General features: G+C 39.7%; 7 protein-coding genes across 16 annotated transcripts in view; 4 read left to right on the top strand and 3 right to left on the bottom strand.

Moving 5' to 3' along the window:
- Positions 1 to 6,436, bottom strand: part of mettl17 (methyltransferase like 17) — a 17,559-nt gene extending 11,123 nt beyond the window's left edge. Inside the window, exons 1-8 of the mRNA XM_047368158.1 lie at positions 6,247 to 6,436; positions 4,334 to 4,475; positions 4,100 to 4,255; positions 3,587 to 3,674; positions 2,207 to 2,288; positions 2,048 to 2,121; positions 1,878 to 1,972; positions 1,731 to 1,801 (exon numbers count right to left, since the gene is read on the bottom strand). Coding sequence (XP_047224114.1) covers positions 1,731 to 1,801; positions 1,878 to 1,972; positions 2,048 to 2,121; positions 2,207 to 2,288; positions 3,587 to 3,674; positions 4,100 to 4,255; positions 4,334 to 4,475; positions 6,247 to 6,315 — 777 coding nt within the window. The 5' untranslated portion in view covers positions 6,316 to 6,436. The remainder of the gene's footprint in view (positions 1 to 1,730; positions 1,802 to 1,877; positions 1,973 to 2,047; positions 2,122 to 2,206; positions 2,289 to 3,586; positions 3,675 to 4,099; positions 4,256 to 4,333; positions 4,476 to 6,246) is intronic.
- Positions 6,437 to 6,794: 358 nt separating this feature from the next.
- parp2 (poly (ADP-ribose) polymerase 2) lies at positions 6,795 to 26,032 on the top strand. Its single transcript, XM_047368469.1, has 17 exons — positions 6,795 to 6,992; positions 8,264 to 8,473; positions 9,961 to 10,128; positions 10,293 to 10,363; positions 16,390 to 16,440; positions 16,815 to 16,911; positions 17,005 to 17,080; positions 17,155 to 17,257; positions 18,533 to 18,686; positions 18,774 to 18,912; positions 19,051 to 19,114; positions 19,216 to 19,350; positions 21,674 to 21,801; positions 21,919 to 22,018; positions 23,174 to 23,272; positions 23,438 to 23,562; positions 25,214 to 26,032. The coding sequence occupies exons 1-17, from the start codon at positions 6,920 to 6,922 to the stop codon at positions 25,371 to 25,373; spliced, it is 1,953 nt and encodes a 650-aa protein (XP_047224425.1). The 5' UTR covers positions 6,795 to 6,919; the 3' UTR covers positions 25,374 to 26,032.
- A 127-nt stretch (positions 26,033 to 26,159) lies between these two features.
- si:ch211-284o19.8 (protein lifeguard 1) lies at positions 26,160 to 35,228 on the bottom strand. The gene is made up of 6 exons (XM_047368470.1): positions 35,072 to 35,228; positions 34,077 to 34,357; positions 32,994 to 33,194; positions 32,733 to 32,861; positions 29,476 to 29,619; positions 26,160 to 26,435 (listed from the first exon to the last, which is right to left on the bottom strand). The coding sequence occupies exons 2-6, from the start codon at positions 34,350 to 34,352 to the stop codon at positions 26,301 to 26,303; spliced, it is 885 nt and encodes a 294-aa protein (XP_047224426.1). The 5' UTR covers positions 34,353 to 34,357; positions 35,072 to 35,228; the 3' UTR covers positions 26,160 to 26,300.
- A 12,462-nt stretch (positions 35,229 to 47,690) lies between these two features.
- Positions 47,691 to 58,429, bottom strand: zgc:66427 (uncharacterized protein LOC406256 homolog). The gene is made up of 5 exons (XM_047368734.1): positions 57,647 to 58,429; positions 55,667 to 55,762; positions 55,454 to 55,559; positions 52,568 to 52,669; positions 47,691 to 49,936 (listed from the first exon to the last, which is right to left on the bottom strand). Exons 1-4 carry the CDS (start codon positions 58,173 to 58,175, stop codon positions 52,612 to 52,614), a joined length of 789 nt encoding a protein of 262 aa, XP_047224690.1. The 5' UTR covers positions 58,176 to 58,429; the 3' UTR covers positions 47,691 to 49,936; positions 52,568 to 52,611.
- Positions 58,430 to 77,381: 18,952 nt separating this feature from the next.
- On the top strand, positions 77,382 to 132,577 carry tep1 (telomerase-associated protein 1). The gene is made up of 56 exons (XM_047368161.1): positions 77,382 to 77,539; positions 80,198 to 80,673; positions 81,540 to 81,728; positions 81,820 to 81,969; positions 85,215 to 85,379; positions 85,463 to 85,600; positions 85,814 to 85,885; positions 86,105 to 86,229; positions 88,618 to 88,775; positions 88,937 to 89,046; positions 89,155 to 89,233; positions 91,927 to 92,119; positions 92,332 to 92,602; positions 92,701 to 92,853; positions 94,933 to 95,001; positions 95,728 to 95,849; positions 95,957 to 96,031; positions 101,662 to 101,805; positions 101,894 to 102,185; positions 102,310 to 102,431; positions 102,831 to 102,944; positions 103,666 to 103,783; positions 104,003 to 104,191; positions 104,928 to 105,112; positions 105,183 to 105,321; positions 106,739 to 106,918; positions 106,998 to 107,090; positions 107,181 to 107,316; positions 108,371 to 108,530; positions 109,378 to 109,511; positions 109,578 to 109,666; positions 109,828 to 109,942; positions 110,042 to 110,068; positions 110,197 to 110,407; positions 110,563 to 110,683; positions 111,854 to 111,978; positions 112,076 to 112,175; positions 112,434 to 112,589; positions 112,941 to 113,153; positions 113,320 to 113,376; positions 113,609 to 113,744; positions 115,460 to 115,711; positions 116,768 to 116,919; positions 117,060 to 117,167; positions 118,397 to 118,501; positions 119,855 to 119,984; positions 120,081 to 120,166; positions 120,229 to 120,355; positions 123,572 to 123,702; positions 124,085 to 124,209; positions 126,929 to 127,072; positions 127,260 to 127,359; positions 128,713 to 128,833; positions 129,021 to 129,103; positions 131,920 to 132,024; positions 132,131 to 132,577. The coding sequence occupies exons 2-56, from the start codon at positions 80,200 to 80,202 to the stop codon at positions 132,248 to 132,250; spliced, it is 7,788 nt and encodes a 2,595-aa protein (XP_047224117.1). The 5' UTR covers positions 77,382 to 77,539; positions 80,198 to 80,199; the 3' UTR covers positions 132,251 to 132,577.
- Positions 132,578 to 138,176: 5,599 nt separating this feature from the next.
- On the top strand, positions 138,177 to 161,194 carry LOC124870257. Its single transcript, XM_047368835.1, has 26 exons — positions 138,177 to 138,293; positions 139,069 to 139,195; positions 140,031 to 140,102; positions 140,179 to 140,250; positions 141,452 to 141,505; positions 141,588 to 141,647; positions 141,763 to 141,822; positions 141,909 to 141,974; positions 142,073 to 142,129; positions 143,236 to 143,301; positions 143,702 to 143,755; positions 145,594 to 145,659; positions 145,874 to 145,951; positions 146,039 to 146,095; positions 146,190 to 146,261; positions 146,358 to 146,396; positions 147,553 to 147,636; positions 150,620 to 150,709; positions 150,826 to 150,873; positions 151,229 to 151,321; positions 151,423 to 151,473; positions 155,772 to 155,816; positions 156,528 to 156,605; positions 157,514 to 157,553; positions 158,002 to 158,053; positions 159,701 to 161,194. Exons 4-26 carry the CDS (start codon positions 140,191 to 140,193, stop codon positions 160,572 to 160,574), a joined length of 2,244 nt encoding a protein of 747 aa, XP_047224791.1. The 5' UTR covers positions 138,177 to 138,293; positions 139,069 to 139,195; positions 140,031 to 140,102; positions 140,179 to 140,190; the 3' UTR covers positions 160,575 to 161,194.
- A 3,878-nt stretch (positions 161,195 to 165,072) lies between these two features.
- LOC124870470 lies at positions 165,073 to 201,657 on the top strand. 10 transcript variants are annotated; one of them, XM_047369171.1, is made up of 38 exons: positions 165,073 to 165,224; positions 173,527 to 173,579; positions 174,512 to 174,580; positions 177,541 to 177,594; positions 178,882 to 178,962; positions 179,132 to 179,170; positions 179,265 to 179,321; positions 179,418 to 179,483; positions 180,272 to 180,349; positions 181,043 to 181,147; positions 181,390 to 181,464; positions 182,406 to 182,474; positions 183,547 to 183,615; positions 183,900 to 183,962; positions 185,572 to 185,640; positions 186,323 to 186,394; positions 187,865 to 187,933; positions 189,579 to 189,641; positions 189,895 to 189,966; positions 190,178 to 190,237; positions 190,477 to 190,536; positions 190,609 to 190,680; positions 190,761 to 190,826; positions 191,687 to 191,749; positions 191,978 to 192,031; positions 192,118 to 192,186; positions 192,286 to 192,357; positions 192,802 to 192,864; positions 193,210 to 193,260; positions 193,345 to 193,404; positions 195,127 to 195,198; positions 195,364 to 195,411; positions 195,556 to 195,618; positions 196,278 to 196,352; positions 196,437 to 196,476; positions 196,575 to 196,626; positions 197,362 to 197,776; positions 199,089 to 201,657. In XM_047369171.1, exons 2-38 carry the CDS (start codon positions 173,532 to 173,534, stop codon positions 199,866 to 199,868), a joined length of 3,453 nt encoding a protein of 1,150 aa, XP_047225127.1. In that variant the 5' UTR covers positions 165,073 to 165,224; positions 173,527 to 173,531; the 3' UTR covers positions 199,869 to 201,657. The 10 variants fall into 10 exon arrangements, with proteins under 10 accessions (XP_047225127.1, XP_047225131.1, XP_047225126.1 ...); XM_047369170.1 differs by having other exon boundaries at positions 165,074 to 165,224; positions 178,885 to 178,962; positions 193,342 to 193,404; XM_047369169.1 differs by having other exon boundaries at positions 165,074 to 165,224; positions 193,342 to 193,404.
- Positions 201,658 to 202,120: the final 463 nt, after the last annotated feature.

Genomic DNA, 202,120 nt, shown 5'->3' with positions numbered 1-202,120 from the left:
GTGTGTATTTTAGGCCTTAATGATGAGCGCATATACATTCTTTGTACAGTTGAAGCAATTTTAGTCACTTTTAATTTAGGGCATGGTTACCAGAAGGCTCTGGTCTTATTGGACAGAGTCAAGAAATTAAACGGCCACGGTCCGTGTCTCAGAACTGAAACAGAGGTGCTTTTTAAACAATAGAAATGTCAAAAAACTACCTTAAATGTATTACCCTGAAACACTTTTTCCTATATGCTGTCATGAAATGTAAAAAATTAACAAGAAAACTCGGACTGGTTAATTCAAAGTAATGAAGCCTGTCAATCTTAAGGTTAAACAAGGGGTTTAACAGAATTTAACATGAACTAGCAGCTGCTAGCATAATTTATCTGAAATAAAGTGGACCTACTGGATTCAATTACAGGGGTTGGACAATGAAACTGAAACACCTGTCATTTTATTGTGGGAGGTTTCATGGCTAAATTGGACCAGCCTGGTAGCCAGTCTTCATTGATTGCACATTGCACCAGTAAGAGCAAAGTGTGAAGGTTCAATTAGCAGGGTAAGAGCACAGTTTTGCTCAAAATATTGAAATGCACACAACATTATGGGTGACATACCAGAGTTCAAAAGAGGACAAATTGTTGGTGCACGTCTTGCTGGCGCATCTGTGACCAAGACAGCAAGTCTTTATGATGTATCAAGACCCACGGTATCCAGGGTAATGTCAGCATACCACCAAGAAGGACGAACCACATCCAACAGGATTAACTGTGGACGCAAGAGGAAGCTGTCTGAAAGGGATGTTCAGGTGCTAACCCGGATTGTATCCAAAAAACATAAAACCACGGCTGCCCAAATCACGGCAGAATTAAATGTGCACCTCAACTCTCCTGTTTCCACCAGAACTGTCCGTCGGGAGCTCCACAGGGTCAATATACACGGCCGGGCTGCTATAGCCAAACCTTTGGTCACTCATGCCAATGCCAAACGTCGGTTTCAATGGTGCAAGGAGCGCAAATCTTGGGCTGTGGACAATGTGAAACATGTATTGTTCTCTAATGAGTCCACCTTTACTGTTTTCCCCACATCCAGGAGAGTTACGGTGTGGAGAAGCCCCAAAGAAGCGTACCACCCAGACTGTTGCATGCCCAGAGTGAAGCATGGGGGTGGATCAGTGATGGTTTGGGCTGCCATATCATATCATTCCCTTGGCCCAATACTTGTGCTAGATGGGCGCGTCACTGCCAAGGACTACCGAACCATTCTTGAGGACCATGTGCATCCAATGGTTCAAACATTGTATCCTGAAGGCGGTGCCGTGTATCAGGATGACAATGTACCAATACACACAGCAAGACTGGTGAAAGATTGGTTTGATGAACATGAAAGTGAAGTTGAACATCTCCCATGGCCTGCACAGTCACCAGATCTAAATATTATTGAGCCACTTTGGGGTGTTTTGGAGGAGCGAGTCAGGAAACGTTTTCCTCCACCAGTATCACATAGTGACCTGGCCACTATCCTGCAAGAAGAATGGCTTAAAATCCCTCTGACCACTGTGCAGGACTTGTATATGTCATTCCCAAGACGAATTGACGCTGTATTGGCCGCAAAAGGAGGCCCTACACCATACTAATACATTATTGTGGTCTAAAACCAGGTGTTTCAGTTTCATTGTCCAACCCCTATATATTTAATTTTCAGGAACTGTTGATTGTGATATTATGCTATTGCAATAAATGTACCTTAGGAGAGACGGGAAGAAACTGTCTGAAATAGACTTGTTTGAAGTGAGGTTCAGCTCTTTCATCATTCCCTGCACAAAACAAAGCACACTTATGCATAGTTCTTGCTTAAAAGGAGACAGTTTGTATTAAAATCCATCTGTGTACCTTTGAGAAGTCGTTCTGCCAAAATGTTCATTGGCGCAGAGCTGTCCACACACACCATCTCCTTCAAAGAGTCGCCCCAACACGAGTGTGACGCCCTGAGGAACGGACAGAGACTCATCACACTGTTTACATTTAATGCAAACGGACAAAGTCTGAATCTGACCACCAACCAGGCCACGGTTCCTAAGCCAGAACCAAAATCCAGGAGGGACTGAGGGGCAAATGAAGGATCTCGCTTCTTTATCTAAATAAAATCAACAAAAAAAGTAAAATATCAATTCAGGATTGATAGAAACAGCTACAGAAGGTGTGATCATCTCCACATCTACCTCATTAAGAGCTCTCCTGACTGCAGCATAGCCTCCAGCCAGCCGAGCCGCCATGTACACCACGCCCAGCTCTTCATCGTACCTGGAACGCAAGGTGGTCAGATATACCGTATTTTCTGCACTATAAGGCGCACTTAAAAACCTTTAATTTTTTCAAAAAATGACAGTGCGCCTTGTAATCCGGAGCGCCTTATATATGGATCAATTGGTTAATTGGTTGATCCATACTGGTTGTACACGGCGCTCTGTCAAAATGTTTCAGTACGACTGGTAAACTACAAAGCCGCACCGCTTGCAGCATTACGGCTACCGTAGTCAGGGGCGTCGCCGAAGTAATAGCGGTAAACACCTGTACTGTGCTTACTCCTAGTCCAACACCACTTGTGTGTGTATAACGTTTGAATGTACTGTTGCAGGAATTGCCTGAACTATATGTGATTAGAAGCTCAGTGTGTGGGGTGTATGTTTCGTGTGTGTGTATGGAAGATGTTGACATTACTCCTCCGGACAGAGGTGGCGCTGTGTGCTGCCGTAGCTGAGAATCAAGAGTGAAGGAGTGACGTCGGTATTATTGTGTGTGTGGGGTGGGTAGAGACGGCGACCGGAGCAGCAGTGTATGAGTCTGTAAGCCCTGTGTTTTTACGTGCTGCAAAGTCATTAAAAAGAACCCCGAATCTCGTCAACAACTCAGTGTTTTGATGCTGTTTCTTCATGCTCAACTCAGCAACGTATGAGTGAGGGAGTTAACCCCGAGGAAACTAGTAACTTCTGCCCTGGAGAAAGCGTCCCCCCTGTGTCATCAGACTACGGTCAGGGGACAGAAACAGGAAAGGTTAACAGTACTAACGTTTGATTTAGTGCATCAAACTGTTTCTTTTACGTGTTTACTGAATCAGGGAAAAGTTCCCTTTCACGTTTTAACTAACGTTTGATTTCAACTTCAACTTCATAGACTCCAATGCATTCCTAACGTGCGGTTGGCTCTATTCAATAGATTTCTATGTAGAGGAGACCTTACCATGAGAGTGAATGGAGTTATCAGAACGCTGGTTTGTAGTGTATTAATAAAGTTTGACTGACTGACTTATCTGACATTCTCTTTAGCACAGCTCCATCTAGTGGATGCATAACGCAACCCCAGTCAAACGTTTGACTGCAGTAGCTTCTATTCTATGCGCCTTATAATCCGGTGCGCCCTATATATGAAAACAGTTCTAAAATAGGCCATTCATTGAAGGTGCGCCTTATAATCCGGTGCGCCTTATAGTGCGGAAAATACGGTACTTATCCATTTAAGCAATGACATGTGGCTGCACTCCAACACATAACAAATCTACGCTTAAACCAAGCAGCATGCACAGTGAACCCATGTTGCGTTACTTTAGGGGAGTCCAGCGATATGTTGTTCTTCTGAGGTCCGACAAAACTTTCTTCCTGATGCGATCCTCCAGCACCTGCTCGTCAAAATCTGCAACATGATCACAGTTAATGTCTCCTCATCTCACACTTCTCAGACACAGTATTCCTACCCCTCAAACGTTTTGACACTATGTCATGGTAAAACCACAAATCTAAATGTTTATTTTTGGTATTTTATGTAAGTTTAAATGATTGTTTTCAACATTTTATAAAATAGAAATCCAAAACTTGTGCTGTGCATTTGTATTAAGCCCCTCTCAACTCCTGATAACTCAATTTTTTATTTATAAACATGTATTATTTTCTTTGACTTTATAATTTGCTCTTGTGAGCCAACCTATACTTTGTGTTGGTATAGCACCTAAAATACATTTGTGGAAGGAATGTCACAAAATATGGTAAAGTTCAAGGGGTATGATTATTTTTTTAAGGAACTGTGAGAGTTATCATCAAGAGATGCCCTAAATCTATCACCTCCAGTCTTCTGCATGGCTTTCTCCCAGAGTTCCTTCTCCATGCTCACAGCTTTCTGCCTCAGCGTCAAATCCTCGACCGCTCGCTTCCGGCTCCAAAGGATGTTTGTGAGCTTGTGAGTGCGCACTGCAAGTTGAGGCACCTGAGCTCCTATAGCTGGAGAGATGAGACTGATGTATTAGAAAGCAGTCCATCTATTTTCTGGATAAACAAGGCTGCAGCTGGTGAACTTACTGTGAATAATGGACTGTGCAGCCAACTGGAGCTCCTCGGGTAGTCGCACAGTCTTCAGATTGGTCACACCTGGGTGCTTCCTGTGAGGTTCGCCTTTCAGGAAATCCGACCCGGGCTGCGGTTGAGCTGCTGCACTCACACACTGAAGAGGGAAATTTTAAATTGATCTATTAAACACTTTAAAACTCTTAAAATTAACTCCATTAAATCCATACAATAGAGCTGCAATAGATTCATGTTGAGCTATTTATTTCATCGAGAAAATAAAGAAACATTTAGTTATCATAACTGCAGTTACAGATTTGTGGATATCTTTTGTCACCAAGGCTGCTTTGGGACTTTCTGACCACTCTCTGGTCCACCTCATCCCAACCTACAGGAAGAAATTAAAAGCTTCCAAACCTGTGGTTCGGACTGTTAAGAATTGGACTGATGAGTCAAAGCAGATGTTACAGGCCTGCTTTGACTGCACAGATTGGACTGTTTTTAAAACTTCAGGCACTGATTTAAACCAACTTATTGAGGTGGTGACATCATACATCAGTTTCTGTGAGGACATGTGTGTGCAGACCAAGACCTTCTGCACACACAACAACAATAAACCTTGGTTCACTTCTCATCTGAGGCAGCTGCATAGGGATAAGGAAGAGGCTCACAGAAGAAGAAACCCACCATCACAGGAGTAAATGACTACATGTCTGTCGCCCTGACGTCTGTGGTCATGAAATTCTTTGAGTGAGTGGTGTTGAAGCACCTGAAGGACATCACAGACCCCCTGCTGGACCACCTGCAGTTTGCCTACCAGGCAAATAGTTCAGCAGATGATGCGGTCAACTTGGGCCTCCACTTCATCCTGCAACACCTCGACCACCTAGGGATGTACGCCAGGATCCTGTTTGTGGACTTCAGCTCGGCCAATACTATCAACCCAGACATCCTCCACAAGAAGCTCACCCAGCACAAAGTCCCGGCCTCCACCTGTCAGTGAATCACCAGCTTCCTGAAGGACTGGCAGCAGCAGGTGAGGCTGGGGAGCATCTTCTCGCACAGAAACCATCAACACTGGGGTGTGTTCTCTCCCTACATCTCTTCTCCTTCAATACAAATGACTGCACCTCAGCGGGCCTGTCTGTGAAACTACTGAAGTTTGCAGATGAGACCACTGCTATTGGACTGATCCAAGACAGTGATGAGTCTGCATACAGTATCTGCTGGTACACTGGTGTACCAGCAGATACACCTGGAACTTAACCCACTCACGACTGTCGAGATGATGGTGGACTTTCGGAGACCACCACCCTGAACACCACTGTCTGCTGTGGACCACTTCCAGTTCCTAAGGACCACCATTTCTCGAAACCTGAGATTGTTCTCACACATAGACACTGTTTGAAAGAAGGCCCAGCAGAAACTGTACTTCCTGAGGCAACTCAAGAAGTTCAACCTTCCACAGGAGCTGCTGGTCATCTTCTACACTGCCATCATTCAGTCTGTCCTGTCTTCATCCATCTCTGTGGTTTGGCTCATCCACAAAACAGGACAGGTCCAGACTGCAACGAACAATCAGGGCTGCAGAGAGAATAATCAGGGCTGTCCTGGACAGAGATAAGCTCTGTATATATGTACATTTTAAAAAGACATTCTTTATTATTGAAAGCAAAGTGTGCCGGAGTCAAATTCCTTGTTTGTCTGTACAAACTTGGCAATAAAGCTATTATGATTCCGATCTACATTTAGCATTATATATTGTATAAACTGTTTCCATATAATGACTAGTGAGAACGAAGAGTAAATTCAACTAAATAAGATAAATGTCGCATTTAGTGTTAAAGGGGCAAATGTTTAAGTAATCCTTTCATCTGACCTCCACTGTAAAGAAGTTGCGTTCAATGACAGCCACTAACTGCACCCACCCTGAACATTATTTTAACCGCCGCCGCCCGCTGACAGAGAAAACAGGCTCCGTAGCTCCGTGCTGCCATGTCCTCGGTGTCACAAAGAAACTTCAACGCCGTAAAAAAAAAAAAACTTTAATCAACGCTTTTGTAAAGCACGCCGTGCAATAGCTGAGTCTCAACAAAACAAGTCCGATCAACCGCTAAAGAGGAACCCTTTAGCCAGAATATTTTGTTCCTACTCTAAAACAAATTTGAGGAGGGCTCACTCTTCTCTATATTTTTGAATAGGAGGCCTTTCGGTCCTCGACGCGGGCTGTCGCAGGTTCGAGTCCCGGCCGGTTGACGTTTAGTGAATGTCCCCCTCTCTCCACCCTTTGTTCTGTAAACTCATTTTCAGAAAATATGAGAAAAATAAAGGCTACGAGTGCCTGAAAAAGAAAAAAGTTGTTGGTTACGACATTTCTAGATCTAATTTCATACTTTTGAAGAAAAAAAAAAAAGATGCGGCGTTATTGTCATGGTAACTGTCTTGACAGTCGTGCCTATCTGCGGGGTGAGCCATCTTTGTCCTAAACAATCTTCTCTAGGATCACCAGGAAACAGCAGCAGGAAATAAAGTTGCCCGCTCTGCTTTATTGCTATCCTGTTTTTAATGCTTTAAAGCTAAAATATAAGACCAGGGAACACCATGAGGAGAACCAGAAGTTCAAGAAATAAGACTCAGAGCGCTGTAGGAAACGAGGAAGTGCAGACAAAGACAGGTTGGTATTAGTTTTTAGCTCCTATCCTAAGGAAGTCAACTGTTAGTTGGTGTTTAGCCCGTCAGACTGTCCAAACAACTCTAGACAGAGAACAGCCTAAGACACAGTATTTATTTAGACAACTGTCTTCACTGTGTGGATTCAGACAGAAATCAAACTACTTTATCCCTAAGGTTTTAATCATAACCGCTGCTGTCCCAATCACTGCACCACAAACCTAATATTGTTTTAGACAGAACAGGTAGAGTCGGTAAAATAGACTCGCTCATCCTTATTTTATCTATTAATACATTGCGACTTCGGATGTCATTGGGGAAATATGGCTGAAATTGGTAAATCTAATGATTTAAAAAAATATTAACCCTATAATAATGATATAATTTTTTTTCTTATTGACACGGCTGCTATGCAGTTTAGAAAAGCCTGAGTGTAATATTTAATTAAACGTTCACCAGAGCTGGATGAATATGTGGAAATAAATGCACATTAAGCCTTTATTCCCTACCTGGTTGCCTGATTGTTGAATCCATTTATAAAATCCTTCCATCCATCCCTTACCTCTCCCTATTCCTCTGTCCCTATATCTGCTAGTCCTTATGTCTCTCAGGGTTTCTACCCAGGCTGGAAAAGTATCTGTTTTGATTGAAATTGATTTATGAATTTTCCAGGTCTCAAAACGTATGAGTAAGTACTGAAAAATGTTTGTATTTAAAAGAGTTAATTCCTTATTCCAGTGTCTAAAGGTTGTACCTATCCATATTCTTATCGGTTCATTCAACAAATCATCCATCTTTCTACACACCCATTCATCTTCCTTGCAGTCTGTAGTTTTTTCAGGATCATTTTTTGAAAAGCCTTAGCATTGTAAAGAAGATCTACCATAAATTCATAATGATGTTTTATATTTAGACTTTCAAAGCGGGCTAAGAGGAGCGAGACCTGTGTAAGTTATAGTCTGGAAATGGATTTTGAGATTAAAATGTGTGGAATATTCTGGTCTAACTATTAGAATAAATGCCACAAACTCATTGTAAACTTGTGTTTATACAAAATTCCAAAAAGTTTTGAATTTTGTCAGTATTGAAATAAAGAAAATGAAACGACCTATTTAGTCAGATGTACCTTAAATGGACACCGCTAACATGTAGAAATAATCTTCAGAAGACTATGTTGTGCAATATTTTTTGTGTTTGGATTTTAGCAGAAAGCCTTAATTATAAATTAGTAAAATAAAGTGAGATGAACTCCAACCAGCTCTTGTTTGTGCTCAGTGTGGCAGTGGAAAGGAGATGACGGGCAGTGGGAACCGTACCCAGATGAAGCCTGCTCCGCGCTGGATGCTGCCACCTCATCGGGGAAGACGTCGGTCACTCTGACCCTTGGCGAAGGAAGGGACTATGACGTTGATCTGAAGAAAATGGTCCAGATTAATCCTGTGACAAAGTACAAGAGAAAGATTCGCTCTCAGAAAGCAGAACCAGGTGCAAAACCTTTTTTTTCCCCCAACAGGGAATCAGTTTAAGTTGTAGTTATGCTTAGTTGTGGGGTTCAAAATCTGAAGCCAAATTAGCAACACGTAAAGGTTAGAACAGTTATAATAATAATAACTAGAAGTTAATAGAAACTCTGACCAGTAATCAATGACTGAGATGTTTCTACAGACAGTGGTAGGGATTCATCCTGTAACCGATGGGTTGCCGGTTTGAAGCCTCGCTCTGTCCGTCTCAGTTGTTGTGCAAGACATTTCCTGCTGATGATGGTCAGAGGGCCTGGTGGCACCGATTGTATGGCAGCCTCACTTCTGTGAGTCTGCCTCAGGGCAGCTGTGGCTACAATGTAGCTCACCGCTGTCTGTGTGTGAATGCGTGAATGACTGATTGTAGTGTGAATCGCTTTGGGGTCTCAGGGGACTTGAGCAAGTGGAGGCCATTTCCCATTAACGATTCCCTGCTGTTTACAAAGAGGTTTATTTCTCTCGTCCTCTCTTCAAGATTGGAGAGGCAGGAATACGTGTCAGGTTAGTAATTTAAGCATGAGACAATGACTGAATATGGAAAAGCACCCCTACCCCTATTGTTTCTCTTCCAAATCTAGTGGGGTCTACTAGTAGACTAAAAGCGAAGCATAATGTTCTAAAATGTGATGGAATCAACACAATCAACACCAGTCCCCAGTACAAGAGGAACCGCTATATTACCATCATAAGTTTAGGTTGGTAATTAATAAAATGAAAGCAACCTTGTGCTGATGGCTGCTGGGGTCCAAAGGCCGAAGTTGGTACTGAAAGTGGTACTGTAGGTCCATAGGATGCTCTGGGCCATTTTCATTGCAAGATATGAGACACATAAGCTATGGTGCAAGACTTTAAACTTCCACAGCGTAGTGTTTGTTCAGTAAGGGGCAGATAATTTGATATATTTTCTCCACTCCATTTCAGTGGTCCAATAGAGAACCAAAGAGAGCAGAAGAGAGTAAATGAGACTCTGCAAGATTTAGAGCAATTGTCCAGATATCCCTCTCTTTGTTTGCTCCAAACTTGTGAAATATTATTGGAGAAGAGAAACTGTCCTGTTGGCAAAAGTGTGGGTCTGCACAGTGTCAGTAACTGGGAGGGAGACTGTACATACACTAGCCTTGATGCTCTGTTAGTTTTTTGTGTTTAAATGTTTGGATCATAGCAGCAAATTAGTTTTGCTTGAAATGTTCGAACACACACAGAGCATGAAAATATTAGGATGTCAGTTAGCTGATTTACCCAAAAAATAGATTTCATCCTCAACTGAACATCCAGAAAGAGCAGGATTTAGCTACCTAATGACAATCCTACCTTGTGTTTAAAGAAAGACTGAAAGTATTTCTTTTTTAATTTATCTTCCATTTAAATTACATAGAGTCTACATAGAGCATGTATTCTTGCAGCCAGTGGTGTGTTGAATTTAAGTCTGCTTTGTTCTGTTCTTGAATTAAGACATTTTTAATGAGGCCAGTGACAAGGTGGCAAAAAATGGAGATCCAGTTCAAGTTAAAGAGGAAGAGGAGGAGACAGTGGAGCAGCCGACAGCTAAGAGGAGAAGAGGACAAAGCAAGGCTGCAAGCAAAACCAAAGAAATGGCTAAAGAGGAAATAAAAACTGAGGGTAAGATGATTATATTTAATGTGTAACATATTACAAATGGGATATTTAACTGGAACTAATGCTGAAAAGATTATAAACTATTTTTAAACTTATGATTATTGGTTCTGTATTAAAATGCAGCCTCAGTTTGTCACACTGAATGTCTCTGTATGTTTGCTGACCAGAGGTGGTGAGGACAGTGGTGATGAAGGGCAGAGCTCCAGTGGACCCTGAGTGCAAAGCTAAATTTGGAAAGGTGCGTCTCCTGTTTCCACGCAAGATGTGAAGCTCCTGACTGTGGTCTGATACCTGTAGGGAACACGTCCGAAGCTTTAGTTTCCCTAGAGAGCAAAACAGTGTGGTGCGGATTCTCCTGAAGTCTGAGAAACATCCCACAAAAAATATTTAAAATGGTTGCTTTTTTTCAAATGGTTTGTTTGACCGTTTTCTGCATTTCTGTGCAGAAGTAAGAAACTATGTGTCTGTCGTGCACAAAAGTAAGTTTCTATCATCTAAAAATTTCATTGATATGTTTCAGGTAGCAACCACAGGAGGGCCATGTAAGAGAACATATATAAATTGCAAATGAAAGCTAGTGTTTGTCTAGAAAGCAACATCTACAAACGCCTTCCTCTGATTGTAGCAATATATTTACAGTGCCTTCCTCAAATATTGGCACCTCTGTTAGCAATGTGTAAGAATCCTTGATATAAGTAGTTGCTGGGGAGACTTTATGATTTGGTTCTACAGGATGGTTTGGATCCCATGATGAATCCTTTCAATTGTTCAGTCAGCTAGATTTTTGTTTAAGATTTCCTGGTATTTCAAAAACTTCACGATCCCATGTATTATAACATGGCTGCCAAGTATTTGGAACAGAGGCGTGCCCTCGGCACAACAGATCCTCCACCACACTGAAGGTCACACATGGTTTTTATGTTTGGCTCTCCCTGCAAGGGATGTACACTCCCTCAGTGTTTATGAGTAGACTATGTGTCACCATTCTGGTGTCTATCTGATAGTGTGTGTAATAGCAGGTGTCCAGCCCTGAATCTAAGTGTGGCCGCTGCAATCTAATCCCTCCTATTACAGTATGTACCACAATCAACCCAATGCACTAAACATCATGTCAAACTGTAGGCCACTGAAGATTATTATCCTATTCTAAGAAAAGTGAAAACATTAGCATTCATACTTTACCATTCTGGTGTGTGTGTGTGTGTGTGTGTGTGTGTGCGTGTGTGTGTGAAAGCTCATCTTTACGTAATAGTAAGTAAGTTTATTGCTAACAGTCCCCCTGATGAGGTGTCATTTAAAGGCACCTCACCATTTAAAACCAGTTAGCCCCAAAGCATTCAAAGTTAGAAGAAAAACACATTCCTGCCAGCCCTACTGGGCTTAATAAACTGCATATTGGACTTGCAACAACCACAAACCTTCCTGTAAATTATGATTTAAAACATTAACCCCATTTATCCAAAATAAATGTGTGAACATCTTTAAAACAGCATCCATTTATCCTTTGATGGTACTGAAAACTACCTTCTGTCACATTGGTTCCTGTTGAAGGAGGTTAACATAGAAATAATGAGGGGTCCCAGGTAAAGGCCCCGTTCATAAATCCACCCCGATATCATACGTAATTCACCTTCACGAACGAAAATCTTAATTTCCAGTTTTATTTTTCTCCTTTTCTTTTATTTTTTTGTTCCTCATCCCGTCTACCCTTATACACAGAAAACCGACACACAAACTTATGTTATAACACATATTACTCATGACATTACACATTCCATTCATTTCGACTCCGAATTTTATAGGTCCAATAGGCTCAACTTCTAAACATGAAAAACCCCTTTTGAACTGCTACTCATAAGCACTATTAAAAAAACATTCCTATGCCCAGAAGGAGTCATTTTGTCCTGACCATAAACAAATCTAGTTTGAAGTTAACTGGTGATAGTTAATACGCCCATTAGTTTAATCATATGTCCTACTTCTTTCCTCTTTGATTTTTGTACCACCAGGTTCCAAAGCAGAGACCTTCTTTCAGATTTACTGGCACACGCTCCTTTAAACTCAATTAAAGTTTTTATTATTTACTCCTTTATCACGTTTGAAGTAACCAAGCCCCTTAGTCCAAAGATATCCAACTGAACCTATTTGCATGTACTTCCTCAGGTGCTTTCTGATTTCTCCGAGGTTTCTTTTAGAGGAAGGCTCTCCCTTAGTTTGTTTCTCATCCAACCAAACCTTCACACTGTATGTGGTGGAGCTTTCCACTTTTCCAATCCACCTGGAGTCCTTCCAAGATCTGTGGAACACCTTTCTGTATATCCACTCTCCAGGGGCAATCTGTTCCAGAGTCTCTCCCTTTTTTGCTCTTTGTTTGGTGCCTCTTGTGTGTTATGAGACAAAAACTTCACAGCAGATTACAATTGTTGAACGTAACATATTAATTCCTCCCTCTGTGAATCCAGCTTGGGTGCACAGTTCTTCCTGTCAGTAGCTCATGTGGTGCTAAACCCATGCGTTCAGTGGGTGATGATCTCATAGAAAACAACACCAAGGCAGCACATCTAGCCATGTCATGTTGGTATCAGCACAAACTTTAGCCAATTGTTCTTTGTGCGTTCAGCTTTCTGAACCTACCTGGTGAAAGTGTCAACTGTTATAAAAAAGATAATCTATTAGATTCATCCTCTCACCTTTAACCAGAATCATACTTATTTTCGACCAAATCAATTGATAATTTATTGTTATTAAATCCCTAGTCAGTGCTAGAAATGTCCAAACCGTTAATTTCCATAATAATTTTTGAAATCATCCCCAGCACAAAATAATCTCATCATTTTCCATGAAGTTGTCTAGTTTTTTTCTTTTTTGGACAAACAACTTTTCAAGCCTGTTAGTAATGTGATTACATCCTAAATTAATTCATATTTAAGCCTGCCACAATTAACCTATTTATACATAAATAGTCTGTGCAATTGTTTTTCATGTCATCGATTAAATCAAATGTATCATTTACTGCACCTACTACTTTCAGTGAAAAGCCAAGTCTTAAATATAGGGCATTATTTTTAATCAGGTCAGAAGGCAATGGTTTGTGAATTCTTCTTGAAATTATAGAGAGGTAACAGCATTTGTCCTCCTATCTGTATGCCTTTAAGGGGTAACAGTTTAGCCAAGTTTAATCACATATTATTTGTTGTGAGGTTTTTGAAAATCTCAACTATTGGATTCGGACAAAGCTAAAGGTTAGCTGGTTGTGCTGGAAGCCTAAATCTTAATATCATCTGTAAGCTTGTTGCCTTAAAATTGTCACATTATCGTTCTGTAGAATGTTTTTCCCTTCCGGTTCATAAAGGACTTTTTACACGACGGATGCTGCAAATTCCATAACACACAGAAGTTGTTTTATGTCAGCACTAAACTTCATCGTCTCAATGCTGTATATAATGGTCTCTGTAGATTCATTTTTTGCTGTGTCTAATTAAGACTCAACACTGCCTCATGCATGATTCCTTGAACTGGTTAGCTCTCTAGGTCAGAAGAAAACTTCAGTGGTTATGTACTTGTACATGTATCTGTTTCCTAATTATTTTTCCATTAAAAACAATATTTTAATCCCATTTTGTTCCGAATATTGCTCGAGAAATACTGATTAGTTGTCTTTTTGCTTCCTGCAACAATAATTTAAGGAAATAAATTTTGCTTTGTGCATTTCAGTTTAGTTCTATCAGCTTGGAATAATTTACCTCCCTCTTTCATGAACCCCTGTTCATAATTCGAAGTTGTCTTTAGTTGCTTCTTGTAAAACATTCTGCTCTTGCCTTCAATAAGAACAAAGATTAATTTATTCTGGACTGAATCCTAACAGGAATGTGCATAGTTCTCTGTATCAGTATGTGTTGCCTTATTTTGTGTGTTAAAGTACCATGCCGTGTATTGTGAGTGGTTGTGAGTATGTGTGTGTTAAAATGCATGATTTGTATTACTGTTGTGTAGTTCAAGGGGTTGCCCTTGAAGTTTGCTTCCTACAAACATTTTCGTCTGGCCGTGATAAAACTGTTCTCTGTTAATCATCTGGTTTCATAACAGTTCGAGTTTTATCCATCTGCAAAATTGTAATGACTCTGGATGTTTTTATTCAATTTTAGCCTTATTTAGTTGTATCTGCGTTTTCCCAGTGCAGTTAGTCCTTAATTTTTTAAGAGTGGCGTAGCTAGGCTTTATTAGTTGCTATTATTTTATCGTCTTTCATATCTCAATTAGTCTGGTTTTAGGTGCAGGATTCAAAAAGGGTCAGAGTATGGTATTTATTAAATTGTGAATATAAGTGTTAAATCTCAAACCTTAGATACCATTTTCAAAATCTGGTTCCCCTTTCCACATCAGTTTACAAGGCTGAATAAAATTGATAAACGCTAAAATGAAGGGCATATATCTTATAAACTTAGTTTATCTTCGTCAGTTTTATAAACACCATATAATTTTAAATATAATACGCCTGTCCAGTAATTCTGTTAAAGCGTGCATTTCATTTTGTGTTGAATTTGAATCTAATTTGATCATTCTGAACCTGACTGGAAAAAGTTTAAATCTTTGTTAATCAAAATCATTTTTTGAGGGGTCAAATTGTCCCTGTCTGGACTTTTGTTTTACCATAAAGAATATTATAATGATACTGTTGAGGATCAGACCTGCTTTTGTTGTCTCTAATTGTTATTGTGACAACCCTGAGTTGGCATAAAGACAAGTCCTCATTTAATAATGAATGCTGGGCATCAGACAGTTTAAAATGTTTTTACCCTTTAAGCAGGCGGTCCATGGGCCAGGATCTTGTTAATCTCTTTGCAACTGCTCCCCAGATCTGAAAAACTCAAAACCCCAATTAGTCTTAGATCAGGAAACATTGTAAATTCAATTTATCATGCCACATATACCCTAAGTTTTAATTAGCATGAAACAGTCATTCATTCCACATAAATGTACAGATGAAATGGAAAGACATTGGCCACATAAAAGTTCAGTTAAGCTGTAAATACCAAATTCGAATAAAAATCTCTGCTACACCATGTATTGTGTCAGCAATGCTGTATTCAATCTTATCTTGTTTCAACTTAGGATCCTGTTTAAAAATAAGTGTGCACAACTTTTTAAGGCATCTTTGTGGGTAATGCTCGCTAATATACTTTTTCTCCCTGTTTCCCATGCTTGCTAAGCAGGGAACTCATTTACTGGTGATATCTAGTCATTCTTCCGCTTCTTCCTGGTCCAAATGAGAGCTTAGTTCTTTGTCTCTCAGACACCAAACTTATTCACAGAGTTTATTCAGTGAGCTAGCGTCTGTTAGCTTAGCATCAAGCAGTTCCCCCCCATGCTACTTCTGCTAGCTCACTGTTATCGACTCAAACACATTCACACTGGCCAGTTGATGTTACACTTTTATATTTACACAGCTGTTGACTCAGAAAAGGGAGCCAGCAGCTTTTCGACTTTTTGTGAAAAATCATGAGAGCCATTGAAACTCAAGACTCCCCTCGGCGGTGCTTTCGAACTCTTTAAGGGGGCCCAGGACCCTTTTAAACCTTAGCCAAGGATGCGCATCTTACCCTGCGTGTTTACTTACAAGGAAGCAAGCGGCTTTTAGGACTTTTAAGAAGCCCATGGAGCCACTGAAACCTAATATTTCCCCTCGGCGGTGCTTTCGAGCTCTTTAAGAAAGCACAGGGCCCGTTTAAACTGTAGCCGAGTATTCATGCCTCACTCAGGGAGGTAGCTTTTATATTGCGTGCAAGGGAAAGTTGTCTTGCCTTGCCTTGCATGCAATTAAGGAGCTTCAAACCTTCTCCCTTAGACTATAATATTGTCAGATGGCCGGACCTCTCCTTCCCAAATTCGCACCGCTATAGTCGGACAACTTTCCCACACGTCTTATGTTCTTCTTTTGTTTTCTCAAAATCTCACTACAAACGTTTCTGAACCATTTCTTTGCCTACAAAAATCCAGCTCACTCAGAATCAACAGGAAAAAAGCTCCTTGTAACAAACTCAAGGTAACTGACAAGTTATAAAAAAGAAATAAAATGTATCAGGAAACTGACGGTTGTATGATTTAGAATAAAAACAGATTTCAGCCTGGGAATTAATAAATATACCTACACATATATTCATAGCAAAATATGTTACACAAAACAAAACATTTTAAAACAAATTTTTGCCAATCAGTTTATAAACATTCAGTCTTCTTAAAAATGTCTTTGGATCTTTCTTTCAGGCTCATGTTTATAGTGAAGGAAGTGATGTGTACGACGTGATGCTGAATCAGGTACAACAAACCTTATTAACTTTTGTTATGTGTTTTAACCCGAATCGGTTGAAATCTGAGTTGGCCAATCGGACCTCAGCTGAAAACCATAAATCAGCCAATTAGACCCTGATTGGTAGATTTGTACTTTTTAACAAATTAAAGGCTAAACTTCACACATACCTGACAAAAGGTTACTAATGATTTGAAGCAGTAATTTAGACAATTTCTACCATGTGTTCTTGGTGTTATACCAAGTTTTGAAAGAAAGAAAGAAACCCAGCTTTGGCACTGTTTCTTTTTTTTATTTGAATAACTGAAACCCTTTGATTTTTATTTTATTATTATTTTATTTGCTAGTTTTACTCGCTGTTGTTTTCCGTGTTACTCTGCAGACCAACCTTCAGTTCAACAACAACAAATACTACCTGATCCAGCTGCTGGAGGACGACGGCTTCAAGGTTTACAGTGTCTGGATGAGATGGGGCAGAGGTGAGTTCGTCGTCGACCCGACGGTCCGGTGTCATTAAGGAAAACAGATGAAACTCATTGATGTCACCGCTTTCATTTCTGGTGTTTCCACAGTGGGTAAAGTGGGTCAAAACAGCCTCGTATGCTACGGAGGAGATCTTCCTAAGGCCAAAAACATGTTCAAGAAAAAGTGAGATTATCTGAGTGACAAAAGGTTTTCCAGAAGCTTTGGAGAATACTGTTTCGAGTGAATCTTTGCTGCAGGTTCTTGGACAAGACAAACAACGAGTGGGATCGCAGGGAGAGTTTTGAAAAAGAAGATGGAAAATATGACATGGTGTTCATGGACTACAGTGCTAATGAAAAGGTACGTTTGGAGAAGATGTTGGGCTCAGATTTTGTGTCTCTCTAGGGTTTTTATGCAGCCTAAGCTTGTGAGTCTGAATATTTGAGTTAAGTAGCTACATGCCCATTTCTACAACTTCACAGAGTTTTACTGATAAAGTTCACAAACTCAGGGTTCTTATCCAGTCTGGAAAAGCATCTGATTTGATCTTTTTTTTCCCCAGATCTAGATAAGAATTGAAAAACTAAATAACAATATTTGAAAGTATTTTTTTTCTAGACTTTATCCCTTATCCTATTAGATGTTTTGTCTTTCCCTAGCTCCTTCCTTCTTTGTGCATTTTCTGTCCTTGTGTCTTTTCTTCCTCTCATTCTTTCTTTCCTTCTCCATCGTCGTTTTTTTCTTTCCTTCCTTTCTTCCTTGTGACATGACTTCTTTTATTGTCTTTTCTTCCTTCCTTCTTTCTTTGTATCCTTGTGTACCAAAGTCCTTCCCTATGTCCAGTGTCCATTCTTCCTTGTATCCTTCCTTTGTTTGTTCCTTATTTTCTTGTCTTCTTCCTCCATTTCTCCCTCCTGTTTTTCCTTTATTCAGTCCTTCCTCTACTCTTATGTCCTTCCTTCCTTGCATCCTACCTCCCTTCCTTCTTCCCTTCCTTGCATCCTACCTCCATTCCTTCTTCTCTTCCTTGCATCCTACCTCCATTCCTTCTTTCCTTCCTTCCTTCCTTCCTTGCATCCTACCTCCATTCCTTTCTTCCTTGCGTCTTACCTCTCTTCCATGCATCTTACCCTTCTCCCTTCCTTCCTTCCTTCTTTCCTTCCTCCCTTCCTTCCTCTTTCCTTCCTTCCTTGCTTCCTTGCATCCTACCTCCATTCCTTCCTCCCTTCCTTTTCTCCTCCCTTCCTCGCATCCTACCCTCCATTCTTTCCTTCCTTGTGTCCTAAATTCCTACCTTCCTTCCTTCTTTCTTTGTGTCCTACCTCCCTTCCTTGCGACCTACCTCCATTTTTCCTTCCTGACCTCTTCCATATTTTAAACCTGCCCACTCTGGGAATATCTGCCATAAACTCACTATAAACTTCAGAAATTCATATTTTAAAATGAACGTATGGGACTAAGAGCAAATCCGAGTCAGAAAAAGAACATTTTAAATAGAAAAGCTGTAGGAACCCTGTGAATTAAAATCAAATTTGATGATGCAACAGAACCATGTGCACATTAATAGTGTGCACAGGTTCAGAAACCAAATAGTCAGTCTAAACTATATAAAACAAACCTCTTTGTTCCTTCCAGGAGGAGAACACAACCACTGTCGACACTGCCCCCAAAAAGCAGCTCTCCAAGCTGGATGCAAAAGTTCAGTCTCTCCTCGAACTTATCTGTGACCTGAAAGCCATGGAGGAGTGTGTGCTGGAGATGAAGTTTGACACCAAAAAAGCTCCTCTTGGTTAGTCAGGGTTGAAAAAAATAACTAAATCAAAGTTAAAACGCCCTAGAATGGGTTATTAAACACTCTTAATCTTCCTGCCTGCAGGAAAGCTGACCTCAGAGCAGATCCGTGCAGGATATGCAGCACTGAAGAGAATTGAGTCATGCTTGAAGAAAAAGGGAAGCCGTCGGGATCTGCTGGAAGCCTGTAACCAGTTTTACACCCGAATCCCGCATGACTTTGGGTAAGAAGTATGAAATAATAGACATTTTGTCTATCTTTTTTTTATTTTTATTGTAACTCTTGCCACGTGCCTCTTGGAGAGAGTGAGGCTTTACCAGGTTAAATACTTGTTGTTTAACAGAAGAAAATAACTTTCCAGGTTGAAAACTCCCCCATTGATTCAAACAGAAGATGAGCTGAAGGAAAAAATTGCTCTGCTGGAGGTAAAATATTCCAGTTTTGTCATTGATTTTTCAGCCTATTCTGCCTCACCATACCAACTATATACATGATTGTGTCTAATGTTCGCTGTTTTGCTTTTAAGGCACTGTGTGAGATCCAGATTGCTGTGAAAATGGCCCAGTCAAATGCAGACAGTGACGAGCATCCTTTGGACCGACAGTACCACTCCCTGCAGTGCCAACTGCAGCCTTTGGACTCCAGCTGCCATGAGTTTAAGGTGGGTTTAATTTGAGGAAACACCCTAAACTTATCAAGGTCCATGAGTGCCACAGTCCAGAAAATGAATAAATTGTTCATTTGTTTCACAATATAAGTATAATTTGATTTTAATATATTAAATACATTTTCCTCTAATTCTCTGAATGTGGCATTTATCAATAAAATACTGATCCATCTTAGTCAGCAGGGGGCGTTATCGCTGCTATAGGAAAAGGTGATTGCTGCCCAGATTCAGCGTTCAGTTATGTCTATATGTTAATTTAATACTTTATAAATTTCCACATTCAATTGTTTGATTATGTTTTTATGAATTACGCATTTAAGTAATGTCTTAAAATACATTTTTAATTTAATGTATTTATGACTAATGTTCAGTAGATATTTGCATAGATCCCATTCTACATCGAGCATAAATAGCAGTTTTAGTACAGAGTGCCACAGTCTGCTCCCACCATATGTGCAGACTTTTATGTTTTAAGTCATGTTTTGCAGGGGACTTTAACATTTATTTCATTCAATAACATGAAAATCATCATCGTTCTGGTTACTAGTGCAGTCATGATCAAAGATTGTTTGTTTTTTTTCTGCCTTTTTCTGCATTTGTTCAACCAGAATAATCCAACTTCATCCCCTTGTCTTGTAAAATATTAACAGATATTGAAAAGGTAAACTGTCCAGCGATGAGGTGGTAATCTATTTTAATTGTTCTGTGCACTTTTACTGACTAAAGAGACTCAAACTGAAGTCTTTAAACATTCTGAAGCAAAGCAAAAAAAAAATTATAATTTAATTACTTGACTGTAAACAATACAACCATGGGCTTTGTGTTGTTTGAGAGGCAGAAATGTGCTTGATTTACCTCTAAACATTGATAAAAAGGAATAAAAGATGTTATGACTATGAATCTGAAAATATTATTTGATATTTAATATTAATAATTTAATATTTTATCAAATAATATTTGGGTCTGTTAAGGGTTGTCCTGTGAATACCAGCCCAATAAGGCGATGGTATTAGGACAAAATAGAAAGGTGTGAGACGAGCTCTGACATTATTGAACAGCATAAACTCTGCACATATATGGAATGAATTCACAATTTCTTAAAATACAAGAATTAATTAAGAAAAATAAGTCAACTCAAAGTCAAACATATTTCAATCAACAAACTCTTTACTATGTTAAAACAGTCCAACTAAACTACCAAGCAGAATTAAAGAATAATCAAGACTAATGGGCTATGTACAATATAAGCAAGTTGATTAAAGATGATTGATAATCATGATCAAAATAGTGATGCAACATTACCATGCAATGTTTATGTTTGAAAACCAAGGATTATCTTGAAGAATCTGGAAGTGAAGTTAAGTTAGTCTTGGAACTAACTTAGACAATAATCAGCAAATGTTTAGACAACCATTCACAATGCAAGATCAGATAAAATATTATTTTAATAAAATAATGTTTTAAGAATGATCTGCTGAATAAAACCAACCTTCTGGATGACTAATTCTCAACGGTGTTTAATTAGCTGCCTTTATTTATTGAAATAATATTTAAAGAAATATTATTAAGGGAATATTTTGGGGGCGGCTCGCTGTCGGGCGGACCAAGCTGCACGTTACCATGGTGATGCGGTCCTCCTTCAGATCGGGAAAGTGCTTCACTCGGCTTCGTAGAGACAGCGTCTCTACTGGGGACTTCTCTGGAACACCGTTTGCTTCTGCAGGCCTCAGAGAGAAAGTCAAGCAAAATGCTTATACCTTAATTTCCCCTTTTTATGAATGAATACCGGGTACAGAAACAGTAATTCATCCGTACTTTACTCAGTGCATATGAACGTGTGATCTTATGACACTCTCGGATCCAGTTGAAGAGTTTGTCTGTTTGCCAGCAAAGAGACATTAGCGCGCTGTGCCTCCCCCGTCCCGATGATCACCGGTGTGGAAGAAATCGAACCATTGGAAAGGTGGGGGTTTTATACGGGCAGTGGCATCATGGGAAGTCCGCTGTTCCTGAAAAGTTAGTAAAGTTTGTTGTTTCCATGGCTGTGGGTTCCAACAAAGATGACAAGACGGCTGTTATTTATTGTAGATGAGGAAATGAATATAAGGGATAGGGAAGGATCTTGTTTATTTCAGTTTAGATCTTCTTTAGATATTTTATCCTTTTGGAAAAGATGCTAATTTTAAACATCAGTTACATGTTGTGTCTTCAGTCATCTCAGGGGAGAAGAAACTTGCTGAATTTGGTCAAGGACCATCCAGCGTCCATTAATAGCACCTTATCTCCATTTCATCTGTTTCCTCCTCTCTGTGCAAAGGTGATAGAAAAGTACCTGCAGTCCACTCACGCCCCCACTCACTGTGACTACACAATGAAGGTCCTTGACATCTTCTCAGTGGACAGAGGCGGGGAGAGCAACAACTTCCTCTCACACTTGCATAACAGGTGGGTACAACCAGAACGCTAGTTAGTTCGGGGTTTTTAATTGGATTCATTTATATAAAGAAGATGTCAATGGAGGTAAAGTAGCCCTTTGTTTATGTGGGTTTGTGTTTTTACCAGGACTCTGCTGTGGCACGGCTCCCGTCTGTCTAACTGGGTCGGCATTCTCAGTAGGGGGCTCCGAGTGGCCCCGCCTGAGGCCCCTGTCACTGGTTATATGGTACGAAGGAGTATTTTTAGAAGGTCTTTGGATTTATCTTGTTGTTTTAGGAAAAATGCCTGCTGAATAATTTATGGTATAAAAGATTCAGCCTGAATCATGCAAAACAAAACTCAGATTATTTCTTTAGCACATTAAAACTATTAATGTGAGCAATGAAAAGAGTAAATATACTGTTACAGTAATACATCTCAATAGTAAAAGGAACAAATAATTTGGATTTTTTGTCAGGATTTCTCCATGTTTTCTGAAGTTCATGGTTCTCACTGAGCCTGGAAAAATCTAAACATTTTTATTTTTATTTAATTTTAATTCGGTATTTTCCAGATCTGAATAAGATAATAGAAAAAGAAAACAATAGAATGGAAAAATATTTTTATTTCCAGACTTTATTCTCCATTATATTGTTTAAATCACTTTTTCTTCAATGCTTCCTTCCATGTGTCCTTTCTCCCTCTGTCCAACCATTCCTGCTTTTTTCCTCCCTTGTTTTCTTGCTTTCTTTTCCCTTCATTTCTTTCAATCCTTGTGTCAAACCTCCTTGTCTTCCCATCGTTTCTCCAGTCTTTCCTTCTTTTCTTTCTTCTGTCATTCCTTAAATCCATCCATCCTTCCTTCCTTCCTTTTTGTCCTTCTTTTCTGCCTTGTGTCTTACTCCCTTTCCCCCATCCTTCCTTTCTTTTGTCATTCCTCCTTTCCTTTGTTTCAGTCTTTGTGTCCTCTTTTTTCTTTTTTTTTTCCAGCTTGTGCCAGGTGCTGATGAGCTGGCACAAGCCTTTTTGAAGCCTTTCAACCTTTTTGAAAACCAAACTTAAGCAATATCTTAGTGTTCAAAACAATCAAAGCGCAGAGGTGCTGAAAAATATGAAAAAGGAAAATACATTTTTCTGTGGAGTGGGATGGTGTCCAAGTTAAATATGAGCTAATTCTGAGCAGGCATCAATACGTTCACGAAATAAATATGCATCTGGAAAATATTGCAAATCTAATCAGATTTGTTGCTTTGATTCTAAACAGAACAATGAATTGTTTTAACATCCAAAAGCCAATTTCATTTAAGATGGCACACATGTCCAGAAGAAAAGGACACTTTTCCCTTCTCAAACCTTAAATCTATTGAAAAAATAACACAACGTTCTGCTCCTCCTCTTTTAGTTTGGTAAAGGGATCTACTTTGCAGACATGTCGTCAAAAAGTGCCAACTACTGTTTTGCCAACCTGAGCAACCATGTTGGGCTGCTGCTGCTGAGTGAGGTGAGTAAACGCGTTTACAGAAGGTGAAACATGTCATTCTGGAAGAGGATTGGTTCTCCAGAACTGTATTAATATTAGTCAGTCTTGTCTTTGCATGACATCGCCTGGATGTTTTGCCCACATATTAAACCCAGCAGTCATACGTGTCAACATGTTTGTCTTCAGGTCGCTCTGGGAGACTGCAATGAGCTGCTGGACGCCGACTACGAGGCCCATAAGCTGCCTGCAGGAAAGCACAGCACCAAGGGCCTGGGTCAGACTGGACCCGACCCGAAAAACGCCGTCACCCTGTTAGTCTCTTCACAGCTATACAGTAGACCAATCAAACTTAAATTCTGCCATCATACCAAGAAAATTACACCGTCAGTTTTTCGCTGTCTTTGTGTGTGATTCTGAGTCAAAACACACTCAGCCACTAATGTTCTGACCTCGCTTCACTTTAGATCCCCCCCTCTTGTGCTGCTTTCCTTCTGCAGCGTTCCCAAAATTCATGTCAGCAGGCCTTTCAGAAAGTCGGCCAACATTTGTGAATCTTCATACTGTATGAAGACTCCTCTATGATGTTAAAAATCAGCCAAGGTGTGGACGGTCTGTGCTGTAGGGTCATGTATGATGTGGCTGGGAAGAATCTGAGGAAGTGCTGGTGGAGCCGGCCACGCTGTGACAGCATCGTAATATTAACAGCCTTCTCTATCTTTTCATCACCACAATGTTCCCCATGTTAACAACTTTGATCTCTACTTGTAGAACATATTCAACGCCTTAAATCTTTCAATATATGATGTTGCACAACCTCAGATTCAGTGTATTGTGATGTAATTTTATGGGACGGACCAACATAAAGTAGTGCATAATTGTGAAGTGGAAGAAAAATGAGACCCGGTTACCTCATTGTTTGTAAACAAAACTCTGAAAAGTGTGCTGTGGATCTGTACTTAGCCCAGTGAGTCACTACTTTGTAGAACCACTATTTGCTGCAACTACAACTGAAAGTCTTTCAGGGTCTGTCTCCACCAGCTTAGTACATCTAGAGTCTGAAATGTTCGTACATTTTTCTTTGCCAAGTAAAATGTATGGCTCAACCTGCCAAATTACAGAAAGGCTCAAGGGGTAAGAATAGTATTGTAGGGCACTCCCTCTTCAGTATATCGTGCAGCTCTAATCCCGATTGATTTCTAGAGTCATGCAAGAGCAGGATTTAGTGAATGTATGTAGCTGGATTATTGTGGGAAGCTGCTGCCGACGTATAGAGCATCTTAGGGATGCAGAAAATAGCAGGAAAATAAATTGCCATAAATTATCCTCGTCCTAATAGGTTGTGGGAAGCATTTTGAAAGGTTCTGGTTTAATATTTATATAATTCTGTTTAAAATAGGGTGCGTGCTTTGACTGTGACCTGCAGCTTAACTGACTGTGAAGCAAAACTTTGATTTCCCAGGACTTAGTATTTGCAGCTAATCTGTATAAATACGGAGAAAATCCAACATGAAACGTTTAAGTGATAAATTTTTTTTTTTTTGTTACATTTTAGACAAAATAATTAATCAACAAAGTATTATGACTTAATAAAGGCCGTTTTCCTACCTATTTAAATAAATGCTTTATTACACTGTATTTAGGGTGAAAACGAATTCATCAGTGATATAAGGCAACTTCTGTTTAATGTTGTGTCTTTAATTTGCACGCTGTCTGTTTAGAAAGTTAAGATGATAATTCATTGGTTGTTGCATTAGCACCTTTTTGAAAAAAAATAAAAAATCCAAACTTTACAAATTAGAGGAAATAACGAGAGAATAATTGTGAATTTCTCATCATCAGAGCAGCTTTTCTATGAAAATAAAACAAAATAATTATAATTACAGGAAACTTGTATGTAATGTGTCTAAACCAATAAGCTCTTTTTTCCATCTGACTTCCTGTCGATATTTCTTCCTCCCTCAGGAATGGAGTGACGGTTCCGATGGGTCCTGGTGTTAAAACGGGCGTTTTTAACCCGAACGGTTACAATCTACTCTACAACGAGTACATCGTTTACAACCCAGCTCAGACTCGGATGAGGTACCTGCTGCGGATCCAGTTCAACTACTCCTCACTGTGGTGAGAAACGACCTGAGGAGGTCCAGTCCGGATAAAAAAAGGATTTATCCCAAACTGAACATCTTTCAAGATTAAATTATAATCTTATTGGTTGTACATTTTATTAACAGAATGTTTAGCGGAATAATTTCCTGATTAACTCCTTGGTCAAAGGGTTCCATATTTTAAAAGCAACTCCTTAGTTTTGAAGAAAACAAAACCCTCGCAACAATTAACTAAATATATACCCGATCTTATAGAAAGAACCCCAATCAATTCCTCGTTAAACCATTTAAGGACTTCCTAAATGATTGCAACAGTTGACACAGGAGCCTTTCTACTCTGGAGGTGTCATTGAAATTTCTAAAAAGTCTTGAAAGCCTTAAAGGTCAGGAGCTGACAGATCTGATGGTTAAAACAGCTCAGCTTGGATGTAAAAGGTTAAATTATCCAAGCAGCAAAAACATCCCACCTATAACCTTTTCTGCTGTTAGGTTTCGTTGGTTGTTCCTCTCACATCCCTGTTCTTCTGGAGTCAGACTTACTTCCTGTTAAGTAGAGCCAAACTTCATTTTTTTTTACACGAGATGAAGGCTGTCTGAGATGAAAAAAAACTTTTTTGCACTAGAATTTCATCCAATTTCTTAATTGTCATATTTGTAATAAAAGCAGTTTTTTTTACCATCCTGCTTTGTTTTTTGTGCTCTCTAAAACACAGGTTACCTCTGTGATACACTGGTGGAAATAAGTCATTTATTCATGAACTGCTCTAGACAATATGGATGCAATAAAATGCAGCTTAATGCAAAAATAATCATTTGTTATTTATTTCTTTGTGTAAATATAAAGATTTTGGCTAAACAATTTTATCAGCAACTGAAACCCAGTGCTGTTAAAATTATATATATTATAGAATTTCATAACTTCAGTTTAGATTGTGTTGTACACAGTATCACCTCCTCCCCAGCAGGTAGAGGAAGATGAGAACTATGTCCAGGTAGATCAGGAGAGCAGCGGTGATGTATTCCTCTGGATTCAGCCGGAAGCTCAACATTCCCATCATCAGCTGACAGTGGACCATCAGGAACTGCGGCAGGAAGGGACAGCGTTAGGCAGGGTGAGAAATTAAAGCACTGCAGCTCTTATAAAAGTTTCCCTTAAAAAGCATTCCTAGCGTCACAGGAGCATATTTATAATATTGCATTTTTAGTTAGTTGATGATTCTGTATGAATGTTTTTAAAAACTGACAAACAATAATGAAAGTAACACATTTGGCATTGTGACTCTGTAACAAGTATCATATATTACGCTGCAGTCTTGCAAGTGCATGAGAAATATTTACATACTGCAAAATGACTCTAGTTATTACTCTACAGCCAGCAAACTAATTTACCTGTGAAACAAAAGTAACTTTGTTGTCTCAGTTTTTCCCGTGTTCAAATAAGACTAGACTAATAAGAAAGAGCTATTATTATTTTTTTTAAAGCTGAAAATTGGTTTATTTCAAACTTTGTCTTTACTTAGTTGCAGTACATAATACATTCCATACCTGAAACATACACGTTACTTTTTTAGAAAGTATTCAGTGAGTTCCAGAAGGTACCAGACAATAGCCTGTAAGTTTCAAGAATGTAAGCAGTTGGTTTCTTGTAGCCAGGCGTGTAGTTAGACCTGGATGTTTCCTAAATAGCCCCGGACTTCTTGATAGAAGAAATTTAGAAGTCTTAAAAAGATGCAGCCACAAAATGAACTTCACATTTTTACTTAAAAACAATCAGGTTTTTTCAATTGTGTTCCATATAATCACCTCACGCTCCACCTAACCTGACAATGAGTTAAAAGGAGAAGACAAAAAATAATGATCTGCCCACTTGCAGCACCACGACTGCACAACTACGCGCACAGGTACGAACTCCATTCTGGAGAAGTCCAGAACAGCAGTTTACTCCAGGTCGACCTGCCTCCTTCATTACCTGAAAAGTTAAACTGAGCGTCTCAAACAGGGATCATTTCAGAGCAACCATGGAGCCAACCGGAGAGAAGGAGCCTGGTGGGTTTGTGTTCAGGAACAGGTGGAAGCAGAGCGGTATAACCCAGACGAAGGTAGCGGTAAATCCTGAATGCTGACTCAGAATGGGATGATTGTAAGTTACAGATAATCACTGATTCACCCAGCAAGACATGAGGTGGAGATTCACTCTAATGAGCATCTTCAGGGTAATGATGAGGAACTTTCACCTGAGCTACAGGTGAAGTTAAATGATCTGTGATAGAAAACAGTAGCAACCTTCTCTGTGAGCTTCTAGCTGGATTTGCATCATAATGTGAAAATATCTGGTCCTTTACTTCAGTCAAAATAAAAGCATTTAATCCTAACGTAGCTAAACACAATAAAAGGTCCTTCAGATCAACACATTACATCTCATTGCTGCAGCCAGTCTTATAGTCCAGTTCTACATGTAGACAGAACCAGGTGTTGCTCAATAAACCAGGAAAATATCTCCTGCCAGAAAGACGTAGTAGAAAGAGCAAAAGTAAACCTCCTTCTTCTCTTTCATATCTTCTGTGCTGATTCTAAACATAAAGCTCTGGCTTTAAAGATGCAGAATAATTAAGAAATAAATCATAGCAATTAATCACAGGTGGACCATTGATTAGTTAACTATTTTATTTTTCTAAATTACACATGTAATATTATATAAACTAAACTAATTAAACAATGATACCATATATATACAGTTATTAATAACTGTAATATTAGTACTGATACGGTCCAGGATGAGGCTCTATGCTATATTTTAAACACCACAACTTAACACCTTTCCTCTCAAAGTGATTAATAGTGAGAACTGCACTAATGTCTCACATGTTCAGTGCAGAACAAAAGACTGTGTTGTAAAATGTTTCATTTATTATTTTTGGCAGGCCAGATTTCTTCAGAAGTGGAATGAAGGGCTGAAAAGATGGCGATAAAAGAGAACAGGTTCATAAAAGATGGAACAATTTTAATAAAATGTTTCGAAAGCTCTTGGCATAATAAAATAAATGTGTTTTAGGATTTTACCATTTGACTAAGATTTAGGAAAATCAACCTTATTCCACTTTCCTTTTTTGAAATATAAGAATAAAGACAATGGAGCCTCAGGAGTGGAACAGTTTGATGAGAATGTAACGTTTAAAAAGGTCATTTATGTAGATGACAAAAGAAGCACATTTATCTGGCCCATAGTAAACATCTCTGAGTTTAAGAAAAACTTTTGTCAGCAAAAATTCAGATTAAGTTCTTTTCTAAATACCTCAAAATGTGTCATTATTTGCTTCAGCAAAATGGTTTTTCATCAGGCCTAAACTCTTTTTATTCTTATCCTTCAGCTTCTAACAGAATAAAAAGTAAAATTATTGCAAACCTTTTTTGTTTGATTCACAATAATTTACATTCAGTCTAAAATCAGCCAGATAACTGGTACAATACGTCCTATATTATTTTAATTTTAAATTACTTTTAAATTGTCTTATTGAAATCTAAATATTTTGGATTTGGGCTAAAGCCCCCAATGTTTTGAGACCCTAAAAACGCCCCTGCTTGTAGGTAACCAAAACGTTTTCTAAAAGTCACCTGTAAGATGTGTTTTTGTAACCGCTGAGTTAAGTGACTGCAGACGAGTTGCACTTACATCTGTGGTTGCGAAGGTTTTTGATAAAGTTAAAAAGAACATTGTGGTTACCTGTACAAATGGCAAACTGGACCCCTTTGTTTACCACTCTGATGAAAGTGTTGAAGATGCAAAGCTTTTCATTTCAGATAGATTGTAGAAGCACTCGGAGAAACCATACGTTCTTTTACGAGATTATTATTTATTTACGTCTACTTTTCTTTTGTCATTAATAAATGAGATGGTATTTTTTGTTGTAGCCAATTATGTAACAAAATTTAGTCAACACTAGATTGGCCCGGTTCTATTAGCAACACCTTGGAGTAAAAAATCACACACATTAATGATGTTTACAATCTACAACACTCCTTGACTTAAAGACGATTTTCGATGAGATCTTCTTGACAGAAGAAGTGGAAATCTGTAACCGGTCATCCATACTGATCATCATGTGTGTAAACCTCTGCTCTTACCAGAGAATACAGCAGAGCTCCAAGACATCCATAGGCAATGTTAGCGATGTGGGAGTAGTAGAAGGTGCAGAAGAACCCAAACATGAGAACGTCCACAGCCAGGATCAACAGCACGCCGTAATAAATGGTGAAATCATAACGAGTCTGAACACAGAACAGAAAGACACTCAGAAATCTCCATCATAATCTTACTTCAGTAAAGTTTAGTGCAGCTTTATAATTGAAATAAGGTCATATTCTATTGGCAACCTTGATAAGGAGACACTTGATAGCCTATTGTTAAAAAAGAAGACAAACCGTTTATACAGTGGATGCTTTAACAAATTAACTTGTCAACCTCCAACCTTTCTTGTTTTTACAGCTGCACAATATACCGAAGCTATGGTATTTCAGATGCTGTGCATTAAACTCTGCGTTTCAATACTACACTAGGCCGCTTGGCTGAACTTGCCTGAACAAAGTGGTGGGGACACGGTGGCTTTTCTTTCTGCTCTCGGTGGAGGAGGACGCTTTTTCTCTGTCTCCCGCACCCCTCCCATATCTGCCCTGCTTCAGCTCTGTATCTTATCTTCTTTTTTTGGAGCCTCTTTTTGCATATCTTCCAAATTCTTAGTTATGGATTTGGTCAGCTGGTCTCTCAATGCAACTGATCAAATGTTCTCGACGAGATGACAGGGTGAAGGAGAGCCCAACTTGTCCGGACGGGACATTTTTCTCCGGATACACGATGGACTCCTGGCAGAAGTGGAGGATTGTGTGTTTGTCGATAATGTCAGTCGAGGATGTGGAAGATGTGTATATAATTGGATGTTTGATATCAGGATTTCTGCTTTTTGGAGTCAGCGGTTACCTGGCATATCGAGAAATTCGGAGAATGTCAGCAGCTGTTCTGGCCATTGTAAGGCTGCCTGGCATGTATGATGGGATCTTTAGGGCGATCAACACTCAGACTGAGATGTTACGTGAGCTGAATCGCAGACTGGATGTGATCCTTAGGATCGCAGGCAGGTTGCGGTTCCTGGACTCAGGGGTGAAATGGGATAAATCTTGGAGAAAGTTGTTCGCTCGGATCTGGCGAAAGACCAGGATTTTGGCTGTTTGGATTCGCCTTTGAGAAGCACCAGCGAGACTCTCAAGGCTGACGGAAAATTAAGAGTCAGCCTAACCCAAATAATTATTGTTTTTCTGAATCTGGCTCCCCTGCACGGCCTTGATGGCTGACTATCTTCAACCTCTCGTGGAAGTTATGTAAATATGACGCTCTGCTCCCTCTGCCCCCTCCCTTCCCTGAGGACATCTGTGGACCTGCTCAGAACTTTGTGGCCGGTTGATGTACATTCCAACGAACCATCAAGGACAATGGCCTCTGTGACAGTGCTTCATGGACTCACTTGCACACACTCACTCGCACACACACACATGCTCAAGATAAACATATGCACCCCTCACACCACCTCCATCGTTCCCGGCATGATGTTGTTTTGTAAATTTGTTGCTTCTTTGTGCTGAGGTTTTTTGCAATCTCAATCTGTATCCTGCTAAGGATAAAGTGTGAAATATGATTTTTTTCCTCTACTTACCTAGTGTGGCCTCTTTTCTCATCTAACAAGGGCAGCGCCTGTGAGTGGGCAGCAAAGCCTCGGTGACCCGTTCCCCCCTTGTCTTGTGTCATGATGTATGTTTGGATGGGTTGTACTGGAATTCTAATTTCCCCTCGGGGATCAATAAAGTATAAAGTATCTTTGTAATGGAAAAGAAAAAGCATCTTTGACTGGTTAAAATTGTTCAATAAGAGCAGAAACCTGCTTGTTTGGAGCAGCAGCTTATCTACAACCGAGAGGAATAGGTTTGTTAAGCTTATCAGGAAGGCTAGCTCTGTCCTAGGGTGCCTACCAACCCAGTGCAGGTGGTGGGAGACAGAATGACTCCGGTAAAAATACCATCACCGTTGGACAATGTCTTCCACCTCATGCATGAAGCTGTTACAGAACTGGAGAGCTCTTTCAGTGACAGACTGATGCATCTAAGGTGCACAAAGGAGCCTGATCACAGATCCTTCCTCCCAGCATTAGACTGAACCATCACTGCTCCCAACAAAGTTAAAAGGTTTTTACATCCCTGCTGTTATTTACAATTTTTTCATTTCTTGTAAATAGTTTTAATCTACAGATGTATATGCTTTTTTAAATTACCCCACACATTTCTTTTAATTTTTAATTTAGCTATTTTTAATAAGTGTAAAGTAAATTTGCCCTTACTATACAGTCTCTTATTCTTACTTTTTGTTTTTATTTATATATTTTCCATCTGAATCTTTCTTGCATCCTTTGAAAGTTGCCATCCTTAAATAATTTTACAAGACAAGCTGGGTTTAAAATAAAAAGTCAGATTTTATATGTGCTTTGTTACATCCCAGCCAGCATGTATATGTGGGCCCCACAGTCATTTCAGGGTTCCTACGTGGTCTGATAAAGTATGGGATTTGCTTTTATTGTTTTTCAGATCTGGATAAATATGGGGAAAAAACTGAGTATGGAAAGATGTTGGATTTTCCATACTTTTTTTTCTTCTTACATTTTCTAAAGGCCAAAAATGTATTAATGCACAAAAAAAATGCAGTTTTACATCTTCATGACAAGTTTCTTCTATGATTAGCTTGACTTTTGCATTCTACTCATCAGTATTTTGGTTTTTGACTTTTGTGACTGAAGGACTCGTTCAAAACTAAAAATAGAGCAATGTCACAACTTTTCGGTCTAGTTTAATTGGACCTTATCTAGGTCCGGTTAAAATGCCAAACAAAGCACTAAAATGGCTGTTTTTATTACATTTTTCACAAGCCAAATAAAAGTACCAAATTTCAAAAGCATTTAGCTTAGAATAAGTTGTAATTATGTATTGAAAGGTGTGCAGGAACCCTGTAAATTTGCATAGGCTGGATGGGTGTTGAGTGGACCTCAGCTGTTTCTTGTAGAGGACCCTATATCAGAAAAACTAGTTTAGCAACCTATTTGGTTCTTAGACGGGTCTCAAATGGATATCAGGAAGATCTATTTAAGTTGCATAGAACTTCTAGGTCCCTCAAGGGTCCCACTTGGACCCTTGGTCCTTCTCTTTGCAGTTAACATGGAGCCATTATGTAACCAATTGATACTGCCATCTGGGGCCCATTATTGAGCCAATTTCATACCCATATGGGCCCCATTTGTTAATGTAAGCTGCGATTTAACCAAAGGTGAGTGAAAAGCGCCTCGAACCTGTGCCGAGAAAGCGATGATTGCGACAGAAATGACCAGCGTCACTGCCATGGTGATGACGACAACAGTGGTGTCATGAAAGGAGGCAGCTGTCCCCACCATGTAGGACAGGCTGAGGGTGACGATAACCTGCATACACAAAATAGATTTTATTACACACATTTGGATCATATGAAGCAAACACTTTATGCTCGTTGCCTTTTACACCTTTACTGTTTAACTTATTTTTCTGTAAAAGGCATGTGTTATATTCTGGCCCACCAGCCCCACGATGTTCCAGGGGTGACGCCTTCTGAAGGACTTGCAGAGGCTGAGGGTGATGGCCACCACAGCAAACACGATGAAGGAGCTGAGGTAAGCCCACATGTTGGTCTGCACGGCCTCTTTGACGACGCTGGAGAAGGTAAACACACAGACCACGCTGAAGGTGAACACCAGCTGGAGCGTCAGGATACTGAACACCTGCAAGAGAAAATAAGAGACACAACTATCTCTTCATGAGTTTTTGTTTTAGACTAAAAAAAGAGAACATGATATTTTTTACTCAAACGCAATATTTTATGGAAAGTTAATAAATTCAGTTAAAACAACTGTCTGACATTAAACCAAACTTAACTTCAATATCAGGTCAGTTACGACAAGCAAAATTATTTCTATTTGCTGAATGTAACTCATAAGAGAGAGCTTTTTTTTAAAATTATTTTCTTCAAAATCAGAAGGTCACATATACTAAGAGGACCTTTAAACAGTGCGAGAAGGCCCAGATGATGATGTCATGATAGGCTTTATGTAGGTTACTTCACAACATTTAAGTTAGGCACACCTAAAACACACTGCTTCCATCGGGGGAAGGTATCGAGGAGAGAATTTGGACCTCCACAATTCTGGTTATCATCATAGGAATGTCCAATCATCATCACTGTTCAGGAAGGAGACCGGTTCTGTTTCCCAGAGATGAAATGAGCTGGTTAAAGAAACGAGTACAGTACCAACATGGGCTTAAAAGCCACTCAGAGAGGAAGAAGCCATTAACCCAAAAGTACATAAAAAAGACAGATTACTGTTTGCAAATTGGCCATAATAACCATTGATACATTTGGAGAGAAAGTGGGAAGGCTTGAAAGACTTGAAACGCCATCCTAATTCTGGAGGAGTTCTGCTGCAGGAGAGACTGATGCTCTTCCCTGAATAAATGGCATCATGAGCAACAAACATTTTATGGAAATGTTGAAGCAACATCTCAAGACATCAGCCAGGAAGTTGAAGCTTCTGCGCCAAAGGGTCCTACCAGTCTCAAATGTTTACAGTTTTAATATCTCAAAGCATTCATTATGGTGCACAAACCTTTCTAACAAATGCTCTCCTCACTGTTTCATCCTCAAACGACAATGTGGATATAAGGGACGCTGTGTCTGATGCAGTCTCTGGGTTTATGTCTTGGAAAGACTCATATCGCGTGCCAGCGGCCTCACTTTTATGTAGACTCGACCCGATTGGAGCTGCAGAGTAAGCTGGGGGCTGCTGCTCCTGGTAGGAATATGGTGGAGGCGAGGATGCATCACTGTAACCTCGGTGGTCTGGAGTCTGTTTAAATATGAGGGGCTCTTTTGGATCTGACATTCTGGCTGAAACAGAAGGAAGCACGACACATATAAAGGTTATTGCAAAGGAGAAGCATGCTTACCAGCAGAAGTGGTACTTTTTTTTTTTGCATCATAGTGGTGAAGAAAAAAGGAAGTAAAACTTGAGCTGATTGAGGACCCGTTCAGCTCAGCAAGAATTGTGTTTTTCTGTTCAGTAAATTAACAGTACATCTGAATTCAAACAAAATGTAAACACAATGTTTGGAAAGACACCAGTTACTTTTTCAGCTTTCAGTCAGAAATGACTAGTTTCGGAGGTTTAACTAAAGAAAATTTGGTTTATTTTTAGGGATCCACCACTGAACAAAAGATTAAACTGCTAGCAATCAAAATCCTGACTGGTTATCATCAAATGTAGCCATTCATCAAACTTCAAATTTGGAAAATTCAATTAAAACATTTTCCCAAAGTGACAAATCTCAGCAGAAAAATAACTCCTTATAAAATGAATGAACAAAGCAACTTAGGTCCGTCTTTCATTTAACTTATGTCATTGTCTGGGATCGTAACTACTTTTATTTTTTGCTTTCGTTACTATTAAAGAGATCTCTCAGAGGAATTATTATGCTTTGTGATTTAAGTAACTCTTTAAATGATGGTTATTATTGGCTAAACAGAGATTTCTGTCTCCAAATATGTCCAGTTAACATTTATTCCCGCCTCTGTTATAGAGAATAAGCTGACTGATCCTCTTACCTCTTCGTCTGAGTGAAGCTCCATAGATCACAGCAGTCCAACGGGTCGCAATGCTGCTGTTTGAGGAGAAAATACTGGAACAGGCATTCACTACGTGCTGATTGGCTACTTAGTTCCACTTCCTGTCTCTTCAGTGATGCAAATTATTTGTTTCTCATGACTTGGTCATGTAAACTCCCAACATTGGTTAATAAGAGATCATCACCCATCAAACTGTCTGGAGATTCCAGCTAAGAGTCTTGTCAAAATATAAGTCCTCTGGGTGGTGTACTTCAGGGTTTTTCTGTTTGAGTATTTCTATGTCTGCATAGGTATCTAAAAAGCAAATAGAGAGTGGAAAACGTTTTTTTTTTTTTCCCTATTTAAAGTCTGACCATTGTAGAAAATTGTCCCATTTTTTTATTTAGATTTTAAAAATTTAGCTGAAAAAGATTTAAGACCTCTGGAAATTGTGGGAACCCTATGCATTTGAGTAGTGACACATTTAAAAACAGGCAGGGCACTGAAATAATCTTTTATGGATAAAATATGAATTGGTTATGATTTCAGGTCTGAAACTGTCTGGCAGGGTAATAAGTGTCGTTACAACTCAGATTGTGGGCCTCAGCTCAAACAGAAAGTGAAACAAAATTTGTGATAGATCTACCTGATCATGTGGAAGACAAACTTTTTATGAGGATTTTCTCGATACAAGAAGTTTGTTGAGTTTTTTTATTGTTGATGGTTATCAACTTTTTTAGGTTTTCAGCTTCTTTTCCTTACAGTTGTTCAGACACAAATATCACATTTAAGATCTACCTTCAGAAGTTTGTTTTCCTGTTGCAGAAGCAAACTCTTATTTTTTATTTAACAGCAAAACCTGTGGCTTGCTTATGCAACGAAGCCTAAAACAAATTAGACTAAATCTGGTTTTCATTCAACCAGGTATGTGATTAGAAACCAGACAGGCAGCTCGGTAAAGGCAATTAAACAATGTAAAGGGAGTATTAATAAAAAAAAAAAAAGGATTTACATTTAAGTAATTGCATGTCCAAAGTTATTTATAACCTTGTAAATAATCAGTGGGCTGCACTGTTGCCTTGCAGCAAGAGCATCCCAGGTACTCCAGCTTCCTCCCACAGTCCAAAAACATGACTGTCAGGTTAATTTGTCTCTAATTGTCAACAGGTGTGAGTGTGTGTGCTCACTGGTATAATTACTATTTATCCTTGGTGATGAGCTGCAAGTCTTTGAGGTTGGAAGGCCTCCTTGCCATCACACTAACCTTTTTTTGGGCTGGATCACAAAACATTTTACTTCAATTACCTAAAATTAAAAGATTACTTGAAGCATAAATCTGCCAAATGTATGAATATCTTTGGGCTTAACTGTGTATGAAGTACAGACATGGCCAGTTGTTTATGCAATGACATGAGTGTTGTGTTGGAAAATCTTCAGCTTGTCCTGGACCAGATTATGAGGTAACTATTACAGTATGTGTGTCTGCAGAGAGGACAAACACACCAGACACTGGTTGAGTGTATGCGATGCTCAGGTTTTTCTCATTAAAAATGCATAGCGAGGTTTATATAACAAGACATCTCTCTCCCTCACTTAGAGACGTCTCGAAGATGGGTTTGTAGTCACAAAGCAACAAGCTTATCTGCTCAGCAGAGTCAAAGGCAGTGTGTTGTAAGCTCTAAATTATAATATCAATGCTTGGGGTCACAGGAGGATGGGGGGGGGGGGGGTTAATCTGAGTCATCCTGTAGCAGGAACAGCATGGTGCCTTAAATAGGGTGATACACAGAGAACATCTGCTGTGAAACTCGGCTCCTTCCTCCATGCCCAGCAAGTCCTGGCAACAAACAAAAATACAATAAAACTGAAATAACACATCTTCCAATACTCCGTTTGGTATTATTTGTTACATGGTTGATAATATGCTGAGAAACGAGGGGTTTTATGGGTTTGTAAAGATTTTATACATGAAATGTACACAAAGAGTCAATATTTACAGTGACTCTGACTCATAATTGTCCAAGCTACCGCACCCTGTTGGCGGTCAGATGCCTCGGAGCCCCACCAGTACTTGGACCCAGAAACAGTCACCATTGTGGTGTCTATCTGTTAGATTGTGTAGTAGCAGGTGTCCATCCTTAATCTAAGTGTGCTGTAGCTTTCTAATCAACCCAGTTATACCAGCTGCTCCACTATCAAACCCAGTGCCCCAGCTTCAGGTCATTTATGACAAACCTTGGGCCATTTATCTTTGTACTGTATGTCTATGAGCTTCTTATCCTATTGTAACAAAAGGGAAACATTAGAACTTATATTTATTTCACTATAGTATAAAAGGGAAAACCAGCTATGAGCATATTAATAAAGGTTATTCCTAACAACCCCCCTGATGAGGTGTCATTTAAAGGCACCTCACTAATTTAGATCAGTTAACCCCCTAGGCACTGGGTAGTGGACCACCTGCAACTGGGTACCCACCCCCCGAAACAATCATTCAACCCTGTATGCGTGTGTTAAACCTATATATGACCAGGGAATCTCCTTCCAGCTGTCATGTGGTTCCTCCCCCCCCCACGGAGGAACGCCATCTCTCCAGTAGACCCCTGGTTGTGTCTAAGCAACAGTTCACCTAGTGGAGACAAGTCTAACCCCATCAAACCTGTATGCATATGATTTAGAGAAAAGAGAGAAAGAAAGGACAACAGCCTGAAGCACAGCAGAAAATTCTGTCTAACATCATGTGAATCAGTTAATGTAGACCCTAAGTGTTGATTGTCTTCATCCGTCTTCTCTGCCCTCTGAGCGACATCCATCCCCAAGCGTCTTTTGGCAGGTTCAGCTACCTGAAAAGGTGAGTCTTAAAATGAAATATAAAATCATATGTTCATACCGGGCAGATTATGCCCAATTGTAGGTAATTATCAACTACTACTATTATCATTAAAGCAGGCCACATAGTGGCTTAATCAAATGGATCTTAGTCAAAAATATTTCATCATTATCAAAAACAATGTACCTGTTTAGCACAATTAGAAAACGTTTTACTTTAAAGCAGCTTCCATTTATTACCAAACACACGTCCTAAAAATCAACCTATGGAGGTGAACACATAACTAAAAATAACCTGCGAGTTCCTATTAATACTTTCATTCATGACATGTGCTTAACTAATTTTATTTAATCAATCTGTCATTAACTTATCTGATTATCTGTACAGCATTCATGCCAATAAATCAAATATTCTGATTCCTATAATATCAACATTGTTCATTAAGTTCACTGTAAAGGATATCGGGTCAGATGGTGGCCCCCTTTTCACTTATGGGTTATCCTCTGTCAATCCAGTGAGCCTGATCACGGCCCCCTCTTTCTTACAGCCTTGATTTGAGGGACCCGACCCCTTAACTATTTGCATCTGATAGGCGGTTGTCACTCTCGGACCCCCTGAGTCCATGGTTGTAGTTATTCCCCTAAGGATGAGAGCCTAAAGGGTGTCATCCTCTTATATCAGTTTATCTTTGACTATGTGTTGCATCTTATGTGAAATCAACAGTTATGTTGGGTAAGCTGTAGCAGTGAGCGCTGCGGCAGGTAAGCAACAAGGGCAGATATATTTAATTAAGGCAGCAAAGAGATCATTAAAAAAGGCCACAGAATCATACATCCATAACTACCACTTTTGGTGAAAACCAAGTTTTAATATATGACATTGATTTTAATCTTCTCACAAGGCAATGGTAGATTTATTCTGTTCAAATTATATAAAGTTAACAGCCTTTTTCCTCCTGTTGTAAGTCTTAAATGAGTAAAGGTTTTTCCAAGTTTAATCACTGCAATTAATTGTTGTAAAGTTTTCAACAAATCATCCTTTGGAGTCAGATCAAATCTGAGTCTAACTGGTAGAATTAAAATCCTAAATTTAAAATTGTTTGAAAGCCTGTTGCCTTAAAATTGTCACATTATCGTTCTGAGAATGTTTTTTCCTTCCAGCTCGTAAAAGAGTTTTCACACAACTGGTGCTGCCAATCCTAAAACACGCAGATGTTATTTATGACCATGCCACAGAAACTAATCTTCATCCCCTCAAACTTTGAAATACTGTGTATTTAGAAATACTTAATCCAATTTAACTCACAATATGGCCCGAGAAATACTGATCAGTTATCTTTTTTGTGTTTTATACCAAGAATAAGGAAAATGAGACGTTTTGCATTTCCGTTTAAAGCTTCGTCAGCTTGAATACTTTGCCTCACTTACTTACTGTATCACTGTTATTCATATTTACTTTATTGTAAAACATCTTTTTTTTGCTTTCAGTAAGAATAAAGGTTAATTTATTCTGGACTTAATTCTCACAGAGATGTGCGCATGAACTCTGTCTGTGTATGTTGTCTTATTTTGTGTCTTGTGATGTGTGTCATGCAGTTGCTATGCTGGTGGTTGTGATTTTGGTTGTGTGTGACTATGTGGTTGTGAGAGTGTGTGTTTGTGTGCATGTGTATTCTTGAGAAGGTTGTGGGTATTCCTGTGTGATTTTCTTTCATATTTGTTTGATTCGTTTTACAGAACATCTTCTGTTCTGCAAGGACCCTTTCAAAAATGAGACGGTGCATCTCAAGGGGTTACCCTTGAAATAATCAGGTGTCAGTGCTGCCAATTATACCTTTTATTATATGTGCCAATGATAGGGTTAAATAAAGTCAAAATCAGGTTGAAGGACATTGGATCTTCCCAGCAAATGTTTCTGTTTGGCCCTGATAAAGCTCGTCGTCGTCTTCCGCTTATCCGGGACCGGGTCGCGGGGGCAGCAGACTCAACAGAGACGCCCAGACGTCCCTCTCCCCAGACACCTCCTCCAGTTCCTCCAGGGGGAGCCCAAGGCGTTCCCAGGCCAGCCGAGAGACATAGTCCCTCCAGCGTGTCCTGGGCCTCCTCCCGGTGGGACGTGCCTGGAACACCTCCCAAAGAAGGCGTCCAGGAGGCATCTGGTATAGATGCCCGAGCCACCTCAACTGGCTCCTCTCGATGTGGAGGAGCAGCGGCTCTACTCCGAGCTCCTCCCGGATGGCCGAGCTCCTCACCCTATCTCTAAGGGAGTGCCCGGCCACCCTACGGAGGAAACTCATTTCAGCCGCTTGTATCCGGGATCTTGTTCTTTCGGTCATGACCCAAAGTTCATGGCCATAGGTGAGGGTAGGAACGTAGACTGACCGGTAAATTGAGAGCTTTGCTTTTCGGCTCAGCTCTCTCTTGACCACAACGGACCGGCACAGCGCCCCCATTACTGTGGCAGCTGCACCGATCCGTCTGTCGATCTCCCGCTCCATTCTTCCCTCACTCGTGAACAAGACCCCGAGATACTTAAACTCCTCCACTTGAGGCAGGAACTCCCCTCCAACCTGAAGAGGACAAGCCACCCTTTTCCGGTCGAGTACCATGGCCTCGGACTTGGAGGAGCTGATCCTCATCCCAGCCGCTTCACACTCGGCTGCGAACCGCCACAGCGCATGCTGTAGGTCTTGGCTAGAGGGGGCCAGCAGGACCACGTCATCTGCAAAAAGAAGAGACAAAATCCACTGGTCCCCAAACCCGACCCCCTCCGGCCCTTGGCTGCGTCTAGAAATCCTGTCCATAAAAGTTATGAACAGGACCGACGACAAAGGGCAGCCCTGCCGGAGTCCAACATGCACTGGGAACAGGTCCGACTTAGTGCCGGCAATGCGGACCAAACTCCTGCTCCGCTCGTACAGGGACCGGATGGCCCCTAATAAAGGGCCCCCGATTCCATACTCCTGGAGCACCCCCCACAGGGCATCACGAGGGACACAGTCGAATGCCTTCTCCAGGTCCACAAAACACATGTGAACCGGTTGGGCAAACTCCCATGAACCCTTGAGCACCCTGTAGAGGGTATAGAGCTGGTCCAGTGTTCCACGGCCGGGACAAAAACCACACTGCTCCTCCTGAAGCCGAGGTTTGACTATCGGTCGGACTCTCCTCTCCAATACCCTGGCGTAGGCCTTACCAGGGAGGCTGAGGAGTGTGATCCCCCTGTAGTTGGAACACACCCTCCGGTCCCCCTTCTTATGAAGGGGGACCACCACCCCAGTCTGCCAGTCCAGAGGCACTGTCCCCGACCGCCACGCAATGTTGAAGAGACGTGTCAACCATGACAGCCCTACAACATCCAGAGACTTGATAAAGCTGCTCTCTTGTAATCATCTGGTTCCATAACAATGTTTGTGGTATTCATCAGCAAGATTATAACGGCTCTGAATGTTCTAATCTAGCTTTATTTAGATCTATCTATATTTTCTAATGGAGTAAGTCCTTATTATATTTAAGAGTGGGGTCACTAGTTTTTATTAGTTGCCGTTCTTCTAATTTGTGCTAATTTCATTAGTTCTAGTGCTTATTTTAATCTCTTTCCATACCTCGATTGGTCTCTTTTTATGTGTAGCGTAGGCATCAAAAAGGGTCAGAGTATTGTGTTCATTTAATTGTGAATGTAAGTATTAAATCTGAACCATAGATACCATTTTTTTAAAATCTTGTTCAATTACATTTAACTGTAACTGAATCCTGCGGACAAAACTCACTTCTCATCCGTTTAGAAGGCTTCATGAAATTGATGAACACAGAAATGAAGGGCATGTTACGTCTTATAATCTTAGTTTGTCTTACTCAGGTTTATAAACACACCGTACAGTTTCAGTCAGCTATAAATTACACTTTGTATTTATGTCAAGTAACTAAAGTTTGTTTCAGTTAACTCATGTTTTCTCCATTTCAGTCCAGTCCAGTAATTCTGATAAGGTTCATTTCATCTTGTATAAAATTTGAGTCTAATTTGATCATTCTGAACCTGACTGGAAAAAGTCAAACCATCTGTTAAAATCATGTTTTGAGGGGAGAGATTTCCCTTCCTGGCACTTCCTTTCGTGTTATCATAAAGAACTGACTTAATATTATTATGGTACTGTTGGATCAGACCTGCTCTTGTAGCCTCTAATTATTATTGTGATACCTTATTTAATAAATAACACTGAGCGTCAGACAGTTTAAAATGTTTTTACCTTTCAAGCAGGCGGTCCGTGGCCAGGACTGCTTCTCCAGACCTGAAAACTCAAAATTCCAATTAGTTTCATATCAGAAAACAATGTATTAAATGTATCCTGCTACATACAGGTCCTTCTTAAAATATTAGCATATTGTGATAAAGTTAATTATTTTCCATAATGTCATGATGAAAATTTAACATTCATATATTTTAGATTCATTGCACACTAACTGAAATATTTCATGTCTTTTATTGTCTTAATACGGATGATTTTGGCATAGAGCTCATGAAAACCCAAAATTCCTATCTCACAAAATTAGCATATTTCATCCGACCAATAAAAGAAAAGTGTTTTTAATACAAAAAACGTCAACCTTCAAATAATCATGTACAGTTATGCACTCAATACTTGGTCGGGAATCCTTTGGCAGAAATGACTGCTTCAATGCGGCGTGGCATGGAGGCAATCAGCCTGTGGCACTGCTGAGGTCTTATGGAGGCCCAGGATGCTTCGATAGCGGCCTTTAGCTCATCCAGAGTGTTGGGTCTTGAGTCTCTCAACGTTCTCTTCACAATATCCCACAGATTCTCTATGGGGTTCAGGTCAGGAGAGTTGGCAGGCCAATTGAGCACAGTGATACCATGGTCAGTAAACCATTTACCAGTGACTTTGGCACTGTGAGCAGGTGCCAGGTTGTGCTGAAAAATGAAATCTTCATCTCCATAAAGCTTTTCAGCAGATGGAAGCATGAAGTGCTCCAAAATCTCCTGATAGCTAGCTGCATTGACCCTGCCCTTGATAAAACACAGTGGACCAACACCAGCAGCTGACACGGCACCCCAGACCATCACTGACTGTGGGTACTTGACACTGGACTTCTGGCATTTTGGCATTTCCTTCTCCCCAGTCTTCCTCCAGACTCTGGCACCTTGATTTCCGAATGACATGCAGAATTTGCTTTCATCCGAAAAAATACTTTGGACCACTGAGCAACAGTCCAGTGCTGCTTCTCTGTAGCCCAGGTCAGGCGCTTCTGCCGCTGTTTCTGGTTCAAAAGTGGCTTGACCTGGGGAATGCGGCACCTGTAGCCCATTTCCTGCACACACCTGTGCACGGTGGCTCTGGATGTTTCTACTCCAGACTCAGTCCACTGGTTCCGCAGGTCCCCCAAGGTCTGGAATCGGCCCTTCTCCACAATCTTCCTCAGGGTCCGGTCACCTCTTCTTGTTGTGCAGCGTTTTCTGCCACACTTTTTCCTTCCCACAGACTTCCCACTGAGGTGCCTTGATACAGCACTCTGGGAACAGCCTATTCGTTCAGAAATTTCTTTCTGTGTCTTACCCTCTTGCTTGAGGGTGTCAATAGTGGCCTTCTGGACAGCAGTCAGGTCGGCAGTCTTACCCATGATTGGGGTTTTGAGTGATGAACCAGGCTGGGAGTTTTAAAGGCCTCAGGAATCTTTTGTAGGTGTTTAGAGTTAACTCGTTGATTCAGATGATTAGGTTCATAGCTCGTTTAGAGACCCTTTTAATGATATGCTAATTTTGTGAGATAGGAATTTTGGGTTTTCATGACATAAAGTTTGATTACCCTGTAAATACAGCATTTTAGGGTGGAACCACTTTGTGCCACTTAATGGTTTAAAATTATTTCTTACCCTTTTCTGGTGACTCGACAATTATTTTCGTGTTACTTGTTAAAGCATCTTTGTGGGTGAAACTTGCTCATAAATTTCTCCTCCCTGTCTCCAAGCATTGCTCCTACAGAACAAGCAAGGAGCTCATTTTCTAGTGATGTCTCAATCATTCTCTCACTTCACACACACACGTTCAAACACTCTGGCCAACCAGGCGGTACAGCAACGTTTCCTCTTCCACGTGAGAGCTTATTTCGTCAGACACCAAAGTTTATTCACAGCAGTTTATTCAGTGAGCTAGGGTCTGTTAGCTTAGCATGTACCAGTCAAAATCCATCAGTGTAATGTGTCCCCCATCACTTCAGTCTGCTCACTGTTATTGACTCACACACATCCACACTGGCCAGTTGATGTTACACTTTTATCTTTATACAGCTGTTTACTCAAAATAATAAAAAGGAGCGGGAGGCTTTTAAACCTTTTTCTTTAATAAGGTTAGAGAGGCCTTTTAAACTTGTATCACTCCCCCCAGCAGTATTGTTGACCGTTCTTATGGAACAGTCAGGACCCAACAACCTTACCCGGGTATGCGCATCTATATCCCTGCGTGTTTACTTTTAAAGAAGTGGGCAGCTTTGAGATCTTTTAAGAAGATCAGGGAGGCCTTTTAAACCCGTACACTTCCCCTCGGTAGTATCTTTTGACCCTCCTTATGGGAAATGTCAGGACCCGATAAACCTCTAACCCGAGTATTAGCGTGCTTCATTCAGGGAGGTGGCTTTTATATTGTGTGCGAGGGAAACCGATCTTCCCTTGCATACAATAAAGGAACTCTTAACCTACACCCTTAGATTTTAGCTGTCTTTTAGAAGATTGTACAGTTCTTCCCAGGCTGACACCGTTAAAATCGCACCGCTTATCTACACGCCTTACGGTTCAACGCGTTCACAACAATTATTGTGAACCATTTCTCTGCCTCCAAGAATTACAAAAACAGCTCACTCAGAACTAACAACGCAGCCGAAGGGTTTTTACTGGAAAAACACTGGAGATTTTGAATAGGAATCTCCTTATCTGTTGCGGCCGCTGCTGTGATGTGTTGTCCTTCCGTGGCAACCCTGTCCTATCCAAAAGTGTTGGATAGGATACTCCGTTTGGTATTATTTGTTACATGGTTGATAATATGATGAGAAACGAGGGGTTTTATGGGTTTGTAAAGACTTTATACATGAAATGTACACAAAGAGTCAATATTTACAGTGACTGACTCATAATTGTCCGAGCTACCGCACCCTGTTGGCGGTCAGATGCCTCGGAGCCCCACCAGTACTTGGACCCAGAAACAGTCACCATTGTGGTGTCTGTTAGATTGTGTAGTAGTGGGTGTCCATCCTTAATCTAAGTGTGCTGTAGTTTTCTAATCAACCCAGTTATACCAGCTGCTCCACTATCAAATCCAGTGCCTCAGCTTCAGGTCATTTATGACAAACCTTGGGCCATTTATCTTTGTACTGTATGTCTATGAGCTTCTTATCCTATTGTAACAAAAGGGAAACATTAGAACTTATATTTTATTTCACTATAGTATAAAAGGGAAAAACAGCTATGAGCATATTAAGATTATTCCTAACAACATGTTTGCAGTTTGTTGTAGCGTGCTCAATATTAGCCTCTAGTCTTAATAAAACTTAAACCACTAACATGTACGACATGTTAGTGGTTTAAGTTTTATGGCCTCTGATTATTCAGCTGCTTTTTGAGAATTGGTCACATGTTCTCAGTTGGGTTCAAGATCCTTTGCTGCTTTCCCAACCTCAGTGAAGAATTTTCATGTTATGGTCATCCAGCAAATTTATCACTTTTGCCTTGCAATTCAGCTTAATGGTGGAAATTTCAAAGATCAGCACCAAATATGGCTGAATTGTGGGAATCAGTCAGTCAGTGTTTTTAGGCTGAGGTGGGAGAAGACCCTCTCCCTTGGATGAGAAGTAACCCCCCCACCTGTTGCCAGGACTCTCACCTTTTCTTCTGTGGACAAATCAAGACAATTGAGAGAAACAACTTTCCACCAGTCTTTTGTTGTGCATCCTTGTAATTACTGCCTAATTATCTAGAATGTTTTTTCTTTAAAAACTATGTTGTCCAAAGGCATTTTTCTTTGCCTCACCGCTGCCAGTATAAACTCTGCCCTGGTGGCAACAGCATTATAACACACTGTAGACACTCTCAGACGACCAAAAACTTCTTTATTGTAGTTTAATCTCTCAACCTGAGAACTCTTGTTTTGTTTTTATTAATGCAAAGCAGTGATATTTGGACATTTCTCTTTGAAGAACAAGATTTCAAAGACATAAGACCTTCTTTTACTGCAGCCAGTTTGCTAAATATACTGATACTGGTTTTGGCTGAACTCTCTTGTACTGATAATACTGATTGAGTTAGATGATCATTATAAACCACTGTTAGAAACAGGAATAAATTATTCTGATGCATGATAATCTAAAAACAGAAACCATGTCTGTCCCTGTGTTGTTGTTGTTCCTGCAAAGGAAACGCTAGATTCATGCTCAGCAGTTGTCTTTTTTTGTTTTGTTTTTTTTACTTCTCCTCTCTGCTGGCTTGAAGGTTAAAACTGAAAGTTCAGACTTGACATAAAAACACAAAAGAGGAAATGGCTGAGGGTCATTGTGCGGTTGGGTACACTCAAAACAGCTGCTGCAGAGCAAACCTACAGAGCAGTTTAGCAACAAACACAAAGTGTTTGGCAGATAAACGCAGCTCCGATTTTCCATAACCTGGCCTGTTTGGTAACTTTATCTTCTAGTAGATACGGACACTGTAAAAAAAACTAATGAACAACATGAAAGACACTTCTGCTTCATTTTAACAATGTCCCAACACATCTGATCACATTCACATTCCGTTTATGGTTTGTCAATTTCTCTTATCATGTGAATTTCATCAACAGTTTGAATCCATTAGACCAGAGAAAAGACTTCAATGATGTAAAACAGAAATTCAGAGGCAAATAATATTTTGGCATTTTTTTTCCATCAAATCATCCCTCATGTTGTCCCTAGAAGGCGTCATCCTTGGCCTTCAGTCAACATGGAAGGAGGGCTGGTCAGATGAGACCAAAATTGAACTTGTGTGTGGTTGGAAAGTGACTATATATCACGCTGAACGCACCGACGCCTTAGTGAAACATGGTGATGTCAGTATAATGCTGGGGGATATTCTTTTTTTTCTAGGTAGAGCTGAGGGGAAGATTGTTGAAACTAGGACAATCCTGAAAGAGAACCTGTTAGAAGCTGCAAACGATTTGAGACTGAGGTAGAAGCTCAGTGTCCAGGACAACGATCCTGAATCTGCAGCCAGAGCTACGATGGAATGGTTTAGATGAATCTTGATCCACAGGGGAACAGTTTGAGCCATTTTGCAAACAATGGGGAAAATATTTTAGTCACCTGCAAATCTGGTAGCAGCATAGCCCAAAACACATTCAGCTGTAATTGCACGATGGGTTAGAGTAGCTCTACAAAATAATGACCGAATGCCGAAGTGGTTACCGACAACAATTAGAGAGGTGACTGAAGTGCTTTATTCATAAAATATTTTTATCTGTATTCTGTCTTATAGCCTCAACACATCTAGATGTTCTTGAATATTGGATGATTTTCAAAAGCTCTGTTTTGTTGCCCTCTCTTTTATACATTTCTATGAATTAAAATTTGATTTTCAGATTTATTCCAGTTGATCTTTTAGCACCATGATCTTCTACAGCTCAGTATTGACACAACTTCAGCTGTGTAAAATGGTTTTAGTCATGCAAGATTAAATTCAAAAAATGTTTTAATGTTATAAATCTGAGTCAAGGAGATTTGTATTTAATGGCTGCAAACATGAATACAAAGCAGACAACTTCTCTCACACGTATTTATTGTAAAAAATACATATAAAAACAATTTCTGAGACATACAAAAGATCAGAGTTTAGAAACAGTATAATAGAACAGACAAGGACCGAGCCATTTTCTGGAACTGCATTACATATTTACAAATTAATAATAATAAATAAAGTTCAATTTGCTTTTATACCAGAGTCAAGGCAGATTGTCCATATCCCGAGGATGCAGATACAGCCGTTGTGACCCCTTTTAATTTCTCATCCAATACGTCTGTTTGAAAATCGCGAGGCAGACGCGGAACCCTGTGTTTCAAATCCAAATCTTTGAGGGACGCCTTTAAAATAAAAACAAGAACACCATCCTTGGGTGGAGAACAGCTGGTTTACACACAGAGCGTTTAGCTAGCATTGGTAAAGAAATAAAATAGAAACAACTGAGGTATTGCACCACACAGCCTAGAGGGGGTAACAAAGTAAATGAGTGTAATGTAGGGGGGTTAGGATTGTCCGTCACCTTTGTTGACAACCCAACCTCCATAACCATAAACAAACACCCCCACCCCTCCTAGCCAAAGTATACAACATCATAACTAATCTCTACAATGAATGTAACACCTTACGTCCAATGCACCTGGTCTTATGCATGCGCTCACGCAACACTCCCAATGCACAGACAGACTTTTGGCATCTTTTTTATCTCCAGTATATATATTAATATAAAGAGAAACATGCACAGGGGTGCCCACTATTGGCAGGGCGAGTCATAGCACCTCAGACTGCAGAGAACTGTGGACCAGAAGAGGAAAACAAAAAAAGAGACATCAGAAAGCGTTTCTGGCCTTTTAAACTGATCCATCAGAGTTAAAAACCCATGAAAAGCAATAGAATTTGTTCGTTCCTCTGGCCCATCCGAAGTCTCGCTGTGGGCCTAAATTCAAGACCCCCTTCACCTCAAAAAGGCAAGCAGCACACAGAAAAAGGCAAAGAAAAGCCACTTGACACATTTTGCAGTAATCATGAAAAAGTATGATATCTTAGCTAAAATCCTTAAAATAAAAAAGGCAGGGTGGAAAAGGACAGGGGTGCCTGCTGCGCTTGTAATTATTAACCATCAGCAGTCCGTAGCCTCCAGTGTTGTGAGGAGAGGCAGATGCCACATTGTGTAAACATGCCCCCAAAAATACGTCCCTCAGTCCCTCCGTTGACTTATCCCAGCCCGCTCTGGCACTGGCAAAACGGTCAGTTCGGTCCTGGTCCAAAAAAATATTTAAAAAAACCCCAGACAGCACCCCAGTGACCAAACAAGGGAGGAGGGGGACGAAAACCCAAACCGCATTCAAAACAAGTACCAACGGAAGACTACGCTGACCAACCAGGCAGAGATCTGCACAGTTCACAACAAACACATACACACTTTATTGTATATACAGACAGACATGTTCAGTCCCTGGTCATCATCCTCATCACCTGTGCACACTCAATGTCATCCCAGACCATACGGGCAAAAAAAAAAACAAAAAAACAAAGTGCTCCAGTTGGTGCCAACATGGTGCTACTGTCGCCTTGTGAAACGCCCTCCATCTTCCTGCACATCACCATGAGCACAGCAACAAAGAAACAAACTGGCCAACTTAAAACAAAAGGCCCCAAACCTCCCCTGAAATGTTTAAAAGGTAACAGAAAGGAAGAAAAAGAACCAAATAATACAATAGGAAGAGCAGCAGCCCCCTTTTCACCAAAAACAAGCCCTCAACCCATCTCCTGGCAGAGCATTCATAATGTAACAGCTGAAGATTTGGTTAGTTTTGGGAATAAGCCGAGGAAAAGAAACATTCATCCGATGCTTGAGCTGGAACAACACTTTTTTGTTGTTGTTGCAAAATACTTGATAAAATGAGCCATCCCACTCCGAGGAATACAAAAACACACAGGAGAGGCGTCTGTCATCTAAGCTCCACCGTTCCACTGGTCTTCCGAGGCGATAACGTTTAAACGACCCCAGAGGAGACAGGGAACGTCAGCACTTCCTGTCCAAAACCCCACCCCCCGCAGACATCTGAATTATAAACAGATTAGACCGAGCCGCTGGTTTTAACGTTGGCAGTTGAGTCTAAATGGATCGATCCAGGATGAGCGTGCCGGATCCCGCTAAATGAAGCCGCCTCGAAGGATCGGTAACTTTCACGTCTGAAAAGGAAATATTAATTTTGCGTGTTTGATTCTTGATTTATATTGTTTATTGTTGGGATTTGGTGTGGTCTCCTGTGAAGAGAAGAGAAAAACAAAACAGAAAAATATTTATCTCCAACAATGTCTCACAAATGGTGTTTATAAACAACAAATGTTGGAAATAAACTAAATCTGTCATTTATTACATGATAAACACAAGAACACAGATTGCATCTTGAAATTTCTCATGATCCCCTCAAAAAGGCAGAATAGGATCAAGATTTAAAAAGAAAACGATACAAATGAGGTGAATTTGGCATAACAACGCTCCATAAAAGGACAAAATTATTTGCAAGGAATCATTTTTAGTGCTAAACAAGTTTAGATTTTAGTTTTTTATGGTGGACTTGTGGATTTTCATAGGACTGAAAATACATCTTAAGGCCACATTTTCAACCATTTTTCTCAACATCTTTTAAAGTCCAGACTTTGAGTAGGCCACTACAAAACCTACAAAAACGTTTTGTTTTTTTTACATTATAGTATTTCATTTGGAGCCATTCAGAGTTGGGCTTGCTTGTGAACTTCGGGTCATTCTGCTGAGTAACCCAGACATGACCCTCACACACTGATGGTCAGACTTTGCCCTTCTAGATTTTCGGTTATGGTTCAGAATTCAAGGTACCATCAATTAAGGCAGATCGTCCAGGTCCTGAAGCAACAAAGCAGCCAAAGACCACCAAACCAGGACCACCATGATGTTCTGTCCTGTGTTATGAGATTACATTTTCTACATATTGTCAGGTCGGTTTGAATATCCCCCCCCCCCCTTTAATAAAGAAATCGTCGTTTGAAAACTGCTTTTTTTGTGTTTACTCAGGTTAATTTGGTCTGATTTTAAAAGTTGTTAGATGATCAAGTCCGACCAAAAAGCAAAAACAAGAGAAGGGTGAATACTTTCTGAAGGCGCCATATAAAACAAATGCCCTCCTCAGCAACCTCTGCAGGTTGATCCGGTTAGCAGAAGGACAAACCTGATTCTCCTTGTTTTTCCAAGTTTTCACTCCGTTTTTAACTCCGTCTCTACTACATGCAGCAGGAACAACATATTTACAGATGGGGACTCTAACCGCCCGGCTACGCCTGAGAACACTCTGCTTGTTTTTGCACCAAACGGGTTCCAGCGCTGGACTGGTGCGACTGTTTGCTTGGCACTAGTTCTGCTTCCACTGCAGAAGCTCAGACTCCAGCAACATAACGCTGGTTCTGTCTCAGCACCTGCTCTTAACTGGGCCAAAGTAAAGACTTGGTTTCGTCAGATGCTTGCAGCCTGGTTACAGAAATCAGCAACTAGTTGAAACATTGTGAGAAGTTTGCTAAAGTTAGTTTCCCATTTAATCTGCCCAAAACACCCTTTGTATACCGAGGTAAATACTGTCTGTACTATGATCCTCTATGGAAATTCAAAGGAAAACAGAGGAGGATCAAACATTTAATGGAAGACTTTAGGTGATGGAAAGACATTGCTCTGAGCTGACTGGAAAACCTAACCAGTTCATTGGTGTGTTTCACTGAATTTTTACTTTGGTGGAAAAATCCTTTACTTGACCTTTAATGAGACATAAATCACTTTGCTCCATACAGCAGCCTGCTGACACTGTGTGCCCCATCAGTCTGTAAAGGGAAGGTTGAAGGTCCATGTTTGCTGTTAAGTTCAACAAACTTTACCAACTAAGAAGGACAGCATTCTTTGTAATGAAATAGAGCAGCAGTCTGCTGTAAAACTGCAGAAGGTGTGGGTCGGTTACACGAGAAAGCCCATATTCAGTATCTGCTAAAAGAAGGAATTTGATGCAGGCAAGTTTCCCTTTTTTAAAAATAATTGGCAGGAAAAAAAAGGGGGAAAATCCTCGCTCTTTCTGATCGTGCTATGATTGAAAGACATGAGTTGATGACGAACAACTTGTGAAATGAGAATGAGAGAAAATCCAAATTATTCGTATAATCCATCAATGATGGCAAACCGGTTTTATTTACTGCTCAACTACTGATGCAAACAGGCAGACCAGGCAAAGCTACTCATTGTTTTTAAATTTAACTACTTTAGGTTGAAACAACGCTTTAGATTTAATGACTTTTTTAACCAGATTAAAAACATAGTGCCAGCACTATTAATGTGCCATTTTAAAATCGCTGTGCAACCAGATCATTAAAAAAAAAGATGCTGAGCTTCAGTTTTTGCACCTCAAGCCGCCTTCACACTCGTATGCAGTTCTGGTAAAGATGTGTAAAAAGTGGTCAAATCAATTCAGTAGCAGAAGCATAATCTCACACTGAAAAAATAGGGAAATACAACCTTTAATTTGAGAGCATTTATTCAGATGGGAAAAATGTTTTTAAAAAATGGTAATTATTGCCACCATACTTGTATATTAACATATATACCTTACAATTGTATTTATATAATAAGGTATCCATTTAATATAGGGACCCCCCTCACACACACACATAAATAAATGTGCCTAAGCTAAAGGTTTGACTTATCTTAAAGTTAATTTTTACAGAGTTAAATTATGCTAATGCAATATAGTATTTTTATTTTCAAGGACATTTACCAGAGAAACCAAAAACATGGAGGACAAAGTAACCTGCCAAGTCCACAAAGCGATACTGGGCTTTAGGCTAGGTTGATTGTGCGTTCTGGTTCACCTAATGTTCACATACCTGAGTCGAGCTGGTCGGTGGGCTTAAAACACCTGATCTGTCAGTCAATCAAAGGGGTGTTCGGGGCAGCAGGGCTTCACCTTGGACCAGGAATCGATGCAGCTGCAGGCAGACAGAACAGGTGAGGGTTCAGGGGTTGGGAACGCAAGCACAACACACACCGACTAACTCGTGCAAACTGAGATGTGGCCCAGAAGCATTAATCTACATCCTGAATCTCAGAAAACAGTTCGTGTAATTACTTCAGTTGCCTGTGAAGACTGTAAACAACTCCTCCAATTATAAATCCAGAAGACGATCGCTTATATAAAGCTAAAACCAACGACTTCCTCTGTCGATTAAAGGAAAAAGATAAGAGATATGGTTGCATTTTATAGCACAAATATTTTAGCATTGCAATGTCACAACCATTTTATTCCAAGCTTCACAAATGTAACACGACAGGTCACAGAGAAGCATTATAAGGACAGATGAGTGGGATTTATCACAATATTTAACGACGGCATCACTATTGCATGATTTTCTAACATGTTGCAGCACTAATACGATGCTGTGCCAAACATTTACTAGCTGGAGCTTCAGAATTAAGAACTGAGTGTATTTAAAATTTTGGTTTTCATAGACTTTGCTTTAGATACTTTTCTGATGAAGTTTGGGATTCTTTTCAGATGTTTCACAGTTTTGTCTTTCAGATTTCATTTCCTTTGACGAATCTCAACTGCTCCATTGGGGGAATTGCAGTTCAAGAACCACACCTTCAGAACTGAACGTAAACCCCTCCATGACCAGAACCGAGGTGAAGTCAGTCTGTCTGATCTCGAATGAATTTCCTTGAAAGTAAATCGTAAATTCCAGTCATCTCAGTTTTTTCCATGTGAGGAAATTATGTGGATGTCCGGATAAGTCTGTTCTTGTATCTGCTTGCCTCGAAGACTCTGCTATGAGGCAACGTAGCAGAGCAGACAGAAACTTAGCCACCCCTGCAAAGCTCATACAGCTCTTAAATCTTGAGAAATCTGCCCTGCTTGGAAAACTAGGGGAAGCCCAAGACTGGATCATTAAAAGCATACTTTGAGCTGTAAATATGCTGGAACCTTCCAAACTCAGAGGCTTTTTAAAACTTTATAATAATTTGTATTCCAAGGAACTTATAAAACCTACAAAACTCAAAGATCCAGAAGATCTGTGACTGTGTAGAGACATTTCTGTTCCGATTTAAAATTGTTGGATTCCAGAGAAGCACATTTGATTTTCTAATAATGCAATTATATTTGCTCCTAGACATGGTATCTTTAATGACTCCTGCTGACAGAGCCTCAAGATACCATCAGAACAACTGGTCACAGGAAACAGGTTTGAACTTTTTAAATGTGTGGTGAACTAAACTTCTCCTTCCTTATTTTCTTAAGACTTTCCAAATCTAAAAAAAGAAACACAAATTGATATTTGCCCATATTAATGAAATAACTCATTAATGGCCCACCTTTCACCAACCTGGTACCAATCTGTCGTCATTTTACAAGCACATCGAAATTGGCTGCAATCCCCTTAGGTGCAAAATTAATTAACCACCTCTCTTATTTAAATAGTAAAATTGAAACAAAATGACAAATATTCACAGCGTGTTGCAGCTGTGACACAGCCACTTGGTCTATAGGCAGTCTGGAATTAAAGATGCAGAAATTTCGCTGCTGACTGCAGTCAGATATTTCAAGACTGGGTTAGGGTTAAAAAGACAACTGGAAACAAAACATTGTTGAGAAAACCTGATTCTCAGCCAAGAAACGCTGATCGGTGCAACTTCATATAGGATTTGTTTCAAGTATATTTAAGGTATAGAATATACTGATATATAACAAAAAATGATTTCAATTTTCATTTCAACTTCCTACCCCGCCGTCTAAATGTTGCATCTATCCACTTAAAGTCTGAGGTTTTTGTGGGTTCCTTATTTAGAGCCTGACCACTGCAGACACATCTGACCTAAGTTCAGAGCAGCGTTTTTTGATTTAGTAAAATGACTCAGAAAATACGAACTCTTAAAATCTATTTATCTATCTAAAATGTTTGCACATGTTAAACATGCAGGAACCCTGCGTTTCAGCTGCATCATGCTAATTTAGTTAAATGTAAATAAAGAACTATTTTTTCCCTCAAACTAAATGATACCTTGTCTATTAGAAACAAACTTGTGGTTTTAAATAAATTATCATTTTAAACCCAGATCTGCCAGAGGTATAAGTAATGCTGGAGTTGTTTCCTTTAAAATATTATGCAGGACCACTTTATGTATTTTGAATGGATCTTGTGGAAAAACGGACACATTTTGCTATGATGCACATTGCATCTTCAGGTATGCAAAGAAGCAGCTTTAATATGTCGTAGAAATGAGTAAATGGGGTGGGCTGCCATTCTTTTTTGTTGGGTTTAATAACTCCATCTCAGCCTAAATAGTTTTACTGTATCTGTAGATTTTTACTGATGCAGAAACAGCTCTGTAACCTTGGGTTATGTTTGAAAAAATGTTTTACTTCACTATAATCATCTAAACAGTTAATGTACTTCAGTTTTTAAATTATCCAGAAAGTAGGAAAGTCTTTTGTTGTCTTTTTCCGCTCTTAAAGAGGAATCAGATGTTTACAAAAGCTGGAGATCTGAAATATACCACAAAACCACTGATCGGTGGAGATGTTAGTAACTTTAATGAGAGAAGGGGATTCTGGCTTTTATGCAATAGTTAATAAAATCTGGAAATATTTTTAATCAGTCAAGTCTCCAAATTTATTTTCCTAGATTTGAAAAACAAACTATTTCCACGCCTTTAAAGTTTACACAGCAAGCTTGCACCTGCTTCCTTGGAAACTGCATCTGCTAGACGTCACATACCTTTTGTGGTAGACACATAGGCAAGCCAGCCTAGCAATGGTCTCCCCCTGCACCAGATCCTCCAAACAGATAGAGCACTCGCCGCTGTCTTTGCTGAGCACGTCCGCTGTAAATAAAAAAGGCAAACAGAGCAACGGTGAGCGTCATCAGCATTTATAAAAAGAAACCACGCACATGCACAGCTGTTGGAGCATTATGTTACAAGATGCTTACTGTTGTAAGGTAACGGTGGAGATGTGAGGCAGCTCAACAGATGATCCTCGATCCGACCTCCTGGGAAAGGCTTTGAGCAGAAAGGGCAGCGGATATCTGCAGAGGGCAGAGCTGAGATTAGCACACCTCGTCACTCACAGTGAGGATATAAACGATGCGAGACAGAGCGCATGTGTGTGGTGTTTGGACATGTAGGTTGCACAGAGCTCTAGCTGATGAGGAAATAAAATGGAAAGAGTCAGAATAAACTCAGACAAGAGCAGATGATGTTACCTCGAGCTAAGCTGACCTGAAATGGCATCGTTTGACTGTATGCATCAGTATAAAACAAGTGACTCATGCCCGAGGGATAGCCACAGCTAAACCATTCATGCATGTGACAGTCAGACAGAAACAGTGCCTTTGCTGCCCTACACCCCTCGCCACCTCCCCCATCTATGAGCTGCTGCCAGCAGTGAGCCAGCATGGGAAGTTGTGACCCATTTCCCTACACTTGCTGAAGGGCTGGCCTGGGAAACCCGCCACACTGTAGTGTTGTGGATCAAAATGTCATGGTTTCAGTCACAACACACCACCACCATCTGCCTGTATCAGATTATCCAACGCTGCCCTGAACGTGCATCTTCACCCCTTTTGCAACCACATCTTCCCTTTTTAAAAAGGAGAAACACGCTCGGTTGCTTGATGTTTCCTGCCTTGCACGCTGGAGGATTGGAAAACACCACCGCTGTCATACGGGCTGGGGATGTGAAAGAGCTTGTGTGTCACCACTTACGGTTTTACGCCATTTCTCTGCTTCAGACAATGGGGTCTCTGATGATTTTCATCAGCATGCAAGCACGGGAAAAGAGATTATCTGTCCAGGAATGAAAATTCCTTGAATAATCCATTTTAATTTCAGACCAGGTTGATTCAGCGAGATACTTTAACTGGAATAAATGCTCAGTGTTTTATCAAAACGAAGTGATCTATCTTGGGAAACCAGGATTAAATATTTAGATTGTTTACTATAACATTATACATAGCCTGGTCCCGTCCCCTCTAAATATTTTTAAAACAAAACAGCTTTTTTTGGAATACTGTAATAGAATTACTACATTTTTCAGACTGGTTTCTAAGTCTATAAAATAGTGAATGTGCTATTGGCCATGCATCATTAGAGATGCATCAATCACTGAACCAGTTTCACCTTGGTGCGCTCAGATTGGTGATCGTTAACTGAAATGAGCATAATTTAGAAATTTAATTTACATTTTCTTTAAAAAGGCATCAAAACTAAGAATTCTGACCATTGAGGTCGTTTTATTTATAGAAATGCACTAAATCAGCAAGACAGAGGTTGGTTTGGGCATTTCTCCTTCAACCAGTAGGTCAGATATGGCAAAACGTTTTCTTTTCTGTTCCTGAAATGCATGAAAACTAAGAACCTCCACTATTTTCAGTCAATAATACACTTTGATGGCCCCTTTTACAAAGAGTTGGCTACAAAATGTTGATATTTTTAAATGGACCAAAACTAAGAACTTATACTATTTTTGGTCTATAACTGAAACAACTAACAGTATGTACTTTGATGTACTTTAGTGTTGAGTTGAAAATAAAATTAAACAAACGTTTTGGAATGATGCTTTACTGAATAAATTAGGATATTTGGTTTAATTCCTTCGTTTTCTATTGAATTTTATCAGCTCTTAAAACAATTAAATTGATCATAATCGGTATCTTGGTCCTAAAAGATAACTAGAAATCGGCTCGAGAAAAGTCTGATCGGTGCATCTAAACGACAATATGTTAAATAAAAACAAATGTATTGATTCAGTGAAGCTTCTGTTGAAATTTGTTTCTTTTCAATTGATAAAAACGTAAAACGTGTAATTTGGACAATTTATGTGATTTATGGCCAGGTATATTTTGTAGCAAATATTTTGACAATTATTTCCGTAATTAATGGAGCTGCGGTTTCTAACAATGTCTACTTACTGCCATGTCGGTTGTTAACACGATAAAGGCCGATCCAAGCCTCTGACACCGGCCGCTGGTGTGTGCCGCGGACCCGGGCCGATCTTGCGCCAACGCTGCGGGCGGAAGAATGCCGATTCCCGGGGAGCCGCTCGGAAAAAGTGCGGTGGGGCGTGCGGCCTGTTTCCTCCCCGGCTTGGCGTTCTGCTTCGGCGGAGGCCTCCGGGCTCACGCCGCCGTCCTCCTCGGGTCTCCCCTCGCTGTTGTTGTCGTCACCGGGAGATGCCTGGCTAATGCTGGAGGGTATGCCGCGGTGATCGGCGGGGCTGCCGTCGGCGCTCGCCCCTCCATGCTGCCCCAAGTCAGAGTCACTACCCTCCTCAGATTGGCTTCGGTTGGGCTCCGTTTCCTCGAAGCTAACCGAGAAATCCACGACGAGGCTGGTAGGCCTGGCACACCGGGCACGCCGATAGGAATCCCGCTTTGTGCCGTCTTTCCCGAAAGGAGAGGGAACCGGGTCCTCCTGGAGGCGACTCGCCCTCGTCCCCATCTCTTAGCAGCCGACTGGCTAATCGCTGGGCTAATTCAGCACAAAAAGGGGACGCATTCACCTCAAAACGACCCTTAAAACCCGCTGGACGTTCCGCCGCTAAGTTTAAAGAAAAACAGCCACTTAGCAACGACGCTTTACGAAAAGAGAAAAGCTGGAGGCTCGGCGTTGATATTGTTTCCCCGGCCTCAGTTTGTCCTTTCTGTCCACATTTTCCTTTTATTTTTTGACGTGACCGTTGAAGCTGCTGCAGCGGAAATGAGAGCGTGTCGCTTCCGCTTTAACGCGCGTACACGTTATACAGATGACAGCTAAATTACCTTTTTTTATTTCTTTATTTAACATATATTTATATATTTAAATTAAAAGCTACGAGGAAGTAAAAAGGTTACGGCAATTTTAACATTTAATTTGATGAATTAAAACGGATACCACGCTAGATAAAGAAACAAATAAAATAAATGTGTGTAAAGGAGAAGAACTGAAAATGCAAATAAATAAACAAAACCTGCACACATTTGCTTTTTTTTTTTGTTTTTTTTGTTTTGTTATTGCCGCTTGTTATTTTAAAATAAAACGATTTTAAAAACTAAAGACTTACTGTAATGTCTTAACTGAAAAGTTAAATACATGAAATAAGTAAATGATAAATACAAATAAAGTGCACAAAATGCATGACCAGGTTTATTTTTTGTTGTCATCTTAAATTGCACTTTTATCCTTTTTCATTTTAAATTAGCAGCTCAGAACTTAAACTAGTTTCAGTAATGTGATAACTGTCAGAGTTGACCAATGCCAAACTGTGTAAACACATAACACATTAAATAAAACGGAATAATAAACAGAGCTGGTCAAATAACATTTAATTTGAAATAAAATACAATGTTTTCGAAACATAAAAAAAGCAATGTCATAGCTTAATTTGATGTCAAAACAAAAACCACATTAAATAAGTAGCTAAACGATCCAGGTAAAATAATGTGTTCAGAGCGAACTGTAGTGTTGAGTCCCACCAAACAAAAAGCATTTTGCACGTTAAAAAAAGCACAATTTTAGTTGCCTCTGGTTTACACCTTTTTCCACATATTTGAACTTCACAAAGCGATTTTTATGTCTTTTTTGGTAAACAGTGGATTTCTTCTTGCCACTCTTCCAAAAAGGCTAGTTTTGTGGACTGCACAACTAACACGTGTCCTATTGATAAATCCTCCCTAAGCTATGGATCTCTGCAGCTCCCACAGAGCCATCATGGGCCTCTTATCTGAATAATGCTCCCCTTGCCCACACTATTAGTTTAGGGCCAGTGTCCTGCACCTTTTAGAAGTGTCCCAGGTCCCACACACCTGAATCAAATGAATGATTTACCTTCTCATGCACACAAGTTCTACTGAGTCCTGCTAATTACCTGATTATGTGATTCAGGTGCGTTAGACTTTGCACACATCTAAAAGTTGCAGGACCGTCCCCTTCAAGGACTGGAGTTTGACACCCGTGGTTAATTGCTGATGGTCAGGTCTTGATAGATTTGCAGTTGGGCCACCTTCAGATAATTTATTGAACAGAGCTCTGTGAGAGGTTAAAATCGTGGGATATTATTTTAAATCATAAATCTGTAATAAACCTTTCTGAAACTTTCCCTCTTGTGTTCCTAAATCCTAATGATGCAATTTGTTCACTTTTGGTACCTGTGGCAGTGTGGGCAGGTGCCAGGTCCTGCTGGAAAATGAAATTAACATCTCCTTCTAGCTTGTCAGCAGAAGAAAGCATGAAATGCTCTATAATTTCCTGATAGATGACTGCGTTGAGTGTGGACTTCAGAAAACAAAGTGAACCAATACCAGCAGACGAGATGGTACACCAAACCATCACTGACCGTAAAACCTTTACACTAGATTTCAAGCAACATGGATTCTGTGCCTCTCGACTCTCAGACTCTAGGATCTTGATTTCCAGATTAAATGCAAACTTTCATCTGACATTGCCTCTGGTTCAAGAGTGCTTAGAGAGGAGGAACGCTACACTTGTAGCCCATGTGCTTGACAATCTTCTAAAGGCTGCAGTTATTCCTGCTGCTGGTATACATTTTCCATCCATTGTCTATACCCGCTTGTCCTTGCGAGATCGCAGGAGGGCACTGGGCTGGGACCTAGCTCATGTCTTTGGACTGTCGGAGGAAAACAGAGTACCCAGAGAAAACTAACACATGCAAGGGGAGAACAGGCACCTTTTCCTACTACCACACTTTTTCCTTCCACTCAACATTTTATGAATGAGCTTGGATACAGAACTCTGTACTATCACATTCAAATTTTCTAAGACACAGAATCATTAAAATTACAAAAAATATTTAAAATATTAAACTTTTTGTGTAATGAATGTTTAAATGTTTTAGTGACAAATATTGAGCTTTTTGACAAAATTTAAATTTTTTTGTTGTACCTAATAAGTAGGCTGGTGAGTGTAAGTGTATAGATAGAATTTGGGTATATTTGGATACAGTAAGTAAAATGTTTACACATGCCTTTTTACAAAGTACAGTTTATCATTTTAGTCATAAAATAATGTATACTATTGGAAATTTATTTGACCAACCAACAGAAAGTAGTGCATAGTTGTGACTTGGATGGAAAGTGATACATGATTTTCAAACATTTGTTTATCATTAAAAATCTGAAAGTGTGGCGTACATTTATATTTATCATTTTTATTGTGACACCCTAAAATAAAATCCAGGCCAACCAATTGTCATCAGAAGGCAACTAATGAGTATAGCACAGCATAAATAAAGCTGTTCTCTGAAGGCTGGATTAACATTAATTAACAAAATAAATCTTTAAACCAATGAACACAACATCTGAGCTTTTAACATCTTACAGAGACCAAAACTGAACTTGCAAAATGCAAAGCACTATAGAGGTACATCTCAAACAATTTGAATATTGCGTAAAAGTCCAATATTTTTTGCCAGCCACCTTAGAAAGTGAAACTCATTTTATATAGAATCATTACACATAGAGAAAAATATTACAAGCCTTTGTTTCTTGTAATTTTCATGATTATGGCTTACAGGTAAAGAAAACCCAAAATTTGGTCTCTCAGAAAATTAGAATACTGTAAAAAAGTTCATTATTGGACACTCATGGTGTCATACCCTAATCAGCTAATAACTCAAAACACCTGCAAAAGGTTTCCTGAGCATTTAAACAGTCTCCAACTCTCATCATAGGCTTTTTTTCTTTTTATGATATAAAAAGCAATCCCATCGAACAGAGTTCATGCTACATACTAAAATATAGTAGGTGGTGGTATTCACCGTGAAGTCATGGTTGCAATCTGCTATAAAACTAAAAGAAGAAGATTATAGACTACACAATTATGGAGAAGACTGCTGACTTGACAAATGTCTAGAAGACAGCCATCAACACCTTTCACAAGGAGGGTAAGCCACAAAAGGTCATTGCAGAAGAAGCTGGTTGTTTACAGAGTGCTGTATCCAAGCATATGAAATGGCCCGCACTTGTGTAACGCTTTATCAAGTCCCCAGACACCCCAAAGCGCTTTACGGTACAAGCAGTAGTGTAGGTTCGAATCTGGAACCCACCAGTTACAGGTCACACTCCTACCACCTGTGCCACAGTTGCCCCATATTAATAGCAAATTGAGTGGAAGGAAGAAGTGTGGTAGGAAAAGGTGCATCAATAATGGCGAGAACCACAGCCTTGAGAGAATTGTCTAGCGAAATCCATTCAAGAATTTGGGGGAGCTTCACAAGGAGTGGACTTGAGTCGGTGTGTCAAGAGCCACCACACACAGACAAATACTAGACATGGGCTACAAATGTCACATTCCTTGAGTCAAGCCACTCCTGAACCAGAGAAGCGTCTTACCTGGGCTAAGGAGAAAATGAACTGGGCTGTTGCTCAGTGGTCCAAAGTCCTTTTTTCAGATCACAGTAAGTTCTGCAATTCATTTGGAAATCAAGGTCCCAGAGTCTGGAGGAACTCGTTCCCGTGGAGAAACATAGTGGTGAAACATAGTGGTGGTAGCATCATGGTGTGTGGATGCTTTTTGTCAGCAGAGACAGGGAAGTTTGTCAGAATTGATGGGAAGATGGAGGGACCTAACAACAGGGGGATCCTGAAAGGAAAGCTGTTAGAAACTGAAAAGGACTTGAAACTGGGGTGGCCGTTCACCTTTCAGGAGTACAATGATACCCAGACCTATGGAATGGTTTAGATCACAGTATATTTAAGTGTTACAATGGCCTAGTTAAAGTGTAAATGTACATCTAATTGATATTCTGTGGCATAACTTGAAATGTGATATTTTACAATTAACTGTATCTGTGCAGGATGGTTTCTTGCATTTTGCAGTTGTCATTTGTGTTTGATTAGATTTCTTTAAATCAGTATGCATTAAGTACTTTCCCTATCAGTTGAAACTATTTCTGTTAGGTCATCAGAAACCTCTGACTTTCTCAAGCCAAGATGGAGTAGATTAGTATTATCTGCTGAAATATTCCTTAATTACAACTGTTTACACCCCTTGTAGTTGAAGTGCTTAGGCTTATCTGCCTGTGCTGTTCATTCACAATAACGATTTTTAAAATCATCTGACCTCTTTTGCTTATCAAATTAAGTATTGTAGAAAAACATTTGTAATCTCTTATAGGAGGCTTTTGTAATTGATATAGAGCATGTTACTGTTAAAACAAAGTATGGTTTTCATTATAGGGTTAACGTTTTAATTGCCATTGAACATGGAGTCACAGTGCCACCTGCTGGATTAATGGAGAAATGACACGCCGAGGGGAAGAAAGTGTTTGATTCACGTTTTAAAAACCAACCAGATTGATATTTATACCAAACGTCTTCGATATCCAGGAGGTTAAATGTTTTTTTTTAATGTATTGGTATGTTTTCATCTGTTTTTCTGTTTTATTTATAATTTTACAAGCCCGTTATGATAAAATAAAAATATCCTCTTCTCCCTCAGCATCAGAAATGTGCTGCCTTAGAGGAAGGCTCTCCTGCAGCGGGTGTCTCATTATTCACTCTTGGGGCTACTGACTCTTCCCCACCATCTGCAGCTTGTGTTGACATCTTTTCAGGTGTCTAACTTACGTAGAAACATAAAACACAGGAGACATTTTCTATTGTTGAACTGGTTGGCACACTGCCTGGTCTGGCTCGAACACGCACTGAACGTCGAACGCAGGGATGTATGGGGTTCCATTAGTGCCAAAAATATGTTTTTGTGTTTATGTATGCTGTGTATGTACTGTGCTTATGTATGCTGTATATCTTAGGTGGTTATTTTAAGTGTATATGTTAGATGTACATATTAGGCGCTTATGTTACTCCCAACCCCCCGCCAGGGTGGGGTTGCAAGAAGTACAAATATGGTAGATATGGTGTCATATACTGACTCCCCTCCTCTGTTTTTTTTCTTTTATCTCTTTAGTTTTTTACATATATACTTAACATAAGCGCCTAACGTACAACTAACATAAGCGTCTATATAAGCGATATTCTAACAAATACACTTAACATATACACTTTACATAAATACTTAACACAAGCACCTAACATAGACATGGACATAGACACATTTGGCACTAATGGAACCCCACAGTGAGGCTAAGCCTTTATTACCTTTTATAATAGTGCGTAACCTTCCACTCTACAAAGTACTGCCAACCCAAAAATACAACAGTGGCATACATTATACTCAACACCATCTCTAAGGGAACCACCGTGTGTAAGAGCCGTTGCCCGAAATCAACCTGCCCCCGGCCCAAATAGGAGGGTGAATCACATCAGCTGTTGTCTGGCTGTTATAAAAGACACAACGCAGAGTCAACTACGCTACACAATGGAGCCATATGGACAAGGGGGACAAATGTAAAGATAACTGGAAAGAAAATACAAGCGGCAATAAGAAGGATAGAGGAGTGGGCTTTTCAATGGGAATTCAAGTTCTCAGTTGAGTAAACACAAGTTATGGTATTTACACGAAATAAAATGAGAGGAAATAAAATTTAAATTATATAATCAAGAATTTGAACAAGTTAAATGTATAAAGTTTCTAGGAATATGGTTTGATGAGAAAATCCTATGGATATACATATTCAGAAAATAATAGATAAATGTAAGAAAGTATTAAATATTATGAGATGTTTGTCTGGCAGTGACTGGGGAGCAGACAGGGGAGCTTTAAAACACATTTACACAGGATTGATCAGATCAAATATAGATTATGGAAGTATTATATATGGTTCAGCAGCAAAAACACATCTGGAAAAATGAGATATGATATAACATCAAGCATTAAGACTTTGTACAGGAGCTTTCAAAACAACCCCAACAGCGGCACTTGAAGTAGAAATGGGAGAAATGCCGTTAGATTTGAGGAGAACACAATTAACAATAAATCACTGGATAAATTTACAAGGCAATAACCCGGGTCATCCAACACGAAACATCTTGAAGCCATGCTGGGAAAAAATTAAATAAGACACATGTTTCTGGATGGATCATTAAAAAAATAACAGAAACGTTTCATATACAAAATATAGTAATAAGTCTGATAATGCCACTAGCTGTTGTACCACACTGGATCTTACCAGAAGCACAGGTAGATATGTCTCTAATGGAAAAAAAGAAAAGAACATGTATATTAGAGTTAAATATAGTACAGGAATATGTTAATAATTATTATCAATACCTTCAGATTTATACAGATGCATCGAAAATAAATGACAAAATAGGAATAGCATTCATAGTACCGGAATTTCAATAAAAATAGGAAAACAAATCACAAATGGTTTATCAGTATACACAGGAGAAATATTAGCAATACTTTTAGCAGTACAGTGGGTGGCAGACATAAAGCCTTTAAAAACAATAATTTGTTCAGATTCAAGCTCAGTATTATTGAGTTTAAAATATAACCATTCAGACAGCAGGCCAGACATTCTACTAGAAATACAGCAAACTTTATTCAGACTACAAATGATGGGTTTATCAATAGTATTTTTATGGGTTCCAGCACATATTGGAGTTAAAGGAAATTTAATGGCAGATAAGATGGCTAAGAAGGCAACAAAAATCATATTAATATTACAGTATATTTAAGTAAATCAGAGGCAAAGAGCATCATCAAACAAAAATTAAAGGATGAATGTCAGAAAAGGTGGGATGGAGAAAGAAAAGGAAGATGGTTTTATAGGATCAAAAAGGCAGTCTGTGAAAAAAGAACTGGAAGAAGGAATAGAAAGGAGGAATGGATAATAAGATTAAGATTAGGACATACAGGACTTAATTATACACTTTTTAAAATACATAAACATAATACAGGACAATGTGACCACTGTGGGATGGATGAAACAATTCAACATATTTTTATGGAGTGTCAGAAATATGAGCTGAAAGAAGAAGCATGAAGAGAGAATTTGAAAGGATTAAAGAAAAGTTTAGCTTAATAGATTCGTTACAAAAGAACATAGGGAACAAACATACAAATTATTTTAAGATTCCTAAAAAAAAAGGTGTCTCCAGACTCTGTCACGTATGTCACATGTGCTCAGTGTGAACCTGCTTTCATCTGTGAAGATCACAAGGCACCAGTGGCGAATTTGTCAATCCTGGTGTTCTCTGGCAAATGCCAAGCGTCCTGCACGGTGTTGGGCTGTGAGCACAACCCCCATTTGTGGACGTCGGGCCCTCATACCATCCTCATGGAGTCTGTTTCTAACCGTTTGTGCAGACACATGCACATCTGTGGCCTGCTGGAGGTCATTTTGCAGGGCTCTGGCAGTGCTCCTCCTGTTCCTCCTTACACAAAGATGGAAGTAGCGGTCCTGCTGCTGGGTTGTTGTCCTCCTACGGCCTCCTCCACGTCTCCTGGTGTACTGTCCTGTCTCCTGGTAGCGCCTCCAGGCTCTGGACACTACGCTGACAGACACAGCAAACCTTCTTGCCACACCTCGCATTGATGTGCCATCCTGGATGAGCTGCACTACCTGAGCCACTTGTGTGGGTTGTAGAGTCCGTCTCATGCTACCACGAGTGTGAAAGCACCACCAACATTCAAAAGTGACCAAAACATCAGCCAGAAAGCATCGGTACTGAGAAGTGGTCTGTGGTCCCCACCTGCAGAACCACTCCTTTATTGAGTGTGTCTTGCTAATTGCCAAAGATTTCCCCCTGTTGTCTATTCAATTTGCACAACAACATGTGAAATTGATTGTCAATCAGTGTTGCTTCCTAAGTGGACAGTTTGATTTCACAGAAGTTTGATTTACTTGGAGTTATATTGTGTTGTTTAAGTGTTCCCTTTATTTTTTTTGAGCAGTGTATATATATATATATATATATATATATATATGTATATATATATTGATCATAACTGATCATAACATCTGATTTTGTGCAAAGGATGTAATGTTATGCTCAAATTCTGGCATTTTAAAATAAACAAAACGTGAGCAAAAGTAAATAACATCAATAAAAAATAAATACAGGCAGAAGAAATAAACATTTTCAAATTGCACAACATAAAGCTTTGAAACCAGTACTAACAGTAGGAAAAGTTAGAAAAGTGCAAAGTTCAGTAACAATATATAAACTATACAGTACATTCATATTGCCTCCAAATGGCAATGGTTTGTAACCCTTCCCAGACTGATAGACATTGTTGACTTGATTCCTCATCTGTTCTTCAGCATTTTTAGATCAGGGCATGATGATGATATATTTTTACATTTTTTGGCCTACTTCATGTGGTGATAAAGGTTCTATTAAAGTGATTTCTTGATAGCACAGGTTTAGAAGTAATCAGGTCTGTTTGGCTAGTGAAACTGATATGGGTTAATTACAGTTAATTCAAGATCAATTACATTTTCACATAGGGCCAGGATGGATTGGATAGCTTTTTACCCTTAATAAATGAAATCAGTAATTAAAAACTGCTTTGTGCATTTACTCAGTTTATGTTTGTCTGATATCAAAATGTATCTGATTATCTGAAACATTTCAAAGTGACAAAAAAAGCAAAAATAGAAGAAATCTACAAAAGGGAAAATGCTATGTCACAGTACTGTTTATTCAGATGTTTGTGGGTCTTAAAGTGACAGGTTCCTTTTCCAGCACAACATTTTTCATAAAACAATTCATTGATGTCAGTGGTAGTATTACGAAAACAGTAGCAGATTTGATGAAAATAGAAATTGCTCCAATTCAATTCAGTTTTATTTATATAGCACCAATTCACAACACATGTTGTCTCAAGGCACTTCACAAAAGTCAGGTTCATACATTCCAGTTAATCCTAACCATTGAACAGTGCAGTCAGATTCAGTTATTTATTCAAATTGGATAAAAAGTTTTTCTATCTAAGGAAACCCAGCAGATTGCATCCAGTCAGTGACTTGCAGCATTCACTCCTCCTGGATGAGCATGTAGAGACAGTGGACAGTCACTGGCGTTGACTTTGCAGCAATCCCTCATACTGAGCATGCATGTAGCGACAGTGGAGAGGAAAAACTCCCTTTTAACAGGAAGAAACCTCCAGCAGAACCAGGCTCAGTGTGAGCGGCCATCTGCCACGACTGACTGCTCCAGTAATAAAGTATTTGGCAAACAGGCTCCTCAAGTATTGACAGGTAACTAACTGATCATAACATCTGATTTTGTGCAAAGGATGTAATGTTATGCTCAAATAAACAAAACATGAGCAAAAGTAAATAACATCAATAAAAAATAAATACTGGCAGAAGAAACAAACATTTTGAAATTGCACAACATAGAGCTTTGAAACCAGTACTAACAGTAGGAAAAGTTAGAAAAGTGCAAAGTTCAGTAACAATATATAAACTATACAGTACATTCATATTGCTTCCAAATGGCACAGCAGGCACAGAAGATAGAAAATGACATTATAGCTATAAATCTTGTGCACAAACATATGAATACAAACAGTTTTTCTGTGTCTGCTACATTTTTGGTTAAAACATGTTTGCTCTTAATGCAATGAAGAAACTTGAGGTGAGTAGTAGCCAGAAATTGTGCTGAAGTAAAAGTAGCATTACTACATAACATTACTACATAACATCAAAACAATGTTATTCAAGTACAAGTTCAAAGTACGGTGAACTGAAACTATTCCTAGAATTACCTTTTTTTTTTATTTAGTTCGGCTTATTTATATAGCACCAGTTCATTAATGTCATTTCAAGTCATATCCAGCATAGCTAAATGCATAAAGTTACTGAATTTGTAGCAACAGTTAAGAGAAAAGCTCTTTGGTTTGATCTAATTTTTATACACAAAGATAAACTAAGGAAATACAAACAGTCAGTCATTTTCTACCGCTTATTCCATAGTGGGTCACCAGGGAACTGGTGCCCATCTCCAGTAGTCTATGGGCGAGAGGCAGGGTACACCCTGGACAGGTCGCCAGTCCATCGCAGGGCAACACACAAACAACCATGCACACACTCATTCATACACCTAAGGGCAATTTAGAGAGACCAATTAACCTAACAGGCATGTCTTTGGACTGTGGGAGGAAGCCGGAGTACCCGGTGAGAACCCACGCATGCATGGGGAGAACATGCAAACTCCATGCGGAATTGAACCCAGGACCTTCTTGCTGCAAGGCAACAGTGCTACCAACTGCGCCACCGTGCAGCCCTGAAAATACAAACAGTAGCTTTCAAATCGTGACTTCATTTGTTAATAGAAAAACCAACCTGTCCTTGTGTTAAAAACTACAGGTGTAAAATGTAATTTCCCAAAAGGCATGATTTTTTGATAAATATTAATTATTCGATAATCATAATTCCAACAACAGCAACTGGAAATAAGGTCCTTCATAGTGACTTGAGGTATGTTTGTGTCCTTTTCATTAGTGATGGAGCAACAGACAGACTGACATTTAGAGCTTTTTCTGGAATCATGAGAGCCCAACTTTACCCTGGAGAAAAAAGAGCCCCACCTAAAAGCACAGCTCTTAATTTACTGGTTCATCTTCATTGTCATCCCTTACACATGGTCCCTGATCATAGTAGCAGCTAGAATTACTTTGTTCCATGAGATGACCAAGCTGGTTTTTGGAAATAAAATGAAGACCTCCGTCATCTAGTGGAGGTTGAAGGAGGAGGCTCTGGAGAACAGGTTGAAGAGCTCCTGGAAAATAATACTTTGTTTGGGGCCTTGGACTGAGCTGAAGAGTGCCACTGGGAAAAGGAATGTAGAAGTATATATTAGTACATGTCAATGAGAGCATTGTTAACCAAGTTTTCTAAAGCAGGATTTCTGATACTGAGGGAGAAGCAAAACATTAAAAATCAGTTTAGTTAAACGAGATTATGAAACATAGAAAAACCATTTAATAAGCTTGTGGTTTTTAAAATGTGAATCAAAGACTTATTTTCCCCTCGGTGGAGCTGTTTAATGGCATTATGACTCCATGTTTAACTACTGTTGAAACATAAAAACCCTAAAATAAATGTTATTGTTTTAGGTGTGTAAGTAGTTTTAATCAACAAATATGGAAAGACTGAAAATGCTGATCCAACATGTCTGACTTTTCCTAAACATCTCCTCTGTGATCAGACATGTTTTAAGATGCTGTAAAAAATATTTATCTGTGAACCACAACAGAAAAACCTGAGCATCAAACCTACACAGTTTGTAAGAAGTGAGAATGAGGTAATATTTCATGAAATAATATTTCTCTTCATGATGCTTTAATTACATGGACTTACTTTCTTTAGAAGGATGCATAGTCCAACGACAAGAAACAGAACAAGAACAGGAACAGCAACAGCAACATTTTGGTCTGTGGAACCTGAAAAGATAAAACAATAGAATATAAGAAAATGGATCCAACATGATTTAAAAAAACCTTATGATGGACTGGGGAACTGTCCAGGGTGTACCCCGCCTCTCGCCCAATCACTGCTGGAGTTAAGACACCAGCCCCCTGTGACCCTGGATGGACCGATGGATGGATGGACAACTTAAAAAACATTCTCAAAAGCATTTCAGTTTGACTTATTATGTCTTGGCTGATGTAAACACTAACTTGCTATTTATAAAGTCACATCCTCATGTTAGAAACGTCTCCGTCATAAAGTTTCTCTGAAGAAAAATTTTCTCAATCTAGTCTCAACCTCCAGTCGCCAGGTTCTAAGAAGGGAGAGTGGATGCTGTCAAATACTGATCAGTAAACCTCTGGTGAGAGGACAGGGAGCTGTTTTACTTTCACATATTGCTTAGCAAGTTTTCCAGCTGGTTTAAAACAAGCTGCTCTGTTCTAGTCGGTCTTACCTTCAGGTCTGAAACAGGACTGGACTGTAAGATTCCTTTGGTTCCAGCTGATCCGGTTGCTATGGTTACAGATAATTGATTAATCTGACAGGTAGATGCTAAGTAAAGACCCAGCGTTAGTGACCCCTGTTCTCTCTCCTCCCTCCTGACGGCAGGTTTTGTTGTCATATCTGAAAGTGCTGCTGATGTTGAAGTCCTCTGTGCTGCAGGTCACTGAGCAGTGATTAGCGGAGGAGATGTTGAAGATGGAGACAGTACTGGACACTGGATCTGAGGAGGGAAAGTAGGTGAGACAAGCTGAAAACATTAAAGCAAAGTGAAGTCTAACAGGGCTGTAAATTACAGGGACTTGAGTTTTTATTTCTTTACACATTTCTAAGTACAGGAATGGTTCTTTATAAAGTACACGTCTCAAATATAAAAAAAAAAACCTACCTTGAACTGTAACGTTGTACTTGGTTAATATAGTAGATTTGTCTCCCGTAACCCGTGCAGAATAATTTCCACTGTCTGATTTCTGTACGTTTTGTATTCTCAGTGACATGTTATTAGAAACCATAACTCTGTTATCCTTTATCACTGGTGATTTTGGACTAGAATAATATGTTACTAAGACTTTCCCTGATTTAAAGAGCCATGAAAGCGACTCAAAATTTCTAGGAATATCTTCAGTAACAGAAAGAGATAGATTTCCTCCACATGGCACAAACACTTGGATGATCTTAGCGAAACCTGTTAAACACAACAAATGAATTTTAGGTCAAACTAAAAGCATGATCTTTACAATCAGCAATGAATAAAAACTTAGTTTTTTCTGTTACACTTAAATGTTTCAAATCCTAAAACTCATTTTATTGTCAGACAATGAAGACCTGAGAAAATATATAATAAATGTTTTCAAATAATGTTTTTCTTTATTAACAGAAAAGCTCTCCAAGACAAACTGGCCCAATGTTAAACAGTAATTCCCCCTAAACTTAATAACTAGTTGAGACATCCTTGGTGGCAAGAACTCCCATCAAGCATTTGTGATAACAGGCAATGTCTCTTTTTCATCGCTGTGGACTGATTCTGGCCCACATTTCTTTGCAGAATTGTTTTAATTCAGCCACATTTATATGAATGGCCTGTTTAATGTCATACTGCAGTACCTCAATCAAATTTAAAGACTAAGCCATTCAAACACTCTCATTAGGTCCTTCAGATATGGACTTACTAGTGTGTTTGATCATTTTCTTGCTGCATAACCCAAGTGAGCAGGAAGTCAAACTCATGGCCAGATATTGGAAACCTAGATTGTCTGGTAGAGATCAGTTTGTGCCTCCATCATTTACAGCACATTGTTCGGATCCTGAAGTAGCAAAGCAACCCCAGACCATCACACTACCACCACCGTGTTAAACTCTTGGTCTAATGTTTTTATGACTTGCCAGCCTCTTTCGCAAAACACTTCCATCAAACACGTGCAAAGAGCTCATTCTGGCCATTCCTAAATAACAAGTGAAGATGGATATATATCCTACACAGCTCTGAGCTTTCGGTGAATGTAGGTAGCAGTGTGGGACAACAGGAGATGCGGTGTGGCATTAATGTCAGCATCACTCATAAAATCTGTGTCGGACGTTTCCCTATATCATTCTTTTAAGAATAATAATGGTGGACAAACTTGATGTAGCAATCCTGTTGTTATGCGAGCTAATTTAAATTTTATATTTCACCTTCTTACTTCTTTGTTGGGAATGCTTTCTATGTCTTGTTTACGCTTTTAAATTCTATGGCCGGCTGGTCAGACAAACCATACTACTTCACGTCCTCAATACGTGAAGCCAGCCGACGCTAGTCTGTGACTAACTTGGGGGTAACAGAGGAAAGCTGAGTTCTACAGCCCCTCCACTCCCCTTCGACAGTCCACAAAATATTTTTCCCAGGTTCTTGGGGATCATAAATTAATTTTTAGGGAAATGTGAGAGGGGCCTTTGCATTCTTTTTGGTCAGCAGTGGTTCTGGCCTATTTTTTATTGTTTAATCAGGGAACACTCATCTTAACTGAGGTGAGTAAGGTATGCAGTGCTATCGATGTTGTTCTAGGTTCTTTGTGGACCTCCTGGATTAGTCATCAATGTACTCATTGATGCACTCTTGGAGTAATTGTGGCAGACAGACCACTTCTGGGAAGGTTGACAGCTGTTCCATGTTTCTCTGCTTGTAGATAATGGTTCAGACTGTTCATCACCAGATCCTCAAAGCCATGGCAATGGTTTGTAACCCTTCCCAGACTGATAGACATTGTTGACTTGATTCCTCATCTGTTCTTCAGCATTTTTAGATCAGGGCATGATGATGATATATTTTTACATTTTTTGGCCTACTTCATGTGGTGATAAAGGTTCTATTAAAGTGATTTCTTGATAGCACAGGTTTAGAAGTAATCAGGTCTGTTTGGCTAGTGAAACTGATATGGGTTAATTACAGTTAATTCAAGATCAATTACATTTTCACATAGGGCCAGGATGGATTGGATAGCTTTTTACCCTTAATAAATGAAATCAGTAATTAAAAACTGCTTTGTGCATTTACTCAGTTTATGTTTGTCTGATATCAAAATGTATCTGATTATCTGAAACATTTCAAAGTGACAAAAAAAGCAAAAATAGAAGAAATCTGTAAAAGGGAAAATGCTATGTCACAGTACTGTTTATTCAGATGTTTGTGGGTCTTAAAGTGACAGGTTCCTTTTCCAGTACAACTTATTACATAAAACAAGTCATTGATATCAGTGGTAGTATTATGAAAACAGTAGCAGATTTGATGAAAATAGAAAACAGTTTTATTTCACATACAGTGATATCTTTACATAAATTAAACTACTGAACTGTAAAACTGAAGCCTGTAGATCCAAACAGAAAACTTGTGTAACATTAATTTGGGTCTTTATCAGGAATGAAAGATAAATAAGGATTATGCGAGCCCCTAATACTCTTACTCATCTGGGACAGTGTCTTAAGGTCAATTGGAAAAAAACAAATTGAGGATGAAGTATTTTCTGTGTTGCTTACCAATTTAAAGTTGAAATGATGAGAAAAAAGTTGGATAAGGACAACAACAATAAGGTCGAAATGTTGACATTAAAGTGTGATCAATAAACCAACACTGGTGCAAAGACCTGCGACAGCCATGTCTTGAGCAAGTAACTTTATACTAGGACTGAATAAAGAAATGATTTCTGTTTTAGCATATAAACATCCTGTGGATGTACATGTAGGCTTTCCTGATGCTTACCAGACCTGCTTGGAAAGAAAACAGCAGTTTCAGCATCCCACATTTTCTTTAAAATGTTATTTCCACTTTATTCTCAATATTTTGACTTTATTTCCAACATCAAATTTGAACTTTAATCTTGTTATTTCAACTTTGTAATAACCCTGGAAAAAAAAGAAATCCACTAAAAAAACACCCCCCATTTCTACTTATGTATGTACAGGTCCTTCTCAAAATATTAGCATATTGTGATAAAGTTCATTATTTTCCATAATGTCACGATGAAAATTTAACATTCATATATTTTAGATTCATTGCACACTAACTGAAATATTTCAGGTCTTTTATTGTCTTAATACGGATGATTTTGGCATACAGCTCATGAAAACCCAAAATTCCTATCTCACAAAATTAGCATATCATTAAAAGGGTCTCTAAACGAGCTATGAACCTAATCATCTGAATCAACGAATTAACTCTAAACACCTGCAAAAGATTCCTGAGGCCTTTAAAACTCCCAGCCTGGTTCATCACTCAAAACCCCAATCATGGGTAAGACTGCCGACCTGACTGCTGTCCAGAAGGCCACTATTGACACCCTCAAGCAAGAGGGTAAGACACAGAAAGACATTTCTGAACGAATAGGCTGTTCCCAGAGTGCTGTATCAAGGCACCTCAGTGGGAAGTCTGTGGGAAGGAAAAAGTGTGGCAGAAAACGCTGCACAACGAGAAGAGGTGACCGGACCCTGAGGAAGATTGTGGAGAAGGGCCGATTCCAGACCTTGGGGGACCTGTGGAAGCAGTGGACTGAGTCTGGAGTAGAAACATCCAGAGCCACCGTGCACAGGTGTGTGCAGGAAATGGGCTACAGGTGCCACATTCACCAGGTCAAGCCACTTTTTAACCAGAAACAGCGGCAGAAGCGCCTGACCTGGGCTACAGAGAAGCAGCACTGGACTGTTGCTCAGTGGTCCAAAGTACTTTTTTCGGATGAAAGCAAATTCTGCATGTCATTCGGAAATCAAGGTGCCAGAGTCTGGAGGAAGACTGGGGAGAAGGAAATGCCAAAATGCCAGAAGTCCAGTGTCAAGTACCCACAGTCAGTGATGGTCTGGGGTGCCGTGTCAGCTGCTGGTGTTGGTCCACTGTGTTTTATCAAGGGCAGGGTCAATGCAGCTAGCTATCAGGAGGTTTTGGAGCACTTCATGCTCCAAAATCTGTTGAAAAGCTTTATGGAGATGAAGATTTCATTTTTCAGCACGACCTGGCACCTGCTCACAGTGCCAAAACCACTGGTAAATGGTTTACTGACCATGGTATCACTGTGCTCAATTGGCCTGCCAACTCTCCTGACCTGAACCCCATAGAGAATCTGTGGGATATTGTGAAGAGAACGTTGAGAGACTCAAGACCCAACACTCTGGATGAGCTAAAGGCCGCTATCGAAGCATCCTGGGCCTCCATAAGACCTCAGCAGTGCCACAGGCTGATTGCCTCCATGCCACGCCGCATTGAAGCAGTCATTTCTGCCAAAGGATTCCCGACCAAGTATTGAGTGCATAACTGTACATGATTATTTGAAGGTTGACGTTTTTTGTATTAAAAACACTTTTCTTTTATTGGTCGGATGAAATATGCTAATTTTGTGAGATAGGAATTTTGGGTTTTCATGAGCTGTATGCCAAAATCATCCGTATTAAGACAATAAAAGACCTGAAATATTTCAGTTAGTGTGCAATGAATCTAAAATATATGAATGTTAAATTTTCATCATGACATTATGGAAAATAATGAACTTTATCACAATATGCTAATATTTTGAGAAGGACCTGTATATACATAAGTAGTATTATTTACACAAGAGGTGCACCACATTCGCAGGGCTTCATTTGGTGCAATAATCCCTACTGCCAGTAGATGTCACCCAAGGGAACTGAATGAAGCTTCGGGTTGTGAACCACTTTATGACACAAAATGATTCTATGCTTCAAAAAGCCTCATTTTGACGTCACTAGTATTAACTTAAGTGCAACCGGTCCGCTGACATTTACAATATAAGCAAACAAGAAGTGTAATGTTATTAAACTTACCGGTGTTATAGATTAACTGGTGGCGAGAGTAACCTGTGGTGGCAGCTGGTGTAGCGTAGTTGACTCTGCGTTGAGTCTTTTGGGAATAACAGCCAGACAACAGCTGATGTGAAGACCGCGTTGAAGTTAGTTTGAAGTTGGATATTCAAGCTCTGCTATTTGGGCCGGGGGCAGGTTGATTTCAGGCAACTGCTCTCTGATGTCTCGCTCATCCACGGTTGTTCTAGAGTTGTCAACCGTATTATTAGGTGTCAATGGGATTAATAAATGATGGGGTGCTTTATATTTAACATTACGGTAAATTCATCACCAGCCATACCCTGCTCTGTGACCAGGAATATGACGATACATATTTCGGCTCATCTCATTGGCCAGCAGGTACCGTTGCTTAGGATAGATGCCGTCGATACGCGTTTCCCCATCAGATACGCGTTTCCCCAAGCTGCATTAAACTTTATCAGGCGTGATTTCGCAAGTTGAATACGGTAGCTCAGAAGGGACAAGACAGACATCGAGGAGTGAAATAATTCAGAGTGGACATTGTATTTAATTTGTTTTGCAAAGCACGTCTAACTTTATTTTAACTAGTATTTCATTAGGAAGCTGCATGTATGTTGGTTAGTACCAGATCAGAAAAACAAATATCGCAAGTTTTAAGGTAAAACGTAAATAATGACCAAATACTGTGGGCGCTCCTTAACAGTCAGCCGGGGAAGGACTCGGGAAGCAGAGATGGCGGTGTGGGAGGAGTTTACTCTTTCTATTTTTGTTTGTTTTTGACGGGCCCAGCTACAAAAAGAGAACAGCATGACAGGCCAGTAAATGAGTCAGTCCACGGTTGCAAAGAGACACGGGGGAAAGAAGAAAATGGGTAACTAAGATTAAATGGTGACCATCATGTAGGGTTTATTATATGCAGACCGACAAAACTGTTGGTCATAAAACAACCTGGAATTACTAATTAAGCCTTCTAAACAGACAAAAGTTATAAAGTTACTAAATAGTGCCTGGAAGTTGGCTTTCCTTTACGCATTTTATCAAAATAATCTATTCATTGAAAGAATGCTACATACTTTAAAACAATAAAGCTCTTTTTGCTTTGTAAATGGTTAAAAGATAGATAAATCAACTCTGGTGATTCAGTTAATGTATTCCTATGAAGGTTTTTTTCTGCTCTATTGACTGTATATTGTGTAATATTAATAATATCAATAATAATAATTTCCTCCCTAAAAGATCACCTCCTGGCTAAAATAAAGTCTGTAATTGATCATATTATGCAGATTTACTGACTTTATTAATTATTTAAGACAATATTTTTTATCCTGTCACTGAAGCAACTCTGTTAGGTTTACTTCAGCCACATGATCGAAGCACTAAATCTTAACGGGGATCCCGGGTATGCTCAGACTCGTCCGCCGTTTAACGGTGTACAAACCCTTCCCACCCGTCGCACCGGCTGACAGATGGTGCGTACCCGGTGCTCTGCGACACTGTTTGTGTATAAAACCAGTTCCTGGTCCAGCTGGTGCTGTCTGCCCTAAATAAAGATCAAATTACAGCCAGCAGGGCTGAGCTTAATTCGTGGCAGTGGCAGGTAGCAGGACATGCCGGAAGTGTCACTGCGACTCTAGATTACAGTCGGTTTTCTGCATGTGACGCACAAGTCGTTGGGTTTAAGGTGAGTTTTCAGTCTTTTGGGGGCGGTCATGGTTAACCTCCACGCCTATGGAAACTTAATTCATTACAAATAGCTAGGCTTCCTTGTGTCTCATCTCAAGGTTATTTTCTCTTTCTGGTTTCACATGCAACGTGATTCTGGTGTAATTTATAATAATTCAACGCACTGGACAACTCTAAAACTTAGTTGTATGTTTCAGAGTTTTGTTTGTATTTAATTTTGTTTGCAGAAAGTCAACATTTTAAAATCTTGTTTGTATTGTGTAGCTTCAAATTATAAAGCAAATGTATCAAGTTGAATTGCCACTGTTTGCTGTATTTCATTTACTTTGTGATGTTACTACTCTTTTCTTAAGTTGGTTATTTTTATTACACAACACTCCCTTAACAACAGCAAACTGTTTGCTCAGCAGAAAGAATGCTGCTGAACTGCTCACCTGAATGCAGACTGGGATTATATGATCCATAGACACCCATACGTAGACGCCCTATCGAACCATGTTCAGCATAAATGAAATATCTAAACATAATAATAATAATATATAAAACATAAATAAAATTCTCTTGGCCGGGCCTGATTCTCCGTCGTTGGCCTACTTACGAACATAAGTGTGTGAGTGAATTAATAAGGTGAGGCATTAACGTAAATCTCTGTTAAAATGTGCTTTATGAAATAAAGTCCCTTTATTTGTATTAGTTCACATCGCAGCCTTGCCTGCAGCAATATGGCGGACACACGTCTCAGCAGCAGGCCATCCCAGTCAAAGAGGCGTCTACGTATTGATGTCTGATATGAGGTTTAGAGGAGTGGCTCCAGTTTGTAATGACCTTTGAACCCTTCAAACGCCTTGATATCAAACAGGCTTCTTTACTGTGGAGTTTTAAATATGCTCTGAAAACTCCTCTTTTTTCCGCTTTGGCCTTTGACCCGGCATGATAGAGCTCATTTTATGTGTCATTTATATATAGATATATTTGTGTTTCAATGTTTATATATATCTGTTCAGCATTTTGGTCAGTTGTGATGTTTTTAAAATGCTTATAAATAAAGTTACACTGGTTTGTCACATTATAAGGACAAACTTAATTGTATTTACTGTGATTTTCTGTGATAGACCAACAGATAATAGTGCAAACATGTAAGGTGGAAGGAAAATGATATTGGCTATGTTTAATAACAATAGGGTCGTATTTTGCTATGTTGCCCTTACTGTACAATCGCTTATTCTTATTTTTGTTTCTATATTTTTACTTTTTTTGAGAATCTGCATGTTTCCATTTGCCTTTCACTCTGCTGCAGATACACCTGAATTTCCCCTCTGAGGGACAATGAAAGATACTTTTATGACCTGTATGACCCCCTCTCTTTTCCAATGGTTATAATCAGTCTGACAGAGAGAGGTACCCTCAATCCTTGTGGTTTTTATTATAACAATGGCCACCAGCTGGCTCTAGATGGACAAACCTTATCAATTTATTATTTTACTTAGTACCCCTACACATAGCCCATTCTAAAACTGCCAAACTAACACTCAGTAGTTTAGTCTTACCTCCCCAACAATCCTACACCGTTCCAGACCCTTTGTGAAGTGCCTTGAGACGACATTGGGTGGTGAATTGGCGCTATATAAAGAAAACTGAATTGAAATTGAATTGAATTCTATTCTATTTAATACTTTGTAGGCACACTATTAGCTGGAACTCTTGAGATATGTCTCTAAAAGCTTTGTATATCCTGTGAACAAAGGTTTTGCCCCTCATTCATTGCAACATAACTCAGGCTCAGGCAGATTGGAGATCATCTGTGAAGGCAAGGCACGTTTATTTCTGTAGCAACATTCATACACAGGGTAATTCAACATGCTTTAAAGGAAAAATTAAAGAACAGAGATGACATGCATTCAAAACACAAAATACATCACAAACAAGAAATTAACATAGAACATGGCATATCAAATACAAACCAAGAAATGTAAACATTCAAATTTTAGCAAATAAAAGGTTAAGACATGACAGAAATGAAATGTAGCTATATTTGGCCTTTATGTTGGGTTAAATGTTTTCAGTCCTGATTTAAGGAACCAATCATTTCTGTACATCTCAGGTTTTCATGCAGTTGGTGCCAGAGCTGAGGAGCATAAAACTTTATGTCACCACTCCTTTTTAGTTCTGGTCTTGGGTTGATTTAGCGAAGACTGGTAATGACCTGAGGGGTCTACATAGTTCATACCTGACCAGCAACGCTGATTATGTAATTAGGCCCAGTACCATTCAGTGCTTTACAGATCATCAATGAGATATTAAGTTATGTCCCTGTACCAACAGGGGAGCCACTGCAATGATTTTAGGACAGAGGGATATGTTCCATGTTTCTGTTGGTGGTGGTCAAAACTCTAGCTGAAGCCTTTTTAATGAGCTGCAGCTTTTATTTGGGGCTTTCAGAGTACAGGGTTGAATACAAATGCTTGCCACACTTTTCTGATTTTATTTGAAAAACATTCATTATTTTCCTTCCATTTTACAAATGCCCACTGCTTGGTGTTTTATATGATGTGAAATCCCAATAAAATACAGAGATTTGTGGTATTAAGAAGACAAAGTGTGAAAACTTTACTGGGTTTGAATACTTTTACAAGCCACTGTATGTGTTTCTCTACAGAAATGAGGGCTTTGACTTTGGGACAGCAGCAGCAGCAGCTGGCCACATGTGGGCGAAGTCTCACCTCCAACTATTGTCCTCCAAGTTTGGAGAATAAGATTTTATCCCAGACCTCAACAATGACACCCCAATTTTCCTCGCTCTTTCCAGCACAACCTTCTTCCCTTCCTTCTCTTCAGGCAACCTGCCTGTCCTCCACCTCCTCCTTTCTTCTCTCCACCGATTCAGCCCTCCTCGGCACCCAGAACAAGCTCCTAACAGCCGGTTCTGCGGGTCTTGGTTCTTCCTTGACCTCCACTGTCCCCTCTCACTCATTGGTTCCCTTGTCGCTGGCTGGAGACCCTCTGATCAATCGCTTTGCTGATCCCCCTTCATTCCTGAAGTATGGTCTGAGTGGAGAAAAGAAGAGGGACAAAGGAGAGGAGGATGAGGAAATATCAGAAGAGATGGCATCCTCTTATGAAGAAACGAGCGTGGTACATTTATCTGTATTTCTGGTTTACAGTTGAAGCCAGATGTAATTATTTCTATTTGCTAAATGCCAGAACGATGAATGATAAAAATGTTCAGAGATTTTTTTTTTTTTCAGTTCTTCAACACGTTCCTTAGTATTTGGTAGAACTGCCTTTTCAAACTGTTTGACTTGGGTCAAAGGTTTTGAGTTTCCTTCCAAAAGCATCTCACAATAGGTTTCTTGAATTTTGGCCCATTCCTCCTGACAGAACTACTGTAACTGAGTCAGGTTTGTAGGTCGCCGTATTCTCACACACTTTCTTAGCTCTGACCACAAATGTTCTTTCGGACTGAGATAAGGGTTTTCTGATGGCGCCATATTGACTTTGTTGTCCTTCTGGCACATTGTAACTAATTTGATGGTATGTTGTGGGTCATTATCCATTTGGAATATCCAAATGTGCCCAAGCTCAAACGTCTGGGTCGATGTCTTGAAATGTTGCTTCAATATTACCATAAAGTTCTTTCCTCATGATGCACCAGTCCCTCCTGCATTAAAACACTCAATCACATGATGCTGCCACCTCCGTACTTCAGTTACGATGGTGTTCTCATTGAAAAACATGTCTGTCGTTGTTCTGGCATTTACCAGTTAGAAACTCTTTCAGTAATCCTAACTGACTTTAATACAGGAAAATTTTAGTCTGATTTGTTGTCAGACGTTGAGGCAAAAATGTTTTTTTTTTTAAGTGTATGTAAACATCTAGTTTCAAGCTAATAACATCCTAATCTGAAGGTCATTATAAAAATGGGTACTTGTGCATTTTGACCGTAGCTGCTCTTAATGCATGTATTGTTGTGTATCATGTGACTGTTTGTGCATCAGCAGCAGCCTGATGATGATCACTTGTCTGAAGAGGACATCAACGAAGAGGATGCTGAGACCACCATGGAGTCACCAAACCTTGAAATAGAAAACAACCAAAAACGTGATGACTCCGTGGACATCAGACAGGAAGAATTTGCAGAGCTTGAGAGAGGAACCGAAATTGCTGAAGAAGATATGAAAGATAAAAAGGTTTATTTCTTGATCTCCAGGCTGTGAGAACATAAGTAAAGTTGTCAGCTTTTACTCCTAGAGGCTGATTCCTGTCCTGTCTGTCCTTCAGTACCTCCTGCTGAACGCTGTTTGTTGCTCTCTGGTCAATAAGAGCAAACCTCCAGGCCAGAAGGACTGGAACTCACAGGACAGTGTTTGGACCACCATCACTAAACTGGCCGAGGACATTTCTGATGTTGACCCACAGTTTCTTCTTAAGGTCCGTTTGCATGTTCTGGCCGGTTTGGTCTGTTTACATAGACTCTATGTACCTTTGGTTGAGTTTAGGGCTACAGTTATTGATTATTTTAGCCATCAAGCATTCTATCCATTTATTCTGATGATTGAGTAAATGGATAAAAAATTGGCACATTCTGCAGATGTTTCATTTATCTTTTTCGGCTTATTTTATGAGTTCTAGAAGTACATTAAAGAGAAAATGCAAGTCAGCAAATTGAATTCCATTTTTAAAGACAAAAAACAACATTGTGTTGCCTAAACTGCATTAACACAGCATGCCTTTAGTGCACACTTGAACATTTGTAGCAAAGGATCCATCTGCAGCTAAAATAAAAGTTCAATATCAACATGTCAACAGCTCAGCCCTTTCTGGTGGACCAATACACTGCTAGCTGCCTCTGTAGTGAAAATGGTCACCAACAAAAAAAGTGCACCAAGTGTCACTTGCATATTGCATTCTGAATTTTGAAAGAGACCTTTTTAACATCATAAAACCAAATGTTATCCAGATAAAATAGAACCCTGTAGTGTACTTAAGTGCCAAATTACACTGTTGTTGTTTTTTAGTGCAATAGGAGATTTTTTACATAATTTGGACCAGGTGAGGCTAAAGCTATGCCTCTTGAGTGTCATATTTACAGACAAAGAAGGTTTTTCAACTTAAATGCAAAATCTAAATATTTTTGTACAGTTTTAGCTCTGAGTGGGTTGTTTGTTCAGCAAGCAGGATGTTTTAAAGTATTATATTCCAGTTAATGATTATTTGATTGCTTAATTAGTTAACAATTATTTCAATAATCTATTAATCACGCTTAATCCGATTGTTTCAGCTCTAGTTGAGTTTTGTTCTATCTTGTATAACACAAGTCATTGATGATGCTCTTGTCATGATTAGACATTCATTAAAGTAACTGAAAATGTCTCAGAGGAAAAAAACTAAAGTCAGAAATGGTCTTTGTAGTTCATGTCTGGCTTGTTTTCTCAAATATGTCCCATTACTCATAATGTTTGCTTAATTTGTTACACAAAAAAAAAATAGCCGTGCTCCTGTTTGTTCTGCTTGCCTCTTGAGTAGAAATCGCTGTTCAAACACTGCAAATGTTGACAGGTGAAGTTGGTGTTTAAGCTGCAAAAATTGAACTGAAAAGATTATGTGAGGAAGATTTTCCATTGAAAACAAAATGTCTGGATTATAAATCTGTTGCTTCTTTGATCGCCTGTTTTAAAAAGAAGCTAAAATTACTATTAACAACGCTGGGAAAAAGTGTCTGCTGCTTTACAGATTTGTTTTTGTGTCAAACAACCTTTAATAGTTTCATGCAAATGTAACACAATATTATAAATAATGTTATTAAATGTTGATTTTTATTCAGTAAGGGAGGGGGAGCTATCCAACCAGCCTGACCTTATCAGAAAATGTAACTAGTCCTTAAACCCTAACTGGTTATGCCACCCTCGGTAGCAACAACTGCCATCAAGCATTAGTCATAACAATGAGTCTTTTACACTCAACACTATGTTTAAGGACATGCCAGAGGATCTCAATTCGATTTAAGTCTGGACTTTGACTAGGCCTCTCCAAAAACATCCTTTTATTCAAAGGCACTAGCAGGTGTGCTTTGAATCATTGTCCTGCTACTTAATCCAAGTACCCTTGATGTTAAGGGCACAAATGGATGGCCGGACATTGTCCTTCAGGGTTTTCTGCTAGTGAGCAGAATTCATGGTTCCATCAAATACAGAAACGTCGTCCAGGACCTGAAGCAGTAAACCAGCCCCAGATAATCACATTACCACCAACAAGCTGTACTGTTTTTGATCTTTCTCTGAAATTATGTTAGTTTTACAGATGCAACGGAACACACACCTTCCAGAAACGTCTGCTTATATCTCTTCAGTTCACAGAATATTTCCCCAGAAAGTCTTGTGGTTCAAGATGTTTTCAGGCAAATGTGACATTGTAACGTTCGTTACATGTTATTGTTAACATTATGTTTGATTGTGGACAAAAAAGCCGAAAAACACTGGAATTGGATTAATTCCTGCCGTCATTTGAACCAGCTAGATGTGAGGAACCAGCTAGATGTGAGGACAGGAGGCAAGGGAGGATTTTGCTCTCAAATGCATTGTTAAGATGTAGCAAACTGAAGGGGCTGTCACCTTAAATAAAGGAGGAGCAGTCATAATAGTCAGCAGCATCATACCTGACCCTCCAAACTGGTTGCCTCCATTAGTAAAGACTGGCAAAAAGCCTTAGCTTTTATTTGGCTGAATCAGTTTCCTGCTGAGAGACCCGATGACGACCCATCTTCAGTGAGAGCTCACCGGATTTTTATCAACAATGTCTTACAAATTGGCATTCAAATGTAATGCAATGGTCATTATGGAGGTTTGGTAATCCCAAAGATGCTGCTGTTTGATGTAGTCTTCTAACAACCTGATTTTTGTGTATATTTCTTTTGTTCTTAACCTTCCATACCAGCCTCGTCACGGTTTGTGGTGGCAAAATACAGTGCTGTGACAAAGTATTTCCCCTTAGAGATCTCTTTTATTGTTGCTTTTTTGTCACACTGACATGTTTCAGATCATCAAACTGATTTTAATATCAGATAAACCCTAACAGTCAGAATTTAAAATGATGATTTTCGTTCTCAATCTTTGGGGGAAAAAAACCGAGCTGACCTCATTTTATGTGACCAAGTAATTCTTTAACCAGCCACACCAAGACTGATTTACTGCCAAACCTGAAGAATCAACCAATCCATTAAATAGAATCATTCTGGCAACATGAAGTAGATTAAAACATCTCAAAAAGCAACATAAGAACCTTAAATATAAACCGCAACAACATGTAAAGACAAAGCCTGAAAACATCCTTCTGCAATAGTTGTCTCATATTTGATCTTTTTTAAATCACAAACCAAATCTTTTCACGGCACTACAACAAAAGTTTTTAACTTTCGCAAACTTTTGGAAACTGTATGTAAATCTTTACAAACCTGTACAATCTTCTGGGTTACATATACTTAAGTTGTTTTCTTTTTGTCCGTTAGTTTGCATTAAACTGTGTTCAGTGACATTTTTTATGACTGATTAATTTAGCCTGAACACAGGTAACTGTTACAAAATCAGCAAATTAGATCAACAGCAAAAGTGCAAACATAAGCATTTACAGTTTATTACACATTTCATCATATTAAACTGTTTGCTCTGTTTCCCATCTAGGTTGCAGTTTACACCAGACAAGAATTAAACATCAGGATCACTACAAACTTCTTATTGGCTCTGGCCGCCAGTCTGGCCTCCACAAAGCCTCATATCCGGAGGTATTTCTGCGTTGCCGTGCAGCTTCCCTCCGACTGGCTGGAAATAGTCAGAATCTACACTACAGTAAGTCAGAGTCAGGGTCAACTTCTATGTCCTGTCTACACTTTTTAAACTTTTATCTAAACAAACTGATTATCTTGTTCCAGTGCTTCAACAGCTGTCTGCCGACGTGTCTGAAGAAGGCGATGGTCGACAAGTTCAAGCAGTTCAACGAGTACCAACTGGCCAAATACAACACGCGCAAGCACCGCTGTAAACACAGCCGGAAGATGGCAAAAGGAAAGGTAGAAAAACGGACTTCTGATGAAGAAAAAAGTACCAGCTTTTACTGGGAGAAAACTGTGCCAGTATTATGGTTAATTTAATGTGTGCTGCTAGTTTAAAACCTGATCAAAACTTAATGATTTCTATTCTATACAGTTGTTACTTTGAATCAGTACTGGGCTTTCCTGTGATGGTTCACTGCTCTGTTAACACTGTTATCTGTGATTTTTCAGAAACCAACTGATGCAGAGCTGCAAAAATGGGCCAAATTTCTCAACTCTGAAGCAGGTATTCTGAAGAAAGTGGTAAGTTATTACTTCTATTATAACACTTAATGTTTTCTCTTTGAGCACCAAAGCTTTTAGTATAAAATAATAGCTGCAGGCTTGAATTAGGCTCTCTGGTTTTTCTTGCATGTGTGCATAAAATATCATAAAATCACAGACAGAAAATGAAATCTCTACTGTTTGATTATTAATTGCATTTGTAATTGCAAACTCTAACGGCCGTTTATCTGTGCTCAGTTCCACATTGAGGGCGGCAGAGTGGTCGTGGATAAAAAACAGAGCGAGTTCAGTATGAAGAAGTTGATCAAGAAACTTCACATTAAAGAACCTGCTGAACTTGTTATGGCCATTCTGGGAAGAAAGTAAGACACATTCATCGTGATGGTGGTGGTTTGAGGCTGTTGAGAGTTTCGCATGGCTCAGGTCGTTGAGTTTTGCTGATGTTGATGTTTGAGCTTAAAGTGCCATAACATCCAAGTTGTGTGTTAATATCATGCCAGGGTGGAAAGAGAAGAGAAGGGAAGGGCTTTAAGGTAATTTCCCATCAGTTTAGAGTCTATAATCCAGTAGTGAGAGAGATTATTCTCAAGCGGAAATCATTTGAGGCCGTTTTCACACCTGAGGTGTTTAGTCTGTTTTAAAACTAACTCTTAGGGCGGTTCGTTTGTGTCGATGTGACGACAGCAAACTCTCTAGGGTGCGGACTGTTTGGAGGTGGTGATCTCGGTACTGTTCCAAACCAGGTCTGGAGCGTATGTTTATGGTGTGAATGTGATCTGACCTTGTTCTGACACAACTACCAGTTGTATGTTGCAAGCTTCCCATATGCGATTCATTGTGGATTTGCAACAAACAATGGCGGCTAATCTTTTTTCTAAAGCTTAGAACATCTTCTCAAAATCTATTCAATATACTTCAAATATAATTTTACCTGAAATAGTACCCAGAAACAAACTAATGATATAATAAAATTCTCTGTTTTCTACTAGCAATGAACACAGCATCCGCTTCCTGTTTACATTCAGTTCTCCTGTACAGCACACATCCGACCAATAAACAGACTTGATGTTCTGGTGTAGTTTGTAGTAATCAAACCAGCAGGAAAATTTAGAAGTTTAAAAACTCATCAATTCGGACCAAAGTAAATGAACCCTAGGTTTGAAAACGCCCTGAAACAGCTGCTAGCCTGAATAGGAGTCGATGCATGAGGAAGTTCACTTCAATCGGGTTGTGCAATGGTCAGAAATTGCAAAAACTTTACAGGTCCCCCTTAAACTCTCAGCATGTTTAATGTTATTCTTATTAATGGTACAATTATAAAGGGATTGAACCAGTTTGCCTTGTTTAAAAGAGATGAAGGAGAAACTGCTCTCTAAAAGGTGGTAACATGACTTAGGCAAAGTTGCATCTGACATTTGATCCAAAAAAATCAGTGTGCTGTCATGGCCCAGTCAAAGTCTGAACCTTAATCTGGCTAAAATTTAGAAACACATGTTTATTAATCTCAATAAACAACATTTTTCCGTTCAGGTGGTTTTTGTTTAATAAATAAGAGTGTGGGAACTGTTTTGTGTTTTTGTACTAGATTAAAAGAACCCGGTAAAGACTAGGGTCTCATTTATAAAACATTGTTTATGGCAAAAAGAAAATCACACCAGTAAGCAATTTCCCCTTTATAAATCACTGCTGCACTTCAACGCTTGCATACAAGGTCCTGCCTCATGTTCTGCCCTCTACACACCCACATTCAACCATAAATGGCCAATGCAAAGCATGACTGCGGATATGCATTTAAGTAAGTCAGCTGATCAATGTTACTTCATGGTTAACCATGGCAACCATGGAGAAAAGAGCAAAGAGGTAGAAATCAGTGTGTTGGTGAGTGAATTGCAGAGTCAGATTAAGGTCATGTTTGGTAGCCACAGCAGTGGTTGTCAGTGTCACCACAGTATTTAAATGTTTATAGCACTCAGTGTTAGACACCTGGTCACAATTCCTGTGTTAATCTGTGGTTCACATCACCATGGTGATCATCGGGGAGAGGAATGTGATGGTGAGACAACTTTAGTGAAATGCTTGAGGACTTTGATTTAATTTAAGTTGGCCTATTGGCCTTTTAAAATTATTTGAAAGGTGCTTATGTACAGTTATGGCTCACCAGCGCAAGCATAAATAACACTGTGGTTCTGAATGGTTTTGATGACATCAATCTATGATTAAAGTTTGATATGGAGTGAAATTGAACGTCTGAGAGGAATCATGATGCAGTGTGGCTTCAGTTCCCCTCCTCACCATCTGCGTTGATAGTTTCCCCTGTCTCTAAAATGAGCATACACATGGGTCAGAGTTCACGTGAGGGAACTGCACATTACCCAGCAAGTTTGTTTTTTATGTGTAGAAAGTGATTTTCGCCAGTTTCAAGCCCTGTTCTTTGCGCATGCCATGTTTATAAATAAGACCCCAGATAATTTTCAAGTCCAAATAATTACATCCTAGAACTGAAATGGGGGTGTACTTTGATTGCTCATTATGAATTTATGCTAATGTTAGTTTGTAGTTCCACAACTATAATATCTGGAACAGAGCAGACATGTTTTATCTCTTTATATCTACTTATACTTTTTACTTTGCAGAGGACATTCTCAACCAAAATGCAAAACAGTTATGAGGATTTAATTTTTTTGTCCTTCATTTAAAAGGCCTGTTGTTAAAGTAGTTATTAAACGTAACAGAAAACACTTAAAATGCAGGTATCCCGGTGATGCGAAGGCGTTCACCCACAGTGGAATAAAGGGTGTGTGGGACCCAGACAGAGCCGGGCAGCGGATGAAGCTCAAAGAGCCTCAGACATGGGAGCGGCTGCTCAGTCTGGAAGGCAACAAAGCCGCCACCTGGGAGAAGCTCATAGGTAAGAACTCAAAGATGGGTGTAGCAACATGAACAGACTTGTAGGCCAGAGCTGCAGAAACACTGCATCCCTAGTTCCAACCAGATGATCATGATTGGAGGAAATATTGTGTCACATTTTGTTTTCATGTGTTATAACCAATATTTTTCCATGTGGTTCAGACAGCAGATCTCTTCCATTCATGGCCATGTTGAGGAACCTGAGGAACATGATCACCAAAGGAATCAGCGAAGCTCATCACAAAAAGATCCTTAACAGACTGACCAATCAGGTGCAACACATTCTAATGAATCATAGACTGCTTATGTTTCTCCTGTAAATGAAAAATATGCCAATGTCTCCTGTACATTCTTACATTCTTCTTTTGATGTCCTCACAGAAAGCAGTCATTCAGAGCCGACAGTTTCCTTTCAGATTCCTCGCTGCTTACAAAGTTATCATGGAGCTTCGTGCTGTAGGTAAGAAGCCTCAGAAAGATAAAAGTCTAATGGACTTACTCGTTCTCTTCGTACTCATCGTCTTCCGCTTTATCCGGAACCGGATTGCGGAGGCAGCGGGCTCAGCAGAGACACCCAGACGTCCCTCTCCCCAGACACCTCCTCCAGCTCCTCCGGGTGGAGCCCAAGGCGTTCCCAGGCCAGCGGAGGGTCATAGTTCCTCCAGCGTGTCCTGGGCCTCCCCCCGGTGGGATGTGCCTGGAACACCTCCTGAGGAAGGCGTCCAGGAGGCATCCGGTATAGATGCCCGAGCCACCTCAACTGGCTCCTCTCGATGTGGAGGAGCAGTGGCTCTACTCCGAGCCCCTCCCGAATGGCCGAGCTCCTCACCCTATCTCTAAGGGAGTGCCCGGCCACCCTACGGAAGAAGCTCATTTCAGCCACTTGTACCCGGGATCTCGTTCTTTCGGTCATGACCCAAAGTTCATGGCCGTAGGTGAGGGTAGGAACGTAGACCGACCGGTAAATCGAGAGCTTCGCTTTTCGGCTCAGCTCTCTCTTCACCACAACGGACCGGCACAGCGCCCCCATTACTGCGGCAGTTGCGCCAATCCGTTTGTCGATCTCCCGCTCCATTCTTCCCTCACTCGTGAACAAGATCTCGAGATACTTGTCCATAATGAACACCATGTTCAAACATAAGGGTGTCCATCTGTGCACTTGGCACCAGGACACCCTAGGCAGGAGGTCGATGATCGACTTCGTTGTCGTATCATCAGACCTTTGGCCGCATGTTTTGGACACTCGGGTGAAGAGAGGGGCTGAGCTGTCCACTGATCACCACCTGGTGGTGAGTTGGATCCACTGGAAGAGGAGAAAGCCGGACAGACTTGGCAGGCCCAAGCGCATAGTGAGGGTCTGCTGGGAACATCAACTCCCACCTCCGGGAGAGCTTTGACCAGATTCCGGGGGATGTTGGAGACATAGAGTCCGAGTGGACCATGTTCTCCACATCAATTGTCGATGCTGCTGCCCGTAGCAGCGGCCGTAAGGTCTGCAGTGCCTGACGCGGCGGCAATCCCAGAACCCGGTGGTAGACACCGGCAGTAAGGGACGCTGTCAGGCTGAAGAAAGGTTCCCATTGGCTGTGGTTGGCTTGTGGGACTACTGAGGTGTCTGACAGGTACCGTGAGGCCAAGCGTGCCCCGGCCCGCGCTGTGGCGTAGGCAAAAACCTGGGCCTGGGAGGAGTTTGGTGAGGCCATGGAGAAGGACTACCGGTTGGCTACGAAGCGATTCTGGCAAACCGTCCCACGCCTCAGGAGGGGGAAGCAGTGCTTCGCCAACACTGTTTACAGTGTGGTGGGAGGCTGCTGACCTCGACTGGGGACCTCGTCCCGGCCGTGGAACACTGGACCAGCTCTATACCCTCTACAGGGCACTCGAGGGTTCATGGGAGTTTGCTCAACCAGTCCACATGTGTTTTGTGGACCTGGAGAAGGCATTCGACTGTGTCCCTCGTGATGCCCTGTGGGGGGTGCTCCAGGAGTATGGAATCGGGGGCCCTTTATTAGGAGCCATCCGGTCTCTGTAGATGTGGAGCTGGAGTTTGGTCCACATTGATGGCACTAAGTCGGACTTGTTCCCAGTGCATGTTGGACTCCGGCAGGGCTGCCCTTTGTCACCAGTCCTGTTCATAACTTTTATGGTCAGGATTTCAGAAAATGTCTGAAAAGACAGAAAATGTCTCATTTTATAACTGGATATTTAAACATTACAATCTAGGATTATATCCTCCTGTCTGGTGTTGCTTAGGTGCAGCTCTGACTTTAATCTAATTAAACAACGTTCAGCTGTCTTGATTAGGTTTTTACTGACATTTGCACATTTAATCAGTAGTTCTTAAAGAGGTTTAAAGGATCTAATTGTACAAATTTATCAGTCAGAAGATGGGAAAAGATAGGACATTTCTCAGATATGATTTCTTTATCAGAAAGTCTAATCTATCTAGGCCCGGCTAAAGCCTTCAGAAACCCTTTGGGAGATTCTTTTACTTTCTGAAATCCAAAAGGTATGTTTAGCAGAAAAACAACACTGAGTCCCACCAAAAGATCACCATACGCAATGTAAAGGTAGTGGCAGCATTACGCTCTGTGTTTATTACCACTTCAGATGGATGAAATTATGTACAGTTATTAGATGTTCCTCTGGTTCAATAAACCATAATAAAATGACTGCTTCATTAGCATGGTCTTCTGAGGAGGGGAGTCATTCATTAATTCAGCTATGCTAGAGTCAGGGCACCTTTGAAGCATACGGGCTGGCTGCTGAGAACTATAGGTGGCCAAAACTGGCCTATCCAGAGCCCAGAACTAAGCCTGAGAGAAACTACATGGGGTCACCTGAAAAAAGGACTAAACAAGAGATCTTTGATCAATTTGATTGTTTACAAGGTAGTGTTCAAATAGACTTCTGACAGACTTCTATCAAATAAGACTGAATGTTGAAAATGGATCAAAAGGAGTCTGAACAAAGTATTACACATACACATGCATCAGCATTATTATTGGCCTGTTATGTTATATTTTCCCCCTTTTTTATACATTTGGTTCTTCAGGAGAATTGTACAGAATATAAGCAACATTAAAGGTGGGATTTAGTCTGACTTTCGTTTTGGGCTAGACACAAACTCTTCTTTATCTCTTTCTCCTTTAGTCTCTGCCTCCCAGAAAGCGATCCCATCTGGGAAAGAAATCCTGGTGAGCATCCTGAAGAAGATTCCCAAGGGTAAACGCAGCAGATGTCACGACTGGCAAACGTGTACGAAAAAGAGGATGAAGTTGACGCTTGGAGTGCCGTTTATCTATCGAATGTACAAAAACAACAAAGCCCAACTACTAAAGGCCAGGTAGCATTTTATTATGAGTGCAGTAGTCTGAATTTCACATTTTTGTAAATTTTACATTCGATGAAGTGATGATTTCTGCTCTATTTTGTTTAGAAAATATTACACTTACAAAATACTTAATATTACACTGTCAAAATTGACAAAGAAGGTTATCACTCAGACATTAAAACAGATTTAGTTGAAATCACTGACCTTTTGATCTGTTTTTAAAGTAAGAAGCTTTACACTATTGAGTTGTTGGACCGCTACCGCAAAGCTCTGGAGACGGCCGTTCAGATCTCCAGCTGCCACAACGTGCCCCCACTCCCTGGCAAAACCCTAATCTTCGTCTCCGCTACCATGTGGAACGATGAGTCCTGGAGCAAGAAGCAGGACTTCTGCCTCCCTCAAGACCCGGAGGAGAAAGACGAGGAGGATAAAGAAGAAGAGGGCACCACTAAGTGTAGAAGAACCAAGGACGAGCACGATCCTCTGACTCCAACTGTGAGTGTCTGTTGGTTTGACAGTAACATGAAGGGGATACATGTGGGGGGAAAACCTATCATTAAGGTGGTCCTGTCCATGTTCATGAACAATTGCAGATGATGGAGGTGGCGGCTTTGCTCGCTGTGATGATCAAGAGCAGCTCAGAAGATTGCCGGCTCTGCATGACTCAGTACAACTACTGTAAGGAAGTCGAGCTGAGTTCAGACAACATTTTGGAAAACGTCAAAAGTTTGGTCAAGGAAATTAAGGTCAGGATATTTATTCTTGGTACTTGGTACTTGTATATTGTTAAGTCAGAGGTGTAGCACTAAGAATACTGACGTGGACAGAAGATTCCACTCAGAGAATTGGAGACTGAAGGTCCTGTTCATCCCAACATTTACTAAATCAAACCATTTAGTAACAGATAAACCATTCATTGCACAGTGGAAAAATGTGTTGGAATGAATAAGGAAATGTGTCTGTGTGTTTGTAAATTGCGCAAAATAAAGGCAAAACCTGTAGAATGCTGTAAAAAAACGATTTGCTGACTAGCAGATTTAAGATAATAGAACAAGTTTTCATCTTAGACTAAGAAAAGCAGAGTGAATACAGATTCAAATGCACACTTTGACTAGGCCACTCCCAAATATTTGTTTTCTTTTTTCTTCAGTGGGTTTTGGATCATTGTTCTCCTTTGTAACCCAAGTGTGCCTGAGGTTAGTTCAGGGATGTTGACTCCAGTTTCAGAATCGGACTTTGGTGACACTTAAAGCTGGAGACACACAATGCAACTTTCTTCCCAAACCTACCCCAGATTCCCAGTCTGGGAAAGTCTGCGTCAGTCGTCAGGGCGAGTCAGCACAAAACTCTTAGTGTGAGATGGGACAAAGGGGATGTGAGGGGACCCGACTTCTTCAATCACACTCAGACAAACACATCTGAATGCTTCGTGGCGGATCTGGACGCAGTCGGATAATGTGAACAGATCACAGACCCATTTGCAAACTTGTGTTGCTGACAACCTGTGAAAAAGAGACTGGGACCAAACAGATGCCTCAATTATGAAAATAAATACAAAACAGCACTGGGTGTAATACACACTAATTGCAATGAAATAGTGGTAATGAAAAGCACAAAAAAGAGAAAAAGATACTGGGATATTTAACACTAAATCACTTTAAATAATATGGGACCTAATTAAAATAAACCAAACAATTCACATGTTGAACGAAAAATAATGCCACTTAATTTAACAAATTTACATTTCTGAAGAAATATTTTTTACACAGAATAACTCGATTTCTCATAAATGATTTGTTTATTTTGTTTATTTGAGCTATCCAGCTCGAACATCATGTTGTCTGTTAAGATAAAAATAATATTTTTATTATAGCATAATACAATAATACAGCATATTTTTATATAATTATTAACAACATTTGAAGTCCTTCTAAAACCCACCACCAACCTCACAAACTCAAATAAGCGTTCCAAACTCCCAATATGAGTATTACAAGGAACTATCAGCACACCTTCATTTATATTTGAAAGAAATATAACTCTGAATTCTGAGATTATCTTCTGTTACCGCCACCTACTGGTGAGTTTGCTCTTTCAAACTATTGGCCTCGATGCATTCAGTCGTTTTTTATTAATGATTTGATTAAATTCCATAATCTGTGACCCCTCAGTGGGTCCAGTTAAGTGCGTGATCCTCAGTCTTTCTTAATGCCAATCATTCATTGACCATGGGGATTAACAGGCGTTCACTAAAGTCCAGCCTGCAATGGTTCCAGGAACATTGACCACCTGGTAGATACCAGGTCTGCTCCCCCACGGGGTCTCCAAGGACCACCAACCCCTAAAAGCCTCTTTCTTGAGCTTGATTTTGACTTTCCATCACCAGTAAGCCCCTCAGTTGTCACTGCAGCTCAAGGCCTTTTGCCCATCTCTTCTTCAAGCTGCTCATTTTAGTTTGAATCTTAAATCAATTGTTAACCTGGAATAAATGCAGATATCTCCTGATTTTTCTGTAAATGTGTGATAGATTGCTCCTATCTGCAACAAGTTATCTTTCAACTGATTAATTGTTGGTAGACTCACACTACGTAGGCAAAAAAATCTATTTTTCACAGATTTAAAGTAAGATTAGTTAGAAGATTTCACATTCTTTGGCTTTATTTTCCAAGCTATTTGAGTCATTTGCTTCTGCAATGAAATACTTGTTTCTTGAAATAAATGCCAAGGAACACCAGCATAAATCACTTGAATTTTCCCTCCTCATCACAGACACTTTGGATGCAGTATTAAACCTAAAAATCTTATTTGGACTCTTCTTTTAACAGGAATTGACCAATTATAGTGGAGAACAGGATACCAGACTTTACCACACACTGTTGTCCAAGAAAAGCAAGGTAAGTGCATCCTTCCATGTTGGGCAATGTAAGCTGGAAACTGCAGTAGGGCAGCTGCATGTATCATCATGGCAAGGTAGGTTGATTTATGCAGAACAATTTATGCACAAGGCAATCCAAAGTGCTTTACCGGACAGCAAAGGAAAGACAGAAAGAAAAAGCATAAAAGATGTTTAATGTATCCTTTGACTAACAGGAAGCCAGTGCAGTGATTTAAGAACTGTTGTGTTAGGATCCATTTTCCTGGTGTTGGTCAAGACTTTGGCAGCAGCATTTTGGAGGAGCTGCAGCTGCCTGATTTATTTATTTATCTATCTTTTTTTTTTTTACCAAGATCAGTTAAGACGCCATTGCAGCAATCAAACCCAGATAAAATTAAGGCATGCAGCTCTGGATAAGGATGGAAAAGCAAATAAGTTTGCAAAAAATATATAATGTTTATCATTCCAGTGTTGTCTAAAAGATGTCTCTGTCCATTCTTTATATGTTTTATTGCGTCACTAGAGGCTTTTTATTTTTCAAATCTTTTCAACAGTAAGTTGACAGGAAAGGGGTGGAGAGCGGAGGAAGACATGTAGCGCAGGTTCTTTATTACAACACCCAGTCTGCACCCCCCCTATTTAAAATGGTTGTTAAAAAGATATATATTGCAGTGTTGGCTTTGTCGTTCCTGTTTACTTTTGATGCCGGCACGTCTTGTCAGAACTAAATAGACCTTTTTCTCAGGTGAATAACATCATCACGATCTCACACTCCTGGATGGACAATGACATTGATTGGGCTATCAACAACTACAGAAAGGGAAACAACAAAAAAGCTCTTTGTGTTAACATCTGCTTACTGGACAGGTATTTTCTTCTGATATACCATTCTGCACTGATTTCACACATAGTATCTTTGATGGTAACTATTGTGGCTTTGTGGGTTCTAATTTATTTCGTACTGTTCTGTTTAGCTTGACTGGATACTCTGAGGAAACTCCCGACAGGAATTGTGTGGTGCTGAGAGGCTTCAGCGAGCAAATCCTGAGGTAAAAATGGATAATATCCAAAACCAATTTCAACCAATGACATGTAAAAGTTACACTCATTTCCATTTAACAGTTTTTCATTATTCAAAGCCATTCAAAGAATGTTTTGATCCTAAGAGATGTGAGAAAACTGCTGATTTGACCTTATTTTTGTAACATTATCCTCCTGAAAGACTCAAGGAATCTTTCCAGCTCTCTGAGAGAGGCGTCAGAGTTTGATTCAAAACACTCCAGGGAATTTTCACCATGCACTCTAAGACTGTTTCTAGCCTTACAGACCCTCCACTATACTCAGCAGTTGTCATAACTTGATTTTCCCCTTATTCATTTAGTCCCCACTCTGAATTTTTTGGAAAGAAATACATTTTAGTCCCATTTGATCAAAGCTCACTGTTTCACTCTAAGTTCCAGTCCTGTCTAGGAGCTTTCACATGTTTACTTATGTGATGGAAGGGCAGAAAATGCTTTATTTTTCAAGTAGTGCCAGTTGCATGTAGATATTGTCCCATGGTTGCTATAGACACTTCATAACTTCAAGATGCCACTTTTTCCTGCAGTGAGCTTTGGAGATTTGTTTACTTCCCCTACAACCCTCCTTGTTGCACATCTCTAGGTCCTCTCCAGCACTATCTGTCACCGTCTCAGGTGTTTATCACTGTTTATTATTGTCCTGTCTATAGGTATCAGCGCGTTTTGCCAAGTAGATATTTTCTTGAAGCCATTTACTGACTGAAGATAAATGCATATCTGCCTTGCTTGCATGATATGTTCTCTTGTCCTTCCCATATTCAGTTCAATTCAAATTCAAAAATACTTTATTAATCCCAAAGGGAAATTAAATGTTGTTATAGCTCATATTATGAAGGTTTCCTCAAAGAGTTGTAGATGCTGATGGCTGTGGGCAGGAAGGATCTCCTGTAGCGCTCCGTCTTACAGCAGATCTGAAGAAGCCTCTGACTGAAGACACTCTGTTGTTGTAGGACAGTCTCATGAAGAGGATGCTCAGAGTTCTCCATAATGTTCTTCATTTTATGAAGAATCCGTCTTTCCACAATGATCTCCAGAGGTTCCAGAGGAGTCCCCAAAACAGAGCCAGCCTTTTTTATCAGCTTGTTGAGCTTTTTTAAGTCCCTGGCTCTGATGCTGCTTCCCCAGCAGATGATGGCAGAAGAGATCACACTTTCCACAACAGACTAGAAGATATGCAGCATCTTGCTGCAAACACCAAAGGACCTAAGCTTCCTCAAGAAGTACAGTCTGCTCTGTCCCTTCTTGTAGATGGCTTCACAGTTGCATCTCCACTCTAGTCTGTTGTCCAGATGAACACCGAGGTATTTATACTCCTCCACCACTTCCACTTCTTCTACCATGATAGAAATAGTTTTTGACTTATTCCTCTTTCTCTTAAAATCTACAACCATCTCCTTTGTTTTATTCACGTTCAAGATCAGATGATTGTTTCCACACCATGCCACAAAGTGGTCCACCACCTTCCTGTACTCAGCTTCTTGTCCATCTCTGATCCACCCCTCAACTCCAGAATCATCCGAGTATTTTTGCAGATGACAGGAGTCTGTCTTGTACTGGAAGTCTGAGGTGTACAGAGTGAATAGGAATGGTGAGAGTACAGTCCCCTGTGGTGCTCCTGTGCTGCTGCAGGTAGTGGCCATTCCAACACCTGGATACGTTTATTTGTGAACCATTCCATTGTAGATTTGGCTTTATGTTTTGGATCATTGTCTTGTTGGAAGATAAATCTCCGTCCCAGTCTCAGGTCTCTTGCAGACTCCAACAGGTTTTCTTCCAGAATGGTCCTGTATTTGGCCCCATCCATCTTCCCATCAATTTTGACCATCTTCCCTGTCCCTCCTGATGAATAGCAGGCCCAAACCATGATGCTGCCACCACCATGTTTGACAGTGGGGATGGTGTGTTCAGGGTGATGAGCTCTGTTGCTTTTACGCCAAACATATCGTTTTGGATTGTGGCCAAACAGTTCGATTTTGGTTTCATCTGACCAGAGCACCTTCTTCCACATGTTTGGTGTGTCTCCCAGGTGGCTTGTGGCAAACTTTAAACGAGACTTTTTCTGGATATCTTTGAGAAATGACTTTCTTCTTGCCACTCTTCCATAAAGGCCAGATTTGTGCAGTGTATGACTGATTGTTGTCCTATGGACAGACTCTCCCACCTCAACTGTAGATCTCTGCAGTTCATCCAGAGTGATCATGGGCCTCTTGGCTGCATCTCTGATCAGTCTTCTCCTTGTTTGAGATGAAAGTTTAGAAGGACAGCCGGGTCTTGGTAGATTTGCAGTGGTCTGATACTCCTTCCATTTCAATATGATTGCTTGCACAGTGCTCCTTGGGATGTTTAAAGCTTGGGAAATCTTTTCGTATCCAAATCCGGCTTTTAACCTCTCTACAACAGTATCTCGGACCTGCCTGGTGTGATCCTTGGACTTTATGATGCTCTCTGCGCTTTGAACAGAACCCTGAGACTATCACAGCGCAGGTGCATTTATACGGAGACTTGATTACACACAGGTGGATTCTATTTATCATCATCAGTCATTTGGGACAACATTGGATCATTCAGAGATCCTCACTGAACTTCTGGAGTGAGTTTGCTGCACTGAAAGTAAAGGGGCCAAATAATATTGAATGCCCCACTTTTCAGTTTATTTGTTAAAAAGGTTCGACACATCCAATAAATTTCATTCAACGTCACGATTGTGTCCCACTTGTTGTTGATTCTTCACAAAAAAGTTAAAATTTTATATCTTTATGTTTGAAGCCTGAAATGTGGCAAGAGGTTGAAAAGTTCAAGGGGTCCGAATACCTTCGCAAGGCACTGTACAGTCCCCTGTGGTGCTCCTGTGCTGCTGACTACCTGGTTAGACTCACAACCCTTCAGTCTCACAAACTGTGGTCTGTTTGTCAGGTAGTCTTTGATCCAGGAGATTGTTGAGGCCTCCACCTGAGTCTTCTGGAGTTTCTGACAAAGCAAATCAGGTTGGATTGTATTAAATGCACTGGAGAAATCAAAGAACATGATCCTCACAGTGCTGCTGGCTTTGTCCAGATGACAGTGGGTTTGTTGAAGGAGGTGTATGATGGCATCTTCAACTCCAACTCCACAGCGATAAGCAAACTGAAGGGGGTCCTGATGGTTTACTGTTTGCTTACTCAGGTGGGCCAACAGGAGGCTCTCTAGGACCTTCATGATGTGAGATGTCAGGGCAACAGGTCTATAGTCATTGAGGACTGATGGGTGAGTTTTCTTTGGTACCGGAACAAGACAGGAGGTCTTCCACAACACCGGAACCTTCTTCTGGGCCAGGCTAAGGTTGAAGAGGTGCTGCAGAATCCCACAGAGCTGCTCTGCACAGGCCTTCAGGACTCTAGGGCTGACATGATCTGGACCTGCAGCCTTATTCCGATTCAGTCTCTCCAGTTGCTTCTTCACCTGACTTCTTGAGACACACAGGTGGAAGGGGGAAGCAAAGGAAGCATCAGCATCTTCTGATATGGTTGAAGGCACACATGTAGAAGCAGAAGGGTCTAGGGCTGAGGTGGAAGATAAAAAATGTGAGGTGTTACTGGACAGCTGTGGGTCCTGTGGGTCAAAGGAAGATGGAATGTCTGTTTGGCTGTGAGCAGGAGAGGAGGATGCTGAGCTTGTTTCTAAACTGAACCTATTGAAGAATGTGTTCAATTCATTGGCTCTGTCCAGACCTCCATTGGTCTGATCATCCTTCTGCTTGAAGCCTGTGATCTTCTTCATCCCTGTCCACACATCTCTGATATTGTTTTACTGACGCTTGCTCTCCAGCTTCTTCTTGTACACCTCCTTGCTGTCTCTTATCTTGACTTTAAGTTGCTTCTGTAAACTCCTCAATAATTCTCTGTCTCCCTCTCTGAAGGCTCTTTTTTCCTGTTAAGCAGGTCCTTCAGGTCACTGGTGATCCAAGGTTTGTTATTGGGGAAGCATCTCACGGTTCTGGTGGGGATGATGTTATCCACACAGAAGTTTATATTGTCCGTTACACACTCAATCATGGCATTGATGTCCTCTCCATGTGGCTGGCACAGTGCATCCCAGTCTGTAGCCTCAAAGCAACCTTGCAGGGCTTCTTCAGATTCCTGTGACCATTTTCTCAAAGTCCTCTTTATTACAGGTTGCCTCTGAACAAGGGGCTTATATTTCGAGCAGAAAAAAACAAGATTGTGATCTGATTTGCCTAGAGGAGGTCTTGCTGTAGAGAAATATGAGTCCTTGACATTTGCATAGAACAAATCCAATGTTTTGTTTTCTCTGGTAGAGCAGCTGACAAATTGTTGAAACATTGGAAGTGTAGCAGAGAGTGAAGCATGGTTAAAATCACCAAAAATTGCCACAAAAGCATTGGGGTTTTGTGTCTGTAGCTTAGCAACAACTGAGCTGATGGCATCACATGCAGTGTCGGCAACAGCGGAAGGTGGAACGTAAACTGTTGCCAAAATAACAATGGTGAACTCTCTGGTTAAATGGATGAAAACTTACTGCCAACAGTTCAATATCTGGACTGCAGAGATGACACTTCACAGTAACATGTCCTGGATTACACCATCTGTTGTTCACAAGTACTGCCAGTCCACCTCCTTTACATTTGCCGCTCCTCTTTAAATCTCTGTCTGCTCGTATGGTTAAAAAGTCCGGCAGAGAGACGCTGGAGTCGGGGATATGATCCTGCAGCCATGTCTCCGTAAAACACATAATACTGCATGCCCGGTACTCTGGCTGGGTCCTTTGTAGGGCTTGGAGTTCATCCAACTTGTTTCCCAACGATCTCACATTGCCCATCATAATCGACGGAAGAGATGGTTTGAACTTCCTCCTTCTCTCTCTTCTCTGAGCTCCTGCTCTGCATCCACGGCGTCTCCTTTTCAACTCATCAGGGATTTGGAGTTGTAGTTGAAGTATTATTTGAACTTTTGATTTATTAATCAGCTGCTCCCGGTTGTAAGAAACAACCCCGTTGCCATGGCAAAGCATCATAACAAATGTCCAAAAATAGAAAGTATTAGGAAAAATCCTCCAAGCTGCACAGCATCCGACACTGGAGAGGACAGTTGTCCAAAAAAAAAAAAAAAAAAAAAAAAATCAAATGTGTAGCTCTTTTGTCCTCTTTTGAACTCTGCCAATATGAGCCTTGAGCGGCACATATTGAAGACTAGGTGAGAAAAATTTGCCCCTTTTGCGTTTATTCCTCAGGGAATCAACAAGTCAATGTTCAGCATTATACATCCAGTTTAAAAAGTAAACGATAAATTATAAAATGCTTCACTCATTTAATTCAGTAGGATTTTTTGGGGGGTACCATCTTTTTTTTCTTAAATTTTCAGTGATCTGTTGTGCTACTGCAATAAAAGATGCACTTTGTTACATTTCTACTAACTTTGGACACCTGGATGTTACACAAAACTAAATAATTTTTCGGGCTGTTAAACATCTATTAACTAAGTTAAAGGGACAGGGGGGTATAATTTCTGGATATTATTACTCCACATTAACTTAAAATATTTTTGCTGAGCTAAATCAACCAGCTGGATGTTGTGAACTGATGTAAACTGTCTTTAAATGATCAGATTTGTGGTAGAGCGCGGATCTTCCAGGCTGCTGGACCACGTGGAGCACTTAGACAAATTGTACAACATCCCACCACCAGATGGAGCCAAAGAACCACAGACTTCTAACAAAGTTGTTTCAGTGCCAGCCGCCCCAAAATCGAGGTATGGTATCTTGACTGAAAAGATTTAATGCTGAAAGGTTTAACTTCAAAATGTTCACTAAACATTTAAATGTTCCTGCTGCTCCTAGGTGGAGAGGTGTTCGAGTGTTCATCTCCTCCACCTTCAGAGACATGCACGCCGAAAGAGACGTCTTGGTGCGGAGCGTCTTCCCTGAGCTCCGCCGTCGCGCAGCCGCCCACTGCCTCCACCTGCAGGAGGTGGAGCTTCGCTGGGGCGTGACGGAGGAGGAGTCGGAGCGGGCAGTGGAGCTCTGTCTGTCGGAGGTGTGCCGCAGCCAGCTACTGGTGGGGATCCTGGGGGAGAGGTACGGCCAGGTGCCCCCCAAACCTGTCCTTCCAGACCTGCCGCAGTACAGCTGGGTAAGATTTATGAAATGTGGAGTTAACAGAGAGAGCTTTGTGAGCAGCAACCTGTAACTTCAATGCTTATTATAGTTCAGATTTTCTTCTATAGCAGATAATAAATGATATTGTTAAAATGCAGCTGGCCTCTGCTCCAGCTGGTCTCTCCATCACAGAGATGGAGATCCGTCAGTTCCAGGCTCTTTACCCCGGCACGGCAAATCAGCGAATGTTCTGCTACATCAGAGATCCAAGCGTCATCAAGTAAGCAGAAAACATGAATTGGTTGTAGACCAAATTTACCGGAGGGGGGTGGCAGTGTTTTTTCATGGAGGCACAGAAGAAATGAATGACACCAGAAACAGGGCATTATTCCATTGTTTAATATATTAAGTGAGCCACAGAGTCACTTGTGGCTCTAGAGCTGCAGGCTGCAGATATATCAGATGAAAACTGTGATCCGACCTCAATACAACTGAAGCTAAAAGTGCAACACCTTAATTTTGAATTCATTGTTGATTTAGTCTTATGTCTACAGTACAGGGGCCGGGACCAGTTCTATAGGGGCACCGGCCCCTCTTGGCCCCTATCTAGAACCGCCCATGTCTTTGAGCCAAGTTTGCTTCACTGTTTAACTGCTCTTCCTTTACGTCTTGTGTTCAGATCAGTTCCTGTGGCCTGGAGATCAGATTTTACTGCAGAATCAATGGAGGCTGAGGAGAAACTGACGTCTCTGAAGAGAAGGCTTTTAGATAACGGAGTCAAAGTCACTGAAAAGTAAGTCCTCGCGGACACGGCTTGAAGCGCCTTAAATGTACGGAGACCTTAGTCCTCGACGCTGCAGTGAGTCCTCACATGAATACAGAGCAAAAGTAATTTATAACTGGCTGATCTATAACATATTTTAGCGTAAAACAGCTGTGAAGAACAAGAAATGCATTGTGTGCAACATGATGTGCTATAAGCTGAAATTTTCTGCTGATCTGTTGAATTAGCTGAACTGAAACACTTGTTGAATTAAAGAAAAAACTACAAATATTGCGAGCCAAACTAGTTTTGACATGTCTAAAAGAAAAAATAGAATAAAATAAGATTTTCCGTTTTTTAAATAGCTTTTTACATTTCCGTGCTTCCACAGACTTCCTTTTAAACACCTCAGTGATCCTGAAAACTGCTAAATTGGAGTAATCTTCACTCAGTAAAAGCATCCACAGTGATGAGTGTTCCTGTCAGCAGGACCATGTTAGCTGGTTTATGGTGCCAATCAGGGGTAGAACAAATCTTTAGCTTCCAACCAGCTGAATAACAGTCAGGTCATCTCTACTTATCTCGTGAGTTGCATTAGCTCTGTGGTGTTGGCTCCACAACAGTTTAGGTAACACAGTCATGTGGGTTTTATCATCCATCTCCTTAATGAAAGTTTTTGGGTTAATGGTTAAGGGAGTACAACATTTGCAATCTCATTTAAATGCTTAAACTGTCTCTCTTTCTCTAATAGCTACTCATGTATGTGGGGAGGCGTTGTGGAGGGGAAGCCATACCTGAAAAAACTGGAGGACTTTGGGAAAGCTGTGCTGGAAGACCTTTGGGTAGTTGTTTCAGAGCTGTTCGTGGATGTAAGTAACTGGGGAAAAAATCAAACCACATGGGCCACTGTAAGAGGAAGAGTAGTTGACTTGACAGTTGTGTAAAAATGCATTGAGTAGTCAGTACGACCAGAAAAGCACTTTACAAGTTTGGTCTATTTACTATTTATATATTTTACCACTGATTTTTAATGTAGGTATTTATACATTTTTATGTTTTACTGTTTTTTTTTTTTTTTCATTTTGCAGGAGGATGAGGAGGCAGAGACTGATTTGGAGGTTTCTGAGCAGAAGATTCACCAGGGGGCGCTGCAGAGACAGTTCTTCGGCAGGGGAAAGCTACTGTCGAGTGCTGTGGAGAAGGTGGAGCAGGTCCAAAATAAGGGAGGAATGATGCTGATAGAAGGAGGACCTGGAGAGGGGAAAACCGTCTTCATGGTAAATTTACATTGTCATGTAAACAGGGCCTTACCGGTCTGTGTCTGTTCCAATGAAATTAAATCTTGAACACAAGCGGCTGAAACGAGCTTCCTCTGGGCTCAGCCTAGAGTTGGGACGAGGAGCTCTGCCATTTGGGGAGAGCTTGAGGTAGATCTGCTGCTCCTCTAGTTCAGAATAAGTCAGCTGTGGTGATTTAGGCATCTCATCAGCATTCCTCCTGGATGCTTCTTTGGAGGTTTCCTGGGCTCATCCCACTAGAAGGAGAACTGGAAAGAAATAAATTAATTTGATTGTTTTCTGTGAATGGCTTAGCATCCCCCAGAATGGAGAGTGTTGGTGGAGGCATGGTTTCCCTCCTTTTGATTTAATAAATCACAGTACTCCAGTGGTTTATCCCAGTTATCAATCCACTGTCTATTTATTTTGAGACTGAATCGTGCAGGTAACACATCCTGGAAGAAACCTCAGACATCCATTTCCCAAAAGGCCCTATCCACCTTCTCCTGAAGGAATCTAAAATGTTCCCAGAACCCAGGGTCTTCTGCCACCAGGGATGTTCCTGGGGAAAACCTCCAGAAAATGGGATCCTGATCAGATGCCTGAACAACCTCAACTGACACTTTTCAGTGATGAGATGCAGTGGTTCTACTTCGAGATATCCACGCTGAAATATAACTTAGTTGTTTGTCGTTACTGTTAAATTGAATGTTCCTGCATGTTTTAACTTCCCCAGGCTGCTCTAGCAGAAGCCATCCGAAGTGGACTAAAATCCAAAATAAACCTCCACTGTGACGTCCTCTCGTACTCCACTGCTGCCAGTCAGTCGGCGCGCTCCGTGGAAAATCTCCTTCGATGCCTCGTGCAGTGGCTGAGAAAGAAGCGCACAAAGAAGGAATCACCGCTTCCTCACTTGTATAAGTAAGAGGCTCCTAAAAATAGTCTATGCATCAGGTCCCAGCTGTTTTAACCCTCTTTTTTGTAATATTAGGGACTTGCTATCAGAGTTTCACTCCACCCTGAGTGAAACAAAGAAGATGCCTCTGGTGGTGCTGGTTGATGGAGTGGATCTGGTCCTGGATGGCAAAGGACAGTTTAGCTCTGACTGGATCCCAACGCTGCTTCCAAAAGTTAGTTACAAGAGTATTTAAACTAAGAGAAAAGTGATTTATTTAGACATTTATATATACAGGGGTTGGACAATGAAACTGAAACACCTGGTTTTAGACCACAATAATGTATTAGTATGGTGTAGGGCCTCCTTTTGCGGCCAATACAGCGTCAATTCGTCTTGGGAATGACATATACAAGTCCTGCACAGTGGTCAGAGGGATTTTAAGCCATTCTTCTTGCAGGATAGTGGCCAGGTCACTACGTCATACTGGTGGAGGAAAACGTTTCCTGACTCGCTCCTCCAAAACACCCCAGAGTGGCTCAATAATATTTAGATCTGGTGACTGTGCAGGCCATGGGAGATGTTCAACTTCACTTTCATGTTCATCAAACCAATCTTTCACCAGTCTTGCTGTGTGTATTGGTGCATTGTCATCCTGATACACGGCACCACCTTCAGGATACAATGTTTGAACCATTGGATGCACATGGTCCTCAAGAATGGTCCGGTAGTTCTTGGCAGTGACGCGCCCATTTAGCACAAGTATTGGGCCAAGGGAATGCCATGATATGGCAGCCCAAACCATCACTGATCCACCCCCATGCTTCACTCTGGGCATGCAACAGTCTGGGTGGTACGCTTCTTTGGGGCTTCTCCACACCGTAACTCTCCCAGATGTGGGGAAAACAGTAAAGGTGGACTCACCAGAGAACAATATATGTTTCACATTGTCCACAGCCCAAGATTTGTGCTCCTTGCACCATTGAAACCAACGTTTGGCATTGGCATGAGTGACCAAAGGTTTGGCTATAGCAGCCCGGCCGTGTATATTGACCCTGTGGAGCTCCCGACGGACAGTTCTGGTGGAAACAGGAGAGTTGAGGTGCACATTTAATTCTGCCGTGATTTGGGCAGCCGTGGTTTTATGTTTTTTGGATACAATCCGGGTTAGCACCCAAACATCCCTTTCAGACAGCTTCCTCTTGCGTCCACAGTTAATCCTGTTGGATGTGGTTCGTCCTTCTTGGTGGTATGCTGACATTACCCTGGATACCGTGGCTCTTGATACATCACAAAGACTTGCTATCTTGGTCACAGATGCGCCAGCAAGACGTGCACCAACAATTTGTCCTCTTTTGAACTCTGGTATGTCACCCATAATGTTGTGTGCATTTCAATATTTTGAGCAAAACTGTGCTCTTACCCTGCTAATTGAACCTTCACACTCTGCTCTTACTGGTGCAATGTGCAATCAATGAAGACTGGCTGCCAGGCTGGTCCAATTTAGCCATGAAACCTCCCACACTAAAATGACAGGTGTTTCAGTTTCATTGTCCAACCCCTATATATATATATATATATATATGGGTGTATGGATGTATATGTACTATGTGTATGTATAGATATATAAAATAAACTTTGTTGTTTCTTAGGGTGTGTGTTTAGTTCTGAGCATCACGTCCAAAGCACCACTGCTGCAAACCTTAGCCAAGAAAAGAGGCACGGTCCTGTTTTCCCTGGGGCAGCTCAGCATGCCAGACAAGAAGGAGATCGTTCAGAAGGAGCTGGATGTTTTTGGGAAGAAGCTCAGTGACTCTGCGTTTAACAGCCAGGTTCTGCTTATAGATTCTCTCTCTTTTTCAATAATGTTAGAACTTGTGTTTTTACTGAAATACTGTGCTGTAAATGCAGCTTCAGACTTTAATAACAAAGAAAGGAGCAGTGAGTCCTCTCTATCTGCACCTGGCCTGTGAAGACCTTAGGAATTTTGCCTCCTTTGAAAAGGTACAAACTTGTATGTAGGTTTGTTTGTTTTTTCCTTCACTTGTGCAGTTGATGAAGGAAATGAGAGCATACTGTGTTGTTGTGTTTCAGATGAAGGAAACTCTGCAGGGTTTACCTCAGTCTCTGAGCCTGCTGGTCCAGTACAGCCTGGAGAGACTCTGCATCCAGTACAGAGACATACCAGGACTCCGTCTGACACTTGCAGTCCTCACTGTCAGCAATTCTGGTAAAGTTTTGCAGGAATTTAGCAATTTCTTATGCATTTGCAGTCGTAAGTGTATTGTTGTGGCAGTTGGATATCCCAAGTTCACTTACTTTTGGTTTACTTAAATTTCTATCAATTTATATCATCCGTTGTCTTTTACTTATTGGTCACTGCGATACAGGGGTAACGGGTCCTGGAGAGATACCCAGACATCTCTTTGCCTCTAGCCTTTGGTCTAGGTCCACCAGACTTTAAGGGTGGTCCTAGACTGGAAGTCCAATATATTCCCGGTTATGGTGGTCTCCTGCCAATAGGATATTTCTAGCAAACCTCTGAAGGGTGCTTTATTTACTTTTTTCAATTTGGAGGAGGGCTCTATTTCTCCCTCTAGATCATGTTTCCCCACCTTATCTCTAAGGCTGAGCCCAGCCACCTTATGAAGGAAGTTTATTTCAGCTATTTATACCCAGGATCTTGTTCTTTTCGGTCCATATCTCATGACCATATGTAACAGAAAACGGATTGAAGTGTATATTGAAAGCTTTGCTTTGAAAAATGACTGGAAACGGCACCCACACTAATGCAAACAAGGCCCTAGTCTGTTGTTTCATATCCTTCTCCATTCTCCTCTCACTTGTGAGCAAGACATCTACATATGCATATTCCATTATTTGAGGCAAAGATGGACCACTGACTCTCAGGACTGCACCCTCAGAGTCAGTGTTTCAAGATGAGAGTCGTGACCTCAGACTGAGGAGCTAACTCTCACTCCACTTGAGACCCCACACCATGGCATGCTGAAGGTCATGGATTGAAGCTGGCATCATCTGCAGTTACCTAAATGAATCCTCGGTTCCTGGCCTGGTGGGCAGACAGTGGCCCTGGTTGCTGGGGTTTGGTTGTCTGGGGGAGGAGGTGGATGATTGGGTAGTTGGCGTGTTTTGAGGGACAGTGTGCTGATTTCACTAAAATGAGTAAGTTCACCACTTTTCTGTGATGGTTTCCAAAACTTGCCACCAGTGAGAATATTGGCTTTAAGAAATCTGTCCACCTGTACTTGCCTCTTTATTTGCAGGATTGAAGGAGAGAGACTTGTACTCTGTGCTGAGCACCTGTAATGACCTGTCCTCACGGGATGGGCAGGTCACATGGGAGGAAGTGCTGCAGCTGTCCAGGAAGCCAGAAGGACGCATACCCATGGCAGTTTTCACCCGTATTGTGCAGAATTTTCAAAGGTACAGTGTCGTCCACAATTATGATGGGTAGAAAAGCCTTAAAATATACATTTTTATTTCTATAACATTAGTTCACTGTGGAAAGGATAGCAAAGTTTAACCTTTAATCTTCATTCATCCATCCATTGTATATACTGTACCTGCTTGTCCACTAGAGTAGCTGGGGAGCTAGTGCCTATGTCCAGTGGCCACTGGGTGAGAGACGGGGTGCACCATGGACAGGTTGCCAGTCCTATGATGGACTGATGACCTGTCCACAGCTATGAGCACACACACACACACACACACACACACCTTCGAGACCAATTTACCTAGCCGTGGTACCAACTGCTCCACCGTGCAGCCATGGCAAAACATTTTATTTTGTTTGTTTAACAAAATCGTTTTTTTTTTTTTTTTATGGACTAAATCTTTTTTTACTATAAACGTTTTCATGTTTTAATATGATCAGAACTTCTTGGAGCTTATAATTAATCAGAGAATATCTACAAGAACATGTCTGCTGAGCTAAATGTGCCTACATGAAGTGTCAGAGCAATAACTGTGACAAAGAAGGCTGGAGTAGAACCCATGTTCCTTTTGCCACCAGATACATTCAGAATGGTGGCACTGGAGGTGAAACGAATTATGTCCAAAACTCACTGTTAGACTTTAGCAAAGAGTGGCATCTTGGAGTCAACAAGGTTTTCTTTTCACATCTTGACCTCAAAATCAAAATTCTTAAAAAAATGTTTTTGTTTTATAATTCCTTTATTAAATAAAATACTTAAGAGCTGAGGGGATGTAATGACATTTGTGACACACTCTAAGAGTGTGTTTTTAAATTAGTTTGGATCCGTTTCTGCAGCCTGATGGGTCTGTCTCCTTACCAACTCACGGATGACATGTTGGCTCTGAACAACCCGGAGGTGAAAAGAGGCTTTGAGGACTTCTTCCTCCCAGCAGAAAACGACACAACCAGAGCTCACCTCGTACTGGCAGGTAAAGCTACTTCAGTAAAGCATGCCAGTCATTCTTGTGGCTACTCTAATGTTTCTGATTGAACAGGTCATCTGTGGGCGATGGCTGACCCTGAGGGAAAAGATAGTTTCCTTCACACTGAGGCCAACTCCATCATGCATCTTCCCTCAAGCTTGGTTTGGAATTTTGGGATTTTTAAATGCTACACCAAAACAAATATTTATTTATATGCAATGTTTTAGTCATGTGAGGCTGAAGGTTGTAAAAACATATAGTTAAAGCTGAAACTGAGAGCATATTTTTTAACTCCTTGTTGCCTTTATTCGGATTTGGATAGATTCACAGTGGACAGCTGAGGGCACTTCATTCCCTGCTCTCAAACTATCATTTTCTGCGTGCCAATGTGAGCCACGGCCTCCTGCACCACCTCCTAGAGATATACGACTTGTATGGTGAGCATGCACAAAAATGTTTGATAAATAATGGTTAAAATTCAGAACTGTGGAACTGCAGAATCATTAATAATTGTCCTTTTTCTGTTAAATGTTTAGATAAAGGGTTTGCAACTACAACTCCGTGTAAGTCCTTTAAAGAAAAACTGATATAAATAATTTAGCAATGGGATATAGCTTCTCTTTTGTCCAGGGAATCCTGATCCACACGTTCTAAATGCATTTTATCTCTCATTGCACCTTTGTCTGGTCAGTTGACCCGGAAGGACGTCTGGAAAACTGTCGCAGTTTCCTGAAGCGCCACGCCTCCACGCTTTCCCCGTTGCCGGCACTTTTTATCCAGCAGGCGCTCAACGAGCCTTCAGAAACATCTGCTCACATCTGGGCTGAAGGCCTGGTGAGAAAAGGACGAGTCCGTGTAATTGAGTGTCTGAATAGCAGCAAAGGCGATGCTCAGGAAATGAGGTAAGTGTTATTTTCAACATGGTTACTATTAGTGTGGGAGAATTGATTACCTTAGTGCCAGCAAAATTAACTTCATCAGATTACTGAAACAATACTAAAATTACTAAAATTCGGTTTCTGTGGTGCTTAAAATCTCCTTCTGTGTTTGACCTCAGTGAGTTGGTTTCAACCTTCTCCTCTGAACCAACTTGTGTGGTTGTGAGTCCGGACCAAAGCCTGATAGTGGTTGCTACCGGAGAGGGAACGCTGCACATCGTCCACGCGCAGACAGGACAGGTAGAATCTATTTCCTACCTCTCACAATATAATGCACACTGCATCCCACTCCTGATCCACAAAAAGGATTTTACCAAGAATCTGCAACAATCAATCTACAACCTCTAATCCAATAATAATGTCAATATCATGTCCCCTACAAAAATAGATCCTGTGCACTGGGATTTTATTGGAGAGTCTTGCATACACTGCTAAAAACAATGGGACACCTTTTAAAACACATCAGATCTCACTGATCTACCAGCAGAATGAATAATTTTGAGATTTATGATTATTAATACATGTAGCCAGCTGCTGTAGCCACATGTGCACCTATTAAAAGAGATAACAGCACTCTTGTGTTCTCTTAGCTGGAATATTAACATTCACTCTCTCTGCCCCTCCCACAGTATAAGCAGATACATTTTATGCAAGGTGTATTCAATCTGAGCACTGAAACAGCAGTATGAGGGAGAACCGTACCGCATTCGAAAGCAAGCAGGGGATTTTTTTTCAAATATGGAAGCAAATATTTCAGAGTAATAAAATAAGCGATGCTCTTAAATTAAAAATAGGTGTCCTTAGATTATGTACTGTACGAATCGCACACATGCAAAATGTAGTTGTCAAACTGTCAAAGAGAAGCCCATGCTTGATATTTAGCGATGTGGTGGGGTGAAGAGACACTTTTGGTGCTGGATTTCTGGCTGGGGAAAACCGTTGGGAAAACTTTTTGACAAGTGTTTGAAGGCATTAGTGTCATGACGGTCTGTTCGCTGAAAATTGTTTTTTAGCCAGATTTGCAGCAAACCAGACATGTGTGAACTGTTGAGGGGGTTATGGAGATTGTAAGGCGGTCTTAATTTGGTGTAAAACGGGTCTTATTCAGTGTGTCTACACAATGTACTACAGGGGTTTTCAGCAAAATCTGTTCTTCTTTGCGTTAATCCTTATAGAAAATCCAACAATATCCTTATAGAAATCCAACAATGGTAGCTGAAACTTGATGTTTGCTCCACAGATATTTGCTTCCACAATTCATGTAGTTATGAAAACTGTTTGATTGACCCCATATTTGAAAAGCCATACTTGGATTTAAAAATGAATTAAAATAATCAGATTCCTGCTGAAATTCCTAATCTCCTTCCTTGTAAGCATTAACCATAAGGATCTCCTCTGTCCTGTGAGCAGGAAGTGAAGTCTCTGGTGAGCAGCTGTGACGGCATTTCCAGCTGTGTCTTCCTAAATGATGCACAGCTTGCTTCTACCTCCTTTGATGGAAGAATAGAGGTGTGGGACATCCAGAACGGATGCAGGTGAGGGGAGGCCTGAGAGACGATAAAAAAACTTGACCTTATAACTTTTTTTAAGTATTGTTGTTAAATGACTATGTGAAATTCCTTTATGCTGCAGGACAGCTCTGATTGGCGGCCACTCTAATGCGATAACGGCCATTGACATCACTCCGGACAGGAAACACCTCGCAACTGTGTCCCTTGACCTCACGCTTAAGGTTAGTCTTCTCTACCTTTCGTGCTCCTCTTTGTCGTTTTATTTAAACTGCAAATATTTCTTTGTTTTTAAAATGGTCGAAGTCAGTCAACTTTTATCTAGAAAGCAACCTCATTGTTTTAGGACAGTGTCTGCTGTTTGTCCATCAGTGTTTTGTGGAGCTCATCTTAACAATAAAAGTAGTAGTATTTGTACCTCATGTCCAAAGGCAAATGGTTTTTGATGAAGAATTAAACAAAAATTATTTTCTGTTTTTTAGGTATGGTCTTCTGCTAAAGCTAACGAGGTGGCCTCTCTGCCCAGCATCAGCCCCCTGAACTGTGTGACCTTCAACCCTGAGGGTCACCTCCTGGCTGCAGGCTGCTGGAATGGAAATGTGGTTGTGTGGAATTGGCTGCAAAATAAAATACAAGCTGTAAGTTATATTGATGGCAGGGCTGAGTTGCGTTGGTCTTTTATGATTAAATATTGAGATTTTGAGGTGATGTGGTGAGGCGGATCGAAATGCAGCTGGATTAAGATTTCTAAGGAGAACAGTGCTTACATGATGTTATCCATGTTCTAAACAGGCTGTATTATAAGTGTTTAAAGAGTTCTGTCCAGCACAAAAATGTGAATCACCTGAATATATTTATCATTTTGATAAATATATTCATTCTAGAAGATCAGATTCAAAGCTAAAACACCGTCTTCTTGCCCTCTTCGGGGGTACAGAGAGCCACATATTTTAGATTTCTGCTTGAACTGATTTAAATTTCCCCCTCAGTCCCTGTGTGGTCACCAGCGATCGGTACGCAGCCTCTCCTTCTCCCCCTCTTCCTCCATGCTCTGTTCTGGCTCCATGTCAGGAGAGGTGAGGGTGTGGTCGGTGTCCACCTCCACCTGTGTGGGATGTTTCCAGGCTCACCGCGGAGCCACTGAGACGCTCACTTTCCTGGAGGAAGGATCCATGCTGCTGAGCGCTGGCTCCGATCACACGGTTAGCTGTTTATGTTAAAGTTTATTGTATTTTGCAGGAAGGTTACTTTGTAAAGTTTTGCAAAGTTTTAAAACTGCATGTAAACGTGCATTTTAGACGTTCTGTTTTTTTCTGTGTAGCAATAATGACAAAGAAACATTGATGAAAGTCTGTGTTTTTAAAACAGCTCAAGCTCTGGTCAGGAGGACTTGGACGTTCAGTTGCGGCTTTAAAAAGTGATGAAGTAAGCTCCTATTTTTACATAAGTAATATCTTTCCAGATATGTCATTAATTTCCAGTTGTCTATAACTACTGTATTTCATGTGAGCTGTGTTTATCAGCATTCCAAATAAAAGACGAAAACCTAACACTTGATACCTTTTAATGAGTGCGTTTGATTGACGATAAAGTTGTTTTGTCATATTTTAACATAACAGACGAGTTTTATATCTTCAGATTATATTTATTTTTTTAGTGCTTAATGGGACCTCCTCAGAAGAAGGCGAAATATGTAGCATCTGAGCCGGCCGCCCTCTGCGTGGCGGTTAATGGAGACTACGCTGCTGTGGGTTACCACAGTGACGGCATCAGACTGTTCAGGATTGATTCAGGTGTCTTTTTTTATTGTCACATTCAGTGATCCGATGAAGGATATTTAAGAGGAGTGAAAATTGTGACTTTGGTTTCAAAATATGACTTATGTAAACTAAATGGATGTAACCAGATGTTTTTATTCTAACACTACTCTTTTCCACAAACAAATCCAAATATTCAATTCAATGTCACAACAAGTCAAGGCACTCTACAAAACAAACAGATCGTGTTTACATACAGAAATATATATTTGATTCATTCCAATCATATAGGCCGATTCATACTCATTTGCATACATTGCATGGATTGAAGACCGGAATCAAATTGTACTCAAGTTATTGTTCAATTCGGTAAAAGTTTTCTATTTCAGGAAACCCAGCTGCTTGCTTCAGTCAGTCTACCTTTGCAGCAATAAATCCTCCTTGGCAAGCATGTAGGAACAGTGGACAGTTGATTGTACCGAGTCGTTACTTTTGCAGCAATCCCTCATACTGAGCATGCATGTGGCGATGTTAGAAAGGAAAACTCCCCTTTGAGAAGACAGAACAGACACACAAAAAACCACAGAAGTTCTGATTCAGGTGTACTTTCTATGAAGTGGCAGCAGTAGCTCTTTCAGTGGCATCATCTAGAAGCCAAACAGATGAGCTCTGAGCTAGTTGTAAAATATATGGGATGAAAAACAGTACCTATAGTTAGCGGCAGCAATAGCCCAACTGATTCACCCCTCTAGGAAGGTGTCACATTTAACAAAAATGCAGGGCCAAGTTTAACTTCTATGAAGAAAAAGATCAAAAGGAAACATAAAAATAATGGCAGCAATAACCAGAGATTATGCATAACTGGAGAGTAGTAGGAAAAAGTGGCCAGTATGTCCTCCGGCAGCCTAAGCCTAAAGCAGCATAACTAGAGAGTAACCTAAGCCAGTCTAACTAAAATAACTCAACAAATGATTTTGGTTTTCAAGCCGGTTCAGTTTTCTGATTCACTTCAAATGTTGTTTTGAGGCACCTAATATATCAAACAGTTCGAGTTCATATCCAATTATATAGAGTCAAATTTAATCAAAATTTTAAGTTGGATCAGTCCAATACATCCAATCATGTAGTCTTATTGATATCTGGCTACATACTGATAGAAAGTGTTAATTGTCATGTCTACTTTAGAAACCAGTTCGTTGTACAATAAAATCCTTTGCTGTCTGCAAGAAAGCCAATATGAACTTACTAAATTAAATATAAACAGAAATATAAATATTAGTAACATGATGCGAAGTAAAATAGAAGTGGAAAAAGAAGTAAGCAATATTTACAACATAACCTGTGCAAATTGATGCAACTTAGTGTGCAACGATTAGCTTACAGTCCGGTTTGGTTCATAATAATACAATACAGTCAAATTCAGCTTTATTATTAAAATGCCAATTAGATTTTTTTAAAAAGTTATTTTTCTAAGGAAGCCCACCTAATGATATTAATAGCTAGAAAAGACAGAAAACCAACCCCAGAACGACTATCGGGTTTAACCGTTATGGAATAAATTTCTGACAATTATTTAAAAAAAAACTCAGTGCCCACTTTTGGAAAAAAGTTCTCTGAGTAGCAGACTGACTGCAAAATTCCCTGGTTAAACTGTTAATATGAAAGCAAAATTTGGTTGGAATAATTTCAACAGAAGTTGGAGAAATGTTCTTTTCTCATTATCCATTAACTATATTTTGTTGTCTTTATAGGCGAAACGATTTGGGTTTCCACAGATCTCAGTGTGTCTGTACACTGCCTGTTGTGGATTCACGCGGACCCAGACCAGAACAAGCCGGAGCTCCTGGTTTCTGGAGGAAGCGACAAACGTTTGAGGCTGTGGAGGAAAAACGAAGGCGAGGAGGAAATGCTTGAAGGCCTGATACACCTGAAAACGTTTGGGGTGCAAACGGATGGCATCCTGGCAATGGTGCAAAGCTCCACTGTTTTGGCCACAGCTTCGGGTAAGAGACACATGAAAAGTTTTTGCCCCAAGGTTCACCCAAGCAGTCACCAGCGTTAAATCATGTTCTTTCTACATGAAATCAAATGGTTTTAATCCAAAAGTTTTTTTCCTGGTACCTGATTGCTGTAAATTTGATTGGATCTCAACTCCTCTAGTTATTGCGTTTTTGTGTAGTACCATTTGTGGCCACAAAGTGGCGTTGTGCAATTACTCATAATCAGACAGGCCTCTAGACACTTTTTCCTCCTTACCATATTTTATTCATTCATTAAAACCTTTGTTTATGTCCCACAGAGGACACAAAGTCTCAATTTTAAAAGTGATCTATTTAAACCGTGGGCTGCACGGTGGTATAGTTGGTAGCACTGTTGCCTTGCAGCAAGAAGGTCCTGGGTTCGATTCCCGGCCTGGGGTCTTTCTGCATGGAGTTTGCATGTTCTCCCCGTGCATGCGTGGGTTCTCACCAGGTACTCCGGGTTCCTCCCACAATCCAAACACATGCCTGTTAGGTTAATTGGTCACTCTAAATTGCCCTTAGGTGTATGAATGAGTGTGTGTGCATGGTTGTTTGTGTGTTGCCCTGCGATGGACTGGCGACCTGTCCAGGGTGTACCCTGCCTCTCGCCCATAGACTGCTGGAGATAGGCACCAGCTCCCCCGCGACCAACTATGGAATAAGCGGTAGAAAATGACTGACTCACTAGCTCTATTTAAACAATCAGACAATATAAAATACAATTTGCTGTGAACAAATATTGAAATTTTAAAGAATACAATACTTCAATAAATCACTGTATCAAGCGTGGGATAATAGATAATTAAAAGCAACATAGGATGTTGTACACTGTCCTATGTGTAGTAAAATCTGGAAGAATGTATAATCAGAAAAATTATATATAAAACGCTCTGTTAGCGACAAAGGGAAAAAAAGATTATAAGATTATAAGCCTCCGGTCAATGTAACTTTCCCTATTATAAAAGTCAGGCAATACAGACAAAAGGAGTCCTTCATTCTAATAACCCTTCATAATTTCACTGTCTCCATTTGAAACAGATGATTTCACCATTGCGCTGTGGCCTTTGAAGAATCTGACCAACAACTCCTCAAAAAAAACAAAGGCTGTGTTGAGAGGACACCAAGGAGGAGTTACCTGCATGGCTTTCAGTCCTGATGGTGCACAGCTGCTTTCAGGTGGAAAAGATCAGGTACCTACTTCAGCTTGTTTAATCAGCTGATGTTTTATATTCCACAATAGTCTAATTCACACTTTAGTGATTTTTTTACCTGTGTTGTTTGCAGTTTGAAAGCAGCATTTCCCTTGTGATGAGGCCTTTGTTTGTTTCAGGCATTAATGGTATGGAATGCCCATCCTTTTCAAGCAACTCTGCTTAAATCCTTCCATAACGCTCACCGAGACTGGATCACCGGCTGTGCCTGGACTCCTGACTGTACAGTGAGTTCCCATTTATCTCTGTTTCAAAAACTTTATTTCACTTCTTTTATTTAGACAAAAAATTATGTATCTCTTGGCTACAGCAACCTCTCCCCCCCCCCCCCCCCCCCCCCCCCCCTAAATCAAATGGATCTAAAAACCGAAGATAATTGCATTTCATATTTGTGATCAAAAACGTCAAAGATGACTTACTTATTGCTCAAATTTGCTCCAAAATCAAGATTTAAAGAACCTGCAGTCAAATTCAATTCATTTGATGCCAACTGGAAAAATGTTTGAATATAGAAGTCCAACAAATTTCATTAAGTCCTCGACTTTGCAGCAACTCTTTATCCTAAGCAAGCATGTGGTGACAGTGGAAAGGACTGACTTTCTTTTAACAGATGAAAACCTCCAGGAGAGCAAAACTCAGCACAATCATTTAGGCAATTAGGGCAGGGAGGACAGGCAGCAGACAGAAAAATACTCACTGAAGCACAGGACCAGTAGTACTTTCTATGCAAAAGAAAAACAAAATGAGAACACAAATTTAATTGTAGCAATAGCTCTGTCGTTGTCTCTTATAAAGAAAAAGAATGAAGCTAAACACAGAAGCACTGAACTAGGGGAACTTTCTATGGTACAAAGGGAACATGGGTGCAGGGGTAAAGGCGCGCCCCATACAGGGAACACAGCTGTCCTGGGTTTGAGTCCCGGCCCAATGACGTTTGCCGCATGTCTTCCCTTTCTCTCCACCCATTTGCCTGTCTGCCTACTTTCAGAAAAAAATCAATAAATAAAGGCCACCAGGGCCGTTAAAAAAATCAAATTAAAATAAATAAAGTGCACATCTAGAATATTCTTCTGTTTGGTTCTTTGAGGTTGGGCAGGTATTGGATTTATTTAGCTCTGAAAAGTACTGTAAAAATGTAAAAGGTTTTAGCCAAAATGGTCTGTCTAGATGTTGAAAGTTGCCCTTTGTAAGCCCATTTGTTCCACCCAAGCAACTCTCCAACAGTAGTTAAACATCAACAGATGAATACCTGTGGGTGCATTTTCGCCTTTCACTTTTCAAACACTCATCTTATTATTTGGACACGACGTAGATGCTGTCTTTTTTATGTCACGGCGTGGCCATAGCCGTAAAATGCAAACAAACTGGAGTAGAAAACAATCAAATCACATTGATATTCTAAACAGGGCAGTAAAACTCCTTTTCTCAATTATCTTCTCATTTTGTCTTTTTCCAGATAAGCTCATCAAATGATGGGAGGCTTTGTTTTTGGGACTTGGAAGCAGGTTCGTGTCTCAGAGAAATCTCCTGGAGGAACCCACTTACTTCTATCTGCTGCGTGGTGAGCAAATTATAAAACTGAGTTCATACTCTGTGATTTTGCATTCAAATAATGTGTTGATGGAGCATACACATTAAGTCAAATGAATTCAGTTTGTCTAGATGGCATCAGTTCTCTGTAAAAGGTAATCTCACGGCACTCCACTTGCACGAATGGATACTAATCATATCTATGCATACTGAATTTAGTTAGGTCCAGATCAAATTCAGAATATTCCAATGTCATTGTAACATAATGCACTTCAGTCTGAATTATATCTAACAGCATCCAGTTCAATTCAAGCCAGCTATATTACATAACAGTCAGATTCAGTTTATTTAGTTAAAAGGTTTCAAAAAGATTTAAAAAATGAAATGTTAAAGAAAACTAAGGCGGCTGCGTCAAATTTTGGACTTTCTATAAATCGCCCATCCTGCGCAATGATGTGGCGATAGTGGAAAGGAACAACTCTCTTTTAACAAGAAGAAACATCTAGATGAACCAGGCTTGATATAAATGACCATCTGCTGCAACTGACTCAAGGTTGAGAGGACAGAGGAGACACACAGAGAGAAAAGCACTCAATTAGGACTACTTTCCATGAAAAAAAGTATACAGATTCATGTAGGAATGTACTTCCTTGTGCAGCAGTCCCTAAACACAGAAGCACTCAGCCCTAAGTACTTTCAATAAAAAAAAGAAGTCGAATCAATGGTAGCAATAGCTATATTAGTGGCTCCTTCCAGCAATAAAACACTGCTGAACCTTGTCTCTCAGTCCAAGAAATAAACACAAAATAAATCACTGAGCCAGGGGTACGTTCTATGGCAATGGCTCTTCCATAGCAACAACCCTGTCAATGACTGAATCCAAGAAAGGGACACAGGTAAATATGGAAGCACTCAACCAGGGCAGCAATAGTTTCATCAGTGACTTCCTCCGGGAAAAAGATCAAGCTAAACGGATGCATTAGGCCAGGTGTACCTTGGAAAGAGAATGACAAGAGAGAGCAAAAAGTGAATGGCAATAATAAAATATGCCTCAAGGGGGAGTAGCAGGAGAAAATAGTAAGGGAAAGTATTCAGTATGTCCTACAGCAGTTCTTTAACAGGATAACTCCGGAAAGCCTTAGTAACTCTAGTTATAAGCTTTATCAAGAAGGAAAGTTTCAAGCCTCGTCTTAAAAGTAGACATTGTGCCTGCTGCATGGAAAAAACTGGGAGCTGCTTCTACAGGAGAAGAGCCTGAATCAGGATTTTCCTCCCATACTGCTTTCAAAAATCCCAGGAGCATAAATGAAATCTGATTGCTAACAATGAAGAGTTTTAGAGTTATTTCATAGAGCTTAATAAGTGTTGCTGTTTCTGTGTGCAGGGACAGCATGTAATTGCCGGCTGCTCAGAGGGTGCACTGCATGTTTGGGAGTGGGAGAAAAACACTGAAATCTGCCACATATCTGCCCACAAGCAACGTGTAAACCACTGCTCTATCCTCCCAAACACTGGTACTAAAGTTAATCTAGAATCCTCATTTATTCTCATTCTGAAATGGTAATGATTAAAATTAGTATGTAATCTTTTCTTCTGAAATTTTGCTTTAGACAAGGAGAAGGAAACAAAACCAGGGGAACTGACTGTTTTCACAGCATCTGATGATGGCACTGTGCAGCTCTGGAAACCTTTGCAGGTATTTTGCAGATAACATTTTCTCGGGTTTAGCTTCAGGTTTAATACAGTTCCTTCTTCCAGGTTGAGCACTTCAGCACCTTCCAGGGTCACACTGGTGCTGTTCACGGAGTCGCTCAAAAAGGAGTCGTCCCAGAATTCCTCACCGTGTCTGAGGATGGTTCGCTGAGATGCTGGACCTGGAAAACGGGTAAAACATTCCCAGTGACACCTACATACACTACTCAAAAAATAAAGGGAACACTCAAATAACACATCCTAGATCTGAATGAATGAAATATTCTCATTAAATACTTTGTTGTGTACAAAGTTGAATGTGCTGACAACAAAATCAGACAAAAATCATCAATGGAAATCAAATTTATTAACCAATGGAGGCCTGGATTTGGAGTCACACACAAAAGTAAAGTGGAAAAACACACTACAGGCTGATCCAACTTTGATGTAATGTCCTTAAAACAAGTCAAAATGAGGCTCAGTATTGTGTGTGACCTCCATGTGCCTCTATGACCTCCCTACAACGCCTGGACATGCTCCTGATGAGACGGCAGATGGTCTCCTGAGAGATCTCCTCCCAGACCTGGACTAAAGCATCCAACTCCTGGACAGTCTGTGGTGCAACGTGACGTTGGCGGATGGAGCGAGACATGATGTCCCAGATGTGCTCAACCAGATTCAGGTCTGGAGAACAAGCGGGCCAGTCCATAGCTTCAATGTCTTCATCTTGCAGGAACTGCTGACACACTCCAGCCACATGAGGTCTAGCATTGTCCTGCATTAGGAGGAACCCAGGGCCAACCGCACCAGCATATGGTCTCACAAGGGGTCTGAGGATCTCATCTCGGTACCTAATGGCAGTCAGGCTACCTCTGGTGAGCACATGGTGGGCCATGTGGCCCTCCAAAGTAATGCCACCCCACACCATTACTGACCCACTGCCATACCGGTCATGCTGAAGGATGTTGCAGGCAGCAGATCGCTCTCCACGGTGTCTCCACACTCTGTCACGTCTGTCACATGTGCTCAGTGTGAACCTGCTTTCATCTGTGAAGAGCACAGGGCGCCAGTGGCAAATTTGCCAATCCTGGTGTTCTCTGGCAAATGCCAAGCATCCTGCACGGTGTTGGGCTGTGAGCACAACCCCCATTTGTGGACGTCGGGCCCTCATACCATCCTCATGGAGTCTGTTTCTAACTGTTTGTGCAGACACATGCACATTTGTGGCCTGATGGAGGTCATTTGGGCTCTGGCAGTGCTCCTCCTGTTCCTCCTTGCACAAAGGTGGAGGTAGCGGTCCTGCTCCTGGGTTGTTGCCCTCCTACAGCCTCCTCCACGTCTCCTGGTGTACTGGTCTGTCTCCTGGTAGCGCCTCCAGGCTCTGGACACTACGCTGACAGACACAGCAAACCTTCTTGCCACAGCTCGCATTGATGTGCCATCCTGGATGAGCCACTTGTGTGGGTTGTAGAGTCCGTCTCATGCTACCACAAGTGTGAAAGCACCACCAACATTCAAAAGTGACCAAAACATCATCCGGAAAGTATTGGTACTGAGAAGTGGTCTGTGGTCCCCACCTGCAGAACCACTCCTTTATTGAGTGAGTCTTGCTAATCACCAAAGATTTCCCCCTGTTGTCTATTCCATTTGCACAACAGGATGTGAAATTGATTGTCAATCAGTGTTGTTTCCTAAGTGGACAGTTTGATTTCACAGAAGTTTGATTTACTTGGAGTTATATTGTGTTGTTTAAGTGTTCCCTTTATTTTTTTGAGCAGCGTATATATATATGTTGGGAGTATGATTATTGATTGAATAATCTTGATCAATAATTATAATTACAAATCATAATCTGACAAAATCAATTTCTTGACCATAAATCCTCATTTACAAATCGAGACCAGAGATGTTTCTGGTGGTGTAATAGTGGCTCAACGCCTCTGACAATTACAACCGTTAAATTCTCCGTAATAGTTAATAACTATTGCCGGAGATGTCACTGTTTAATCGACCGTTTCTGCCGAAACGTGTGGAACTTGAACCTTATTTTGACTGACACATCACTTTTTGCACACAATGAAACACCAAACGCTCTCTCTTTATCTATGTGAATATTTATTAATTTTCACCTACTCAACATGCAAAATTCTACAAACACAGGGGTAAACACATCTAAATAAGCAAAATCAACCAACGGTAGTGGGTATGTATTGAGTCAACCAGCAGTTTATAGCAAAACAGATGAAGGGAGAGGATATGAAAGGGGGGTGTGGTGATGACTGGTGGGGGGTTGGAGCGCAGCTTAGAGTGTCTTTTATGATCTTCTCATCATAAAACTTCCCCCTTTACTCCTGAACACAAAGGATTGATAACTTTTGGCGGCAAGTTAGCACAGTGAGATTGAAGACAAAGGTAAAATGGAGAATTTTACCATGAGGTCGTTTTAACAGTCCAGTTTTGCAACGCACCCGCGTTCAGATAGTAAACACAAACAGCTCTGGGGGACACGGCGGATCCCGATATTACATAACACATCAAAGTTTCAACAAGCAAGGTTACATGCACATATTATTCAGAACACATGAGATCCTAACCAGCGATTCTGATCGCTTCTACAACCTCTGACCCTGCCCAGGCCTTCTAATAAAGAAATAAAAAAAAAAGAAATGGGTTTTACTGGTGTCGTCTTCTTCCGAGTGAGGGAATTTGAGCGAGGAAAAGTGGGATTAAGTTAATGTGCGTCCACAATTAACTTCAGGGGAACGGTCAGTCTTTGTCCTTCGATCTTCTTGACAAAAAGGAAAAATATGATCTGACCATCAAAGTTGACTTGAAAATGAAACACGGTAGCGGTTCATCTCTCCGAAACTCCGTGTCTCCAGTTACGTGTTAAACTCACGTCTTCGATCGGCAAAAGTGAAACTTCTGGCCTTCTTAGTCCAAAAACTTCAGTTATGAATAGTTCGTTGTCCAACGAGGGAGAATGAATGAAACTCTTCACAGAGTTCTTCTCCTAAAGTGGTGCGCTTCAATCACCAGATCGTTTCCAGCGGAAGGCGTCTTTTCAAACACAAGCGCCTCCTATATAGCATCCTGTGACGTCAGACTGGGGACGCCCAGTCATATCAGTCGCAATGCTCGATGGGATATGTAGGAGCGGGCTGTCCTGGGTACAAAATGGCCGATGCCATTGGAGGGGCACAGTGACGTCCAACAACGTGCAGATAATCCAATACTCAGCAAACAAGTGGTCCAACATATATATATATATATATATATATATATATATAATTTATTTTTATTTTTATGTTTTTTCACTGTGCAGCTGCTGGATTTAAATGTAACTGAAATCCAACTGCTCTCTTCCTGATCTGAAAGTTACCAGGCATAATTTTTCTCTTGTGCACAGACACGTCTGCAAACCTGAAAGGCCCCATCTCAGCTCTGTGCTTCTCTCAGACTGATGACTTGCTGCTTGTTGGTTACGAGTCTGGTTTGCTGGAGCTGTGGCAGCATAACTCAGTGGTTGACCACAAGCAGGTAAATATAGCAGCTCAAGCATCTATGTTAGTTCTTGCAGGCTACAACTTGAGATCCTGATGTAAGAGGAAAAAACATAATTACTTCATAATTAGTCCAAACAGGGTTGCAACATGGACTCCACTGTCCTACTTAGACATCTATTTGTGTCCAGTGTGATCATCTGCTGCTAATTGTTTCATTCTAAGTCCGCCTTAACATGAAAAATGCTAGCTTTTAAAACTTTGAATATATTAGCCAACAATTATTCCACGCCAAACAGTTTTTTTGAGATATGAATATTGCACACACTGACATTGCAATGACAATATACTTGCAACATATTGTGCTGCTTTCCATTTTATTTTGTTTTTGTATCTAATTGGCTCTGTTTATCTTTCAGGTGTCAGATGGGCCGATCACAGCTGCCTGTTCGATGCCTGACAGTCAGTTTGCCGTCACCAACATGAACACCATGGTTGTTGATGTGTGGAAGCTGGTGTGGAACCAACAATGCAGCAAAGCGAGGTTAAAAAGAAAACCTTTGCAAACCCCTTACAAAAGGGTTCATGATTATGTAAAATACCATCACTCAAAAGTTAAATGTTAACTAAAGAAGTCTCCAACTTATCTGTTTATTGAAAATATCTGCAACAGTTCCTTTTGGAGAAAGATGAGACCTATTTAATACTTTTGTAATAAATGTTTATATTTGGTGAATAGAAGGTTAATTTCAGTCAGTCAGTCAGTCATTTTCTACCGCTTATTCCATAGTGGGTCACGGGGGAGCTGGTGCCCATCTCCAGCAGTCTATGGGCAAGAGGCGGGGTACACCCTGGACAGGTTGCCAGTCCATCGCAGGGCAACACACATACAACCACACACACACTCATTCATACACCTACGGGCAATTTAGAGTTACCAATTAACCTAACAGGCATGTCTTTGGACTGTGGGAGGAAGCCGGAGTACCCGGTGAGAACCCACGCATGCACGGGGAGAACATGCAAACTCCATGCAGAAAGACCCCAGGCCGGGAATCGAACCCAGGACCTTCTTGCTGGAAGGCAACAGTGCTACCAACTGCGCCACCGTGCAGGTTAATTTCAGTCGCAGTTAAAACTGAAGTTTTTATACCTATGCCAGATTATTTTATTTGGCACATTTTAAGCTCTAAATCAGTTTTCATTTTTAAATTGGCAGCTTTACATTCAAGCTCACACATTGCGTTATTCTGTGAATCTATTAGGACATATTAGCCGAAACTAAATTTAGATTTTCAATCCATCTCGGCTGGGTTAAAAAATAGTATGGACGAAAAGCCACATTAGCTGAATGCTGTACATGGATTTTCTTTTCTACTAGTAGTGTGGGTCCAAGTGTGCCTTGTTTTCAAAACACAAAAGGTATAACAAATATAGATATTTTTTAAATTCCTCTTTACCCTACTTTTACTTTAACTGTAGGGAAAATAAATTTCTGGTTTCTGCATCGTGTTGGAAGAAGCGCCACAGAATCAGTCTGTAGCATATAGCTGTTCCAGCTAGTGGTACTTGATAAGCTAGCACTGCATATGCCAGTTTATTAAATTGAAATATTGCTTGCATAACATTGCATACGCTAGCATTGCAAATTCTACTTTTGCATATGCTAGGGGTAGGCGATACGGACATAAACTTTCATCACAATATTTTTTGGTGTTGTGATATTGTTAAAAGCGATGATGAAAAGCTATTTATGTCTTTGCAGACTTTTTTAGGTAACTGTATGGCTTTGACTGCTTCTCACTGCATGCAAGCCCTACAAACCAAAATACTGCTATTAAAAAACATTTTGATATTGGCTTCTTCAAGAGACCCTTTACATAAAGGAGTATGATTTTTTTTAAAATGCTTTTTATCATCAAACTGCACACAGTAATGACATTTAATCATTTTTTGAATTGCTTGTGTCGAGGTAGGAAAAATTCACTGGCCGTCCTTTAATTCCTTCATCACTCCTCACCTCTCATCGACTCTTTTATTTGGCACCCCAAAGGACACTACTCAGAGATCAGTTGTATGTTTCCACAAGTTTATTAAAACCAATCTGAATACAGAGAGGGAGACATCACACTTACACTGCTACCTGGAAACGTCTGTGTGTTGTCTCACTGGGGCTGCGTTCCATTCCGTTTTATACCCACCATTGCTGTGCTTCACCTTTTTTCAGTTAAATACATCTGTGGATGTCTCCCCAGCAACAGCATCAAAGAAACAGACATACATTCATCATTTGATTAAAAATTGTTTTGCACACATCTTCTAGAAGTTTCTGGGTGGAATAGTTCTCAGAAGTTTCGGTCAGCACAGTGAGGAGTGGCACACCGCCCCACAGACACTCCTGGCTCCTCATGGTACAGACAGAAAACACCTGCAAGCCTTGACCTTTAAAAATGCCCACTCATTATGTTTTGATACTAGAAGCTAATGTTAAGGTTTTTTCTAACTATCACAAGCATAACTAAAACTCCTAATTAAAATAAATCTATAAGCAGCAGAGTTCCACATACATCTTGGTCTTCGCTACTAATAATAATGCGTTTATATTTTCACGCTTGATATTTAATAATGCTTTCATAGAACCAACAGTGGAGAAAATGGTAAAAGTAACAGTTCTGACAATACTTTCGTTATGAAAGGGAATTTATCACGATATCGTTGTCCCGATAAATCAAATTTATCACAATAACACATTTTCAACGATAACTATAAACAATACAATAAATGCCCAATGCTAGCATATGCTACTATTACATCGTTCTGTCGCAATGTAGTGTTTTCAGGAAATAAATTAGCAGAGGTTTTACTAAAAAGCATACAGAGCAGTCTTCAGTCTACAAACTATGAAATACGTAGAACACAAAATACAACATGCACACATACATCAATAAATGTCTGTTTTATTGATGCCGTTTGCTGTATGACTAACTGCATATGATTAAAGCTGTATCTGTTTTTTATAAACATACTACGTTTTAGAGTCTAAATGAATCCAGGAAGTTTATTTCCAGTCACCTTTGTTTTACGACTTATTTCACAGGTGTCTAGGGTGCTGTTTGCCATTCTGTGCAAGAAGCTGGTTAAATACAGAGAAAACTGTGCGCTGTGTGGAGCGGGATGTTGAAGTCTTTGTTTAAACCAAGCATTTAATGTTAATCCTCCTCTCTAATAAGTTCCTATTTGTTTTGTACTTCTCCTGCTTCTAGCCTGGTGAAGGTGAAGAGCCACAAAGTGAAAACCCCGATGGTACGCCTTGTTTACTGCTCGCTGCTGGTCGGTGTCACCTTCCAGGGAGAGCTATGTGATGTAGCCAATGTTATCAAGGATGAATGGGGGAATACAAACATTAGGTAACTTTTAGTTTTCTCAATCACTGATCCAAGGCGAGGAATTAGGCTGTAACGACACAGATATTTATCCTGTTTATATGCAACTTTCTACACTCTCATTTGAGCATTTCTTGACTTATGTTTTTATCCTTCTTTCCATATGATGAGTGGTTTTATAAACTTGTGTATGCATGTCTCTTATTTTCAGCTGGAATCAGAGTGTCAGTATTCTGAGCGTGGTTCGCAATGATAACAAAAGTGTTTGGCTGACTGGGGAAAAGAATGATGAAGTTCATATTGGCTTTTTTGTGAGTTTCTTCAATTTCATTCTGTAATTATATACACTGCATTCATCAGCAGCCTTACAACTGTGGTGAAAAAGACAAACCCTAAAGCTGCAGCAGGTTAGGTGTGAAGGTCATCTCAATATATTAGAACATAATTAATTGATTTCAGTATTTCAGTTCAAACTTTTGTTTAGTTTGTCACCCTACCAAAAAAGCAAGACAAAAAAAGGAATAATATTCTGCATTCTAAAAACGCAAACTACCACAAAGCATTTTTACTTACAAATTCGTGCTTTGGTTTTTGTCAGAATCAAAATAACGCTTGATAAATATTACATATGACATCATTAATAATGTTTCTATGACCTTATCAGATATTTATGTGAGCAGGGTAATGAAAATTATTTTCATTTATGCCACACATTTTTATTCAAATTATTTGTCTAAGAAAATTTCATTTTATGCTTAAGGTTATATTCAATTCAAATGGTGAAACTCGTAAAGATGTATTCAAGCCCAAAATTAATTGCTTTAGAAGTTTCATAGAAGTTACATAGGACAAATACGAAATGCTACGCTATGCTAAGTTGACTTTGGTCCAGCAGACCATCACAAAGGCTATAAAAAGCTTTTCTTTTCTTTTGCAGCATTAGAGGCCTTTATTGTAATTATTCTGACTGTAGGCAGACAAGAAATAGGGGGAGAGAGGACTGTAGCCTCTATATATGGGTTACGTGCTTTATCCCTACACCACCGGCACCACACCCTACAAAAAGCGTTTCATAAAGGAACTGACCGCTCAGAGTGCTATATCTAAGCATATTTGTTGGAAAGTTAAGTGGAAGGAAAAGGTGTTGTAATAGAAGATGAATAAGCATTAATATAAAACGTTTTAATGATATTCAGATTTACTGAAGTTTACACACTGTCCAAAGTGGCTTGCTTTTACATTCTTTCAACAAGACAACACCAGTCCACATGCACAGGTGTCTGTGGGCTGCCTGCCTGTGTCAAACAGAGTTCTTCCTGTGGCCCTTCCGGGTCTGTTGATCATTCCCCGGTCTAACATGTGTAAGACCTGCTGGATTTTGAGGGTCAGGTACAAGGGCCAACTTGGAGCTGGATGGAATACAATGTCTTTATGACTCCATTCAGCACTGAATAACCACTTCAATCTAGGCCTGAGGCTCTGCCATACTCGGCTGACATGGGATGTTCAGTGCTCTTACACTAACAATTTGTCCATTCGACCTAATCCATTTATCCTTTATCAGAGATTGTAATTAGGCATAATGTAAAGACCTTGATGATTTGCAGTACATACTGACTTTTATTGAAAGATGCGCATGTACCAAGAGTTCAATTTCATTTCAGTTCGGCATGGGCTCCATTGCTCCTATAAATTCAAGTTTGAGCTCAATCACCATGAACTCCGGCGACAACGAACAGGAGAACAAGAAGAGAAGCCTGATAACAGCCATAACTGTGGATCAAGGTACCAAACACAGCAAATATTAAATGTTATGAGTTTTATTACTGTAATGAATTGGATTCTGTCAGAAATATTAAAACAACTGGGTGGGGATACTCTGTTTGCAATTTCATAAAAACAGCAAATTCTCCTGTTTTTTCTTCTTTTTTTACTGCTTTAGCAGCTTCAATGTAATGCTTCTGTTTTTCAGAGTTTGTCGTGTGTGGAGATGAGGAAGGAAACATCTGGTTCAATCAGCATCCAGACATTTCCTCATGGAGCGAAAAAAAACCTGTAAGAACCCCCCCAAAAGAACCCTCCCATCTGATACAGAACTAGTCATCACAGTGCAGATATCATTGTTTTTACACATTTTTCTAATAAAATGTTTTCAGCGGTAATATTAATTTCTATGTCTAAAATTGAAATCCGTAAAATACAAAAGCCTAAAAGATTAAGTGAGCCAAGCATCTTCTCGGGCATCAGTGCGTAGCAACCCAAGAAGGCAGTAGTGATGGTAAAGTCTTCGGCTCAAACGTGAGCCCAGAAGTCAAAGACTAATATGCCAATTTGTCCAGTTATGAGGAGGAAGTCAGGACCTAACTAACCAGCCCCCCTGCTAAAGCTAAAACTGCTCCAGTTCTGACCAGTATTCTCCAATCAAATGTGTCACTGAACACGGATATTAGCAGCCCAGGCCGTGGTTGTGTAAACATAGGGCTCAGGAAAACTTCCTTTGTTTTCTTCACTTCTGGTTCCTGGTTTCCACTTGAGGAGCCATGACCAAATATGAAAATTATACCCTGAAACCGGCCCCGGAAGAAAGCCAGGACTTTTTTTTTTAAAGGAACCTGAACTAAAGGTGGAGCTTTGTTCTGTGTGGGATGCTGAACATTTCTCATTGGATGAATATCCCAAACATTTTATTTCAGTTATCTCCTCCTCTTCTGGTCTTATTTTATGTTAGCTTTAAATTACACAAGAGTTCTGTTAATTCAATTCAATTCAAAAATACTTTATTAATCCTAAAGGGAAATTAAATGTTGTTGTAGCTCATTATGTAGGTTTCTTCAAAGAGCAGTTAGCCACGCTGAATAATAGTGTCGACTATCGGCCAGACACTCCTCTCCAATACCCTGGCGTAGGCCTTACCAGGGAGGCTGAGGAGTGTGATCCCCCTGTAGTTGGAACACACTCTCCGGTCACCCTTCTTATGAAGGGGGACCAACACCCCAATCTGCCAGTCCAGAGGCACTGTCCCTGACCGCCACACAATGTTGAAGAGGCGTGTCAACCATGACAGCCCCACAACATCCAGAGACTTGAGGTACTCAGGGCGGAACTCATCCACCCCCGAAGCCCTGCCACTGTGCAGCTTTTTAACCACCTCGGTGACTTCAGCCTGAGTGATGAAAGAGTCCAACCCTGAGTCCCCAGCCTCTGTTTCCACCAGGGAATGCGAGACGGTAGCATTGAGGAGATCCTCGAAGTACTCCTTCCACCGCCCGATAATGTCCCCAGTCAAGGTCAGCAGCCTCCCACCCCCGCTGTAAACAGTGTTGGCGAAACACTGCTTCCCTCTCCTGAGGCGCCGGACGGTTTGCCAGAATTGCTTCGAGGCCAACCGGTAGTCCTTCTCCATGGCCTCACCAAACTCCTCCCAGTCCAGAGTTTTTGCCTCTGCCACAGCCCAGACCATGGCACGCTTGGCCCCACGGTACCCGTCAGCCGCCTCAGGAGTCCCACAAGCCAACCACAGCCGAAAGGACTCCTTCAGCTTGACAGCATCCCTTACTGCCGGTGTCTACCACCGGGTTCTGGGATTGCCACCGCAACAGGCACCACAGACCTTAAGGCCACAGCTACTGGCATCAGCATCAACAGTAGATGTGGAGAACATGGTCCACTCGGACTCTGTCTCCAACCTACCCCAGAATCTGGTCAAAGTTCTCCCGGAGGTGGGAGTTGAATACATCCCTGGCAGAGGGCTCCACCCGACGTTCCCAGCAGACCCTCACTTTGCGCTTGGGCCTGCCAAGTCTGTCCAGCTTTCTCTTCTTCCAGCGGATCCAACTCACCACCAGGTGGTGATCGGTGGACAGCTCAGCCCCTCTCTTCACCAAAGTGTCCAAAACATGCGGCCGAAGGTCTGAAGATACGACAACAAGGTTGATCATCGACCTCCTACCTAGGGTGTCCCGGTGCCAAGTGCACTGATGGACACCCTTATGCTTGAACATGGTGTTCATTATGGACAATCCGTGACTAGCACAGAAGTCCAATAACAAAACACCACTCGGATTCAGATCAGGGAGGCCATTCTTCTCCAGGTGTCACTGTCGTTTTCCCACGTGGGCATTGAAGTCCCCCAGCAGAATAACGGAGTCCCTGCGAGGAGCAACCTGGCCACCAGGTGCTCTCTGTCCCCAAACGAGGCCCGTCTCCTGGGTGGGACCCTGGCTCCGCCGTATAGGACGACGTCACGTGCCTCGATTTTTTTTGTTTTGTTTTTTTTTGGTCCTCATGAAGCCGGTTTTAACCGCTTTTTGTCTGACCCGTCACCCAGAGCCTGTTTGCCATTGGAGACCATACGAGTGGCATTTAAGGCCCAGATAACATATCCTCTAGGATCATTCAAGCACTCAAACCCCTCCACCACGTTAAGGTGGCGGTTCAAGGCGGGGGAGATTTTAACCGGTAACCAGGATTGTTCGGATCATTTTAATCTGCATCGTCAAACATAAACTCTGAAAAATATTTTAACATTACCTGAGACGTTAACCGGTAATGTTAAAATATTTTTCAGCGTTTATGTTTGACGATGCAAATTAAAATGATCACAACAGTCCCGGATTGTTCATTATTCACTGGAATAAAGAAACCCTTGCCAGCAGTGAAGCATGGTGGTGGCACAGTGTTGCTTTGTGGCAGCTTTGTATCCTCTGGCAGTATGTGGAGGCTTAGGTGGATTCAGTCAAGTTTTGGGGTTAAATAATTTTTGAAACCAGTATACGTGTCTCATTGGGTCTTCATAGAGATAAATTCTTCCTGATAAATAACCTGCTGTGTCCCTAATAATGATGATGACGATGGTGGTGCTCTGTCTTCAGGCCCATCTCGACAGGATCAGTGAGCTGAGACTCACTGACCGCAACATCATCTCAGCCTCCTACGACCGGACACTGAAGCTGTGGGACAGAAACACCAAAAAACAGGTAAGCCTCTTTGAGGATAAATCACTGTTGCCCACTCATCTTTTGTGCTGGAGTTTTATTCTCTGTAATCTGTGCCTTGATTTTCTTTGTCTTCTTCGTCCTTCAGGTGGGAATGTTTGTGTGTGGAGGTCCTGTTCTGTTTTTGGAGGTCAACCCAAGAAAACCCAGTGAGCTGGTCTGTGCTGACGGACAGGGGAAGCTTTACTCCCTCTGCTGGAAAGATTAGCCCTCTTAATCAATCGGCTAGAGACCCGAATATTAGTGATAATTAACCGGACTGCCTACCAAGGATTTGTTTTGTCTTTACAGCATGCAATACTTGACTAAAGAAAACTAATACTTAAGACTCTTGCAGATTAGGAAGTATATCTGCTTGTCTTTTTCTTGTTTACATGTGCTTTTGTTTAGATGGTGGGGACTCGCTGGTTTTAATTTTCATCTGATCAGATTTAGCTTTTCTTTTTTGACAAGTTTAATCAGTTACAATTAATGGTTGTAAAGAAAATGAATTAAAACCATTTTGTTCTCTTGCAGTAAATCTCATATAAGGTCATTCAACAGACTAGCAGCTTTTACTGGTGCAGTTGTCTCACTTATGAAATATTTACAGTATACATGGTTTTATTTGTAAGGTAAGGCTCATCATTGTTGTTCAACCTTAACACATGATATTTCATTAACTAGTTAAAGTTGTAGATAGTTGTAACTGCTAATCTTTAGGGCATTATAAACACAGATCCTCATTTGCACCTCCTGAAGTTTTACGCCTCTCCACCTGAAAAGGTGTATGGATTCTGTCTTAATTTATTAGAAATGCAAATATTTTAATTTCATCGGGGTCCTAGATCACAAATCTTTTGTTTACCACGTATTTCCTTATTTTGGCTGTTTTATTTTTAATGAAAACAATGCAAAAAAATATTTCAGTTATTTTGAACAGGTTTAATGGATGCATTTCCTTATGTTGTATAATGTATCGGATTACAAATGGTCTGTACTTTTCAGGTAGAGACAAGTTTTTATTCTGTTAGCTGTTTTAAGTTTGAAGGTTCAAATTCAGTAAATAATGAAATGCTTCATTTTGAATAACTAAAACAAGAGCATATATTTGATAACTTAGCAGTTCTGCAGTTTAGAATACATTCCTAATTTTAAAAACCAATGACTGGGTAAAAAATTATAAGTATTCACAGAATCAACAGGGAAGGAAATTTATGGAAAACTACGTTTTGATCAGCTGATCAAAAGTGTAAGACCATAGCCTTAAAAAAAAAAAATCAAAATCTTCACAAAAATTTTGATGTCATGGGATTTTTCTGCTAGGCATTCCCACTGTCATGGCCCCCTGATGTTGAGCTGTATAAGCAAGACCTGTTGCAATGCTTCATCTCTGCAGAGCTTGGATGCAATATTACAGTTGCTTTACATTTCTTAAAATTTTCTGAGGGTTATGGAACCAAAAGGTCAAGTGGTAGACGCCCCCCAAAAAATTTCCCTTGTGTTGAGCTGGATGATTCCTCAACCCAAATTAAGACCTTTTCCTGACACCGATTACAGCCCAAGAAACAACGTCACAACAAACTGCTAAAGAGAACAAAAAATTCCTTCAAACACCATGTCTTCTCCCATGCCACTAACTTGCCTGTTTGGACTTTTGCAAGAGAGCACCAAGGATGAAAGGTGGGAAAAAAAATTATTTTGTGATCAACAAAAATGCAATCTGGATGGTTGTGATGGCATCCAGCGTTACCGCCATGGAAAGATCCCACTGGAGATGTTTTCTATGCAGCACAGTGGAGGACGGTTCTTCGTAATGTTGGAGCATTATACTTCTGCAAAACAATGGACCTTCAGGTTGTCATGGGGCATCAAACTACATCTGACCAGGGCTGAAGCAATCAAATTAATTGAATCAATTGTGATTCATCTTTATCAATCGATTATTGAAAGAATCACCAACTAGTTTAGTGATCGCATTATTTTTAACGGGAGTATACTGGCTCTAAAACATGCCATTTGCTGAAGGAACAACCTATTCAGAGCAGTTATTAGGCAAAAATTGGGCAAAAAATTATATATTTTTGCATTCAAGATGAAAAACCATCTGTAAATATGTTTTATCCAGAACACAAGTGGCTTAGCTTTAGCTTCACTTGATTCAAATTCTGTAAGAAATCTTCTATTAAACACCTTCTGCTATCCAATTATTAATCGATATTAGATTAATCTGTTAGCAAAATAATCAGTTGCAGCCGTACATCTGACAATGTAAAGATGTTGCAGCTGGCACTCTTCTTCACAGAAGGTCCTCATTCATGGGTGACCACGGTGTCTTTTGTCAGGACAACCCTGCAGTTCCCATTGTCTGTCTGAAAAAGGACATCTCAGGAGAATAACACACAACTTTGGTCCAGTTCAGTTTTTTTAATTGACCCACAAGGAGAAATTTGTGCACAGCACCAGAAAAGACAGTCCATGCATAATTCACACGTCAACACAGTTTACATACTTAATAATGATAATAACCCAACAAATCAACATAGATTTTAAAAAAGCAATAAATTGTTTAACATTCAAAAATGTGCCAAGCTTGATTAAAGTTGATTAAGAGCTTTTATTGCATTTGGATAAAAATATTTGTACTGATTACACCTTTATAGTTGGCCACATGTACCTTTTGACATGAAAGGAAGGCTAGGATGGTTTTGGCTTTTTCCACAATTTGTCTGTTCTAGATTTCCGCCAGGGGGCGCTGTTGAATGCACAATTATTTTGGTGGCAGTTTTGACAGAACAGGACATTTCCTATTATGAACTACTCTCATCTTTATAGATCTGCTTCCAAGCATTAAGTAAAACCTGTTTGCTCTCCAATGTCTCTGATTTAGGTAGTATTTCACAATTATAGAAACCATGAAATGAAGCCAATTTTAGCTGAACTCAGGATTTTAGTACAATCGTTTCTGCCAAGGTCTCAAATTTAGTAGAGAATCTTATCATTATCCACTGTTTTAAAACAGTGAAAGGGAAAAGGAAGATTTTTTTCCCCTAAAGGCCAGTTTTTTTTAATATACATGTATCAACTTCTTTGTTTTAAGCATCAGCATGAAACAAAGTGTTTGTCAAAAATGTATGACTTCTTTTTTTCAGTACCAAAGGTTTATTTCATTCTTCTGATTGCCCTTACAGACAAAACAGCGCGAAAATATTTTGGTTTGCTTAAGTCTGATTAAAGTTAAAAGTTCATTTTTCTCAAGAGTTAAAAAAATGTACATGTTTGAGCATTAAATGTGAGGAGGGAGGAAAGTTTTGAGGTTCATTTTTTCTTTGTTTTTGTAATACTAATTTCCACCGCTAGAGGCATTGAAGTAAGAATATATAATATATATATTATATAGGAGATAACAAAGGGGTAGATTGAAGGAGCTATTACCTCATGTTCTGAATTTATAACAGACCTGGCAATTCACAGAGTAGTCAAATGTCTGAAGTTATTAGTTATCTTTATGTCCTTTTAGAGAATATTTTTTTATTCTGGCATCCAAACAACAATGCTAGTTTAAGTCAGCCACATTGTCAAAGAGAGGCATGTCATTCTGGACTTTACTGGGCCCATCCAGTTTATTTGCTGACTGCAGCACAACTGCCACTGGCACCACTGACCTGTCTGGCTGAAAACTGGTGCGTTTTTAGTGGAAACCACAACTTTTACTGTTGGTACCATTTCAAATGCCATTTCTTGCATAAATGATGCATTTGGGTGAGCGCCCTTTTCTGCCACCCTACACACACCCAAACATCTGCCTATTGCTCTAACAAAGCTCAATGTTACAGAATAATAATAATGAAAGGTTTTATCATTTAACTTGATCTGGTTAAAGTCTGACTTGTCTAAATGTGTTTCCAAAAACAGTACACTAGCCCTAGTCTGAAATCATAGACTTCCAATCAGAAACCAACTTTAGTGTCATAAACAACTTTTGGGTCTACAGCAAGATGAGTAACACAGGGAGGCATCCACTTTCCACTGACTGGACCTTATGCAAATATGCAAGTGTGACAAGTTAATGTTTCACTTTGTTTTTCACTCCTGCTGCTCTGGGCCATATTACAGATTTAGTATCGCCACTGGACATTACAGTAATTCTAGATACACCCATTTCTGCCATTCCAAAACTAAAAATAATTCTGTATGCCATAAACTCATAATTACGAGATACAGCATCCTTTTTTATGTAATTACTACAATGGCAGATATAGGCTTCCATATTGGTGAGTTTACAACCACTTAGATAACAGTATTTCACAAAAGTGAGTACACCCCTCACATTTTTGTAAATATTTTATGTTTTCATGAGACAACACTGAAGATATGGCACTTTGATACAAAGTAAAGTCGTCGGTGTACAGCTGGTATAACTGTACATTTGCTGTCCCCTCAAAATACTTCGCTGGCAACAAAACTGGGAACAACCTTAGTGAAAATGTCCAAAGTGTTCCTAATGATCTATTTTACCTCTCTGGAAGCTCTTGTAGTGCTGAGGTGTCCGAGTTATGCTAACGCAGCACCGCGTTTTCCAGGTGAGACAGACACGCCCCTCTCTCCCGGACCGCAGCGCACAGGTAAGAGAAACTAAACGGGATCCACCAGTTTGTGGGACATCTGACTCAGAATAAAGTCTGTTCAAAGACAATCTCCACACATTCCCAAATATTTAGTTTATTTTTTATTTTTACTGAACAAGAAGGTCTTTAACTGCAGTTCGGACCTTTTGACGCATTCAACTTCGTGAAATAACTTGCCATCACACCGATGATCTCTTCCCGAGTGAGTATCTGGTAATACTCCCGTTTAATGTTTTTATCTAAATCTTTTGGGTCCATGCATGTTTTTTGTTCTTGTTCTGGAATTAACCCAATCTGTGGGCGCATCCACTTTTCTGATTATTCCCAACATGGCCATTCTGTCCAGTTTATTCTTTAACCCTTCTCTTAATGATGCTGGAACTCGTCGAGCAGCAAGCACAACTGGCTGAGCCCCCTCTCTTGTGTAGGGTAAATCCTTTAAAAACATCATCATGGCATTGAAGCAGTGCATCCACAGAGTCATTGGGTGTGTTGATATCTGTGCTGATGTGATACATTTTCTTCGGTTCCCCAGTTATTTACAGGATTTATCTCCTAAAAATTATTCACGATTCTCATTTACAACTGAAAAGAGCACTTGGTGCCTTTTCCCTTTAACTGTAACACTCAACTTGCATGTAGCGATGCACTCACTGATTGTCCATTATAGTCTATCAGTCCAGTCTTAGTTGTTATTATTTGAGGCTTTTCTGGCATTTCTTTAATATCAGACATGCTTATTAGATTTGTTTTGGCACCAGTCTCTAATCTCATGCTAACAACAGCTCCATTTATCAGCAGAGGAGTTATGCATGTGTCTTCTTTGGTAACACATCTTACTTCAACTGGGCAAGTCCCCCAATATACACCTGACAGTCCCTTTTTTTCATTGTTGTTCTGCTGTTCTCACAAATGTATCATACAAATCAAAATAATTTTATTAACAATCTGTGATACTGACTTTATGTTTTGGTTCCACGGTGATCTATAGACACATTATCTACAAAAATAGGACTTATTTGTTCATTTCTTTAACGTATGTGTTTAGTTTATTTAGCAAGTAAAAAATAGTAATATATAAATGTTTACATTTTTAATTATTAGATTTATGGCCCATGAGTAATTTATACTTAACAATTTGGCTCTTGTGGGAAAAGTTTGGGCACCACTGCTATAGGGGAAGCTCATTTCAACTAATTTTAAACTATCCATGTATAAAGGCCATAGGTCACACCACATTACTGCAGATCCATTCCCAGTCCACCAACAACAACAGGGAGAATCTTTTACTGAAAGTTCTCATTAAAAACCCAAAACCAGTTTTGATATCCTGCATTGTCTGCTTTTAAAGAACTGTCAATGAGGCGATGCAATCATTTCACTCTGGGAATTAAATATAGCAAAATTCTCCTCCCATCCATTCTTCAAGATTAGACATGAAATTCAGGTCCAGACCTGCTGTTTGAGCGTGAGCATGAAAGCACATTATGAGATCCCTTAAATGTGTTGCTCAGAAATGCCTACACTGCAGAATGAGTGAGATGAGTTCTCTGCTTTTCCTTTTACTTTCAGCATTAAGCCTCATTGTTCGGAGGGATGTTCAGGAAACCAACCAAGACCGCAGATCCCTCTTCCAAAGCACAGGTAAAATGCTATATAGAATATAATGTTAACTTTATCTTTGATTTATCTTTTAATCTGAAAGTGCTTCACATCACTGAACAATAAGCCTTGTGGTAATATAGGCAGTAAGGTTATTTTATTTATGTTTGTGATTCAGAATGATGTGAATAAGTATGTCAGGGGAATTTGGTCAGACATGATTGGCAATGCTGTAAGAAACCCTGTTTCAGAGCAGAGGTTTACGTCCTGACAGGAACCAGAGCTGAAATGGGATAGTAGCTCTGGCCAGCACATTGCTGTATTACAATGGCCAAGTCAAAGTCCAGACATAAAACCAATTGAGTTTTGGCAATACCTGAAAACTGCTTTTCAGAATATCTTAAACCAGCCTGACAGAGTTTGAGCTATTTTTCAATTTCAGAATCAGCTTTATTGCCAAGTTTGAACAGACAAACAAGGAATTTGACCCCGGTACAATTTGCTCTCAGTGAAGATTGTCTTTTTAAATGTACATATATACACAATTGACTTTAGAACAAAATATAACGTAAGATCTGTCCAAGTATGCATGGTGTTGTTCTGGGACTCTGACTGTCAAGCCTGGGGGAAGAAGCTGTCTCTGTGGTGGCTGGTTTTAGCAGAGAGCACTCTGTAGCGCCACCTGAAGGTAAAAGCCTAAACAGTTTGTGTGCAGGGAGTGAGTGATCTGCAGAGGTTTTAGCTGTCCCTTTCCTGACCCTAAACCTGTGTAAGTCCTGGACAGAAGTAAGCTCAGCCCTGATGATTCTCTCTGCAGCCCTGATTGTTTGTTGCAGTCTGGACCTGTCCTGTTTTGTGGATGAGCCAAACCACGCTGAGATGAACGAAGACAGGACCGACTGAAATATGGCAGTGTAGAAGATGACCAGCAGCTCCTGTGGAAGGTTATACTTCTTTACACTTAATTTGCTCTAGTGTAAAGCTGGTAGAGACATGCCCTAAAAGACTTGCAGCATTAATTGGAGCAAAAGGTGATGCTACAAAATATTTTCTCAGGGTGAATACAAATGGGTGCTGCACTTTTCAGGTTTTTATGTAAGAAAAAATTAAAAACAATGTATCATTTTCCTTCCACTTCATGAGTATGCACTACTTTGTGTTGGTTCATCAACAAAATATCTTAATGAAATACACTTGTTTGTAATGTAACAAAATGGTAAAAAACAAACTTGCTAGGCACTGAATAAAAAAAACCTCACAATTTATTGAGAACATCTTAATGATTCTCGAGCCTCAGATTTGTTTTCAATTCAAATTTACTCTGGCCAGCAGTACTGGCTGTTGATCATGAGTAAATGTGCAGGTACAAAGTGTTTTCTAATGCTGTATAAGGTACAGTTTTAATTAATTGCCCTGCATGGTAGTGCAATGATTAGCACTGTAGCCTTGCTGCTTGGAGGTCCTGGGTCCTCGGCTCCTTTTGCATCTTCTCCAGTTGTGTGGGTTCTGTCTGTGTAGTTGAGCTTCCCCCCTGTAGTCCAGAAACATAACTGTTGGGTTGGTCCCTCTAAAGTGCCCTTAGGTGTTATTATTAGTTTAGTTAGATTATTAGTTTAGTTATTATTAGTTTAGTTAGACTGCTGCAACCGCTGAAAAAACAAAACATTTATTTTCACTGTAAAACACAGCAAACTAAACCAGTGTTCTGGTAAATTCAACTACTTTTAATGTAGTTCTGTCATGTAATGGTGAGATATTAACCATTTGTCTCTGTGTCAGGAGGAATCAGTTTCCTCACAACACCCTGAATTGTCTGCCAGTAGGAGCAGCTTGACAGATAAGTCATCAAAGGTATTGCTTTGCTATATTTGTGGGATTTCTTCTACATAAAAGCTACAAAATGCAATCTTTTCTTTTCCCCTTTAAGAAAACATCAGGAATGTTTGGTGGAATACTGAAGCGATCACCCCAACCAGGACATACCTGCATGCCTTCTCAGGTGAACAACTTTTACTTGTTCCCTTTGTTTGAAAAAAACATAGATAATGACAACAACTACATGTCGATGTGCAACAATGTTACCATACTTTCTTCAGGATCTCCTGGACGTTCCAGCTAGTAATGGAAACCTCTCTGAGAGCACCACTACGAAGATGAATCTCATTAAAGAATCATGAGAGCAAATAAAGATGATGTTTGCTCTAAATTCCACTTTTTAAATACTTTTTAAGAGTATGGGATGTCCAAGTAGGAATTTATTTTGTCCCTACTGATCAGTCATTTCAGAAGAGGCGTTGGCCAATACCCAGTTCTACTCTGATCCTTGGTTAATATCAATTCCACGTAAATTTTGTAAATTAACACACTATATTTCACCAGTATTATGGACTGTGTTAGTACTGCAATTGTGTCTCACTTAACTTACTCAATGACAGCCTGGACCTTTCTGTGTCCATTTTTCTAGACAGCGACAGCTACTTTGTCAGGACAGAGTGGTATATTTCTAAAGATATGTCTGACTCGACGGATTCAGCTCCAGTGAATGAAATGATAGGCTAACCTTAGCATGTTTTCTCTCAATTTTGATATTACTCATTTTTAATTTGGCTTATAAAGTATTTTGTTGTTGTCCCGGTTCATTGTGTCCAAACAGAATTTTCAAAAAACACCTCCCCTGCTTCAGAAACTTGGTGCTTTGCTTTGAACATCATCAATTTTAATGAACAGTGTTTCAGCTGCTTTCCTTTACATAGATTGCGTTCGTTAGGGAAAATTTAGATCATTTAAAAATGCCTCCATCCAATGCTTGGGATTGGGTCGGAACGTCACTAATTTCAACTGTTTGCTGCTGCTGTCTCTACTGCTGTCCTCAACCATGTCCAGTGTTTTTATCATTTTATACTCATCTTAATTCACCAAATTACCAATATATGTGCAGGTATCCGGTTATATTTTGTTAGCCAGCTGTGAGCAGTGCCTCTGAGCTTTTTGTTTTTGTGTGGGGAAGCTCAAATGTGCAGGCATCAGCGTTTTGGAAGAAGTCCTGACACAATACATCTCTGCCCATCCATCAGACTGCTGCAACAGTTGAAAAAACCAAATCGTGTATTTTAACTGTACAACACACCAAAGTAAACCAGTGTTCTGCTAGTATCAACTTTTATTTATGGTGTTTTCTATTATGTTTTTAATCTTCCAAGGAGTCAGCAGGGAAAAAGTATCCAAAACCCAATGGACTGAGAGCAGCTTCAAAGGTACTTGTTATACATCTATTTTCACTTCAAACAGTACTCTGATGATCGGTTTGATGATGGGTTTTATTTTATTTTCCTTTAGGAAGATTTGTCTGCACAAAGCGAGCTCTCGAAAAGCAATGACAGTCTTTCAAAGACAAAAGTAAGGATTATTTCAAAATAAACACAGATTAACTTAAATGTACAGAGCATGCTTGTGTAACTTTGAATATTCAAGATCAGGGGATGTCCTTAAGAATCTCACTTTCTGTCTTCAGGAGTCGGACGGGTTTAGTGAAATCTTTAAAAACCCCTTTGTAGTAAGAGCGTCATCTCGGGTAGGAGCAATGACTATTACTGCATCTTGCCTCTATGATATGAGGTGGATGATACTAAATGATAAATATTTCTGTCCCATCCTCAGGAGGATGTATCTGTAGCCACTGGGCTTTCTGGCAGCAGTGAGAATCAGTCTGAGAACCACACCAAGGTGAAGGTTTTGGCTGATTCTGCCAGGCTCAACAGTGTTGGTCATTAGGGGTTGTAAAGGCAAATTGTTCCGCATTGACTTCGTTTGTTGTCTTTCAGGAAAAAGGATTCTTTGGTGGTATGTTCAAGAAAAAGGTTGCAAGGTCTCAGTCTAAGGTACGACATTAAAGATGGTTCATAGCATGAGATAGTTTCATTTCAAGATAGGAGCAGAGAAAATATTAATGATATGTAATATTGCTGGATTCCAGTTACCTCAGATTGTCAGAACTCTAATTTAAGAGTGATGTCACGCCTAACTTAAAGGTGAACCAGTTACAAGTCAGAAAACCAGTAGGGCTAGGTCATTGATGTGCTCATTTTACTCTGTTAAAATAATGAATTAATGTGCTTTCAAAGCATGAAACTGTGATTGCAGACCCAAAGGGGGCGTGGCCTATAACCACATTATGTGTGTAGGTGATTTTCAGTTTAAATCCAACACAATCTAACACATCTCTGTGTTGTGGCTGTCGAATTACTTTAAAGTTGTTGTATACCATCCCCACCTGGAGTAGATCTGGTCTCCTTGAACCACTTGATTCTATAGCGACACCTGTTAGCTGATGACCAGACATGCAGAGCAGGGACTAAAAGTCATCTGTAAAAGATCTCAGAAGGGTCTGACTTTGTACCATAGTACATATGCAACTGATTTATTAATGTAAAACTGTCAGAGGTGCAAATAACCAGTTTACTGTGGCAGCTATCACAACTTTTCATGCAAACTGCTGGAACCACAGAATATTCCTTCAGGGGATGTTTCTAAGTATTTTCATTTTTCTCCCTAAATTGGATCTCTGAATTTCCAACTTTGACTAAAAATAGGATGAAGCATGAGTTCCCTAGTTACATCTCAGACTGTGATTGTTGTCTTCAAACATAAGACTGTTTTTAAAGAACAAAGACAAGTCAGTTTGACAGATCATTAATCTTAAAGTGATTACATCAGAAACGTCTTCCTCCCTCCTACTACTTCTTTTTTTAAATGCGGATTACCTTTTTTGTCTTTATTTTGACTTACCAACATTCTGTCTGTACTAGTTGAATTTTGTTTTATATTTAACTAGTAAACTGACTAGTTTTTAACTCTGCAGACATCCATATAACACAAGGTGCATTTTCATTTTCCATTTCTGGAGTTGTTCATTAATACTAACTTGCAGTGTGTTTTGTCACCTTAGTTTTGTGTTTTTGATTTTAACTTGTTTTTCTTGTTGCAGGACGATTTGTCAATGGATGAAGAACTCTTGGCCAGCAATGACAATCTCACAGATAAGTCTTCAAAGGTAACTGATCAAATGTTTGTATCAAGTCATTTTTCTTTCAAGGTTGCTAAACAGGCGTAAAGTATTAAATTTGGTTTTATCATTTTCCAAGTCTGGGCAACTATGAAAAAAACAAACATGCACTCACTCAAAACTTTGTGGCAACTAAACTAAAAATGGCTTCATCTGCAGGAGAAGAAGTCTGTGCCCGATAATGAGGAAGCATCAGAAGTCTTGTCTTTATCCACAGAGCTCTAACCCTCTCTTTTTCATGAGCTTGCAAATATGAAAGAAACATTTTTAATCCCTCTGCTGTTTTGAGCCATTTATTTTGGTTAGGAATCCAGTTGATGAACAGATGTGTCTAAAGGATATCAAAGTAACAGATGCACATGATTTTTAATGCTGTTTTCCCTCCCAGATCACCATGGTTAAAGCGATGTCCTACCTGAATCCCTTCCATTCTGCAGCTAAAGTAACTATCCTGTTAATAAATTTGCTGGGTGATGTTGAAGGTGGTAATGAGGGAGTCAAAATCAGGGCTGGGAAAGTGGTGCTAGTGATTATTAATGCTTATCGTTAAAGCGGTGCATCCTAAAGCTGCTGCCAACTTTGTGTATGATTAAGTCCCGTCATGTCCATGAAGTTTGTACACTTGTTTTGTTTATTTTGCGTATTTTGGAATGAAAAATTTACAATTTTGTCTGGACAAACTAAGCAACTTTTTGCTTTTATATTACCATTTAAGTTTTTTTCTTTTTCTATATTCAATGCTGCACGGTGGAACAGTTGATAGCACTGTTGCCTTGCAGCAAGAAGGTCCTGGGTTCGACTCCCGGCCGGGGGTCTTTCTGTATGGCGTTTGCATGTTCTCCCCGTACATGCGTGGGTTCTCACCGGGTACTGTGGCTTCCTCCCACAGTCCCTTAGGTGTGAATGGGTGTGTGCATGGTTGTTTTTCCTGTATGTCTCTGTGTTGCCCTGCGATGGATTGACAACCTGTCCAGGGTCTACCCTGCCTCTCGCCCGTAGACTGGTGGAGATAGGCACCAGCTCCCCCGTGACCCACTATGGAATAAGCGGTATAGAAGATGAATGAATAAATGAATGAATGAATATATTTAACGGTTGTCTGAACAACACTGTTAGGTTATAGTTTTGGCTATGCGTAAGCATGGCACAGCGTTAATAGCAGTGATATGTCTGTCCATGACACCCTGGTTTAAGGGCAGAACATAGATCTTGGACAGCTTGGCTTAATCAGACATGTTACGTATTTTATTTTCTATAAAATCCTTAAAAAAAGAGATGCTCGATCATTAACTTATCTACATTAACATATCTAATGCTAATGTTATTGCTAATGCAAACAATGGGTCGAACAGCCTTGCCATATCAGCCACTATAAGCATTAGCCATGCTGACGTGAGTGAATCTTCATCAGTGTAGAAGATGTCTGCTTAGCCAAGGCTGAGAATCGATGGAACATTTGCTATGACATTTGCATGAATTTTGTGCTACAATATCAAATGTGTAGGAAGGTAGTTCTGTAGCTTTATTTACCTAAAGCTGAATATCTTCTTAAACCATTTAAATGCAAGGTAGATGAAAAGTGGTGTAATGCTGTGTTTAATTTGTCTTGGAAGTTGGAGCTGGGAATGCCGCCACACTAGAGTTGAGTGTGTTCCTGTTGCAAGTCGGAAAACATGGGGATTTCTTTTGATACCAACTGCAATAAAGCCGATAACGATACATGTCTTTCCATTTTATGCATTGATGAATTGAACATCAAGATATTTAACAGCATTTCTTGAGCTCCTGATTTAATGAAATAGAAACCATTACATGTGATGAATAGTCTATACAGGAAACTTTCAATACTTTCAGTATGCCTGCAGCCATATTGCATACAAAGCTTGGGGTTGCTCAGTGAGCTCTGACTTTCCCAGTCAGAATAATGAACCAATCAGATGTTCTTATTAGTTTTCTATCTGGGAATTGGTCAAATTTGACTTCCAGATAGAAAGGAACACCCCATTATAAAGAACTATACCATCTCTACTTAGTATATAAACTATATAGTACGTCCACAATACATGCCAAAGACTTTACATCACAACTCTTCAAATAGCAGGAATGACATTTAACTTTCTAATTATTTCAGTTCAGTGGAAAATTTGTCATTACTTTCTTTGCAGCTGAAAAAAATTACATGTATTTAATGATAAATCATTAGCTTAAATAAAACTATTGATAGCATTTTACTGACAAATTGAACAGCTGTAAAAAGCTTTTTTTTTGTCCTCTGTTCAGAAGGACGCTGAAGACACTGAGACCCTTGAGGAGAATAGGAAACAATTGGAAAAGAAGCCAGATCTGGTAAAGCAATTTTTTACTATGGTCACAACTAATCAATGACCTCAAAAATGTGCATGGAGCTGATAAACTTTACACAAAAATACCCTCTGCACGCAAGCTCCTCCTCTTCCACACTTCCTACTACGTTGTTCTCGTCTCATTCCTGAAGGCTATTAAAAAATCTTATCCTCCTGTTCTGAGACACTAAGTCACTCTGTGTTTTTGTCCTTGGCAGGTCAAGAGTAATTTGATCAAGCCAGAAAGGAAGGAAAAGAGTGAAACTCTGCCAGTCTTACGCAGACCAAGAGCAGAGGTTTGTTTGCTGCCATAAATACTTCCATGTGATCCTTACGAAAGCGTTGTGACCTCTGCTTTGAATCCGTGTGCTGTTGGGATTCAGGAGATGAAGGCGATGTCCCTGCATGAAGTGGAAAAACAAAGAAGCCCAGAGGACAGGGTGCTTTTTGATTTATAACCTCTTTTTTCTTTTTTGCAATACGAGTTATCTTAGAATTTACTTACAAGTTTTATTTTTCTGTCCTTTGCTGAAGGCAAAACCCACTAGAGAGAAGAAAACAAAATCTTCAGAAGCTCCTGTAGTTCCACCCAGACCATCAGAAGAGGTGAGCAGTCTTTGCTGTCACTTTTTTATGTGCCATTTGTTGAAGTTGTAGCTTGTTTTTTCTTGGCTAAAGGAAGTTGCTGTGGTTAAATTTCAGGAGATGGACAGAGCTGTTAGGAAGAAAGACAACCAGGAGGTTCGTACAGACAGTAAAAACGTCTCTGATAATCTTGCTCTAGTGGGCATAAAACTAAGTGTAATGTTTTGATTAGTTTTCTGCTTGTGATATATGTTAGATATTTTACCTCCATTCTGCAAAATCATACCAAATGTAGCATGTCATGTAATGATTTTTTTCACGTCTTCTATATTTCCTCTGTTCTTACCTTCATTCTTATTTTGATTGATCAAACAAGCAGGGTTTTTGCTACATGATGATCAACTCAGTTCATGTCAATTATGACTAGAAATGCACAGAGAAATCAGCCAGAGATCAGATATCCTCTCTTTCACAGATCACCCAACAAGCTGTGCTAAAGCACTAAAAAGGACAGCATTCTTTGGTGTGGAGACTTATATCGTGTGAAGAGGGCTCAAAGTTACTAATTTTGCGTATTAAATGAAGTCAGAGTTTGCACAGAGATATATATAAGCAGTTATTTAAATAGAAACTATGCTCTATGACATTTTAAAACATATATGCGGATTACTCGGACTGTGATAGAGGTAAACTTTTATAAGATAATAGGAAGGCTGAGTATTACCGCCGATGCTATTTTATCCATTGGAGCTTTCAACCTCTCTCCATTGTGAAATACGATGGATTAGGAAATACTGGAAGCTTTTTGGAGAATACAGTTTGTGTGTATTCGCTAGAGAAATACTTTTAGTAATGATAGCTGCACAAAGCACTCCATTCACTAGTATGAGATGCTAAAGACAATTTTAAAATGATAGCTCCAAATTATTTTGCCTGTTTTTAACTTTGTATTATCTTCTTTTACAGTGATTGCTATCTTTTTTACATGCAGCTTGTTGCCCCTACTTTTAAAATGCATATTTATCAATGATTCATGACAGAATGCTTCAAAAAAACTATATTTGGAGTGCTGCTCTTTATGTCTTATATATTACACTTAATGAGAAATCAGAATTGCATAGGTAAGCCAAAATTGTACAGATCAGATATCAGACACCAAATTCTGATCAGGCGCATACATTATTATGGTTTTTCTGATGTTCTGAAGGAAAGCAAATGTCCTCTGAGGCTCCTCTAACAAGACAACTTTTCATTTAAATGTTAATTTGTTGCCTGACAACACAATTTCTTATTTTATTGTATCAATTTACAGCAGAGTCAATCAGGAGATATAGGTAACAAAGAACAATCATATGCGACCAAAGATGATGACAAGCACAATCCACAGAGCAAACCAGTGAGTGAATTTCTTAGTTTCGGTTTAAGCCTTCTCCCCCAAGCAAACAAAGTCATCCAAGGCTTTGATAAACTATATAAAATTTGTTTTGGGACTTTTTCATCTTATGCTTTCACCGTATGAAATGAACTTGTGTGCTGCCACATGCGGATCAAAACAAAGTACTTGCTATAGTTGTTTGGATAAGATCTACTTTTTCCAGTTCTGCTTCCTTATTGACTCTTTCATGCCAAACACATGCAAAAGACATGTGGTAGCCTCGGGCTGTTGTCAGAGCGAGTTTCTGCAGAGCTCCAGTTCTGTATTAGTCACATGGGTACAGTAATTTCTTTATATTCAGAGATAGTTATATTATTATTTAGGACTCTTTGTTCTTGATTTTTCAAGCATGAATTTGTTGTCAGTTTCCTGCAGATTTTTAAGGGATATGATGTGGATTTTTTTTTCGGGCTGCACGGTGGCGCAGTTGGTAGCACTGTTGCCTTGCAGCAAGAAGGTCCTGGGTTCGATTCCCGGCCTGGGGTCTTTCTGCATGGAGTTTGCATGTTCTCCCCGTGCATGTGTGGGTTCTCACCGGGTACTCCGGCTTCCTCCCACAGTCCAAAGACATGCCTGTTAGGTTAATTGGTCACTCTAAATTGACCTTAGTGTATGAATGAGTGTGTGTGTGGTTGTTTGTGTGTTGCCCCTGCGATGGACTGGCGATCTGTCCAGGGTGTACCCCGCCTCTTGCCCATAGACTGCTGGAGATAGGCACCAGCTCCCCCGCGACCCACTATGGAATAAGCGGTAGAAAATGACTGACTGACTGACTATGATGTGGATTTTGAGAAATCTGAGCTAAAGTAGAATGTAGCTTTAGTCTATGCAGTGCTGTAAAATGGGATGGGACATTTGAGGGAAAGAATGGACACGTACTTCCATATGGATGTTTCCTGATTATTTTGTCAAATTTCATGTCACCACTGGCGTTTAACTTGTAACGTGTAACTTGCTAAATATGGTTATTGCACCCCTTCGTGATTATGTACCTTTGTAGCTTGTGACATTCTACTACCGCCTTTTTCCGATTAGAAATTGGTGCCATTTGGTACACATCAAGGATGCTTTTTTAACCAGCGATTTAAAGTCATTTTATAAATTCTATTTATAGAGTACTAACAGAAAATATGGTAGTATAACTCCAAAAAATGATGCAGTCCTGTGAAAAGTGATTTAACTCCTCGCAGATTTCTTCTATTATTGCTTTTCTCTCATTGTGAAATTCCATATCTTAAATATGTGGAAAATAGCTTGTACTGTGGTTTGCTGGATTCCCAAAGCCTTAGGATTGGTTTTCGGAGCCATTTCCAGAATTTGTAGATTTGTTCTTGAATTTCTTTTGATTGGGGCATGATGTGTGCCTTTTTGAAATATGTTAGCCTACTTCGTGTTGTCAGACAGGTCCTATTGAAGTGATTTCTTGATTCTACAGGTCTGGTAGAATCAGGCCTGGTTGTACTAGTGAAATTAAACTAAAAAAGGTTAATCATGTTTAATTCATGATTTAACTAGGAGGGGTGGGGTGTTGTATCTTCACATAAGGTTTGGAAAACATGCTGGTTTGGATAACCTGTACCTGTCTAGTTTTCTTTGTCTGAGATTACCAGAGAAACACTGAGGGGAGCAATTACTTTTTCACTGTACTGTTCACTACCAGAAAGAGGTCATTTAGGTTTTAGGTTTGAACAGGGGTCTTAATCTGTCATCATTCATAAGAACGAACCAGGGTCACATAGGGGTCAGCGGTGTGTATTTTAAGCTGGCAACCCATGTATCTAAATTGGAGATTTGAGTCGCCTTGCTTTGTTGAGTAAACTAATAAAGCTAACACTGGGCTATAAAAGCACTCCACCACTTTTATTGTTTGTGTGGCAGCATTTTTTATTTTAAAGAAAAAAGCAATGGCAGATGAGGAAAAGTGTAGCGCCACTGGCTATGAAGAGTTAGCATCTGCCTTGAAGCTTTTAGAACTAAAAGGCTGCTGTTCTCTTTTTAATCACTCTGAACTGCATTTGTTTCTGTTTAGTTTAAAATTTTATCTACTTTTACTGATCGATCCTGAACTGGATTTTCTACACTGAACAAAGATGATTGGAGGCACAGTTTGAGATTCGTTTTGACATTTGGGCAGTCTCAGAATTATAAAAGCACAAATAAAGGCAATAGGCTTTACAGACTAGTCATACCTGGACATCGTTCTCATGAACCCGTTATTGTGTATTGCCTCATTTTGTTGGATGTATTCTGTCTGTAAGGTATCAAACCACAAGATGCATTGTTGACACTTATTCTGGACAATCAATTTAGGCTCTGTCTAATGATGAAGGGCTGCAAGATGAAGAGTCTTTACCCAAAGAGGAAAAGAAAGATGAGGACAAAGACAAACCAGAGAGGGTCTGGCTTAATTTTTTGTTTGCTTTTGTTTTTTAATTATTGGCAGGTCAGTAATAAATGTTAATTTAGCTTTCAGTTTCAAGTGGAACATTTCTGTATTTAATGTAAAAGGAAAAATAAGTTATCAGGTTTTTTTGTTTTTAGCCCAAAGTCAAGAAGCCCAAAAAACTCAATCCTTTCATGCCACAGGTCAAGGCAAGCGTGACTCGTCTGCATATCCCAAATGGAAGAAATATCTCAGATCGCCTTAGTCTGTCTCATAAGATATTCAGATGGAGATCTTTTTTTAGCACTCCTTTTTCATTTGTTATTTGTTTCTGTGAATCAGAGAAAAAAGTACATGCATGAAATGTAAGCAGACTAGCCTCTCATGGTTTCCTTTCAGTTTTTACTAATGCATGACCACATCTATTTATACAGCACGCAGCATTGTGAGTGTTTAAATTGTCAGTATTCAACAAATAATTCTACACATTTATGATAAATATCTGTAAAAGCCAGTAGCTAATTGCTGTTTTCTATTTGTGGCTTTTATTACTTGCATCAGGCTGCATCTGATGACGAGGGGTCGAAGGACAAAGATGAGACGTCATCCAAAGAGGAAATTAAAGATGAGAACAAGGACCAACCAGAGAAGGTCTGTTTTTTGTTTTTTTCACAGATCAGGACCAAACGTTCATTTGACTAATTGCTGCAAATTGAGCATTTCTGTCTTTATATAAAAAATGAAACTGTAACTTCTTTTCCTTTTAGCCCAAGGTCAGGCCAAAGCAGCACAATCCTTTCATGCCTCAGTTCAAGGTAAAGCTCAAAATGTGACTTCTACACATTGGTTTCCACCTACGTGTCCATGTCCCACAAAGATCTCCAGATGCTCCCATTTTTTTATAAAATTAGAAGATGGAGATTATTTTTCTTAATCACTCCAGGGAGTTTTAAGTGAACTTATGTTTTCTGTAAACTTAAACAAGCTTTCCCATTATGGTTTCCTTTCAGTTCCTCCTTTTAATAGTACTGGACTACATCTAAACAGAAACAGAGGCAACACATGGCACTTTTAGAAACATCTAATTACATCTAATTTACTGTATATCTGTAAAAGCCAGTAGCTAAATGATGTTTTCTGTTTGTGGCTTATCTTTGTTACTTATGTCAGGCTGCATCTGATGATGAAGGGCTGAAAGACGAAGAAGAGTCCTCATCCAAACGAGAAATTAAAGAACATGAGGACAAGGAGAATACAGAGAAGGTTAGATTTCAGATGTTATGTGACTCTGAGAGGTGCAAAGGGAACAATGTAAGTATTTCATTTTATTGCCGTGGAATGATCCCGTTTGTTTTTTGTTTTAGCCCAAAGTCAAGAAACCCAAGAAAAACAATCCCTTCATGCCCCAGGTGAAGGTAAGAATAAAATATGTGACTGATACAAACTTCTGTGTGCCCATTTTTACATGCGTTATGCATTTCTGATTAAAAAGTCAGATCAGACTTGGATTTATATATAGTGAAAAAGCTTTTCTGCAAATCAAGGAACTGATACCATACCAGAATTTCAGCAAGCCAGTTCATCATGGTTTCTTTTTAAGCTTTCACTAGTCCATGACTATTTGTATGCAAAAAGAAGAAGCAGGACACAGCATTGCAACAGCTGGCTCGTTACTGTTCAGAGGAAAATGTCGGCATTAAAGTGCCTGTGACATCGAATTTTTATGATAAATCCAATTATATTTATGGAAACGAAACATTAAAATATTTCAAAAAGTAAATTTATGCCGCTGAACTGAACAGTTGTTAAGATAGGGTAATAAATTTAACTAAAAAGGCATTTCCGGACTACTCCTTTGGGCTCTTTTATGACATAGAAGGGGAACCCCGGAACGTAAACTGACTGCTGCTACAATGGCTGGCAACACAGTCAGCAGCAGAGAATCTGATGTTTCTTTAGATATATTTCAGTCATTCTCACAGAGGGATGCAGCAGAGTCAGGAGAAGAAAATCAGCTTTCATCAGATGGCAGAGCAGAAGTGCTGCGGCCTGTGGACGGCCATCTAATTCCACCAGAGTCTATTTTTGCCTGCCGGAGCACAGCTGGAGTCAATATTCATGAATCATACCACACCACCAGGAAACAGAACGAGCACAACATCCGGGTTTTCAAAATAATTCACTAAAGACAGACTAGATCTCACTTTATTAATAAATACATACATATATTTAGGTGTTTATATAAGCAGTTGTTTACATTAGATCAATTAGATCAGTTACCGGGTAAACTAAGGTATTAGAAACAGAGCAATTAAATATTAAATGCACCAAATTAAGCAACAAATGTAGCTTCGCTGCACTCAGTGAACTCACCCATTGTAGAACAAAACACATGAAAACATCTGGATGCATAAAATGAAAAATGAAGCAGTTTAACTTCCACTGAAGGACTTGTTTTGCACTTGCTACCGCATTTGTCACTGGTTTATATTGTGCGATCTGCATATGCTTCTTGGAGCTCTTCTGAGCTTCGCAGCGGACTGGACCGGATTGGACCGGAGCAGATACAGTGTAAATCCGGGTACATATTCAGTATATATACGGCACTGAGTGAAACCAGCAGAGGTGAAGCTGAGCAGCAAGGAGCAGCAGCAGCAGACACAAGGGATTATTCAAGATCTTAAGACACTACCTGGTGTCATTTAAAAAAAAACTTTATATTAGAATCTTTTGAGAAACATTTATTTAAATATATTGTATGCATGTGTAATTTATCTTATTTTAATAATAGAAATTTCATATTATTATTATTAACAATAAAATAATAATTTCTTATTTTTAATTATCAGTAACTAATATTTTAACTATCAATAGCCAATATCTAAATGTACTTTTGTGTCAAGGAAGTGTTGCTACCGGCTGAGCATTGATTCGTTTAGCAACAGCAGCAACAACCTTTTATTTACATCAGATGCCCTGAACAGCATGGCTATAGCAGCTGCTTTCAACAATCTCCTTCATCTGTAAAATATCCTGACCTCTGACATCATTTCTCCTGTAAATTCAAAGGTTTCTTGTTTTGAAGCAGTTTGCCGAAAAGTCCTCTGATCACATCTGGCTGTGCTTTGTGGGACCAGCCCATCTGATTCTCGTCAGTTGTCCAGCTCTGATCTTGGCAGTTCTGATCCTCTTTGCTTCTGGAAAACAATGCAGACTAATGGCTGCTGTCATAGTATTGCTGCCACCATATTAACACTGTTTTTAACTTGGCTTCTACCTGAACAGTTTATCATTGAGGCTTACACAATGAATGATTGGAGACTTCCGCTATGATGTCATTTCCGGGCAACTTTGGACTTGCAACATTTAACAACGGTTTGTGTGGTTACGGCTCCCAGTGGTTTGCACATCAGGTTTCCAGTTTACCTGTGCTGTTTGTGCTTTTAGGTTTTCTAGTATTTTGCACATCAGGTTGCCAGTTGTATGCGTGTTTTAGGTGTCTTAATTTTTTTTTATATTTGCGTGATTAACAATTCCAATAGTTTGCTATGTAGGTTTCAAGTAGTTAATTGTGTAGTTATGTATTTAGGTTTTCCAGTAGTTTGCACCTTTGCAGTTTAGTTTGTGCGTTTAAGGTTTTCAGTAGTTTGCACATGTTGTCTTCCCAGTCGTGTGTGGGTGTGAGAATGACCTGACCATTTGACCCTACAGCTTTCAATTGTCAGGTTTCTAGCACATTATGTGAGGTTTAGCTTTAATGTATGTTTATACAGATCCTTCTCAAAATAAAACCCAAAATTCCTATCTCACAAAATTAGCATATCATTAAAAGGGTCTCTAAACGAGCTATGAACCTAATCATCTGAATCAACGAGTTAACTCTAAACACCTGCAAAAGATTCCTGAGGCCTTTAAAACTCCCAGCCTGGTTCATCACTCAAAACCCCAATCATGGGTAAGACTGCCGACCTGACTGCTGTCCAGAAGGCCACTATTGACACCCTCAAGCAAGAGGGTAAGACACAGAAAGAAATTTCTGAACGAATAGGCTGTTCCCAGAGTGCTGTATCAAGGCACCTCAGTGGGAAGTCTGTGGGAAGGAAAAAGTGTGGCAGAAAACGCTGCACAACGAGAAGAGGTGACCGGACCCTGAGGAAGATTGTGGAGAAGGGCCGATTCCAGACCTTGGGGGACCTGCGGAAGCAGTGGACTGAGTCTGGAGTAGAAACATCCAGAGCCACTGAGCACAGGCGTGTGCAGGAAATGGGCTACAGGTGCCGCATTCCCCAGGTCAAGCCACTTTTGAACCAGAAACAGTGGCAGAAGCGCCTGACCTGGGATACAGAGAAGCAGCACTGGACTGTTGCTCAGTGGTCCAAAGTACTTTTTTCGGATGAAAGCAAATTCTGCATGTCATTCGGAAATCAAGGTGCCAGAGTCTGGAGGAAGACTGGGGAGAAGGAAATGCCAAAATGCCAGAAGTCCAGTGTCAAGTACCCACAGTCAGTGATGGTCTGGGGAGCCGTGTCAGCTGCTTGTGTTGGTCCACTGTGTTTTATCAAGGGCAGGGTCAATGCAGCTAGCTATCAGGAGATTTTGGAGCACTTCATGCTTCCATCTGCTGAAAAGCTTTATGGAGATGAACATTTCATTTATCAGCACGACCTGGCACCTGCTCACAGTGCCAAAACCACTGGTAAATGGTTTACTGACCATGGTATCACTGTGCTCAATTGGCCTGCCAACTCTCCTGACCTGAACCCCATAGAGAATCTGTGGGATATTGTGAAGAGAACGTTGAGACACTCAAGACCCAACACTCTGGATGAGCTAAAGGCCGCTATCGAAGCATCCTGGGCCTCCATAAGACCTCAGCAGTGCCACAGGCTGATTGCCTCCATGCCACGCCGCACTGAAGCAGTCATTTCTGCCAAAGGATTCCCGACCAAGTATTGAGTGCATAACTGTACATGATTATTTGAAGGTTGACGTTTTTTGTATTAAAAACACTTTTCTTTTATTGGTCGGATGAAATATGCTAATTTTGTGAGATAGGAATTTTGGGTTTTCATGAGCTGTATGCCAAAATCATCTGTATTAAGACAATAAAAGACCTGAAATATTTCAGTTAGTGTGCAATGAATCTAAAATATATGAATGTTAAATTTTCATCATGACATTATGGAAAATAATTAACTTTATCACAATATGCTAATATTTTGAGAAGTACCTGTATGTCTATAATTCTGGGTAACATCAACCACCAACAGATTAATAACAACATATCAACACAGTGCAACCTCATTCCTGTTAAAATATTATGAATTCTTCTGTACAACATAAGAAGCAACTTTTCTCTGTTGACCGAGACCATTGTGTGGAATATTCCAAATATAATTAGATTTCCTGACAGTAGAAATGATAACATGACACAGGGCATTTTCAGAAAGTCCTAACTTTGATGATGTATTTGGACTAGAATCTCATTGTTGGCTCCTTGCTGCAGTCTTTAAACTGGTTTTGGTAAACTGTTACCATGTCTGTTACCATGTCAGGTTATTTAGGACAGGTTAGTAAAGCACATTACCAACTCACTGCAACCTATCCATCTATCTGAAGACCATTGGTTGAACATATATGTAAACTCTGTGCTAGTGCTTCAAAAGTAACGTTAGGACAGATGTGATTTTCTTTGTCTTTTGTTTGTTTGCAGGCCAAAGTCATTCAGAGGAACAAACAAGATGGAGCTGCTGGACAGGTGGTAAATCTTTCCTTTTCAAAATGAACAGTTTTTTAACGCTTCTATTGCTTTTTGCACTTGTCTCTCTCATATGCATCAAACCATAAATTACAAGTAGCTGTCCACCAGAGACATGTTTTCTTTCAGTCTTACTCATTGTGGTTCTGGATTACAAATTGCCTTTTAATCACCTGACTCCAACCCTTCACTCTGAAAAACAACCTTCTTTCTTCCCATCATGCACTTTGTCTCCAGAGTGTCCTCTCAGCTCCCAACAGACTTTTATTGTCAGCGTGTTTTTTTTTCTTTTGTTGTTGTTCCTCTCTGCCACTGCTGACATGAAACCCACCCCCGCACATTCATACATGTTTGTTCGTGCCCATGAACATGGGAAGATGAGAAGATTAGCCTCCAATGTGCCTGAACTTGTCTCTCCAGTTCTTTTTTTACAGCTGCTCCATGAAAGCTTCCGGTCCTTTTTTACTTCTGCAAAACGGCACAGAGAGGTCTACACAGTTAGGATATCTCACACTTCCTCTTATATGAGTACAAAAAAGTGAAACTAAAGAACTTTGATTCTCTATATTTTGATTTTGACATTCATAACTGTCTGCCTCACATACACCTCTCGCCGTACTTCTGTGTAGATGTTCCTCTATATAGCATTTATTTGATTGTAAAAGTTAAGCTTATTCTTCAGTTTTAATTTGTATTTGTCTATTTTCTCAGAATGAAGAACCCCAAAGGTCTTTATTTGACCAGCTGGAAGATTTCTGTATTGAGCCCTCACAGCCTAAAGACAGTCAGGTTGGTCTCTGAGACAAAATATGTTGACAACTCCAAGTCTGTTTGCCTCTTTGCCAGTTCGTACTCCCATTTTGTACCCTGCTGCCATTTTTGTCCTGACCTACATCCTTTTTAGTACCGGTAAACAAGCTGTTTCTATCCTTGTAATTAGGCATTGAGTATCAATTTATTTCTCATGGCAGTTAACTATGTTTTATAAATTATGGCAATAGAAGTTCCAACAGATGCTCAAATCTTCGTTATATTTAGTGTAATCTGATATTTTACTGAAGATTTTATGGCTGAGCGGCAGAACAGTGGTTAGCACCGTTGCCTTGCAGCAAGAAGGTCCTGGGAATGAATCCCAGCCTGGGCTCTTTCTGAATGCAGTTTGCATGTTCTCCCCATGCTAGTTTGGTCTCTCTGTACTTCAGCTTCCTCCCACAGGACTGTTATGTTAATTTATTACTTTAAATGGGCCTTAGGTGTGTGTGTGGATGGCTGTTTGTCCCGTGATGGACTGGCAATCTGCCCAGGGTGTAGTCCGCCTCTCGCCCAACGACCATTGTAGATAGGCAACAGCCCACATGTGACCCCTCAAGAAGATGGAAGGATGGATTCAATTGATTGTGGTTTTGGCTTCTGGTTAGGCCTGTTCACTACTGTGAAATATGGGAATAACTCTGACCTCCTTCTAGTAGATATTATATCACTCATGCATGGTCAGTCAAAAAAAACAACAACACTCAAACCCCCGAAAAGTTGGACACAAAAACCCAAAAAATGCAGAAATATGAAATATTAAAGAGGTGAAATGGCTGGCACCTTTTAAATTGCTATTTTCAGGTATAAAATGGTTTAATGATTTATAATAAAAAAAAGTCAACATTTGCAATAATTGTGTATATATAAATCTGAGTGTCTTTTAGGATGTGGAAGATCTCATGGACTGGTGGAACACGGTTGAATGTAAGTCTTTTTTTTTCCATTTGTGTAAGTTTAATTTCTGAAATGGGAAAAAAGTAAGTTTTGAATACCACCAGTTTTTTTTAAATATATATTTAAGTCACTTAAGTAAAATTAAAATGCTTTCATTTATCTTTTGCAATGTCAAATCTAAGAAAAGTATATTTCCTGCTTTAGCAAATAATGCCCTCATCCATAAAGTCTTCTAACTTTGAAAAAAAAAAAAAAGGAAAAGCTTTTAACAAACATGTTGTCACCACCTTTTATGGAGGTCATTGAATGCCTCTGGGATGGACTGGAACAAAAGGTTGACCTTGCCAATATTCATCCACGTCACTGGGAGCTACGGTGTATGGTTGTCATAGCAACACATGGGTGTTACACGTCAATTGATTCATTTCGCTCCTCTTTATTGCTTTTTGGTGTCGTGTTTTTTTTTGTTTTTTTTTAGCCTGGGAGGACACGCCTCAAAATGACGACATGACCGAAAAGGAAGAAGCCAAGTAAGTTCAACCACAAACATGTCTGTGACTGTCACTTAAACTTGCTTAGCTCCTCCTAAAGTGCACTTAAAGTGGATCTAAACCTCACATCAACTTTTTTTGCAGATAAACTGTATAAACTAGGCTTTAAGGGCGCTATCTTTAGCTTACTGTGCAATTTTTCAAATTTTTGTGTAAACTATTTTAATTCTGCAATATTTGTCATAAAGCTGCCTTAGTGCTGCCCCTTTTGGGTTGATCAGTGGCTAATGCAGTTGAATTTTCCTATTGGTTCAAACGGTACAGCTTGGTACATGTCTACATCACAGCCCTGAGTTCAGGTATAAAACCATCTCACTCAGACATGGCACCGTAACGAGTCCGGAGTTGGAATTGGCCAGCATTGATCATAGTTTTATGCTTTATACCTCCGATCATATGCTCTACTGGAGATAATATAAATCTACATCTATATAAATGTAAACTTCCTGATATTTGTTACTGCTTTGAATGTAAGTCCATGTGAGCAATGATGCTGCTAACATCACTTTACTGGACCCATTCTGTCCTACCACCGTCGCTCTGCCCATTCTCTATGTTTTAATATGTCTTAGCTGCCACTTTCCCTGTCCACTTGACCACATCTACGCTTAACCCCCTTCACTCATCCCCATACTTGGCCGTGCCCCTCAGTGTCTCTTGGCCCCGCCCACTTTGGTGGTATTTATTAAAATTTGTCTGGGCGCGGGGTTATGCTTTTACATCAGGTTTAGTTCCACTTCAACGGATGCTACCATCGTATTCCCTGATGTCTATAATCATGTCTATAATCATGTTTATTGATTCATTCTCCTATGTTTCCATTTCCTCCAAATGTACCTCCAGTTCATTATAACCATGTATTAAACTGCTGTGTGTCAGATTATTTCTCTTGGTAATTTTGTATTTTGACGATTATGGAGCTAAATTGGGATTAGAATGCTGAAGTCTCATATGTAATTTAATTATTAATATATTTTTCTGTATATTTCACATTTAAGATTACTTCTATTGTTTTGTGGTACTGATTCCTTTATGGGCATCCCGCCTTACATGAAATCATTTTTTTTTTTTTTTTCGCCAAAAGTTTTGACATAGTTTATGTCAACAAAAGAAATATTTTACTTTTCTTCTCTCAGAGCAAACTGAGTTAAAAAACATAATAAAAAAATGTGAACAAATCCCAAGGATTTAGATCATTAAGAGGTTTTTTAGCAAATGGACTTTGTTCGTTTCGGTCAGCAGTGGTTTTGCATTCAAAACACATTAACTGAGCCATGTATATCTGCAGTGCTTTAGATATTATTCAGGCTGCTTTTGTGACCTCCTGAATGGGTCATTGACTCTCTTTAAAAAATCTCGGTGGGCCTGCCAATTCTGTGCAGCTCAATGTTTTCTCCATTTGTGGATAGTGGTGCGTGCTGTGGTCCACTGGAGCCCCAAAGGCTTAGAAATGACTAGACTTGACAAGAGACTTTGTTTCTCATCTCTTCATAGATTTCTTTAAATTGTTATATATTTACTTTTTTGAATCTTTTAGTCTAATAGGGATGGGTACCTTTCACATTTGAACTAATATGGCACCTGGGAAACTGTATTATTACTCAACAGTACCAATTCTTTTCTCAGGGCCTTTGCTTTAACTGCAGAGAAGCTCCAGAAGGGTATCCGAGTCTTCAACAAGCTGTTTTCCGAGCGCGCTGAGAGCCTCTGGCAGCACGTCATTGACCTCAATTCCATTGCCGACGGCCTGGACAAATTCAACAAGAAGACAAAGATCGCTCAGATCACAGGAGGCTCCACCAGCGCCATTGGGGGCGTTGCCACCATCACGGGCCTTGCCCTGGCTCCGGTGACCATGGGAACCTCTCTGATTGTCACAGCGGTAGGTTTGGGTGTCGCCACAGCAGGTGGTTTAACTTCGGCCGGTGCTGGCATCTCAAACCAGGTCAACAACTCTTTGGACCGCAAGAAGGTGGAAAAGATTGTCGAAGACTACCAGGAGAAGATCGCCGACCTCAATAAGTGCCTGAAATTCATCAAACAGGGAATAGAGAACCTGCGCAGGTTTGACCTGCTTAAGATGAAGAAACATGCATACAATCAGGACTTTCCTGTGCTCACCAGTCAGTTTTACGAGGATGGAGCAATGGCAGGGAAGGCCATCCTCATCAACGCCAACGAGATCATGCGTGTGGTGCAGATTGCTAATGTGGCGGGCAGCACTGCAGCCAGAGCGGTCCAAATTGCCAGTATGGCCACTGGCGTGCTCACAGGGCTCTTTGTTGGTATGGACATCTACTTTGTAGCTAAAGACTCTAAGGAGCTGAAAAAAGGGGCAAAATCAGAGTTTGCTGCCAAAATCAGGGAGGTGTCCACACAGCTGCACGATGGTCTGGTGGAGCTTAACACCATACGAGAGGAGCTGCACAGTACCAACCCAGAAAACAACAGAGGCAGCAACATCAAAGAGCGGGAGAGCAAAAAGGATGAGAAAAGGTAGAAATACGACAAATGTTTGGATGAAGATGAGATCAACTGCATTAAAAAGCCCATAAAAAAGGACATAGAGAACAGGAAATATGTTTGACTTCAAAAGACTGCCTTAAACTTTGCTTTGCTACAAAGGTTTTAACGTGACTCTTCAAACTTTACACATTTTGAACATTTTTAAATCCTACTGCTGCTGATTTCTGTCCAGTCTCCTGTGAGGAGAATAAACTAAAACCGACTCCTGCTAATCTGAACCTGTACACTACATCGGTGGGAGGTGGACCTTAAGCCGTGATTTATAGAGTTTATTATATATCTGAAAGTTGTGCCATTGTTTGAAGCTGCCATTTGTTTCAGAAGTGAGATTTAAAGGTTTAAAAGATTGATTAGGTGGTGATATTTCTAAAGATTTTTAAAATGGTGCAGCAATTTTTTTCCAAATTTAAAGTGTCACCGTAATTATACATTTTTAGAATTTTAATTATTGGTTCCTTTACAATGAACAAATTTAGAGTTTTGGTGAGACATGTATATACATTCATGAATGGGGATGTCTATTTTGGGGTTTTTGAGTTTGGTTGCAAGCCTATGGCTGGGTTTTAAGCCCAATAAAGTTGGGGTCAAGGCTTTTGTTGGGTGTTTGCTTGTTTTATACACTCTCTCATACTCTAAACTTGAAAACTGGCTCAGAGTTCATCTGTTTTTTTCTTCCTAGATGAAGCAACTAAAGGAGCTACATCCATTAATATTTTGCTTTTCCTTCCCATAGAAAGTACTCCTGGATCCGTGCTTCTGTGTTCTCTTTCTGTCTCTGCTCTGTTCTCTCAAACCCCCAGTCGGTCGTGGCAGATGGTCGCTCACACAGAGCCTGGTTCTGCTGGAGGTTTCTTCCTGTTGAAAGGGAGTTTTTCCTCTCCACTGTCGCTACATGCATTTGTTTTTAATAGAATCAATTTTATTTAAAAAGAATCCCATAAAGTCATGACTGTTGAGAGCTATGGGAGCTATGACTCTGTGTAAGTTTAGCAACTGTACTAAAGAGAAACCTAGGATTATTTTTATTCTCTTCTATTAATGATGAGAAATAAGCTATTCTAGCTTGGTGAAGTGTCTTTTTATACAACAGTAGACTATTTTTCCAGATTAAGTATGAATCCTCTAGGTGTGTAGAGGACCATTTTCTCTCCAGTTTTCTAACATTGTGCTTTAAAAGTATGCAGCTCTGAATTAAACCAGGGAGCTAGCCTCTTATAAATAATTACCTTCTTTTTCAAGGGGTCTGCATTGTCTAATGCATCACGCAATGATGAAGTCACACTATGAACAAGAGAATCAATTTGTGAAGGGGAAGAACAAAATTAGAGAAACACAAATTATAGGTTTAAAAGTTTGCTGGTGTTTTTTCAAACCTCAAAGTCCTTGCGAAAAATCTAATCTGGTACAGCTCTAACAAAATGATTGGAATAATTACAACATTTTGGCAGGAATTTCTGTTATTTTTATTGTATGAACAGAATGTTATTGGGAGGATCCTACCAGTGGCTACATGATCTGCTGGGAATTCCTCATGTACTACTCACACATGCACCTAGTAATTTTCCACTCTCTCTGTCAAGATTGGTTATCAAGCATTTGAGAGACTTCTGCTCCTCCCCACCTTTCCTATCCGCCTTTATCACTATTTACATGCTAACATCATAACTGCTGTCTGTGTTTGACTCGCAAGTTCCACACAAACTTGACCCTGCCCTTGTCTCGGGTGAATTCTTAGCCAGAAACCAGAGAGGAGACAAAAGGTCTCAGATCACCTTTTCATCCGGAGGAAAGTGAGAAAATGGAAACGTACAGAAGTTTGGCCAATGGGCTCTTTTATGTGGTCCGGAACTGTTTTTCCTTATGCAACAGGCAGTTTCACAGAGATCATTTTGTGGCACAGAAGCTCTGAGGGTGTGCTGGGGTTTGTTTAAAGATGCTTTGCTCCACTGGTCAAGCCACCTTTGGGGGGTGTCGAAATCTGTGGATTACATGACGTGGAGGTAAACACAGTTTAGGAAACCTGAGAACATGACATGGACAGGTAGAGTGCATAAATAGCGCACATGAATGGTGGAGCTGCATTATTATTTCATAATGATTGAGACACTGGGTTATTTTTTATATTCATACATAACATGTACAGTCAGCAATTACGGCAACTTTGACCTTCTGTAGTGTCACTTCTGGCATTAAACGAAAAAGTAAATTCATAAACTGTACATTTTTAGAAAGAAAATAATATATAGGGAAATTATTTTGCATATTATATCAGATCAAATGGCACACAATAACTGGTATTTAGAGTCATATACATTGATCTTTTTTATAAGAAGTACATGGAAGCAGGTTGTATTAATTAAGTCTTTTAAAATATCCTGGTTCTCCATAACCTTTGTGTTGTGGACACTAATGTTCAGTATGCCCTGCCCAATCAATGCCACGTTAAATCCGTGGACTCCACATGGTTTTCAGGTGTACCACTCCGGGTGAAAAGAGCGGGTAACCTTTCTCCCACTTGGCAGATCTTCCAGCTCTGGAATTGGTTTTCCTCTCTCTAAAACCTCGTGTTTCTACTAAAAATCTACTTCAGAAAAATAATTTTCCAGTTTTGAGAAGTAATCTTCCATTTTGTCTGACTAGATTTAAGTGAGAGTAACAGGTCTTGTCGGTGAAAACACCCCTGACCTCGTAGCTGAAGAATAAGAAGCGACGTGCTGTTAGCTGTCTCTGCCTATGGGGCTCAGCACTGCCCCCTACCAGTACGGCGCGGTACTTTTTGCCTCATCCTGCGTCCATTTTCACTGTGCATTTATAGCCGCTTGGAATGATTAAATATGTCACACACATTCATTAAATATATTAGACAGACTGTGAAACGTCAGCATGTGTTGTAAATGTGTAATCCAGCATGTATATTAGTGATATAAAGAGAGACACCAATGAGCATGCGCCAACTGCCTGCATCAATCAGTGCCATCAGCGGTGAGGTACAGCTATTCACTGCCTCGCCTTCCCTTTCTCCTATGTATTTGAATCGGTAATGCGTGAATTCAACGATTTTGACCATAAAATGTGGAAATCATACAGAAAACACATTTATAGAACAGTTAAAAGGAGAAATTGATTTTCTATTACTATTTTACTTCTCACGATGACAGCCTCCGCTGACTGCACGTCACCGGTCAACTCTAAAACCCAAAACATTGATGTGTAATTAAAAAAAATATATTTGCATTTTATTTAATATGTAAATAAATACAGAAATAAATTTTGGCAGATAAATCACGGTAAAAAAAAATAACATACTGACATTATTTAGTGGTCTTGTGTACAATATTAATCAATCCATCCAATATTTATGCCCGCTTATCCTAGCAGCGTCGCAGGGGGTTTGAGGCCTTTATCCAGCGGTTAAACAAAACAACTCGCCAGTCCATAACAGGGGAACACCTAAAGATTGATAAATTAAACTAGCAGTTATTTTTTTGGCCTGTGGGAGGAACACAGACATGCAGAGAGAACGTGTACTGTCATAGTCATAGTACCTAATTTCACTAATTGAAACATTATATTGATTAATTACACATCGGCAGGTGTTTTCAAGCCTTTGTTTCTGCTAATTGTGATGGTTTTCCGCCTACAGCTAATGAAAACATGACATTTATGGTTGTAATATAGTAAGACAAACAAAAAAAAAAACATCTTTAAAACAGAAATCTGGGCTGAATTAAATATGTTTAATGCCTGCTTAAAGTTTATTTTTTAAAAGGTAGGCCTACTTTTAATCTGAGAAAGGAGCCTCATCAGGAACGACTAATCTGAAGTTGGCTTCCGATTGTACTTTCCGATTCGGGAAACAGTTAAAGGGATATTCCACCTAATGTTTCATTACATGGAGCATCTTTAATCGGCTCCAGCTCAAAAACTACATTACTTAGACACTTCAAACCTGGACTACATTCATAGCAGAATCTTTCAAACCCAGTTTCAAACCCAGTTTGTGAAACCTTTATTTACTTTGTGAAAGTTCCACAAAGGGCGATTTCAATGTTTGTTTTGCATCTGGACCACCTGAAAACTGGACTAGATTTTTCTAGATTAATAGCAGAATTTTTAAAGCCAGTTTGGGATTTTCAAAAAATTTATTTAATTTGTGAAAGTTCCATAAAGGGCCATATTAGTGCTCAGAACACATATTCTGATTTATTGAATATGACTGTGGAAAGAGTCTGAGAGACGGACCTGGGACCTTCTTGTTACAAGGCAACAGTGCTACTACATATTACATAATATTATATTTCCTGTACCTACAGTAAAACTTAAACGGACATGTATGTGCATATCTAACTTCTAAATTAATAGGGATAACCAACTGAACATTAATTAATAAATAATAAATAAACAATACAAACATAAGTAAACGGTCGCCTTTTGAAGTGAATGTATTATTTCCGTGTTCTTGGGGCAGCTCCTGAACGCATCTTGAATGCAGATGTTGCGGAGCTGCGAAGTTTAAAAACCTCCTGGAAGTCTGACAGTGAACGAGCCTTCGGGGGAGTTTTTTTTACATCAGTCATTGTGGAAGTAGGAGGAGGCGAGGCGAGGCGTCTCTGAGGTTCCTCCGGTAGGCTCAAACTGCTCAGCCTTACTTTAACTTTGGTTATTTATGCGTTTTTAGAGCTGGTAATAGTTTTAAACATGACGTCTTGTGTTTATCACAGGAGCTTCTAAGTATGCGCGAGCGAGCTTTTAGCATGTTAGCTAAACTGTAACCAACGGTTCTTTACAGTCTTCGCTTCAACACAACAGAGAAGGTCCGTTACAACAGTAAAATCATATACTCTTCTGCGGAGCTGTTGAACGTATTTATTTATTTGGGGTGGCAGGGGTCAGAACTATTTTCTGGTGCCTTGCAAAAGTATCCATACCCATTGAAAGTTCTCAGTTTGTTACGCTACAACGAACATCTATGTATTTTACTGTTTTAATTTTGATATAACAGCACACACTAGCAAATAATTGTAAAGGAAAGGCATGCATGGTTTTCAAAATCTATTAGAAATAAAAATCTGAAAAGTATTATATGCATTTATTTTTTTAACCCCTTTACTCTGATACCAAAAACTAAATCCAGTGCTGCCAACTGCCTACAAAAGTCAATGTTAATGGATGTAGCTCCTTTAGTCGTTTCACCTAGAAAGAAAGAACAGATAAACTCTGAGCCAGTTTTCAAGGTTAGAGTCTGAAAGAGAGCACATATAATTAGTTACAGTAAAAGCTCAGTCAATTTCCAGAAGAGAGAGAAAGGGTTAAACACTAAAAGACAGGGCCATGTGGATCATCGGTAGAGGGTGAGAATTAAGTTGTTGCCAGCAGAAGCTCGGACGATTCCCCTCTCCAGAAAGGTGTCACAGGTAGACACAGAGCCAGGCAAGGTGTAGCTTCTAGGAAGAGAATAGAGAACAATGTTAAAAGTTGAAATAACAGCAAATAATGCAAAATTGGTAAGTAGAGTGAGAATGTAGCGAAGAGGGTGAAAGTGGTTGTTATGTCCTCCAGCAGCCTAAGCCTATAGCAGCATAACTACACAGATAGTTTCAGTTCAGATTATTTAGTTAAACTGCGCTTATTTACAACAATGTCGTCCCAAAAAACCCCACAAAGGGTCCCACTGATGGTCATTGTTATACTAAAAACCACAAGGATTGGGATACCTCTCTCTGTCAGACTGATTATAACCATTGGAAAAGAGAAGGGGTCATACAGGTAGCAGAAATGGAGGGTGTGTTTGCACCTTAACCATAACTGAGCCGGTTTAGGCTAAACCTGACTCTCCCTTACTCCAACCAACAGGGAGGGAGGAAGGCTCCCTCCCTGATAAACTAAGCCACTCTAACTATAAGCTTTATCAAAAAGGAAAGTTTTAAGCCTAGCCTTAAAAGTAGACAGGGTGTCTGCCTCATGGACTAAAACTGGGAATTGGTTCCACAGGAGAGGAGCCTGATAACTAAAGGATCTGCCTCCCATTCTACTTCTAGAGACTCTAGGAACCACCAGTAAACCTGCAGTCTGAGAACGAAGTGCTCTGTTAGGAACATATGGACCAATCAGATCTCTGATGTATGATGAAGCTAGATCATTAAGGGCTTAATATGTGAGGAGGAGAATTTTAAATTATTTTCTAAATTTAACAGGGAGCCAATGAAAGGAAGCTAAAGTAGGGGAAATATGATTTCTCTTTTTAATTTTCATCAGAACTCTTGCTGCAGCATTTTGAATCAGCTGAAGGCTTTTAACTGCATTTTGTGGACATCCTGATAGTAACGAATTACAATAGTCCAGCCTTGAAGTAACAAATGCATGGACTAGTTTTTCAGCATCACTCCTGGATTGGATATTTCTAATTTTGGCAATGTTCCGGAGATGAAAGAAGGAAATCCTATAAACCTGTTTAATATGGGATTTAAATGACATGTCCTGGTCAAAAATAACACCAAGGTTTTTTACTTTATTATCGGAGGTCAATTTAATGCCATCCAGGTTAAGTGATTGACTAAGCAGTTTCTTTTTTAAAGACTCCGGTCCAAAGACGACAACTTCTGTCTTGTCTGAATTTAGAAGCAAAAAATTTAAAGTCATCCAAGTTTTTATGTCTTCAAGACATGCTTGTAGTCTGTCTAACTGGTTGGGCTTATCAGGATTTATGGATAAGTAAAGTTGAGTATCATCAGCATAACAGTGAAAATTTATTCTATGCTGCCTGATAATTTGACCTATTGGAAGCATATATACAGGTCCTTCTCAAAATATTAGCATATTGTGATAAAGTTCATTATTTTCCATAATGTCATGATGAAAATGTAACATTCATATATTTTAGATTCATTGCACACTAACTGAAATATTTCAGGTCTTTTATTGTCTTAATACGGATGATTTTGGCATACAGCTCATGAAAACCCAAAATTCCTATCTTACAAAATTAGCATATTTCATCCGACCAATAAAAGAAAAGTGTTTTTAATACAAAAAACGTCAACCTTCAAATAATCATGTACAGTTATGCACTCAATACTTGGTCGGGAATCCTTTTGCAGAAATGACTGCTTCAATGCGGCGTGGCATGGAGGCAATCAGCCTGTGGCACTGCTGAGGTCTTATGGAGGCCCAGGATGCTTCGATAGCGGCCTTTAGCTCATCCAGAGTGTTGGGTCTTGAGTCTCTCAACGTTCTCTTCACAATATCCCACAGATTCTCTATGGGGTTCAGGTCTGGAGAGTTGGCAGGCCAATTGAGCACAGTGATACCATGGTCTGTAAACCATTTACCAGTGGTTTTGGCACTGTGAGCAGGTGCCAGGTCGTGCTGAAAAATGAAATCTTCATCTCCATAAAGCTTTTCAGCAGATGGAAGCATGAAGTGCTCCAAAATCTCCTGATAGCTAGCTGCATTGACCCTGCCCTTGATAAAACACAGTGGACCAACACCAGCAGCTGACACGGTACCCCAGACCATCACTGACTGTGGGTACTTGACACTGGACTTCTGGCATTTTGGCATTTCCTTCTCTCCAGTCTTCCTCCAGACTCTGGCACCTTGATTTCCGAATGACATGCAGAATTTGCTTTCATCCGAAAAAAGTACTTTGGACCACTGAGCAACAGTCCAGTGCTGCTTCTCTGTAGCCCAGGTCAGGCGCTTCTGCCGCTGTTTCTGGTTCAAAAGTGGCTTGACCTGGGGAATGCGGCACCTGTAGCCCATTTCCTGCACACGCCTGTGCACGGTGGCTCTGGATGTTTCTACTCCAGACTCAGTCCACTGCTTCCGCAGGTCCCCCAAGGTCTGGAATCAGCCCTTCTCCACAATCTTCCTCAGGGTCCGGTCACCTCTTCTCATTGTGCAGCGTTTTCTGCCACACTTTTTCCTTCCCACAGACTTCCCACTGAGGTACCTTGATACAGCACTCTGGGAACAGCCTATTCGTTCAGAAATTTCTTTCTGTGTCTTACCCTCTTGCTTGAGGGTGTCAATAGTGGCCTTCTGGACAGCAGTCAGGTCGGCAGTCTTACCCATGATTGGGGTTTTGAGTGATGAACCAGGCTGGGAGTTTTAAAGGCCTCTGGAATCTTTTGCAGGTGTTTAGAGTTAACTCGTTGATTCAGATGATTAGGTTCATAGCTCGTTTAGAGACCCTTTTAATGATATGCTAATTTTGTGAGATAGGAATTTTGGGTTTTCATGAGCTGTATGCCAAAATCATCCGTATTAAGACAATAAAAGACCTGAAATATTTCAGTTAGTGTGCAATGAATCTAAAATATATGAATGTTAAATTTTCATCATGACATTATGGAAAATAATGAACTTTATCACAATATGCTAATATTATGAGAAGGACCTGTAGTACCGTGTTTTCCGCACTATAAGGCGCACCGGATTATAAGGCGCACCTTCAATGAATGGCCTATTTTAGAACTTTTTTCATATATAGGGCGCACCGGATTATAAGGCGCATAGAATAGAAGCCACTGCAGTGGGGTTGCGTTATGCATCCACTAGATGGAGCTGTGCTAAAGAGAATGTCAACAAAACAGTCAGATAAGTCAGTCAGTCAAACTTTATTAATACACTACAAACCAGCGTTCTGATAACTCCATTCACTCTCATGGTAAGGTCTCCTCTACATAGAATTCTATTGAATAGAGCCAACCGCACGTTAGGAATGCATTGGAGTCTATGAAGTTGAAGTTGAAATCAAACGTTAGTTAAAATGTGAAAGGGAACTTTTCCCTGATTCAGTAAACACGTAAAAGAAACAGTTTGATGCACTAAATCAAACGTTAGTACTGTTAACCTTTCCTGTTTCTGTCCCCTGACCGTAGTCTGATGACACAGGGGAGACGCTTTCTCCAGGGCCGAAGTTACTAGTTTCCTCGGGGTTAACTCCCTCACTCATACGTTGCTGAGTTGAGCATGAAGAAACAGCATCAAAACACTGAGTTGTTGACGAGATTCGGGGTTCTTTTTAATGACTTTGCACGTAAAACACAGGGCTTACAGACTCATACACCGCTGCTCCGGTCGCCGTCTCTACCCACCCCACACACACAATAATACCGACGTCACTCCTTCACTCTTGATTCTCAGCTAGGTTTTTAAGTGCGCCTTATAGTGCGGAAAATACGGTAAAGAGAATTGGCCCAAGTACTGAACCCTGTGGTACTCCACAATTAACCCTGGAGTTTAAAGATGATTTATCATTTACATGAACAAATTGGAATCTGTCAGACAAATAAGATTTAAACCAGCATAGCACTGTTCCCCTGATCCCTACAGCATATTCCAGCCTTTCTAAGAGAATATTGTGATCGACTGTATCAAATGCAGCACTGAGATCTAACAGAACCAGAACAGACACAAGTCCATTATCTGAGGCCATAAGAATATCATTAGTGACTTTCAGCAGAGCTGTTTCAGTGCTATGATGAGCTCTGAAACCTGACTGAAACTCTTCAAACAGGTCATTGCTGTGTAAATGCTCACACATTTGATTAGCAACCATTTTCTCAAGAATTTTACATAAGAACGGAAGATTGGATATAGGTCTTTAATTTATTAAGTCATCTCGATCAAGCGAAGGTTTCTTAAGAAAAGGTTTAATTACAGCTACCTTAAAAGCTTGTGGTACATATCCATTTACTAAAGATAGATTAATCATATCTAAAATGGGGCTGGTAATCAGAGGGAACACTTCCTTAAATAATTTGGTTGGGATTGGGTCTAACATACAAGTTGAAGGTTTAGATGAAGCTAATATTTCTGATAACTCAGGAAACTCCACAGGATCAAAACAGTCCAAACACAGATCAGGTTCTACAGTTACATCCAATGTTGTCTCACTTGCTGAGGATGAAGTAATCATCTTCAGGAGTATGTCAAAGATTTTCTTTTTAAAAGAATCAATTTTATTTAAGAAGAATCCCATAAAGTCATGACTGCTGAGAGCTAAGGGAATGGATGGCTCAACAGAGCTATGACTCTGTGTAAGTTTAGCAACTGTACTAAAGAGAAACCTTGGATTATTCTTGTTCTCTTCTATTGATGAGAAATAAGCTGTTCTAGCTTGGTGAAGTGTCTTTTTAACAGTAGGCTATTTTTCCAGATTAAGTAGGAATCCTCTAGGTGTGTAGAGCGCCATTTTCTCTCCAATTTTCTAACATTGTGCTTTAAAGTACGCAGCTCTGAATTAAACCAAGGAGCCTGCCTCCTATAAATAATTACCTTCTTTTTCAAGGGGGCGGCATTGTCTAATGCATCACGCAATGATGAAGAAACACTATGAACAAAAGAATCAATTTGTGAAGAGGCAGAAACACAATTATTGCCCTCTACTGTGCTTTTCAGTGATAATGAGGAAATTAAAAGTGGAACAAATTCTTTAAAGGTTGTTACAGCATCGCCTGATAATGATCTACTGTAATGAAATTTTCTTTCAGGTGTGGAGTACTCAGTTAAATTAAACTCAAAGGTTATTGAGAAACGGTCAGACAGGACAGGGTTATGAGAGAATATTGTTATTTCTTTACACTCAATGCCATATGTCAGCACAAGGTCCAGAGAATGAAGACAAAGGTGGGTAGGTTTGTTAATGTTTTGAGCAAAGCCAATTGAGTCTAAGATAGCATTAAACGCTATATTTCAGCTATCACTTTCAGCGTCAACATGAATGTTAAAATCCCCCACTATAATAACTTTATCTGTATTTAACACTAAATCAGATAAAAGGTCTGAAAATTGATCTAAAAATTGAGAGTAAGGGCCTGGTGGACGGTACAAAACAACAAACAGAAGAGGTTTTAGTGCTTTGAAATTTGGATGAGGAAAACTAAGGATTAAATATTCAAAAGAGTTGTAGCTATTGATTGGTCTGGGACTAATCAATAAATCCGACTGAAAGATGGTTGCTACTCCTCCTCGCCCAGTATTTTGAGGAATGTGAAAATGTAAATAATTAGTAGGAGTTGACTCATTTATAGTAACATAATCCTCTTGCTACAGCCAGGTTTCTGTGAGAAAATAAATCAATCTGATTGTCATAAATCAGGTCACTAACTAGCAAAGTCTTTGAAGAGAGAGATCTTATGTTCAGTAAGCCACTTTTAATTTTTTTATTTTTATTTTCGGTCTGAGTGTTAGTTCATTTCTATTTGTAGTTTTTAAAATAAAGAAAAACATAACACGTTTGCAAAAAGTGGATGGATAGATTTTCTTCAAAGGGTGTTGATATATGTGAAAAATTATGTATGAAAAAAGCTAATTGTTTCCAACCTAATGACAAGAAAAATAAGTCTAAAATATTACTGGTACTTTTAATTTAATGCAAATATTTGATAAAAAAACTGAAAAAGTACAAAAGCCGGCATTATATTATATCTATTTTAATAAACATCAGTTGGTTCTTTGCCCAAGCTGTTAAAAGCCATTGTGGACGTCCCAAATCGCCACCACGAATCAGGTAGGAGACTTTTTTCACAGGATTACTATTTGTCATGGACCCCACAAATCAGGCCTTTATAGAAGAGTGGCAGCCAAAAAAACATAGTTGAAAAAACCCATATATGGTCCTGTTTAAAGTTTGTCACATAGGTCTTTGATGTGTCCCTGTTGCAAACATTAAAAACAAATAAAAAATATCAGTATTTCCAGACTTCATGTTTCCTTCCTGTATTCTTTTCTTCTGTCCTTCCTTTTTCACTTTCTTCCATATGCGTTTTATCCTTTGTCTCCTTTTGTTCTTTCTTGTCTCCTTCCACCCTCACTTTCTCCTCTGTCTTTCACTTATTGAGTTTGTCCTTGTTCACCTTTTTACCTGTCATTCTTGCCTGTCCTTCTTTTCCTGTTGTCTTCTTTGTCTTTCCTTCCTTTTGTCCTTCCCTACTTGTGTCCTTGCTTCCTTCTTTATTTCAGTCCTTCTTTCGTCCTGTACTTACCTTCTTCTGACGTGTTGTTCCTTCATACCTTCATTCCCACTTTGTGTCCTTCCCTCGTTCCTTGTAATGTTTCTATCTTTCCTTCTGTTCTTTTCTACTTTCCTACTACCTGTGTGTCCTTCCTTTCATGTGCCATTTGTCCTTCCTACTTTCCTATCTTGTGTCTTTGCTCATGTTTATGTTGCTTCTATTCATCCGTTCTTGTCATATCTTTCCTTTTGGTCAGTCTGTGGTTTTTGCCGTTTCCATATGTAAACCTGCTCACTATGTGAATTTCAGTCATAAATTGATGGTGAATTAGATTTTTTTTATTTTTCCAAATGATTGAAAAGGACTCAGATCCTTGGAATGTTCAGTATGGAAAAGTCTGGAATTTCCTAAATAAAAAATATTTAGGGACCATGGAACGCTTTCTTTTTTCTTTCTGAATGTAATAAGTTTGAAAAAATGAGTTGTCAGTTGTTTTTATTATTTTCAGTATTTAACATCAATTTTCCTACTTTTAAATATTAATAAAAACAATAATAGTCTGCAGTTTTATTCTAAATGGTAGCTGAGTTTCTTCTGGCTTCTAAGTAATTACACTTCTTAATCCATACTATTTAAAATTAAAAACCAGATTGAAAATACCTATATAACATATTTATACAATATTTTCTTGCCGTTTTAGACTTTATGTTCTGAACTCCAGAAACCTCAAACAAAGTGAGCAGGAGCAATTGGTAAAAAGGAAAAACTATGATCCTGCCGTCTTTGGTTGCCGTTTCATAAGGAGTGTCAATAAGTTTCATTAATTATTTAGCTGCCCACTATTACAAAAAACCTGCGTGTAGTAAACTCACATATTGAGTTATATTAACTTTATATTAACAATTCTTTCACAAACCCTATCAAACCCAATGCTTCCTGTTTAAACTCATTTTGTCACTCCTGCAGGCAAGATGGAGGCCTGTATGATGAAGCCAGAGGCCAAAAAGAAGCCAACACCGGTGAGAAACCCTGCGAAAGACATTATTCAGTACTCTCAAGTAATTTTAACGAAAAAAAAAAAATATATATATATATATATTTTTTTTTTGGCCTAATTTTAGATCTGTTTTTTTTTTTTTTTTTTTTTTTTTTAAATGTCAACAAATTGTTTTGTTAATTATTTTGAGCAAAAAAGTTTCCTCCTTAAAGAACAACTTTATTAGATCATTATTTTTGCAATAAACCTTTTAATTTATTGCATACCACATCATAAATTATGAACAGAAATTTGCGCATAATAGAGCGAAACACTTGTATAAAATGAAACCTTTTATTATTTATGTAATCAAAAAGCTGAAGTATTTAGAATATCAGTCATGATTGCAACTCTAAACTTTTGGTAAATAGTTTTTTCTGTTTACTTTACTGTTTTACATATATATGTTTAGAATAAACTAAACCGAAATTATTCTTTAGTTGTTTTCTGACGGTGGTTTTCACTGTATTTAATATGTTTGCGGAATCTGAAGGTATTAATGTACGTCTCAACTTGCAACATTTTAATTCATGGTAACTCATAATGTATCAGAATTCAGAGCATTGATAAAACATCTCACATAACAAGCAAACCCCACAAAAATGCTGGTACATCTCAGGCTTTGTTTTAGAGCGATACAAACACATCCAAGCTGACTAAATGTAAAATAACCCAAACTAAACAGACCGGTTCTGGTTGCTGGTGGAGACGGGATGTTCCTCATTCCCAGAGACTTATACGTTCCTGCACGCCCGGTGAACCATTAAAACATGACAACAAGCTCTTTTTTTTTATTGTTTTTGTCCTGTTATTCCTCAGATATACACAGTTCACCGTTATTTTTTTTCAGCTGGCATAAATGGGCTTTAAGATAAAACCCAGGATGCTGAAAAGATGCTGAAACTTTGTTTACAGATAAAAAGAAACGAGGCAGAGAGAGAAGTGAGGCCAACACCATTGATGCCTCCTCGACCTACAGATGCTGTGAGTACATAATAGGTCTCCATGTTTCAGTTGTGTGCACTGACAAATACTTATATGGTCTTGTGTTTCTCTGTAATGTTACTCCTGTTTTATTTTTGTTCAATAAACTCCGGAAACTTGTTGTTTCGTTAAAGGGGATGAAGTTCAGTCTGAAACTATTCAGGTGTAAGACAAGATTTATAAAATTAGCCTTTTAAATTGAATACTTTTTCACAAACAGAACATTTATTTTAAAGACAATACATGCATCTTCTGGGAAATTAAACTTGTTTTTTAATAAAAAAATCCATCCCAGGCAGATTCCACGATATTAGGAAAGCATGCAGTTCTAAATGACAATATCATATGAAATTAACCCAAATTTTCATCTTAGATGCTAAAATCTATATCAGGTGTGGGCATCATGGGCTGTGAGAGTCCTTTCAGCATGCTCATATTGTTTCCATGCAAAGACTAAATGCATTGCACTTGAAATACAGTTGCCTACTGAATATTGCATCCCAGCATCTTTAGGTGATATGTGATATTGCTTACATTGACACTGCAGTGATGACTGCAATCTCTGTTCTGTGTAGCTCTACTAGATCTGGTCACTTTTGAAAAAGTACAGAAAGCCATGGAGTTTGCTTTGAGAGTTTTCCAGTCAGAATCAGTTTGGGGGGAAACACAAACACAATATGATGATTTGTTTTTTTTCTTTTAATAATAATAATAATAATAATAATTTAGACTTTATTGATCTCACAATGGAGAAATTGTCCTTAACCCATCCCTATAGGGAGCAGTGGGCTGCCATTGTGCGGTGCCCGGGGAGCATTCAGGGGCTAAGGGTCTTGCTCACTCAGAGTGGCAGGCTGTGCGATTTGAACCAGAATACTTGTGGCCTCTCCGGGACACAAATGCCCCGCTCTCTAACCATTAGGCCACCACCCTTTTTACATTTTTAAAACAATAAAAATAGGAAGCCCAACGACATGGTTCTGAAACGCTTTGTTTCACCAGTTCTGGTAACAGTGATAAACGTCCTGATGGCAACTTGTCAGTGAGAACTTAGTCCATCCTTTAAGCAAACACTGCTTTGTAAAATTTTATCTTGTACTGTATTACTCTGACTTGGAAAGTAAAGCTCCGGAGACTTGAACTGTGTAATGAAGACCACAATTTCACTGTGAAAGAGCCGACAAGTTCTTTTCCCCCTTAGGAGTGTCCTGATTTTTTTGTCTTTTTAAATGTTTCACACCATAAAGCTAAATCAGACAATGATAACCTGAGTAAATACAACAGGACGTTCTTAAATTATGGTTTTATTTAAAAAGGGGAAAACGATATCCAAACCAACCTCGCCCTGTGTGGAAAAAGTAATCCTGCTGCCTTGCAAATAGGATCTCCTTAAGCTGGGTTTTTAACAGACTACAGATTTCAGTGCCATTGGTGACAAAGGTCAAATTATATAGATGTTTCTCAGGGAAGGGATATTATTTTATAATCAGTTAATCCATATAAAAACAAGAAGCTATCGAGACAAGAAGAGGTAAAAGTAAAGAAAAAATTGTATGATTAAAATAAATAGTAGCACAATAAAAAAGAGGTATTTTAGAAAATATATAAAAAAATAAAGAAATGTAAAAAATATTATCTGGATGGAAACATCCAGATAAGTGACATATAAAACATCAACCACACCTAAGTAACACTATGAGTGAACATCTAAACAGATGTGTTGTTAGCTGTGATTTAAAATCTCCTATTTCAGTGATGGAACGCAGCTCTGTTGGTAAAGAACTCAACAGCTTAGGAGCAAAAACGGCTAACGAATGATCGCCCCATTTTTACATCTTGTCCTGGGGACATGCAGAGTTGTATGTTGCAAAGGCCTGACGTGACGGCAAACAGTTAAAAGCTCAGACAAGTAAGCTGGAGCAAGGTGAGTGATGGCCTTAAAAACAAACAGCAGGACCTATCCTAAAGCATACTGGAAGCCAGTGGAGAGAAGACAAAAGAGGTGAGATATGGGTGTTTTTAGGAGCATTGGACAGAAGTCGGGCAGCTGCATTTTGTACCAGTTGAAGCTTGTGGAGAATGGACTGGTTCCAGTGTACAAGACATTACAGTAGTCCAGCCTAAAGCTAACAAAGGCATGAATAACCTTTTCAAGATCTGCCAGAGATAAAAAAGGCTTCATTTTGATAGGATCCTTAACTGGAAAAACCTTGCCCTGACCACTGAGTTCACCTGTTTGTCAAATCTAAGTGCACTTTCAAGTATTACCCCTAGGTTCCTCACAGCTAAAGTGAATAGAGGGGAAAAGTTGCCAAAACTAGGGGCCTGGCAAGGTACCTTGGGAATGAAGACAATGCACTCAGTTTGCCCCTTATTTAGGTGCAGGAAATTCTGTAACAACCATTGTCTGATATCAGACAGATGATTTTTCAAAAAGCCAAGAGCATTCCTGTCCTTCTGTTTCACTGGTATGTAGATCTGTACATCATTCGTGTAAAAATGAAAACATTGTGTTTGGGGATTATAGGTCCTAGTGGCAGCAAGTACAGGGAGTACTGAACTGGTCCAAGAACTGAGCCTTGTGGCACGCCAGAGGAGAGAGGGGCTATTGTAGATATGAAATCATCACTGATAAAGATCTATAATATGAGGCAAACCATTTAAGCACTGGACCACGCAGGCAAACACAGTGTTTCCAACGGGAAATGAGAACTGCATGATCTACTTTTTAAGCCATTTTTTATGAATGAATGAATTATTCCTGTACAGGTATAAATTATCTATGGCTATACACTACAAAATAATCATCATTTAGTAGATTAGATCTGTAGATGCTCTATTTAAAAGAACAAAGTTAGGTATGATTTGGTGTAGGGCTGTAAAAACTTGTGATTTACATACTTTATGCTAGGGTTAAAGTTAGAACATTGAAAAATCTCCAAGTTGATTTTTTTCTGCAGGAGCTGACTCACACACAGTACAGAATGGAAAGATCAGCAGCCTCACACAATGAGGTATTTATTCTACAATGTATTTCACCGGGAGATGGTGGTGTATTCACTTTAAAAAGAAGATATATCAAAAAATTACACGAGAAGAGATAATATTACAATAAAAAGGTTAAAACGCACTGGTACACACTAAAAATGGCAGAATGAACAATAAATGGAGAATGAACGAAATAAAAGACCTTTTAAAGTTTTCTATAAAATGTAAATAAAACTTTTATTTCTGGTGTAATTTCTTAAAATTGCTAAAAGTAAACACCTATGTATGATATCAGGCATAAATTATGAGAACATCATTACTGAGCATTTTGAAGGAGGATTTTCTTGTTTAAACCTCAGACATTAAGTTTGGTGCTCCTGATAAGTGAAATGAGAGTAAACACCGTGGTGAGATCCAAACATAGATATAAACCAGGATTCTTGTAATAATAGTTTTGGAAAGAGGAGTCTTATATAAGATCTTGTTATTTTTTGCAGCAAAGGGACATCTTCGGCATAAAAAATACATTTCAGGAAACGAACCTCATACCAGCTGTGAAACATGGAGGTAGAAGTGTCATGGTTTGGGGTTGCTTTGCTGCAGCAGGACGTGTTCTGCACAGCATTAAGGGGTCCACTATCTATTCTGTAGTGTATCATAGGGTGCTTGAGGAAATATATAAAACCATCCGTAAAATATTAAAGCTGAAGCATAACTGGACCCTGAAACATAATAATGACCCAAAACATACCAAAAAAAAAACCCACCAAGGACTGTCTAAGAAATAAAGATTTGAAGGTTCTTGGTCTGAGTTGAAGCCCATGGCTTGATCTCACAGAGGTCCTGTAGGTTGACTTGAAACAGTTTGTACAAGCAAGAAAACCCCTCAGGAGAGAGGCAAATCTTCCCCAGAGCCGTGCCAGAGACTGGTAGATGGGTACAAGAAGCTTCCCACTGGAGGTCTTTCAGCCAGAGGTGGTAGCACTGGCTATAAGGGGTTAAGTGTCCTGCAGGTATTTTCTACCATACATTTTTGTTTAAAGCTTTGATTTAATGAGTAAAAGAAAAGGTTAATCGTTGGAATGTACCTGCAATTTATTCTCGTAACTTTGCAGATCCTTGTTTAATACCTAGAACTGGTTTCCCATGACAAACAAGCGTGGGTGTGTTGGTAGCACATAGATGTGCATTCAGACATCCAGTTGCTCTGAGTCAGCAGTCTCACGACTGTTTAGTCTTACTGTAATAATAATATGAAGGTTCAACAATATCCATCTGATTCTTTTCATTTTTGTTTATTTATTTCTTATCAGCAGAATGACAACATCCAGCAAGGACACACAAATCTAAAACCATCTGAAACTCCTGTTGCCCCATCGAGACTCACAGAAAAGGTTCAACACAGCCCGATCTTTCTTGTAAAACTACTTCTCAAATTCAGATATACAATGTTTTTGTTTTACCTTTAAATAAACATGAATCAATATTCTGGTGAAGGACCCTCTCAAGGTTTTACTTTTTACTTTTCTTCTCTCTTTTAATTTATCCTTCTTGTTTGTGCAGGACCCAAAAGCAGCAACCAGACACAGCAAGCTCAGAGAGGTACGGGCTTACTGCACAGAGGCACCTTTAAATCAAATCCCATATTACACCTCGGTTATTTTAATGAATTCAGTTTCTTCCTCTTCCAACTCAGAATTCCAGAGAAACTGAGCAACCAGAAGCTGCAGCAGATGAAACGGATTTCAAGCGGGTATTTACCTGCAGCTGCATACTGCCAGCTCCCACATGGTTTATAAACAGCATTTAGAAGATCTCCTTCTGTCTTCATCTGTGTTTTTTCTGGTAGAGCAGTCAGTCGGGCCTGATGGGAATGCTTCGCCTTAGCCAGAAAGAGAAAATGCCAGCTTTTACTGTAAGCAAAGCTCACAGCTTTCCTGTCTGTGAATTAAAGACAGGACATTGGTTTAGCTAATTACAGTATGGGGCAGAAGTCTTAACATAACCCTCATTGCTGTATGTTTGCCTAGCATTCAGGCTTTTTTTGGGCTGTTTTGAACTGCTCTTTGGCAATATTTCTTCAGACTTTAAGTTCTTTCAAGCTGTTTTGTTTTTAACTTAGGGGATTTTTCTGTTTTGAAAAAGCAGCTGACGTCTAAAGTAAAACTTCCATGTCTCAAAAGTGTGCCGGTTTGGAGATAAAATGTAAAGACATTAGAGTTGGTTAAAAACTTTTGTACAGTGCTATAACTTAGGGTTTTCTGTCAGTGGAAAGTTGACAGTTCTTGTTTAATACCTAGAACTGGTTTCCCATGACAAACAAGCGTGGGTGTGTTGGTAGCACATAGATGTGCATTCAGACATCCAGTTGCTCTGAGTCAGCAGTTTCAAGATATTTTGTAAAAACCAGGCCTGTCTAATTATTTAGACGTCTTTGTTTGAATTTTAAGTTTGGCTACAAACAATCACAAATCAATTAATAAAAAGCTGCAAAATATGTGATTATTTGGCAACTTTCCTGCTATGCAGGTATATTTCTGATGTTTTTAAACTCAGTGATTAATGCTGGTAAATTGTTGTCACAACTATGATAATCAAAAAATAATTGTTATTATTCTTTTCCCACAGCCATATTAATAACTTCTACCAAACACAAGAGGAGTTTTAACACCAACTTAATCTCCTGGTAATTTCTCTCCTCAGAGCTACTTAACCGACATCTTTGATCAAGAGGAACAAACAGATGACGTCCCAATCAGACAGGCTTCCAGCAACAAACCAGTATGTGTGTGCTCCTGTTTGTGTGGCTGAGTGATAACCATTTTTAGTATTTCACCATCAAAGTGAGAACTGTTTGTTGTAAAGTGAAGACATTTTCATGGTCCTCACTTGCTATTTTGCTAGGGGTTAGGTTTAGGACTAAGGTGTGACTTGAGTTAAGGTTAGGCTTAGGGTTAGGTATGTACTGGTAATGGTTAGGTTTAGAAAGGATTGAAAATGAATGGAAATCAACATTTAGTACGACAAGAGTGTGTGTGTGTGTGTGTGTGTCTGTGTGTTAATGTGTGTGGTGTCAGTTGATTTGTGACATGTGACTGTGGTCGGGAGGGCATCCTGAAAGGAGTAATGAAAGAGCTGCAGTTCAGGTCCTCGTCCAATGTATGACACCCTCTGTTGTCAGGTCTGCTGCGCCACCTTAACGCAGCATCATTAAACTGTCTGACTTATTGTACCATTGTGGAGGAATCCCAGGTCTAACCCCCATAAGGGACCCTTGACCCATTTCAGTTTTCCCAGAGCAAACTGCTGCAGCTGACAGAAGATCTTGTTTTAAAACGGTGAATTTGAATCTTAAAGGAGACTGACTGAGTCATTCAGCAGAGGCGTCAACAAATGGTGGACATCAGGGAGCAGTAGCCAATGCTGTACCATTGCGGCAGTTCCTTCAATGTGACTTGTGTTGACACTCCGCAGGCCAGTAAAGAACGGAGTCCAGATCCCAGTGCAGAAAAAACCAGTTCAGAGAAGGAACAACTGGGAGAGACAAACAAAGAGCAACACAATGCAGAGCATAAACGGGTACGATTCAACATTGATCAATTCTGCTTCTGCTTTTCCAAAGTCTTTATATCATAATTCATAAATAACAAAGAAAGGGAGAGAAAAACAAGTGGCTGTAAAAAGATACAGACCACTTCTTCTATTTTGGAGACAAATACTGACATTATTCTCTAATTATTATGTGCCAAGACATTAAATGAGATCACATACAGACAGTTTGCCCTATGCATGGTTAAATCTTTTATTCTCTGTGTTTTCAGGACGAAGGAAGCCTACTAAAAACTGGAATGTTTTGGAAAACACCCAAAGAAAGATCCTCCTCTCCTGCTGTAAAGGTAACATGGACTCTCCTGCTGTTTGTATTAAACATAACACCAAGCTCACTAGACGTGAGATGCAACCTTTGTTTCTGTTGTTTTTATTTTATTTCTTATGCTTCAATTTAAATATGGCTGTGCAGCTATAACAACATTTGAAAAACAAAACAAAAAACAACTTAAGGGACCTGTAAATTAGTGACTGCTGGAAGCTCAGAACCTCTGGTGTTGGACCTTCAGGTGAATCTATAATGAGTTTACCTTTCTGAAATTATGCCGGAATGTTTGTCCCAGCATGCTGGGAGAAATGTTTAACTGGAACAGACCTGCTAATCTTTGGTTCAAAATGGATCTCATTACTAATACGCAGTATATCATGTTTGCCTTGGTTTCTTTTGTGCAACTCAGATAAAAAAATTTCAAATTATTAAAGCTGACTGAGTGCAATGGAAATGGGTAATGAATCCCAAACTCCAGCCTGTAATCATAATAGATAAATATAAAATTAATATTTCATATTTGGGCCTGACAAAGACCAAAATCCCAGATACAAGTAGCTGAAATGGGCTTCCTCTGCAGGGTGGCCTGGCACTCCCTTAGAGATAGAATGAGGAGCTCTGCCATCCAGGAGGAGCTTGGAGTAGAGCCACTGGGGACGGCTCAGGAACCGCTGGAAGGACAATGTCTCCCGGCTGGCCAGGGAACCCCTTGGGTTCTCCCCAGAGTAGCTGGAGGAGGTGTCTGGGGAGAGGAAAGTCTGGGCGTCTCTGCTTAGTCTGCTTTCCCCGTGACCTGGTCCTGAATAAGTGAAAGACAACGAGCATGAGTACGAAATGAATATCATGCAAAAACCGTTTCATTGAGTGAGGACCAGGAACTTTGTGTAAATAAGTGCAAAAATCTTTTGTGTGAAATAGCATCACCTTTATCACCTTTCTCACTTATTGTGTGCATTGCAGGTCAGTAAAGCAGACAGTGATTCTGAAGATGTGGAGAAAAAAGAAGAGAAAACATCTGAACCAACCCATGTATGCTCAGGTTCAATAACTGCTGCAAGATGTTTAATAAACATCATAGGACTTTATTTTAGTTTACAAAAAAAGCCTAGAGCTCCAAATATTCATGGACAAAATGATGAAGAAGAGGAGTCAAGATGTGGGAGCAGTTGCTAACAGAGTTTATAATATAATTTTACAATAACAATAGTCACAACTTCACCCATAACAATAAAAAAACAACTAAAGCTCATATTTATAAATGCATAAGCACCATTTGAGATTATTTGAACTCATGTGTGCAGCACTCTGAAACTCTTATCACCTGCATCCTCCAAGGTTGGAAATGCTGGCAGGAGCTGTTTGCAGAGTCATGCCTGGCTGGGATGTGCTGTGTTTGTGGGTGCAAATGCTAGGATGATCGTGGAAATGTCCTGCCGATGCATATACCACGATTATGGTGCACAATAGCGTTTTGGGGTTGCAGAAGATGGTAGGGGAAATGGTCATTCATGAGAGTTTGTCCTTCCCTCTTAAGGAAATTTTCCAAAAATGTCCACATTCCAGACACTTTCTAATGGGAGAAGGTTGTGGATTGTTTACCTTGATTGAAGATGGTAGGAAGGAGCCAAGGTTTGGAACAATCATGTTAACACTTGCTTGAGAAGTTAGTCCTGACCTATTTTATTCAGTTGGAAGATATTTTACATGGAAATAGGGCTGCACAATATATTGAATTATTATCACAATATCAGTGTTTGCAATACCATAATTGTAAAGGACTGCTTGGTTGCTAAATGTGGTAAAATATAATATTTAAAGTGCCCTGCATTCACACGTTGTGTGCCAGTTATATATTTAGCCAATTGTTTGGTCTCTTAACGGCCATTGATGCTCACACCAGGTGTATGTTTTTATTGTTTGAGCTGCTGAAGTTTATAGAAAATGATGGGAAAATTGTAACAGGAAAATATGGATTGTTCTTAAAGGATATTGCCATCGTGTTGTTAAGCAACAAAATCTGTTATCTGTTTCCCTGATATCATGCAGTGCTATATGGATATAAATCTGTTTGTATTTTCTTCTTTATTCTATTACCTTATAGGAAAAAGGTGGTTTCTGTTCTGGCATCTTAAAGATGTCCAACAAACCAGCAGATGAGACCTTCACACAGGTGAGCTGTCGAAAATATCCGTTTTCTTCTCAGTGATTAATGCTCTGGAAAATTTGCTTTTTAATAAAGATCGAAAATGTCATTTTGATTCAGATGGATCTTTTTGTAAAAATGTTTTTTACTTATTAAATAATTATTTGGTCCTTGTCCGTCACTTTGTTGCTTTATGAGAATCAGAGAGATCACACGGAGCTGTCTGCCAGCAATGAGAGACCCGCCTTTGATCTAAACCTGACTAAATATTAACTGTATGTAACCAAATTTGTGCATCTGCTGTATTTTAGGAAAAAGGAGGAATTTTCAGCGGGATATTCAGGAAATCACCGAAGCCAGCAGAAACTGATCGGGTAGGGAAAGTAAATAGTAAACAAATATAAAGTGGGGGAAAAGTCCAGTTTATCTGTAGGTGTGTTTCCTAACCAATCTTGTTATAGTTTAACTGAAGATATTTGGTGATCAGACCGAGCATGTTCGTGTGTCTCAGAACCATCTGTCAGGCAGTAATGACAGTCTGATGGAAACTCACTCAAATGTAAGCACTGAATAAACCATTATCAATATAACCACTTAGTAATGGTCAGTGATAGCTTGCATTTTGTTCTCATCGGGACTAAGGGTTTCTCAGTGGGATCCTCCACCAATCTCCAACAATTCTTGGAGAAGGGGAACATGAGCAGATAATCTGACAGTCTGTGGACTGATGAAACCATTAAATCATTTGACAGCATGGCTTTTATTTGAAAATCATGCAGTAAGTTGATCAAAGGTTTCTAAAGAGTTAGTGGTTAGTTCAATGAAAGGATTAAATAGCACACTATCAAAGAGATGGAGGCTCAGCGCTGAAGACCAACAATCACTAACCTTTAAGTCATTAGAAGTGATTAACAGAAAATGATTTTTTTTAACACTTACAAGACAGTATAAATTGGAACTAAAAATACCAAATATATGTTAATATTGTTATTATTGTTATATTGTAGAAATAATGTTTTTTTTGATCTGCAGTTTACTACAAATGCAGGTGATGTCCATGTTTGGCCTGCAGAGTATATTGCAAATATATCATCACAGTTTCAGTGTGTGTAATATAAATGTCGCTATGGACTGTTTGGAGTGCAATTATTGTTGGCTAAAGTATTTCAGGTGTTATGAATTTGCATTCTTTATGTTAATATAATATTTAGCCATATGGACAGAATTTCACTGCAGCAGATGCTCACACCAGACACTAATGATGTTGCCCAAAATGCTAAAGGTCACAGAGTGATGGAAGCACAGAGGAAAAATAGAGAAAAGACGAAAATAGCTATATTTCACAACTGATATCATCATTGCAATATTTAAAATTACTGTCGCCATCGCCAGATTTTCTAATATCGTAAAACAGGACAAAACTAGAGCTCAGAATTTCGTCCTCGTTACTAAACAAACGTAGTTTTCTGAACATCTTGACTTGAGACAGTTGTCAAAGGAAGATAAAGTCACAGATTAATAAGAACAGATCGTCAGGCTGGTATTTCTCTTGTAACTGTTCTTTAAGACCTCAGTTTTTCTGCTTGTTATCTTCATGGTTACATCTAAATATCCTCCAGATATCTGGGACCAACCTGCTGCTTCTCCTCCCTTTTAATCTCATTAGAACATAGAAGAGTTTATTTAATTTTAATTTAACACCAATCCTGCAAACAACTTATTATGAAAGTAAAGAAAATATTTTTTAAAGATCTCTGTTGTTTCAATAAAAAAATAAAAAAAACGCATTTAAATTAAATGTGTACATTACATTTACTTTTCTGCAGGCGTTGAGGTCCTTGTTCATTTCTCGGAAGATATTGATCTCATGTTGCTGCTGTTTTGTCTTGAAAGGCTGAGGTTTTTCTCTGTGGATTTTGTTGACTATTTCACCAATCAGTTTAATGACTTTGTTTTTGATCATTTCATTTACTTTTGTTTCAGGACAAAGATGTTCTGCAGTCAGATTTGTCAGCCAACAGCGAGAATCTACCTGAAAACACTAACGTCAAAGTGAGAAAGCTCCAGAGTTTAGGCCTGATTTAAGAATTTCACTGGTATCTACAAGTGCATCTTAATATATTACAATATCATGGGAGTTATTTTATTTTAGTGATTCTCTCAAAGGTATAAAAATGTGCATTCTGTAAATACAAAGGGAGATATTTTATTAATTTTCTTTCCGTTATTGTGACCATTTTGGTTTACAAGTCAAGCACAGTGAACCCAGAGTCATTAAAGCAGGTATTGGTACCTTTGGGATAAGTGCAGTTCATTGCTGCTTCCTGTGCACCTTTTCTGCAACACATTTTCCTTCCGCTCAACTCTCCATTAATATGCATGGATACAACTATCTGTGAACATCCAGCCTCTTCAGCAATGACTCTTTGGGGCTTGCCTATGATTCTGTAGGCCAAAACATCTCTGAATGAACAAAAAAATATATATTTTTTGTTGTTCTTATGTAATACTGTAATTTTACTGAGAAGCTAAATTTTGGGTTTTCATACGTTGTGAGCCATAATCATCAAAATAAATGCTTGATCTCTATAAATCTGTTTGAAAGGAACAACTGGAAATATATTAACTTTATAGTGTTATTCTAATTTATTTAAATGCACTTGTTCAGCCATATCTTGTATAGTGAATTAAATTCAAGGTGTGAAAATCTGACTGATTATTTTGTTTTAATCAGGAAAAAGGAAATATGTTCAGTGGGATGTTTAGAAGATCTCCAAAACCATCTGAAGGGTCGCAGTTGGAGGAGGTCAGACATTTCTTTTTTCAGACATCAACATTTAAAGAGTTTCTCAGGTTCTTTCTTTTGGTTGTTCAGATGTGTTTTCTGGTTGTTTTCACTGTTTTCTGTCTGGCTACATGTGAAAAGGGGAAACAAGCTATGGGTTATTTTCCCAGACATTATAACCTAACTGAAGGAAAAAAAAACTTTATCGTTGAGAGAAATGCTTATTTATCTTATCACAGTCACACACATAGACATGTTTTATTAACTTTCTCTGTCTCATTTTACCTGTGGAGTGTAGGCTTTGTTTTTGCATGTTCAGGCATGTTCTGTAACATTAGTCTTACGGTTTAGGGCGTTGCATGGAAAGCTCTCCGCCAGCAGTGACAGACTGTCAGAGAGCAAGGTTAGTTTACAGGTAACATCCCTCAGATAAATCCAATTATTCATCTATAATCTCGGTTCAGACTACACACACTTTTTTGTCATACTAGTTAGTTTAAGTGACCTCATCAAAGGCTTTTTCGTCTTCACACCTTTTTTTGCTGTGATTTTGGATCGTGATTGCAGGAAAGGCTCAGGCTTAATTGTTTGTGACATTATTTAGGACTCCTATGCAGTTTGGAATTCAATTCCAGTCTGTTCCTGGTTTAGATAAGAAGGGAAAACAAAATAAAAATACAGAAAATATTGGGATTTTCAAAATCTCTATCTTATTATTTAAAAGTTTTTTTCCTCTTTCATGCCTTCTATCCATCCTTACTCTCCCTTCCTACCTTATGTCAGTCTTTTCTTTCTTCCTTGTGTCTTTTTTCTTCCTTCTTTCCTCTTGACTCTCCTTTCCTTTGTCTCTGTCTGTCTTTTCTTCCCCTGCATCCTTCCTTCATTTTGGGGGTTTTTGGGTCCATATTTACTGTAGACATATGTTCTATTTTTCATATTTTAAAACAGACTTAAAGGAATGAGACATCAATAAAGTTAAATCTGGAAAAGTCTGTAAAAAATGTTCATGAACCCTGATAGGGTGTTTCAGGGTCTGAAGCTTAGTTAACAGTTTCCTGTTATGTCACGTTTCAAATGCTCCCTACAGTCTTGGCTTCTTTGAGATTAATCCCAGAAAATATGACCAAGATTATTATTTTAAACCCTGAACTCTGTCACCCACCAGACCAAATACTCCACAGGTAAGAGAACCCTTCCAGCATGTTTTGTGCAAATTAAGGATCGTTTAGCTTGATGACGAATTCCTAAAATACTGCTAAAAAGATCCCCACATGATTACAGATCTTTCAAAAAGTGAGTCGATGATGATTCAGTCTGCAGGATGCAAGTCAAGATACTTGGGTCTGTTGGCTCTGTATCACTCTAATACACCTACTAGGACATAATTTGGCATGTAGAAACATAATTGCTACTAAAAATAGGGATCTGGTTGGTTGAGTGGACCAATATAAATTTGAACACAACTTTAAGTGAATTCTGTTTGTGTTGCAGGAGAATCTGGCAGCAGACAGAGATGATTCAGGGAGCAGCGACAGTCTGTCTGAGACTGGTAGCAGAAAGGTCAGTGAATGTATCATAACATAAATAATATATTTCAAATGGGCTCAACAAAAGTTTTAAAGTCATTCCTCATTCAGCAGTATTTTTGTGGGCTTTGCATTCGAAGGCCATGCAGTCAGACTCTGCTTGTTCATAATATGTATTTGGCTACCTGGATGAACTTTGATGAAGCCTCCGATGAAGCTCCTGGAATAGGTTCTAGTGGCAGAAGCTAAAATCTTGAAAGGTGGTGAGAAAAACAGGATGTTGGAAAAGAAATAAGAATTGTAGGTTAATCACAAGCAACATCACAATAATTATTAATAATATTGCAAATATTATTATCAAGCTTTTTGTTTGACTCTGCCTACATTTTCAGTCTATAAAAACTTTCTACAGAGTCTATATAAGCTGATAGTTTTTTTGTTTTGTTTTTGCTGTTGCAGCATCTCGCCTCGTCATTTATGTTAGAACGATGGACCGGTACACTACCGGTCAAATGTTTTAGAACGCCTTTCTCATTTAACGATTTTCTTTATTTTCATGACTATTATCATTGTACGTAGATTCTCACTGAGGCCTCAAAACTGTGAATGAACACATATGAAATTATGTAGCAAACAAAAAATTTTAAAAGAACTTTAAATATGTTGAATTTTAGATTCCTTAAAGTAGCCGCCCTTTGCAGTGATGACTGAAATATTAACCTTTGACCTTCTCTCAATGAACCTCTGGGAAGTTCTTTCAAGACTGTTTGGAAAACTATTTCAGGTGACCTCCTCATGAAGCTCAGGGAGAAAACCTCAAGAGAGCAGAGCAGGGATCAGAGCAAAAGGTGGCTATTATGAAGAATCTAAAATATAAAAATGTTTAGTTATTTCACATTTATTTCACACTTTTTCTACATAATTCCATGTGTGTTCATTCAGTTTTGTTGCCTTTGGTGAGAATCTACAATGTAAACGGTCATGAAAATAAAGAGACCCATTAAGTGAGAAACTATATGTAAAACTTTTGAACGGTAGTGTATAAAGAATAAGTGACAGAAAAACAGACGTAATCTGTAGCAAAAGTACCTTGTTGGAAAGGCGGCATTAAGCACAGGGGTACAAACTGATTCATAAAATGTGTAGTTTGATTCAGGGCTCGTGTTTTGGTGTTTTCTTCAAACCTCCGACTCAGAGACATACCTGCTGAAGTAAAATCAGATCTGCTTTCCTGAAGCGCAGCAACAAACCTTGACATGCATCTCTCTTCTGGAGTGGGTGGGGATGGGTTTTGTTCTTGTGTTAAATTTAAGCTACTCTTGAAAAGTATTTGAATAGAAAAATCTTATCAGGAGTAAGAAATTAAAAATGAAGTATCTTCTATATATTTCAGGACAAAGGGAAGTTGAAGACGTCCTCTGGACGTGAAGACAGTGCTGACTCAGCGGAAATTAAAGAGGCCTTCTCTATTGAACTGTTTCATTAATAGTTTTGAAAATGGTTTTACTTATTTATGCCAAAATAGTGCTTTAATTTGCTCTCCTTACAAATGCCATATGATTTTCAAAGACTTTTGTCCAGTATAATGTCTTGTGTTTTGTGGTCCAGATTGTCTGAGATGTAAATTTAAAAACCCTGAGGTCTCCATCTGATTTTTAACTGATCTTATCTTTTCTCAGGGGAAAAAGATACAAGATGATGAGATGTCAAGCAGCGAAGGTCCAAATGACAACTCCACCAAGGTGAGCTGTTTTCAGATCCGATTTGTTTACAGTTTTTTAATTTCAACTTTTAAACCAGGAACTCTAATGCAGCAAATCATAATAAACGTAAAAAAATGCTACATTTCCTTTCCCAGGTATTATAAGTATCTGTATCATGGGCAGACTCATTACTGTAGGCAATGATTGCCAATTTAACACCCCAAAATTACACTCAACTGCTGAATGATTGCGAGCACTACTGTGTCTGATTTTATTTTTTCCTGTACTTTAGGAAAAAGGACAAATATCTGGAGGAATGCTCCAGAAAACTCCCAAATCGAGGGGAGCTGCTCAATCGGAGGAGGTAACCTTCTGATAAAGAGATATTAATGTTTATCTTATTACTATAAAGGTTTTTGCAAGCATGTCTGTTGTCTACTGCTGTTGAGTTAGGGTTGCAGTTTAGCAAATGTAAAATTAAGATTGAAAACCAAAGAGCAGTAAGCTGTTCACAAACTCCTTTCCTACAGGATAACATGGCTTTAGGTCTGAAAGCCTTTGGTCTTTGTTCCCAGGTTGCAGCTTCTGACCCTGATGCCTCAGCCAGCACTGAGAATGTATCTGACAACACACAGGTCAGTGAGGACAAATCCAGAAAGTGTTGCAAAAACTCATCTTGATTTATCCTCAATCTTTTATTTAAAAATTTTATCAGAAGAGAGGTGGAGGTTTGTTCAGTGGATTCCTCAAAAAGAATCCCAAAGGAGATAAGACTGAGATACCAATAAGCAGTTGTTGCCCATCATGTAGAAACATCTCTAAACTTTATCACAGTTTGAAGCATTTAAAACTTAGAGTTGAGGTTCTGTTTCAGGACAGAGAGACTCAGAGAGAGCTGTTAGATAGCAGCGAAGACCGGGCTGAGAATAACAAGGTCTGTATGATAAAACCAAACTTCATTTCCCACATATCATCAACATTTACTGACTTTCAATGTCATTTGTAGGAAACAAACATTTTCAGCAACATGTTTAAGAAAACACAAAAGCCAGCAGCAGAGGGCTCTAAAACAGAGATGGTACAGTGGCAGCATCAGATATGAAACAAAATCCTGTTACCTGTTTTTTTTTTTTTACTGTTTTCTGCTTCTGAGTACAGGACAGGGACCCTGAAAGCCAGTTATGGGCCAGCAGTGAGAACCTGACTGACACAACCAGCCCAAAGGTTTGTTCTTCTTCTTTGCACGAAACCACTTCTTGTCTTTCAGTTTCTGTCTGAGCTGTGGCTGGTTTCATCAACATGAATATGAATATACATTATATATTTTCACAGATTTTTTTTATTTATTTTAGTTTTGAAAATAGCTCAATATGAACATAACCTAATATTTTTTCTGTCTGATTACTTACTTTTTCAAACTGATTGGATTCAAGTCAGCCAATTAGAACAGATGAGGGTAATACATTCTTTCAAAATTTAAGAGCATACATTTACAATAGAACAAAGGGACAAGTCCAATCTGACAGATCAAACAGGCCAATCAGAGGAGAGATCGTTGGTGGTGGCAGCGTCATGCTGTGGGGATGGCTTTCATCAGCAGCGACTTGGAAGCCGGACAGAGATGATGGGAGGGTGGATGGAGCTAAACATATATAGAGAAATACGACCACTAAGGATAAATCACAAATACAAACATCTAAAGTAAAAGAATGAATGTTTAGAAATAGTTTTAGCCGCTCTTAGTGTTTAAATCCTAAAATAAATGTACAAATATTTCAAATGTGAACAGGGTTCTCGCCAGCGCTGAAAATTGTCGCCGCTAGGCTGAAATTTAGGCCGATATGCTAATTTTTTATTAGTGTATCGGCCTTTTGACTGACATCTGGGCTCACTCCGTGTGGGTTTTATGTCGGCTGTAGCGCATGCGCTAAGGCTGCTCCTGCTTCCTTTCACCTTATGCGACCACTAACAGTAAAGCTTTCTAAAATCATGTCAGCTTCGAAGGGTGGGTATAAACGGCGCCATATCATGACAGGCCTGACGAAGAAAATCTTTTCTCATCAACAATATTTGTGTGTTTACAGAAGAAAAAAGGTCTGGCTGAAAAATTTAAAAGATGGTCCAGCTTTGACAACCTGTTTGATGAGGTTAGTGGTCTGTAAAATAAAATTAAAATAAATCATCAGTTTTACACTCTGAGCCAGACAAGCAGCTGCTCTTCATCTTCCTTAAACCCTTTAAAAGCATTAAAGTCCAGTGAAAGCAAATTCATGAGTTTCTCTTAATCCCACCTCTTACATAAGACCTTCTGCACACTGATCTGATTGAAATGTTTACTTTTAGAAAATGTAGCTTGTGGTTTTATCCATTTTTAGGACAAAAATATTTTCAGCAGCACGTTTAAGAGAACTCCTAAGCCTGCAGATGAGGTACAATAAAAGCTTTGCAGAATATTTGTGTTTCTGTTATATTTAAACCGTTTTCTTTAGGTTTTTTATTTCCGTTCTGCCTTCAGGGTTCGCCTGCGACAGGCTCAACGCTATTTGGGAGCTCTGAATATCTGTTGGAGCCAAAAGCAACAAAGGTACAATTTTTGCTCATAGAAATTTAAATTTTGGCTAAATTTCAGATTTTATTTTATTTCAAAAATATGATTTAGTTTTTATGGGATTATTTGTTACAGGAGAAAACAGGAGGACTAGCAGGAATCTTTAAAATGTCGCCCAAACCATCTCCGCGCTCTGTTGTGACTCAGGTAATGAAATCATTTAATTCATCAAGAGGATTTACAAAATACTACATAAAATCATCTGGGAGCAATTTTCCATCTCTGATTGTCAACATATTTATTTTTCCTGCTTTTCTTCTTTGATTGCCCCTCGGCTCTGTAGAAAATGAAAAAAATCCAGCTCGTCCAAAGTTAGCCTATACTTTCCAGAAGCTTCAGAAAGAGCCCATTACTCAGCAGTTTTCTATTTATGACAGTATTTTATTTGGTTTTGATCAAACTCAAATATTTTGACTGTCAGCATCAGGTTGATGGTTTATTTGGCTCTTTTTGTTCCTGAAGCTGTGTCTATAGATTTTGCACAACAAATAAAAGAAGAATGAACTCAAAACATTCATCCAAATCTTAGTTGGATTATGGCGACTCCAAGGAGATGTGGCAAGTCACCGTTGAAATGATTTTCTCTTCCAGGATCCCCTGAGCGACTCTAAGGAGCTGTCAGCCAGCTGGGACAGCCTCACAGAGGCCGGAAAGGTCATGAGCAATCCAAACCTAATGCACTAAACCATTTTAAAATCATTACATACTAATATGCTGCCAGGAAATGTTTATAATCTTTATTTGGTCATTTCTGCACTTGGAGTTCAAATATTTTTGCATCATAGGACTAAAAATATGATCTGCAAAGCAAAAAGTAGCTTTTTTTTTCTTATACTGTTCAGACCTAAGGGTCTAACTGAGTTATAATGCAAATATTATAACTCACATGCCGTGTGTTTTCAGATCTTTTTGATGAAAAGCTTATTTTAAGGTTGTTCATTAACTGAATTCTCCCAAATATGTAGATATGAACTTAAAATGTTGTGTTTATCATTTCAGTTTGTCTCAGCCAGCATAGATAATCTTTCTGATAATTCCAGTAGCACAAAGGTAGGTCCTACAGATCTCATTTGATCTTTATGTCTCGACACTTTTGGCTTCTATGAAATCAAATTAATATTGTTTTTAAAGCAGGAGAAAAGAGTCGGGTTTTCCGGGATGTTGAGACGGACACCTAAACATTTGGAGCAGCAGGTACAAACAGTGGGATCAGCTCTGATCCGCATCTAATTCTTTTATCTTCTGAAGGTAGCTTTCATTTTGGTGGGGAAATTGGAGGCAGAACATGAAAACTATAAACATCTCTGCTACTGCTGCTCACCATTCAGTCATTTGATTTAAAACTAGTTCTTTAAATGAAATTGTGAAAATTTTTGTTCAGGTCCATCTAAGTTAATTAATTAATTAAATTTATTCCACACAGAGCGTTGATTGGTAAAAAATTTGTTTTTGTATTTTTTGATACAAAAATGCTATGTTGTAAACGACAAAATCATGAGGAGGACTTCTGACCTAACAGCTGTCTAGGGGAAAGTCATGGACACCCTCCACAGGGAGGGTAAGCCACAAAAGGTCTTTGCTAAAGGAGCCATAATATGTATATTACTGGTAAGTTGAGTGGAAGGACAAGCAATATGTCAACCACATTTTTTGTGAAGATAAAGCACATTTAAGAGTTTTGGGGTGATTTGGAAGGCGTCTTCTGCGGCTGGAGTCTGCGCTTCAAGAGCCACCAAACACAGATGCATCCTGGACATTAGCTACAACTGTCCTATTACTGGAGTGGTAAGCCACTTCTGAACCTGAGACATTTTTTAATTTTTTTTTTTAGAATTGTTTCGGCAATAGAGGCCTTTATTTTTGATAGTAGGCAGACAGGAAGGAGAGGCAAAGAGAAGGGGAGACATTCGGCAAAGGTCGCCAGGTCCGGGACTCAAACCCGGGACGGCCGCTTCAAGGACTATAGCCTCTATATGTGGTCACACGCTAACCCCTACACCATCAGTGCCGCGCCCCTGAGACAATTTTTTAAATGTGTCTTACCTAGGCTGAGTAGAATATGGACTGGACAGTGGTCCAAAGTCCTCTCTTCCGATTAAAGTAGATGTTGCATTTTATTCAGAAATCAAGGTCCCAGAGTCTGGAGGAACAGTGGAGAGGCACAGAGACCAAGGGGCATGAGATCCAGAGGGAAGTTTCCACAGTTAATGAGGATTTGGGTGCCATGTCATCTGCTGGTGTTGGTCCACTGGGTTTTCTGAAGTCCACAGTCAATGCAACTATCTACCAGGACATTTTAGAGCACCTCACTCTTCCTTCTGCTAACAAGCTTTATGGAGATGCTTATTTAATTTTCCAGCAGGACTTGGTACCAGCCCACACTGCCAAAGGTATCAAAAGCTGGTTCAATGACCATGGTGTTACTGTGCTTGGTTGACCTTTACACCAATGCACGGATCTCCTCCGTGCCACGCCACATTGATGCAGTAATTCATGCAAAAGGAGCCCCCACCAAGTATCAAGTGCACTTGACATACAGTCAGTCCACAATTTTGTATTAAAATCTTCTGTCATTGATCTTAGGCAATATTTTTTATTGTCTGGGAAACAGAATTCTGGGTTTTTATTAGCTGTAAACATTAATTATCAAACTAACATAAGTATGATGTGAAATACAGTTTATAACTGTGTGAAATGAATCTACATAAGAGACTCAGGTTTTGAAATGACTTTGATAACAGTCTAATTTATTAAGATGAATCTGTACAGAAATTTGACATTCAATTTTGATTCTATTAAAGAATATATTAAACAAATCAATTCATATTATATAAATTAACATACTGGATAAAAATAAAAGTTTAGCAGTGTTATGTGCTGGACAGCTTGTTTCATATCTTCTTTGTTGGTTTGTAGGAAGGTGAAGACACTCCGCCACCTACAGGACGAGGGCTGAGTAGCAAAAGAACCATAAAGAAGAAAAGAAGCGCAAGTTATTTTTACCTTGTCATTAACAATTTGCAACATGACAAATAGTGCTAGGAGTTCCTTATACACTCATAGTAGTGATATTCCAGTAATTCAGTGAATTTTCTCTAGATTGAACAGTTTAGCTTCAAGTTTTAATGTCTAATCTCTTTATTTTCGTGTCAGGTTGTGTCGTTCCGAGTCAAGAAAACTCTTCCCAAAACGTCCAAAGAGGTAATTCCTGCTGTGTTGGGGATTTACACAATTAATCTATTTTTATAGTTCACATAAGAGACGAAGACGGACAAAAACCGACTGGTGACATTACTCAGAGAAACCTAATGTGTTTAACATGTTATTAAACATTTAACTATACAGAGATCCAGTAAGATGCTTCTGATTGAGGAGAGCGTTGAGATGGAAGACCTGAACACACTAGAGGTTAGAGGGACGTCCTTCTTAAATCATTTATTTACTTATTTTTTTATCTTAATAATATTTATAAGCAATCATCAAAGCCTGACTTCAGATCCTAAGCCTTTGCCTTAAAAGATTTTTTGTTTATTCAGCATTTTATTACAACAAATTAAGGATTAAACAGTAAGGATGTTTTCAATTAGTGTACAGGCACTTTTAATAATTATCAGTTTCTTAATAAACTATCTTCTCAGATATCTTCTGAAGGATGTTGAAGTTACAGATCTTTACAGGGACTGATCCAGCTGAAATTCTGGTTTCAAAATGCAACAAAATGAATATAAACCTTTAAAAGTGATGCATCACCGTTCATCTGAATAAAAGTCACGTTTTTAGTGCTTAAATCCTGTTATCTTATTATCGGTCTGTAAAATTCAGACGTTTTCCAGGTTTTAAACTGGAGAACGGAGAAAAAAGCATGTTCCAGTGTGCTAGTAAGCATTGCTTTAAAGTTGTTCCCTGCTGAGTTTTATTTCTATTTATTATTAAATCCTGTTTATGAAAACTCTTTTGGGCTGTGGCCTTACATTTTATGGCATAATACCTGTTATTTGTATTAAACAAAAGTGTGTGTTTCTGACTTAACAAAACAGAACAAAACACTTCGGCTGTTTGTTTTTCAGGAGAGCACGGTGTTGGTGGAGCCTGTGGAGATGGTAGCATATCAGACTGAAGAAAACCCAGCCCAGGCTGAGCAGGTGGATTTATAACATGACTGGTAAAAAGGTTATGAGTTTGTTGATATGAATGGTCTTTTGATTAACAAGGATCTGTGTTTTCAGGAGAACAATGAGCTGATGGAGTGGTGGAACTCAGTGAAAGGTTGCTTTCAAACTGTTATTGTTTTAGATTTTAACCTAAACTTGGTTTATATTAATTTCTTTTTCTCTGACTATTGGATTTTTGCTGCTGGCTTCCAGGTTGGACCGAGTGGAACGAGAGCTCAGATTTCCAGGAGGAGGGTGAGCAAATGTAAGTACTTCAAAGGATTTTCCCATAGAGAATGGCATTTATAATAGAATAGATATTTTATTCTATTCTATTTCCAGACTTTAATCCTTTTCCCATTGTCTAAATGTTGCATTCATTCATCCATCCATGCATCCATCTGTCCATCCACCCATGCATGGATTGGTCCATCCTTCCATCGATGCATGTATCTGTCCATGCATGCACGCTTTCTTTCATCTCTCCATCTGTCCGTTTATTCATCCATGCATCTGTTTATTTATCCATTCATCCATCCACCCATGCATTTGTCCATCCATCTTGCCTGGATCGATCCATCCACCCATCAATGCATGCATCCTCATACATTCATGTATGCATCCTTGCGTCCATTCATTCATCTGTCCGTCCATGCATGCTTGCTTTTATCTATCCATTTATTCATCCATGCATGTGTCCATCTGTCCATTCAGCTATAAATGACTATGTCCATTTATTCAATTAAATTCAGTTTATTTAAACTGAGCCGATTCACAAGAAATGTTGTCTAAAAGTCCTTCACAAAACAAACCGATTCCGTTTAAATACTGAAATGTAAAGTTCAATCGCAGACAGATTCAAAGTCAACAGCATACATACATTTGTTTTTTATACTCGTTTGTTTAGCAGGTTTAATAGAGAAAATCTGACCTCTGTAGAAACATCTACAGAGGTCAGAGCCATAAATCCACTGAGTTTTTTTTATCTGTGCTTCTACAGGGCAATGGAGCAGGCAGCCGATCGAGTCTACATGGCAGCCCGCCTTTTCGTGTATCTTTTCAACCAGCGGGGGGCGTCCTTGCAGCAGCGCATCCTGGAACTGCTCTCTGTGGCTGATGCTGCAGATGAATTCCACAAGAAGACGGTGTCGGCCGCTGTGGGCGGAGGCGTGGCCAGCGTGGCAGGCAGTGTGGCAACAATTACCGGCCTGATTCTGGCCCCATTCACATTCGGAGCGTCGATCATCGTCACTGCGGTGGGGATCAGCGTGGCGACGGCTGGCAGCATCACGTCGGCGACAGCCAACATCACTGACACTGTGCACTCCAACATGGACCGTAAGAAGGTAGAGAAGATGATCCAGGGCTACCAGGAGGAGATCCAAGACATTAGGAAATGCATGGAGTTTGTGCAGGTGAGGAAATACTTTTATTGTAACAGTAACAACATGAAATCCATTCCTCTGAAAAATGACAGTTACTGGTGAGAAAAAACTACAACAAGCAGCCAAAGTTTATTGGAAAACTTTGTGAGACCTCCAGAAAATTAATGATCAGGACTAATTTAAACATTCATGAGAAAATCTGATTTAAAGGAAAGCTGGAAGATTTCGGTTTGGCGTACACCGTACCGTATGCCAAGGGATTTGATCCAGTAACCCATGGCAACCGAGCTGACGTGTGTCTTCCTGTCAGCTGATTGTTGGAAATGGATATAAATTCATGAATTAATAGAACAATCTTTCCCATTGATTGCACCAAAATAAAATATAAACATAGAGTTCAACTTTAAAGTATTAATTGTGTGTAAAGAAAAAAAATAGATTCCTTATTTTACATTTATGTAAAAATAATAAAGTTTGAGTATTTAGGATCCAAGAAATGAAGATTAAACTAGAAACAAAAACAGCCTTTGGTCATTCTTGAGTTAAACTCTGATGGAAGAACGATGTTCCTGTTAAACCCTTTACTTAAAATGTTATAATAGAGACAGTTTTATTTAGTGTGTCTGGCTTAAATTGAACAACATCTACACAATTAAATATGATTAAAAAAGGGACAAAGTAAAATTGATTCTGCACGACGTCTGCACAATAACACACTCAGGCTCCGAGTTAGTCGACCGAACCTGAGCACAACACAACAGACAGCAGTTCGTTCAGCAGCATAAATCAACTTATGGGGTCTGACTCGTCATTAACCCCTGAGTGTCTTCTCCTCAGCAGTTTGGTTGCTGGGGTTCGCAACCACACCACCTCTTCTCTTTGCCCACCTTGCAGTACATCCATACTTTAAACCATCTGGTCTTTGAGAACTTTTAATGCAGCTCATTGGAAAGTGAATCAGTTGCTTTACCCACCATGTTCTGTTTTGAAGCGGTAGCTCAGACGGAGCCGAACGAGAACCAGGGGCGACTAGAAATGTTGACGTTGACAGATGATTGTTATTATTGATTATTATTGCTTGCGTTGAAGAGACTCAGCCACCCTAAAACAGATCATGTTCAGACAGCCCGTCTGCTCTGATTTCAGCTTCTGCTTTATTTCTTTTGCTCATCCATTATTTTTCCCAATTTCTGCTTTTCAATAAGTGTTTCTGCATCAGTTCAGCTCCTTCAGCACCTCAGCTCACAGCTTTTGCACGCATATTCAGCAGTAAACGCAGTATATTCTAGCTGTGTAAAATCTTACGTCATCAATTACCTGGTTTTGGTCCTTCTCGTTACAGGAAGGCATGGACACCCTGCAGGAGTGGGATTTTGAGAAATACTCCCAAAGTGCTGCCAAGAAGGCTCTGAGCCACAACATTAAGCATGTGATGAAAGAGGGAGGCCGAGCTGGAAAAGCCCTGATGATCAACACCGATAAGCTCATCAGCACCGTGCAGGTTTTGGGCGCCGCTGGTGGTGCCGCTAAAGCCGCCCAGGCAATCAGCATCACCACGGGCGTCATGTCCGCCCTCTTCCTGGCCCTGGACGTTTTCTTCCTCGCCAAAGACTCCCACGAGCTCCGCAAGGGAGCCAAAACCAAGTTCGCTGGTAAGATCAGGCAGGTGTGCAAGGACCTTCAGGACGGTCTGCTGGAGCTGAACAAGGTGAAGACGCAACTGCAGAAGACCATGGACGGCATCGAGGTGGAGGAGTACGAGGAGATCCAGGAGGTTGAGGTGGAGGTGGAGGACGAGTTGGAGTCCGACCCGAAGAAGCTGGCAGAGCTGGAGCAGGAGATCGACTTCCTTGAAGAGAAACTGGACAAAAAAGAGGACAAGAAGGAGGACTTGGAGCTGAAGAAGAGCAAAGAGACACTGTTGGACATCTTCAAAATAAAGGAGAAAAAGGATGAGAAGAGCATAAAGGAAAAAGGAGAAGTCGAGGAAAAGGAGGAAAAAGACAAAGGCGAGAAGATGTCTGAGTCCAAATCTGAGAAGAAAAAGGTAAATGAAATGAGCGTGAAAACAGTGAAAGAAGTTTTAAAAGAACAATTTGAGAAAGGAAGCAAGAAAGAGTAAGAAACAGAGAATCAGACGACAGCTGGAAAAGAAAAGAAACCTGAGAAAAACTTCAAAAAGCCTAAAGCAGAAACAAATAAAATACCAGAAAACCAAATTAAGGCTGAAAAGGAGAAGAAAGAAACAACAATCGGATCAGGTTGTTCTGAAATAGACAAACGTTTCAGTCCACATGGAGAGGAGGAGAAATCCGAGAGGAAAACTGAGAGGAGGAGCAGGGAGGATGAAGGAAGGATTAGTCAAGGTGATGGAAAGAGGATCATCCCTGGAAGAAAGATTTACATCAAAGCCACACAGAAGGAGAGCCTCAGAGGGAGAACAAGAAGAGCCACCACAGCGAGGAACACGAGGAGGAGAGAGGAGACGGAGCAGCAAAGTGGAGAGCGCCAGGAAGCGGTTCGAGAGAGCAGCAGGAGATCAGCAAGAGGAGGAGGAGAGGAGGAAAGAGAAGGGAGAGAGTTGGGGAGGAGAAGAAGTGATATGGAGCACGGATACAGCCAGAGAGGATCCCAGTCCTGAAGTTCTGAAGCACAAGGGACTGAATATCTGAGGCTTCACGTGACCTCTCTGATGATAGAACCAGAGTTTATCCTCTGAGATCCACAAGGGCGTTCTACTCAGATATGATCACACAAAACCCAGTTCACACTGTGAAATTATGCAGAAAGGGTCTCCACCAGAGGAGAAGCAGGGTCGTCTGTTTTTGTGACCAAAGGTTACTTTAAAATCAGTTCATAAAAAAATATCCACAACTCTCTAAGACTGAGAAAGGCTTCTGCAGATCCTTATGGTCCAGCACCACCTTCAGGTTTTCCTCAAACATAAACTGCCCTAAAAAGGCACCTTTCTGTGCTTTATTACATAAACTATATATTGTGTTGGTAGACTGACAGTAAAAAGTACAGACACTGTCTTCAGTGTCTCTCTGTGAATGTAAAAGTGGTAAATGGAGGGTTTTCCTTCCTCGTGACCTCGTGTTAGTCAATTTTAAGAATCAGCACAAATGAGATTGTTTAATGTCCTTTTGCTGGAATCTGCTTCAGAGATGAATTAAACCAAACCATTTTAATAATTATCACTGTTGTTAGCCTCTGTTAGCCTTCGTTTTACAATAACTAAGGCAGGGTATGATGCGGCTACGCATGCGTACGCGTCTGTTTCTAAAATCAATCATGTTCTCCACTCCTCTGTGAACACATGAGTTTTGTTTTCTGAAGAAAAACCTAACAAGTTATCTGTGAAAACATCTCCAATTATTACGTGTTCAAAACATTTAACGTCTGTGTGGGAAACATGGTGTCTGTTACTGTCGGATATCGCTGCCGTTTTTGGGGCAGAAATATTTAAGTGCCTTATTTGTTAAAAAAAATGCTGCTTGTTGTATCATCTATTTGTTTTTTGTATATTTTTATTCACTATGTTGTTTCTGCTGTTTTATATGTACACTGTATGATTTTATACATGCGCTTTCTATTATGTATTGTATAATTAAGTATTGAACGTTTATTTGAGGAATGATCTCATGTTGAAATATTTTGGTCGGATTTGCAAAGTTTCCATACAAAGAAAATTGTAAAGAATATTGTATTTTCAAAATTTTAAATATTGCTTGTCTTTTACAATTCCACCTTTTGTTTAGAAAGAAATATATATAATCAGTCTTATTATTATTATTTTTCTAGCAAAACATTATGTTCACAAGATGAAATGGAGTAAAAATATTCCCTTCTGTAATAATGTAAAAAACTTAATTTAATTAAACTTGGAAAATGTCATTTTTATCTCATAAGCAGACCCCTGTACTATATTTTTCGCTTTTATTTTTCTTTAGTTAGTTGTGGTAAAGCCCAAATTTCATAGGTACACAAATGTACTTTTGCACTACTGTACAAATGTTGCGAATGAATAAAATAAAATAAAATAAAAACACCAGGAAACAAAATAGATTAAATCAGGGCCGAGCTCAGTACAAGGTTGCCTGGGTCATAATAAACGAGTCGCTTCTCTGATTGGAGGAGAAGTCTTATGGTTGTCCAATCACAGAGCAGAGGGTAACTTTGAAGGAGTCTAGCGGGCAGTCAGGCCCAGTCCCCTACAGACGCCAACCAATCAGCGACTAGTAAAGGCAAAGCAACCTCGCTGCGACTTTATCTCAAGGGATCCCACAAAAAGCAACAGAAGAAAAACCGCTTATTCTCCATTTGGTGACCAAGTGTGATGCAGGAGGCATCTGCGAAAAAACACCATCAGGT

This window comes from Girardinichthys multiradiatus, chromosome 6 (genome assembly GCF_021462225.1).
Source record: "Girardinichthys multiradiatus isolate DD_20200921_A chromosome 6, DD_fGirMul_XY1, whole genome shotgun sequence".
Classification (NCBI taxonomy): domain Eukaryota; kingdom Metazoa; phylum Chordata; class Actinopteri; order Cyprinodontiformes; family Goodeidae; genus Girardinichthys; species Girardinichthys multiradiatus.
This window is presented reverse-complemented; position numbering and strand designations above follow the sequence as displayed.

Coding starts and splice junctions, on each gene's coding strand:
- LOC124870257 (XM_047368835.1), top strand. CDS start 140,191: ATGTTTGGTGGAATACTGAAGCGATCACCCCAACCAGGACATACCTGC. Junction 142,130..143,235: donor TTGCAAGGTCTCAGTCTAAG/GTACGACATTAA, acceptor TTCTTGTTGCAG/GACGATTTGTCAATGGATGA. Junction 158,054..159,700: donor ACCGAAAAGGAAGAAGCCAA/GTAAGTTCAACC, acceptor TTCTTTTCTCAG/GGCCTTTGCTTTAACTGCAG.
- si:ch211-284o19.8 (XM_047368470.1), bottom strand. CDS start 34,352: ATGTCAGATCCAAAAGAGCCCCTCATATTTAAACAGACTCCAGACCAC. Junction 29,620..32,732: donor TCATCGCTTTCTCGGCACAG/GTTCGAGGCGCT, acceptor TTCTGTGTTCAG/ACTCGTTATGATTTCACCAT. Junction 26,436..29,475: donor GAGCTCTGCTGTATTCTCTG/GTAAGAGCAGAG, acceptor TTCCTGCCGCAG/TTCCTGATGGTCCACTGTCA.
- LOC124870470 (XM_047369169.1), top strand. CDS start 173,532: ATGGAGGCCTGTATGATGAAGCCAGAGGCCAAAAAGAAGCCAACACCG. Junction 185,641..186,322: donor CTGAAAACACTAACGTCAAA/GTGAGAAAGCTC, acceptor TGTTTTAATCAG/GAAAAAGGAAATATGTTCAG. Junction 195,619..196,277: donor AAGACCTGAACACACTAGAG/GTTAGAGGGACG, acceptor TTTGTTTTTCAG/GAGAGCACGGTGTTGGTGGA.
- zgc:66427 (XM_047368734.1), bottom strand. CDS start 58,175: ATGGGGACGAGGGCGAGTCGCCTCCAGGAGGACCCGGTTCCCTCTCCT. Junction 55,763..57,646: donor TGTTAACAACCGACATGGCA/GTAAGTAGACAT, acceptor TGCCCTCTGCAG/ATATCCGCTGCCCTTTCTGC. Junction 55,560..55,666: donor TCCACCGTTACCTTACAACA/GTAAGCATCTTG, acceptor TTTTATTTACAG/CGGACGTGCTCAGCAAAGAC.
- parp2 (XM_047368469.1), top strand. CDS start 6,920: ATGAGGAGAACCAGAAGTTCAAGAAATAAGACTCAGAGCGCTGTAGGA. Junction 16,441..16,814: donor ACGACGTGATGCTGAATCAG/GTACAACAAACC, acceptor GTTACTCTGCAG/ACCAACCTTCAGTTCAACAA. Junction 17,258..18,532: donor ACTACAGTGCTAATGAAAAG/GTACGTTTGGAG, acceptor TGTTCCTTCCAG/GAGGAGAACACAACCACTGT.
- tep1 (XM_047368161.1), top strand. CDS start 80,200: ATGAGGGCTTTGACTTTGGGACAGCAGCAGCAGCAGCTGGCCACATGT. Junction 85,380..85,462: donor TAGTCAGAATCTACACTACA/GTAAGTCAGAGT, acceptor ATCTTGTTCCAG/TGCTTCAACAGCTGTCTGCC. Junction 95,850..95,956: donor AACATCTGCTTACTGGACAG/GTATTTTCTTCT, acceptor TGTTCTGTTTAG/CTTGACTGGATACTCTGAGG.